The following is a 288,358-nucleotide window of genomic DNA, read 5'->3' on the forward strand; positions in this document are numbered from 1 at the left end:
CAGGTGACATTGTGACATAAAAGAGAAAAAGTAGAAAGAATATCCATGTAAATGATCAGTTCTAAATGTAACGCTTAATGGTGGTTGACTGATCTCATTAAGATGTTATAAATGATTAATAAATAATGTGGTTAACTTTGTGTGTGCAGGTGAAATATAATCAATGAAGATATTTGTCGGCTACGCATAAGAAGATTAAGGACCACCGTAACAAAAGGATATTAATTTAAGTACTTAATGATATCACAAAGAGCTATGAATTACAGAATGATTAGAGAAACGGAAACACACAAAAGTGGACAATCAGATTAATTTTATTATCGATGACGGATTGCAATTGTTACTTCCAAGAATCTATTAAATGACATAAAGAAGAAGGGAATGTTATAACAATAGTAAGTAATTAGTTAATAATTTACGCCGAACGCCGATAATCTTATATGAAAATATATACTTTTATTTAATACGAAAGGGAAGTGCATTAGTAACGCACACACGTCGTCTGCTGAATTTTTAGCATGCCGAATAAAACAACAATAACCGACGTTATCGTGCTTGATAATAAATTATTAAACCCCAATATTGTCGCGTGCGTGTGTATCATCGTTCGAACGTCTACATAATAATAAAAATGACTTTATTACGGAGGCGCACAGGCAAAAGGCGTCAGAAGTTTGAATAATCATTTTATAATTTTCTTGCCTCATGCCGATACTCCTTTGGGCATGTAGATGAGAAGAGAGAAAAGCCATAGCAAATTGCTTCCCAATGAACATGAATAAAGAATAATAAAAATATTATTGCATGAATCGTTTGTGTATATATGTGAAGATGCCTTGTCAAAATATTATTTTTCTCGCTTTTGATTACATTAGGTACATTTTTAATTCACGTAATCTCGAATTTTTATGCGCATGCAATTTGCAGATCAAAACTTTATTTAAAAATGTGATAAATGCAATGAACAGTGAATTTGAATATTTTAGTGGTTCGCAATTATTTGCTTATGGTAATTTAAAATTTATTATTTACTGTAAAATTTCTATAACTTATTTCAAATGAAAAATTTATTCATCATGTTTCCCTAAAATTTGCTCATTCTGCTTCACGTGTCACATCTTCGAAAACAGTGGTTTTTTCAATTTTTTTCCAGCACGTGTCAAACATTTTGAAAGTCATTCATTGCTATGCACATGTATTCCTTTATTTTCAATAAACTTCTGCAATTTTTTGTTGTTAGAGTTCTGCTTGAGTTAATCATTTGAGGATAAAACTTGACTCTTGAGAGTTAAAGTGTGACAGCATCAATTTTCAGTAGCAATATTTAGTTAATTTTTTGATTAAAATAATTCATGTCCTTCTTTCTTTGTGTTTAAACCTTCTATGATACTGAAATGTATATGATTAAAATTAATCAAATGATTGCATGCTATGGAGAAATAGACATACTAACAAGTTTTTAATTATGCCACGTAGGGGAAAAAAAAGTTCCAACAAAAAATCAATGAATGTGATGAGTCAAAAAGTCGAAGTAATAAACAACAGAAGGTGAGATAGGAAAGCAGATGTTTTGTTATATTTAAGTAAAAATTCATCACGCGACAACTGCTTGATGTGTTAAAAAATGAGTTTCATTTTTATTTTAATCACTTTCTTAGTTAATCATGCTGTATTTATTTAAAATGTGAAATAAATTTAACCAAAATGCAAAATTCGTTAATGCTTCTTAGGAATAAAATGGGATTTAAAATAAAATGCAAATCCTGTTGTGCTACGATAATATTAATAATCACGACAAGTGAAAAAAATCAATTCTCTTGCTCATTTAATTCAATCATTTCCATTACGTTAAAGCATTATCAGCATGAATAGTAGAAAATAAATTTATCTGTGAAGTTGCAAATGCTCATAATCAAATGATTTTCTTTTCATGTAGCAAAAATTTCATTAAACATACAAAAAAAATATTTTATTTTCTCTAAGCGAATACCTACTTCGTAATAAAATTTAACTAGGGTAAGCTTTCAATTCTTTGGAGTTGGACGAAAAAATGAGGAATATTTCTTAATACGATTGTGTTATTAGAAGTAATGGGAGCACGTTTGCCAGAATGATTGCCTAAACTAAATCAGTAATAAAGTAAAGACACTCTTCAATAGACATAAGAAACATTTGAAAATCCAAATTTTGAATGAACCTAAAAATTAATAAATTCGTCCATTCGATGCGTAAAATTATTTCGTCGAGTCCTTTCCCGCAGAGACATATTTCATGGAGAGAAACCTCATACAAACTAATTTTTAATCCTGTTTATGCTATGGATTAGTCCTAAGAATATAATAATACAGGCGAAAGTGTATTTGCTTGCTACTTCAATCTTCTGAAACCGACAAAAAAAAAAGTTCTTAATTCATTCAACATTTTTCATGAATTTTAATTACAATAAAATGAGTCAAGTGTATTTCTTTGCTCACTTGTTCTGATACCTTCTTCCTCATCATGTACATGCATATACATATTTTAAGAATGAAATGGCCAGAAGGAAGTCAATTAAGCGGGAACACGATAACAATGTGAATGAATAGGAATATGACAAAAAATTTAAATTAATTCTCTTGTCCACATTTGACTTAGTAGTACGGTAGATAAAAAAGAGCGAGAAAAGTTTTAATAATGAAAAAAAAAAAAGAAATAATTAAGAGTCGACAGATTCAGCCAGCATGAAAAACCGTGGAAGCACCAGCTCGAGTGAAACAAAACGGAAATGTTTTAGTTAAAAAAACACGGTGTCTGTTTAAAAACGTCTTTAAGAAAACAAACGAAAGTAATTTGAAATGAAAACATTCTTCATTCTCATCTTCATGGTCTTTTCTTTGCTTATTTGACTAGGGATGATGAAGAAGAAAAACACTATGAAAATTTTTATTCGATTCCATTGTTTTACTAGAAATTTATAATACATTAAGCAAAAGAAAATTACATGCACTACAATTATGTTGGATGTTCATGCATAAAACATATTTTACAGCACACAAAAAAAGATTTATTAACACCTTTGTAGCATAAATTTTTAACCATGAAAGGGTGTAAGGAAGACCGGAAATTACAACGAAAAATCATAGTTGAAAATTATTTAAGGGCCGAAAATCACACGCGTGGTTATGTGGTAATTTACAGGGATTCCTGACTTTTTTTTTTTGTTAAAAAAATATTAAAACATAGAAAATTATTGTGACTTTTAAAAAGAAAATTATGATTGAAAAATCATTATCTGTAGAATTGATCCACCCTTCAAACAATTCAGAGAAAAGCAATTTTTGAACATTCACAAACAATAAAAATTTCATCGAATGAAAGCGTACGTTATGCAACAATAAAAATTTCCAACTATTTGTTGCTGTCGCGTGTTCAAGTCAAATGACAATATGATTTTTTGTTCATTGTTCGTTCGTTCATGAAAAAAGCAGTTGTAATTATTTTATAATTTCCTGTTGACTCTATCACAACATAATGTGAAATTGCTCGAGGAGAGAATTTTTTCAAAAAAAATATATATATTAATCGTCCTTTTGCCTGAAAGTGAATATCAGTGTTAACAGATTTTTACATTCATAGTGAATTTTTAATCAAACGCAAATTGAGTTGATACTCATTTTTATTGATTTTTTTTAATAATTAAGTATTTTATATCATGCCATAAAGTCATGTTTTAAACACGATATTCTTTTATTAACTTAATTAATGTAAAGATCAAAGTTTTAGTCATACCTAGATCAACTAATATTAGATCGAATAGAATCGACTCGACTCGTCTCCGCACAAAATTCGAACTCTGGTTTTAAAAGAACAAAAAAAATCTTTAAACAGTAATGAAAAAACTAAAAACTCTGTTACCTAGAAAAAAAATTATTTTTTTAATTTTCCATGCGTAATTTGAGCATATTGACATTAATAGTTGTATATGGGAGTTAATGTTTGCAGTCAATATAAATTACTGGAAACATCTTTCTATAGGTCACGTGGCTCATATTCTATACACAATGTGGTCTATTTACGGATAACGTCTGCTCATTTTTGGCCGCCTCGACACGTGTTTGTCACTTAAAGTCAAAATTGTTGCTTAAATTTCACAATGAATAAAATGAATGAAATTTGAAATTTAAAAAAAAGAATTAAGTTTGTTCTAAATTGTTGAAAGTCAATTGAATGAGAAAATTTAAATGATGTTTTTTGATAAATTGTTCAGTTCTCTATAAAAAATGAAAGCTTTTTTACAACTGATTTGAATCCATTAGGAAAGATATAAACTCATCCATATATTTTATGGAAACCATTTATCCTCTTCTTTTTTAAATCAATACAACATGTGAAGATATACATGCCATAATATAAAAAGAAAATCTTAATGCATTCCATATTCATAAATTTGTTTCGTCATTTTGTGTCAATTTATCATAATTTTCCCTTAAAAATCATCATAAAAGTATAGAAGTGTATTTGAACAATAGCGAAAAATCCAAATTTTTCACTGGTATGATTTTTAAATAATGACTGAGTTATGATGAGAGATTATTTAAGGAAAATTGCTTCCTTTTGCAATCATGTCCTTTATTTTGGAAAGGATTTTACAAAACGAATCAAGTTAAGGCATTTTTTCTAACATTTATAAAATGTTTGTGTCTTTATTCTAATCAGAATGGCAAAAACATATGTGTGTGTAAGGCACAGGCAAAAGATCTGTCACAGACAATGTCTGTTAGCAGGCAAAGAAAAGTTGGCCTTTTTAGAGGCAACTAACAGATTGCAACTTTGATTCTAATGAACAAATGAGGAATAAAACATCAAATGAGAATGAAAGAATTCTTTGTAAAACCTCGATAGAATATTCAATTAGAGACTTAAAAGAACTCATGAAAAGAAAAAGTCGAGGAAAATTTTTTTTTTGTTTCCTATTTTCGGTGAGATCTAAGAAAATCTGAAGCAAATATAAATAATTAAATTCCGTGGAATAAAGGTTTGTTTTACTTCACAAAAGTTGTTTGCACAACGCCAGTGCTCCGTGCTAGATGTAAAAGAAAATTGAATGAAAGGAATCTAAGTTTTATCACGTTTACGTCTTAAGATTCGATCGGCATGGCATTAAATGGTAGCAAAATAAACACGCGTTACTTTTTCAAAAATCTTTTTACACTTCAATTTTCGATACAATTTTAAATAAAATCGTTACATTTTGCTTGGAAAGGAAATGAATAAAAAGAAAAAATTACCCTAAGTATGAAATTATGTTGTGAAACTGAAGTATTTACACCATATGATTTTGCAATAGAACCCCATGCTCATAATCACCCCATAGAGTTGAATACTATAATGAAATCACTTAAATCTTAATAAACATCATAATGCTTTTTAGGAAATAAAAATGCATCACATCCAATTGTATTCAATCCCTTATGCTTAAGATTTTTCTTCCTAGTTGTGTATTTTTTCTAGCCCTTCAGCAGTGCGGGGGTTGGAAATATTCTTATTTTCATTCCGCTTTTCAAAAATATATTTAGTTACCATATTTACTGTTTGCCTTTTTTTGACTGAAACACATTTATTCTCCTCCCGTTTTATCCCTTTCATTATCAATGAATGTTTTGAGATGAGCAGTAAAATGGTTTAAAAGAAAATTAGTAATTTGAGATGCATATATTAGTGCAAAACATGTTTGTTAAATAAACATTAAAGTAACATTAGAAGCAACAGCATTAAAAGAATTTTAAAATAATTCTATTTTCATCATCTTCTTGATATATCCATATGATTATTATTCTATAAAAATTATGACAGTTTTTTATCTTTTAATCAATAATTTAGGTAGTAAATATTCCAATCAATAAAAGTAAATCTTATTTACACTCTTTATCTACTGTCAACATTTCTCTTTTAAGTTCATAATAATAGTGTGATAAAAATTCTGATTTATCATACAGTAAATTAGGTTTTGTTTGTATAAGAGATTATCAGATGTGATCAATTAGCTTAATAATCGTATCGTGATAAGGAAAAATTCAGACACATGTTATGTGAAATTTTAAGTACCTAATGCAAACAAGAACGAATGAGGTACATAGTTTTATTGATACTAAATATTAAAGAGCAATACATACACTTTTGTTGCGTAATTGTGCAAATTCTTCCACAAAATCTACATCATAATGTACTGTAGTAAAGCTTCTTTAAATGAAAAACTAGCAATGGTTTACTATTATGTGGGAAAAAAGTAAGAATAGGGAAAACTTTGATAAATGTATCTTGGTCAGATACTGTCGCATTCAAGAACGGCATACTGCAGGAAGGAAGATACTGAAGATATTTCGATTCTATTGCGGAAAGAAGAATTACAAATCGAGAAAGATAACCAAAAAAAAGGGATTCGAATATATAAAAATGTAGATGAAAATACTAACATCCGGAGTTGTGTCATTCAAATGGACAATGGAAATGATTTTTATTCAATTGAATAATTTCTTTCCGTTATTGTGGAGGGTCGACAATTGAAATTTTATGGTCATTCACAAAAATGGCACGAGGGTAAACAATAAGGATTGGATTCTAAGTCATAATGCTTTTAGCTTCATTTCTGTTTGCTCCTAAATTGTTTCAAACATAAATCAGAAATGTCATTGCACTCTTATAAATCATTATGATGCTTCGAAGACATCTTAAATCACTTAAATTTGTGTCAAATTATTTCATGTCATAAAGATGAATCAAGACAACGTCGTATGCCATAATTTTCTTTTAAAGCATCTACTTTTATGCTTGAAGCATAATAAAAACTGCATTAGATGTTAATGATTAAATTGATTGTTAAGTAGAAATGATGGACAACTTTACTATTAATGCATAATAAACTGACTTTTATTACCAAAGATCAGTTTTATTGGAAATTCAAAATACTTTATAATACTAATAATATTTCATGTGCTTTGTTAAAAAATTAGTCTCGGATGACATTTCGTAGATCATAAGATAAATATATCTAGGATTTCTTTATTAAAATGACATACCAAAGAGATGCCGTGTGAATTCTTTAACAATAAGAACTTATCTTTGCATCTTGAAATCTTGAAAGAATTTTTTGCACTCTTGAAAGAAAAGATCGGTAAAGATGAAAAGCACTATGTCATGAATAATACCACATCAACAAATTTGATGTTGAATAATAACACAAGGACACACCTACCTTAAAAAAACGCCCTGGATCAATAATGCGCCTATTTATTTTTTCTTTTGTTATTTGTAAATTGATCCATAGACAATGAGTTTTTTGACCATAGACATGAATATAAAAGCATTGATGTACACAGTGTGTATATTAAACAATGCAAAACAAAAATATAACAGCAAAGCAACAACAATGGTAATAAATAAAGTAGATTGAAATTGAAAGAAGAAATTAATCCACATGGCGATAATCATGATAATGTGCAATGTAATCAACTAATAACTGCAACCCCTCCACCTATGATTTTGGCTTACCACATGTTTTTATTCGTATTTAAATTGAATGATAATATCCAACAGCGACACCACTATAAGTTGAAGAGAAAAATCTGCAAAAGCCAGAAATGATCATGCACAAAAGCATAATAAAATCTCATAAATATCAATCAATTTTGATTACAGTCAAACACCCTACCGTGGTATATAAAATGTCATGGGTAAGTATATTATAGCATAGAAAGCATAAAATTTACAAAAGGGAAAGAAAAGGAGTCGAGGGAGCGTCAATAGCACGGTATTACATTGCAAGGAAATATGAACATGACGCAAATGTTTTCATCGTTTCATAAAAATCAGGTTTTTGGACGTTCCTTCCTCAAACAGAGACGAATTGTTGTAGTATGATGTAAAATATTTTGAATTTAAAAAACAAAAATCTAAAGATATTTATGACTGTTAATCGATACATTGTAGTACGACTCCTCTTTCATCTTTTTTCAAACCATATGTCTAAAATATGCATACATGCAGTCATGAGGACTGTATGAAATAATATAAAGAATAGAGTAGTAGAGTTCAATGCATATCCGAAATATTTCACATATCATGAGGCAATCATTAAATTAAAATTGAGTGCAATATTCATAATGCACTTTTCTGTCAATTTTTTTCTTACCCAAATTTTGGATAATTCAATTTTTCTTAATTCACTTTTTCACTTTGAAGATTGACGGCCTAAAATTTTTAAATGGAAATGGAAAAACACTCTTGTTTTATGACAATTTATGTTCTACAATACGATCAATTTTTTAGTTCTTGAAATATGTGAAAAACAAAGCAGATGGGCTTGGAACTCACAACTTCAAAAGTTTATCTTTTCTAGCCTTCTAAATAGTGGTTTCCACTAAATGAACAACAGATAAGAAGCACTTTAGTTTTATTATTTTACATCTTTATTTTGAAAAAAAAGAATGGTCTGCAAAGATGTTCTATTTTATTGCTGCATATGGAATTTATTGAAAAATGAAATTTTGGTACGTTCTAGATAAAAAGCATTTTATCACAATAATAAAAACTCTATAGCTTTTTTGATAAAATGCATAAAATTCGAATTGGTCGCGCATATGCAAGGCATAGTGTAAAACATATTTACATTATCTTTATGAAAATGTGAACGTGAAATAATTCAGATGGTGGTTGCAGTTTAAAGAAATTTCAAATCACATGCTCATTTGGCTAATTTGGTTGTTTTCACCAAGTGGCTGCAATTTATTTCTAAGCATACTGTCGCCTCGTCGCCGTGATGGAAACATTTCAATATGTGTCGACCGGGATGGAATTTTTGGTGAATATTTTTAAAAGAAAAATTTTGTAAATAGGGAAGATTGAAGTGTTCATTTTTGGCATTCTTATCGTTGACGCTGAATGACATCACACATTTCAATTAAACTAATGGTCATGTCTATAATATTTTAGTTGAATAATATTTTTCTTATTGAATAGTCGAAGTTTAATAAATTTAGAATCAAAGGAAAATGGATGTTATTATAAAAAGAATTTCTCAAAGCTCTAAGATTGAAATATTATTATTATAATGCATTAAGATCAGAAATGTTTAAGACTTGAATAATTTATGTTCCTTGAAATGAAAATTTGCATAATGCTTTCTACTACTCATCTCAATAGTAGCATCATCGAAATACTTACGATTGCAAAAATAAATTATTTAACAAAATTTATGCATTTGAAATTATCTTCATCATAGCTTAGATTGCATATAAATATTAATAGGATAAAGTATCACTTATATGAATTTTAAAGTAAATAATTGAATATATTAAATTTGATATTTATTAACATGAAATAATGAATATTCGAATCAAAATCAATTTTTCTTCTACAGCAATTGCACTAAATTATAATTATTTTTAAAGTCAACTAAGAGACATTGAAAAGTGAAATTTATGATCGCATAAAGCCAGTTTTGTACAGACAACTTTTACATGAATCAAGATTAAGAATTCTTCTTTCTCAACAAGAAATAGCAATATTCCAATAAATTTTCAATAATCTCAAAAATTATTATACCTACAACTTGATAGTTGTCATGCAATCCAATGGAGACTAAAAATTTTTATGCATCCCGATATCCGTGTATATATTTTTTAAATTAATAATTTTTTCATAAATCTTCTTCATGATCAAATTTGTATTCATGTTCATTTTTGCGTATCAACTTAACTTAAAGCTGTTTATATTTTTTCTCATTTAATTTAATTAAACACCATTACTTTTCTCTTCAAGTGAAAAAGTATAATTATTGATTATCAGTTGATTTAATTATGTATCACCCAACGCGCATGTTGTATGCCAATAAAAGAATTAAAAATAGTCTTCGCGCAAAAACTTGTCATCTCTTCATTACTTTAACGTAAATCAATTAGTTGTTCGATTGAAAGGCATCGATGTAGAATAATCAATTACAATCACCATCCAGTGCTTCTTTTAACGCAACTCGAACGTTTATTCACAATATTTGATATTAGAAAGAATGTTGAACAATTTTTGGTTGTGCTTGCTTAATAGTGGCATATTGTCCATTCTGTGTCATTTATTAAATTTTTCAAAATTCATTCATTTTTGAACAATTTGCAAAGGTAAAGCTAGAAAAGTGTTTAAAGGGTCTAGGTAGTTAAATGCGCTTATTATTTTCGTAAACCATAAAGACTTTTCTACTCATTTTCCTCTTTATAGAAAAATACATAAATATTTTCTATTTCGTTGAGCAATAAGTGATCATTCGATTGGACAAAAATTACAGCATAAGTGTTTCGCTCATAAATAAAACTAATATTATTGTCAATGACTCTGGACAATTGGCTATAGAAAATATTTTGGATAACGCATATACACAAAAACAACAAGTTGAATAAAAAAAATAATAATTTATGCTACATTCATTTAACGCACATATGACATTTATTAGCGCAAAAAAATTCATTTTTTACGACATATCCGAATTTTATGTTTGTTTATTTGCCGTCATTTCGGCACAAGCTTCAATGCATTTAAATTGAATTAAGTATTGATGCTTCTATTGATGTTTATTCGCACTCAACTAGACATCAAATTATTTTTCGGATGATTAACCTCATTATTTATACTTATATGCATTTATTAATTTTTCAATATATTGATTGCATGCATGCATATAAATAACTCATAATTTTGTGTGTGATGAAAATGGAATTTCAATGAATATTAATGAGATTTTCGTACATGTTAAAAATTTATCTTTAACAAAGTATTTTTGTCAAAAATTTATTTTGAAATACATATAAAAATTAAATTGAGGATGAAAAATTGTCATAAATATTTTCAAGGTTAGTGCATTAGGTTTATTCCACAGTAATCCTCATTTATCTTTCAGCTGTTTTATCCTTAAATAAAATTTTTAAACATAAAAAAACATGAGGGTAAGCAGAATTAGAATTATCTGTTCAGCCCTCACCTCATTTTTGATGTAATGAAACATACATATACACAAGAAAATTGACTGAGGCATATACATAAAAGATAGATGTATACGTATTTATATAAGGAAAAGTCAGTAGTAGCACAAAAGTTGAAACAACATTTTTTTTAATTTTCCTAATGGATATCGATCCGTACTTTAAATAACAGGAAGAAGTCGTTTTAAATTGAACTTGTGTGAGTAAAAATGCAAGAGGTGACAAGAATGTTCAAACATTTTCAACTTGAAATGAATTTAAGATTGAAAATTTGTATTTAGTTTATTCGATTTAAACTTGACTTATTGATTACTACAAAATAATTTAGTTTTGTGGGGCATACAGTTAGCAAAATAAATAAGAAAATAATAAACATTTGTGAAACTTGAATAAAACCCCATCAAGCATTATGGATGGGGAAATAATAATTTAAAAATTGATCAGACTTCTTTTAAAATTAATAAAACAATCGAGATTTCTAAAATTAGATTTGAATCAATAAAGTTTTAGAGATTTTCATTATTTTTATAAACTATAGGTGCTAATAAAAAATAGGCGGAGTTCAAAGCGGAATGACAGACTTAATAACTGAAGAAATAATGACTTAAATTGTAATATCAATTCAATTTATCGAGCAATTGCGAGAATGTTTGAATTTCAAATTTTAAAAAATTAAATAAAATTTGAATTTAAAGTGAACAAATAGAGAAATATTTCAACCTACCTACTCAAAGGTACGATTTATATATAAGAACTTTTAAAATAATAATTCCAAATTTTCATTATTTTGCTAAATTTTGGAACCATTTGTAATGATTTTTAAATTCAAATATTTTTCCATACTCATTTGTCAACTCCAACATCTTCGTACATTTTCAGAAACAATAATCAGGTTTTAAATTTTATTCAAAATTATTCCAAAAACTTCTTTCTCTCATATGACATAGAGGCTACATCAAAAGCTACAAAATATTCTTCAAGACTCTTTATTAAGTTTTAATATTTCAAGAAAATTATTATTTTTTGTTCCTTTCTTGCAAAAGGATTTTTTGAAAAATATTTTTTCCACGAATTTTGTGAAATCGATTTTTTGGAAACTTAAATTTTTGGAAAATATGTATTTTGAAGTATAATTAGAAAGGTAATTTTTGAAAAGATAACTTTTGAAAATGTTTTAAAATTTTATATAAATTTTGATAGAAATTTTTGAAAAACTTTGTTTCAAAAAGAAGAAATCAGGAAAATATTAAAGAAATCGAACTCCAAAATGTTCTGAACATAAAAAACTAATGTTCTGTTGTTAACTGACTTTTAAAGATATTTTTTAAAAATAATGTCAAGAGTTTAATTTAATTTAAGTCAATTTTACCGCCAAAACTTAATACAATTTGTTCATATTCTCAAATTTTATTATGGAAAATTTCAGTCATATTTAATGGAAAATATTGAACTTTAACTTTACTCAGCAGCGATATGATTCCATTTACTCGTATTCTTGTAAATAGAATTATCGATTGAAAAAAGAAGCAAAAACGGCTTTAATATTTTCTGCCTAAATGTTTAAAGTCATTTCAACCATTTTGGAGCAGTAAAGAATTTTTTATTCATAAAGTGGAGAGTAAACGTTTTATAGCAAAAAAAAAAAAATACAAAAAGGAGCTTTAATCATGATTTAGAATCAGGCGAAAACATGCGCAATCAGCGTATATACTCATACTACTATTTTCGATCTTGAAAATCAACACCACCCACTACTCGAAGCCAGCCATAGTCGTCGACAACTGTCTCAAATATTCACTGCTATCTCTTTCTTACATTCACATTTACGAGTATGAAGAGAACGACTATAACACATACATAAACACACGCAAAGCCCGTAGAATAGGACGGATGGTAAAATAATCGCTTTGGAAAATTATTCTCAATGTTTTTTAGTTCAGTGTTGACTGGCAGGGCAAGAAGTTATTAATTTTCGCCGTTTTGCATTTTCAAGTGATAATAAATTTTTAACATTTTTTCTCTCGTTCCTTTTTTGGCGTGACATAAAACTGCATCATCATCATCATCTGCTTGAGGGCAAATAAGCTCTTGATGTGTGTAATATTTGTATACACACTCACACACACAGACGTTTGCAAACACGAAACTCATAAATAATAAAAGAGCACATTGGAGGCACAAAGAAAATAAAATAAAAAGTTTCTAAAAGTTTTTTTTTCTCTGTGAGTTTTTTATTCTACGCAAGAAGATGTCATAAATTTTTGACACCGTTTAGTGGGGAGAGCTTTTATTCACATAATTTTATTGCCCTAATATAATGCTGAAACAAACTCAATTTTCATAAATAAACATACATATATCGATTTATGGTCAAAATTGAGTACAAGTTTTTTTGAAAATAAATATTATGTTTGAAAACTCTGTAATACGTATACACATTTTCATGTCAGAACATAAAAATTTGATGAAGTTTTAATTAATGCAAAGTGCCTCACAAAAATTCAATCGGTGAAATTGGATAAAAACTCAAATGATAGAATCAAATATGAAAAAACATTTAAAAAAGTGAAAAATGTGAAAATTTGTGAGTTAGAAAATAGAAAAATAAAAAAATTTTAATGGTAATGACATCAATTGGTGGCCACTTGGCTCACCAAATGCAAACAGATAATTGTAATAGTGATCTAGTACAACATTCATTTATTATGAACCATCATCATCATTCGGAGGACATTCATCCTATATTAACTACAAATATTAGTGAGTATAATAGTAATTAAGCTATTGGAAGTGAAATAAAAGTTCTACAGTAATGAAAACCTTTAAAATCTTCAACAATATTTATGACAACCGTAAAACATGTAAAAAGACATTAAAATATAATTAGTTATGTGAAGCTTATAATCCAATTATCATTTACAAATTAATGTTACCCAAAAGCAGTAAAATTTATCATTCCTAGTCAATCTCTACCTTAAAATTTGCTCCGAAATGCACTGTGGACTGAAATTTGAGAAAATCGGCAAAAATTGTGATTTAAAAACCTGTTCATAACATGAACTGCATATTTTGGAATATTTCTTAAGATATTTTGCACCATTTTAAGGTTTCCTAAGTTGGTAAAAGTTTGAGTAAACTAGAAAATACAGTACTGGATAAAACTGAATTTAATAAATGCGCATACAGAATAAACGTTATGCATCAAGGCAATATATGCGTTACAAGTGTAATGATAGTGTAACCAGTGACGGTTCGACAGACCTTCAACTCAAATCTTGAAGCAGAATTTATAATTCAGAACCACTCCTTTTAAAGGAACCTTCGGTAATTACGTAACGCTAACATAACGTTTTTAGGCCCCTCTCTCCGTACCGTAACTATAGTTGGAACAAAATCATAAGCCAATATGTTTATTCCATAACAAAATGATAAACACCTCTTCATCCCTAAATGTTACGTAATTTACAAACGTTCCCTTTATAATATTTCTGCGTGTAGCCCAATAATATGGCTATGTGCTTCAATTTCATTACATTCCAATATACAGTGCAAAAGCTAAGTAACACAATACGAAGCCAGTGCGCCACCGTGCCATTTTAACTCTTTATAAACGCGCATGTACATTATATCTACAATTTACATATTTCAATAGTGAGTTCTATATTTCTTCAAAGTCTATATAAACATAAAGCATGCATAAAGCACACTTCGAAGATTTTTTGAAATTCCAGACTACAATTCTATGATACACCAATACGGAATGTTAGAAAGTCACCCTCTAATGACTCATCACAAAAAAATCCCTTTGACTTTTTGTTCACAAGAAGATAATTTGAGCATGAATTATTTTGTGGTTATTTTCATTTCCATTCGATTTTTATTTCATTCTTGTTTTGTGTTGATAAATCTCCAATTACTTGTCTTTAAACAAATGCCGAAAATGAGCGAGAAAGAAACAGACAATCAAAGTCATAAAAAAATGTCGCGCCGAGATAAGATTATTCTCATTTTTTTACGAATTTTAAAGGCGCCCAAACCAAAAAGAATTGAAATATATTGAAAAAAAAAATATAAAAAAGACAAATAACTTTGTTAAGAATTAAAAACACAACTTGAACAAAATAATTGATTTATGAGATAAATGTGATAAAAAATGATTATTTCACACGTTAACTAAAATTATTTAAATGAATGAAATTCTCAAAATAGAGCTTCGCTCGAACCATTTTTCTAAGAACATATTTTCATAGAAGAGTTTCTAAATTGAAAATTTTCACTGCTTCGATATATGACTTTAATACTTGAGTTCGAGCTTCGCTCGAACCTCATCTCACGATCATTTATAAAAACAAATGAAAAATTTGGATTCGCTCAACCAAGTGATGCGTTGAATACTTGGTTTTTCGAAATTTCTCATACATATATTTTCATAGATATGCAGTTTCTAGTGCTTGCCGTTCAAGTCGCAAAAATTTGTGAGCTTTGCTCGCCCGACTTGAGGAGATTACAGTACTTTTATAGAACACTATACGTTACTTGGGCATTACAGTAATAGAACACTATACGTCAAGGAGATTACATTTTTGAACATTAGACTTTTATAGATCGATACCCCTTTGGGTAGATTACATACTTTTATAGATCACTTTAAAAATGCCACTGTTCTCAATACTATGTAGATTTACTTTTATAGTCACTAATGATTTGATACAGTACTTTTAGATCACTTTATTTTGGGTAAAAAAGAACTTTACCTCGCCCGACTTGGGCAGATTACAGTACTTTTATAGATCACTATACGAGCCGGGCTGAGCTTCGCTCGCCCGACTTGAGTAGATTCAGTACTTTTATAAATCACTAAGCCTTATAGTCCAGTAGGATCCGTATAATTTCCAGAAACATAAAAACAAGATTCAGTAGGATCTTGGTAGGAAAAAGATTTTAGAAAATATAGTCGGTTCAACAAAAATGAGATCCAGTAGGAATTATAACTTCCAGATGAAGTAACACTTTCAGGCTATTTCTTAGGATCCATTGCAAACATAAAAACAAGATCCAAAATCCAGTTCACTTTAGCCATCGCTTAAGATCAGTAGGATCCATAGGTGCGTCGAGATCCAAGGATTTCACTTCTCCATTAAAATGAGATCCAGTAGGATCCATATAACTCCCAAACATAAAAACAAGATATAGTAGTATCCAGTTTTCTAGACCATTAAAATAGATCCAGTAGGATTACAACTTCCAGATGCACTTTAGGATCCAGTTTACATTAAAATGAGATCCAGTAGGATCCATATAACTCCCAGACACATAAAAACAATATCCAGTAGGATCCTTTGTGCACAATCGTATGGACACATAAATTCCAGTAATCCCAGATACATAAAAACAAGATCCAGTAATCCAGTTTTTAACGATTAAAATGAGATCCAGTAGGATCCATACAACTTCCAGATGCATAAAAATAATATAGGAAGTTCACTTCTATATAAAATAAGTCCAGTAAGATCCAGTTCATTTCGAGATCAGGATCAACTCCCAGACACATGAAGTTCTATAACTCCCAGATACATAAAAACAAGATCCAGTAGATCCAAATTAAAATAGATCCAGTAAATTTCCAAAATAAAAACAAGATCCAGTTCCATTCACTTCTCCATTTCGACACATCATAGGATCCAGTTCTTCATAGACCATAAGATTGTAGGAATTCATAGGATAAAAACAAGATCCAGTAGGATCCAGTTCACTTCTAGACCATTAAAATAAGATCCAGTAGGATCCATATAACTCCCAGATTTTTCCCAGACGCATAAAAACAAGATCCAGTAGGATCCAAAAATGATTTCCAGATGCATAAAAACAAATCCAGTAGGATCCAGCTAAAGATCCATATAACTCCCAGACACATAAAAACAAGATCCAGTTGGATTGTACATCCAGTAGGATCCAGTTCATAAAGGGGAATTAAAATGAGATCCAGTAGGGTACAACTTCCAGATGCATTTACTAAAATTTCTAGACCATTAGAACGAGATCCAGCATATAACTCCCAGACACATAAAAAAAAGATCCAGTAGGATCCATTTTAAAACAAGATCCGTTGGAGTGGTAACTTTAGGATCCAGTTCACTTCTAGACCATTAAAATAAGAAGTAGGATCCATACAACTTCCAGATGCATAAAAACAAGATCCAGTAGGATCCAAATCACTTCTAGACCATTAGAACGAAATCCAGTAGGATCCAAAACTGAACATTAAAACAAGATCCAGTAGGAACAAAATCAAGACCATTAAAATTCCAGTGGACCATACAACTTCCAGATGCATAAATCCAGTAGGATCCAGTTCACTTCTAGTTAAAATGAGATCCAGAGGATCCATATTCCAGATGCATAAAAACAAGATCCAGTAGGATTTCACTTTAGACCAAAACGAATCCAGTACCATATAACTCCCAGAACATAAAAACAAGATTAATATAACTCCCAGACACATAAAAACAAGTCCAGTAGGATCCAGTTTTCTAGACCATTAAAATAAGATCCAGTAGGATCCATACAACTTCCAGTGCATAAAAACAAGATCCAGTAGGATCCAGTTCACTTCTAGACCATTAAAATGAGATCCAGTAGGATCCATACAACTTCCAGATGCATAAAAACAAGATCCAGTAGGATCCAGTTCACTTCTAGACCATTAGAACGAGATCCAGTAGGATCCATATAACTCTCAGACACATAAAAACAAGATCCAGTAGGATCCAGTTCACTTCTAGACCATTAAAATAAGATCCAGTAGGATCCATATAACTCCCAGACACATAAAACCAAGATCCAGTTGGATCCATATAACTCCCAGGAATAAAAACAAGATCCAGTAGGATAGTTTACTTCTAGACCATTAAAATAAGATCCAGTAGGATCCATACAACTTCCAGATGCATAAAAACAAGATCCAGTAACCAGTTCACTTCTAGACCATTAAAATGAGATAGTAGGATCCATACAACTTCCAGATGCATAAAAACAAGATCAAGTAGGATCCAGTTCACTTCTAGACCATTAGAACGAGATCCAGTAGGATCCATATAACTCCCAGACACATAAAAACAAGATCCAGTTGGATCCATATAACTCCCAGACACATAAAAACAAGATTCAGTAGGATCCAGTTCACTTCTAGACCATTGAAATAAGATCCAGTAGGATCCATATAACTCCCAGACACATAAAAACAAGATCCAGTAGGATCCAGTTCACTTCTAGACCATTAAAATGAGATCCAGTAGGATCCATACAACTTCCAGATGCATAAAAACAAGATCCAGTAGGATCCAGTTCACTTCTAGACCATTAGAACGAGATCCAGTAGGATCCATATAACTCCCAGACACTTAAAAACAAGATCCAGTAGGATCCAGTTCACTTCTAGACCATTAAAATGAGATCCAGTTTTCAGTTCAATTTATTTTTTTGTTTGTTTACAAAAATGTATTTTGCAATAATCGACTATAATTTGGACCAAAAAAAGGCAGTTTTTTACATCTTGTGCCTTAATGGAAGCATCTTATGGCTCCAAAAACAATACAGTTCTTGCCATACCCATTCCCTACCAGAAGCAAAAAACCCGAAGTCTTAGTATTGAGTTTGAAGAGAGATATCGTGCTGATTAACTAACTAACTAACTAACTAACTAACTAACTAACTAACTAACTAACTAAATAACAGAAAGTGTTTTTTTGCGATATCTCTGCACTGGAAGCACCAATCAAGATGCGGTTTTCACTGTTGGATTGGTATTTTCAGGCACAGACTTTCCACCATTGGAAATATTTGTCAATTCTGTAAGTCTGATGCAGGAAATTAAAAAAACTGAAATTTCAAAATACCAAAAGCAATATATTCACCCAAATTGAAAATTTGGTGTGAATATGATATATTGAAAAAAAAAATATAAAAAAGACAAATAACTTTGTTCCTTTCCTCAAATAGAATAAGAAAGAAGAAAAGAATACTGTCGATATATGACTTTAATGGTAAACCTCAGAATTTTAAACAAATGATTGGATATGATTTGAATAGGTTTTTAAAATACATATTTGCTTTTCTCGTTACTGATGTAAGTCGTCAACATTTCTTGAACATAGACTTTCGATACCCCTTTCATATTCACTTTAAAAATGCCACTGTTCTCAATATATGTATTTACTGTTAATATTTGATACCAGCTTTATTTGAAAAAAAAACCTTCATGTTCTCAAAAAGATGCAAAATATATCGAAACAAAATAATTAAATTGAAAACATCTTTTCTTTTGCAAAAGAACAAAACTGGTTGCATCGCTTACAAGGTGCGTCGAAATTTATTTCTGGTTACATTCAAATGACATTTTCGTAGGTGGTTTCGGCACTTTGTTTCATATTAACTTTATTTCCTTTGTGCACAATCGTTGGTCATAAATTTAATATATAATTTTTAATGCTCCATATCAATAATATAATTCTATATAAATGTCTTCGAACATGAAATCTGAGGTGCAGAAAATTAATAAATTAAAATTTTTATTTCTTTCGTGTCATAGTTCTTCATAAATATTGAAAATTGTAGGAAGTTTTTGAAAAATGATTTCCTCAAATGAAAGCTAAAGATTTTTCTTGTACATTTCTTAAAGGGGAAGGGGTTACTTTACTAAAGAGCCCGCTTTTAGATACCGTAGTGGTATTTCTGAACCATGAGAGCATGCACTTCTTGTTAAAGAAACTGAAAATTATATTTGTTTTCTGAACAAAATCAAACATTTAGTGATGTTTAAGCTATTCTCCGTGTTCGGAATATTTTAAAAGTATCATGGAAAAATTTAACCATTACAGGTACACACAGTTAACTATACATACGTGTTATATAACTGTTTGTGTGCAACCTATGCACCTCGAAGGTTTTAAATGTCTTATAAATAACTAAAAATTTTAGCTAAAGAAGCTAAACCAGAACATAATTCCAAAATTTCTTTCTTATTTCGCTGGTAGTACATTTCAATTGTGAATCATGGCCTCCTTTAGATGTATCCTGAAACTGGTCTTATGGTTCTAGCCTCTGGCTACCGTTTGAAAATTTCCAATATCAATTGAAATCCTACATCTGTCAAGACTTGAAGATTCAAATTTTTTTTTATTGATATCGAAACAAAAAAAAATTATTTGATATGATGCGACACCAAAATTTTCTATTTTTGACGTGTGCCATGGGACAGAAGAAGTTGTGCACCACTCAGTTTAAAGCATCCATTAAAGAATTTAAAAAAAAAATTAAGATTTTTTATTAAAATATTTATATGAATTTTTAAATTCTTAAAGTAAACGAGTGTTAATTCCAAGTTATTTTAATGAGCAACAGTATCTTTAATGATCAGATTCTGAAGTTTAAAGTTCACTATTGCAAAAAATAGTGATAAAAATATTTTAGGGACCGTAAATTTATGTGATTTGTGTCATCCAAAAAATGTTCAATAATATTGATTTTCGTAAAATCTGTTGATGTTATAGACGTGATTTTACTGCTCATGAAGAATAGAACAAGGAGCTTGTTGAATCATGTAATTTATTATACATTTAATCAGATACTAAAGGAATTAACATTTTCTGAACGGAAAGGAAAAAAGAAAAGTTATATTTGGTCACCGATCGTTATTAACTAAAAGTGAATAAGAAGTAGAAGCAACAGACATTCTTTTCTTCAAGTCTTGTTTTCTGTGATGAATTCCTCTGTTTACCTGCCTGCTCTTTGAATAACGAATATATTTTATCGTATATTTTGCTTCTCAACACATGAAATAATTTTATTTGGATTCATTCCTTAAGTCAAGGAATCACATTTTTTTTCTTTTTCTTTTTGCTGTATTTAAAATCTAAGTTCTGTTTGTCTCTGATTCTCTTTCCACACACAAAGCACTGTGTTTCGAAAATTGAATGATTTAAATTTTATGTATGAAAAAAGACAATATAAAAAAAGTGATAATGATGCCGCTGAAATGAAATAAAAATTAGAATATGTAAGAGGTATTTGAGTTGAATGTGCGGTGTCTTTTCTTTAAGATCGCGCAAGTCTCTTTTTCTTATTTTTCTCTTGACTGCGTTTATTCTGTTCGGCATTTTTTTACCATCTTTATGATATTTTGTAGCTGTTTATTTTATTAATGTAATTAATGATCTTTTATTTATTTTATTTGATTTAATTACATCATCAGAAGTCAACCAGTTTTTTAAAGAAGGAACGAGAATAGATGAAAGATTGATGATGTTTTGTTTAGTGCGGCTATATTCTTTTGGATTTCAAAGCATCGAATCATATGCATTGTCAATAAAATTATAGGGATAAAATTGTACAACAATGTCAAATATAGAACTACCGAAATAAGAATTTAGTAAGCTAATCATGATTGATCAGAGCCTAAATTTCAAATACATACACGTATTAAAGCTTTATATATAGACGCGAATTTTTAGCAACATAACTGAAAAAAGGGAAAAAAATAAACATAAACAGGTTACGTGTTAAAAGACACTAAAATAATAAAACCTGCGGCTTTGGAAAAAGAAACTTTTTATGTTTCTCTTCTCCTGTTTTCTGGTGGTTAATTCAGACCTTTACTTCACACACAGTCGTTGATCTTTTTGGGTTTCCTTCGTGGAATTTAAAATTAATTTCTAAGAATTAAATCCCATGACGATACGTAAGATAATGAAATCTTAAGAATTGAGATATTGTGACATTGAAATAATTTTTATAAATAATTTAAGCATTAATATTATTGATTATTGAAAAAGAATTGAAACAGTAGTTAAATGAAAGCATGTATTGGAAACTCTTTAAGCTCTCTCTTTCCATCAATGTGAATAAATAATACGTTGTATCACGTAACAAAAATAATTTTTTATCGCATTAAGTCACATGTGAAGACACAGAAAGGAATATAAAAAAAACGACTGAAGCTGATCTGACTAAGAATACTTTACTCTTCCAATATGAATCTACCAACTCCAGTACACGGAATGTTGGCTTAACAAAAAAATAAAAGAAAAATGAACGTAAGGAGAGCAACACTCTTGAGTCGCTTTTTAAAGATTTACCGGCAAGATAAAATCAAGTTTATGTACACAATCTGTAAAGATTTTCATTTGTGTATAGCGATGCCGTGAATCCATGTTCTTGTAGTCTCCTTAATGATTCTTCTGCATATTTATTTATATTTTTTTTTTCTTTCATTTTCACTGTTACATCTTTTCTTTTATCTTGCCTATATTTTTTCGACAATCTATACCTATTTGAATTTTTATTCCATGACAAAAAATCTTCAAAAATATTTTTTTTTTCTTCTTCCGATATCAATCTGAATTTATATACAATACCTTCCTACTTAGCTCATATTCGTTAAATTTAGGCTTTATAGTAAGTTATGTTTAACAACAATTAGGGGTTACTACTAGTTTTGAATTGTATTCATACGATGATCAGTTTTGAATATTATTGTTTGTAATAGGGTTTACCCTATTACCTACCTACAGATTCTATTTAGTATAAATGAACAAGAAAGCGAATGAAGAAAAATTTAGTTTTGGAATTTTTTAATAGATTTAACCACGAAATAGTCTGAAAAATACTAGTTTTCAAAAATTCATTACATCAAATTTTTGTTCTTTCAAGGACAAAAAAAAATTTCGAAATTTGATTTAAAAATGTTGTAAGGCATGCTTTCATCTAATGTCGTTGATGTACCTTTTTGTCATTCTGTCATTCCGCTATAAATATAAAAATATGATTTTCTTAAAAATAAAACTTTTTACCAAAATGCTGAAACTTTTTGAGAATTGCTCCTGCAAACAAGCTTTGTGAATCTCAGATTCTCAGTTTTAATATGTAAATCCCCATACAATGAAGGAAATCATTAAAATAAAATCTTCTCACCATGCTTGATGAGATTTTATTTTAGTACTTTTATAAAACAGACGAAACTTTTTCTTAAAGGGATTTTTCTTATCATCGTCCGGAAATGCAGCTTTAATCCTATCCGTTATTCGTTTTTTATGTCATACTGCTTTGAGTTCCGTTCCTTTTAAGAACGTTTTAAAAATAGTGGAATAAAAATTGAAATTCGATGTTAGAGTAAAGAAATAGAATCCTATAAAGTATTCCTTAAAAATCAACTCTTTTGCCTTAACTTGAATTTAATACTAAATTTAAAGCTTTAATATTTTGATAAAAATACGTTAAGCCATCCCCTTACTGAAAAGCAAGATATTAATAATTTTCGGCAGATTTTAGGACTGTCTGCAAAAAAGGTCATTAAGTTTTTTTTCAGAAGCGGGACATTTTGTGTTCAAATCGGAAAGCGGGATTTGTATAAATACACAAGTCTACCCAAGATGCTACTTTCTGTGGTAGTGTATATTTTTTGCAGTAGTTTAACAGTTTAGCTTCTTGAAAATTTTACTTTTTGACAATTTAATCGTAAAATATTGGAAAATTAAAGATTGAGAAAATAATCTCAATTAGTCGAAGAAACTTAATGATCTATATTAAAGCGTGAATTTTTGTTTTCATATAAATTTGCATTTAGCAAAATCTAAAAGAATTCCAAGGAGAATTCATTAAACAAATACTAATGAGATCCCAGTTTATAATTTTTTTTTTGAAAAGAAAAAGAGGCTTTAAAACGTTAACTTCAGAAACTGATTATAATTTAGGTGTATCACTAATTGTGTTCAATTGATTTTTTAAAGAGTCGCGTTGTTGATTTTTGGTAAACTTTTTTTTTATTTAAATATTCAATGCTAAATTTTTGGTTTAATTAAGGTTAAAAAAAAAAAATATTGTAATAATCTCATTGAAAAGGCTTTCACTACTGTAAATTGAATGTATAAGTGTATATTGAACCGTTATTTAATCATTAACAATTATATTTTATTTTTCATTTCTTTAGAGAAACAAAACTATTCGAATTGCGTTGGGTGTGGAAGACAAATTCATGATCAATATATTCTTCAGGTTGCACCAGATCTCGAATGGCATGCAGCATGCCTAAAATGTCAAGAATGTCGTCAATTCTTAGATGAAAGCTGTACATGCTTTGTTCGTGATGGCAAAACTTATTGCAAACGAGATTATGTTAGATTATTTGGTACTAAATGTGATAAATGCGGATGCTCATTCAGTAAAAATGATTTTGTGATGCGAGCAAAATCGAAAATTTATCATCTCGAATGTTTTCGATGTACAGCTTGTTCTCGTCATTTAATACCAGGTTGGTAATTGGATAGGGAGATAATTATCAAAATTTGATTTAAATCTCAATTGATTCGAAGCTCATCTTCGTATTGCAAATTTTTTAATTCTTTTCTATTCTTTAAAATTGATACAGGTGATGAATTTGCATTAAGAGATGGTAATTCACTGTTTTGCAAAATGGATAACGATGCACTTGATAAATTAGCACAATCGGAATTGGACTCATCGGGAATTGAATTCCGGGAAGGAAATAATCAAATAACAACAAACAGTACGGGTAGCAACAATAATTCGAGTGAATTTGGCTCCATGTCAGGTAAATTGCGCTATCATTAAATATATCACACATTTTCATTGATGATAATTATTGATTGGCGACATTCTCATTTTTCCTGTTGTTGACATGTTTTCACGAAAAATACTTGTCATCGTGATTGACTTATTCATATCTATGCTTTCTTTCCATGAAAAAGTATTTTTCTCCTAAGCAGAAAATCTTCAAAGAAATTTTACCGTCATTTATCATGTAGTATCTAAAACATCTAATGTACTAATAAATTATTTATCAATCAAGACATTAATGCTAGCGACAATTGGAAAATATATTTGGTTTTGCGGACGTACCCCTTGGAATTCTTTGAAAAATAAAGTTCAAGTGGATTCTCTGGAAATATTTGTTTTTTCCAAGTTTTTTCGTAATTATTATTCATAAGTAAATTTGAGTAATTTCTAAAATTTGACTGTAAACTTTGTAAACATACATCTAATTCCGGCTTAGATCAAAAAAGCAACACAATTTCATTCGAAAAGTATTTCATCATTCGAAATTTTTTATCTCAATGTCTATATAATGCGAAAAATGTTAATGATGTATTTTCTTCCATCATCAATCCAAGTATTCATATGATCATACTTATTTACGATTTAAAGCAAGTGTCTCAGATCTCTTTAGACTCTCAAGTGATCATAAAATGATTTTCCGAATGTTTCTTTTATCTAAATTACCCACTTTTGAGTTCCTTTTGATATTTTATTACATTTGTTTTTTTCGTCTTGTATTCCCTTTATGATGCTCTTTGAGTCTCTATATATACATACATACATCAAGATGTACTGGACAGAAGATACTATTTTAAAGAGGAAGAAATCATGTGAATGGATTTTTCATGCCTTATTACATGTTTTTTAAAGTATCGTTCTCATAAGATGATTTATTACTTTAAATAGCCAGTGTCGATCTTTAATATTTCCTCTTTGCTCTTATCACGTCTGACTTTTGATTAAATTTATGACTAATATATATGTTGTTTTTTAACTTTATTTACATATATACAGAGTCTGAAAGTGAAACGGGATCGACTAAGAATGTACGTGTTCGAGGGAAATCATCAGGTTCGAGTGATGGCAAGACACGAGTTAGAACGGTACTCAATGAGAAACAATTGCATACTCTGACGTAAGTGCCAACAAAATTTTAGTTTATTAATTAACACTTTCATGCATACCGAAAAATCTACGATGCATAGAGACAGTAAAATAAGACACCATACATCCAAATATGTAGAAATATTTTCAATCAATTAACTACAAAGTGACAAATTTTTTCACCAATTATGCTTAATTAAATAGACTTTTGGACATATTTTTTTTTTTCTCTTTTTCATAATATAAAACTTTTCCATTCATATTCTATACAGAACGTGGTTTCAAATGAATCCAAAACCAGATGCGTTGATGAAAGAGCAACTTGTTGAGATGACTGGTCTTTCACCGCGGGTGATTCGTGTGTGGTTTCAAAACAAGGTACTTCATTTAATTAAATTTATAAAATATGTCATATGATTTTATTGACATATCAAATTTTAATTTCAATTTAATAGAGATGTAAACATAATAAGAAAGCAAATCAGCTCAAAATACAGATGGAACAGGAGAAGGTAAAATTTTTATTAATAAATTTTGCAATCATGCAACTTTTCTGATCACTTTTTTATTATTTTGAAAAAAGGAAATGAAGCAAATTGGATATGGCCGTATGCATGGAATTCCACTTATTGCTGCAAGTCCCGTAAGAAATGAAGAGTCGCCAGTAAATTTGCAAAGCTTTGATGTTACTTCATTTCAACCACAATGGAAAATGATTTCAGATTTAGCAATGAACGCAGATTTGAAAAATAATGGAATGATGCATTCCCCTGCATATCAAGACATTGTAAATCAGGTGTGTAGAAAAATATTCATGTTTTAATATGTGCATGCCTATCAATACATTAGCTTTTAAGTTCATTTTTCCTCACGAATTACTTTTTTGTTAATTTTTCTCAGAACACTTCACCTGACGCTTCTTATGATAGTTTGCATGGTCCATATGAGTAGATGAATTTTAAATTTCACAAACAAACCAAAACAAACTTTAACTGGAAGTACTATTAGCACATACTTTATTTCACTTACTTTGTTCTCTAATTCAATTACTTATGAAAAAATTTATCGAAAATTGTTTAATAAAACCACTTTTTATTATAAAAATTGATTTCCTCTCTTTACTTTAATTTCTCATGATTATTCTTTTTTCAAAAGATTTCCTGTCATTTCCGAGATGTAAGTGTATAAGCTTCACAAGCAGCATAAAACAAAACATTAAAAAAAGTTATTGATGGCGGTTGGATGCGACATGAATGATGTGTCAAGAACTGACGAAAACTTCTTCGCTTTCAATGCGCAACTTTGCATCTAGATGTGAATAAAATGTGTTAAAAACCTTTAAAGACATGTGTAATTACAATTGTGAAAATAAAACTAAAACTGAATGAGAATAAAAATGTGTTTTCAAAGAAATTTAATTTAATTCTTTTGCTACATTGCCTTTTATTTTTTTCGGCGATTCTTTCAATATTTTTGTTTTCAGCAAACTCAAACTATATCATAGCCCAGAGGGCGAAATCTATTTTTCGGCTAGAACCATTTTTTGGTGGTTCAATCACACGATTTTTTTGCATAACGAAATACTATGAATTGTGATTTATCAGCGATCGGCAAAAATTCGGATAATCAATTACAGCTAAAGCTAAATTTTAAATAACTGAAATTGCTAGACTGATAAAAAAAATGTAATTGCGAATAATGGATCCTTAATGGGATTCTATGATTTTCGGCATGCTTCAACCACTAAGCTATCGGGGGCTATTCAAATAAATGGCAAAACATATATGAATTATACATTTTATCTATTTCTTTTCTCTGCACTCCCGATGTACCTTTTTGTAAAATACAGAAAATTTTTTTTTGTCGAAAATATGTAGTCGCTCTGTTTCGTACCATTTTAAATTTGACTCCGAAAATCAAATTTCCAGCTAAATGTTTCGTTAAGATTGAAAAAAAAATTAAAATTTACAAATTTTTAATTATTTTTAATTTATTAGATTTTTTCATATCTTTTATTTACATTGATGATTTTACAAATGTTTATGTATATCGAAATGTAATTAAATTAAAATTTTAAATTAGACACTGATAATTTTTTTCGTCAACTTTTAAATTAATCGCAGTGTTGAGAAGGAAAATAAATACATTTAAAACAATTACATATAGTAAGATGTAATTTTTCACTAGCAACAATTAGTTATCATTATCTTGACCGATATGAAAGTTTCTTCAAAATTCAAATACTTTAGCGGTAAAGATTTTGAATTAAATTTTCTTGAATGTCAGTTTCTTGTATTTAGAACAAACTTTTAAATAAATGAAAATGTACATTGACCTTAATTCAATAACAAAAAAATTTTGATTTTTCTTTTCTTTTCATGTTGTGCTTCATGCTCGTCTGTTTTCATTGAAATTTGATTTTATAAGAGAAAATATCGAAAAAAAAAGTATTGATTGAATAAAAATTTCAAGGGAAATGGAACATAAATGATCTATGTGTGAAGATATAAAGTCATGAATTTTGGATGTTATGTATATAGAAACATTAAAAGTATAAAGATTGAAGTAGGTATTTATTAAAAGGCATTTTATGTATAAAACTGATACGAAAAATTATCATTAAGGACTGCCTTGCATACTTTCGTCACTCTCAAGGTATGTTACATATGAATCGGTGCTATCGGGATGATGATGTGTATTTGGATCCATAGGAGTAATTTGATTCATTTGGGATGGTGGTCCATGTGGCATATTCATTGACATATCATATCCATGCATCTGTGAATATAAAATAAACAATATTCTAATCAAAATGTCGTCTGAATATCAAAAAATTGTTTCGCGTTGGCCATCTTCTTTAATCGACATTTTTAGCAAAAAGAAGGTAGTTTTTTTTTAATAAAAATAAATATTAAAAAAGACTTAAGAAATAAGAAGCTGAAGAAAAATGAAATAAATAATAAACGAATATGGCAAAAAAGACAAGAAAAGGCAACACAAAAGAGAATAATTAAGAAGAAGACAAGAATTTTTTTCGTTTCTCTTCTGTCACTACTACTGTTGTTGTCAAAATATGAAAAGTATGGCTTACCTGATTAACTAAATGTTGAAATGCAGGTGTGTGATTCATTGAACCATTGCTACCGTCGAGATCAGCATGTAGAGCGAAATCTGAGAGTGCTTTCCACGGTGGCTGATATGATGTAACATCAAGTCCATGAAGGTTCAAAGGTGAATCATGACGTACTGGTGAGCTCGCTACCATCGCAATTCCTTGCATGGATCCATACCCCATTTTTCTGCCTTCCTGTGATTTTTCAAATATAAAACTTAAGTTTATTTCAATTAAATGAACAACATAAATTTTAAATTCAAGAACCATTTAAAAAAGGTAAATAATAATGAATAAGTTCCAGTCAAACTAACCTTTTCTTGTTGCATTTGTATTTTCATTTGAATTGCTTTCTTTTTATCTTTACACCTTTTATTTTGGAACCATACTCGTATCACTCTTGGCGAAAGACCAGTCATCTCAACTAACTGTTCCTTCATCAATGCATCTGGTCTTGCATTTTGTCCATAACATGTTCTATTGAACGAAAATCAATATTGCTAATAAAAAATGCATAAATTATTCATTTAAATTTTTTATACCTTAAAGTATGAAGTTGCTTTTCATTTAGAACTGTTCTCACTCTTGTTGGCTTGCCATCTGAAGGTCCTGAGGGTTTTCGTACACTTTTGTGAGATCCACTTTCACTTTCTGATTCTATTTTTTGAATATTTGAAGAAAAATATTGAAAAAAAAGTTAGAAAATAGACCAATAATGAAAATAACAAAGAAAAGAAATGGAAAAAGAAAAACTGGAAGAAAAAATAAGCATGTGCATGATGATGACTATAGATATTTATTTAGATTTCGATTTTATTTTATAAATATTTGTCGTGAGCGGCAATCTTTGAGGAATACAAAGCGTAGAAGAAAAAAAGAAGACAAAAAGTCAAAACAGAACTATGTTTGAGCTATATAAATACAGAAAGATAAATACTGTATATCAAAAAGTATGTAACCCAATATTGTCATCGATGATTTTTCAACATTTATTTTCGATATATTTATTTAAATAGCTTACCAAAATTTTTCGACATACATAGGAACTTTTTCATTTCATCATACAATTCAAAATGTGAACAAGCGAAAAAAGAGAATTCAGCCGATAACATTGCAATCAATATGTGATAATTACAACTTGTTACGACCTTGTTTGTTTATTTTTAATTTTTTTTTTTTTTTTTTGGGAATACATACAATTTGTGTGTGTTTTGTCGTTTCTTTCAGGTGATTGACAAGTTGATCATATGATTTTTTTTAAAAAATAATTATACGATAACAGGTACGTCTCGTGTAAATTTATATTTTAGTTATAAAAAAATGTGTAGCTATACTTTTCATTAATAAAATGGAATTCATTGTTGTTTAAGAACAGTCACTTTTATACTTGGGGCCGTTCACTTATTACGTAACATAACTCGAAAAATCGACTAAACCTCCACTCTCCATAGCGTAAAAAAAGTAAATCAAAGTGACTGGTTTGGATCCTACTATAAACTGAAGGTCTAGGTTTGAATGCGGTGGGTTGGCGAACCCTCACTCGTTAAACTGTCATTAGCCAGTGCTTAGCTCTGGATCTTTCAGCTCTGAATAGCTAAAGTTTAACAAAATCTCGACCCTCTTACCCACTTCCTCCAAAAGCGTTACTTAATAAGTGAACGACTCCTTTAGTTAAGTGTTGTAAAGTATTAAAACACTCAAAGAGTAGAAGAAAAAGAAGTGATAATAAAAATAAAATTTGCGTAGTTTTTTTCATACTTAATTAACTCATTTAAAAAGTAATTTTTACGATCCATACCCTACCTTAAGCTAGTTAAATTCAAAACATTATAAAACGGTAGAAGAAAAGACAAAAAAAAAACTTTCAATTTTTATGATCATCAACAATAAAATCTTTGTTTCAACACATGCCACATAATATTTTTCTTCCAATTCTTCAGTAATCCATCAATGCGATATCTTTATCATAAATACTGTTTCTTTGATTTTCACGTCAACAGCAAATTTTATACCGAAGTCTCTTAATAAAAGTATATGAAAATTTAAGACATAAAACTAGTTGGGCTGTGGAGACTATTAGCATAAAAAATATTTAGTGCTTGATACGGTTTTTAAAAGTGTAAATTGTCGGCAATTTCTTTTGAAGCATGCAAGTGATTTTTTCACGATTCGATGTTTATTTGAGTTTTGTGAATATTTAGGAAACTGATAATTAAGAAAATATAATAAATAATTAAAAAAATTCACCTGACAATGAGCCAAGTTCACTTGAGTGATTGTTGCTATTGCTTAGCGTAGTAGAATTGTGATTCGAATTGCTATTTACGGTGCTATTGGTGTTTTTATTATTACAATTATTATTATTCAGTAATGCATTGTTATTATTATTATTATTATTGTGTTCTATTGAATTTATATTTGTTTGCGTTGACTTTTCAAGTACGTCATGATCTTCCTTACAATAAAGCGAACCGCCGTCTCTTAAAGCAAACTCGTCACCTTAATAAAAAATATAGAATTAAAATAATCTCAGAAACATTTAATGTTGTTTTTTATTTTATTACCTGGAATCAATTGTCTAGCACATGCTGAACAACGAAAACATTCTATATGATAAATTTTCGTTTTTGCGCGCATAACAAAATCATTTTTGCTAAATGAATTCCCACATTTATCACATTTGGTACCAAATAATCTAACATAATCTCTCTTGCAATAAGTTTTTCCATCACGAACAAAACACGTGCAACTTTCATCTAGAAATTGACGACATTCTTGGCACTTTAGGCATGCTGCATGCCATTCGAGATCAGGTGCTACCCGGAGAATGTACTGGTCATGAATTTGAACTCCGCAACCGACACATAAGGACATTCGTTGTTTCTCTGCAAAACAAATCCAATCAGAAAATTATAAGGATTTTTATGAATTTAAAAAATAATTTAATTAAATTTAAAGCGCCGCTTTCATGAATTGACTTTTATTCGCTCATTTGCCAGAGAATGTATCAGATATGCAAAAAATATTATATACTGAAAATAACTGCCGGTAAATTATCATTTTCATATATGTTCGACAACCTTTTTAAAATTGAAAGCATCAAAAGTGCTTGTATCATGATATTTATAAGTTTATAGGAGCAGTAACAGCAACTGGTTGTTTGTTAAAAAAAAATGTGTATTGAAATGGGCTTTTAAAATCGATTTTTATATCATTAACAAAAGACTTTGACATGTAGCTTAATAGATTGTACAAATCGAGATCGATCACCAGCCAAGGTATGTAAGAGAAGTTGTAAAGGAGATAGACAGAGATGGAGAGAAAGGAAAATAAAACGAAACAAAATTCTCACATACTTTTTATTGCCACAAAGAAGGCACAATCATGTAGGTGTCTTATTTCTCTGTGTGTTTTATAAAATAACAGCAGAAATGAATAAATCTAGCATGAAAAAAAGAAGTCATGAATGAAAATATTTAGAAATAATAAAAGAGATGCCGAAAAAAGGAAGAGAAAAACAATATTTAAATTTGTTTGAAATTTTATTGATTTCACACCTCTTTTAAACAGTCATAAATGAAATTAATAACAATGTAAATTTGTGCTGTAGAAATGAAAATTTTTCAACTTGAAATTGTGTGAAATTATGCTACTGTGAGTCTCATATTAAATAAAACTATAAAAATATGAAAATAATAATAAAATGCGGAACTTTGTGGCAAAAGTGCAATAAAGTTTAATTACTCGCACATTAAAATAAAATTTGAGCTGATAATTTTCCAGATTTTTTTGTCATAATTTACTACACATCTTGTGGAATAAAGTAATTTATGATTCAGATTTTTTTGGATGGTTGCCGAAAGAATCTTAACTTTTCTTCTTCGTACGTAAGAAACAAAATGACTATTTATTAAAAAATAAGCTATACCACACAATACATTGCTTTTTCCCACAAAATTGCTCACTAAGCGCTTATTGATAAGTAAATATTGACACAATTTACTTCCATCTAATACTACGTTTGTTGCATTTTGAATGTCGCGTCGACTATATATAACCAGTTCTTTTGAAAAAATACAAATAAATATGTGTGTAAATCTTTAAGTAAAGTACATTCGTCAAAGCTCCGTTTTCTTAGTTTGTTTAAACAATTATTCAGCATTGAACAAAGTTATTTTCTTCTCATCTATTCCTATTGAAGTGCAAATAATTTTTTCAATATTTTTTTTTTTGTTCTACAGTGCTTGTTGACTTTATAATTTGCATAAATGTTATTGTGAATTGATTTTTACTGATCTTCTAAATAATTAGAAAAAAAAAATTGTTGTCATAAAGATTTAAAGTTCTTTATAAAGGGTCGCACTTTGATGATAAGCCTCTACCGAAACCGCACACATCATACGGTTCATGGCATTTTCAAAAATATTTTGCGGTTGTTCACCATTGATATAAATTCATCTTCTTTTTATCATAAGTATTTTCGCCAGTGTTACTCAAACTATGTTCCGCGACTCAAATAAAACCAAATCGATAACCGAAACATATTCATCGTTCCTTAGATAAGGATTTTATATGTAGGTCACAAATAGTCTTTAAATTTTATTCTACGTTGTCTGCTTAATAGTTTGAGAACCACTGATCTATACGTTGATTACAAACATATTTGCAATCAAAGAACTCGTTCAAATCGATAAAACTAAACCTTAAATAGGAAATTCAATAAGTGTTGAATTCAAAAATAAGAAAGCCAGTGCGAACATAAAGAAAGAAGACAATAAAAAAAGCATCAGAAACAAGAAATTCCAAACACGATAAAGTTTGTTGTTGCGAATATTTTATTGATGCTTTTGCGTACAGTATAAAGGAAAAAATCTGAAAGTCGCGAATATGCGCATTACTATTGTGTATTTTTCGCTTTCAGCTATTGCGGCTAAAGGCAAAAAATGCATGAATATTTAATGAAAATGTATAGATATTTGCACTCTCGTCGATGACTACATTTTTATATTTTCACATCTGGACGAAACAGAAATAAATTCAAATTAAAAGTGAATGTGTGATATTCAAATGTGTATTGCAACGCATTCAGCAATTCATTACAATTAGGTAACAATTTTTCATACCGCAGTAAAAACGATCTTGTTCATTCCATTACAAGCTCGAATAAAGAATTTATTTCCTTTTTCTTGTCTGAATAAAATAAATTTCTTTTAAAACGAGCATGTAATGTGAAAAAACGGAAATTAAAGCTCCGATCCATGCTTGAAAAATATGAAGTTGATAATTTTTCTTGTTCTCATTTCGCACATTTCATGCAATTGTTTTTTACTAATCCCGATCAACACAAATGTTGCCACCACGGTGAAGTGGCTCCTCGAACTTAGAACCAGAACTCGAACTCTTGTTTTCCTCCTTCCTCGTCATCGTGGAAAGCGTACCATTTAAAATAGTGCCGATCGGACTCAAATGAATCAAAAATACCAATTTTTTGATAGATGTCACATAGTATTGCTTATTTACAAAATATGTAGGAATGAAATTTTAAGTTTATGCACTAAAAAGTACTTCAACTCACTCTTCAAAAAGAAGATAATTCTTAATTTTTTATAATGCGTACCACACACGATAGCTATACAATATTTTTTTTAAAAAAAAAACACATGAAGCATTAAGAGTTCGAAATTTTGAAGCATCTGATTTTTATGACCCGAAATGACAAACAACATCTTTGTAACTGCCAACATTTTTCATGCATATATCTAACCATTCATTAATATGATATTTATATTTATGGCTCAAATGGCATCCAGGTGCTTTCAGTCTACAAATCTGTCAAAATATTTTCCTCATAAATCATATTTTTTTTTTCTTCTTTTTTTCATCTTGTTATTAATGAATAGAGCTTCTGAAAAATTTCACGTCAATAAATAGAAGAATATACAGGTATAGAATAATCAATAATTTATTTGATTAATTCATTGTCATATTAATTAAGTCGTTATAATCCACAAAGGAAACGCAATATAGAAGAAAATTATATCAAGATACCAAATCAAGATCTAAAAATTAATTATTCGTGTCGCTTCTGTTGGTGTAATAAATTTTATCCTAAATTTCTCAATGAAATTCAATCTATTGGATCTTCAAAAAAAGTGTAAAAATTTTTAGTTATTTTTTTACAAGCGAAGGCGACAAATTTTACTCTTTTAATATTAAGCAACAGAAAGAGAAAAAAAAACCGAATTTTGCTTTGTTCTGTTCCATCTTCTTCAGGAAGATAGATTCTTGATTCCTCTACTTACGACATAATTGATTGTTTTTTATCGGTTTATTTTATTCACAAACGAAAAACCGCTGGACATTAACATATTTAATGACAGTTATCAGATTTCAAAGAGCCGATAGCTGTTTTGTTTCTTCTTTTCTTTTCTTCTCTGCAGGTATATATGACTCAATAGATTCTCGATTAAATTTTAAGATGAAAAAGGAGTAACGAAGAAAATAAATTTTTAATAAGGTTCTCTTGGTGGCTTTTTAGAGCTTCTGAATAATAAATGTTTCGTTATCACCTTAGATGAAAAGCTATGAGCGCATCGTCTTTTTTATATTCTTTCCCTTCTCACTGTGTTTCATGTTTCGAAAGAATAATTTTTGCATAAAACCTTTTACATTTTTTTATTCTTAATTTTAATTTGCAAGTCTTGTGAATATTTTGTGAAGAAAATTAATTATTCAGTTCAACATTTTTTTCATTCTTTATTAAAATCATCTGCTGAATTTGAATACAAAAAAATTACATAAATTTTCATTTCTTTTTATTTTCGGTAGGTATTTAAAAATCCTTAATATTTCGGAATTATTTAATTTTCTTTGAAAAAGATTTTGAATTTTCTTTTCAAATGTATAAAAAATATTAGTCATCATATTAAATACAGAAGTAAGCAGATAAAGAGCATACTTTCATGATACAGAAATAACACTACGGTACTAACAGCGGTCTCTTTTTCTGTCAGGATGATGAAATAAAATCAAATTATCTTGAAAAGTCTAAAACCTCGCTTTATATGGTCTCCAAAGTCTATATAGAAATCCTAATGAATTCGGAAAATATTTGAAGAATTGTCTTAATTTCTGTTCTATCCAGGGTTAGGTCTTAAGAATTTATATGACTAATGTGGAATAATAAAATCTTGAATATTATGAAATACGAGAATATAACTTCACCATCTATTATTAAAAGCGGGGCTTAGAAAGAGGAATGACAGACTTCCCAGCCAAGGACGTAAGTAAGTTAAGACAGAAATTTTAAAAACAGTAGAAATTTTAAATCGCCCAAATAATTACAATTAATAGAAATATTTATTTTAGCTTTATTCAAAGAATTTCACAACAATTGAAAATTTACCGCAGGACAAGATAGTAATCAAGTTTTGATGGAGTCGAATCTATCTAAAATTTAAAGCTTTAAAAGCATATTAAAATTTTAAAGCAAAAGTAAGTGTGGTTCTGCTTAAATTTTTTTAAAAACGGCCATTTTTTTGGTTCTAAAGTGTTAAGATAGACACCTTGCTTACAGGTTTCGTAAAATGCTACGCGAACATTTGTATGTGCGTGTATGAAAAAAATACATTATTCAACATTTGTGCTTATCTATGCTGAATGATTATGGAAATGAAGACAAATATTTTATTATTTTATTTTTATGTACAAAAAAATAAAAAGAGAAAGAATGAAGAATATCGATTCAATGCAGAGTTTTTTAATATCATTGTTTGCATGCATAAAGGTGGAGTGAGCCGAAGAAATAAGAAAAATTCAATATACTCAAGCAGCTAATCTTTATTTATATTCGAAGACTCCAACTTTAAATAAGGGAGACAGTTTAAAGTTATTTTAAATAATCATCTAAATTTTAAGTTGAATTTGGAGGACTTGCAAATGAAATTTAGAATCAGTAAAAATTGAATAATTTACAAATTTGAATTTTAAAATTTAAAACTTCTGGAAAATTTCACAAAATTAATTCGTATACTAAATAATAACTTCTTATAACGCTGACTTTTAAAAATAAACATTAGGTAGGCATGCTTGTTTGATCAGTAATTTTAAAATTAATTTTTTGGATAAGACCACTAAAATTTTCCAACAAAAGGTGTTTTAAAGATTGTAAATTTGATGCGTAAATTTAAAATTATCACATGCTTAACAATTGAGAACTATTTGGTTTTCTCATTCGTGTTTAATAAAAGAAAATAAAATAACTACTTTTAATATCTTTTTATTATACTTTCAATTATTTGTAATAAGATAAGCACATTATGCTAATAAATAATTTTAAAATTTATTATTTTCTCACTTGATATTCATTTGTCATACAAATAGAGAAGGCAAACAGTGTTTAATATTGGTAATACACACAACTAAATGGTTATTTAATGAGAAATATATTTTGAAGTAAAAAATGAGACTTGAATTTTTAACAAATTAAACCAGAGCTCCAAGTCGACTCAAATTTTATTTGAAGTCGAGCAAACTTTTTAATACAAAATCCGAGTTAACTTCGAGCTCCAAATTAATTAGATTCCATTAGGATTTTGTTTTGTTCCAAAAATTTAGATTTGCTGCGAACTTAGAATCATCTCCAAAAAAAAAAAAAAAAAATAACAAACTTGATCTTTGTTAATTTTTCCATGAGCACTGGCAAAAAGAATCGAGTTACATAGAACGTTGTTGTTTTTCATTAAATACAACAAAAGAGTAAATTTAAAACATTAGAATTGACACATCTGTTTGTTTGTAAATAAAGCAACTTTACATCTATGACAATTTTTTCGAACTGAAACTTGATATTTTTCTCTGTTCTTGGGTTATATGCACTATTCCTTTCATATCATCACCTGGGAGTTTTTCACATTGTCATTCACAATTAGAGCACAAAAAAATATTAAAATAATATGAGGAAATAATTTTTAACTTACTGATATTTGCCGGATGAATTTCAAGTCCAGTTTGATGACAATCAATATCCACATGATGATTCATGACTAGAGACGGTTGAATTCCTCGATGATGATGCATTGATAATTGTTGATGGTGTGCCATTGGGCCACCTTGAATCTCTGCCATTACCATATAGACTCGATTTTTATTATTTATTTATTTAACTCTTTACGCTCATAAAATATTTTGTTGTTTTTAATTAAAAGGCACTGAATAATTATTTTATCATTCACTAATAAATATTTAATTTAATTTCTTTTTCTTTCGAATTTTTGATGAGATTTCCATTTGATTTTTTTTTTCACTATTACTTTTATTCACTATTTTCTTTACAATATACAATATTGTAAATTTAAATTTTTTTCAATTTTTATCCTTTATATCAAAAAAAAAATTATTTTTGTGTTGACACCCAGCGTCTAACTATATTAAAAATTTACGCAAAAAAATTTTCCACAATATTGCAAGAATTGAATAACATCGATTACGCAAAATTATTCAACAGTTCATCAACTTGCCCCATCAAAAGTCATGAAGAAACTAAACTATCGACGGCATTTCGATTCAAATGTAATGCGAGTAGATTTTTGAACAGTCAGTTATCTCACTTGCACACGTATATTGATGCTTAAAGAGAGAACGAGAAGCAACGATGAACGATGATGATTGGACGAGAAAAAGAAGTGTAGACGGTAGTATGAGGCATTTGTTTTCGGTTTCTTTCTTCATCAACTTTTCACTCGTTTGTACGCGCACAGTACTCAAAAGAACAAAAGAATAAAAAAAATTCAAGCAAACAAGTAGAAAAACCTGAAAAACAATCATCGAACATCATGCTCGACATGAACCAGATTTTTCTTCTTACAAATTTTTGTGGGGTCGCATTAACAAAATGGTTGATAACTTTCTTAAGATACTTTGTTTTTGTTGAATTTGCACTTTTTTTGCAACTTTATGCCCTACAAATAATTATTAAAAATCGATAATATTTTTTATCATTGATGATTAAAGCATTAATATTTAATGCCACTGTTTATAAGGAAATTCAACATTTGACTACTCATGAGTGGCTTTTAAAATTAAATTAGATTTAAAAATCCTTAAAAATTTAGTTTTAAAATAAATTTTAAACTTTTTTATAGAATTTGTTGGATATAATAGAATAGAATTTGATTTGGATTTCGATGAACTATGATTTTAAAATGTTATTTTAAGATCTAGAAAAATTCAACAATATTGCTGACAGAAAAACATAAGGTATTTTTAAAAGTTTCTTTTACCCTTTCCACCTCAATAAACTCGTATTCAACTTTCATTCTATATGCGTTGGGGAGAAAAAACCTCTCCAATGTAAATCCTGTGGCATTGGAAAATTTTGTTGGAAAAAGAGCCATTCATGAATTATTTAGTAAGTCAAAATATCATTCATCGATACGAATGAATGTAATATGGGACTAAATTCAGCTCAAAAATTATATGTACATAATAGCAAATGGAGTAATTTTCATTTTCATGAAAACAGGCAACTTTAATATTATGTACTGTACACATCAGGAATTGGAAGAGGATAAAGGGTTCAAAGCATTCACATTGCCCGGTTTATTTTTATTATGACGTTCTCCAGAAAATCGATATCCATTAAAGAAATTAAAAAAGTTGTACTCACAGAAAGAAAGTAAAGGAAAACTTCCCTATTTACGGTTTTTTGCTTACAATCCAAGTTCATGCGTAAAGAGAAGTTCATTCTAGTGATGATTTGACTGAATATACAATTGTATTCATGTCTGTGAATAATTTTTTTATAGACCATAATTAAATATCAACAGGTATTTACATTTCCAAAATGAATTTGTCTGGCGTAATGTTTTCAAAAATAGAACGTATTTATTTTTGCAAGACTAGTTATCATGCGTAACAAAGATATGATATTAAGACATAAAAAGGATATCCAGTTTGAAAATACTACCTGAAGTTTTTTTTTTTAGAAAAATTTAGACAATTCTATGAATGTAAAAGGAACAGTCATGAAGGACGACAAAATAAAACAACTGATGATGGCTCATGTTAAACAAATAAATTCAGTGGTTGAGATTGTTGGCACCACACGATTAGGTAATAAATAGCATATCAATAAAATAATTTTCAAGTCTGTCCATACTTTTATGTGACCATAATAAATTTCTTAAATAAATAAAAAACAAACGGAAGGATAAGATCTATGTCGATGTTCTCGGATTGCAATGCAATCGTTTGGATAACAAATTTTTCAAGACAAGAATTTGTCACTGTACCATCAATCATTTTCCAGCAGGCAACTTCTGACATGATGATCCTCATTAATAATAGCTGAAATAGGTTTACGTTGACAAGATTCACGCAAAACATTGTACAATATTTACAAGCTTGATGAATGGACAGACGGATGGATGGACAACCTCACAGCTTGACAAGAAAAACTTTAGAGAAATATCTCATCTTTCAATGATTCACATCATTTATGTTTTTAATAAATACATACGACCCTTAAAAATATGTTTATATTGAACTTGACATCGAATAGAGACATCAGTCATTATCAGATTAAAATTTTTCTTGTCATATCTCAAATGAAATGTGATGCTTCTTTAAAATTGCCTCGAATATTTTACAGTAACTGTCTTATGCGACATAGACCTGGCGCCTCAAATTCACTTCCGTTTCAGGTTATTATTGACATTTTATGACTCTGTTATTGTTGTTGTTTCACTTGTAATATTTTTTGGAGTTTCTTAACATTTCTATGCAAAATTTTTACTTATTTCCGTTTATTTTCTTTCAGTTAGTCCTTTTCAAATTATTACCTGCTGACTGAAAACTGCAACTCATTTACCCCCTGATGAGCATGTTTATATTTATCCCACAAATCCTTTTCAGGTCCTTCAAGTGTCGTCATGAATGGGTTAATATGGGTTTTTGTTAAAGTTAATGATGGATTAAACATACTTGTCCATTGACTAAAAAATTATTATAGACGTCTTTTCAAGTGTTTGAAATTGAAAATTTCATGCACCAACAAATTAACCATGATATTGGTGTAACATTACATTGAATACATGAACATACATATTTACACAACGCAATAAAAGGTTTTTGAAAATTCGAACATTTACGTATTCACTTCTTTCATATGCCAATCAATCAACTAAAGAAGCTTCAACAAGAGATGAAACTATGTGGAAAAAAAATACTGTAAAATGGACTTCAAGATGTCATCCAACTCTTTACTTTTATGACATGCATTAAACTGCTGTAGTCTTGAAAGCTCATGACGGTTCTAATGAAATCAGCAAACATCCTTTATACTTTTTTTTTTCATTTCATTTATTGTGTTAAAATGTTAAAAATCGGGAGCCAGTCTCGTCAATGTACTGATAGAAAGCATAAAGTAAGTCATAAAACTTAAGTGGTTTAATGGCGAATCCATCTGGTATATTATTTTTAGTGGCATCGTGTGATGATTTATGGAAACATCTTAAAAGAATGTGCATTCCAAGTGTTATGACTGCCTTTTTGGTTTTGCCGCATCAAGGATTTTTCCCTTTTCTCATTCTTACTAACTAACAAATAAGATATTCTAGACGACAGCCACTTAAAGTACTATATAGTGAGTTCCTTTTCGCTGTTTCATAAATATATCTGTTAAAATTTTTCTATTATTGGTTTTCTTATGCCTGATGTTTTGATGTTAACATGGATAGGATAATCTTGATAAATTTTAAGGCAGTTGCCGAAACATTTTTCTTTGACTCATTTTGAATACTCTTCAATAAATATTTAAACGTGTATGAGTAAATGTGAAATTACCTTCATATCTCGTGTTAACTAAATTATTAAATCAAGTATATTTTAGAGCACACAAAATTACTTGTTTCAAGGAATCAATTAAAATGTGAATATTAATCTGTATTTCAATATTACAATGTATTTTAAGAGTTCAACAGCAGCTTTTCTCATAACAAAATTAGATTTTAATAATAATTCGTTGTTTTTTATGCGATGACATCCAGAAGAAGTATTTTTGATTATTTGCCATAAATTACGTTTGTCTTTCTTTCAACTTTACACAGTTACATGGCCCAAGGTATATCTATGCAATGTACCTAACCATAATTTGAGTGTTACGGATGCGAAAAAGCACCCGAATCCGACTAGATTTTCCCTTGGGATTGAACCAGGGTCATTTAGCCTACTCTTAAACCACTATGTCACTGCATGTGGATATTCAATAATTTCTTTTTGTTGCCTTAATATAGTTCAATTTTGAAAAAATATAAAAAATCGTGTGAATATAAGTTCTGTCGTGTTTAACATTTCCTTTATATTTTCTGTTTTTGCTTTTTATCAAAAATCAATTTTTAAATTTCACGACCAATTTTTTTTGTTCAAAATTAGATGAATAGGATTATAGTTATCAATCAATTGCCATGTGTACATTTTTCCACTTATTAAGTTAAAACTGAAAATTCCATTCACTATCACAAGGCGCCTAGGTATTTAACAAATCTTGACGTTTTCATCGGAAGAGAAACTTTGGACACATTTACTTCTAAAAACAAAATTAGTACATTGTGGATGTTCAAAACCAAACACCTCATTACACTAAGTCGATAAAAATTATTTAGCATGAATTAAACGTAAATGTATTTTGTAAAATATTTTATGCCAAAAGCATCTATCAACATAATAATTAAATTAAAAATATTTAATATTTTTTTTAACACCTTCTTTGACAGTCTGATTAGTAAGTTTTTCTTTTCCTAAATGGTTGCATGTGATACGATGAAAAAGTTTTTTCATGCATGAAATCTCATACGACATTTGTATAGGGCGTCTTTAAATTTATTTCTTACATCTTTTTCATGTGTTCCTTGTTGAGTTTTATTTTTCAACGCAGCTTTATAAGTAAATATATATAAAAAGATACAAAACATAGATAGTATTTATAAATGTGACATTTATTCTTCAACTACTTATTTCTGGTTCATTTTCATTGTGCTTTTTTTGTTAAAATTAAAATAGGATTATGCATCATCGATGCGTGTCTAATACTAAACATGAACATAAAGGAAAGCATTAATCCTATTTTTTTTTCATGTACTTTGAGTGCAAAAAGTAGTAACAGATTCAATGTTAATACTTTACACTGCTTTGCACATCAAAATTATCCAATAGCATGTCAAATGAGCATTCAAAACGAACAAATCACATTGGAATGAAATTTTAATGCTTGAAAAAATTGAATAAAAAAAATCTCCGCTTTGAGCGAACGAGAAAATCAGAAAATCGATGACCGATAATAACGACAACCCAATAGAAAGATGTAACACATTAAAAAAGGTGCGGCGGCAAAAGAGCTGATTGATTCGAGAATCTAGTTTGATGAGAATTTATGTCTCGCCTTATCTTAATTGTGGCGCCTAAAATAGTTTTCAGATCGATGCACTGAACATCGTGAAAAGGCATTGACATTTTAACTTATCTATGCATATTTTCCTTATATTTTTGATGGCTTTTCACATGAGATTGTTAAATTAAGCACAAAAAATTCTTTTAATTCCTCATGTCCCTCGAATTCTAATGTTGAGAAGGAAATGGGTGTTTTTGTGAAATAATATAAAATATCTCCCTATATATAAATATATCCGGATACTTTAAATAAATTTCAAGTCTTTAAGAGCCACATAAAATTTTTTGTCTTTCATTTCATTGTACGAAGTAATTGTAGCTTATATTGTTCCCTTCTTTAATCTTTATATAGAAGAGAATTTTATTTATGAATTTTTAACATTGTATGTATTTCTTCTTTTTTTGTGTGGGGTTCTTGAAATGTATTCCTTTTTAGAACATGGAGAAATTTTTTCCCTTTTATATATTTCTTACGTGCTAAGAGAAGAAATCAGATTTAAAAATCTCCCTCTCTATGCTGCATAAAAATTGCATGAAATAAAATCTCGAAAGAGGATTTAACAATGGTGATTTAAGAAAGGAAAGAAGTGTAGAAAGAATGGAAAATGACAGAAAGACACGCATATTTGAGGATAGAAAATTCTTATGTTTGATAGAACGTCACGAAAAGATGGAAAAGACGTGTTTATCACCTTTAAGTCGCTTTAATGCATTCTTTGTACTGTTTGAGATTTTGTTTTTAAGCCAGATTTCTTTTGTGGATTCTATTGTGGCTGCTTAGGATATACATACATATTTTGTTTCAAAGTCACCGATTCATACAGTATCTGTGTATATCAAGTCATTGACTTCTCATTTATTATGCAACAATTAAGAAAAACACACAAAAACATGAGAAGAAATGACTGGCGCCCGCATATTTTTGTCATAGAGAAAAGTCAAGTGTCCATTGAGAGTCACATTTCAAGTCATATGCTTTGCTAAAGATGAATTCATGCATGAAGCGTGAGAAATGTTGGAGTAAAAAAACACAAAAATGATTTTTTGCATTTTTAGGCATTTTAAAAAACACCAAAAATTGTATTGTATTTTATAAACTTCGTTTTATGTACATATTTTGTTTAATTACAAGCGAAAAGTTTCGTTAAACGTTACAGTGATCCAGCCACACTTTCTTCACTTTCCTGATATGAGTCTGTACTGTCTCGGTTTTTGTGCCAATCAAAATGATGATCAGAATAGTTGTTCATCATAACATCATCTCCTAGATCATATCCGTGAAGCTATATGAATATTATTTAAAGTATGTAAATATAACAAAACAAGTTTCTTAAATTCATAACTAATTTTACCTGATTAACAAGATGCTGAAATGCAGGAGTAGAAGTACGTGTATCATTTTCAGAATCATTTTGCATTGCAAATTCTGAAAAAATCTTCCATGGCGGTTGATATTTGGTAACTTCGTATCCTTGATAATTTATGGGCGGCTCATGTTTTACAGGCGGAGATGCAATTAGTGGAATGCCTTGCATAAATGAAATCTTTCCTTCCTATTTTTGAGTAGTAAATGCCAGTTGTAAATTTTACTGTCCATTATTTTTTAAACATTTGTAATTACCTTTTCCTGTTGCATTTGCAATTTAGCCTCAATTGCTTTTTTCTTATCTTTGCATCTTTTATTTTGGAACCAAACTCGAACAACACGAGCTGATAGTCCCGTCATTTCAACCAATTGCTCCTTCACTAATGAATCAGGCCGAGAATTCATAGCATAACAAGCTCTTAACATACTCAATTGTTTTTCATTCAATACTGTTCTCACTCTCGCCGGTTTTCCATTTAATGTATGTGTCTGTTTCTCTCTTCGACTCGATGATTTGTATGAATCAGATTCACTATCAGTATCTAATGAAAAAAATTTATTTATTTCTATTTTTTTCACTTCTAATATTTAATTTTACCTGATATGGAACCAAAATCACTAGACGATGAACGTTTGATATTGCACATTGATTGTTTGATTGGTGTTTGATTATTGATGTTTTGATTATTATCATTAGTAATACAGTCGATTTTACTATTATTATTTAATTCGGTTAACTGACATGATGGCCTTTCTTCAGACTTTAAATTTTCTATTTGATCGTGATCAATTTTACAATACAATGTTCCGCCATCTCTCAATGCAAATTCATCACCTTTATTAATGAATTAAGAAATATTTTTTTACTTCATAGCTACTGTGCCAAGACATTTATATTTATTTCTTACCAGGTTTCAATTGCTTTTCACATGCTGTACATCGAAAACATTTTATATGATAAATCTTTGTCTTCGCTCGCATCACAAAATCATTTTTACTGAATGAGCATCCGCACTTATCACATTTAGTACCAAATAATCTGACATAGTCTCTCTTACAGTAAGTTTTGCCATCGCGAACAAAACATGTACAGCTTTCATCCAAAAATTGATTACATTCTTGACATTTTAGGCATGCTGCATGCCATTCGAGATCAGGTGCCACTCGCAAAATATACTGGTCTTGAATCTCACGTGAACAACCAACGCATTGAGATTTTTTCGGTTCCATTTCTATTGAATTACATATTATTTAAAAAAAATATATTAGAATTTTGTTTTCATTATTTTTCACTTCATTTTAATATTAAAAATTTAAAATCTTTTTAAGACAAAAGAACTTTAATTTTTAAAATTTATAATTAATGCCATATAAAGAAACGCACTTATTCCTTGTGGAAATTTAAAATCCATTTGATGATTTTCATTTTCAACGAGAGTTGGTTGCAAGAATCCTTCGTGATGATTGTGGTGATGATGATGATAAAATTGGCGTGGCATATTTATATGGCCACTTTGTATCTCTGCCATTACCATATAGAACTATTGAGCAATTTTTTTGTTTTTATTTTTTTTTTATTAAATATTTGCAATCACTTGTTTATTAGGTATTATTTAAAACTATGTTATTTTTTTTAGATATGTATGTCCTTAATTTTTAAAAAAAATCCTATGATATTATGCACAAGCATCCGCTTCGTTTAAAAGCAAAACAAAGAATGATTTTTTTCTAGCCCTCCGTAAAATTTCAAAAACCTATACTTTTATGCTATACATATAGTTGTCTCTTTCTCTTGAAATAGGTAGAAAAAAATACGACTCGTACAGTAAAGGGAATATTGTGTTTATATGTGTGAGTGTGTACTTGTAACAAACAAAATATGATTCTTGAGTTATGCTATCTTTATTGAAAAAAGGAAAGGAAAAAAAAATATTATCATCATGTAGTTACATTACATAGCAAGATAAAAACGCGTATAAAATTTTATAAATCGATTCCCAAGTCTTTAGCAACTGTGTATGCACACACTTTCATCATTTGATCTTTGACTTTTTTAAAGTTTTCAATTGCAACGGGTTTTCCAATATCCCATTTAGCAAGGTCCTTGTAAATTGGACGAACAAATTTCATTCGGAAATTACTATTTGCAAAATCAAAAATTTCATCAAAACGCTCTAAACGAGCTTTGATAATTAATCGCATCAAACGGAAGCGAATCTCTGCATTTCTTGTGTGACTCTTAGCCATCTCGTATGTTGCTGTAAGTAAATCTACTTTTTCCGCATTCAAATCAACAATCTCTGGCTTATCCAAAAGTTCTGAGAGAACTTCAATTTTTTGAATACTTGTAAGTTGTTGCTTCAATAAAGGGGAGTTTTTGATTTCATCAAGACTTTTTGTTGCCCACAAATCAGAGTGATTTTTACATGCATCATAGACCTTTGTATCATAGTTTGGAATTATTATTGGCATTCCTTCAGTAACTGTACAAGATTAAAAAAGTAACTAAAGATTAACATTCTCAGATAAAAAACTAAAACTTACAAAGCCACTTATCCCAATCAACCTGTTCCAATTTATCTGGGATTTTATCGTTGAAATATTCGTAAACATATTTCTGGAAATCTTTTGTTAAAATTGATTCATACTTGAACTTATTTAAATATGATCTCAAAAAAGGTTCAAAAATGCTTGGTCCGCCAAATAAGTCTTCCAGGTATCGCAAGAAAGTACTTCCTTTCATGTAAGGAACGCTACTGAAAGCATCATCTGGACCGACGTTACTAAGATCTACTACCAGTTTAGTAAGTTCAGGCTCGTTTGCAAGTTGATTTTTAATAGTGTCTTTTAAATCAGATAATCCATGAAGAGCACTAAAATCTCTATATTCATTTCCACGAATTCTTCCAATAATCTTTTGTTCTACGAAAACAGTAAAACCTTCATTTAACCAGAAATGTTCAAAATTGGCATTGGTTACAAGATTTCCAGTCCAAGAATGTGCGATCTTTAATGTATGAATGAAAAATAGTTTTTAAAAAGTATTTAAATGATTAAAATTTTAGAATTATACCTCGTGTGCTACGACATCAACAAGTGACTTATCTCCAGCAATTGTTGTTGGTGTAACGAAAGTTAACGATGGATTTTCCATTCCTTAACAAATGACTCTTATTAGATACGATTCATATGGATGTAATAATAATAATAACTTACCGCCAAATGGAAAACTTGGAGGCATAACAAGCAAATCATAATCCTTCCACAGATATGGACCACAAATATCTTCAGCAGTTTTCAAGAATGTTTCTGTTTCGCTATACTCCTCTGCAGCTTCATCCAATATTTCTTTTTCAGCCCATACTAATGAACGTGGTCCAATTCTCTTTGAATGAATATCACCAACAGCTATTGCTAACAAATAACTTGGAACTGGAACAGTTTGGCTGTAACGTGTAATGCCATTTTCACTTCCTTGACGAATAGAGCTCATTAAAGCAGTCAGTACTTTTGGATGTCTTATTACAGCATTATAAGTAAATTTAACTGAAGGCGAATCTTGACATGGCAAAATACTTCGAGCATGTATTGCTTGACACTGACTGAACATATAGGGATGTTTCTTGCCTAATGTTTGTTCAGGAGTTAACCATTGTAAAGCACTTGCATTTGATGAAGATGAATAGATGATTTTCAGTGTAACTTCTCCATCTGTTTTTGTAGGCAACATGATTGTTAATTTAGATCCAATGTCATTGACAGGATCAGTTATTGTGAATTTCAATGGTATTTCACATCCCTCATTGATGACGTTTACAGATTCAACATTTATGTCGCTTACATCCAGTAACTATAAGATTACACAATTTAAATTTGAAATATATCATAAGAATAAATCATAAAATACTTACAATCTCCTCAATAAACTTAGTTAAGATAACGAACTGGATTGTTGAAAATCCACTAATAGTTTTTGTTCCAAAATCTACCGACCAGTCAATATCAATATGCTTAATTTTGACTAATTCAGGTTGAGAATAGGACGATGGATCAGTTGTGCTTAAACGTGGCATCTTGACTGCAATAAAGAAGGAAATAAACTAAGTAATATGTTACAAAATTACTCAATATTTATCAGAAATATTTCTGATTATTTGACAATCGAAAAACCACAAAATTGATTTAATCGTACAAGTTTTAAAATGACTGATAAGCCCAATCTATCAACAAGAGTGAATAAGTGTGATTAAGTACTGAAAGCAGCAAGAAAAATATATATTAGTAATTATTTGATTAAAATATTACTTTTTAAATAACAATTTGCGGCGAAAGAAATTCACTCAATAACAACAAACGACTGAGAGGTTCAAACCTTTTTCGGTTATATTCACACGGACCGTATTTAATTACTCATCTAATATTACTCTCAAGTACCATTATTTAAACAAAAGCTGGAATCATTTCAGTGATTAAGAGATTTACACAATGTTCAAATTAGTAGTGAATTTATAAAATGTAAACAGTGATAAAGCAAAATCTGTAACCGAACGTCTTCGAACTTAATTCTTAATTTCAAAAGAATAATTCGACAATATATATAGTGTGAATATGATGAATAGTAAAATTTTATAATTCTATTATTGTAAATTCTGTTTATTCCATAATACTAATCCTACAGCTACAGAGTTTTATTTTATTGCTTTCGGTAAGTAATCTTCTGGATAATCCATAATCTTTGGGAAATTATCGATGACTTCCTGGTCAATATGATCTAATCTTTCGGGAACTGGTCTAAGCTGTCTGATTTGATTTGTAATATTATCTAAAATTTCTTGTGGAACTTTATCATCCTTAAATAAATGAAGACGTTGCATTGTGTATCGACGTTGTAAGTTTCCTCCTAAAGAGCGGTATATGGCCTTCTTCATAATCATCATAGGATCCTTCGAATGCAGTTCCCATGCAAGAGTCCATGTAGCACTAGATGGATAGCCAGTATGGTGGAAATAAGCTAAAATGTAAAAACTTGTTAAACAATTCGTTTGATAAATTGATTACCATCAAAAATTACCTCTTTTAGTCCATTCATCTCCTGGAAGTGCTATTTGTTTAGTGTTAATGCAAACTACATGATCTCCACAATCATCTAAGAAAAATATCGAACTTTTTGATGTCATGATCTAAACCTTGTATAATTAACTTACTCATTGGATGGTAAATGGGTTTTTGCATTCCTTTCAAGTACTTTACTATTACTTTAGCGCTATCAAAGGGATTTTGGTAGGAACAATCATAGACATGCCACATTCTTCCAAATGTCGCCCATTGCTTAAAATAAAAGCATAAATTTTATAAAATATGAAAAAAGTATTTCTTAATTATTAAATTATCTAGTTAATCATACCTGGACTCTTTGAGTTATTGACATTTTTAAATAAAAATAAAATAAAAAATATTTCTAGGTTTTTGATCGCGCTTTTAGTTCACTTCTCTTATTTCTCAAATCATTGTCCAATTATGAAATTTAAAATTTTCGAATTTTGAAACTTTTTCTTTTTTAATTACCTAATTCAGGTATTAGAAATTTGAACTAAACTTCAGCATTTACGCTATTATCAAATATATACACGCAAAAGCATAAATAAAATTAATGCAGGAAATTATTATTTTTAATCATGTTGACACAAAAGAAAAAAATGTTTCCGTGGAAAAACTACTTTTCGTTGTCAATGATGTACGGTTTTGAATTTTAAAAAACCGTTATGATATTTAATTGTTCAAAAATAATTAGAAAATTCTGAAAATAATTAAACTTGTTGAAAAAGAAAAATCCAACTAAAACTAGCAATTTATTGATAGGTATATTGAATGAATACTTTTTATTTTTTTCTTCTTTTTATCAGCGTATATAATGTGATAAAAGCAATAATAATAATTAATTAATAATAAAGAATAACAGAAACTGAACAAAAAATGCAAAAAAATAACAAATAATTTTTTAACATCTTAACTATAAAGTGACTAAATAAGGTAATGAAAAGCCATCACATGATGATGTAAATGCAGGGGATACTTTTTCATAAATTTTATCTCAAATAGAATCGTTTTTCTTGGTTTTTGAGAGGGTGATTATTATCAATCATGAAATAACTATTTCATTACTTTTTACATATTTTTGTATGTATATAAGGATAACATAAAGGAGACTACTAAGTCTCAGTAAAAAAATACATAAAAAATGCTTTTAATAAAACTTTAAAAAAAATCAAAATCGAACATAAAACAAGCAAAACATTGATATCTTCCAGCGCATTGATGTAACAAATAAAGTCATCAGTTTTTCTCTAAATTGGAGGATTTCCATTGCGGTATCTTAGAATTGGATCAAACTTTCCAAAAGTGTTTGTTAGTAAACATGAGTAGCCGCCATCATCACTATTAGGAATAGGAATCAAAGCAACTGCACCTAACAAAACAAGCATAAGAGCTTGAATAGGCAGGGATGCACGCATTACACGTCCGAGGAATCGATAAGTTCTTGTTAGAACTTCTTGATTGATATCTTCTTCCTCTTCTTCCGCATTTTGTAAGCTGTTGGAAAGAGATAAAATAATCAAGTTAGACATCATACTTGTAATTTTCCTTTTAATTAAAAATAGTTTTGAAAAAAATATAAATATAATTACTTCGCAGATTGTGTCAAAGTTCTAATGCTACTGCTTGATCTTCCAATTTGTTCAATTTGCTACATTTAAAAAAATTGATAAAATAAAAATAATATAAAATTCAACGTTTACTGTGATATTAAAATTATTAAAAAGCACTGTATAATGCAGGTAAAAACTGCTTTATACAGACTATTCAATTATACTGTGCTTAAATACTCCTGTCATTAGGAATAATTCAGTTTATTCTACTGACAATGATAAATAATAAAATTTACGAACTATTAAATAAATACTTACACTTGAGCTTAATGGAGCATTTATATACGCTTCGTCATATCCTAAAACAGCACCTAATTTTAATACATATAAGGCTGTTAATCTTCTTAAAGATTGTAGTTTTACGCTCAAGTCGGAAAGTCTAAAATGAGAATAGAAAATGTTTAAAAATGTCAAAAATTTAAATTTTAATCTTAAGCTTACTTCATAAACGTTTCCTTTGCTACACCATCTTTATCTGATGACTTTAACAATTGCGCTGAATTTTCTTGTAAACTTATCACTCTAGGTTCGCATCGTTCGATTTCGCATTTAAGTTCTTTGAATCGCAAAAATTTTGACTCCATGATTGATTTTTCAGATGATAAATCAACAGGTTCAAAGAGCTTAATTTTCCTTTCAGTATCTTCTAGCCAGACATTGAATTCGTTTATTATTTTATGGAATTCTCTATTACTTATCAAACAATCTTGTAATTTAGTTTGCCATGATGTTGCATGCTGGCAAATTTGTTCCCATCGCAGATTATTATCTGCAAGTCGTTTTCTTAATTGCTGTGCTTTGGACGTATCGGATGTGTGTAGAGCAAGATGTTCACCAACAATATTTAGTGATGAAATTATGCTCTTATGACTGTCGAGATTAAGGAGAAACTCGCGATGATCTTGTATCACATCTTCAAGTTCCTCAATATTATTAGGAGGTGATTGTTGTGTCTTTTGTTCATTTTCAGCTACATGTAGCCATTGTTCTAATCGCCATAAATCATTGTCTATTTGTTGCCAATTTCTCTGACTACAGAATGGGCAAGAACGCCAATCTGCTTCAGTAGAATGTTCAGCAAATTGTTGTCTTTTACTATCTTTCTTAGCATTCCAAATTCCCAATTGAATTTGGAATAGATCGTAGAGTTTTTCAATTTCTTTTGTATACGCTTCATCATCATTGCATGCATAATCATTTATGAGCAATGAATTCAAATATTTTAATAGTTCAAGTGATGATTCGCATGCAGCAATATTTTTACCAACTTTTTGTGATACTGTTTTACTTATTATTCCAGATCTATCTGTTGTATCAACACCTTCCAATTGGTTTTCTAATGCATCAATATTACTACTGAATTCTGCAATAGCTGTTTTTATTTCATAAAGATATGCATCTTTAGGTGACACACTAGATTGCATTTGTAATGTATTAACTTGAACTGCTGCGTCACGTTCTTCGACGGTATCTGCTTTCATAGCATTTTCATATTCTTCCTTCATTGAATTATAATTGTCTTTAATGCTATCGAAAACTTTATATATTTCGTCACTCATTGATTTTAATCTGAGTCGTTCTTCTTCGTTTGAATTTTCCATGAGATTTTTACGGATATCTTCAGCTATTTCAATGTGCTTCTCACATTCTTCATAATCTTTCTTTATGTCATTTAACTTTTCAAGTTCTTCATCTGTACCTTCGTATATTTTTAAATGTTTGATGTTGGTAATTTCAACATCTATTTGAGTCAATTTTAGGATTATTCTTTCATACCAATCGTTATATTGTCTAAATTGATCAATATATTGGTGTAATATTGTTTGTAATTTCGTTGTACGAATTGTAATTGTTTTCCATATGATGAGAATTCTTCTTGTCTCAAATGTAATACTGCGAATATTATTAACATCGACATTAGATGTCAAAACATCGTTGTAAAGTTTTTCCAAAATCTGTAAAGTATGTGTTTCATTGGAAATTTTGTCTATATATTCACTTAATTTTTCATTATATCTTTGAGACGATTCTTGGTTCATCGTTGTTGTTGATTTCATTTCTATTTCATTACATAGTTCATCACAATCGGTTAGCCATTTTGCGTTAGCTTTAGTAGTTGTTGTCATTTCATCAAGATTATTCCAGAGTGTCAAAAGATTTCTTTTTCTGCTTACAAGAGATTCACACAATCTCTTCCATCTATATTCAATATTATTTAAAGCAGAATCTAAGTTTCTAACACTCATTTCCATGTCAAGACTTCTCAATTCACTAAGTACCATTTCACTAAGGTTCAAAATTTCAGCAACATTTGCACTGTTGTTCTCGACTGATCGCTGCATTTTCTCATACTCAAATAGTTGCTTCTCAAAAGCTGCTTTTGTGGGTTCATCAAAAGTATAGGGTTTTAGAAGTTCTTTTTCTGTTTCAAATAGCCAACCACGAATTTCTGCAATTCGAGCTTCCAAACTATAGTAAGTTGCCTTAATTTCATTGACTTTTCTGGAACGATTATCATACAGAGTTTTAATGTTATTCCATTTTGTATTCAAGTTTGCTAATTTGCATTCAATATCAATTTTTTCTGGGCTGTCATAATTCTGTTCATTTGCATAAAACATTAATAGCTCATTTCCAACAGATTCAATCCATTTACGATCATATTCCTTCAATGCAAATTCTTCAATAATGTTCGCTGCATGATATTTCATATAAGAATCATCATCCGGTATCTTTTTGTTTGAGTAATATTTTTGTGATGATGCTTCCATTAATCGTCCTTCAGTTTCGTTAAGCCAGTACATAAGATTTTCATACCGAATAATAAATTCTGTTTGGAGACATATTCTTTCTTCAATGTGATTAATAAGCAATGAATATTCATGGTTAAGATCACTATATTGTTGCCATAATATCCAAATAGTTTGTCTTATCATTTTAATATCATAAGAACTGACATAATCTTTCATTTCATCCTTCATTGTATTTAAATTTTCCAATTCTGCTTTAATTTCATTCAATGAGTTTCGCTTTTCCTTTAGAATTTCCAATTGCTGCTTTGAGTTTATAAAGTTTTTATTCGTCTCGCCTTTAATGTTGTTAAGGAAATTCAATTGCCGTTGATAGTTGTCTTGTATTGATTTAACATGGAACTCATATGAAGTATTCAAATCCTGAATTCGTTTAAGGAAATCCAACCATGTTTCAAGAGTTGCTCGAATATTTGCTAATCTTTGATGTGTAGATGCAAATTCTAATCTTAAAGCAGATGAAGTTATATCGTCGATAAAGTTTAATAAATTCATTTGATTGTCCTTCATATTAATAACATCATTTTCAGCATTTGTTACTTTCAACAAGATTTCATCAATTTGACTCTTGATTTTTCCAATTGATTTGAGATAAATTTGTTTTAAATGCAACGTTGACTTTTGTCTCTCAATATCATCAATAGTTTCTAGTAAATCAGCCTGTCGTTTCCTATATTTCTCCCATGCACTAATGCGTGATTCAATTTCAGCATGACGATCATGAAGATGAGTTAATATTGTAACATGTTCTTTTTTGAATTCACCAATGTCGCTTTGCATTGATGCATCAATGCTTATCTTATGCATCAAGGCATTACGTTGATTGGTTATAAGGTTTTGATGAATTTTGCATAAATGTTGTTGTTCTTTGAGGACATTATAGTCTGATGGAATTGGTGTTTGAAGGAATGATCTGACATGTGACAAATAATCAAGCCAAATTTTGAAGATAACTTTATTATCTGCGTTGTGAACTAAATGTGATGAAAGCTTATTATATTCACTTATTGTTTGTTTGAATAATTCTTGCAATGAGTTTAATGTATCCAACACAGAATTGCTTTCTTCATTATTCATGGTTGATGAAAGCTTTACGTTTTGTAAATCATTTTCAATCAATCCCAAATTCAACAAATGTGATCTTAATAGAATCAATTGATCTTCATCATTTGAACTTTGTTGTTTTAAATCTTCAGTCACATTAGAGATTAAATTATGTGATTTATTTACAACAACTTTTCGACTCTCTTGAATATTGTTATTATTAGCATTATTTAAACTTTTGCAAGCTTCAATAACTTCTACAATTTCACCAAGTTGATTGCTTAATTCCGTTATACCAGTGTCTATTTGTATTGATGAATCAGCACCAACGAATTCACTAATTTGCGCTGCGAGATTTTGTAAGTCACTGAGCTTTTGACGATGTGTTGTTAGAATGCCTTCTAATACCTAATAGGAAATAAAATTTGTAAGTGAATTACATCAATCGATAACAGAATTAGAAGGTTGGAAAAGTTTTTTTTTTTCTGGATATGTGAAAAAGTTTTCCAAACTTTAAATTCTCATTAATTTGTATTGTAAACTTTAGAAATTAGGTCAAACCAGTTTAAAAATTACGAATAAGCATTTTAAGTGGTCTATTTACCTCAATTTCTTCAGCTGATTTGTTTTCCATGAGGTCGTCCACATCACTGAAATGTTGATCTATTTCATTGCGAATAACTTCACTTTCATCGCAATATCGTTTCCATAATTTTACAGCTCCCTTGTATTTATCACAAATTTGTTTCAAATTGCTGTTTGTTTCATTCCATTGGATAGTAGCTTTTTGCATTGTATTTTCAATATCATGTGCGACATGTTGTTCACAGAATTCGACTAATGGCTGAGCATAGATCTTAAGATTCTTTACAGCTTCTTCTCGAGATCCAAGATCTTCATATAGGTCCTAAAAATAAAGTTTTATTAACTATACATATGCATACATTGTTAAAATTTAATTTTACCTCTAATCTTTCAGTTGCTTTTAATAAACGTTCATAATCAATATTGCCATGGACTGTAAGTAACTCAACCATGAAATCGGTTTCCTGAATAGATTGTTGAATGACTTCAAGTTGTTTCTCAAAGCGCTTCCATAATGCAGAGCGGTTCTTTAATAGACTCTCTATTTCACATAAACGCTTCTCAATATCAACATAGTCGTCTTCAAGTTGAGAAATTTCCTTTTCAATATCCACTGGTGATACAGACATTCTTAATCCAGTAGGAAGAGTGTGCAAAAGGTGACGAACTCTCATTATATCTTTCCAATGAGTCACAAGATTTTCACGTGATATCTGGCACCCTTCTAAAGCTTTCTCAATTGCTGCACTTTCAAGTTTAGCAGCATTTTCGAAATCTGACAAATGCTCATAAAAATCAACCTGATCTTCGCGAATCGAGCTGATTTCTTGTCGAAGAGTGTTTAATCTACCTTTGCACAAGTCTGCTAATTCCATTTCCTCAGTAATGGACAGTGATATTTTATGTGATTTGTTGCACAATTCTCCAACTTTTTCTGAATCTGATGTCGACATGAATCCAATTGTAACAAGTTCATTCTCAACAACTAAAATTCTACTCCTTAAAACGATAAGACGTTCAATATAAAGATTCAATTCCTCTGGATTTCGTATAATGCCTTTTGTGTTATTAATAATGAAAAGAATTTCGTCCAACTCATTTTCAAGGAAAATAAGTTTATCATTGTAGGATGGCACAGTTGATGATATATTTTCAGTGATTTGGTTTTTAATAGCATCAATGCGATTTGTAATATTGTTCCATCGATCATCTAACTGAGCATAGAATTGTAATTGAAGCTTGTCATCAGCAAGGCTAATGATTTTTAATGACTTGTCGAACTTTTCACAGACGTTTTTGTGAATTTGATGATTGAACTCATATTGTGCTTTAATTTCCCAGAAGTTTCTCATATTTTCAACTGGATACGTCATGAAATTTTCAGGAATATCTATTTTATTTAGTTCTTCTTCAACTTGATTCATCCAATGTTCTAATTTATCAGCATTTAAGTTATATTCATACCACATTTGTTTGAAATGAAGCAATCGTTTAAGATATGTGTTGACATCTTCCTTAATTTTTACTAATTTCGTCAATGAATCGTTACACTTTGTTTCCAAGTTTGGAGCACATATCAATTCCTGAAGTTTTATCGAAGTCTCATAATTTTGATACATCTTTGCTTGATGCATTGTAAGATCAGAATTTAATGATTGGTACAATGTTATATATTGCTCATAGTCTGCTGATGTCACACTGCTCAAATCTGGTACTCGTTGTTCAGCTACTTGTAACCATTGTTCTTCATTTTTCATGCGTTTGTCTAATACTGTCCATTTTGATGCTGCCAAGGAAAGTTTTTGAGATCTCTCGCCAGCTTTTTCAAGGATATTTGTAGCTTTTTGATGAAGTGCTTTATGTAAAGTTGAGTGTTTTTCTCTTGTTTCTGTGTCCAAATTTCTCTCAAGTGATTCGAGAATATTGCGACAATGGTTTAAATTTATAAAGAATTTTCTATGCCTTTGAATTTCATTTTGTAAATGATCTAAGCTGTTTGTCACAATAGTTTTGTCAACCAATGAATTAGCAATGAGTGTTATTTGAGAGAACTCATTGAGTGTCTGAACGTATTCTTCAGACAAATTTATCAATTGTATGAGTTTCCTCTTTTCCAACCTAACAACATGTTCCATATCTTTTGTTCGATCATAACATGATTTTACTGTATTTGATTGATCATCGCTTAAATTTTTCATTTTGATTGCACGCAAGGCAGATTTTTTATTTTCTTTACAAGCTATTTCCAATGATTCTAAATGCTTGAGCCTGTCATCATTAGGAAAATCTGTTTGTAAAATATACTGATATCTATCTTCAAGTATGATTGTCTCCTGTTGTAAACGCTTTATTGTATCATCAGCACTACTAAGTTCAGTATAGAAATTCTTAATGTCATTAGACACATCTTCCTGAACTTCCTTGTCAAGATTTACATGCTGCTGGAGTGTATCTACACATTTTGTTATTTCAGATCGTAGTTTTTCATTTTCAATTGAAGCAACATTATCTTTTAATGATTCAAGCAAAGATTCTAATCTGTTGAGCTCATTACTTTCATCAGATGTTGGTTGTTTTTGCTGCTTCATACGATATATTTTATATTCAATTTGTTCCAGGCACGTTACAATCACTTTAGTTATTACTATAATTGTTTTCTGTGTTACTTTTTCTTCATTACTATTGACAACTTCTGGCAAGATATTAATGTATTGTTCAATTTTCTGGAGAGACTCGTTAATTTTCTCATCAACAGGTTCCTCCACAACATATTCCGTCATAAACTCATGTGTGTTGTTAATGCGACGATTATCGTTATTTGTATCTATCATATACTGCACTTCACCCCATGGGACAACTTCAAATCCATTTTGATCAGTGCTATTTATGAGATTGTTGAGATTTTGTGACAAAGAAAAGTTTTCTGTTGGTTTCTCGCCTGTTTCCAAATTCATGATGTCATTCAATCGCCGTAAAACATCATCTGACTCATTTTGTGCTGGCAAATCGACTTTTATTTGAACATCAATATTTTCTAAATTAGTTTCTGGTGACAATGTCATTGAAACTTGTGATTTTTCTTCTATTTTGGATGGTTGTGTGACTATTGTTTCGATTTGTAACTCTGTCTTTTGATCATCTTTAGATTTTTGTTTTTTAGCTTTCTTTCCTTTTTTAGTTTGTGTTTCAGCATCGGTCATTGCAATGGGAGAAGATGTTTTTGTATCATCAAAAACTGGTGTCCTTTCAGATTTGAGGAAATCTTCATTTGAATATTTAGGTCTTCCTTTCTCAACAGCTTTATATGTTATTTCATGAACAATTTCTTCCACAATATTCCTTTCATCTTCTTTTGGAGCATTTTCAGGAATGAATTCAGTTTGTGCGATCTGCTCAATGGTTTCAATCGGAACAGTTTGCATTGAAGTTTCTTGCTTTTCAGTCATAATATCAGTTGGAATATCCTCCGTCTGAATTTCCTGTTCTTGTAATGGTTTCTTATCCTCAAAAGTTGGAACTTCAGATGTTTGACTTTCTGTTTCAATAAATTTCATCACAATAGTTTGAACTGAAGTATCAGCAGTTTCTTTAGCCTGTTTTGGCTCAAATTCAAATTGTTTTTCAACTACTGGGGACATTTGAGTTTCTGTTTCAACTGTTTCCAAAGTTGTTTGAATTTCTTTTGTCTCTATGTCAATAGGTTCACGGAATTGTTGACTTTCGGTCAAGATTGCTGGTTCAGTTTGTTGTTCCGAGTCTTCAACTTGCATTACTTCAATCACTTCAGTAGGATATATAATTCCAGTATCTGGTTGTGATCGAATTGATTCATCAGGACTTGTAATTATATTTTCTTCTAATATTTTAACTGATTGTTGTTCGCTTTCTGAAATTGATTGATATGACTCATCAGGTGATAAAATTGTTTCTCGGCCTTCTGGTAAGTGTTCTTCTTCTGGCATCACGTTTTCATTATCAGAAGAAACTATACTTGTAGCATCTTGGGCAAATGAAGCGTCAGTTGACTTTGGAATAGCGGATGGAATTTCCTCTGGTTTAACAATTTGCTTCTTCTTTTTATCCTTCTTCTTCTTCTTTTTACCTTTGCTACCACTACTTTCGTCGCGATCTTCAGCTTCATAACCAGTACTTCTTATTGTACTTGTATCTGTTAATATTTTTTCTTGTTCTTTTACTGTTTCAATAACTTCTGGAGTAGTAGGCTGTTCTTCAATTGATTTGACTTCTTCAATACTTTCTGGTGGAGTAACAATCTGCTCTGTTGGTGTAGAAGACAATGGCGACTCTTCATGTAAGTTAACATTGACTTTTGTTACTTCATTGGGGTCAACTTTTAAGACAACTTGGAAAGTTTCAAAATCAGAGGTTTTGGGCTCATCGTGCAATTCAAAATCCTTGAAGTTTTTAGAATCCTTTTCTGAATCTTGTAATAAAATCTCCTCATCCAAAATTTCTTGATGAGAAACTGGACCTTCAATTTGATCTTCATTTGATTCAGATTGGGGTGTTATAATGGATTTATCGTCATCCTGAATATTTTCTGTTACCTCACCTTCAATAACTTCTTCTTTAACGATAATATTTTCTACTTGATCTTCAGAATCTAAAATATCAATTCTTGATTCTACTACGATTGATTCATTTGACGAATCTGTTTGGTCGGATTTTTCAATTGTAGGCAACTGATCAGGAACGTCTAGTTCTCGCAGTTCTTCTTCTACCAACATTTTTTCTAAGTCAAATTCTTTTGATTCTATCTCTTCAAGAGTGATTACTTCTGATGTCTCCATTTGAGGTTTCTTGTCATCTTCAATTTGTTTTTCTGGCAGAATGGATGTAGAAATTGTTTCTTCTTGTTTCTCTATAGTTTTCTCAATCTCTTCAAGAATGATTGTATCTGATGTTTGAATTTGAGGTTTCTTGTCATCTTCAGTTTCTTGTACTGGTGGAATTGATTCAGATTGGAGTATCTCCTCTTGTTTCTCTATAGGTATCGACTTTTGTTCAGAATATTCTTCTTTAATTTCGATAGGCTCAGGAGTTTTTATAATCATTCTTGTTTCAATTGATTCCGGTATCAACTCATTTGCATTAACTTTTTCTTTTTCCAAAAATGTCATAGTTTTTACTATGGTAATTGTTGCTATTTGTGGAGCCAATTTAGATGGAGATACTGGAGTACTTAGTGATTTTTCTTCTTGTTCCTGCTTTTGAGGCACTTCCTCAGAAGGCATTGATTTGATTGGTGACTGAGGTTCTGCAACCTCTTGTGGAATTTCTTGCTCGGTTACTTCATTTTGTGAAAATTCTGATTCCAAATGTTCAATTTCCTGAGGTATTTTTTCTTGTAAGGAAATTTCTTCTGGAACAAGATCCACTTCTACTTCTCGAACTGGTTTCTCAGGTTCAATATCTTCTTTTTGTTCTGGAAGGGATTCTTGTATATATTGTTCTTTCTTGATAAATTCTATTGTTTCGATGTGTTCTTCAACGTTTGGAGTTACTTCAACGTTCTCTATTACGGGTAAATTCTTTTCGGTTTTTGGTTCAATTTCATGCTGTACAGTTTTTTCTTCAAGTGTTTTAAGAGCTTCGTCTACACCTGCATCAAAACTAGAATTATCTAAATAGTCGGATGACTTTTCTAATGTGCGCTCAAATGAATACTCATCAAAATCGATATTACTTCCAATTGTTAAGTTTTGTGGCCAAATGCTCTCAGAATCTTTATATTTTTCTGTTTGTATAGGCAAATCAACTGCAATTGCTGATTGTTGTGTAATATGTGGTGATGAATAAGGCCAAATATCATCAATATTTTCTATTGGTGCCAATTTATCTACTATAGAAGCAGTCAAATCTACTGGTGCTTCAGTGACAATTTCAAATACCTGTTCACCTGATGGCTTTTCAGTCGCTTGCTCCTCTTTTGACTCGGGAACGTGTTCATGTTCTTTTGAAGGTTCAATAATTTCTTTGATTGTTTCTGTGTCTTTTTCTGGCTGTTCTATCGGTTTTTCCGAAATTTCAATTGTTTCGACTGGTTGTGATGTAGCGTCTGCTTTAATTTCTACTTCCTTAACATTTGTGACTGTGTATTTTGTATTTTCTTCATCAGGTAGAATTCCTTCAATTGTGTTGTCCTGAGTTGATATTTCAGTGACTTTATTATCTTCACTACTTAACGTATTTACTTCTTCTTTTGTAATTTCAATCACATCTTCAGGTTTGATATTTTCAATGGCATCTGGTAATTGAGTAACCTCAGTAATAACATCAGTTTTTTCTATTATTGGTTCCTCAACGATAGTTTGAGATAGTTCATATGCAATTGCTGGACGATCTTCTTCAAATTCTTCGATTTCATCAGGTTCTTCGACAATTTCCTCTGTTATATATTCTTTTCCGTCAATAATTGTAATTTTCTTAACAATTTTTCGAGTTTTCTTAATAATTCTATGAGAAATGTGTTCAATTACAGCACTCAGACTGGATTCTGTGATTTCTGGATGTTGTTCTAAAGCTGTTGAATCTCCACTGCTTACAATAAAGTCATGAGTAGCTGACCCTGATCCCAATTGCGCTTTGAAATCCGGGAATTCTTCTTTTTCAAATATATTTTGATTTACAATTTGATGTGTCGTCTTTGTTAATTTTCGAACTACTATTCTCTTAGTACCATCAGGATCAACGATAATTTCAGTAGTGGTCTCATCTGGTTCAACAAAAGTTGTTTCAAAATGTTTTGGAACATTTTTCAAAACCAATTCTGAAGTTCGTTTAGGCTGACCGCTGTGACCGCGAACATATTTTGCTTCAACTGTTACATTTTTGTCGTCGTCTTTACCATCATCATGTGGCATGTTATAAATTTGAATAGTTTCACCTTCAGCACTCATTGATTGAATTATCATGAAGTTGTCTGTGGATGGTTTATCCGGAGTGGTTTGAGTAGCAATCGCTTGAGTTTCTGGTTTAGTTTTGTCAATAATTTCGTGTGGTTTGTCATCTTTAACATTTTCTTGTTGCTTTGAAATACAAATTTGTTCTTCTACCGCTTGTTCTTCCTTTTTCTTTTCAGGAAGTTCTGAAACTTTTTCAATAATTTCTTGAATGTCTTGTGTGATATTTGATGAAGATTCAGGATTTTGTTCGTCAATAACAACTACTTCTTGTTCAATTGTTGGTTCAATAAGTTGTTCTTTCAAAAGATTTTGATGAGACTTTATGATGTTCTGATTTTCACGAATAACACTAATGTTCGCATTTAGTCCAAAAAGAAGGTCTCTTACAAGCTTTTGAACATCACCATATTGTGCTCCGTATTCTTGACAATCTGCATAAATCTCCTTTGCAGTTTTCTCTTTTTCCTCTAGTTGATCCAAAATCTTTTGGAGTTCATCTAACTTATTTTGAGCATCTACGATGTCTGTTGTTTTGCATTTAAAACTTTGAAGCGATAGTATAATTGTCTTGAGCCATTCTTCAATACTTAGTAGAACATTTCGGTATTTTTCTACTTCATTTTGATGTTTTTCATGGTTGATTTTAGCTTCCTAAAAGTAAATTTGAAGGGTTAATACATGCTTTTATAGATGCATTTACTTATATAATATGTAGATCTGAGTTTGGTAAATATTATAAATACCTTTGTAACACTGATTTGATGTTCAGTTCTTAAGATTAATGAACTGAGTTTCTTGTTAAGATTTGTAAGTGTATCCTTAAGTTCTCCTTCCTCGGGGAATGACTTGCTTTTATCAATTAAAGAATCTAATTCAATTTTGTAGCATTCCAATTTCTTTAACAGGATCTGAAGATAAAATAATTTTTTACAGATTTTTGAAGGAATTTAAGGATTAAAAAATTAATAACATTTCAACTACTAAATGAATTAAATTAATAAAAAAATAAATAAGCAAAATTACATTCAAAGTTTCCAGCATATGATCAAGATCCTCTCTCGGCATTCGATGAATATCAGATGAAACAGATGTAATTTGATTAAGAAGACTGTCTGCTTCTTGTTGCAGTGAGATCTGTATTCAATTTTAGAAAATAAATTGTTATAAAAGTGTAAATAAATGCAAAAAGGTAAAACAAAAAAAAGTAAAATTCATTAAAGAAAGCTTTAGGTGATGATATACATAAGTAGGAGAATTTGGATGACAAAATTTTGCTGATTGGTTTTATGGTATGAATTTAATATGATTGTTAGAAGGAATAACATTCAATAAAACAACATTAGTTATAACACAAACAAAAGCAAGGTTAAAGAAAAACAAAATAGTAGAAAATGTTGATTAAAAGTTTTGTTTTGGGATTTCATCAACATAGATATTACATAATAAACAAGTTCTCATACAATTATTGATTAGGATCACACGATAGCTGATAGCTTGTAATGAGGGTAAATGTATTTTTCTGATTGTTTAGCATTCAATCATGACTTTTTCTTAGTTTTATAATAATCAGAAAACAAGAAAACTTCATGGAAACGAAAAGCAAAAATTATATTTCACCTTTACATCAAAAGTATTTCTCGCTTCTATTTCTTGGCTATCGTGACCTGCAGGACTGCTAATGGTATTAGGAATAGGGATGTCAGTGGATAGGGATGTATGAGATATTTTCGTATTTTGTGGTACATATAAAGCTTCATCTGTGCTTGACATTATTTCAGATTGAACAACAATAGTTTTAGATGTATCCATGACAGGATCAGTTTTACTACTTTCTACCAAAATATCTTTAGTTATTTCATCCATAAAATCTTTAACAATATCAACAATTCCTTCGGGTTGTTTTTCATCATTAAATGAACCTTCCGGATATGAATCTGCTATTATTTCGTTTTTAATTGACATAAAAATTTCTTGCAAAATCGGTTCTGCATTAAGTTTGTGTATTGTTTGAAAAGACGACTGTGGCTCAGCATCGATTTGAAAGTTTGCTTGACTTATCAAATCATCTGCTGTTTTTGAGACATATTGACTAATTGAACTTTTTTTGTCTAAATTAGATTTTTCGTCAGATATTTGACCATCTACAGGATCTGAAATTCTACCGCTTAATACATCAGCATATGTTCGACATAACAAAGGTTCATGATATAAAGAAGAATCATTATTAAAAACGTTCACTGTTTCATCATTCATTGAACGTTTAGAATCTAATGTTTCACTCTGCTTTTCTAAAGGCGTTAAGAATGAATCTAATTCTGATCTAGATTCAATTTTTGTAGCACAAATTTCAATTTTCTTTTCTTCATTTCCGTCATTAATTGACTCCTTAAAATTAGCTTTTGCATCTTGAATGCTACTTAATAAATTATCAGCAGAAGTTGTCACTAAATGAATAATTGACTTCTTATCATCAGCATCATTCATCTTGTTTATTGTGTTTTGTCCAGACAAAACTTCAGCATACGTCTTGATTCTCAACAATTCGTTACCAGAATCCTCAACACGTTTAAAAACACTTAAATTATGTTCAATATTAGAGTCAGAGTCAGAAGATTTCGTTTTCTTTTGCTTCTTTTTCTTTTCGAGCTTTTCTGAAGAGAACACAGAATCAAGAGGTTGATAAACAGCGTCAATTTCTTGACTGTCGTCGATCTTTGGTTCCTCAACCGATTCAGTTGGTTTTACAAAAATGACGTCTTCTTTTGTTTCGTCAATTGTTTCAGTTACAATTTCTTGAGTATCTTCGATCTTTGGTTCCTTAACCAAATCAGCTGGTTTTTCAACAATGACCTCTTCTTTTGTTTCGACAATTGTTTCAGTTTCAATTTCTTGGGCGTCTTCGATCTTTGGTCCCTCAACAAACTCAATTATATTTTCAACAATGACGTCTTCTTTGATTTCGTCACTTGTTTTAGTTCCAATTTCTTGAATTTCTTCGATCTTTGATTCTTCAACCAATTCAGTTGGTTTTTCAATGAGGAACTCTTCTTTTGTTTCGTCAATTGTTTTAGTTACAATTTCTGGAGCGTCTTCGATCTTTGGTCCCTCAACAAACTCAATTATATTTTCAACAATGACGTCTTCTTTGATTTCGTCACTTGTTTTAGTTCCAATTTCTTGAATTTCTTCGATCTTTGATTCTTCAACCAATTCAGTTGGTTTTTCAACAACGACGTCTTCTTTAATTTCGTCAATTTTTTCAGTTACAATTTCTTGAGCGTCTTCGATCTTTGGTTCCTTAGCCAACTCAATTACATTTTTAACAATGACGTCTTCTTTGATTTCGTCACTTGTTTTCGTTTCAATTTCTTGAGTATCTTCGACCTTTGATTCTTCAACCAATTCAGTTGGTTTTTCAACAATGACGTCTTCTTTGATTTCGTCACTTGTTTTAGTTCCAATTTCTTGAGCGTCTTCGATCTTTGATTCTTCAACCAACTCAGTTGGTTTTTCAACAATGACGTCTTCTTTAATTTCGTCAATTTTTTCAGTTACAATTTCTTGAGCGTCTTCGATCTTTGATTCTCAACCAACTCAATTACATTTTCAACAATGACGTCTTCTTTGATTTCGTCACTTGTTTTAGTTTCAATTTCTTGAGTTTCTTCGATCTTTGATTCTTCAACCAATTCAGTTGGTTTTTCAACGAGGACCTCTTCTTTGTTTCGTCAATTGTTTTAGTTACAATTTCTTGAGCGTCTTCGATCTTTGATTCTTCAACCAACTCAATTATATTTTCAACAATGACGTCTTCTTTTGTTTCGTCAATTGTGTCAGTTACAATTTCTTGAGCGTCTTCGATCTTTGATTCTTCAACCAACTCAGTTGGTTTTTCAACAATGACGTCTTCTTTAATTTCGTCAATTTTTTCAGTTACAATTTCTTGAGCGTCTTCGATCTTTGGTTCCTCAACCAACTCAATTACATTTTTAACAATGACGTCTTCTTTGATTTCGTCACTTGTTTTAGTTTCAATTTCTTGAGTTTCTTCGATCTTTGATTCTTCAACCAATTCAGTTGGTTTTTCAACGAGGAACTCTTCTTTTGTTTCGTCAATTGTTTTAGTTACAATTTCTTGAATATCTTCGATCTTTGGCTGCTCAATTAACTCAATTATATCTTCAACAATGACTTCTTCTTTTGTTTCGTCAATTGTGTCAGTTACAATTTCTTGAGCGTCTTCGATCTTTGATTCTTCAACCAACTCAGTTGGTTTTTCAACAATGACGTCTTCTTTGATTTCGTCACTTGTTTTCGTTTCAATTTCTTGAGTATCTTCGACCTTTGATTCTTCAACCAATTCAGTTGGTTTTTCAACAATGACGTCTTCTTTGATTTCGTCACTTGTTTTAGTTCCAATTTCTTGAGCGTCTTCGATCTTTGGTTCTTCAACCAACTCAATTATTTTTCAACAATGACGTCTTCTTTTGTTTCGTCAATTGTTTTAGTTACAATTTCTTGAGTATCTTCGATCTTTGGCTCTTCAACCAATTCAATTATATTTTCAACAATGACTTCTTCTTTGATTTCGTCAATTGTTTCAGTTACAATTTCTTGAGTATCTTCGACCTTTGATTCTTCAACCAATTCAGTTGGTTTTTCAACAATGACGTCTTCTTTGATTTCGTCACTTGTTTTAGTTCCAATTTCTTGAATTTCTTCGATCTTTGATTCTTCAACCAATTCAGTTGGTTTTTCAACGAGGAACCCTTCTTTTGTTTCGTCAATTGTTTTAGTTACAATTTCTTGAATATCTTCGATCTTTGGCTGCTCAACCAACTCAATTATTTTTCAACAATGACGTCTTCTTTTGTTTCGTCAATTGTTTCAGTTACAATTTCTTGAGCGTCTTCGATCTTTGGTTCTCAACCAACTCAATTACATTTTCAACAATGACGTCTTCTTTGATTTCGTCACTTGTTTTAGTTTCAATTTCTTGAGTATCTTCGACCTTTGATTCTTCAACCAATTCAGTTGGTTTTTCAACGAGGAACTCTTCTTTTGTTTCGTCAATTGTTTTAGTTACAATTTCTTGAGTATCTTCGATCTTTGGTTTCTCAACCAACTCAATTACATTTTCAACAATGACGTCTTCTTTGATTTCGTCACTTGTTTCAGTTTCAATTTCTTGAGTATCTTCGACCTTTGATTCTTCAACCAAATCAGTTGGTTTTTCAACGAGGATTTCTTCTTTTGTTTCGTCAATTGTTTTAGTTTCAATTTCTTGAGTATCTTCGACCTTTGATTCTTCAACCAATTCAGTTGGTTTTTCAACAACGACGTCTTCTTTTGTTTCGTCAATTGTTTCAGTTACAATTTCTTGAGCGTCTTCGATCTTTGGTTCCTCAACCAACTCAATTACATTTTCAACAATGACGTCTTCTTTGATTTCGTCACTTGTTTTAGTTTCAATTTCTTGAGTTTCTTCGATCTTTGATTCTTCAACCAATTCAGTTGGTTTTTCAACGGAGAACTCTTCTTTTGTTTCGTCAATTGTTTTAGTTACAATTTCTTGAATATCTTCGAACTTTGGCTGCTCAATTAACTCAATTATATTTTCAACAATGACTTCTTCTTTTGTTTCGTCAATTGTTTCAGTTACAATTTCTTGAGCGTCTTCGATCTTTGGTTCCTCAACCAACTCAATTACATTTTCAACAATGACGTCTTCTTTGATTTCGTCACTTGTTTTAGTTTCAATTTCTTGAGTATCTTCGACCTTTGATTCTTCAACCAATTCAGTTGGTTTTTCAACGAGGACGTCTTCTTTAATTTCGTCAATTTTTTCAGTTACAATTTCTTGAGCTTCGATCTTCGATCTTTGACTTCTTCTTTTGTTTCGTCAATTGTTTCAGTTACAATTTCTTGAGTTGATCTTTGTTCCTCAACCAACTCAATTACAAACAATGACGTCTTCTTTGATTTCGTCACTTGAGTTTCTTCGATCTTTGATTCTTCAACCAATTCATTTTCAACAATGACGTCTTCTTTTGTTTCGTCAATTGTTTCAGTTACAATTTCTTGAGCGTCTTCGATCTTTGATTCTTCAACCAACTCAGTTATATTTTCAACAATGACGTCTTCTTTGATTTCGTCAATTGTTTTAGTTTCAATTTCTTGAGTTTCTTCGATCTTTGATTCTTCAACAAATTCAGTTGGTTTTTCAACAATGACCTCTTCTTTTGTTTCGTCAATTGTTTCAGTTACAATTTCTTGAGCGTCTTCGATCTTTGGTTCCTCAACCAACTCAATTACATTTTCAACAATGACGTCTTCTTTGATTTCGTCACTTGTTTTAGTTTCAATTTCTTGAGTTTCTTCGATCTTTGATTCTTCAACCAATTCAGTTGGTTTTTCAACGAGGACCTCTTCTTTTGTTTCGTCAATTGTTTTAGTTACAATTTCTTGAATATCTTCGATCTTTGGCTGCTCAATTAACTCAATTATATTTTCAACAATGACGTCTTCTTTTGTTTCGTCAATTGTTTCAGTTACAATTTCTGGAGCATCTTCGATCTTTGGTTCCTCAACCAACTCAATTACATTTTCAACAATGACGTCTTCTTTGATTTCGTCACTTGTTTCAGTTTCAATTTCTTGAGTATCTTCGATCTTTGGTTCCTTAACCAAATCAGCTGGTTTTTCAACAATGATTTCTTCTTTTGTTTCGACAACTGTTTCAGTTTCAATTTCTTGAATATCTTCGATCTTTGGCTGCTCAACTCAAACAATTATTTCGTCAATTTTCAACAATGACATCTTCTTTAATTTCGTCAATTGTGTCAGTTACAATTTCTTGAGTATCTTCGATCTTTGGTTCCTTAACCAAATCAGTTGGTTTTTCAACAATGATTTCTTCTTTTGTTTCGACAATTGTTTCAGTTTCAATTTCTTGGGTATCTTCGATCTTTGGCTGTTCAATCAACTCAATTATATTTTCAACAATGACTTCTTCTTTTGTTTCGTCAATTGTTTCAGTTACAATTTCTGGAGCGTCTTCGATCTTTGGTTCCTCAACCAACTCAATTACATTTTCAACAATGACGTCTTCTTTAATTTCGTCAATTGTTTCAGTTACAATTTCTTGAGCGTCTTCGATCTTTGGTCCCTCAACAAACTCAATTATATTTTCAACAATGACGTCTTCTTTAATTTCGTCAATTGTTTCAGTTACAATTTCTTGAGCGTCTTCGATCTTTGGTTCCTCAACCAACTCAATTACATTTTTAACAATGACGTCTTCTTTGATTTCGTCACTTGTTTTAGTTTCATATTCTTGAGTTTCTTCGATCTTTGATTCTTCAACCAATTCAGTTGGTTTTTCAACGAGGACCTCTTCTTTTGTTTCGTCAATTGTTTCAGTTACAATTTCTTGAGCGTCTTCGATCTTTGGTTCCTCAACCAACTCAATTACATTTTCTACAATGACGTCTTCTTTGATTTCGTCACTTGTGTTAGTTTCAATTTCTTGAGTTTCTTCGATCTTTGATTCTTCAACCAATTCAGTTGGTTTTTCAACGAGGACCTCTTCTTTTGTTTCGTCAATTGTTTCAGTTACAATTTCTTGAATGTCTTCGATCTTTGGCTGCTCAATTAACTCAATTATATTTTCAACAATGACGTCTTCTTTTGTTTCGTCAATTGTTTTGGTTTCAATTTCAGTATTTTTTTGACTGTCTTTTTTCTTAGATTGTTTTGCTATTTCTTTTGGCTTATTGAATGTTTGGAAATCAGATTTAATTTGAGATTGCTTTGACTCCAATAAAACTTCAGCATATGTTTTTGTCCTGTTTTCTTCGGTTATTTCTGTTGGATTTAGTTTTGATTCCATGACGTTGCCTTTGGTTCCATTGTTGATGTTTTCAGTACATTCTTCTTTTTTAAGATGTTTTTTCTTTTTGCGCTTATTTTTACTGTGTGAAGAATCGTCAACTATATTTTCTGTTTTTTCTTGAACTAAAACATTCAAGTCTAATTCAGTTTTTGGAGCTTCGACTTCCTTAATTGTTTTTTCAGTTATCAAATCCTTCTTTGCGGTATCCTTAAATATTTCACCATCAGAGGAACTATATTGTTGATCAGGAATCGATTTAAATTTGCTAAGACCACCAGAAGAATCAGGTAGTGTTTTAGAGAAAGTTGAGTCAATCAAAACTTCAGCAAATGATTTATTAAGCATCAAGTCTCCTGAATGTTCTTCAACACGTTTAAACATACTCAAATTATCATTGACCCTAGTATCAAAATCGAAGGATTTTGTCTTTTTCGGCTTACATTTCTTTCGTCCTTTCTCTTTAGGTAATGTTTTCATAAATGCTGGATCATCAGTTGCTCCAAAACTACTTTTATCAATATCAGGAGAATCTTCAAATTTTAATGATTCGATCGATTCAATTAAATTATCAGTAATTATGTCGTCTAATGATTTAGGCTCTCCTAGAGTCTTTTGAACTGGCTCAGCAATTTTCTCTAATATTATTTCTTCGACTATTTGCTCAATGAATTCTTTTTCAATTTCAGTGATCTCGGATGGTTTAATTGGTTCCGATTCTTCTGTCTTTTCAATATCAACTGATTTAGGCTCTTCAGGAATCTCTTGAACTGGTTCAACAATCTTCTCAACGATTGTTTCTTCGATTACTTGCTCAATGATTTCTTTTTCAATTTCAGTGATCTCGGATGGTTTAATTGGTTCCGAATCTTCTGTCTTTTCAATATCAACTGATTTAGGCTCTTCAGGAATCTCTTGAACTGGTTCAACAATCTTCTCAACGATTGTTTCTTCGATTACTTGCTCAATGATTTCTTTTTCAATTTCAGTGATCTCGGATGGTTTAATTGGTTCCGAATCTTCTGTCTTTTCAATATCAACTGATTTAAGCTCTTCAGGAATCTCTTGAACAGGTTCAGCAATCTTCTCAACGATTATTTCTTCGATTATTTGCTCAATGATTTCTTTTTCAATTTCAGTGATCTCGGATGGTTTAATTGGTTCCGAATCTTCTGTCTTTTCAATATCAACTGATTTAGGCTCTTCAGGAATCTCTTGAACTGGTTCAACAATCTTCTCAACGATTGTTTCTTCGACTATTTGCTCAATGATTTCTTTTTCAATTTCAGTGATCTCGGATGGTTTAATTGGTTCCGAATCTTCTGTCTTTTCAATATCAACTGATTTAGGCTCTTCAGGAATCTCTTGAACTGGTTCAGCAATCTTCTCAACGATTGTTTCTTCGATTACTTGCTCAATGATTTCTTTTTCAATTTCAGTGATCTCGGATGGTTTAATTGGTTCCGAATCTTCTGTCTTTTCAATATCAACTGATTTAGGCTCTTCAGGAATCTCTTGAACTGGTTCAACAATCTTCTCAACGATTGTTTCTTCGACTACTTGCTCAATGATTTCTTTTTCAATTTCAGTGATCTCGGATGGTTTAATTGGTTCCGAATCTTCTGTCTTTTCAATATCAACTGATTTAGGCTCTTCAGGAATCTCTTGAACTGGTTCAACAATCTTCTCAACGATTGTTTCTTCGACTATTTGCTCAATGATTTCTTTTTCAATTTCAGTGATCTCGGATGGTTTAATTGGTTCCGAATCTTCTGTCTTTTCAATATCAACTGATTTAGGCTCTTCAGGAATCTCTTGAACTGGTTCAACAATCTTCTCAACGATTGTTTCTTCGACTATTTGCTCAATGATTTCTTTTTCAATTTCAGTGATCTCGGATGGTTTAATTGGTTCCGAATCTTCTGTCTTTTCAATATCAACTGATTTAGGCTCTTCAGGAATCTCTTGAACTGGTTCAACAATCTTCTCAACGATTGTTTCTTCGACTATTTGCTCAATGATTTCTTTTTCAATTTCAGTGATCTCGGATGGTTTAATTGGTTCCGAATCTTCTGTCTTTTCAATATCAACTGATTTAGGCTCTTCAGGAATCTCTTGAACTGGTTCAACAATCTTCTCAACGATTGTTTCTTCGACTATTTGCTCAATGATTTCTTTTTCAATTTCAGTGATCTCGGATGGTTTAATTGGTTCCGAATCTTCTGTCTTTTCAATATCAACTGATTTAGGCTCTTCAGGAATCTCTTGAACTGGTTCAACAATCTTCTCAACGATTGTTTCTTCGACTATTTGCTCAATGATTTCTTTTTCAATTTCAGTGATCTCGGATGGTTTAATTGGTTCCGAATCTTCTGTCTTTTCAATATCAACTGATTTAGGCTCTTCAGGAATCTCTTGAACTGGTTCAACAATCTTCTCAACGATTGTTTCTTCGACTATTTGCTCAATGATTTCTTTTTCAATTTCAGTGATCTCGGATGGTTTAATTGGTTCCGAATCTTCTGTCTTTTCAATATCAACTGATTTAGGCTCTTCAGGAATCTCTTGAACTGGTTCAACAATCTTCTCAACGATTGTTTCTTCGACTATTTGCTCAATGATTTCTTTTTCAATTTCAGTGATCTCGGATGGTTTAATTGGTTCCGAATCTTCTGTCTTTTCAATATCAACTGATTTAGGCTCTTCAGGAATCTCTTGAACTGGTTCAACAATCTTCTCAACGATTGTTTCTTCGACTATTTGCTCAATGATTTCTTTTTCAATTTCAGTGATCTCGGATGGTTTAATTGATTCCGAATCTTCTGTCTTTTCAATATCAACTGATTTAGGCTCTTCAGGAATCTCTTGAACTGGTTCAACAATCTTCTCAACGATTGTTTCTTCGACTATTTGCTCAATGATTTCTTTTTCAATTTCAGTGATCTCGGATGGTTTAATTGGTTCCGAATCTTCTGTCTTTTCAATATCAACTGATTTAGGCTCTTCAGGAATCTCTTGAACTGGTTCAACAATCTTCTCAACGATTGTTTCTTCGACTACTTGCTCAATGATTTCTTTTTCAATTTCAGTGATCTCGGATGGTTTAATTGGTTCCGAATCTTCTGTCTTTTCAATATCAACTGATTTAGGCTCTTCAGGAATCTCTTGAACTGGTTCAACAATCTTCTCAACGATTGTTTCTTCGACTATTTGCTCAATGATTTCTTTTTCAATTTCAGTGATCTCGGATGGTTTAATTGGTTCCGAATCTTCTGTCTTTTCAATATCAACTGATTTAGGCTCTTCAGGAATCTCTTGAACTGGTTCAACAATCTTCTCAACGATTGTTTCTTCGACTATTTGCTCAATGATTTCTTTTTCAATTTCAGTGATCTCGGATGGTTTAATTGGTTCCGAATCTTCTGTCTTTTCAATATCAACTGATTTAGGCTCTTCAGGAATCTCTTGAACTGGTTCAACAATCTTCTCAACGATTGTTTCTTCGACTATTTGCTCAATGATTTCTTTTTCAATTTCAGTGATCTCGGATGGTTTAATTGGTTCCGAATCTTCTGTCTTTTCAATATCAACTGATTTAGGCTCTTCAGGAATCTCTTGAACTGGTTCAACAATCTTCTCAACGATTGTTTCTTCGACTATTTGCTCAATGATTTCTTTTTCAATTTCAGTGATCTCGGATGGTTTAATTGGTTCCGAATCTTCTGTCTTTTCAATATCAACTGATTTAGGCTCTTCAGGAATCTCTTGAACTGGTTCAACAATCTTCTCAACGATTGTTTCTTCGACTATTTGCTCAATGATTTCTTTTTCAATTTCAGTGATCTCGGATGGTTTAATTGATTCCGAATCTTCTGTCTTTTCAATATCAACTGATTTAGGCTCTTCAGGAATCTCTTGAACTGGTTCAACAATCTTCTCAACGATTGTTTCTTCGACTACTTGCTCAATGATTTCTTTTTCAATTTCAGTGATCTCGGATGGTTTAATTGGTTCCGAATCTTCTGTCTTTTCAATATCAACTGATTTAGGCTCTTCAGGAATCTCTTGAACTGGTTCAACAATCTTCTCAACGATTGTTTCTTCGACTACTTGCTCAATGATTTCTTTTTCAATTTCAGTGATCTCGGATGGTTTAATTGGTTCCGAATCTTCTGTCTTTTCAATATCAACTGATTTAGGCTCTTCAGGAATCTCTTGAACTGGTTCAACAATCTTCTCAACGATTGTTTCTTCGACTATTTGCTCAATGATTTCTTTTTCAATTTCAGTGATCTCGGATGGTTTAATTGATTCCGAATCTTCTGTCTTTTCAATATCAACTGATTTAGGCTCTTCAGGAATCTCTTGAACTGGTTCAACAATCTTCTCAACGATTGTTTCTTCGACTATTTGCTCAATGATTTCTTTTTCAATTTCAGTGATCTCGGATGGTTTAATTGATTCCGAATCTTCTGTCTTTTCAATATCAACTGATTTAGGCTCTTCAGGAATCTCTTGAACTGGTTCAACAATCTTCTCAACGATTGTTTCTTCGACTATTTGCTCAATGATTTCTTTTTCAATTTCAGTGATCTCGGATGGTTTAATTGGTTCCGAATCTTCTGTCTTTTCAATATCAACTGATTTAGGCTCTTCAGGAATCTCTTGAACTGGTTCAACAATCTTCTCAACGATTGTTTCTTCGACTACTTGCTCAATGATTTCTTTTTCAATTTCAGTGATCTCGGATGGTTTAATTGGTTCCGAATCTTCTGTCTTTTCAATATCAACTGATTTAGGCTCTTCAGGAATCTCTTGAACTGGTTCAACAATCTTCTCAACGATTGTTTCTTCGACTATTTGCTCAATGATTTCTTTTTCAATTTCAGTGATCTCGGATGGTTTAATTGGTTCCGAATCTTCTGTCTTTTCAATATCAACTGATTTAGGCTCTTCAGGAATCTCTTGAACTGGTTCAACAATCTTCTCAACGATTGTTTCTTCGACTATTTGCTCAATGATTTCTTTTTCAATTTCAGTGATCTCGGATGGTTTAATTGATTCCGAATCTTCTGTCTTTTCAATATCAACTGATTTAGGCTCTTCAGGAATCTCTTGAACTGGTTCAACAATCTTCTCAACGATTGTTTCTTCGACTATTTGCTCAATGATTTCTTTTTCAATTTCAGTGATCTCGGATGGTTTAATTGGTTCCGAATCTTCTGTCTTTTCAATATCAACTGATTTAGGCTCTTCAGGAATCTCTTGAACTGGTTCAACAATCTTCTCAACGATTGTTTCTTCGACTATTTGCTCAATGATTTCTTTTTCAATTTCAGTGATCTCGGATGGTTTAATTGGTTCCGAATCTTCTGTCTTTTCAATATCAACTGATTTAGGCTCTTCAGGAATCTCTTGAACTGGTTCAACAATCTTCTCAACGATTGTTTCTTCGACTACTTGCTCAATGATTTCTTTTTCAATTTCAGTGATCTCGGATGGTTTAATTGGTTCCGAATCTTCTGTCTTTTCAATATCAACTGATTTAGGCTCTTCAGGAATCTCTTGAACTGGTTCAACAATCTTCTCAACGATTGTTTCTTCGACTACTTGCTCAATGATTTCTTTTTCAATTTCAGTGATCTCGGATGGTTTAATTGGTTCCGAATCTTCTGTCTTTTCAATATCAACTGATTTAGGCTCTTCAGGAATCTCTTGAACTGGTTCAACAATCTTCTCAACGATTGTTTCTTCGACTACTTGCTCAATGATTTCTTTTTCAATTTCAGTGATCTCGGATGGTTTAATTGGTTCCGAATCTTCTGTCTTTTCAATATCAACTGATTTAGGCTCTTCAGGAATCTCTTGAACTGGTTCAACAATCTTCTCAACGATTGTTTCTTCGACTATTTGCTCAATGATTTCTTTTTCAATTTCAGTGATCTCGGATGGTTTAATTGGTTCCGAATCTTCTGTCTTTTCAATATCAACTGATTTAGGCTCTTCAGGAATCTCTTGAACTGGTTCAACAATCTTCTCAACGATTGTTTCTTCGACTACTTGCTCAATGATTTCTTTTTCAATTTCAGTGATCTCGGATGGTTTAATTGGTTCCGAATCTTCTGTCTTTTCAATATCAACTGATTTAGGCTCTTCAGGAATCTCTTGAACTGGTTCAACAATCTTCTCAACGATTGTTTCTTCGACTACTTGCTCAATGATTTCTTTTTCAATTTCAGTGATCTCGGATGACTTAATTGGTTCCGAATCTTCTGTCGTGTCAATTTCAACTGATTTAGGCTCTTCAGAAATCTCTTGAACTGGTTCAACAATCTTCTCAACGATTGTTTCTTCGACTATTTGCTCAATGATTTCTTTTTCAATTTCAGTGATCTCGGATGGTTTAATTGATTCCGAATCTTCTGTCTTTTCAATATCAACTGATTTAGGCTCTTCAGGAATCTCTTGAACTGGTTCAACAATCTTCTCAACGATTGTTTCTTCGACTACTTGCTCAATGATTTCTTTTTCAATTTCAGTGATCTCGGATGGTTTAATTGATTCCGAATCTTCTGTCTTTTCAATATCAACTGATTTAGGCTCTTCAGGAATCTCTTGAACTGGTTCAACAATCTTCTCAACGATTGTTTCTTCGACTATTTGCTCAATGATTTCTTTTTCAATTTCAGTGATCTCGGATGGTTTAATTGGTTCCGAATCTTCTGTCTTTTCAATATCAACTGATTTAGGCTCTTCAGGAATCTCTTGAACTGGTTCAACAATCTTCTCAACGATTGTTTCTTCGACTACTTGCTCAATGATTTCTTTTTCAATTTCAGTGATCTCGGATGGTTTAATTGGTTCCGAATCTTCTGTCTTTTCAATATCAACTGATTTAGGCTCTTCAGGAATCTCTTGAACTGGTTCAACAATCTTCTCAACGATTGTTTCTTCGACTACTTGCTCAATGATTTCTTTTTCAATTTCAGTGATCTCGGATGGTTTAATTGATTCCGAATCTTCTGTCTTTTCAATATCAACTGATTTAGGCTCTTCAGGAATCTCTTGAACTGGTTCAACAATCTTCTCAACGATTGTTTCTTCGACTACTTGCTCAATGATTTCTTTTTCAATTTCAGTGATCTCGGATGGTTTAATTGGTTCCGAATCTTCTGTCTTTTCAATATCAACTGATTTAGGCTCTTCAGGAATCTCTTGAACTGGTTCAACAATCTTCTCAACGATTGTTTCTTCGACTATTTGCTCAATGATTTCTTTTTCAATTTCAGTGATCTCGGATGGTTTAATTGGTTCCGAATCTTCTGTCTTTTCAATATCAACTGATTTAGGCTCTTCAGGAATCTCTTGAACTGGTTCAACAATCTTCTCAACGATTGTTTCTTCGATTTGCTCAATGATTTCTTTTTCAATTTCAGTGATCTCGGATGGTTTAATTGGTTCCGAATCTTCTGTCTTTTCAATATCAACTGATTTAGGCTCTTCAGGAATCTCTTGAACTGGTTCAACAATCTTCTCAACGATTGTTTCTTCGACTATTTGCTCAATGATTTCTTTTTCAATTTCAGTGATCTCGGATGGTTTAATTGGTTCCGAATCTTCTGTCTTTTCAATATCAACTGATTTAGGCTCTTCAGGAATCTCTTGAACTGGTTCAACAATCTTCTCAACGATTGTTTCTTCGACTACTTGCTCAATGATTTCTTTTTCAATTTCAGTGATCTCGGATGGTTTAATTGGTTCCGAATCTTCTGTCTTTTCAATATCAACTGATTTAGGCTCTTCAGGAATCTCTTGAACTGGTTCAGCAATCTTCTCAACGATTGTTTCTTCGACTACTTGCTCAATGATTTCTTTTTCAATTTCAGTGATCTCGGATGGTTTAATTGATTCCGAATCTTCTGTCTTTTCAATATCAACTGATTTAGGCTCTTCAGGAATCTCTTGAACTGGTTCAACAATCTTCTCAACGATTATTTCTTCGACTACTTGCTCAATGATTTCTTTTTCAATTTCAGTGATCTCGGATGGTTTAATTGGTTCCGAATCTTCTGTCTTTTCAATATCAACTGATTTAGGCTCTTCAGGAATCTCTTGAACTGGTTCAACAATCTTCTCAACGATTATTTCTTCGACTACTTGCTCAATGATTTCTTTTTCAATTTCAGTGATCTCGGATGGTTTAATTGGTTCCGAATCTTCTGTCTTTTCAATATCAACTGATTTAGGCTCTTCAGGAATCTCTTGAACTGGTTCAGCAATTTTCTCAACGATTGTTTCTTCGATTACTTGCTCAATGATTTCTTTTTCAATTTCAGTGATCTCGGATGGTTTAATTGGTTCCGATTCTTCTGTCTTTTCAATATCAACTGATTTAGACTCTTCAGGAATCTCTTGAACTGGTTCTGCAATTTTCTCAACGATTGTTTCTTCGATTACTTGCTCAATGATTTCTTTTTCAATTTTAGTGATCTCGGATGGTTTAATTGCTTCCGATTCTACTGTCTTTTCAATATCAATTGATTTAGACTCTTCAATAGTTTCAATTTCAATTTCTTGGGTATCTTCGATTTTTGGTTGCTCAATTAACTCAATTATATTTTCAACAATGACGTCTTCTTTGATTTCGTCACTTGTTTTAGTTTCATATTCTTGAGTTTCTACGATCTTTGATTCTTCAACCAATTCAGCTGGTTTTTCAACGAGGACCTCTTCTATTGCTTCGTCAATTGTTTTAGTTACAATTTCTTGAATATCTTCGAACTTTGGCTGCTCAATTAACTCAATTATATTTTCAACAATGACGTCTTCTTTTGTTTCGTCACTTGTGTTAGTTTCAATTTCTTGAGTTTCTTCGATCTTTGATTCTTCAACCAATTCAGTTGGTTTTTCAACGAGGACCTCTTCTTTTGTTTCGTCAATTGTTTCAGTTACAATTTCTTGAATGTCTTCGATCTTTGGCTGCTCAATTAACTCAATTATATTTTCAACAATGACGTCTTCTTTTGTTTCGTCACTTGTGTTAGTTTCAATTTCTTGAGTTTCTTCGATCTTTGATTCTTCAACCAATTCAGTTGGTTTTTCAACGAGGACCTCTTCTTTTGTTTCGTCAATTGTTTCAGTTACAATTTCTTGAATGTCTTCGATCTTTGGCTTCCTCAATTAACTCAATTATATTTTCAACAATGACGTTTTAATTTCAGTATTCTTTGATTTTGATTCTTCAACCAATTCAGTTGTTTTTCAATGAGGAAATCTTGTTTTCAATTGTTTCAATTTCTTGAGTTTCTTTAATTTTCGATCTTTGATTTTCTTCAACCAATTCAGTTGGTTTTTCAACGAGGACCTCTTCTTTTGTTTCGTCAATTGTTTTAGTTACAATTTCTTGAGTATCTTCGATCTTTGGCTGCTCAATTAACTCAATTATATTTTCAACAATGACGTCTCCTTTAATTTCGTCACTTGTTTTAGTTTCATATTCTTGAGTTTCTTCGATCTTTGATTCTTCAACCAATTCAGTTGGTTTTTCAACGAGGACCTCTTCTTTTGTTTCGTCAATTGTTTCAGTTACAATTTCTTGAATGTCTTCGATCTTTGGCTGCTCAGTTAACTCAATTTTATTTTCAACAATGACGTCTTCTTTTGTTTCGTCAATTGTTTTGGTTTCAATTTCAGTATTTTTCTGACTGTCTTTTTTCTTAGATTGTTTTGCTATTTCTTTTGGCTTATTGAATGTTTGGAAATCAGATTTAATTTGAGATTGCTTTGACTCCAATAAAACTTCAGCATATGTTTTTGTCCTGTTTTCTTCGGTTATTTCTGTTGGATTTAGTTTTGATTCCATGACGTTGCCTTTGGTTCCATTGTTGATGTTTTCAGTACATTCTTCTTTTTTAAGATGTTTTTTCTTTTTGCGCTTATTTTTACTGTGTGAAGAATCGTCAACTATATTTTCTGTTTTTCTTGAACTAAAACATTCAAGTCTAATTCAGTTTTTGGAGCTTCGACTTCCTTAATTGTTTTTTCAGTTATCAAATCCTTCTTTGCGGTATCCTTAAATATTTCACCATCAGAGGAACTATATTGTTGATCAGGAATCGATTTAAATTTGCTAAGACCACCAGAAGAATCAGGTAGTGTTTTAGAGAAAGTTGAGTCAATCAAAACTTCAGCAAATGATTTATTAAGCATCAAGTCTCCTGAATGTTCTTCAACACGTTTAAACATACTCAAATTATCATTGACCCTAGTATCAAAATCGAAGGATTTTGTCTTTTTCGGCTTACATTTCTTTCGTCCTTTCTCTTTAGGTAATGTTTTCATAAATGCTGGATCATCAGTTGCTCCAAAACTACTTTTATCAATATCAGGAGAATCTTCAAATTTTAATGATTCGATCGATTCAATTAAATTATCAGTAATTATCGTCTAACGATTTAGGCTCTCCTAGAGTCTTTTGAACTGGCTCAGCAATTTTCTCTAATATTATTTCTTCGACTATTTGCTCAATGAATTCTTTTTCAATTTCAGTGATCTCGGATGGTTTAATTGGTTCCGAATCTTCTGTCTTTTCAATATCAACTGATTTAGGCTCTTCAGGAATCTCTTGAACTGGTTCAGCAATCTTCTCAACGATTGTTTCTTCGATTACTTGCTCAATGATTTCTTTTTCAATTTCAGTGATCTCGGATGGTTTAATTGGTTCCGAATCTTCTGTCTTTTCAATATCAACTGATTTAGGCTCTTCAGGAATCTCTTGAACTGGTTCAGCAATCTTCTCAACGATTGTTTCTTCGATTACTTGCTCAATGATTTCTTTTTCAATTTCAGTGATCTCGGATGGTTTAATTGGTTCCGAATCTTCTGTCTTTTCAATATCAACTGATTTAAGCTCTTCAGGAATCTCTTGAACAGGTTCAGCAATCTTCTCAACGATTGTTTCTTCGATTACTTGCTCAATGATTTCTTTTTCAATTTCAGTGATCTCGGATGGTTTAATTGGTTCCGAATCTTCTGTCTTTTCAATATCAACTGATTTAAGCTCTTCAGGAATCTCTTGAACAGGTTCAGCAATCTTCTCAACGATTGTTTCTTCGATTACTTGCTCAATGATTTCATTTTTAATTTCAGTGATCTCGGATGGTTTAATTGGTTCCGAATCTTCTGTCTTTTCAATATCAACTGATTTAGGCTCTTCAGGAATCTCTTGAACTGGTTCAGCAATCTTCTCAACGATTGTTTCTTCGATTACTTGCTCAATGATTTCTTTTTCAATTTCAGTGATCTCGGATGGTTTAATTGGTTCCGAATCTTCTGTCTTTTCAATATCAACTGATTTAGGCTCTTCAGGAATCTCTTGAACTGGTTCAGCAATCTTCTCAACGATTGTTTCTTCGATTACTTGCTCAATGATTTCTTTTTCAATTTCAGTGATCTCGGATGGTTTAATTGGTTCCGAATCTTCTGTCTTTTCAATATCAACTGATTTAGGCTCTTCAGGAATCTCTTGAACTGGTTCAGCAATCTTCTCAACGATTGTTTCTTCGATTACTTGCTCAATGATTTCTTTTTCAATTTCAGTGATCTCGGATGGTTTAATTGGTTCCGAATCTTCTGTCTTTTCAATATCAACTGATTTAGGCTCTTCAGGAATCTCTTGAACTGGTTCAGCAATTTTCTCAACGATTGTTTCTTCGATTACTTGCTCAATGATTTCTTTTTCAATTTCAGTGATCTCGGATGGTTTAATTGGTTCCGAATCTTCTGTCTTTTCAATATCAACTGATTTAGGCTCTTCAGGAATCTCTTGAACTGGTTCAACAATCTTCTCAACGATTGTTTCTTCGATTACTTGCTCAATGATTTCTTTTTCAATTTCAGTGATCTCGGATGGTTTAATTGGTTCCGAATCTTCTGTCTTTTCAATATCAACTGATTTAGGCTCTTCAGGAATCTCTTGAACTGGTTCAGCAATCTTCTCAACGATTGTTTCTTCGATTACTTGCTCAATGATTTCTTTTTCAATTTCAGTGATCTCGGATGGTTTAATTGGTTCCGAATCTTCTGTCTTTTCAATATCAACTGATTTAGGCTCTTCAGGAATCTCTTGAACTGGTTCAGCAATTTTCTCAACGATTGTTTCTTCGATTACTTGCTCAATGATTTCTTTTTCAATTTCAGTGATCTCGGATGGTTTAATTGGTTCCGAATCTTCTGTCTTTTCAATATCAACTGATTTAGGCTCTTCAGGAATCTCTTGAACTGGTTCAGCAATTTTCTCAACGATTGTTTCTTCGATTACTTGCTCAATGATTTCTTTTTCAATTTCAGTGATCTCGGATGGTTTAATTGGTTCCGAATCTTCTGTCTTTTCAATATCAACTGATTTAGGCTCTTCAGGAATCTCTTGAACTGGTTCAGCAATTTTCTCAACGATTGTTTCTTCGATTACTTGCTCAATGATTTCTTTTTCAATTTCAGTGATCTCGGATGGTTTAATTGGTTCCGAATCTTCTGTCTTTTCAATATCAACTGATTTAGGCTCTTCAGGAATCTCTTGAACTGGTTCAGCAATCTTCTCAACGATTGTTTCTTCGATTACTTGCTCAATGATTTCTTTTTCAATTTCAGTGATCTCGGATGGTTTAATTGGTTCCGAATCTTCTGTCTTTTCAATATCAACTGATTTAGGCTCTTCAGGAATCTCTTGAACTGGTTCAGCAATTTTCTCAACGATTGTTTCTTCGATTACTTGCTCAATGATTTCTTTTTCAATTTCAGTGATCTCGGATGGTTTAATTGGTTCCGAATCTTCTGTCTTTTCAATATCAACTGATTTAGGCTCTTCAGGAATCTCTTGAACTGGTTCAGCAATTTTCTCAACGATTGTTTCTTCGATTACTTGCTCAATGATTTCTTTTTCAATTTCAGTGATCTCGGATGGTTTAATTGGTTCCGAATCTTCTGTCTTTTCAATATCAACTGATTTAGGCTCTTCAGGAATCTCTTGAACTGGTTCAGCAATTTTCTCAACGATTGTTTCTTCGATTACTTGCTCAATGATTTCTTTTTCAATTTCAGTGATCTCGGTTGGTTCAATTGGTTCCGAATCTGCTGTCTTTTCAATATCAACTGATTTAGGCTCTTCAGGAATCTCTTGAACTGGTTCAACAATCTTCTCAACGATTGTTTCTTCGATTACTTGCTCAATGATTTCTTTTTCAATTTCAGTGATCTCGGATGGTTTAATTGGTTCCGAATCTTCTGTCTTTTCAATATCAACTGATTTAGGCTCTTCAGGAATCTCTTGAACTGGTTCAGCAATCTTCTCAACGATTGTTTCTTCGATTACTTGCTCAATGATTTCTTTTTCAATTTCAGTGATCTCGGATGGTTCAATTGGTTCCGAATCTGCTGTCTTTTCAATATCAACTGATTTAGGCTCTTCAGGAATCTCTTGAACTGGTTCAGCAATTTTCTCAACGATTGTTTCTTCGATTACTTGCTCAATGATTTCTTTTTCAATTTCAGTGATCTCGGATGGTTTAATTGATTCCGAATCTTCTGTCTTCTCAATATCAACTGATTTAGGTTCTTCAGGAATCTCTTGAACTGGTTCAGCAATTTTCGCAACGATTGTTTCTTCGACTACTTGCTCAATGATTTCTTTTTCAATTTCAGTGATCTCGGATGGTTTAATTGGTTCCGAATCTTCTGTCTTTTCAATATCAACTGATTTAGGCTCTTCAGGAATCTCTTGAACTGGTTCAGCAATTTTCTCAACGATTGTTTCTTCGATTACTTGCTCAATGATTTCTTTTTCAATTTCAGTGATCTCGGATGGTTCAATTGGTTCCGAATCTGCTGTCTTTTCAATATCAACTGATTTAGGCTCTTCAGGAATCTCTTGAACTGGTTCAGCAATTTTCTCAACGATTGTTTCTTCGATTACTTGCTCAATGATTTCTTTTTCAATTTCAGTGATCTCGGATGGTTCAATTGGTTCCGAATCTTCTGTCTTTTCAATATCAACTGATTTAAGCTCTTCAGGAATCTCTTGAACTGGTTCAGCAATTTTCTCAACGATTGTTTCTTCGATTACTTGCTCAATGATTTCTTTTTCAATTTCAGTGATCTCGGATGGTTTAATTGGTTCCGAATCTGCTGTCTTTTCAATATCAACTGATTTAGGCTCTTCAGGAATCTCTTGAACTGGTTCAGCAATTTTCTCAACGATTGTTTCTTCGATTACTTGCTCAATGATTTCTTTTTCAATTTCAGTGATCTCGGATGGTTCAATTGGTTCCGAATCTGCTGTCTTTTCAATATCAACTGATTTAGGCTCTTCAGGAATCTCTTGAACTGGTTCAGCAATTTTCTCAACGATTGTTTCTTCGATTACTTGCTCAATGATTTCTTTTTCAATTTCAGTGATCTCGGATGGTTCAATTGGTTCCGAATCTGCTGTCTTTTCAATATCAACTGATTTAGGCTCTTCAGGAATCTCTTGAACTGGTTCAGCAATTTTCTCAACGATTGTTTCTTCGATTACTTGCTCAATGATTTCTTTTTCAATTTCAGTGATCTCGGATGATTCAATTGGTTCCGAATCTGCTGTCTTTTCAATATCAACTGATTTAGGCTCTTCAGGAATCTCTTGAACTGGTTCAGCAATTTTCTCAACGATTGATTTTTCGACTACTTGTTCAATGGTTTTGTTTTTAATATCTTTGATTTCAGTTTTTTTTGTTGATTCTAGTTCTTCTGAATTCTCAATTTCAACTGATTTAGGTTCTTTAGAAAACTCTTGATCACTGATTTGGTTTTTAATTTCATAATTTTTTGATGGTTTTGTGATCTTATTTTTTTCTGTTTTTTGATTAATTTCGCTTACAACTTGAGCATATGTTTTTAATTCTGAAATTTTGGTTTCGTTATTTTCGACTTTTGTATATACACTTTCGTTTTCATCATTGGTTTTATGTTTTCTCTGTGATTTTGTTTTCTTTTGTTGTTTTCTATTTTCTTTTTTGCTTGCAATATCAATAGGTTGTTCAGAATTTTTTTCTTCTGATGCTGTTTCTTCTGATATTGTTTCTTTTTTTGAACCTTCTTCAGAAACTGTGCGCATTTCCACTGCTTCAGTTAAGCTTTGTGATGGAATTTCAACAGTGTTTTTGATTTTGTTGTCGTTGTTTGATTCAATTTTGTGTAACTGTTTTGGACTTTTTGCAGGGAATTCGTCAAAAGATTGTTTTGATATTAGATCGTTCTTTAATGCTTTTTGCTGATCTATTTCTTTTCTTAGAACATCCGCATATGATGTTTTTAAACTGTTTTCATTTGAAGCTAAATTTGAGTTTTCTTCAGTTTTCATAGGCTCCGTTTTTGAGTCACTTTCAGATTCTAATGACTTTGTTTTTCTTAATTTTCTATGTTTTTGGTTGTCATTCATTTGTATTGGTTTATTCATTTTCTTCTGTGAAGTTTCACCAATGCCAGGAGTACAAATTTCAAGTTTTACTTTTTTCATAGATTTTTTAGATTGGAGAACAGTTTCATCTTCAATTTGATTATTTGACTTCACTTCAGTTGATTTTGACTCATCAAAAGGTAAATTAATTTGTTTCTCTTTTAAGACCTCTGCATAGCTAAATTCTGTGGAACATTTACTTGGTTCAGCATTTATCTTCGTAAAAACATTCAAGCTATTATTTTGGGCTACGTTTTCTGAATCAAACGATTTTGATTTGACGTTTTGATTCTTTTTTCTTTTCATGCGATTCTCAAATTTAGGTCTTTAATAGTTTTTTCAACATGACGTCTTCTGTTGCTTCTTCAACTTGCTTTTTTATCTTTGCGTTTTTCCATCATTGTCGGATCAACAATTTGATTGAAAATTTGATGCGAATTCTCAAATTTAGGTGCTTTAATTGAATCAGTTACAATTTCAGCGTTTTCTTGACTATCTTCGGTCTTTGGTTCCTCAACCAACTCAATTGTCTTTTCTACAATTAATTCTTCTTTTGCTTCTTCAACTGTTTCAGTTACAATTTCTTGACTGTCTTCGGTCTTTGGTTCCTCAACCAACTCAATAGTTTTTTCAACTTTGACGTCTTCTGTTGCTTCTTCAACTGTTTCAGTTACAATTTCTTGACTGTCTTCGGTCTTTGGTTCCTCAACCAACTCAATAGTTTTTTCAACTGTGACGTCTTCTGTTGCTTCTTCAACTGTTTCAGTTACAATTTCTTGACTGTCTTCGGTCTTTGGTTCCTCAACCAACTCAATAGTTTTTTCAACTTTGACGTCTTCTGTTGCTTCTTCAACTGTTTCAGTTACAATTTCTTGACTGTCTTCGGTCTTTGGTTCCTCAACCAACTCAATAGTTTTTTCAACTTTGACGTCTTCTGTTGCTTCTTCAACTGTTTCAGTTACAATTTCTTGACTGTCTTCGGTCTTTGGTTCCTCAACCAACTCAATAGTTTTTTCAACTTTGACGTCTTCTGTTGCTTCTTCAACTGTTTCAGTTACAATTTCTTGACTGTCTTCGGTCTTTGGTTCCTCAACCAACTCAATAGTTTTTTCAACTTTGACGTCTTCTGTTGCTTCTTCAACTGTTTCAGTTACAATTTCTTGACTGTCTTCGGTCTTTGGTTCCTCAACCAACTCAATAGTTTTTTCAACTTTGACGTCTTCTGTTGCTTCTTCAACTGTTTCAGTTACAATTTCTTGACTGTCTTCGGTCTTTGGTTCCTCAACCAACTCAATAGTTTTTTCAACTTTGACGTCTTCTGTTGCTTCTTCAACTGTTTCAGTTACAATTTCTTGACTGTCTTCGGTCTTTGGTTCCTCAACCAACTCAATAGTTTTTTCAACTTTGACGTCTTCTGTTGCTTCTTCAACTGTTTCAGTTACAATTTCTTGACTGTCTTCGGTCTTTGGTTCCTCAACCAACTCAATAGTTTTTTCAACTTTGACGTCTTCTGTTGCTTCTTCAACTGTTTCAGTTACAATTTCTTGACTGTCTTCGGTCTTTGGTTCCTCAACCAACTCAATAGTTTTTTCAACTTTGACGTCTTCTGTTGCTTCTTCAACTGTTTCAGTTACAATTTCTTGACTGTCTTCGGTCTTTGGTTCCTCAACCAACTCAATAGTTTTTTCAACTTTGACGTCTTCTGTTGCTTCTTCAACTGTTTCAGTTACAATTTCTTGACTGTCTTCGGTCTTTGGTTCCTCAACCAACTCAATAGTTTTTTCAACTTTGACGTCTTCTGTTGCTTCTTCAACTGTTTCAGTTACAATTTCTTGACTGTCTTCGGTCTTTGGTTCCTCAACCAACTCAATAGTTTTTTCAACTTTGACGTCTTCTGTTGCTTCTTCAACTGTTTCAGTTACAATTTCTTGACTGTCTTCGGTCTTTGGTTCCTCAACCAACTCAATAGTTTTTTCAACTTTGACGTCTTCTGTTGCTTCTTCAACTGTTTCAGTTACAATTTCTTGACTGTCTTCGGTCTTTGGTTCCTCAACCAACTCAATAGTTTTTTCAACTTTGACGTCTTCTGTTGCTTCTTCAACTGTTTCAGTTACAATTTCTTGACTGTCTTCGGTCTTTGGTTCCTCAACCAACTCAATAGTTTTTTCAACTTTGACGTCTTCTGTTGCTTCTTCAACTGTTTCAGTTACAATTTCTTGACTGTCTTCGGTCTTTGGTTCCTCAACCAACTCAATAGTTTTTTCAACTTTGACGTCTTCTGTTGCTTCTTCAACTGTTTCAGTTACAATTTCTTGACTGTCTTCGGTCTTTGGTTCCTCAACCAACTCAATAGTTTTTTCAACTTTGACGTCTTCTGTTGCTTCTTCAACTGTTTCAGTTACAATTTCTTGACTGTCTTCGGTCTTTGGTTCCTCAACCAACTCAATAGTTTTTTCAACTTTGACGTCTTCTGTTGCTTCTTCAACTGTTTCAGTTACAATTTCTTGACTGTCTTCGGTCTTTGGTTCCTCAACCAACTCAATAGTTTTTTCAACTTTGACGTCTTCTGTTGCTTCTTCAACTGTTTCAGTTACAATTTCTTGACTGTCTTCGGTCTTTGGTTCCTCAACCAACTCAATAGTTTTTTCAACTTTGACGTCTTCTGTTGCTTCTTCAACTGTTTCAGTTACAATTTCTTGACTGTCTTCGGTCTTTGGTTCCTCAACCAACTCAATAGTTTTTTCAACTTTGACGTCTTCTGTTGCTTCTTCAACTGTTTCAGTTACAATTTCTTGACTGTCTTCGGTCTTTGGTTCCTCAACCAACTCAATAGTTTTTTCAACTTTGACGTCTTCTGTTGCTTCTTCAACTGTTTCAGTTACAATTTCTTGACTGTCTTCGGTCTTTGGTTCCTCAACCAACTCAATAGTTTTTTCAACTTTGACGTCTTCTGTTGCTTCTTCAACTGTTTCAGTTACAATTTCTTGACTGTCTTCGGTCTTTGGTTCCTCAACCAACTCAATAGTTTTTTCAACTTTGACGTCTTCTGTTGCTTCTTCAACTGTTTCAGTTACAATTTCTTGACTGTCTTCGGTCTTTGGTTCCTCAACCAACTCAATAGTTTTTTCAACTTTGACGTCTTCTGTTGCTTCTTCAACTGTTTCAGTTACAATTTCTTGACTGTCTTCGGTCTTTGGTTCCTCAACCAACTCAATAGTTTTTTCAACTTTGACGTCTTCTGTTGCTTCTTCAACTGTTTCAGTTACAATTTCTTGACTGTCTTCGGTCTTTGGTTCCTCAACCAACTCAATAGTTTTTTCAACTTTGACGTCTTCTGTTGCTTCTTCAACTGTTTCAGTTAAAATTTCTTGACTGTCTTCGGTCTTTGGTTCCTCAACCAACTCAATTGTCTTTTCTACAATTAATTCTTCTTTTGCTTCTTCAACTGTTTCAGTTACAATTTCTTGACTGTCTTCGGTCTTTGGTTCCTCAACCAACTCAATAATTTTTTCAACTTTGACGTCTTCTGTTGCTTCTTCAACTGTTTCAGTTAAAATTTCTTGACTGTCTTCGGTCTTTGGTTCCTCAACCAACTCAATAGTTTTTTCAACTGTGACGTCTTCTGTTGCTTCTTCAACTGTTTCAGTTACAATTTCTTGACTGTCTTCGGTCTTTGGTTCCTCAACCAACTCAATAGTTTTTTCAACTTTGACGTCTTCTGTTGCTTCTTCAACTGTTTCAGTTACAATTTTTTGACTGTCTTCGGTCTTTGGTTCCTCAACCAACTCAATAACTTGTTTCTCGTCGTTTTGTGTTGAGATTTCGGGTGCTAATTTTGTGTCCGAACCTTTATGTTGATTACGTTTTTCTTTGCTATTTGCATCTTCAGATATTTCAATATCGTGAATTTTTTGTTTTGATCCTGTATGTTTTCGCTTTGATTTCTTTTTAATTTTGGAAGTATCATCTGTTTGATATTCTTCCAATTTTAAACTTTCTTTTTTATTTTGTTTACTTGGTTTTTCCAACGTTATTTTGGTAGTAATTTTACTAAAGATTTTTGATATTGGGCTTACTGATGCCTCTTTATCGTCTTTAATTATATAGTCAACAATTACTGTTTCAGATTGCTCTAAAACTATTTCTTTGTCGTCAGATTCTGTATGTTCTATGTCATCATTTTCAAAATCTAATTTTTTAGATCCAGTGTCTAAAATTTCTAAGTTACTACAAACATCAAAAGGTTTTTTAAAAGATTTTTCGGGTATAAAATGTGTTTTGGGAATATGTGCTGTTTCATCTAATAATAGACATGTATCATTAATATTTTGGACTGATTTTTCCTGTTTGGAATGATTATTAAGAAAAGTAAAATATAATTGATTTTTAAAAATATTTGAATTAAAATTGTTTGAAAATAAATCTGAACTAACTTTATCTTCATCGGAAGTAGATGGTATTTCAGAGGAGTTATCTTGAATATCATCAACAATGCAAACATGATGCTCTTCTCCATTGGATTCACTAATACTTTTTTGTTTTTTTGATTTTCGCTTTTTGGAATGTTTTATTTTTGGTTTCTTTTCATTATCCTTTGAAGAATCTTCTTGTGTTGTGTTTTCCGAGTCATCAGGTTTTCCTTTTTCATCTTTTAATTGGATTTTATTCTCTTCGGAATTTTCTCGCTCTAAATTCGATGTGTCTTCTGTCAAGTCTTTTTTCATGACTTTTTCAATTGTTAGAACTTCTTGCTCTTTTTCAAGGTATTCACTTATATCTTTTATGGCCTTACGTGATTTTTTGTCTGGACGTTTCTTTATGTGCGTTTTTGTTGTTTTTTCATTTGATTCAAGAATAGAATCGGTTAGGTTATCCACATTTTCCAAGCCTTTTTTAAATTCGGTTTGCTCTTCAACATTTAAATTATTAGGCTGAACAATACTTGATTGTAATTTAATTACATTTGTTGATTTAACAGGTATGTACTCAAAATGAGGAATTTTGGGATCGGGAAACTCTTCTTTAATTTCTGATGGTTTATTTTCTCTTTTTGAAGCTTTATGTTTAGTGCCATTTATTTCATCATTTATAATAGGTTTCCCATCGTTTCCAGTTAAAACTTCTGCATATGTTTTTTTCTGATTCCAAACACTTTCATATTTTATTGCATCAGCCTTAATGGGTTGTTCATTAGTAGATTCTTGCGGTTCTTTCTCAACTTCTAATTTGTAGTTTTCATTTTCTCTTTTTTTGTTATTTTTATATTTTTTAATTTTTTTCTCTTTTAAAGCAATAGGCTCTTTAATTAATTCTTTTTCCAATACTTTGTCCATTTCTTTTATGATGTTTTGGATTGCATGTGATTCAGATTGGCCTCCCAAATCTATTTCAACTTCCTCGTGATTTTTTTCAAGTGCAACAACAGCAGCGATATCAGCTTTGACAGATGGTATTATTGGAGTATTTTTGTTCTTCTTCAATGATACTTTTGAAAGGTTTGACTCTTCAATAACTTTAGGACGATCGCTTCCAAGAATTTCTGCAAACGATCTATTAAAAGTATTTTCAGTTTTCACGTCCTCGCGTTTGAAAACACTTAATGAATCAATACTAGGTGGAAATTCGTCATCGCCACTTTTTGATGCTTTAATTCGATTTCTTTTTATTTTCTTTTTCTCCTTAAAAACTTTTGACTTAGTATCAAGCTCATCGCCACTTATATCTTGTGTACTATCGATTATATACATTGGTTGTGGTATTACTTCTAAATTGATAGATTGCTCTGGTTTGCCACCTTTTTGTTCTTTGATTACTTGCTCAATGATTTCTTTTTCAATTTCAGTGATCTCGGATGGTTTGATTGGTTCTGATTCATCTGGCTTTTCAATATCAACTGATTTAAACTCTTCAGGAATCTCTTGAACTGGTTCAGCAATCTTTTCAACGATTAGTTCTTCGACTACTTGCTCAATGGTTTCTTTTTCAATTTCAGTGATCTCGGATGGTTTGATTGGTTCTGATTCATCTGGCTTTTCAATATCAACTGATTTAAGCTCTTCAGGAATCTCTTGAACTGGTTCAGCAATCTTTTCAACGATTAGTTCTTCGACTACTTGCTCAATGGTTTCTTTTTCAATTTCAGTGATCTCGGATGGTTTGATTGATTCCGATTCTTCTGTCTTTTCAATATCAACTGATTTAAGCTCTTCAGGAATCTCTTGAACTGGTTCAGCAATCTTTTCAACGATTAGTTCTTCGACTACTTGCTCAATGGTTTCTTTTTCAATTTCAGTGATCTCGGATGGTTTGATTGGTTCTGATTCATCTGGCTTTTCAATATCAACTGATTTAAGCTCTTCAGGAATCTCTTGAACTGGTTCAGCAATCTTTTCAACGATTAGTTCTTCGACTACTTGCTCAATGGTTTCTTTTTCAATTTCAGTGATCTCGGATGGTTTGATTGATTCCGATTCTTCTGTCTTTTCAATATCAACTGTTTTAGACTCTTCAGGAATCTCTTGAACTGGTTCAGCAATCTTTTCAACGATTAGTTCTTCGACTACTTGCTCAATGGTTTCTTTTTCAATTTCAGTGATCTCGGATGGTTTGATTGATTCCGATTCTTCTGTCTTTTCAATATCAACTGTTTTAGACTCTTCAGGAATCTCTTGAACTGGTTCAGCAATCTTTTCAACGATTAGTTCTTCGACTACTTGCTCAATGGTTTCTTTTTCAATTTCAGTGATCTCGGATGGTTTGATTGATTCTGATTCTTCTGTCTTTTCAATATCAACTGTTTTAGACTCTTCAGGAATCTCTTGAACTGGTTCAGCAATCTTTTCAACGATTAGTTCTTCGACTACTTGTTCTTTGATTTCTTTTTCAATTTCAGTGATCTCGGATGGTTTGATTGATTCCGATTCTTCTGTCTTTTCAATATCAACTGTTTTAGACTCTTCAGGAATCTCTTGAACTGGTTCAGTAATCTTTTCAACGATTGTTTCTTCGATTACTTGCTCAATGGTTTCTTTTTCAATTTCAGTGATTTCGGTTGGTTTAATTGGTTCCGATTCTTCTAACTTTTCAATGTCAGCTGGTTTTGGCTGTTCACAAATTTCTTGAACTGGCTCAGCAATCTTTTCAACGATTATTTCTTCGACTACTTGTTCAATGGTTTCTTTTTCAATTTCAATGACCTCGGACGGTTTAATTGGTTCTGATTCTTCTGTCTTTTTAATATCAGCTGGTTTTGACTCTTCAGAAATCTCTTGAACTGGTTCAGTAATCTTTTCAACGATTGTTTCTTCGATTACTTGCTCAATGGTTTCTTTTTCAATTTCAGTGATCTCGGATGGTTTGATTGATTCCGATTCTTCTGGCTTTTCAATATCAACTGATTTAGACTCTTCAGGAATCTCTTGAACTGGTTCAGCAATCTTCTCAATGATTATTTCTTCGACTACTTGCTCAATAATTTCTTTTTCTTTAATTGGTTCTTCTAACTTTTCAATGTCAGCTGGTTTTGGCTGTTCACAAATCTCTTGAACTGGTTCAGCAATTTTCTCAACGATTGTTTCTTCGACTACTTGCTCAATGATTTCTTTTTCGATTTCAGTGATTTCGGTTGGTTTAATTGGTTCCGATTCTTCTAACTTTTCAATGTCAGCTGGTTTTGGCTCTTCACAAATCTCTTGGACTGGCTCAGCAATCTTTTCGACTATTATTTCTTCGATTACTTGCTCAATGATTTCTTTTTCAATTTCAGTGATCTCAGAGATTGTAATTGGTTCTGATTCTTCTGGCTTTTCAATATCAGCTGGTTTTGACTCTTCAGGAATCTCTTTGGCAGGCTCAGCAATCTTTTCGACGATTATTTCCTCGACTACTTGTTCAATCATGTCTTTTAAAATTTCATTAATCTCGGATGGTTTAATTGGTTCCGATTCTTCTGTTTCTTTACTTTCAGCTGGTTTTGACTCTTCAAGAATCTCATGGACTGGCTCAGTAGCCTTTTCAACAATTATTTCTTGGACTGCTTGTTCTTTGATTTCTTTTTCAATTTCAGTGATCTCGGAAGGTTTAGTTGGTTCCGAATCTTCTAACTTTTGAATGTCAGCTGGTTTTGGCTCTTCACAAATCTCTTGGACTGGCTCAGCAATCTTTTCGACTATTATTTCTTCGATTACTTGCTCAATGATTTCTTTTTCAATTTCAGTGATCTCAGATTTTGTAATTGGTTCTAATTCTTCTGGCTTTTCAATATCAACTGATTTAGGCTCTTCAGGAATCTCTTGAACTGGTTCAGCAATCTTCTCAACGATTATTTCTTCGACTACTTGCTCAATGATTTCTTTTTCAATTTCAGTGATCTCGGATGGTTTAATTGGTTCCGATTCTTCTGTTCTTTACTTTCAGCTGGTTTTGACTCTTCAAGAATCTCATGGACTGGCTCAGTAGCCTTTTCAACAATTATTTCTTGGACTGCTTGTTCTTTGATTTCTTTTTCAATTTCAGTGATCACGGATGGTTTAATTGGTTCCGAATCTACTGTTTTTTCAATATCAACTGTTTTAAGCTCTTCAACAGAGTCAATGGATTTTTGAGCCATTTCATTATCTTTAATTTGATTTGTTACATATTTGGTCTCAGCATCAGCCAAAGCAAACATGTCATATGGTGTTTTCCAATAAATGTTATCGTCATAAATATTTGATTCTTCCTTTTCGATTTCTGTTATGTTAATTTGATGTAATTTTTTACATTCAATATTGTTATCAGAAGTTGATTCTTTAAGAATGTCTTTAGAAATTGAGGTATAATATTTATTTTCTATTTCATTCAATGCTAATATATCATAGTTATTGAATTCATTTGAATATGGTAAATGCTTTGTTTCTTGTATGTTCGAATGTATTATATTTGCAGACATGATATTGTCCTTAGATATTTGTTTTTCATTAATTGTTTCAATTTCATCTTTTTCAGTAGCAGTTATTTGCTCCTCATTTTTAATTTGAATGGTAGGTTGTTTTAATTCTTGCAATTGTGGGTACTCATTTATGATCTCTTGACTACTTATTTCTTCTTTTAATTCAACTTCAGCCCTAATATTCTTACATTCCTCATAATTTTTCTCGGCATCTCTAAGTGTCAATGTGTCGTATGAAGCAATTGTTTCATACGAATAAATGCTTCCATCATCAAATTCTTTTGAATCTTTGGATTTATTATCACTTAGTTCAGCAGAGTTATCTAATGCCAATTTTTGTGTTTCAGTCTCGTCTTTTTGTGTGGAATTCGTGTTAGATATATGATACATATTTTCAACAAATTTCAAATTTAACAAGTCATACGGAACAGATTCATCCACAAGCGTGCGTAAATATATATACTTTTCTTGATCATCGTTGATTTTAATTTTCTCATCATCACATTTACTGTTGTCGATTGAGTCATCACTTTCGGATTCCTTCTCTTTTATTTTTGGTTCGGGCATTTTTTTCACGTTTTCGGATTTATGTGATTCTATTTTAATTTTGTGCACTTCTAAATTTATTTTTTCTTCATTATTGTGCGTTATATTTAAATTGGAATCTTTTTGTTCAGTAGAATCAAAGACTAGATTTTCGATTGAGTGAATTTGAGTATTTAAATTTGGCTCCATAGTGTTAGAAATTGGTTCAACAATGTTTGAAACCTCACTTTGAAGACTAACTGTCGTACACAATGAAACATATTTCTCAACATCAGTATATTCTTGATAATTATATTTGGGGATTTCAAACAGGAAATTTTTCATGCTCTCATCATTGGATTTTAAATCTAACAATATTGGTGCTTCATCAATTTTTCTACCCTCTCCAATTGGTAATGTGTTAATTAGTGCGTGCATCATATTAGTTTGATTTTGATCGGTTATTAATGATGTGCCAATTTCGGGCTCATTTAGGGATTGGTTAGTTACCTGCTCCAAATTATTAATATTAGATAATGCATAAGGTTTTTGGGGCTCTAAAATTACTTGATCTTCAACTTCGGCTCTTAGTTGCTCAGCGGTCTCTTCAGTTATAATATCCCAGTCATCTCCGATACTATTTTTTCTTTCTTCGGATGTATCCAATATTGTTTCTTCGGGTAATTTTTCCAAAACATTTTCTAAATTTACCAGACTAACTTCCGTTGATTTTTTTAGCACTTCTTCACATTCATCACCTGATTTTATTTCTTCTAATTGCTTCTTGTCAAAGTCGTCTGTTATTTCTTCTACAATGCTTTTAGCACCTTCTATTTTAGTAATTATAGCGTTAGTAATTTGTTTAACGCGATTACCATGATCAGTAGACTGTTGTATTTCTTTTGTGTCGATGTCATCAAGTCTAATTACTTCGGGCAACTCTTCAACTCGTGCCTGTGCGCTTTCAATTTTCTGAATAATAACGCTTGTTATATTGCGAATTTTGTCTCGAGTATCATCACTTAAAGTACATTCATAATTTCCTTCAATCAAGTCTGTTTCGTCAACTGTATCGGTTGCCTTTAAAATTTCTTCTGTCCTTTCAACAGTTTCTGATATTTCTTTAGTAATAATTGAAATATCTTGTTGCTCTGGTGCTTGTATTTCTTGTTCCTCGTTAAGTACATTGTGTTTTGTATTTTCATTAATTGATATCTCTTTAGGTGTGATGACTTCTTCGTTGACTGAAATTTCTAATTTTTCTACGTCATTATTTGTCTTAGTACCTGAAGAGGTCATTGATTCATCTTCGATGATCGAATTTTGTGAAGATTCGGTAATGACTTCTTCAATTATGTCTTTCTCAATATTTTCGTTATTGGCAACAGTTTCGTTGTTTATAAACGAAAGGGCTTCATCAATCGTCGAAGTATCATAAATAATTTCAAAGCTATTATCGTGAAGTAATTTGTCATCATGTTTTCGACATTTTCCGGTAATTGAAGCAATTGTTGAAATTTCATGTTCAATTTTAGGAACATCTTCATCAACAACGAATGAAATCTCCAGTTTACCTTGTAACGTGATTTCATCTTCTGATGTGTCAGTGTATTCCTGAATATTCTCTAAATGTTTTTCAGGCTCAATTTTTTCAGACAATAATTCTTGCGTTAAAATTACTTCTTTTTCTAAAGGAAAATCAATTGAGCGTTCAATTACTGTGTCAAGTGTTGCAGTTGAAACTGATTCCCAATCGCCTTCAATAGTTTTAACTTCTTCTCCAAGTTCTGGTGAATCTAATTTAACCGTCTCAATTTGTGTCGAAAAATTTTCAACTGTTACAGCTTGAATATTTTGTTCAAGGGTTTTTTCAACTTTTACCGCATATGTTTGTGGTAAGGACAAATGAATTTGCTGAATTGGGATTTTATTTACAGCTTCGTGTTCGATTAAAATAACTCGTTTCATATTTACTTTTTTATTTAAATCTGCGTCTAAATTACTTTCGTTTTTATTTTCGTCGTCTCGTTCGTTCTTCTTCTTTCCATTCTTTCTTTTTGGTTTTTCTTGATGATCTTTCATTTCCTCGCTACTTGTGCTTGAGGTTTCAGAATGAGTTTCAAAAACTTTTTTTGTCGTGGATAAATCAGCGCCATCACTTGGTTCTTTATTGGCATGTTTAGGGAAAATCCGTTTTTGCTTCTTCTTCGTTTCCACTTGCTTGTGACTAGTTGGTTGTTGAACCGTAATTGTCTCTTGTTTTTGCCAAAAAACATCTTGTGATGATGAGGGTGTTACCTTTGGAATTGTTCCTGTAACCTTTTCAGAATTATTTAACGTCTGAGTAGTTGTTATGGATGAAACTGCTGTATCAATTTGTCCACTTCTGGCACGTAATCCTTTAAGGATATCTGCATATGTCTTACCTCCATCATCAACTACAGGAGTCGTTTTTGAATGGACATTATCAGCTACAACCTCAACTTTAACATCTTTTTTAGCCTCTTCTGGAGCTATTTTTTCTGTAATAGCGATTGGATCAAGCTTTTTAACAACTTCAGATGATGTAAATGTTTTTGTTTCTTTAATAGGCTGACTTTTTTGATGATGATGTCTGCGATCTCGTTTGTCTTTTATTTTAGGCTTCTCAGAATCAATTTTAGTTTGATTATTTTCAGGAATACGAGCAGGTGCCTCATTGACATGCTTCACTTCAGAAATGATTTTAGGCTCTACAAAAGCTTCAGCAATGGGTTTAGCAACATTATTATTTGGAATTCCCCATACGTTTCCTACAGGAGATCTTCCTTGATGAAATCGGATGCGACCCATTACAACATCAGCGTAAGTCCAGTTAATAGGTGATGTGTTATTGTCACGATTTATGTTTACGATAGAGTAATGCTCTGGGTTTTGGGGATCCAATTCAACCAGTTTTGATGTCAATAAATTTATTTGGTGTACAAGAGCCGCCAATATATTGCGTTGAGCCTGTTATTGAAATTACGCAAGAAATGTTTGTTTAATTTTCAAAAAAGCAACAAAAACGTTTTTGATGATGTTTTTAAATGTCTTTTTGATGGTAGATTATGAGGAAATTATAAAGCATTTAATAAGAGCCAAAAAAGTTTGATTAGGGTTAAAGAAGAGAGGGAGAATTTGAGCACCAAAAGTTTTGACGTAAAAAAATGTTCAAGCATTGATTTATCCCATGAAAGAAAATAATGTGTCAGCAGAATAAATTTAAAGTATGACAAGTAGGTGGATTTAGAAAATAAAAAAAATTCATATCGATTTCTGATAAGTGGCTGCGATAAAGAATTTTTTTATTAATATTACTTTCTTTTTTTCGGTCCAAAAACAACAAATTTAATTAAATTTTGAACAGTAAATAAAAATAAAACATGACTTTAAACAAAAAAAAAATAAAGAACAAAATATTTTAAAATTGATGAAAAAATAGATTAGATTCAAATGTTTAAAAAGTCAACGTCCGGTGTACCGCGTTTGATTATAGTTTTTATATGATCGTTTCTCATTTTGATATTCTCTTGAATATTTTTGATTCTCTCTCGAGACGACTATTTTATTTAAATTTTTTTTTTTTGTTTTTATTGACAAAAGTGTATAGACAATAGAAACAGCACAGTACCCACAAATACGAAAATATATATATATTTTTTTGAGTTTATTTATAGATTTATGTGATAAATGGTTTTGTGAATGAAGGAATAGTAAGGATGGAATAGGATCATAAAGACGATATTAAATATAATAGAAGAAAAAAATAAAAAAATGTTTTAACATTACCCAGAAGATATAAAATGTTTTGTAAAATCATGTAAATATTGTTTAATTTTCAATTTTTTTCCAAATTTTAATTACTTACTCCTAATTTTTAAGAAATCAAATTAAACTCATTACATGATTTTTAAAATATGAATCCAAAATAATGTATGGAATGTGATGAATAGTAAGTGGAAGAAGTTTATTCAATTTGACGTTTTAAAAAGATTATTGTTTAATGTTTGTATATTCCTATCAAGTCATAAAGTAAATACTACAAGATTTTACAAATGATTCAAATTTCTATCTAAAAATACATTATTGAATAATGGAGGAACCTTGAAGATGAGAAAAGTCTTCTGTTATTTTATATTTATCAACTTCTTGAATAAACGTATGGCTATTAATATTGGATACGAATATACATGAAATGTAAATCAAGTTTCAAGTCGCAAGATCCGAACAATAATTATATACAAATTATTCATCTACTTATTTTTAATAATTGGTTGATTCTTAATCACTGTCGTTTATGAAAATGTCAACTAGAAAAATATATAGGAATGTTGAGAAAATCTCAAAAAAATTTCTTATCTAAAAATATGCTGAACGAAAATATCTACGAGTGCTTTGCAACGAATTGAATGTGATTTCTTTTTGTTTTAGGATACTACATGTGCTTCGTGTGAGATTTCCTACACGTAGATCATTTGCAATCGCCATGAACTAATAAGTCACACAAGAAATTACTATGTATGTCAACGTGAAGAAAGTATTAATGAGAAAAAATTAAAACAAATGAAAATGAGTAACATAAAAGAAATAAAAAAAAAAGAAAAACAGTCTTTTGTCTGATGAATTTGGCACGGTTAGATGTAAAACAAAACTTAAAAACAATTTGAAATGAATGGGTTTAATAATCTGCCAAAAACTTATCAATCTTTGCACGTCTTTTGATATCTTTGTGCTATTCAAAAAGAAGCTTTATTACGTAAGAACACTTCTAAATTTTTAGCGACTAATTCATTCTCGAGTTAAGAAAAAAAAAATCTCTCAATAAACATTATTAGTCGCAGCCACTGTGTATTTTGGGCAAAAGAAAATAAAATGATCATAATTATGAATATGAAGTAGATATAACGAATCAACAAAATTTTCCAAATATGAAATCAACGCTAATTAATAATTAATTCCCAAAACCAAGAATGTTTAAAACAGAAGAAGAATCTAAATAAATTATTGCGCAACTGTTTGATTTGTAAGCAATAATTTTTGTACATGTGAAATTATATTGCCTTAAAGTGTTGATAAAATTAATATTTTCTTAAAATATTGATATTGTATAAATGTGTAAAGAATAAATGAAGTAAGAACGCCAACATAATGTATAGAGATAGTTTGATGAAATCAAATATAATTGAGAAGAGTGTGGTATTTTAAGACTAGAATTTTTTTTTCAATTTTTGCAAAAATAAGTAAAATGGTGGAATGATGTGCAGTGTTATAAAATAAATCAAAATCCTTACCTGTATGGTGTCAGTTGCATCACCATGGTCTGGTGTCAAAGTCTTCAGCAACTGTTCTTCTTGCACCAATTTCTGCTTCAATATTTGGATATCATGTTGGTATTTATCAATTTGCTGTAAGGCCTTCTCCAAATCACCTATTTGTCGCGAGACATCTTGGTAGAGTTGATCCAAATTCTGAATTACAGCTGTGTATTCATCATTCAAATCTTTCTCACATGACAATTCAGTACGGAAATGCACCTATAGTAAATAAAGTAAAAAGAGTTGTCCTTTTAATAATATTTTCTTTCATTATGACACACCCCTGTATTAGTGAGAAAGAAATATATAAAAAAAATGGAAATGTAATACAAAATCTTTACTTGAAGTTTCTCATACGAAATTGTTATTTTCGTTTTCTGTGTGGTGATGTCAGCCAAGGTCTTTTCCAAATACACTAACTGATCACGTAGCGGTCTATTACGATATTGAGGAGACTCAAATGTTCCACGCGATTTCTTTATCCAATTGTATACATCCTTTATCTTCTTTTCATACTGATCCCATTCTTCCGTTAATTCCAAAAGCAAGGCATTCTGTATCAATCAAAATTGAATTAATTTAATAAAGTCATAGAAATGACGATTTAAAAATTTCACTATACCCTTTTGATAAGTATCGACTCAATTTCCAATTTTAAGTTTTCTGATTCCTGGAGTTTTTCCTTTAATCTATCAACAATCTTATACTCGGAAATATCATCCAAAAATTTATTCATATCGCTTAAGTTTTGTGTGATTGATTTGATGCTGCTCAATGACGTCTATAAATAAATATTATTTCATTGTTCAATAGAAAATTCAATAAATGAGATTGTTTAAAGAAAGGAGAGGAAAATGAAATAAAAATGTGAATAAAATTGTTAACGTGAATAATTATAAATAATATAGTTTTGACAGTACATATATACATACCGTATATTCAGCCAATTTCGTTTGTGTTTCTTGTTGATTGTTAATTTTCAATTCCTGATTTACAAAAATCTTTTTCTCTGTAGCCCAGTTAATGATAATTTGATAGAGTTCCATAAATTTCGACCATGCATCAACTACGTTATCGATAATCGTTTTTTGATCGTCTAATAAAGTAAAAATATGACCAAGTCTTTCGCGGGTAAGTTCAAGATTCTGTCGGATATTAAATGCTTCGCTTTCATCTTGTGTCGATTCAATTATGCTTTGTCCATTTTTATTTGCAGTGTCGTACCATTCAGTAACTGAAGGTCTTTCTTGGCAACTATTGTGTATTGAAACTTTATATTCCAATGGTTCCGTGTAATGACTTTTTAATTTTTCTTCCGTATCAATAATCCAGCCGTGTACTTTTTCCATGTTAAATAGATATTCGCTCCTAATCGTTTTAGCCATTTTGAATGCGCGGTTGTATTCCTCCATTTTATCTAGTAATCCTTCAACCTTTAACTCTAAATCCTTTAAGTGTTTTATTATCTCTGGTGATATATATTCCTCGAATTCGTCCAATGAATTTGCAATTTTCTTTATTTCGTTACGATAATTTGAAAGCTTATTATGAATTTGTTCAACTGTATGCTCGATTTGATCGATATCTTTTGCATATGGATCTAATTCCGCTAACTGCTGTTCAATTTTTTGCAACTCAGTATCAATTTGCGCACAATTTTGTGACAAATCCTTTATTAATTCCAAAATCTTCTTCACCTGAATGTACTTGCCGTTTAGTGTGTTTGAGAGACTAATGATGATGCATGCAACGTAAATAAAAGTTAAGTAAAAAAATAATAATAAATAAACGCAAGTGTGATAATGAAAAAGTTTAAATCAAGAAGAAAAACTTTTAGATATCTTGCCTGCCATTTTACCCATTGAAAATATTTTTAGAAGATTTTGTTCAAAAGAAGAAAATTCATTTTAAATGCGAAATAACATAATTGGCGGTTGGCCAATTGAAATATAAAGAGTAAAAGTTACAAACACAAATTCTATTTATTTTCAGATGAATTTCGCTTTCTAAATCATAAAAAATATATTCCACAGTGCCACAGAATTGTATTGTGACCACATGTGATTCATTTTTTAAAAATCTTGAACAAATATCTGGCAAATTTTTATATAGGCTAAGGGCAAGATCGTTGTTTTTGTAACCTACCTAAATATTTGGTCGCTTATCGTTTCAAGCTTTTTCTTAATAGGATCAACCACCTCGGGTTGTTCTTCTTTTAAAAATTCAAGAACTGGTTTAGCAAGCTTCTTTAAATTTTGTTTGTGCTTCTCGAGAATTTTAATATCGTCAATGTATTGCTATTCAGAATGGAAAAGAAAAATAAAGTGTATAATAAATATTTGGTCTTGAATAATGCAATGAAAATGTGGTAAAAAAAATAAGAAGAATATTCATGAAGATCACATCATCAGAAACTTTTGATGTTATTATTATTGCTGGTTTTTGAATGTAGATGAAGCAAATCATCGAAATGTCAATTCTCATCGATATAAGAGGCATACTTACTAAAATGTTGTTTTTGACTTCTTCAAGTTGTGATTGTGACTTTTGACCAAAATCAATTTCTTTTGCTTTATCTGTTAAATTTAATAAACTCTTTTCAACAGCAGCAATATCTCGTTCCAAATCTATCCAGTTTTGTGCAATTTGCGACAATGTTTCAATTTGATTATCAATTGAATTAATCGTATTAGTCCACTTCAAATTAATATCGGTATTTTGACGTTGAATCTTTTCACGGTTTGACTGATCGGCGATATGCAATAATTTCTCAAAAAGTTGATTTAACTTATCGATTTGCTCTTGCTGGGCCTGCAAAACAAATAATGAAAAAAATAAAGTTGTTATTATGGTTTAAATAACAATTGAATTTTCGAGAAGTGTCATAAAGTTATAAAATTTGTTTTAATTTGATACAGCTTATCAATTTAATGGAATTTTATCAAGCTTCACGTCATATCTATTAATTGTTATGACCCTTCTCCAAAATCTACTAAATTCTATAATAATAGAATATATTTATTTTTTTTTAATTTAATTTATATTGTATTCAGAGACTTTTCCTTTCCGATTAGCCTTTGTCGAACTCTCGCCTTATACTAAATGGAAATGCAAATTATTCTCTAAAATCTTATTTTTTTCTTTCCTTTCAATTTTTTTTAAATTTTATTTTTGTTAAAAACACTACGAATACGCTTTTTTATGCCATCATCGCGTTAAAAATATTTGAGAATTAAAATACACCGGCAGCAGCCTTGTGTGCTTATGCTATGAGTATGAAGAAATGAATAGGAAAAATATATACGTATTCTACGATCGCAAACGAAGTGAATCGTTTCTACATTTCGTTGTCAAGCTATTAATGTAATAAAACTATAAATTGTGCTAATTCTTTTTAATTCGTGAAATGTCTACATATTCGATTGCCCTATTAAGCAACGCAAATTAATTTCATACTACGCAAAGATATAATCTCTATGAATGTCAGTTTAAACACATTTTTTAAATCATAATCATGTGGCAACTTAAAGTATTTATATTTTACGGTAGACGATAAAAAGTTTCGCTCACTTGCTAACTAAAATATACAGCACACATGTGTATTTCAATAATACTCAAGTCTTCTTGTTCTCCTGAAATTTTCAACCACAAGCTAAGAAAATTTTTTTGAGTATATTCCATTCAACATCTAAAAGATTATCATCAAAAATTTAACCTAAAGTCTTAAATAGTGATCATTATGATGATGTCAGACTACATGTATACAAAACTCAACTTCGACAAATTCATTATCACAAGGAATTATGGCCGGTTTTATAGATTTGATCAGTGTGTTGTTTTGCTTTTTTAATTAGCAAGGCCAATATTCTATAATTCATCAAATATGTTAGTGTGTCAACTGCAATATTAAGTATGACATCATCCACTCTCGATTTTACTTAGAATTATCGGAAGGGAAATATAAACAGAAATACAATCTTAATTTTTTTGTATGTATGCAGTGAGAGAAAAGAGACATTACGCAATTCAAATGTAAACATTCAAAATTGAGCATTTAATCTTTCATGGGAGAAGGTTAATGAAAATAAAGCTTTACTCATCAGATCGTACTTAAAAACTGAATGAATAGCGTACACCATGCCGCAAAGTTATGAATGATTTTTTTTTTCACTTTCAGTTTCTTTTTCTTTAATGTCTATTGTGTGTATTTCTTAAAATCATCTAAAAATAAAAAGGCATTTACAGTATTCGCGCCATCATTATGATAATCTATTGGTATGTGGTAGTAGTTTATTGCCTACTTTTTTGTTGAAGTTATCTATCTTTGTATTAAATAAAACGCATAAATCATTATTTGTGTTTTACGTTTGATAATAAACAAGAAATTATACTGTAAAAGTATAGTATGCTTAACCGCGAGATTCATATATTTTGTATATGTTATTCAATAAACTAATGTCACGGTCAAAAAATTGTTTAAATGTATTGATAGAAAACGAACTCACCTGAATAACTTTTAATTTGTCGTTGAGCTTTTGTAAAAAGTCCTGCAATTTACTGATTGAATTTATTGACGACTCTTTTGGAACTTTTGTCAAAATGTTATCAACTGATTGCAACAATGTACAATATTCTCTCCATAAATCATTACTATTTTGAAGATTTTGTTTGGATTTTTCGGCGCGTGCTGCGCTGTCCTTGAAAGTTGATGTATATTTTTGCAAATCGCGCAAAAGTTCTTCTTTACTGATATTATTTAGCGACGGCATGATATTTTTGGCACAATCATTGATTTTTTCCAGCAAAAGTTTAATTTCTGGCAATTTATTATCAACAAACGAAACATGTTTATCTATCAAAGATGTAATATTTTCAAAATCGATATCATCGTTGTCATATATGAAGTCACTCTCTACTAAGTTTATCCAATTGTTAAAGTCACCAACATGTTGTGTGTATTTCAAACGATAGTCCTTGTTGCCTTCAAGATAGTTTTTACGATCATTAATAGCTTCTGGTAAGCTTTTTAATAATGATTTTCCTATAGACACTGTATCAACTAATGAAGGAGGAAGTGATCGTTCATTGTCGATTCCATCTAAAATCGTTTGCAATTTTAGAAGCATTTTTTGAATGTCAGCAGCTAATGTTTCATGTTTTCTTATTTCTTGCTCAACGGTTTCAGTATCAATATCCAAAACAGGCAAAATTTTAACAGCTACTTCCTTTTCGTGAAGAACATTAATTGTTTTATTCAAATCACTTTCAAAGTTTTTGTAAAGATTTGCTGCTTTTTCATGTTGCTGACGAAGATTTTCAACGGTCTGCTTCAATGTTTGAAGTTGGACCTTTAGAGCTTGTAATTGTTCGATAATGTTATTTCTGTCTTCAACTGTTCCTTCAGATGCAATTTGCATACCCTTATCATTTGCAGATAACAAAAGTCCTTCACACTCATGAATCTTAAGCATTATTTTATCATATTGCTTAATTTTGTTTTCAATTTTGTCATCAGACTTTTCAATATGTGCAACAATATCAGTGTATTTCACATTGAAATTGACAATTTCATTAACTAAAGCAATAAATTGTTCACGAAGTAACAACAACTGCTTCAAACGACGAAGTTGATTTTCAATAGCGTCTATGATATCATCATGTGTAGACAACAGCTCCTTTATTTGTGGCAATGAGCTAATTTTCTGCATGCTCATTTCTGCTTTTTTAGCTTTTAATCGATTCAAAATATTTTCATATTCTTTCAACAAATTAACTACATCTTCTGTTTTGCTGCCTATGGGTTTATTCAACTCTTTTATCGATTGTTGAATTGAGAGAATAAATTGAGTATATTCAGCAATTTGTTTCTGAGATTCCTTCAATTGTTTGATATTGTCAACAATACCATTGTAACGCTCTTTCAACTTAAGGATAAGCAAGTTCAATTTATCAGTTAAATTTTTAACTTGACATGTTAGATTAAGACGGTCAACTTCAGATAGATTTTCCATAAGTGAATCAGCTTTATCTTGAATTGCTTTCAGTAAATATTCCTTACCTTCTGCTTCTTTTAATAATTTTTCATATTTATGTTTTTGTTCTTCTAAAATTTGGATACTAGAAGTTTTCACATTTGATGATAATATATGATTAATCTCTTTTATCCAATTCAAGAGTCCATCTGAATCTTGTTCATATTCCTTCTTCTTTTGCAATATTTTCTCAATATTCTGCAATTGCTGATTACATGTCAAAGTTAATGTTTGGATATCGTCCAAGAATGTGTCTACAATTTTTTGCAAATCATTTTTGCCACTGTCACCACATTGTTCTTTTATAGCTGACACTTGCTCAATTGTATCATTTAAAACACCATCAGAGAAATCTTTGATGTTTTGTAAACGATTACGATGTTCCTGCACTTCATAGTCGATTGCAGATGGCGCAAATGAAATGATCAAAGGCTTTGATTCACTTTGTGCTTTTTGATCATTTGTCCAGTTACGGATGATGTCAAATTTATTTTCTAAATTCTTTGCATTACTCAATCCTTGTAGTGCACGAGAATTTTCAGATTTTACAAGTTCATTTAGTTTCTTTTCTTTCGTATGTAAATCCATCACACATTGCTTCATTTTCTGCTGTTCACTTGCGTCTAATTCTGTGTGCATATTAGTAATCCTCTTGTTCAAAGAATCAATAAATGCTTGCTTATTCTCGATATCCTTTGAAAGATTCTTAAGATATTGTATGTATCCCTCAATTGGCTTAACCAAATAACCCAAAACGAAAGGTGTTGACAATTTCTCAATATTGTCGTCAAAGAAGAACTTTGTCTGATCGATTTCTGCTTTTAATTTATCAAGATTTTTATTTGTCATATCCAAAAGTTGAATTTTTCTTTCAATCCTCTTTTTAATATCGTTTTCACGTCGTTGGAAACCTTTTGAATGATCATCTACTTGCTGTGCGTCAAGGTTACTAATCACTTCAAATACTTTTGTTGCTTTTTCTTGCATTTTTTCTTTCAATTCTGGTGTTTTTGTTTCATTCTCATTTTTGATATTATTTAATTCGTTCAATTTTTGTTCACAATTCATTCCGCATGGACCATCAATAACTTCTAAACGCTGAATCAATCCATCGAAGAATTTTTTACCATCATTTACAGAACTCAAATAATCATCAATAAATTGTTGATTATTACGCTTGCGTTCAATTTGATTCATTAAAAGAGTCTCTAGATCGTCAAGACGTTTTTCCAAATCTGAAACTTCTTCATCCGGTAGCTGATTTGCTAATTCTGTCAAAATGATATTTCGTTTCTCATTGATTCCACCTAATACGTCGTTAATAGACTGAATGTCTTGTGCTGCAGATTCAGGACGGAGTTTAGATGGTTTAGATGCCACATCATTAGCAAATATTGTCTGTTGTTCAATCCAATCATTAATGTCATCACGTTTAGTAAGAATTTCATCAAATCCTTTGACTTTTTCTATCAATACATCAATACATGGAAGAAGTTTGTCAACCAAATCGTCTAATTTTGCTCTTACTAATAACTCTTTTTCGGGAATAGCAGGACTTTGATTAAACACTGGGGAACTTGGACGACTAATGCTTGCTGTAGCTGCTTCACAAGCTTGAACTGCCAACATCAATCTTTGCTTTTCTTGTTGTAATTTATCTTGCAAACTCTGCATCAACTGCAACTGCATCTTTGCATCATTTAATGTATTGATCGGTTTCTCCATTTCAAGATCAATCACTTTTTCGAATCCATCAAGGTTTTGCATTATACTATCAAGAGTTTCTTCATATTCCTTGAATTTGTTAAGTGAATCATACAAGCGATTTTTAATTTGAATTGATGTATAGAGTAATGAATTATAACTCTCTTGAATATTTTTAATTTGACTTTCGATACGTTCACGAATAGTACTTGAGAATGGTTCATATCGTTTAATTTGCTGTTGTCCTTTTGCATCAAGATCATCAATATTTGCTTGATATTTTTGAATGTAATCCAATAATGTCTCATGTTGAGCAATTTGTTCTTTTGTTTGATCGTAATTTGAAATATATAGTGAGTTGTGAGCCATAAGTTGAAATGAGATTTGAAGCAACCATTTTTCGATTTCTTGCAGCTGATATTGATATGCAGTGTAATCATTAATTTCCATATCAAATTCTCCAATTCGTTCAGTACAATTTTGTTTTAGAATATCAAATCTCTGAATGATAGCTTGAAGTTTTTCCTTATCCTCTTCCGGAGCTCCTAATGTTTCGAAATATTTCATTTCTTCACCTAAATCATCAACTTCATTTTTCTTTTGAGCTATTTCCGATTCCAAATATTTTAATCGCTCCAATAAAGTTTTCATTTCACTTATTTCACCATTACCCTTGGGAATCGATTGCAAAATTGCTTCTTTTTCTTGTAACCAATTATTCAATCGCTCTTTATTTTCAATTAGTGTATTCCAACGACTTGTTATTGCTTTAAGATTATTTGAAGATGCACCGATTTTAACCACAGTGTTATCCCATTCACCACGTATAGCTGTTATTTCATTCATGATTTCATCTTGTCTATTTTTAGGTAAATAATTTGACGAGCGTGTGAAAGCTTCTTGCATGAGATTTATGATCTTTTCACCCTCAGTTACGCGATTTAATAAAATCTGTAAATGATATATCATTAAAATATGTAGGATATTTTTAAAAATTGTATTAAAAAAGACAGCTGAAAAAATTAGTTTTGATGCTCACATTAATTTCGTTAAGATTTGAGTTGATGTCATCAAGATTCTTAATATTATTACATTTATCGATAGTTTTGTTTGCATTATCTAACCACTTATCAGCTTCATTCTTATATGTAGCATATTCGTTTTGGTCGATTATATTTTTGTTGATGATTAATAAAATACCTGTAGATTTTTAGAAAAAATTATACCTGTTATCGAAAATTCTCCATACAAAAACAGTTTAAGATAGTGTTTACATGTGTAACAATTGTCTTATTAGTGAATAGATAATTAAATTGATTGACAAAAATCACAAGTAAAATAAAGTTTTATGATCAAATAAATCATTAACATTAAGAGAAATTACCTTGTATTTGTGAAATTAATGAATTATATTTATCATTAAGGCCATTCGTTTGGTCACGAACCCAAGAGCAGGCACTTTTCTCCATCAAAACTTCACACATTTCATTAAGTTCTTCCATAACATCTTTGTAACCTTCAATTTCATTAGATAAGCTCTATATTAAGTAAATGTAGAGTGAAATATTTTGTTAGTCACAATTAAAATTTTAATTTCTTTACACGTGCATAGTAATTAAGTTACCTTAGCGCTTTCAACAACATCATCCGATGGTATTTCTAGTAAATTGTCGAAAGCTGTCATTTGATTCTTAAAACGTGTCAAAACTGTTTGAATTTCTGATGATTTATTTGCAAAATTATTCCAAATGTTAATACAATCTTCCAAATTTTCAATTGTTGTCTTTGAAAGAAGTTCCAATTCATTCCATTCAGTATCCATTTGTTTTAATTCTTGTTTGATTCTGTCTTGTCCTTCATTGTCACAATTTGGTAACAACTGATTACTTAATTCAATGGTGTTACTAATTAGCACTTTTCCTTCTGGCATTGATTGCTCAATTCTTCTTATGCTTTCTAATTTATTCAAGGTCAAATCTTTTTCGCCATGTGGATCAGAGTGCTCTTCAATATCTTTTCTTGCGGTTTTCATCCAATTGTAAGATTCAATATAAGATTGTTTATATTTCTCGTGATCACTTAATTGATTTTCCAGATTTTCAATCTTCTTTTCTAAAATATTTTGAAGTTCAGCAAATTCTTTCAATCCTTCATCAAATTCTGATGAGTCAATATTTTCTTGTGTAAACTTTGCTCTAATCTTATCGCAAATTTCATTGTAATTTTGAGCTTCACGTTGCAAATTCCTTAATTTTTCAAGAGCTGCTTTCTTATCACTCAATTCATTATAAACTTTATCATCCGATGGAAGTTGTAATCGTGCTTCATCTAACCATTCCTTCAAGATCTTATATTGTTTACTGATTTCTTCTAAAAGATTCAGACGAGTTGTAATTTTTTGTCGTACATCATTGACGTCGTTCATAAGCGTATCAAAATCTTGTCTTAAATTGTCTGCATCTTCTTCAATTTTAGCCACACCATTTGATTCAGTGCTGACAATTACTTTTTCTTTTAATTCTAAAGCATAACGCAGCTTATTTTGACCTTGTTCAAGAGACTGCTTAATACCTTTAACGATATTAAGTTTAGCCTGCAATTCATTGATTTTGTTGGGAATAACTTGACATTGATTCAGTTTTTCTCGTACTCTATCAAGCCAGTCATCACACAATTCTTGCATTAAGGCATTATGTTGTTGATGTTCTTGATATTGAATTTCTAGTCGTTTCATGATTTCTTTAGACATTGATAAGATAGTGTTGTATTTAGTTGTAAGCTGAGTAACAGTATTACTTATTCTTGTATCAGAGCAAATATCAAGCAAGGTTTGTGCACCAATATTCAAATCATCGAGATCACGTTGCCAATCGAAAAGTGTTTGCAATAATGATTGGAATTTCTCAAGTGCGATTCTTTTATCTTCCAAATTAGTTTGTAACTTATTAAATGATTGTACAATTCCTTCCTTTTCATTAAGCCACTTGAAAGCTTCCTCTTGTTTTTTGTCGAATTCTGTCCATTTTGTAATGCCTAGTTCAAGTTTTTTCTTTGAATGTTTTGCAACATCAACATAATTGTCGAATTCTCCTTGCATTAAACCAACTTCCTCTTCAATTTGATCACGATCTTCTTTTGAAGCACCACGTATGGCAATGTTTGCTTGTTCTAAAGCTCTTTGAAGTTTTTCTTGTCCATTAGGAATATCATTCTCTAATGCTTTCAATTGAGTCAATTTTGATATTAATGTTTCTTTGTCGCCGGAAGGTTCAGAACATTTATTGATTTCTTCTTTTGCATTTCGTATCCATTGCGCAAAGTCGTTGCCAGCATCCAAAAATGCTTGCATTTTTTCTACAGTGTCTTTCTGTTTTGCAAACAATTCTTTTGCTTGTTTTGAAAGTGTTTCATACTTTGAACTGATTTCAGTTACTGGAGCTCCTTGTTGTAAGCCAGATGCTTTTGATGTAACTGATTGAATCATTGGTTCAAATGAAACAATATCTTGAACAATGTCGTTCGTTTGTCTAAGATTTGCCTTTCTTTCAACAAGTGCAGGTTGAACTTTTCTACTTTTTGCTGCTTTCTGTTCTGTAACTTGTTGAAGTTTTGCCTCACGATCATTAATCCATTGTTGTAATTGATTATAACTTGATGAATAATCTGCCCATTGCAATAATTGTGTCTCGAGATTGACTTTTGCACTAGTCATTTTCTTTGCCAAGCGATCCCACTCTGATTGAATTTGTTTAATTTGAGTGTTGATAATTTCCTTTCCGTCTGACTTGGTATTTTTTAATGTTTTCTCTCCGTTGTTTACTGTATTTTGAACAAGATTCTGACCTTCTTCACGTCTATCAATAAGATTTTGAATGCTGCTTAGTTTTGACATCAATGCATCCTTGCTTGTCATGTTTCCTTCAGAACATGATTGAATGGTTTCCTTTGCTGTTGCCAGCCAGGTCGATGCCCTCTTATAATAATCTTCAAATTCACGATGTTGATTACAATTTACTTCAACCTTTTTCATGACATCTTTAGCAATATTTGTTAAAACTTGATATCTTGAGTTTATTTGTCGCAATTGGCTTCCTACACTTGAATCAAGATGTGATTTCAAAAGAGGTGCGGCAAACGCATTAAATTTATCGATTTCTTCCTGTTGCTTTTCAATTTTATTTATAATAGCTTTCATGTCGACAACTTGTTTTTGCTTGTCTTGAAGTGTTGGATGAAGCGCAAGCTTATGATTCTTTACCAAAATGTCTGTTTGAGTGATCCATTCGGATAACTTTTCATATTCATCTTTGTAATCTTTATAACGCACCATCGTATCCTCTAATTTCTCTTTTTCTAAACGAATTTGCTTGAACAAATCTTCAAAGCTTTGTTTCAAATCCTTAATATCGTTCTTTATGATTTGCTGTCCATTTTGTGATGTACTTGCAAGAACTACTTCAGATGTACTTTGTAAATGTTCTAGTAACAATTCACCTTGAGCTTGTTTATTCAAAAGTGATTCTAAAGGAGCAACAGACTGCTCAATTGACATTTTATCATTTAGAGCCGTTTGTTGTATCATTGGAATTTTTTCTCTTGCTCTATTAATATAATTTGATAAATTGTCATATGCCTCTTTATAAACTCTATGATCTCTAAATTGTTCTTCTCTTTCATAGAGTAATTTCTTAACTCTCTCAAACACTTTATCAAAGTTTTGAAGAACTTCTTGTGCCAATTGTGCTGCGGGTGTTGATTTTCCCTTTGTTATCATTTCTAATGTTTTGGCTTTTAAGTTGTCAACTTCAATTTTTTCAACGCGTACACGTTCTTCAACATTACGTATTAATTCCAATTGAGTGCGTTTTTCTGGCATTGTTGTTTGGAATTCTGTTAAATCATCTAACAATGCTTCAATGGCTTCTGTTGATTTTCTGATGTTTTGAATTTCATCTGACAATCCCGACCATTGACTAATTGAGTCATCTAATGATGAACGAATATCAATCATTTTCATTGTGCATTGTGACCATTCATCATGTAATTTAGCAACAGTATTATTAATTGGTTCATGTCCAAGGGCTGATGTATTGACTAAAACATTTTGTGCAGCCTCAACTATTTCTTGTAATTTATTTGAGCCATCTTCTTTTAACAAGATCAATTCTTGGATTGTCATCAATTTATTTTCCATTTCTTTTTGTGAATTTCCGGATAGATCTGAACAGTAGTTAATTTTAGACTTCAAATCACTAAGCCATCCTTCATAATCGGATACTTGTCTGTCAAATTCTTGATGAATTAAGTAATATTGTTGCCATCTAGCTGTCAAATCTTTAATTTTATGAGACAGTTGTTGATATTTTTGAACAAGTTCATTAACAGAATTCTTACAACTTGAATTAATTAGTGAACGTAATAAAATCTGGGATTTTTCAGTGACATTATCAATTTCTAATTCTTTTGCTCTGATTTCGCCTTGCAAATCTTTTAACTTATCGTGTTGATTCTTTTTCTCTATCAATGTTGACTTAAGATCAATTGAATGCATATTACTTTCAACATTTCTAACCCAATCCATACAAGAATCTCTAAGTGACTCAAAGTCATTCCACTGATCTAGTTTATTATTGATACTATCGATAATTGCTTTAGTTGTTCCATTAAGATGTTCCCATTCTTGTTTAGATGTGTCGATTTGTTGTTGGATATTGATCTGACTGTCCTCAATTGTATTAGGTATGACTTTTTTACCTAAATCGCAAACTGATTCAACGCGATGATATTCATCAGGCAGTGAAGCATCTAATGTTTTAAGTCTTTCCAAATTTGAAATTAAAGAAGCTTTGTCAAGATCAATGTCTCCCCATAATTCAGCTGTATTTTGAGTTGCTTGTGTGAAATTCTGTGCTTCCATAACAGCAATAGAATATTGCTGATGATCATGCACAATACCTTCATACTGTTCAGAATATTGTTTTGCATTGTTTGCGAATTTATCATATTGTTCAACAATTTTGCTCGACTTTTGCTTAATTGCTCCATCTGTTTCTGAGCTGGATGTCAAATTTTTCAATATGCTAATATCTTTCTGATGACTGTTGATATCATTTAAAAGGCTTTCATATTTCTGTTGTTGTTGTGTTTTCTCATCAAGTGTAGCTTTATATGATATATTACCAGAAATGTCTGGCTCTATTTCATTCAACCATAACTGCAACTTCTCAATAAGACTTTCAACTCCAGTAATATTCGAAAGCTTGAATTCTAATTTTGTTTTCAAATTGATAATTTTATCATAAAAATCTTCAATTTTTTGTTGCAACTCTTGTACTTCTAAACGTATCATTTCACGTCCAGTTGAATCTGTTGTAGAATAAAGATTTTCTGCAAGCTCGACGACTGCATTTAATAATTGATTCATTTGGGTGTTGTCAGCTAAAGAATTAACTTTATCTGCATAATTTTGAAGTTCTGTTCTATCAGAAACTGCATTTACATCCTCAAGGTTAGCAAGGATATTCTTTGCTTTAGTGTATTCATCTAAGCATTGATTGTATTTATCTTTGTAAATTTTATGATCATTAACCATTTGCTCACATTTCTTCAATACCTCTTTTGCAGCATTTTCATCTGATAGATATCGTGATTTTATTTGTTGAACAAATAGTGTAGTTTTGGATTCTCCACATGATTGAATCAATTCGGATGCTTTGTCAGATAAAGTATCGAATTCGTTTTCGTGCTCTTTTAAGTTTGCAAAAACACCTTGATAATTCTTCAATGTCTCACATTTTTCTTCATATGAAGCCTTAAGTGCAAAGTTCTTAAGAGCGTTTTCAGTTTCTTCAAGAAGATGTGTTAACTTGTCACATCCTTCTTGATATTGACGCCACAAACTCAATCTATCGTCAATATCTTTTTTAATTTTACCCAATGCATTTTTAAATTTATCATACTCAACAAACATCTTGTTGACATCACTGCTAAGATTTGATGTGATTTGCTGAGGCAAAACTGCTGAATTTTTGTCGACAAAAGATTTGATTTCATTCAATTTCAATTCGTCTGTTATAATATGATTTTCAATTTCATTTATTTTTTCAAGTTTTGCTGATAATTCACTCTTTGTGCCCATAAAATCAGAATAAATGGTCAATTTATCCCATAGCATCTTTTGATGTCCTAATTGTCCTTTGTGCATTTCATTGAAACTATTCAAAATGTCCATTATATTTTCTGCATTTTTCAACATATTTTGGGCTTTGTCTTTAGCATTAAGGAATCTCTCGTTGATTGATAAAACAGCATCTTTTTCCGTCTGATTGTCTTCGATTACGGCAGCCTTTTCGTTTAATGTTTCAATTAAACGGTTATGGGAAGTAATTTCATGGCATAATGATTTTAATTTTAGTATCTTTGTACGAATTTCTTGTTGTGTTACAGCCAAATTCTTTTCTTCGTCACCAAGAGCATTTTCAATTACCTCAAGCCATTTATTAAGTTGTTGAGATATATCTTGATATAAAACCCATTGATTTGACTTTGTATCAATAGATTTTTGTACGTTCTTGAAATCTACAACAAGTTTTTCGAAACGATCACGAATTGTTCGTAGATTTTCACGAATGCTTTCGCGTCCTGATGCACTTGTTTCGGGTAAAACTTTTTCACTTATTGTTGTTAAATTGTTAATTATTGAATCGACTTTGTCCTTTTCAATGTTCAATAACTGTATTGATTCTTTCTTTAATGTTTTAATGTCCATATTGTCTGTTAAGTTTTTGATTTCATTTTCAAGTTTTTCTAATTCAGCATCAGCTTCTTTATATTTCTCTTCAAATTGCAAGTGATCATTATAGATGTTTTGTAAACGATTTACCACTTCTTTGCTTAAGACTGTTAGAAGCTTATAGCGATTTAAAAGTTGGTTGCTCATAATTTTAATCTTTTCAACTCCTGTCTTGCCCAGAAGTGAATTTGAAAAATCAAAGAATTGTTCAACTTGAGGCTCTTTACTCAAAATTGTATCTTGATGGTCCTTAAAACTATTGAGAAGTTCAAGTTTTTCTTTAAGGTCATCTCTTTGAGGCAACTCTTTAAAAATGGATTCATAATTTTTACACCATTTTTTGAGCTCGTCATGCTGCTCTTCAAATTGTTTCCAGTTATCATATACATCGTTTTGCTTTTGTAAGAAGTTGTCAGCTTCAATATAAATATTATCAAATTTATCTCTCAAATCATTTAATTCCTTGAGTAAAGTTTCACTTCCTTTAGGTGATGTATTAATTGTAACTTTCTCAAACAAATCAACTAATTTTTTCAATTGATTGTCACCAGTTGGCTTTCCAGCTTTAATTGCTTCCAATTTTTCAATCTTCTTTAAGATATCGCCTTTCTCACCCTGTATATTTTCGCATGGCAAAAGCTTTTCTACTTCATCGTTAATCCAATTTTTCAAAGTTGACAACTCTGTATTATAAGCTTTATGAATGTTAACAGCATCACCAAGCTTATTCAAAAGATCTTCTGACTTTGTAACAATGTTTTTGAAAAGATCTTTAATTGAATCCAAATATTTTTTGATATTTGGATCTTTTGTGTCATCAATCAATTGCTGTGCTTTGTCGCAAACTCCATCAACAAGTCCTGTTTGTGCAATTATTTCCTGATGCATTAATTTGTGATTTTGAAGTTGAAGATTCTTTTCTGGAAGAGTAGATCTCAATTCTGTGTGTGATTGAATAGATTTTTCTACTTCCTTTAACCAATTTGATAATTGTTCTTGTGCATCATTGAATTCTCCGAATTGTTGCACACATTGATCTATTTTTTGGCCTAATCCAATTAAATCTTCATTGTAGTTATTCCAAGTAGTTTTCAAATATTTTAATTGTTGTCGTAAATGTTCACGTCCATCTGGACTTGTATGTGGGTAAAGACCTTCACCTTGAGCAATCAATTGCTCAAAAGTAACATTGTCATTATTTTGTTTATCTTGCAGCTCTTTAACCTTCTTTTGGACTTCTTGGAGACCATCCAAATTTCCAATAATTTCACAATTAAACTTCAAATTTTCCTGATCTTTTTCCATTTCATCTTTGAATTCTTGATAGCTATCGTTGAATAGCAAGTGTTCATTACTATAAATCTCATACCGATTTATAAGATCTTTGCAAGCATTCTCTGCTGTTTGGAATCTGGTAGTAATTTGCGAAAGTTTTGAATGATATTCATTTTCAGAAGGAAGTTTTCTTACTTCTTCATGAAGTTTAGAGAGAGTTTGTGATTTTGCTTTAATATCTTGTAAGAGATTCTTAAGCATGTTCAAATGATCAACTTTTGTTTCGTAGCTATTCTTCAAATTTTGATCTTTGATTATTGCTTCTTTCTCCTTTAAGAATCCTAATAATTCTGAAAAGACATCATTGAATTTGTCACATTGATCCTTAATCATGGTATATTTCAGCTGATTTTCTTCACACATTGCCAAAAATTTAAGCCAGTCATCCTTTTGTTCTTTGAATGAATTGAATAAATTTGGATGACCTTTTTCATGAGTTTGGTTCATAACAACATTTAATTGCTGATAACATTGCTCTAATTTATCATCCAATGCATTTTTCTTTCCTAATATTGTTTGACTAAACTTGATATTATCATCAATGCTCTTTGCTTCAACTGTATCGGCAATAGTTTCATCCCAATCATTTTTAAGACCCAATAACTCATCACGAAAACCTTCAATTTTACTGTCAAGTAATTCATGATTGTTAATATGGTCCTCACAAGTTGCAATTTTATTTTCAATTGATTGAAGCAAATTGTCATATTCCTTTCCAGTAGCTTTAATTCTTGCTAAAGTATCCTTATCAGAAATACTCATAGATTTCGATTCTAATTGTTGCAGTAAGTTTTTGTGTAAAGCAACGTCCTGCAATAATGTTTTATTTGCATGCAATGCTGTTTTCTTTTCCGGTAATGTTGCGTACAGTTCAGACGAGAGAACCTTTGGTGATGTTTCGGCAAGCCATTGTTTGATTTGTTCATGATTTTCTTCAATTGATGTTTTTTGTGAAATATCAGAATCAAGTTTTTTAATCAAAGAGTTTAATTTCTTATGGGTTGTCTCATAAACATTTCTTAGCTGTTTCAAATTTTTCCTTATTCCTTCACGACTTTCCATTGTAACGCCAGTATATAAAGCTTCTCCCTTTTCATTAAGGGCTTTTAATTCATCAAAGCGTGCAACCATTTGATTAAGTAAACTTTTCAAATCCTGAAGTTGAATTTTTGATGAGCTGGCTCCTGAATCGGCAAGTTTAACTAAATTATCAGTTTGAGATTTAGTTTCTGTTAACCAAGTTGTGAAATTATTGTTTGCATCATTATAGTCTGCATGTTTTTGTTTGTAATCAGCTAAGCGATCAAGGATTGTGTTAATCAAATTGGACACCATATTATAACGAGCAGTTGTTTGATTAACAATTTGATTAATGTGAGCTTCTTGATTTTTAGTATTTATTGCATTTCCAAGGCTAATAAGATCCAGTAAACTTGGCTTCAAGGCTTCTATTTGCTTCTTATATTCTTGGACATTCTTTTGTTTATCGTCTATAGTAAACAAATCAATTTGATAAGCAGTTTCTCCTTTTGTTTTTATTTCAAGATCTTTCAAGCTATTAAGCAATGCTTCAGAAACATTTTCATACTTATTCCATAAACTAATGTTTTCTTCCAATGACTTTTTAATATCATTACAATCGCTGACTAGTTGTTGATAATTATTATTTACTTGATTTTTCATTTCTACAAGGCCGGGTATGTTAACTTTCTTTAAGTTGCTAGCTTTTTCTAATGACTGATCAATATCTTTGAGCTTTTCAATACAATCAATATTGAATTTTTCAACATCATTAAGGGAACTAAGTTTAACTTCCAAATTGTATTTGTCACTGGAAGCATCAGGCTTGCACCATTTAACCTTTTCACATTGTTGTAAAATAAGTTTAGAACAATTAATTATTTTATCTTTAATTGTTTTTTCAACATTTGCAGCCAAATTTTTCTTATTTTTGGCGTTGTTTTTAAGAAGAACATCTTGGCGTTTTTTGATATTTTCTAGCTCCTTAGGAAGCGATGACTCTTTTACATTCGGGAATTTCTCCAACAAAGAATTAAGGAAGGATGATAATGCTGTTAGCTCTTTATTATTATGATCTAAATCATTGTCAACAGCATAACATTTGTTTAAGTTTTCAATAATTTTTTCAATTTCACCACTGGTATCATCACATTCAATAATTTTATCTCGTGCCTTGTTGATATTTTCGTTTACTGTTTTCAATTTGATTTTAAAATCTTTTTCATCTTGAGAAAAGGTGCTTGCAATATTTTCTAAGCCTTTAACTCTTTCATCAATTTCGGCAAAACGTTCATTGATAATGTTCAAAGTATGTTGAATTTGTTGTGGTTCTAATGTAATTCCTTGAATTTTCTTTATTTCATCAATTTTATTTTCCATTTCTGTTTTGAGATTTAAGTATGAAGGCAGCTCAACTTTATATTTGTTCAATCTTATAAAGCCACTTTCAACTTCTTTCTTATTTTCGGTTGATTCAGATATAATTGCATCAATATCATCAAGCCAATTATTGATTTCTATTGCAGAATCCTCAACTTGTTGCCATAATGATGAAATGTTATCAAACAAAGCAGATTGTGTCAATACTTTTTCATGAGCATCATTCCACAAATTCTTCAATTCTTGAACATCTTCTGCAAATTCAGGAGATTTGCGATTGATATTCTCACAAAATTTAAGCATTTCATTTCCTTTACGATCAATGTCATCAATTTGCAATTTTATTTTTCGCAGTTGTTCCAATTGTCTCTTTACTGTATCAACATTTGCATCCAAAACTGATTTAGCAATTTGGTCATTAAGAATTTCATGTTCATTTACAAATGGAATACCAAGTATTTCATTTTTAGCTTTTTCAATGAGCTTCTTATAATCAGTTGATGCTTTTGTAAGAAGTGTGAAATTTTGAATAGATTCATCGGTGATGTCATTCAAATTACCATATTCTTTGTCAAGCACTAAGAGTATCTCTTGGACATTAATCATATCATTGAAATCGTCTTTAATTAAGGCATTACCTTCTTGATGAATTTGGTTCATTATAGGTTGGCATTCAACTAATTTATTTTTGACATCAACAAATTTATGTAAAGCCTCGTCGAATGGAATCACTCTGCTATCAACCTCGTCATTAATTTGATTAATATCTTTTGTAAAACCATTTAAGCTATCAATAACTTTTTTCTCAAGATTTTTGAAAACGATTTTCTTTTCATTTAGTTGTTTATTCTTGCTGAGCTTTGTAGTGCATTTTTCTTTGAGATTTTCTAATTCAGTTTCTAAGCCATTAACTAAAGGAACTGCATACTCTACTTTGTCATAATCATTTTTAATACGGACAATTGGTTTAGCATCAAGTTCTGAAGCCGTTTCTTTCCACTCTGGTAAGCAGCTTAGATATTCAACGATACTTCCTGAAGTCTGTTCAATTTCAGCAGGAGTAGAAATATCAGACATTTGTTTTCCTTGATGTCTCAAAAATTCTTTAACATCTTTCACCCAATGTAAAAATTCTGCCCACTTTTCTAAATAAGTTTTCTTGTCGTATAGATTATTATTTAAGTTTTGATAGCCACTTGCTAAGGCACTGTAAGTATCATTTAAAATCGTAGCTTCAGCTGGATTTGCTGCAACTGCCATTTTCTTTATATCTTGATAAATATCATTAAAAGCAGTTTCACGTTCATTATGTTGTTCAATTAAAGCATGAATCATTTGTAATGAAGGCTCAATATTTCTTATAGAAACGTTGTCAATTTCCAAAGTATTTTTGCGAAGATTTTCCATCCAATTATTGAAGTTGTTAAGTTTCGAATTGATTTCTTGATTGGTATTTATTTTTGAGCTAATAGTGTTAACTTGTGACTTAACTCTTTTGCCAATACCATCAATTTGATCTTTGACTAATTTTAACTTCTCTTTTATGATTGCCGATCCTTCTGGAGATAAGTTAATACATAGTTTTTCTGAATGTTGATTTAGTGAAACAAGATCAGCATGCTTTCCAGATAACTCGTTTTCAAAGAATTTCATTGTGTTAAGATGTTTTTCAAGGTCATCAATACCACATTCAGCAATGTTGTTATCGATATTATTCAAGTGATTATTGCTTTCATCAATCCAATCTTCAAGTTGAGCAATTTGATCATTGAAATATTCCCAATTATTGGTTAGTGTACCCATTTTTCCTGCAAGAATATTTGAATTTTCATAAACCTTTTTCCACTTAGCCTGATAAAATTCAATATCATTTGGCAGAAAATCATTTAATTGAATTTCTTCTCCAATTTTTGCAATTTCATCAAGCTTTATGATTTTCTTTTGGCATTGCTGTTTATAGAGTTCAATATCATTACAATATTGTTTTGCATCATTAATAACTGTTGGTTGATAATCTTCAATGCTTAATGATTTTGGTGCATCTTCTACCCATGGTTTGATTTCATTAATCTGAACTTGATATTGTTGCCAATGTGTTAAGTCGTTATTGATAATTTGGGCATTGTTTTGAATTGCATTATTAATTCCACTCATAGTTGCATGAAGATTTCTCACTTCATTTTTCAACTTCTTAGCTTCCATAATATTTCCTTCTTTAGGGGCAAGATCAAATGCATCGCTAGACAAAAGCTCAAAAGTTTTCATTTTATCGTTAAACTCAGCTTCCAATTTTTCTAATCGTTGTTTTCTTTCTTCTGGTGCCAAATCAGCAGATTTTAATGACTCAATAATTTGAGGTGCAATTTGAGTTGCCCATGCATGCAAGTCAGACAATCGCTTTTTATAGTCATTCCATTTAGAATTATAATTTTCAAGATAATCAACACGATCTCTTAAATGATCAAGTGTATTATTAAAACGCTTATGTAAATCTCCCATGTCTTTCAAGAACAATTCTTCTTTAACAGGCGTTTCGGCAACTAACTTCTCAAATAGTGTCCCTAATTTTGAAAATATTGGAACAGCTGATTTCTGAAGATGAACTTGTAACTGCTGTTTGTTTTGCAAATCTGTAATACAATTTGCAGGATTGGTTTGCAATGGAGTTACTGATCTAAGTTCAGTTTCTGCAAGATTGACTAGATTCAATATTTCACGTTTTTGGTTGTCAAATTGTTGCCATATATTTTCAACATTCTTCAATGTATGCAACTTTTCTTGTGTGGTCGAATATGTGTGATTCCAGCCAGTTTCCAAATTCTTGACTTCATCAGAAATGAATGCTGGTGCATGAACATCTTTGCTTAAATCTTTGCCTCTTTGAAGCATAGTCATAATATGACCACGTTGATTATCCAATTGATTTATAGCAGATTCTTGTATTTTAATCATTTGTTTAACAGTATTTAAATTTTCTGGTTGTTGTGCTGTTTGACTAGCAGCTTGATTAGAAATTTTTTCGAGAAGAGCAACAATGGTACTAACATCTTGTCGATACGTGTAGCATTTTGAGAAAACTTCAGTTTTTATCATCGTTATTTCAATAGTTGGAATAAGAACTTTGTATCTTGCAACAAGGTCCTCTAATTTCTTTTGTTCTTCATGAACAATATCTTCTGGTGCATGAGAAATAAGATAATCAAGTGTTTTTAATAACCACTTCATATCTTCTCGTTTTTCATCAGCTTCAGTACAAATGTTCTAAAAAATAAAATTAAAATTATTTTGTGTATTTTTTAATTTGTTTTTTAATAAATAGCTTATGATAGAAAATATAGCATACAAAGAAATTTACCAAAGCCTTATCAAGATGCTTAGTTTAAAGGGAATTAGGATATAGTGAAAATTAGTATTTGAAAGAAGTTTAGTAAAACTTTTTTTCTTTACCTGGAAAATTAACTTTTCTCGTTCGAATTCTTCTAAAGAGTTTAATTCCTTAGTCAACCTTCCAAGAGATTCTTCTACATTGTCCATCCACTTTGAGATTTGTGCAAACTTTTGAAGATAGTTTTTCCATTGATCGGGAATTTGTTGTAAATCATTATAGATGATGTCAATACGCTTGCATAAATTCTGCCATACGATTGATTTGTTTTGATATGCTGTTGTCAAATCCTTATCATTAGGCAATTCAGCATTATAGTGAGTAAGAATATTGTGCATTTTTGATAGTGCAACTTCTGCTGTTTTCATTACTGGACTTTGTTGGAAGAACTGAACATGCTGAGTTAATAATTCGTCCAGATTTTCATTTCTATGAAAGGCTTGTTCTTCATAATTTAGTTCTTTTTCAATGTCACGGATTAAATGAGTAAATTTGATATTTTCAGTATAAAAATGAATTTTCATAAGATGTAATGGTACAATTGATATCAAGTTATTCCATTTTACTTGCAACTTATCAACAATATCAACAACATCTTGCTTTCCAGCAGTAGGCAAATATTTTGATAAATCATTAGCAGCATTAATGAAGTTTTTGACATATTTATCATTCAAATTTTCAAAGAAATTTATTTGCGCATCAAGATCTTCGCGATTGTCTGTTAATGGTTGTGTAAGCCAATGATTAGCTTTTTTAAGATATTCTGCAAGTTGTTTTTCAGTTGTTTCAAAGCCATTCCAACATGCGACAATCTCGTGTAATTTTCTTTCCCACTGTACAGCATTGCTCACAACATAGTTAAATCTTTCATTTATTGTTCTCATTTTTTCTTGAGCAGCAGTTGTATCCATATTGTTCTCTATGTCTGCTGCACGTAAAAGGTTTTGCAAAACAATATTTTTACTTTCAAGCATAGATTTGTAGTATAAAGTTTTTGCGAAAAATTGTTTATGTTTTTCAAGTTGCGCGATAGTTTGACTCTTTCTTGTTGCTAAACTATAAGTACTTAATAAGTTCTCAGCATCATCAAGCCACTGTGTGATTTCATTTTGACCCATTTCAATTGATTCTTGTTGTGATAGTAACTGATGGAATAATTGCATTTTAACGGGAATTTGAGCTCTGATACAAACCAAAGCCTCTTTTTCCTTTTTAAGCAACTTCATTATACGATCAACTTCGTCTCTTGAAATGTCAGGTATAAGAGATTGAAATGATTTACTGATATTTCTAAATAAGTCTTCCATATCTTCCAATTCTCCACTGATTTTCTTTAAATCTTCTTGATGTTGTTTTATTTGATCAGCAGTATTGAGATTTTGACGAAGCAATACAGATTCAGAATTTCGTAACCAACTACATAAAGTTTGAATACCATTTTCATAAATTTGACGATTTTTAAGAATATCACCAGCATGAGTGTATTGTTTAGCATATTGATATATACGTTCCCATCGTTGACATAACATATGATAGTCATGGTCTAAGGCATTAACAGTTTCGCGATCACATGTCGCTTTTAAAAAGTTATAATAGTCATGAAGACTATCAAAGCTCTTTTTAACCAATGCAATATCTTTGAAAAATTCTAGACGTTCCATTTCTGGGAATCCTAATGCATTTTCTGCTGCATCCATCCAAGAGTCAAGATCTTTAGAGATTGTATTATATCTCTTCCAATTGTTTAATGTTTCTTCCAGCATTGTTTCAGTACATTTTAGACCTGTCGAGACACTCTTCCAACGATTTTCTGTATCGCTCATAAATGTGTCAATATCATACATATCCTTACTAGTTAAATTTCCATCAACTTGATATTCTTCAATTACTTGCCGCATGTCAACCAATGCTCTCTCAAATTCTTCAACAATTTTGTTACGAGTTAAAAAGCTTCGAATTTGATCAAGTGAATGACGAACTACATCTTCGTTTCCATAACGAACACTAGAAATTTTATTTTCAAGCAAGTTAAGAAAAGCAATTAAGCAGCATTTATGTTCCATAAATTTCAATCTTATGCGACGCTCACGAGCTTTAGGTTCAATATCAAGAAGACGTTTCTCGACATATTCAAAAATTTTTGGTGATATATTTTGATATTGTGGATTGTTTTTGATACCATTAAATTTATCCAAAACATCTGGATAAGCTGCAAAAAATTTCTTGTGTGTTTCAATTTTTTTACTGATCAGAGCTGCTGTTTCTTCATTCATTGTATTTGGTAAATCATTATCAATGAGCATTTTCTCAGCTTGATATAACCAAACACCAATTGCCTTAAGTTCACCAGGAAGATTATAATCGAGATACTTCTTCCATTCATCCAAAAGAGTATTCAATCTCTTCTTCGAATCTTTATATTCAATCAACAAATTATCGGGAGCATTGACGGTTTGTTTGATTTTATCAAAAGTTTCATATTTTTGATTCGTAAGTGCAACAGTCTGCATGTACATTTCAACATCAAGTGGATAACTTCCATTCATGTTATCGTATTTGATTATTTGTTCACGAATCCATTGTAGTATGTTTTGAAGTTGTTGGAAGTTACTTTCAGTAGAAGTAGCTTGGAATGACTAAATTTTTGTTCAAATAATAAACAATAGAGAGTTAAACATTTATCAAATTTATTAAAAACCATAATTTTTTTTGAAATTGATTACTTACCTTTGCCTCAGGATATTTATGAAGGAATTGAGCTACATAAGTCATTACACTTTTCTCGTCAGGTTTAGCCAAGTCAACATCGTCTGGATCAAGCAATTTAGGAATTCCCAATTCACTTTCGGCAACATTGAAGCTGGTATTCAAACGATGCTTATTTGATGCATCTTTATATTTATTAATATCAATGAGATTCTCATCAATTGCATTAATGAGACCCATGAATGCGTAGCCATCACGCCAGCTGGGTCCAAAATCTTTTACTTCTATTCCAAAATCACTTGGAATTGTTTTTGAAACCCATGATAACAATTGTTTCTTTCCATCTGTTCTACTACTTGATGGAACATTTTCCATATAGTTCATAATACGACTATTTTCCTCAATCTATGTTTAAATAAAATTGAAGCATTTTAATGATAAGTAAATAAAAAAAATTAAAAAAATCATTACTTGGAAATATAGAATTATTGTCCAAATTAGACCTAGCACAACGGCAGATTTCCCATCAACCAAGTCAGTTGAATTGATGTTAACTAATTTGATTCGTTTACTTGCTAAAAACTGAAGGGCAGTATTTGCATTGCTAAGAAAATGAGGTCGTTTCATATTTCTACCCTTTTCTACTGGTAAGCGTTCCCCTGATAAAATTTCCAGTAAGGCAATAAGTTTGGTTCCATCACGCAAATCTGAATACAAGTCTTCGATGCGTAAAGGAGGATTGCGTTTAGCCAAATAGGAATTGATCCAATTGACGAAAGTTTTCTTTTGAACTCGTTCTTGTTCATCTTTAGGGAAATAAAAATTAAAAAATGATGACATTAGTATAAGCTAGTAAATTTTAATTTGAAGCTTTTCTTCTTTACTCAATGCGCATAGCTATAAAATTAATTAAATTAATAATGGAAAAAGTTCTATTGATTGTACCACATGAAGCAATAAGTTTACATTTCCTTTGGAATACATGTATTCTAAATGCACTATAATTTGAAGAAAAAAAACTTTTCGATAAATGTTCATAGTTACTGAATTGCTTCAAGTTCATAAAACCTCAAATGTTTCCCCCTGTTTTTCGTTCATGAAAATTGTAATTTTTATACATCTTTTTGTAACTTCAAACCACGAAACTAAAAGCCTGACAGACGAAACTTCCTGGTACGCATAGTCACATACTTTACATGCTTGCAGTTTTAATAATAAAAAAAACGAAAGGGGAGATTTTATGGAACATGAAAATGGTTGGCTTAATTTTAATCATAAAGGAATTCTCAGTTTATTTACTAGAATTTTTATAAAGTTTTTGAAGTATGTAAAATGCTTTTAACAATAGTTAAAACTTTTCGTTAATTTCTATTGATATGTAAGCTTATAAATCTAATTTTGGATAAAAGTGATTTGTAAAGTAAAATACAAAAGGAGTGGTCTACCAATACGTTCAATATTATGTTAAATAAATTTTCAAATTAAAAACATCTTACAATAAAAAATTTACGCAAATTAAAAACTACTAATAAGCATCATAGCTTATAAATTATATTGATCTTAGACATCAGAAAAATAACAGTGTATTATATATTAGCAGAAAACACGAATTCATGTTTTCTTCTTCACATTCAACAGTGGACGAAGAGAATTTACGAACCATATTTAGCGATTATGTCATGTCATTTACATTTTTCTTCATTCAATTTCTAGCTCACTGTGGCTCTCTAATAAAAGGCCGCATATGACCTTGGTCATTTTATTTGTGTGTGAATTGTGTATTTTTTTATTTTTAAAGTTTATTGAGGGGGATGACTACTTGACAAAATAATCGATTCTCGGAAATTACCTTAAATATAAAACTTCAAATAAATATTCTTCAAAAGAATAAGAAGTTCTTATAATTTAAGAGATAAACAAGTTAAAGAATTTTTTCCACCAAGTAGTCTTCCTCCTGAGTTTAACATAAGCATGTTAAAGAGTTGAAATAAATTTATTGGTATAAATTTCCTATAACAGTTTGTTTGTTTGGTTTTAAAGAATATATTATTTAACATATTAAAATCTCGTTATTCTGTTATGAGTTTATGATTCATAAAATATGTAGCAATATATGGTAAGAAAAAGTTATTAGCTGTAAGCATCATAATGCAACTACGTAAAGTTCAAATAAAAAAAATATCATAAATTATTCAACTTTTACGAATATATGTGTTGCTTATAGCAGAAAACCTTGTTTCGCATTTGAAAGCATTCGATTTTTTGTTTTAAATACTCTTGCTTTGCGTCCAATAAATTGAACTTAAAAAATATATAACTTATCCGAACTAAAAAGTGATCTAATAATTACCTCTCATTTGTGCAATATGTGTATCATATTCAAATTGACTACTTGAATTCGCTGATCTGTTAACAAGAGGCGAACTGAAAGCTTGATTATGATGCGATTTATTTGTGAAATCTGAATACCATTCATGCGAAATTTTTTTATCATCACCTAAATGTATTCTTATTAAAGTAGAGTGGACTTTTTTGCCAGAACTAGTTTGACTTAGTGAAGATGAAGATCGAAAACTTTCTTCAGATGGAAATCGATCACTGGATGCGATCGATGTCGAAGATGATTTTGAAAAGGAATGTGAGTAAGAATGTGGGAATGTATGATAATCCGAGTCATCAGGACCTGGACTTTCTAAAATTTCTATTCCAGATACATTTGGATCACTATAGATTTTTTTCGTCACACGCCGTGAAGAAACTCGTTGATAACTTTCAGTGCGGTCAACTTCATCGTGACCTTCAAATGCTTGATCTTTTTTATTAGTTTCTTCCATACTTCTTTTTAAATATTCTTTTTACATTTTTCCAGTTATTATTTTTTTTTATTATAATACACTTTTAAATATTGATTAGAAAACACTACTTTAATAGAGTTACCACGTCACACTAAAAATGCTTTCAGAAAAACAATTTTCTTTTCATTAAATTTCCATACAAAAAAATTCAAATTAATTTTCTTGAATTTCACCACTTTAAAAAATTTAAATCCTTTTACATATATTTTATTACTTTTATTATGAACTCTATTATTGATTGCACAACTTATTCGTGAAGAAATGCGTCTAAAAAACACAAAATTTCATCTTTTTCTTCAATAAAATTGATTTTTGTCTTTTCCTCTCACAATAAAATGTTATAGAGCGCCATGTATAGCTTTTTGCGTCTTAATTCATCGAATGCCGGCTCTAAACTGAGTAATATGCTCTCTTTTCTGTTATATGTAGTAACATTGAGAGAATTTTATGTAAATTGTTTATGTTTGTGAACTGCTGGTATGAATGAATTTTTGTGTACTCATAATATGTATCTAATGATAAAAAAAATTGTTTTCGCGCCAGTTAATAATGAATATTACTTTATTTAAGAAATTCTTAAATAATTTAAAATTGTCTTTATAAAGGTATTATGAACGTCTTTTACTATGATAAATTGAAACTAAGTTGAAATTGACTTTAATATTGCCTGACAGTAACTCATAAATCTCTAGCGTATCGATTTAATAAAGAAAATTTATTGTATTGGCATTTTTGATGTTAAGGAATCCTAAAAGAAATAAATCGGAACCGAATCGGTAACCAATAAACAAAATTCCCTGTTTACTAGGGGTAAAGCCTTTAATGAGGTCAGTTAGTTTTAAAGCAAAAACTATCGGTATGCGTTCATTAATTTTTGTTTATGTAGTTAAGCTACTCGTTACTAAAGCAACTTGTTATGCAAAAAAAGAAATAATTGATAGAAGTAATCTATCACGTGGTTATTCAAACAACTGTATTAGTAAACAAATTATATGCCGCACAGTATAAACTTAAACAGCTGATCGTGAGTACAGTGTGCTTTCAATCGTCTGTTTTATTTATAACATCAAACAAAATCTAGATTAAGTTCACGAGACTTCACCACATTTTCGTTTACAAAAACTATAGTCGTTCTAATTTTACGCATTCATTCACACTGACAACGTAAATAAAAATTTTAATGCGTATTTATCTAATGTTTTTTCGGATGTACACAGAGAGAATGAAATACGCATACTATTGCGCAATTCTTCTTCGTTTTTATTTTACTCTCATTTTCATGAAAACTCTCACGCGGCTCTCGGAGAAAATTTACTTCGGAAAAGAGCATTAAAAAATCTTCGGTTTGTTTACATTTTTTACACGTTTTGATCGTTCAACGTTTATAGTATATACATATACAATTCGTACGTTCAAAAGACATTTCCGTATGTTGCATTCTCTTCTCTAAAAATAAACCTACAAAGTTTATTCTTTAATTTGTAAATAAATGTGCGAATAACTTCAGGAAGAAAAAAAACCACATAAATTTTTCTTATAAAACTTCTTGTGTTTCAACATGTAGACATAATTAATTATAATAGCTAGCAAGAGAGTTCATTTACTTTGCTTATTATTTTTTCTTTGTCTGGTTCGTTTCAATTCAAAAGGAGCAAATAAATATTAAATTTTTTACATACCTTGCAAATAGGTAATTGTAGCTTGGTATTCAGCCAATTTTTCATCGACGTAATCTTGCGATTGTTGTGCTATGATGTCAGCGGTCGATGGACGATTTTCATTTTCTTCATCATACACAGTAAATCCCCTAGTCAAATTTGCCGGTTCAAGTGGAACAACATAAAAGTCGTTCATTGATTTAACATGATCACGCTCCATATACATTGGAGTTGGGGAAAATGGAGGAATACTGCATGGTGTTGAAGCAGTTGGAGCAGGAGAAAAAGTAGTGCGGAAGGGACGAGGATATGTCAAATCTGGTTGTTGATTAATTGGAGACATTGGGACATTCTGTTGTTGTTGCTGAATTGATTTTTGTTGTGGCGGAATCGGATGAGATGGAGAAAATCTTTGTGATTCATAAACAGTTGTAAATCCCGTTGGTGTCTGGGGCATTGTTCGCCTTAATGGAGGAGTTGGGGATTGCTGTGTTTGACTGAATGGAGGCGTTTCAGTAAGTTGACGAGCATTAAATGTCGGAGTTGGAGACCTTTGTCGCAGCTGTGCAGTTGGCGACATTAATCTTGGTGGATTTGATCGCATTGGCGATGGTCTAATCCAACCAGGTTGTTTATTTTGCTTGTCAGACATTTTTCTTCTTTTTTTAAACTTTTTTATTTATTCATAACTGTAGAAGACAAGAAAAGAAAAGAAAATGTAAAATGTGAAAGGATGTGAAAAGAATTAGATCAATATCGAAAGATGAGATACTACATGACAGCTGTAGTATTTAAGCAATATACTCTTTCAATCCATTATTTTTCGCTTATAATTTTTCATTTCGAAAATTTAATAATTAAGAAACTAGATACATAGAAGCAATGACATAATAATGACTCAACGGACAAAGCAGTCATAAAAATTTTTCTGGTTCATAAATGCTCACATTTTTAAAAGTCGTTTTTAAAAATCGCAATTTAGACATAAAATCCAATAACTTAACCCCCAACCCTTCCCTCGTTACAAAATAAAAGTTTATTGAACTCTTGGTTACGACACTGATCTCAAAATTTGATAGCTACAAATCTAGCTTTTAATAATCTGAACATCTTTAATTGAAAATCTATAATTAATAATGGCTTATGGTTTGCAAAATATTATTTTTCATAAAATTAGAATGTTTTCCGGATAGCAATAAGTTAACAAAAATAAAACTTCAGTGTAAAACTTTCATTATTTTCAGAATGTGTGTCACAGAACTGCTATCATTTTAAATTAAGAAATATTATTTATGTTGTTAAATAAAGATTTCAAAGAATAAAGGCAAACATGAAAAGATATGAATCATTTAAAAAATTTGAGCACTTAGCTTATATGTTTTATAATTAGTTGTAAAATGCAATAAAACCCTAATTAATTTACAACGATGTCTTTTTTTATATGGATATTTAGCGTTTGATTATCGCATCGTCTTGGGTTTTGTCTAAATACTTGATAAATTTTTATCGGATATAAACTACAAAACGCTATAAAGATTATAGTGGATATACACTTGAGACATTTGAACGCTTAAAAATTTATTTTTGGCTAAAAACATTTTTGTTGAATGAGAAATTTGGTGAAGTATTCGAATAGAATGATTAACAGATTTACAAGAATTTTGACCGGCATAGAAACATGCATAGCTCAAATCACCACATTGCCATTTCCACTTAAGTATTCTTTGTATTCATAAATATTCAAAGGGTCGTCTACTTATTTTGTAACTTAAAAACAAACTTTTTGACATAAAAAGTTTTGTTTAAATTGTCATAAATTCATTTATTACTAGAATAATCCTCCACAAAGAATAGTGGGAAGATCTTAATTTAACGATTAGTATGGTTTCTATTGGGATTTATATAATAACAAACAAATCTCAAAAAGTTTTACAATTTTGGTAAAAATAATTTTTTGCTATGAAATTTGATGTTTATGAAAAAGGGGCGGAGCTTAGAACGGAATGACAGACAGAAGGACAAATGACTTAAATTATATATTAATTGAAATACTCAAGGTATGGAAGTACTAAAATATCGTCACCGATCCAGTCAAATTCCTTCTATTCCAAAGAGATCGTTTGCTTTTAAATTACGTTACGTAATAAGTGAACGATCCTTAACTCAAATTAAAAATAATTAATTTTATTTCTGTTTAATTCATGTCTTGACTTAAAATCAAATACACAAAGTGAGTGAATTAAGACACCTTAATATAATATATGTGTTTTATGAGCAAGATGTTCGAAACACCCACATCTTTTCAAGAGATTTCTTTTGACACATGGCGTACAAAAATAAATATCGTCGTTCATTGATGCTTTAGAGAAAATTTGAAATTAGAGTTCATCTTTGTATTCATCCAAATGAAATTTTACACTTGAAAAACAATTAATTTGCCAATACATTTTTAAAAAGAAAAAAAAACCACATAATCCTCAAAATCAACAAAATATTTTGGGATAAAATGTGTGTTTTACGAGATACATTTCAAAATGCTGAATAAAACCAATTTATCATAATTAGCGTATCATTTATCATTTGTGTCTTTTTCAACTCACATAAATGCACACTAAAAATTACCTAGAGTAAGTGATAATTTTTTTCATATCAACATTGACTTCCAGCTAGCAAAATGTGTGAAGTAATATGAGTTATAACTTACTATACAAATAAAAATTACATTAGAACGACACCGCAATCACCTTCAAAATGACATTAAACACTTTCCGATAACTATAAATTTTCGAAATGACAAAACGAATGTACCCGTATGTACAATAGTTCAAAATTTACTTGGTCAAGGAGACATAGATGTGCACATGTGAGAAAGATATATGTGTTGGCATAGAAATTGCTAATTTGTTAAGCATCAGAAAATTTTTCAAATAGATACAAAGTGTGCACGAAAAAATAAGAAAAAGAGCAAATAATTAATGCACACATTAAAAGTCATCAAACTGCTATAATATAAGAAAATGAGAGATATATTTCTGCAAAATTTTTATTTATGTGATCGTCGTTGAATTGTTTACATGTGCATTTAAACTTAGTGTAATGAAAGTTTAAAGCAGTGTTGTCCAAACTTTTTTGAGCGAGAGCACTCTTGGGATGCAGAAAATTTTTCGCGGCACACCATTTAGTATCAAAATTATTATACCAATAAATTATATGCTGGAAAATATGTTTAATTTGAACTAAATCCTAGCGTTACTCTAGCGTCCGCCTTGAGATCTTAGGTTTTGGCGCTTTAATTGAGCTAAGTGAGTAAAAATGTTAAATATTCTGAAAATTTTTTTTGGGATTTTAAAATTTTAGCGCGTCACACCTGAGCTCGTTTTACGGCACACCAGTGTGCCAGGACACACTATTTGGACAGCACTATTTTAAATTATGGTAAGAAAATCTTATAATGTGTATCTAAATATAGCACATTTCCTATTGGGAAAATGTAAAATGTTTGAGTCACTCTGAATTATTTCTTTATTGAACACATGCAGATATTTCTGCGGTCCTCACTGATATTTTTTTTTAAAAAAATTTAAGTATAGAAAAGTGGACAGGATGAAATGTAGCGTTTCAAATTATCACGACTTGAATAAATGACTTAATTTTATATTATGTCTTGGCTTTTTTCTTTTTATAAAAATCAGTGCACGCAATAATTGTTTTATTTCAGATTAAATTATTTTAGCTATTTTACCAAGCATAAGTACAGTATACTTCAAGCTCCATGAGTGTTAAAATATTCTTTGCATCAAATACCGCACATTTATTTGCTTGCTTCGCTGACCGTACAAATCAACTGTGATGCATGGTCTTTGTTAGAGGCTGCATATTAAGAAACATAAATTATTGATTTATTTTTCATATTTTTCTTTTTATCAACAAAGAAAAAGCCCTATACAATTTAAAGATTAAAAATTGTGTCTCTAGATAAAATCTTTAAGTTCAATAACATTTGAAAATGTAGGACATTCAAGCATCTTTTGACAAAGTATTTAAATTTGTTATCAAAAAAGAAATAACGTCATCTGAAAATTTTTTGTTGAAAGAATAATTAAGCATATCACTTTGCGACCCACGTGTCGAAGATAAATGCGAAAAATCGTTGCGAACATTTTGAAAAACACCTTGTGACGTATTTAGTTTTTGAAATCTTCGTGAATAAAATTCAAAGAAAATTTAAAGACAGAACTTTCTTGGTTTATAGAAAGATTGACTAATTGATTGTGACGTGCAGTATCAAAAATGTAAAAACTTCTAAGCATGTTTTTCAAACAAAGTAGAAGAAATAAATAAGACCTAATTCGAATCTACCATATGCTGAATGAGTTATTGATTTTTCCAGTGAAAATTTAAAAATCTTTAAACTTATTTTGGCTTTGGTCCATCTATACATGCATATTGCAGTACAAAATATTTATAACATTTTTCTAAAGCAATCATCGATCGTAAAATTCCAGTAAACACTCTCGATGTTTTTAGATTTACATCACAGAGTTTGAACACAAATGATGTATTAATGTTAACGGTTCATTATGAAAATTTTTTCGCATCTCCATTTTGGCATCTCACGGATTAAGTTGATTAAACATGTTGTTTACATCTAGTTGATTTCCCTTCAGGAATAAAAAGTAAAATGATTACTCTCTTATTTTTAGTGGCAGTTGGTTAAAAACTTTTGGTCCAAGACAAATAAGATCATCAAGTTGCATTTACGAAATCTGGGAAATTTCAGTTGTCCTTTTCTACGACCATCAACTATAACTTCAATGTCATCGTGCTTCATAAGGATGTACTTTTTAGTTAACAAAAGTAAGTTTAAGAATGCAATTCCTTTAACAGGCAATACATTAACAGCAATATCACTAAATAATTTTTCAGTTGAAAATCTCCTCTCGAGTCCAAACGCTGTCTTCAGAGCTTTATTTTTGAAAGTTTTTTTGAGTGAATCCATCTATACATGCATATTGCAGTACAAAATATTTATAACATTTTTCTAAAGCAATCATCGATCGTAAAATTCCAGTAAACACTCTCGATGTTTTTAGATTTACATCACAGAGTTTGAACACAAATGATGTATTAATGAAATTATGATTGCATCTTTAAAAATAAAATGATACTCTGATGGCATCATTAGTATTAATTATTATCATTTAATGAACATTTATTCCATCTTACGGTAATTATGAAAATGTTTTTCTCTATATTCATGTATAATATTTTTAGTAGAAACTCAATTAAAATGTTTTGTAATTTAAAGGACGTAAGCAGCAAAGCGGCAACTGTGCTGTGACAAATATTCTTACTTTTTTCCTCATGTACACACGATTCGAAAATGAAACTATGTCGACAAATCTTTCACAATTTTAAAAATAATTTTATAGAATAAGAATCAATTGTGAATTATAAATCATGGCGTATGTTATAGGAAGAAACAACGAAAACAAAATTTAAGGATGATATAAGATTGGAGGAATTTTTCATAAGTACTACATCTGGTGATCGTCTAAAAATGCTATTTTCATAAATAATGATAAGAGATACGACTTTAAAAATTCCAAAATGAACTCTTGAACTTATTTTAATTCATAAATCTATCGGCAAAGAGTCATCAGGCAAAAAAAAAATCACATTTTGAACTGCTAGTGGATGATCTATCTTGTTTGCTTCAGAAAAAATTATAAATAGCATTCATTCGCTCTACATTAAGAAAAGATCTTTTCTTTTAAAATTAGACTGAATGGAAGAAGATAAACGTACAGACATTCAAAAGTGATGTGTCAGATGAAATTTTTGTTTAAAGCTACACATCTTATATGCAGACTTCAATTTTAACAAACAGCGAATGATGAGATCTTGAGAAATGAAAAATTAATGGATCTTAGGATGATCGAATTTTCCTATAAATAACATCAAGAAAATTTGAATATGTCATCATTACCAATTTTTAAGGTTCCTTTTTCTGCTATTGCAAAAAACGTGTCGTACCACTTTTCTAGAATAAACCTTTAATTTTTTCTTTCTTTTTTTGTGTAGGATATTATATAACTTTTTAAACTAAATTTTTTAAAACTTTTATATCAATTTTATTCAAACTTTTCCAGACATTTCTATTTAAAAATTTCACAAATATTTTTTTTTTTCACTACTTTTATCATAAAGCACTCACAAGAATAAAAAAAAAATAGAATAAAGGCAAAACACAGAAAGAAATACTTTTATATATGATATTTTTTTAAATTTTCTTCTCAATCACAATATTATATTCTGATTTTCTCACTTTCACTAAAAATACCACACCATAATTCTAAAAAATTTTCTTTTCTTCTTCCTCCACAAAATAATCTTCTCAGCGCTTTTTTGCTTTTCTTTTTAGATCCGACACGTTTGAAAACCCGATTAAGACTGAAATTAAAAATGAGGAAAATTTTCAATGTACTCAGAAAATTTTCTTCACTGGTGTTTGAGATATTAAACGAAAATGCTCGAACATATTTTCGTATGTTTGTCTAATTTATCGCACTAGAATCTCTCACAATACTCTTATTGTTTTTAAAAGAAGATCAACTTTTATCATATGTCTCAAATGAAACAAACAAGCATGCTCGCAACACTTTGCTATTTGTTACATAGAAAAATCAGACACCTTAGCATGTTTGACAATTTTAAATCTCTTATCGTCTCTTTTTTGTCAAAGAAATTGGCATCTTCTAATTCCTCAGACATATAGCTTTTTCTTTGTCGTCTATTTTAATTTGTACGAATTTTGTAGAAAATTTTGCATAATACCGGCTTTTCTTCGAACAGAAAACGCCGGCGCTTAAACAAACAAACTATATAAACAAATTTGTTTCCGCAGTTTTTTTCTTTTCTTTTTCAATTTATTTTTAGATTGATTACTTATAGGTATATGTAATTTTTGAGTTTTCTTGTTGAATGCATGCCACTTGTTGAATGAGAGGTAGATCAATGAATGAAATTTTTTAGTGTTATTAGGTGGGTAAGTCGCTGTATTGTGATTGAATATCTTTTAAATTTTATATAGTTAATTATTTAGGTACTGTAGAAATCGATGAGATCTTGTCCGTGGAATTGGCCCCTGTACTGTACGAGACCTGTCTCTTTTTTTCTTATGCAATGCTCTTACCTTAGTATTAGCAACCATTTTTTTCCAAAACTACCTTAAGTTGTCATCAGCATCCCTTTTTCTTTACGTTTGACTTAGTCAACTGAAGGTAATTGAGTCCAGTTGAAGTAAATAAATTCCAGGTTCATGTAAAACTACACCATTTATCTTGTTAACTAATACTTTAGCTTAAAATTTAGTTTCTTTCTCTTCGTCTGTCATTTTTTTTTTTTATTTTTTGATTTAATGAAATATAAAACTCAACGGCATCTTTAGATTTTTCCATCTTGAGTGTTCAAATTCGACTAAATTTTCTCACCGGATTTCTTGTTTTATACTAGTATAAAGTTTGCGCTAAAAATACTTACAGTTCAAACTTTGAACTTTATTTTGAACTTCCGTTACTTTTCAAACCCTGAATGAACGTTAATTTAGGTACATTAGATGCTTATTGAGTTGCCTTTTTCTTCAACTAGTATAAAGTTTGCGCTAATAAGTTCATGAAAATTTATCATGAATAACGGTTTTCAAACCAATTTCTCTACAATACAAAATAAAATTTATTTTCTCCTTTTTTAGTCCACGATTGCTAATAAGCATTTCCGGGTTTTTTTTTCAAGCCAATATATATATATGTGGTCAAAACAAAAAAATACGTTTAAACTTGAAATCAACTTATCATTGCAACTTCTGAACTTGCATTAAATCCTAATTTTTTTTTGTGATTTTTTGCACACGTTTTATTTTTCAAGCATTTGATAAATCATACAAAAACAAAGTAACAAGCAAAGCATTGAATCTTAATATATAGGAAAGGTACTACTTATAAATTTTTATACTACTTAAAACGTTTATTTCTCCACGAGATAGCTCAATAGTACATCAATTTTCCACATTTCTGAACTGAGAATTTCTTGCTGAACACTTACATATTTATTATAGTCATCCAGATCAGAAAATGGTTCTACATCAACAGTTTTATGTGTATTTACTGTAGTATTTAATATTTTAAATTTTCGCAGTATATTGTAAGACAAAACTTTAATGTCTTTAAGCTTCTCGATAAGTCGTTCATCCATAATTAATTCCTTTTGATCATCATTTCTTCGATTATTAATGTGCTGTCGAAAGACATCCTTCATATCATTTAGTTGTTTTAACTTATTGTCAGCTTAAAAAATTAATTCAAATGAATGTCCCAATAATATGTTTAGTTATTTTAAGCAATACTTACTATATTCTCCTTCTGTAATGAGTTCTTTATACATTTCATCAGTTTCTTGATGCAATTTTTCCATTGTGTCTAGTATTTAATAATAAAATTAAGTTTTAATTCTGTGTCAAAGTCCTGAAAAGTTCGTTTAAAATGTTTACCTTCATAAATTTAAAAACAAAACAGATTTAAATTATTATTGACCGTTAATTCATTGTTACTTTAATTTGAGTTAATTACGATATTAGTTGGAAAAATTCATTTAATTTCATCCATTTTACTTTGTATTGAATTTCTGAATTCCTGTTGTTTGCCTAATTTCTCTTCAAAATCATAAAAATTAGAAAAAAAATAAAGGGAATGAGCTCAATGTAACATGTTCACACTGATTAACATTGTGTGTGTGTACAGCTAATGGATCACAATGATACAGTGTGAATAAATAAATTGAGCTACAAGTAAATGATACATTGCTCACAATACATAGAAGACGCACTCACATTTTGCACAATATTACTAAAAGAATTAGTCCTGGAATAAGTTTATGATTAATGCGTTGATTGACAGATTCAATTTTGCTCGTAGAAAAAAGTGAGAGTCGTATGCATATATTAACATTTAATTAGAATACGTTTCATAAATTAAAACAGATCAAAAGTCAAAGTGGTGTAATAAATTCTATGAATTTAGTGGAAATAAGAGTTGAACAATTCATCTAAAGGAGATTCTATTTATCGTATAAACAATTAATTAATTCATCAAATTTTCCGGCTTATTTTTCAACAATGGAGCAATCTTCCGATAATCACGATGAATTGACAATTAAGCAACAAAAGGAAATCGAAAAAGAGGTTGGAGACTCTAGAATAAATGAAAAATCTTTGTCATTTTAACAAATTAATTTTTTTCTCTTTAGATCAATGAGCAGTTTGCATTAATCAGTGAAAAAATTCCTATTGAAATTTTAAATGATGAATATGCTGATGATCCAGTTTACAGACAAAAGGTTCAGGATATTTCATCCAAATACAGGTACTAAAAGAAGTTATATAAAAAATCAAGAAATGTTCTCATTTCATCATTTAATTTTAGATATATGCGAAAGATCCGACCGGATGGCAATTGCTTCTATCGAGCATTTGGATTTACAACTTTAGAGCATTTGATTAAAAACAAGGAAGAATTTAAGAAATTTCGTCAAGTAATTGAACAATCGAAAGTATGTACTTCAATTTATTTTTTTAAATATTTATAGAAAGATATTCAGAAATCTAACAAAAAAATTTGTGTTTTAGGCAAAGTTAATTCAACTAAACTTTCCTCAGTTTACAATTGATGATTTTTATGACACCATAATGGAAGTTATAAATAAAGTTGAGCCATCAGATAATCAAGATGTAGACAAGGTTCTTGACGAACTTTATAAATTGTTTAATGAACAGGCTTACAGTGATTACATTGTCGTATATTTGCGATTAATAACGTCAGGGAAACTTCAAGAAGAGGCAGAATTCTATTCGAATTTCATTGAAGGAAATTATACAAGTTTATTAGATTTTTGCAAGAAGGAAGTGGAACCAATGTATAAGGAGAGTGATCATATTCACATAATTGCTATTTGCGCTGCTCTCGGCTGTGCTGTTAGAGTTGTATACATGGATCGTGGAAGTCAATCTGAAGTAATTGCTCATGATTTTCCTGATTGTCCAGACAAATATCCATCAGTTTTCTTATTATATCGACCCAATCACTATGATGTTCTTTATCAATAAATCATCTATAAATTAGGCTTGCAACCATCACATATTCTTTTTGCAGAAAACTAGCATTTGAACTTGTCAATATGCTAGCGATCGGATTGAGCTTTTAATTCTACATTAAATTTTAATGTCCCAGATTTAGCTGGACATAAATTTAGAATGATTTCAATCACAAAATTATAATGTAGAATATTAATTATTGTATGTGCTGTGCTCAAATCGATCAACGTCAATTTGCTGCAAAGAGAAATAAGCCAAAATGCTGTAAAATTGCAATTTGTGTGAAAGTATAGTTATGTGTCCTCTTATTTATTACGAATACGAATATGTAATGGAAAGTTCTTTGTACTGAATTTTTAAATAATCATTTAAATTTTTTTATATTTTAGCTTATTAATTTTTTTAATCTCATGCATGCTTTTTAAATGCATTTTCCTGGTGATTGGAAAGAGTGGACTTAAAAACGTCTTGTTTTGAATTTATTGAAACCGGTTTGATGGCTTGTCTACTTTTCAACCCGGGAAAATTGCATTCTTAATGGTCACAACCACAAATAAGCTAGTTTTTGCTAATTATGATTATTAAATAAGTTTTTCTTTTGTAGTTTTTTATTTTTCTATTTTCTGAAAGAAATCATAAATAAATTAAAGACTTATTAATTTTAACATATTTTTTTATTTAACATTTTCGCCATTTTTCCTATTCATATCTTTTTATTTATTGTTTTAAGTATGTACGCAGGAATTTTAAATTAGTCAATTAAATCATTTGATTAATAAGACTGATTTTAAATTTCTGACCAATAAGTTCAATTTTCGTTCTATTCATTTTCCCCAAAAATAAAATAAAAATAATAAAATAGACCTTGAACCCAAAATATATAAAATTGAAGGAACTTAAATAATAATAAAATAATATCAAAAATATTAATCTTTAACAATTAAAATTGTGAATTTTTTCGGTCACAACTTAAAAGAGAGAAAAGAAAAATAAAAAAAAAATATAAGCAGTAAATGGCCACAAAAGATCGATTATCTATAATTGAAATATGATAAGGAAAATGCAAGGAAGTAATTAAAAGATCATAGTGTGACCATTACCAAAAACTATAATTAACTCTAATAATTTGAAATGCATCGATTGTTTGCAATTTTTAAGGAATTAGTTAAGGATTTACATTCGTAGTGCGTCTAAATAAAGATTTGTTTTGTAGAAAATTTTGAAATAACAAAAAATAAAAGTTTAAAACTCTTATTTTTCATTTAAAAATTTTATGTGGATTTATGCTTTAAAAGTGTGTTTTTATTGGAATGACGTGTAGAAAAATATAAAATGCTTTAGATTTCATCAATGCTTGTTGGTGGATATTTTCCTCATTATTAAGTTCTAATTGTTATTATTGTTGACGGTTGTTGACATGAAGGCAGAATTGCAAAATGCATATAAATTCGGTAATTGAAAATCATAAGAAAAAAAACTTGAGGAAATAGACAAACGAAAAGTACGTCTTGCAGAAAATTCGTTTGGCGTAATTATTTTTATAACTTCGGTCCGTCTAGTCAGTTTCCATTACAAATAGCCATTGCTTCTTCTTTTTCTTCCAACAATTCCTTTGTGGTAATATCCAATTTACCACGTGCAAAATCGTCAATTTTTAATCCTTGAACCTGTAAATTGTAAATTGATAAGACACAATTATTTTCTACACTAATTACTGAATTAGTATTATTTGATCTTACGATTTTCCATTGCTTGTTTTTAATTTCAACTGGGAAGGAGAAGACAATATCTTTAGGAATTCCATAACTTCCGTCAGATAAAACTCCCATTGAAACGAAAGTTTCACCGGTTCCAATCCACCAGTCGCGTACATGATCAGCTGCTGCTTTGGCTGCAGACATTGCTGAACTCATTTTACGAGCAGCAATTACAGCAGCTCCACGCTTTTGAACAGTTTCAATGAATTCTGACTGCAAGAAAGAAGCATCGACTACATCTGTAACTGCTTTTCCGTCAACTGTTCCGTTAGCGACATCTGGGAATTGTGTGGCTGAATGATTTCCCCAAATAATAAGATTCTTTACGTTTGAAATATCTGTGCCAACACGTTGAGCGACTGTAAAAATAAGAAACTTATTAGTAAACCTGTTTTTTAGCATTAGAACAAATTAGCATATTCTTACTTTGTGCTCTTGCTCGGTTTTGGTCCAATCTTGTCATGGCCGTGAAATTCTCTTTTGGAATTGTTGGTGCATAATGAGAACAGATCAAAGCATTGGTATTTGCAGGATTTCCAACAACTATATGAGATTTAATTTACTAATTTAGGATGAATTTCTTTAAAAATAAGTAACATTTTACATACCTAAAACTTTGACGTCTTTCTTAGCATAAGTATTTAATGCTTCACCTTGAACTTTGAAGATTTTAACATTGGCTGAAAGCAAGTCTTTTCTTTCCATTCCTAAATAGTAAAAATAAATAAATAAGAGATCTATGATATGGACAAAAAATAATTTTTATACCTTGTCTGCGAGGCATCGCGCCGACCAAAAATGCAACAGAAACATCTTTGAATCCTACAGCTGGATCTGCAGTTGGAATAACTTCTGTCAACAATGTAAATGCACAATCAGCTAATTCCATAACCACTCCTTGTAAAACTCCCATCATTGGCTCAATATCCAACAATGTCAAAATAACTTTTTGCTCTCTGCCGAAAACATCTCCTGTGTAATTTAAAATAGTGCAAAAATATTTTTAAATTTAATTATTTAATTTCATGAAATGTAACAAAAATTACCATTTGCAATCATGTACAGTAATGAGTAGGCAATCTGTCCTGCAGCGCCGGTAACACAAACTCTGATTGGTTCGCTCTGAAGATAATAAAAATAAGAAAAACATGTTAATCAAATTTATGTTATCAGTTCAAGTACTCTTTAACAAACATGCTTACTATTACTACATTTTATGCCTCTATATTTTACAATTTAAGACATTTTTGATTATTTTCGAGTTATAAGTTCTTATTTTTCCATGCCACATAATTGCCGATTTTCTTATATAGCTTGCAAATAATTTATGTTGCAAGAATTTAAGCGGAACAACAATCAACATCATCAGATATTTGAAGGTCAATTCAATGTTAAACAGAACATTTCAATTATTCAGAATAATCAATGCCGCAAAATGTGCATTTCAATTGTCGTCATCATATGTAGAACAAACGAGTAAATAAATATTCCCAATTGCATGAGAGAAAGTGCAACTTTATAGATATTATGTAATGAACAAAATACCTAGCTACGATAGCAAAATTCATGATTGGCACTTGTTCAAAAACACCAGCGAAAATCGTGAAATTTCACAATTTGCATATGTAGCATGACTAAGTTTATTATTTTTATCAAGAACTTACCATTTTAAAAAGATAATTAACAAAATTGTGTGAATGGAGATTTAAAAGCAAAAAATATAAATTTCTGGAATTTTTAGAGCTTTCTTTCAACGAATCTGCTCGAGATCACAGCTATCAACAAACTGATTAAAGAATCAAATAAAATTAAGCACTAGCTTCTTATCTATCAAACTTGACTTTAAAACTCTCCTCTCCAAAATGAATAAGACAGTAGTGAAGAAAATTGTGTTGATAACTACGAAAGCGCATTTGAGAATATTTCGTACTGAAATCATTAAATATTGAAATTAGAACATTAGTTCCCTTAGCGGCTATATTATCGAAGACATTGAATATTTCAGTTGAACTAAAAGCGTGTAAAATGAAATTGATCATTAGTCTTAAGCAGTAAGCATAATAAAATTAATAAATCGATCGAATTTGCCCCAAAAAATCCAAACGTCCACAGAAAATTTAAATTTTGCTGAATTAAAATCAGATTTGAAATTAAAGAAGATTCAACAATGACGTTAATTAATATTCCTTGATTTCCATAAATTAATTGATCATCATAAATTGTAACCAATAATGTGTGCCTATTAAGATGCGTACAAAACTTGATAGTTATAAAAAATAATAATAACAGATGTTTAAAAATATTAGACGTCACAAGTGAACGACCCAATTCAATGTTTATGTTTTTAGTTTTTCAAGGAAAAAAATAAAGTTTTTAACCGGTTTGAATTAATGATGGTTTTAAATCATAAATTGATTATGTGATAAATGTTTTGATTAATTAATTATGAGATGTGTGTAAAAAAGTGAAAGAATCAGACGTTAATGAAATTTAAAAGCAAAACAAATTTTTTTAATTTTCTTTTTTTTTGATGAATCATTGTTGAAAAGTATTAATCTATCTACATAAAATAAGTACAGAATGACTGACGAAGAAATTAACTATTATTGGAATGTATTCTGCGAGACAGGATTGAACATTTCAACAAATACAAGCTCTATTACAAACTGTGCTCAACAGTTTTACTTCCATCTTCCTACATTTTCATTATTGGCGATATTCAGTTCATATAATTATGGAAAACTTGCAGGATCTGTTTTAAGGAACAAGACTCAACTGTTATCACTGTATTTTAGAGCATTAATTGCTCTATCGTTAGCGTTATTACCTTTAGTAAAATTTATTTATGAAATGAAGACGGGAATCAAATTTTGGCCAGTTGATGTCCTGATGGCTTGTGCTGAAGCTTTATGCTGGACAGTCCATTTTGGTAATAAGTTTTATTTAATGTCATAAACAATAAAAAAATTTACTATTTTTTTTTTTGAATTACAGTATACATTATAGCTAGTCGCAGATTTGGAAGTATAAGTCATCGAGGGCCACTTTCAATATTAATCTTATGGTCATGCTCTATAACATTATCAATTCTATGGTATCAAACAAACAAAAGTGTATTCAGTATAATAAGAGTTGCATTAAATATTTCCTATGCATTGACCTTAATTCCAAGAGGCAAATCCCAATATATCATGATGGAACGAGAGTACGAAAGGGAACCTTTAATTAATGCTTATCACAGATTAGGAGTCGATGGAAACGAAGAGGATTTTGTCCTAGGAGCAGCTCAAGATGGATACAATTTTTTGAGCAAGATCGTTTTCCATTGGGTATCGTCATTAATCAAAAAAGGCACTATTGGAAAGTTGAGAAAAGTTGAAGATTTGTTCGACCTGCCAGATTGTTTAAATATCAAGTATATTTCAGAAACCTTCCAAGTCAACATTAGGGCAGGTATGACTTTATTTAAAGCTCTTCATCGCTCATTTGCTTATGAATTTTATCTTGTTGGAATTCTCCGCTTAATTTCTGATTTAACAAGTTTTGGTGGCCCATTACTACTTGGCGGACTTTTAAGAACTGGAATGAATGAAAATGATAACAATAATTACGAGTCATATTATTATGCTGGAGGATTATTCGCTTGTACACTAATTTCAGCTGTTACAAACGTTCATTTCAACTGGAAAATTTCAATAGTTTCAAGCAAAATGAAAACTGCAATTATATCTTCAATATATACAAAGACTTTAGAGGCAAAAGGCTTGCATGAAGCCAAACCAGAAATACTTAATTTAATGTCAACTGATTGCGATCGTATAGTAAATTCCTGTATATCATTTCACTCATTTTGGAGCATACCATTTCAGTTATTTACTACGCTGTATCTTCTCTATACCCAACTTAAATTTGCATTCATTCCTGGAGTTATTTTTGCAATAGTTCTGATTCCTATAAATCGCTTTATTGCGGTTAAAATTGGTACACTGTCAGCCAGCTTAATGGCGGCTAAAGATAAAAGAGTACAACTTACAACAGAGGCTTTAACAGGATCAAAGCAAATAAAAATGCAAGCACTTGAAGATATTTTTACAGAAAAAATTGAAGTTTTAAGAAAACAGGAAGTAGTATTTTTATCAAAAAGAAAATACCTTGATGCATTGTGCGTCTATTTTTGGGCCACAACTCCAGTAATCATGTGTCTATTGACATTTGGAGGATTAGTATTATTCGGACAAAAGCTGACAGCATCTGTTACATACACATCAGTTGCACTATTGAATTTATTAATCGGACCCCTAAATGCATTTCCTTGGGTTCTGAATGGATTAATGGAAGCTTATGTTTCTTTAAAACGTGTTCAAGAGCTGATTAATTTGGAAAACATCGACTTGTCAAAATACTACTCTCCACTTCCAATAAATTACTCGAAAAAATCAAATAACAATCCTGTAGTTATTTCAATTCAAAATGGATCATTTTGTTTTGAAAAGGAACGTGATAGATCAAATGTAAATGCAGAAGATGTCGTAGATTTTAAATTAGAAAATATAAATGTAGAAATTAGACATGGCGAGCTAGTTGTTATCGACGGATTGACAGGTTCTGGAAAATCAGCATTGCTAAGTGCGATGATTGGAAATTTGAAGAAATTGAGTGGAAATATAGCAATAAAAGACAATGATACAGGTTTTGGATATGTCTCTCAAAGTGCATGGCTTCAAAGAGGAACAATAAAGGAAAATATTTGTTGGGGTAAAATATATGATGAATGGCGATATCAAGCAGTGATAAAATGTTGTGCATTAACAGAAGATATTGAAAAGTTAGGCGGTGATAATATTGGAATTGGAGAAGCAGGAAAAACACTTTCTGGAGGACAAAGAGCGAGAGTGGCTCTAGCAAGGGCTCTTTATCAAGATAAACAAATTTATTTTATGGATGATGTGCTTTCTGCACTTGATGCTCATGTTGCCAATCATATAATTAAATATTGTATTTTCGGATATTTATTAAAAAAGACTAGAATAATTATTAGCCAAAATAAGACATTGTTAGAGCATGCAAATCAAGTAATCACTGTAGATAAAGGCACAGTTACAAGTATTGATTTGATGAACGAGGATGAGGATGATTTTAGTGATGATGATCAGTTAGACTCTACATTTAATCGTAGAACTCTTACACAAATTGAAGCTGATAGGAAATCTCTTGACAGCTATATGCAAGAGGAATCGAAAGAATTTGGAAATATTTCGTCATCAGTAATATATGTTTATTGGAAATCTATGGGAATATTTACTGGTATAATAACAATATTTAGTGTATTTTTGATGCAACTGTCACGAAACACAACTGATGCGTGGCTTGCTCATTGGGTGAGTCTTGAATCAGCCACAAATAATGCAACTATAGATACTCAAGGTTATCTAGAAATTTACACTTCACTAGGAATTACGAATTCAATACTAACATTGATTAGATCATTTTTATTCGCATATGCTGGGATTAAAGCTGCAAAGATTATTCACCACAAACTTCTGAAAAATGTATTTTATACAACCATTCAGTTCTTTGACACAACACCATTAGGGCGAATCCTTAACAGGTTTTCTAGTGACATTTTTACGATCGACGACTCATTGCCATTTATTTTTAACATTCTTTTGGCTCAACTTTTTGGTCTGTTGGGATCACTAGCTGTTACAATTTATGCAATTCCATGGTTGCTTTTCATAGTAGCACCACTTGTTCCAATTTATATTGACATTCAATCCAAATATCGTAACTCATCGCGTGATATCAAAAGAATTTCAAGTAATTCCTTATCTCCATTGTACACTCAATTTACTGAAACACTTCAAGGATTAACAACGATTCGATCAATGGGAGGATCTTGGCGATTCAAACAAGATTTCTCTCTAAAATTAGAGGAAAATATTAAAGCTCAAGTAAGCTCACAGGCAGCATCTTGTTGGCTTTCTATGAGACTTCAATTGCTTGGTGCTTCGATAGTTGGAGGCTGTGGAATATTAACTGTTTTGACTTCAGCTCATACAAGTTCACCAGGAATGGTCGGATTGGCAATTTCATATGCACTCAGCATAAGTAGTTTACTTAATGGGGTCTTGAATGCATTTACTGAAACTGAACAGGAAATGATAAGTGTTGAGCGAGTTAGTCAGTACCTAAAATTACCATCAGAACCTAATGCTGACGGAACTGTTGATCCTCCTTTTGGGTAAGAAATAATTCTTATTGTTAAAAATCTAAATTTAATTTTAAATTATTTATTAAGCTGGCCATGTCAAGGTGTGATCAATTTCAAAAACGTCTTTATGAGCTATCGAGAAAAGACGATTCCTGCCCTCAATGGAGTGTCATTTGAAGTAAGTCATAGTTCTTTATTCTTAATTATTTATATTTAATGTTTTACATCATACTTTAGACTGCATCATACGAAAGAATTGGAATATGTGGAAGAACTGGTGCCGGAAAGAGCTCTATCATTAATGCAATACTGAGAGTATCGAATTTAACACGAGGACAAATCTTAATTGATAACGTGGACATAAAAACACTTCCTTTAAGTGTTTTGAGAAGTCGCGTTGCAATAATTTCACAAGAGCCATTCCTTTTTGAAGGAACTGTTCGAGATAACATCGATCCGAGAGGTCTTTTCCTTGATTCTGAGATTTTCAATGCAATTAGTCATTCAAAGACTGCCTTGTTAATTCAAAAGCTGGGAGGACTGTATGGAAAAATAGAAAGTTTCGGGTCAAATTTATCATGTGGCCAGCGCCAACTATTGTGCTTAACCAGAGCTCTTTTAAGAAGTGCAAAAGTAAATCACGATTAAAATTTTGTCATGCAGGTTCAAATTTATAACGCTCTTTTTCTATAGGTTATTTTAATCGATGAAGCTACATCAAACTTGGATAAAGATTCAGAATTTGGAGTTCAAATCGTTCTTAAGAATGCATTCAAAACATCAACTGTTTTAATGATTGCACATAGATTGGATGGTTTACAAAATACGGATCGAGTATTTACTGTCAATAATGGTAAAATTGTAGAGACTGGCGAATTTAAACAACTAGCAAAAGATGAAACATCTTACTTACACCAAATGTTAAGAGAACAGAAAAGTAACTTAATTTAGATCAAATTACTCATTGATTGTATTCATAATAATTTTATATGTGATTAAAACTTTGGTTTTAAATATTTAATGCTCATGCTTTACTCGTTTTAATGCTACATAACTTCGTTTAGTTGTTAAATCGTGATAGCCAAAAGGCCCCATTTCACAGTCGGCGCATATAAGATATTTATAATTTCCAACAGTATTTGAGAAGCCAATGTTTTCAAAATGAAACATATCCTCAATGATCCAGTACTCTTTAAAATTTTCAGAATCTAGTTCATCAATTGACTTTGAGTGCTTTTGATGCATCAGCGGAAGTGAGAATTCACTCTGTGTAAATGTTCCAACATTATTCAACATTACTAAACTATTGCAGAATTGACATCTAAAAAATATTTACAAGGAAAATTTCTTAAAATTTATAGAAAAATTATTTATGCTGGTGTGCATTAAAACATACCTGACTTTATGTGCATTCTTTTGATTTTCGTTCAGCTTCTCTGCATCGTCTTGATTCTCCATAATACGGGAATGATTTAAGCTTAGAATGAATTAATTAATATTAATATAAGGAAAAAATCCTGAAAATTTTCAAAACAAACCATTAAAGCGACGCTTTATTCAAAGTTTTTCAAACAAAAAAGACGTTGAGACTGTAAAACGTGACTGTAAAATGTGAAAATGAAGAAATTAACATTGAATAGAATTTGAATAATAAATTTGACTCGCAAAAATATATTATCTTGGAATTCGCTTAAATTGACAAAAAAAAATATATAAATTTAAATAAGTGTTGTGCCAAGAATTTTAAACGTTAAAAATACTTTGATGTCAGTTCTTGTTTCTTTTCAATCCCATAAATTTCGAAAGAAAAAAGTCTTTTAGTTATTATTATCGTATTCTTCCATTTCTCCATACCTTTATAGTTGATATTTACTTTTTCTTTTACTTAATGTATTCATATGGTCATCTTCATTCATTCTTCAGTTCTCTTAATGACAAGTTGGCTGTTATTTGATTCGTGTGTAGTATTTATTTATAGAGTATTATCATTCTCATATATCTTCAGATTAAGTCTGGTAGGTCAGTATTTGTTTGATAACAAAATATCATGTGTATGAGACATTTTTTATTTGTTCAAAAAGTCCTTTACATATATTAAATGAGTCCCGTTAATTTTTCTGCTATTACAGAGTTCTTCAGTAATGTATCTTCAAATCTTTGTGCTGATTTTTCTAATTAGTTTTTCTGATGTTATTGCAAAAGAAAATGAATCAGATGCCAAGAAATCAGATTCTCGGACAATTTATGATCAACGTCAAACAGGAAAATATAATGTTCATGTGAACATAAAGGATGTACAATTCTTTAGTTTGAGCGACTCAATCAGTAGTCTTGGCGATTATGGTTCTTATGATTATGAAGAATATGGGCAAATAGATGGAGATGGTGATTATGATAATTCACATTTGACTGTAAATCCAATTTTTGCATTTCTTGGTACAGTTTCTAAGCCCACCAAACCATCGACAACCACTCAGTTAACGACTGAAAAAGCAGATTCGAGTACTATTATATCACAGGAATTAACATCATCTATTAATAAAGAAACGACAACGATGAAACAAGAAATAGAAACAACTGTAAAACAAGAGAACATCTCTAATTCTTTACTATCATCTCCAACGGCAAAACCGGCTTTGAGACCATTAAAAGTAAATGAATCGATTGATTACGAAGAAATTCCTGTAGAAGTCCAATATTATCGTGCTAATCAGCCTAAATTACCTTTGCCTTATGCATCATTATTACAAAATCATAATAGACACGCAATCAATCTTAAAAGGCACCGACAACCATCTGTAGTGCAGATATTGGATGGGAGACGTAATAATAATGTAAAAATCATAGAAAGTGATGATGATCAAGTACGAACAGTAAAAATATGTGGTAGAGGAGAATTTCGAGATAGTCATGGAAGATGTAGAATAAAAGCAAACGGCAGAAATCGTGTTCCCGGATTGTAAGTAAAATGAAGAAAGTAAACAGTGTTAATTAAGCAAGCATTTTATAATTTGGACGTAAAGTTAGGGGAATCGATGTACAATTATGAATATATTCTTCAATTTTTATACATTCTATTTATAATATATATTTATTAACGCCAATTACCTTCTTTCTTGCTTTTTTCTTTAGGCGTCGTGTATTTAATGCTCTTTCATCAATACTTCCAAAATCAAAGTAATTTTATAAATTCTTCATTCTTAATATTATTAGATATTTATTCAAACTTTATTTGTGTTTTATTATTATTACTTTTTTTTATCCACATGTATCCTTTTACACATTGTATGTACGTTAACTTTTTAACTAAGAAAAGTAAAATAAAAATTTACAATAAAAAATCATTTTTCTCATACTTTGTCTTTTTTACACGCTTTTATTTATGATCTAATGCTAGCTTTAATAAAACCTGGTTTAAAATTCAACAAAACTCAAAATTGAGAGACAAAATAATAAAAAATAATAAAAATAAAATAAAAACTGTTGTAAAAAATAACAGGGAATGGAAATTATGTTTCTGTAATTCACTGAATTATCACAATATAATCTACATGAAATATTATTAATAAAAAGAAATCATTTTCAAATGAAACGAAACAAAACATACAAAAAATGTTGAATCATAATTCAATGCGCATTTTTAAAAAACTTTATGGTTCACTTTGCACGGCTGACGGATTTTAATGACTAAATAAGAACTCAAAAATTGGAAGATCTACATATCTCATGTAAAAATATATTCTTAATTTTACAGATTCAAACTAATATTTGATTAAGAAAACTTTTCCGACAAGATTATTTTGAGATTTCTGTTTATAAGTGTACGATATAAATGCGTTTCAGTTTGACAGGTGATTTAGATAATAAATCCATATTAAGGAAAGCTAAGGATTGAAGTATGTCTCGTAAATGCAAGCTTTTTAAACATTTTCAATAATTTGTGAGGTCTTTAAAAACTTTTATATTATTATTAATGGACAGCCGTGGAAAGTGATTGCACTTTATGACATACTTTTAATATTTTCATTATTTCAACTTTACATGTTTGCATCTTTTACTTAATTTTAAGTACAGAACACACTGTTTAAATGCAATTAAAATTTCGGCAGTTTCTTAAGAAATTTAAGACATTACTTATCCATTACATTCTTTTAATTGCATTTAAATCTAAATTTCCTGTATGAAGTCTTCTTTTGTTCCTCATCCTTTTCTTTTTTTATTTAATTAACTTTAAACTACTCAAGAAGGGGGCCATCAAGAAAAAAGTTAAATTTAATCTAAAATATATTCTAAAGAAAGTAAAAAATGTTCATTGTGTTAGAAATTTGCACTGAATTCTATTTTAAAAAAGATGCGCCCGCCTTATCTATGGTTTTTCCATTTTATCTACATTTATTTAGATAATTAATAATATCAATCGAGACCAATTTAGGATATTCAGAAAAAGAGGATGGACAAAATATTTTTCTCTTTCATGTAACAAAGTTGTACTTCCTCAAAGCCTGCAAAGGCAGAATAAAAGAGGAATAAAGAGCACAATACCTACAAAAATGCTTATCATCAATTGATCGTCCATTGAATCATATGGAGATTCTGCTCTTGGACCACTTGTTTTTCTTGGTTTGGACATGACTGGCTTTTCTTCTTCAATAACGGGTGGTGTATTTTCTTCTATCGGTTCTGGATTCTCTAATAGTGGAGGTAATTTGGGAATATTGTTTATATCGCTGCCTTTGATTAATACAATTCCATTGATTTTAGGATTGTCACGATAATTTTTAAGAAACTCGACTCGCACTTTTCCTCCTCGTATTTCTGATTCTTCTTCCTTGTAATACAGTCTATTTCTCGATACGCTAAAATGAACATATTCATCATGTGCAACTCCTTTACCGACATTAGCAAAAATATCCAAATCAGATATGATTTTATGATCAGCATTTAGGACTACGTCGAAAACTTTGGCATTTGGTGAATTAAAGTAAACTTCACTAAATTTTAAAATCAACACATAATCGCCATCTCCAGCTAAAGGAACTTCATAGCCAAAAGTCGATGTGTGATATCTTTCCGTTTGATAAATAATTTCATCTGCTTGATTAGCACGTCCTATACTTGGTAAACTTTTACCGAAGTCTGATGCGGTTCCAACTTTTAAAGTATCTTGACTGTATTTTATTCCATTTGAATCGGTATGTTCCTCTCCCCCGCAATTTACAGCATATATTACTTTATATCCATAAGATTTTTGAATTACATATACGACTAAAAGTAATGTTAAAAGAGATATGTTTTTCCTTGTCATCATTTTTCTAGTGCCGACTTTCTTGCTTCTACTTTTAAGGTTAATATATTATTTATTTCCTAACTAAAACACTTTTATCTATCACTGTGCTATGCTTTTTCATAAATTTATATGCAGAATATTGAGTTAAAATTTCTTTCGTGTGCTATCAACTCAGTGACCAAGAATAAATTTTCAATTACGTGGTATTAAAAATTGCCGACAAGTTTAAACTACTGAATAACTTTTAGAAACTTGTACGTGTCGGATACTGGCAATTTTTACTTTATACTAAAACATTTTTCAATTAATTATTTAGAGTTTTTAATTTAACAACATTTCCGACAAATTTTTTTTCCACTCGTCCACGAATTTTGGGCAATTCTCTCAATTGTAAAATCAATTTTTTTTTGCTTTGTGTATATTGAATGACTAGTTAAATGTTAGATTCTTTCTTAAAATAACTCGAAAACGAATGAAAATTTTTTTGTGCAATTATATTTTAATTAAAATAACGTAAATTTATTGTAATTTGGTGAAAATAATTTTGAATGAAAAACAATTTGAGGAATTGCTTTCGCAGAAAAGCGTTGCTTTAATTCAGCGACGCTTTTTAAAAAGCTCAGATTTAAATATTTCTGACCGCTGAAATATGAAATTGATTTTAAAAATTTAAAAAATAAGAGCTTAAATTTTAAGAACTTTCACTGTTTTATTAATACACATTAATTTTCCATTTTTATGTATCTTTAAAGAAAAAACTTAAAATGATGTTCTCACAATTATTTTTAATCATTTAGTATTATTTTATACCACAATTAAATAATAAATGGGCTTTGCTTCCATCATTTATCATACTTTTATTCTGCGCTTTCAAGGATTTTTATTTAATATCTAAAAATTATTTATTAATCTCTACGTTTTTTTTTTTGCAATATGCCATTTTCATCGCAATACTTAACTATTTCTTCACAAACTTAGTATCAATTTTTTGAAATATTCTGCAGTCCTTTTTTATTACATTTTTATCCACTTATCCACGGATTTTTATCGACTTAATTTTTTTCTCATTAAATTAGTTTTAAATCGCAAACTTTCATCATTTTTATAAAAAATACATTTACTTTAAGTCATTACAAGTATGAACTAAAAAGTTTGTTTTTCGCACTTGAAATTTTCTCAATTAATGAGAGGAAAAATTAAAAATGTTATTAGCTGATGATCAAAGTTACTTCTATTCCTTTTCGTTAATCTTTTCTTTTAGTAATTATAATATAATGCTTGGAGAATCAATTATGAAGATAGTATTCTCTATGTCTGTTACATTTCTATCATGACGGTCAAAAATATAGTTATTTATAGTCGAGTTTCAAGTCAAAGCCAAAAAAACTTAAGAATCTACAAATATTGAAAAATTGTAGATCTTAAAAATTTTCTTGTGTCCTTTGCTGTCATACATGCTTGTAAATTTGTTCTAAGATGACCAAATAATCAAAAATTTCTCCAAACTGAAAACTTCTCTACTTAATTTATGAGAAACTTTCAGACAGAGCCAATTTTCCTTTTGACATGACATTTAATGCATACATTTAGAAATCTGTTGATTATTTGTGTTGCTTAGTTTAAATTTTAATTATAATTTATAAAGTAAAATTATGAATGATGAATTGAGGCGAAAATCACAAGACGAAATAAAATTTGTCGTTTATAATAAAAACTAAAGAAAAGTCATCATTCATAGGTAAAAAAATTGAATTATTAATGAAAATTATTCATTCTTATTAGTTTCACAATTCCTAGCTTGAATTATTCTCGCACAAATTCAGTGTATATAATCCAACATCACTCTCAAACAACAAAAGTTTCGCAATTGTTGTAAAGATGATAATTTAAGATCTAAATTCCAATTTGGATATGCAAGCATGGTTGGAAAAATGAACATACTTGAAATATCGCTCAGACGCAGTTGGTTGGCAACTTTATTAAAAATTTAAATCTTTTTAATTTGCTTTAAATCGCAAGGAAAATTCGTCAATTTATAATAGTTTATAGACGTTGTTTTACAATTCCAATAAAAATCATAATGGCTGAGAAAAATTAGTTTAACTTACTAGTTATGTTCAGATGAAAGTTTTTCTTATGTTTTCGATGATTAATAATTTTTATATTTTGGATATTGAGTGTTTGAGTGATTTTTTTTTTAATTTAATGAATTAATTCTTGTAATATTTGGAGACAAATCATTATAAATATTATTATATCCATTAAGAGTTGCTTTTTATGTAAGTTCTTATTTGTTGATATTATCATTTTTTTTTAATTTTCACCGTTACAGCATGGTTTTTTAAATACAATTTTTTACTTCAATTTTAAATTCAAATTCATTCATCTTCTTGTTATATTTTAATGGATGCGAGTTGACAATATTAGGAAATCACGTAGCATATCTGAAAAGTAAACATAAATGTGAATAGAAACATAAGTTATGTTAAAATTTAAAATTTTATAAACGCATAATAATTAAAATTTACATACCGTTTTGTCCAAAGACGTGCGATTCGATCATGTTCCTCCCTATTTTGTAAATATTGTGTAGCAATACTACCGACCAACGGATCAGCTGTAGAAAATAATATAGAAAGAAGAAGAACGGATTAGTATAATCGAATAATAGAAAAAATTTTAGCATGTACCTGGATTACAGTCTGTTAACAAAGAACAAATTGATAAGAGAACTTTTGATATTGTCAGTGCAGGTGACCAATTGTCCTTTAAAATATCCAAGCAAATAACGCCTTGACTATTTATATTGCAGTGATAAATCCTAGTTCTAAATAAAACCTGTTTATAAAAAGAGCAAAATTAGTAGAATTATAAGAACAATTTCATTATTTGAATCTGAATATTACCTTTGGAGGCTTAAATGGATATTCTGGTGGAAAATGTATATCCAGGAAAAACACACCGCCTTCATAAACAGAGCCTGAGAAAATTTTAAATAAGTTATCAAAGGTAATTTATAATAAATCATCATAAACTTGCCTGGCGGTCCTAAAATTGTCGAGACCCATTCATACAAATTGTCGCCTTTCGGTCCTGCTGAACAATTTGGTGGAGGATCAAGAGTTATTTCAGCTAGTTCCTTTTGCATGCGTTTAGCAGATGTTCCTAAAGCTTTAGAAATTTTTGGATTAGATTTTGTTTCTTTTGTTTCAGGCTTAGGCTCTGATGAGCTTGATGCACTAGTACCGCTTCCATTTCGTCTATTTCCACTTCCACTTGATCCTGAAGATCCGGCAGATGATGTCGACATTTTGTTTTTCTTTAAAAACCTTTTCTTCTTTTCCTTTTTTCCTCGAAAATGTTACAGCAACAATAATAGTATGTGCAATAATTGGAATTGGATAAACGGAGAACGAATTCTAACTGCGGACGATAAAGAGATAATAATTTTAAAAAATATATTTGTATGGTAAAAAACAGATGATATAATTTTTGTGTATAAAAAAGGAAGCAAAAAGGAAAAACGAAATAAAAATTAATCATCTGCTGATGACAGTGCTTATTCATTCGTTTATTGAACTCGCCGTCGTCTTTTATTTCCATTCCTCTCTTTTGCTTTCATTAACCAACCGTTCACATGCAAAGTCGCAAAAGGATTTTTGTTTTCCATTCTTTAAGTGTTGTTAAACTTTTCAAAAAAAAAAAGTCGAGATTTTATATCTATTGTAGTCATTTACAATTTTAGGACGGAATCTATTTTATTTTAGCCAAAGAGTAGTGATAAGAAATTTATGTCAATTTTAATCAACTTTGTGCTTTTAACCATTGTATGTGAACAATATTTTCACTCTGAATGAGCTACTAATTGGAAAAGAACATTTTAACGTCGCAACCTAGAGAGGTTGTTGATTTATGGTACTTTTTGCAACAATGTTAGCATAAAAATTAGCATATCTTTTGAAACAGTAACGAATCACTATCAGAATTTAATTTTTTAGTGAGTTCTATTCGTTTATAATAAATAAAGACTAGGAAATAGTCTAAAAATATTATTAACTATTTGTGTGTTCTGTCAGAATATCAAGAAGACTCGATACAAAGAAAAAAATCCTGATTTAACTGAAAACTCCATTTCTATATTTTTTGTTAGAAGAATATCTTTGGATATTCATTTTAGTCAATTTTACTTGGAGCAGATGATATGAAAGTTTAATTAAGCTATAAAAAGCATAATGAAACTGATTTAAAATAGGTGTTTAAACAATTGGGAACATCGGAAAAATTAATTCTTGAAAGTGACGAATTTTCGGATCGAGCCTTTTCGCCATTTTGAAGACGTTTTTTTAAGTTTTTTCTCATTCAAATTAAACGTTTAATTCAATTAATCTCTTTATCTGATGTTATTTAATAGAATCAGCATTACATATTCTGCATTAAAGTAACAAATTATTTATGATTGATTGAGATTTAGTTAAATTTTCTCATTAGACCCATCTCAAGAAATTATGGAAAATTTTAAAACACTTAAAAAACGTCTAATATGTATTTAATAGATATCTTTTGACTTTTCACCAAAAGATCAATTCAATTTAATAATATTTTACCTTTTTAATTATAAATTCTCACTAGTATTTCACTAATTTATTTTAATATGTCTAGGACTAAAAATTTTAATCGGTGTCGCAGAGTGAGCGAAATGGAAACAATCAAAGCAACGCTTTAAAGCTTAAAATTTGAATTTTATGTACGTTATTTAACATAAAATTAAAAGTCTAAAATTATTCGAAATTAATTAAATATCAAATGATTCTTTAACATTTTGACATATAATTAAAACATCTATTCGTGCAAATTCTTAATTATACAATTTAAGTTGATTTTAAAACATTTCTCCCAATCAGTGTTGTTGCTTTTTTTGCAAGTTAAAAACAATAACAAAGTTTGTTAATAATTCATCGCAATAATTAATTAAAAATTTTGAATTACAAGAGGTTTAATTGACAAAATAAGTTTGTTAATTCCCAAAATGGCTTCGAAGTCAACCGGAAAAGATGAGGAACAACAAATACAGATTCATTTAATCACAAAACAGACTCAGTAAGAGATGCTTGATTTTTTATAGGTTATATTAATAAAAATTATTTAATATTGCTTTATAGATTTGCTGTTCCCAACACACCATATACGATTCCATCGAATGTTACTGTAGTAGAATTGAACAATCTAGTTAATACCATCCTTCAAGAGAGCCAAAATGAAATGTTTACATCCGAAGTTGTGTTCGACTTTCTTGTCAGAGGAGAATTTTTGAAAACAACTTTATTGAAACATTTAAAAGACAGTGACATATCATTTGAAGATGTTATAGACGTAGAGTATGTTGAAAGATTTCCAGCACCGGAAATTCTTGATTGCTTGTTACATGACGATTGGGTCTCTGCTGTTCAAACGTGCGGTGATTTAATTCTTACAGGCAGTTACGATAACTCAGTAAATGTATGGAACATGAAAGGAGAGCATAAGTTAACTTTAAGTGGACACGAAGCACCTGTAAAAGGAGTTGGTTGGATTTCACTGAATGAGGACAACGGAACTGCAGTTTTTGCTAGTGGATCTAAAGATCAGACAGTCATGATTTGGGAATATAATATTAATAATAATAAAGCAAGCTGTATTTTTATTTGCAAAGGCCACGAGCGAGCTGTAGAATGTCTATCGATTTCACCAAATAGTAAATTTATTGCGTCAGGAGGATGGGATAACTTTTTAAAAATTTGGTCCGCATCAACATTAGACGATTCTCATGGTTCAAGTAAGAAGATGAAGTCTGAGGAGACAAATGTACGAACGCCGCAAACGACATTAGAAGGTCATCGTGAGGCTATATCCTCAATTCAATGGATTGACAATTCGACTATTTTAACATCTTCATGGGATCATACAATGAAAATTTGGGATTTAGAAATGAAAGCCTTGAAAAATGAAATTCCTGCAAACAAATCAATATTTGAAGTAAGTCATTCACCATTAAACGGAATGATCATTGCCGCATCTGCCGATAAGAATCTTCGTCTCTTTGATCCACGCTCAAACCGTAAGTTCAATTACTAACTATTATTCTTTTATCAACTAACGTGTTTCTTAATTTACAGAAGGAACGATTGTGAAGAGCACTTATCTTGGTCACAATCAGTGGGTTTCGTCTGTCAAATGGTCAAAAACCGAAGAGTTTCTTTTCATCTCTGGTTCATATGATAATGCTGTAAAACTGTGGGATTATCGAAGTCCAAAAGCACCTCTTTTTGATTTAATTGGTCATGAGGATAAAGTAATGGCCGTTGATTGGTCTAATCCGAAATATATGGTTTCCGGTGGTTCAGACAACTCTTTGAGAATTTTTAAATCTAAAAAAGTTTTAGAGGAATAAAAATTTGGAGATACGAAAATAAAAGTTAATTTTTATTATCCTCATTACTATCATTTTCACTATCTGTTTTAACTGTTGGTTCTTTTGACTGAATAACTACTTCTCGGTCTGTTGGTGATATAAATTTAAATAAAACTAAAAGATCCGCTAAACTAGGATTTCCGTGTTTTTCTAGCAATCGAATCCAGGATAATAATGAATCTTTTGATGAAACTCCAGTACAACATACTGCATAAATAGTTCCATCTTTTTGTTCATGGACGGATCGAAGAATAGCGACTTTATTTTTCTTTTGTTTAACTTTACCCAAAGAGAATATTGGTACATCAATGTCACTGACATCATCTACTTCAATGTCATCGTTATATTCTATGTAATTTTTCGGGGCTTCACTTCTAAGTATGAAATAACTTATGCATCGATATCTAAGCCAAATATTAAATGGTCCTTCAATAAATAGGCCAATTTTCTTATCATGTTTCTTTAACAAATCTTGTTGGACTACACTTTGACCGCTTACTATCCAAGTATCTTCTATTGAGCTTTCTACATCTTTTGTATGAAATACACTAATTTTTGATTGTAAATCAACAGAACACATTCTTTCAACTGCTAACATTGCTAATTCAAAAGCATCATTTGGTGGAGGATTTGGAACCATCCATGGTGAAAGATTTTTAAATTTAGGCATCCAGTACCTGAAACGATTAATTGTAATTGTTGATGAAGTAATCACCGAAATATTTTGAATCTTACATCATTCTCCAGAATTTCCTGACAGGAAATCCTCTGCGTCCAAAAACGTTAATTAACATGTCTTCCATTTCATAATCAGGTATAACACCATTATCCTCCATCTGATCGAGTAAATCTATAACAAATTAAGAATCGTTAACTTTTTTATTTTAGAAACTCTTTTCGTTCGTTTAGCTGGAAATTATTTTTGCTGAAGTAACTCGATAAGAACAATTATATTTTTACCAATTATGCACTGTTGCTGTTTCGGATAATGCTGAAATTCGACTTGAAATAAATTAGTGGGTATGAATTTCCCTTTTGGCATAACTTCAATAAGTTTTTTGTACACCTGAAGATCCCGTTGAATTCCATATTCTTTCATACTTTTAAGTGCTGCATAAATAAATTCAGTATGATTTCTTCGGTTAATGTCTTTATTAATAAAGATATCTATCATTTCAAGAAACGAATCTTTGTTCTTATGTTCTACACATTCAAATGCTCCTTTAAGGATCAAACTTCGTTTTGCAAAAAATTCATGTTGCCGTTCTCGTTTTTCCCTATTACTTTCATAATTCTTCTCTTCCTCCGTTTTTTCATTATTTGAACAAAGTCTTTTAGGTTGGTTATAAGCATAAAACTTTATCCTGTTATTAACTAATGACATTACACAATTCCTACATCGAATCATTTTCTTTTTGTATGATTTTTCTCTAAAAATTTAATTTTTTTTAAAAAATTTTTTGCCACTTATTACATTTGTTTATATTCTGATAGGAATCGTTCACTTGTTCCGTTGCATAAAAAAGAAATAACTTTCGCTATCAAATTTTTTTAAAAAAAACAAACGACTCCATAAGGTAACGCTTCAAAATGTTTATGTCAAAGCAACACTTTAAATTGATATTATTGCTTAGTTTTGTTGCTGAAATTTAAAAAAATAATAAAAAATTATTTAAAAATTTAAGAGAATAACATCTTTGCAACAAGAAAGTCTAGTTCCATTTAAGTAAATTAACTTTAGAAGGTAATTATTAGTGTAAAGGCTTTCGAGTTTAAGTGTGAAATGTACAAATATTTTTGAATCGGAATTTTCATTCGAAACTACAAAAAAAGAAGAATAAGAATTGGAAAAATTGATGTGAACAAAAAAGAAGATATTTAAAATCTAGGAAAAATAACTATTTAAGCTGAATAAGAGCAAATATAAATAAACATATATTGTCGAAACAATTAATGTTCTTACGAGTGTTTTGGAGTGTAAATTGACTTTTGTACTGTATAACAAACATGATTAATTAAAAGATTTTAACTAGTGTCGCAAAAAAAGATTTTGTCTAAAATTTTCCATTTTCCTTTGTTTCGTGAAACGAAGAAAAACTTGAGAAAACATAATTTAATGCTAAATTACATTATTGCTTATGCTTCAACACATTTGTAATTACTTTAAATCGCTATTTACTAGATAACTATATGAAAAATTCTAACCTAGAAATAAAGAAAATATATACAATAGATTTTTATATATCCATCCCTAAAATCTGTTATCCTAGCAAATAATTTGCATATCATTGGCATTATTTTGAACGGTCCTTCATCAAAATCATTTTCATGCTTTAATGTCATTTTGTGAGACAAAAACAATCTATAAAATTATTGTCCATCGTAAGTCATAGTTATTACTAAGCTATTCCCTACTATAACATTAATTAAGGACTTTCAATCATATAAGTATATATTAATTAGATCTAATCCTTAGTGCTGTAACGTGGAACAAAAAATGAATTCAGTCAAATCATCAATTGCTGAAAATGGTAGCTTGTCAAATGATCGTATTATTATATTGGATGCTGGAGCACAGTATGGAAAAGTATGTATTACTAAATAAACTAAAATTGGTTGTTATTTATTAAAAATGAAACATTCTCCTAGGTCATTGATAGAAAAGTAAGAGAATTGTCAATTGAGTCAGAGATTTTACCACTCGCAACAACAGCTCAATACATAAAGGAGCAAGGATTTAAAGCTATCATAATTTCTGGCGGGCCATCATCTGTTTATGATATTAATGCTCCAAAATACGATCCCGATATTTTCAAATTAGGATTACCAATTTTAGGTAAGCATTTTAATTTATTGCTGTCAAGAATTATCTAATGTTCCAATTTTATAGGAATTTGTTATGGTCTTCAAATAATCAATAAGGAATTTGGCGGCACCGTACGCAAGAAGGAGATCAGAGAAGACGGACAAATGATTGTTCAAGTTGATACGGAATGCCCTCTTTTTAGGTGAATATTACTAAAGACAAATTAATCAATTACGGAGGAAAAAGAAGGGAAATGTCATAAAGTTGAATATACTTTTCCCGATACATTCCTCCAATATTAAAAATTTGCTGTAACGAACACCTTTCCTATCTCATTTACAAGACTCAATGATGGAAAGCTACATGTTTCAGTACATTTAAATTTTCTTTTCAACAAACTTTAATTCACGACTTTTTTTTGTATTTTTTAGTGGTCTTCAAAGTTCACAAACAGTGCTTCTAACTCATGGAGATTCAATTGAACGCGTTTGTGATAAATTCAAAATTTGTGCTACCAGTTCGTCTGACATCATTGCTGGAATTTACAACGAACAAGCGAGAATTTATGGTGTTCAATTTCATCCTGAAGTTGATTTAACTTTGGAAGGAAAGAAAATTCTCAGCAAATTTCTCCTTGACGTTGCAAGACTTACTCCAAGCTTTACAATCAATTGTCGAAAAGAAGAATGTATTCGTTATATCCGCGAAAAAGTTGGCAATAATAAAGTTCTGGTAAGTTTTCTTTAACAACTTTTCGGGTTCGGATAGTTAATTTACTATTTTCATTTTTAATGACGAATTTTTCAGCTCCTATGCAGTGGAGGAGTTGATTCGACTGTTTGCGCAGCTCTCCTGAGGGTTGCTTTGCAGCCCAGTCAAATTTTAGCCGTTCATATTGATAATGGTAACAACGAAAATCATTCCTTTTCATTTATTATTGTATTCATCAATTTTTTATTTTTATTTATATTTAAACAATGAAATGAAAACAAAGGTTTTATGCGTAAGAATGAGTCAGATATAGTGGAATCGTCACTAAAAGGCATCGGAGTGAATTTAATAGTTAAAAGAGCATTTCATCAGTTTATAAAAGGCACAACGACAGTAAAATTGCCCGGATCTCTTTATACAACAGAGACACCACTTTTGAGTATGACTTTAAATCCCGAAGATAAGAGAAAGATCATTGGCGATGTATTTATTAAAGTCTCGAACGAAGTTTTACGAGAATTAAAGATGAAACCCGAAGATGTTTTCCTTGCACAAGGGACTTTAAGACCAGATTTAATTGAATCTGCTTCATCTTTAGTAAGTACAAAAGCTGATACAATTAAAACTCATCATAACGATACAGAATTGGTGCGAAAGTTGCGTGATGAAGGACGAGTTGTTGAACCTCTTAAAGACTTTCATAAAGATGAAGTTAGAAAGTTAGGATATGATCTTCAATTGCCTAAACAATTAGTTGAGCGTCATCCTTTTCCTGGACCAGGATTAGCTATTAGAATATTATGCGCAGATGACGCATATATTGAGAAAGATTTTAGTGAGACACAAGTTGTGGTTAAAGTTATTGTTGACTATCAAAACAAGCTCAAAAAGAATCATGCACTCCTGAATCGCGTATCAGGCGTGACCACAAAGGAAGAACAAGATGAATTGTGTAGAATTTCCAGCAGCATTGAGTTATCTGCAACTGTTTTGCCAATCAGAAGCGTGGGAGTCCAAGGTTGATTCAAAGAGATTTATTTTAAATGATCTTCAAACAAATCTAATAATTGTATCTTTAAATTTTTAGGTGATAAACGAACTTATAGTTATGTTGTGGGACTTTCAAGTGACACACAACCAAATTGGCAAGACATGATATTTCTAGCTAAATTAATCCCTAGAATTTTACACAACATTAATAGAGTATGCTTCATATTTGGTTCACCTGTTACGTATCAGATTACAGATGTAACTCATACATTCTTAAGCAAATACACCATTGGTCAAGTACGGCAAGCTGATCACATTGTCAATACTGTAAGTTGCTATAAAGTTTAGTTATTAATGAAGTGTAATTAATTAATGTCGTCTATTAGATTCTCAGCGAGTGTAATTTGATGGACGGAATATCACAAATGCCTGTTATTTTAGTTCCTTTACATTTTGATCGAGATCCCGTTGATCGTAAGCCTTCAGCACAGAGATCAATTGTCCTAAGACCATTCATAACTAACGATTTTATGACTGGCGTTCCCGTCGTTCCTGGAAGTGAGCAAATGCCAATACATGTAAGTTGAATGCTACTCAAATTTAAAATGATAAAACTAATCGACTTAATGTCTTTTTTCAGGCTATCGAAAGAATTGTAAATGAAATTCTAGCAAAAGTGCAGGGCATTTCACGAATCATGTATGATTTGACAAGCAAACCACCTGGAACAACAGAATGGGAGTGAATTAACTGAAACTTAGATTAAGATATAAAATATGAACGAGGAGGATGAAACAATTAAATAATCGTTGCATAATAATTAAACAAAAATTTATATTTTTAATTGTTGAATGTGCTCGGAGATTTTTAGAAGTACAGCAAAAGACGACGAAACAAAAAAAACAAAAAAAGATTAATAAGAAAAAAAAATTAAATCACAGAAAAGCCTCTAACATTATTGAAAGCCATTTAATAATATTGAGATATAGATTTTTGATAGGAAATGAAAAACAAGCAACAAAATTTTATAAACATTTTTGTCAAATTTTTCCGCAACACTTTTTGATTATTTTTCTTTTTTATCGTCTTAAAATAAAGAACTAGTAAAAACATGATCATTTTTGACCGACGAATACGCATTTTCCTAAACACAATCAGCAAATGATTAGTGACTTCGATACTAGTTCAGGCTCTGAAAGAAAAAAAAAAAAAAAATTAGGTGAAACAAATAAGCGCATGTAAAGTGCGATAGATAACGTCCGGCTTCTGGGAAAATGCGCTAAAATTGTAATTTATTGTAATGAAAATTGCGCTTTTAAAAAAGAAAACAAAGTGTATAAAACAATATAAAGGAAAAAATCTTTAAGCATCTCTAGCATTAAATTTATTAAAGAAACTACTATTAATGTGAACAGAAATCTATGAAAGAATTGCAAAAACAAAAAATAGCAAAAATAATGAATTTTTAGACTATGAACAAACAGTTTTGATTTTTAAATTTCATAGATAAAAAAATACAGTTTGTAGCACCTCTGATATAAAAAAAAATATTACCTGGAAAATTAAACAATATGCATAACAATTGAATAATACCCTTGATTCTTACATCAAATATATATTTATTTCCTTTATGTTTTATTATTACTACATTATTTTTCTCCGTCAAATTATAAAAACTAAAATTGTTCACGCAGATACACACTTATATACAAAACGGAATGATCGAGGAATTTTCGTTTTATTTTTTAATACTATTAAAAAAGTAAATAATAAAGGAAATGAGACAGTGAAAATTTTTAATATTAATCATTTGTCGTTTTTGCGTTAAAATTCCTTATCCTTAATATAGTTCTTTCGTCGAGTGATTATTAGACGATTTTCAAAAATATAATTTAAGATATAGTTTTCAATAGCTATAGCTATTATAAAAATTGATAGAAACTGCATCCAAAAGCTCATCAACTTTTGCCAAAATGACTTTTGATAGCGTATAGCTAATTCTGGAATTTTGACATTAACTTTAATTGTTGTTTTTTCATCACTAAATTGCTCATAGTCAGTTGTAGTTTCCTTAAAATTAAAATGCATTAGATTATGCTCGAGATGTTCACGAATTGATGACAATCGAAATTCCTCTAAGTTTGTTTGATTTTCATTTAAAACTTCATAAAAGAAATGAGACTTGACATTTCTGAGAAAAAATGGACACACTACTGATTGAATTTGAGATACATCGAGATTTCCAGAAATTGAAATTTTCCGATTGTAGAAATTTTCACTCAACTTTTTCTTCAAGATGACTGCGGTAGGAATTCTAAATTCACATTGATTTCCAATTCTTGCATCTAGGAATAATACAACTGAGACCGATTTGATTCCGTAATTATTGATTGTATTAAATTCAAATTTGAAATTCAATTCATCTATAGTTCCATCATAATTCAAATCTTTTTCACTTATTTGAATTTTTGAGCATTTCTTACTCTCATTAAATTGATTTAAGGCATCAAATGAGCTACACAAAATATTTTTTCCAGTTTCATTGTCGATTGAATTTTCAGCAATTAGGATGTATTTGTATTGAAATTTTACAACTGGTTGTTCAAATGTCACAAAGTGACTTTCCGTACTGTTTAATTTCAAAATGATTATTATTGGAACAACAAATGCACCGATTAATGCTATCAATTTTATCAAGGTTGCAAATGAGCATAGGTGATGCTGATAATCAATAAATGAATATTTTCGATGCAAACTAATTAATCCCATTTTTCCAACTTTCGAAAATTTCACTTTAAGTTTGTTAATGCAAACAACTTGTTGTTGCCAGGCAACAATGTCATGTGTCCAACGAATAAATAGGGTTGGGGTTCATGTTTTGTATTCAATGCCAGTAATACTTTCAACATCGCTAATTTTAATTTTTAGAAAATTAACCCAAAAAACATTTATTTAAATGTCTTCAATTTAATTCTTAATGACTGATCTTTAATCTTAAGGACGCATAGTATGAAAAAAATTTGAATGTTTTGGTCATGAGTTTTAATGGTTTTTCTCAATATTCAACTATACAGCAATTAATTTAAAGATGAACGTGGGGTGAATTTCGGTTCTAGCAATTTTTTTACCACCTCGAGATTTAGAGATACTTATTTGATGGTAATTAACGCAAAACTGCAAATAAAATATATCCTCTCGCCTTTTTATTGTTATGGTCGATTGTGACCGTTTTTTCAAAAACAAAATATCTAAATTTAGCGATTAATTTGATTCTTAAGAAATTTTGTGACTATCAAGAGACACATTATCGGAATTAATTACCATTCTATTGCATCTTATTTTTTTTAATTATATTTTTATTATTCTACTCCCTTTATTACTGGGTAAGTACATTTTCTAATTGAACTATACATTCATTTCTATATATGTATAATTTTTGAGTATTAAAAGATCAGAAAATACATACAATAAAATAAAATATGAGTCGAGGAGGCTCGGTGGCTCAGGAGAAACCTTTTCACATGTCCTTTTTCGAATCATATGCAGTGAAAATGCTGTTAACAGCCTTTCTTTGTAGTCAAAGGACAATAACTTCGACTATAGCGTCAAAAGAGTTGTTCTGATTCCAAAATAAACTGTAGATGACTGAGTGGAAACAGTTCAGCGTAAAGGTTTTTTTTCTTTGATATTTGAGCTTCTCGAAGAAGACCAAAGAATTCCTGGATTGGATGTGTAGCTTAAGTCCTTAACATTCCGAACTGGCAGAAGTTCTTGAACGGTAGGACTGGCATTAATTTTATATTATAATCCTTCATTTTCAAAAAATCTTGCTCGGACGCTAGCTACTATAATTTATTAATTTTGACTATTCTCAGGTATGAGAAGAATTAAAAATTGAAATCCAATTAAGCATGAAATTATTGAATAAAAAAACCAACAAAAATATTAATTTAATTTAATAACTTTAACAAGCGTTAAATCTGTTTTACTGTCATACTGTCATTGATGACGATATGTTTTCTTCTTGTTTCATATTTAAAGATATAAATATACTAAAAACGAGCACAAGAAATGTTGTGAATGGATTTTTTGTGTGTGAAGGTGTTATTGTGTGTCGTTTATCAGCTGGATTCCAATTATTTATTGGAATGGCATTTTTTGTTGTAAATTAAATCAGGCGAGAAGATAAATTAATCAAATTGTAAAGTCACGATTGCTTCACACTTTTTCATTTCTTCCCTTTATTTTTCATTTCTGAATTCCATTCAATAAATAATAACATTTTATTGCTCAATTATTTTTCATTTTTATATTCAGAATTTCTGAGGTGGTCTCTCGCGCTCTCTACATGATTATTTGTCATAACTATAAAGAAAAGAATGAGTATAAAATCCTTTCACGAAATTCTTTTGAAATTCTTTATTTTTTATTTCTCAAAAATTTTTATTTGTTAATCACCAAGGGATTTCTGGTTTAAATCATAAAAGCATCACCTACGCAAAGCCTATCCTTTCCATTGTAATTTTCAATGATACTTAATTTAATCAATTTTATTGAATATTGATGATCTCATATATCGCTTCGATGACTTTACGTTACTTATGATGACAAATACTTATTAGCTATGAATTTGTTCATTTTATTTAACTTCAAAAGATATACCAAAAACTAGAAAAAACCATAAATTTCCTCCACAAATTCGTGTACTGATTGAATCATAACATGATTTTTTAATTAATTATATTAAGTCCCACAAGAACAATATTATAAAGGATAATAAATTATAAAAATGTCCCCTACACATACAGTAAATTTAAAAATCCTTTAGCAAGCAAATTTTCAAACCAACAAATTTTTTATTGATGCCCTGAACCCTCACGAAATTGAAATTTTATAGTAGAAAAAAATATTATATTTTGACACCATATTGTAATTATTGCTGCAAAATTTACATAATCTACTTATGGTCTTTTCATGCTTTTTAAGATTTTACAGACACATACCATACACACAAATAGATAGATAGATAGATAGATAAAGAGAAGTAGGAGTAGATTGATATGATATTTGTTTGTGCTTATAAATTGTTTGTTATTTTTCTCCCCTTACTTTCAACAGATAGATATTTACATTCTGTTGTTGCTGTTAGGATGAAAAGATGAAAAATAAATAAACATTTAGTATACACATTTGACACTGATTTTGGCTAAATAGATCATCATATTAAAAAATAGAGGGTTGGTGCATGTAAAGTAGTCAAGTTATATCTCAATATTGTTGCAAAAAGTAAATAGAATGGGATGGAAACATGAATGAGAAATGTGTAAAAACAATTTATTTTTCCAAATGATACGACACATGTAGTAAGTAAGCATGAAAAATCTGTTTTGTCTCTTATTTTCCTTTTTTTCCTTCTTTTTTTTTTGTTCATCCTAGAAAATGGCAAATTGACTTTTCCTCGAATGTGATATTCACTCAGCTCTTCTTTCATGATAAAGTTTGTGACATGTGAAGCATTGAAAGGCACTGTAGGATTGTGAAATTGGAATTTTATTCAATTGTATTTTCTGTTTTTCTCATTTTGGAAAAGTTTTATTAACATTCAACCAGAGAAATTGGAGTCAATAAAGAATGATGAGATTGTTGAATTATGTTATTTTTGTGTAATATCTTTGACATGGCTACATTATTAATGATTCTATGTGTGTAATATTTCTAGAATGGTATGTAACAACATGATGATATTGAATTTGAAAATTATTAATTTTATTCATCACATCGCATAACTCATGAAGCATTTTCATCAAAATATTTTTTTATATTAAAACTAACTCAAAAATATGTCACCACTTTAGGTACCCATTATGGTGTTGTTGTTGGAAAAAGACACATTTTTAAATGAAATATATGGAAAATGAATGCTTTTATTTCAACACAAATTGTCTACATATTTGATATTTCTGCCTCTTAGAGATGACATTACTAAATTTAATAATATCCTTTTCTGTTCTCATTCTACATCATCATTCCAATTGAACATTTTATTTCACATTTCTAGCTCTTTGCTCTCTTGTGCGACATACTGTTAAAAACATTCATGAAGACGAGGATATTTTACGCACTAAAATAAAATTAAAATGAATAACAAAATTTTAATGTTATTGCTTTGCACTATGAATCATATAATGATATCACTGGTTTCGCATATGTTGCTACTTTTGAAATTTTAGAAAGTTTTCAAGCGGATAATTATGTTGATTTTGTGGCTTCTTAACCCTTCAAAGGAGCATGGCTTTTATGAAACTGATGGAGTCAAATTATACTATGGATCGAGAGATTAGATCCTTCTGAGTTTATTATATTTGAATTTTGTTCCTATTTTATGAAAATAAACACTTTTGTAACTTTTGTTCAGTAATGCTTATAAAATCCGTCGTGTGAGTCGTAAGGTCAAATTAAAGAAAAGTTTAAAGAGTTACAGTTGGCAGAAATTATTCCAATTAACAATGGTGAGTTCTTTCTACCGCAAATTTACTTTTTTTTCGATTGATCAATAGAGATTTAGTGACTTTATACATATGTAGTTGTCTGTGATTGCCATCGAGTCAATTTATCTCTCTAAAAGGCAATTCACCCTTCTCGTTTTATCACCCTCAAATAAACCTGTCTCTGCGTTAAAAACAACAAATATCTCAATCCTCTTTGAGCAAATAAAAATACAATTTGCTGTCATTTTTTTGTCGCTCCTCTTAACTTTATCCCTTTATTCTTTATAAAGTACATTATGAACGATGATGCAAATGTGTCAAGAGACAAATTGTACGTTAGTGTAAAAAAACAATAAACAAAAGTCTGCGCATATTTTGACAATGGAAACATGCATAAAAATATATTTAAGCGTGTAATTGAAATATACTTTGGAAAATTTACTATCCCTTGTATTTCGAGTGCCACATATTTCTTGCAGTGATTCTTTTCACCCTATACTAATTTTGATTATCTTTTTTGTGCATTTTATTGCAAATGATTAGGATTAGTCTTTTTATTCAAAGGCAACATATTATGCAGATCTAGAAATTGAGTCATCAAAACTGCTAATTGCTAGAATTCGAAATCGGCTTTAATTCTAATTGAAGCCGAGCCGTCTCGAGTCACCTTTTTCATATAAAACCTTAGTAGAATCGAGTTTTGCTAAAATACATCAATTCTTACTTGAGCGACGCAAATAAAGAACGCTCTTCCAAGGAGCTTTTAAGGCTCCGTTTTAACTTTCATCTTCATTTGTGTCGCTGCGGAAAGTAAAGCTGTCGATTTTTATATGGAGATATTTTTTTTTTATTTTTAAAAATCAGTATGACTAGTTCCAAACCTAGAATATTTTTAAGTAATATAATTTAAAATCTGATCAAATGAAAATCAAATTAATTAATTTTTCAAAAGCGAGAATTGACATTAATTAAGTCATTTAGGTAATTGAAAAAATCTCTATTGCAAAAAATAAATATTTAAAGCGAAAAGAAAACAATTTTGCCATTTTGTCTGATAACTTGTCGTAATTTGAAGTGTGAAACGCATGGATGTGTAAAACAATTAGGGCAATTTAATCGTTTTGTTTGCTCTTTTATGCTCCCTATATGCTTGCTGATGATTATCTTTTTCACTCGTAATGACGCTCAACAAATTATTATTTTGTCGGGTTTTATTTATATTTTTGAGCATTTTCATTTGAAAATTGCTATTATTTCATGCTATCTATGCACCTTCATCTAAATCCTAGTATATGAGTGTAGAAATTTTTATGAAAATGTAACATTTACAGTAGCAATGTGCACCTATATACATAAAATTATGTAGACTAATTTTCTATCATTATAATTTTTTTATTTGAAATTGTTGGAATTAAAATGTGTTTTAAAATATATTTAGAGGTTTTTTCTTAATTATCATAGTGAGATCATCTAAACGAAGAAAATGAAAACCGCAAAAATAAATTATTATTAGATGTAAAACATTATTTGGAATGTTGAACCTATTAAAATAACAATAAATATATATGTATTACAAAATGAAGCAAACTACAATACTTAGATAATTAAATTTTGGTTAGAAATTTTATTTTTAAGCTGAATGAATGATGTCAATACTTAAACAAAATTTAAGTTTTATCTTTCGTGATTTTTTCATGAGATTTTCAATTTCATTCAATGATTGTTGTAGATAGTATTCGATTGAAGTGTTGGTCTTATTGGCGGGTCTAATTTTCCATTTCACCTTCCTAGTTACGAAGTTCGATTCGTGCGTTGGATGCAGTATTGATGTCTTTGGCACATAATAACGTGTTTCCATTGCCAGTTATACGAATTGTAACTAGTTACATTGCTTGAGGACACCTGGTCTTATGAAGTCCTCGTGTCTTCGCAATGTGCAGACCTTGCAAATGGTTCGGATCCTACTAAAAACTATAGGTCGATATCAACAATAATACATGTAAAAGATTTTGATTTTGTAAATAATGCAACTGAGTTCAAAGTCAAGCATAGTTTGCACCTAAGTAACATAACTAGAATGATAACATAATAATTCTTTCTGTAAGTAAAGGTGCTTATTAAAAATGTGTTGATAACAATTAATTTTTGATTGCTCATTGTTATGGAAATAAGTTTATATACGTAGTTCTCATCACAATCGCAAACAAAAATCAACAATACTTCAATAAACTTGTGTGGGCAATTGTATGGGAGAGCATTAAACGGAGGAAAATTGCTCTTAATTGTTTTAATGCTTAAATGTTGAATAATAATAAATTTAATATTTTATAGGCACCAAAATGTGTGAGTATGTGCACATACAAAAAGAAAAATTTAACTCAGAATGTACCTTACGGCTCTCAATATTCATATAACAGTATAGCGGAATGTGCAAAACCCGATGATAATTATCGCCAACATTTGCATAGCAATTTCTCTCCATCTACAGCGCCATTAAAACCATTTATCTCCAATATACACCAGTTAATTTTTTATTATATTTTGTATTTTGCTTCTGCTGCAATATTATGTGGAACATAAATAAAATTGAAGGGTATAATTATTAATTAAATAATTTATTTGCTGTGTACATGTATGAAATTGTATCTTAACATAAGTAATTTCATATATGGAAATTATTAAATCGCTATAGTACAGAACAAGAAATAAAGCATCAAGTACAAAAATAAGCCACAAAATGGCGTGTAAAGAAATGAACATTTCACATTAACAATAATTTTTTATTGTAGAGATTGTAGTTGTTGTACGTATTCATGTACGTAGAGACGAAGCTTGAATTAATTATGAGCTGAAGTGTTCATTTATTATTTTTATTATTTCACATGCCCACCAAACTATGAATAACGCCATTTTTTACCACATTCACATACTACCATTTTTTCTACATGTTACAATATGCATGCAAAAACGGAAAGAAGTAATAATGCATTAATTATTTCATATTTGTTGTGTTATTGTTAAAATTCTCTTCGTAAGTTCCATATTGTTTATTACAAATTATTTATCGCTGATTGTTCCCATATATCGCATTATAACACGCTATGAAAACAGCAGACCAACGTATTTATGCTTTGGTGACACCAAAATTTACTGTACACAAAAATGGTATCATTATTATTTGTTTCTTTCCTTCATTGTTTTACACTGATTATCAAAGGTTGATAAACTAATGAAAGCCAAATAACAAAGTAACAGAAAACTGAGCATTAGTGTTGGATTGTTAGCCATATTTTGTAAGAGAAAAATGGAAGACAAATATTACTAATTTCCCTATTACCCTTTTAAGTACAACAACATAAGTTGTTGGTTAAATTTATGCGTTAAAATAATAATAATAATAATAATTATAGACGATGATGATAATAATTATGATGATGATTTCTTGTGAAGGTGAAAATATACTTAGAAATTTCTTTTAAAAAGTTTGTCATATTTTTCATAATTTTCCAAAAGCTAGAAAATGAAACTTAAATTTTTCTTTAAATACCTAATGATAATGAAGAAATTTGTTGAAATGTTGAACATTTTGAATATGAATTATTTACTTTCATTGTCATTAATGTCAACTTCTTCGAAGAAATAATAGCCTATTTTAAACGCACTTTATTTAAAATGCTAATTACAGACTTAATATGAGAGAAATTATTTGTGCTTTGATTGGTTGGGAATTCCTAACTAGATTTAAGTATATTTATGAATTGAGCTTTCGATGATTTAATTTTTTAAACTTTCACCATTTAGAATTTAACTTGTTTAAACTGTCAAGTAAATAAATTAGCATACATAAAGTTCTCCATCCTTAAAGGAATTAATTTTTTAAAAATTCACAAAAAATTGTTTTAATGATAGAGTGTACCATAAAATTATTTTTTTATGAAATATAGAGAAAATATATTGGTTACTTTTTACTTATTTTTTACGATTAAAACATCTTTTATTTACGATCGCGAAGGCATTAAATTGCAGGGTAATTTTTCATTAGAGTCAAAGTTTCAGTCGCTTTTTTTTCTTATTTCTTCCTTTGTGAAATGCCGACACATGCCTCAAATAAATAAGAAAGAACTAAAGAGAGTTAAGTGTAGCATGATGGCGCTTTTAGATTCAACGAGTCGTGTCTACAAGAAGAGAAAAAAATCAATTTGTGATTTTATCACTTCCGCATTTCGAATAAAAAGTTTTAAATTTATTAACATTATATTTTTTTTTGTTATGAGTACCGTGTGTCCATATTACGAATAGCTTTCATTTTACGTATCTGCGATTTTGTGAGCCTAAGTAAAAATTATCGCTTTGGAATTGATTGGTTTTTAAATGGCATAAAAAAATCATAAAACAAACTTTTAATGGCTGATTTTGTTTCTTATTCTAAATCCAACTTTTAATGATTTCTTTTTCAATAAATATATTACTATATCTTATATAGTATATCATCAATTTCTATCGAATGCAAATGTGTTGGCTGAATGAAAATTTTCTTTTCTGACATAAAAAGTTTACTGCTAAAGTAAAGGTTAAAGTTTTTATTTTATGAATTAACGATTTAAAAAATATTGGCACAGTCTGTTGAAAACTATAAAGTTAATTTTATATCACTGATTGTCATTTCATTTATATTCCATAAAATTACCAATTTTCATTCAAGCATACAATTTTCCCCTGCGGATATTATGGGAAATTAATTTTTAATCAGTATGAAATTGATATTTTGATCGATTGAAACAACTGGTTGTCTACGTAAAATTTGACAATTGAATTATTGAAAATTTTATTCCCCATGAAAATCAAATTGAGGAATGAAAAATGAAAATAATTTCACATAACTTTTAAAATGAGCTCGAAACAAGAGAAACCAAATTAATCAGTACCAATACCTATATATGTTAGAGATCTAATTAATTATATAACAATTAACTTATGTGATCACATTGAGATAATTTCATTGAGGAGAGCAATCATGACAATAATAATTATTCAACTCGAAATCTCGACATGTGTCTGAGTGTCGGATATATCGACCAATTAAATTGAATTGAAATGATTATTATTATTTTTTTTTATTTTGAATAATTAGACTTTAATTTGAACCCAACGTTTAGTTTTGAAGAAATTTGTTTCATATTATGAAATGAATGACATTGTGAATTTCTCAAAATAAATTTGATTACTTTCATAAAAGGAATAATCCATTATTAACTTTTTTATTTACATTGAATTAAATAATGAAGGTAAAAAGTTGTTCCATCTGCTCCAATTTATACACAACATAGAAATTTGTCTAAAAACGGGACCTAAAGAAATTGCTAGGTGATCAACACATATCATTTAAAAATTAAATGGCAATAGAGTGAAATAATACTAATTTTATTTCAGGCCCCCAAAAATTTTAAATTCTATTGTTAGTCATCAAGAACCGCAGAAATGTATGTTTTACTATGTTATTTCTTTCCTATATGATTATTACTTTACAAACCTCCCTTTTTCCGAACGATTTCCTTTGAAAACAAATATATATATATATTTATTGATTTGTCTAGTAATCAAATCGAATTAAGTAAATATTATTAAATCAGGAATGAAAACAATCATTCTCCAATGTAATGGCTATCCAACCTCCCAAATTAAATCACTAACATTATGAAACTTATTCATAAAATAATTTCTCAATTTAAAATCTAGTTTAAATTATAATACAGGAAATGTTCTTCTTATAATATCATAGAGTTCATCGTATGTGTTCTCCCACCTACTCACTAGCTGTGTTTAATTGATGAAAAATTTAAAAACATTTGTCGAATCGTCGACTTTTTCACATGCAATAAATTATTTAACAGAGCCTCGAAATTGTTACAAAAGAATTTTTTTATGTCTTATTTCAAGCATTTTGAATTTTTTTCGTGCCCTTTTATATTAGAGCGTCTTTAAGTCTCTTGTGACAAGTTGTAAAACAAAATCTCACTATGATTTTTTGTTTTATTTCTCTTTTCAAAGGTTTTCATATGGTGTGCTCGGGTAAAACCACACCTATTAAGATTTTTTGTTGTCGCTTGATATTCTTTCCACAACATTTTTGTTTTATGACACAAAGATAGGAAGACAGAGAGAGATTTTGATCGAATTTAAAGGAGTATAAGAAACGATGACAAAAGAGTAACTCATAATTTTAATACTTCATAAATTAAACAATAATATCTCCGTTCGAATTTGTTTCCACGAATTTCTTTTGTATCTTTGTGATGAGATAGTGTGTCTGATTCTTAAAAATCATAAATTATATTCTCGTTGATACAACTTATTTTTTAAATCATTCTGGTACCAGTTTTAAAAATTTTTAAATTAAGATTAAGATTCGATATCATCAAAACTTCCATGGTACTAAATGCCGTTAATGAAACTCTAAATTGCAATAGATTTAAGGTAAAACCGGTAAAAGTACTTAATTTTTTTGATGTTATAATAATCTGAATATTAAAGTTTGAATGTTTAATAAAAATATTTCATCGCAGAAATTGTTATTACAGTAATAAAATAACAATAATAGTTATTGCAAGTCACTAAAAATATCGAAAAAGAAGATTTCTTGATGTTGTAAATTGTGAATAAACGCAGACTAAAGGAGACAGTCTAGCGAGTTTTTCTTTAAGTAATGCCTTGATGAGATTCATGAAAGATTATTGACATCGTTTAGATGGTATTTTATAACCTAATTATTGTCAACAGCAATGGTCAGAAATGAAGTTCCTTTCTTGAAAATATCCGATTAACCACATTACACACTTCATTATTATGATTATTATAATCCCATGCTATGCCACTAAAGAATGAGCTATTCAATCTCATATAGCAAGGTATTATAATTTAGAGGCGATTTACGAGTACATATTAAACGTATATGCGAATTGACTGGAAAATTTTTATTCTTTCTGCTAGCATTTCAATGCAAATGTCTCGTTTATGAATTGAATTTATAGCAGCGCTTAAATATTTTTGAATTCTTTCCTTCATAACAGAAGAATGGTGTTACTGGATGGTTTGTAACGTAATCAACAAATAATATAACAAATCAACATTCCACACCCAATATATATAAAATATCCCATAAGAGGAGAATTATTAAAATAAAATTTATTTCTTTTTTCTTGGAGTTAAAAAAATTAAAGATTTGAAACGAAAAAAAAATTTATGATATCTTTGTGTTGAAATAAAGTTTTGCTTTAACAGTTTTCTTTATTTACATTCTAAACTGTTTAAAGCTTTAAGATCTTAAGTTTCACATTCAAATTTATAAACAAAGTTTTTTTGTTTGTTTTGTGTGAGGTAAGCAGTTATGCAAATTTTCGAATGGGTAATCTTGAGCTATTATCGAAAATATAATAATTAATTAAGCCTTCATCATAAAACGATTCCTACTTTTTTAACGTATTCCATACTGATAATAATGATGAAAAATATTTTCCGTTTTAAAATTGCTTTTTAATTCAAAAATTAAATGCAAAAGATATATGTATATAGGCAGTGAGAGATATGTAATTTAACGCGTTTATCGATTATGATATTTCATTTTCTTAATGGCTATTAAGAGTGATGCTTCTTATAATTCTTTAGAAACATTTTATATTATAATGAATAAGAATATTTCAATATGATTTGGTGGTTTTTTTCTCTCTTGACAAAAAGTTGAAGGTAGAAAGAAACAAAAATTTGAATAACACGAATTATAAAAGCATCGTTTGGTGTGCAGTCTCTCTGGATTTCCTGTGAATTTATTATAAGGTCTCTTTGAATTTCGTTTCATATATTTCTTTCGGAACAATGGAGCTATATAAAAATTCGAATGGGCATTATTAGCTTGAATGGTCACAGCATGAGTTTAAATCTCAAGTTCCTTTTGATTAAATATCAATGAGCTGCTTGATCATCATCGTCATCACCGTCACTAACCGAATCAAGTACAAACACACACGTAGACAATAAAGAATTATCTTATGATTGGCACTTTTCAACCGCTTGATGAACTTCTGTTGAAATTCTTTCAAGAATAAATTTTTAAATGCCACGAATTTATTTACACAAACAACAATTTTTAAAAAATATTTAATTTTAATTCCTTGATGTTAACCGCTATATGTTAAAAATAACGATGAGCTTTCGGATCAGCAGTTCACATCTTTTTCGCATGTTCGATCATATAAAATTTGAATTTCAAGCTTCTTAATTTTGCTGCAATCCAATTTCAACGACAGTAATTTTACAATTTGATTCCAATTAAGTTAATCATTAAGGAAATACAAAAATTGGCACCAACAGAATCAGTAATCAGAAACCAAAATTTTTATTTAGTGAATTGATTCCGAGAATCAAACATTTATTTAGTGAGTAGTGGCTGTATTTTATTATTAATTTTTGTTAGACCACCATTGGAAATTTTTTCATATCCACTTTTTAGGGTAAATGAGCATTTATGCGATGTTTGTCCTATAAAATTTTATTAATTTTTGAGCTTATGTAAATCCTTAATTCGATATGTTTCAAAACATTGCAGTATAAAGTTCGATAATGATAAGCTTTGAATGAATTGAAAAAATGCGTTTAAACATCCAGCAAGATGGAATTTTCGTTAACTTGCATCAACGTTTAAGTGACGTGATCAATTTTATTACAAAGATGATTGTAAAAAAGGTATAAAATCTTTGTATAAAATTTCTTATGAATGTATGATACTGATGATTGATCGATTCGAATTATGTATTTTCTTTTTCACCTATAAAGGTGTTTGATTTAATAATAATGTATTCCTCTACAGATTTAGCTAAAGAATTGATTTCAATTGTGTCAATTGACTCTTGATTCTTTCATTGAAATATCGTGATATCATGTAGATTTGTAAACTTAATGCTTCAATTGATTTCTATTTTAAGAGGTTTAAAGAAAATATCTACCGCCATTTCATTGTTTGATGTTTATCGTATTTCATCTCTACTCATCTTTCTTATTATTGTATTTCAATTCGATCAATCTAAGTATTTCATGTTATTCAATTGACCAATTGAATAGATTCATGGAAGATGTTTGTTATTGAAATTAGCTTACATGGCATTACTGTCATAAAGCATTACATTTCGGTTTTCAAAAAAGTGGGTTTGTTACCAATGGATTAAATTCATTTTTTATTCAACAATATATTGAAGAATTTCTATCATGCAATTAGCATGCAATTAAGTATTTTAATTTACGGGCCGTATTAAGATCTTTATTATATGACATTTATTACATTTCTGCAAATCAATTTGCAATTGCTATCAATGAAAATAAATGAGTAGTCATGTACATGAAAATAGCGGTGGTTGTGTACGAAAGTTATTTCACTGCGTGAATGTCGCCAAAAACACAGTCTGACCATTAATTTTCTATTGCACGATCGTGTTCAATGTTTGCTACCCATTTTAAAATTTATTGACTCACATTTCAATTTCATGTGTACATGTCCACCATCCGCAGTCAGTATTTCAATTTCAGAAAAAAGTTGTTTTTCTTGCATGTGCAAAAATTTATTGTCACATTGCATGAAAATATGGGCTGTGATCGTATGTGTGTTCGGAAGAGTTTGAGGTTACATTTTATTGAATAAAATTTGAATGAATGGTCTATACACGTTCACATAAAACATTTTTCCTAGTTTTCCTTGTATTCTTTTCCTTTCGGAAATAAAATAAATGTTTTCAACTGCAGCTAATTGATTTACATTGTCGATATTTATTTTTATTTTCAGATTCATTGAAAAATGTCCGGAAAAATAGTATTGCGAATTTGTCCCTTGGATCAATAATTTAATGTGTTGCCTTTCTTGAATAAATTTTATGTTTGTGGACATCCACGAAATTTGTGCTCATGACGTACGTTTTTTAATAGTGAACCTTAAGTAGCAGCTAACAAAATTAACATACATTATTGAGATTTATTATATTCACAAAACAAAACAATCATATGATTTTTATAGCCGATTGAAATAAGAAAGTTAGTTTATAACATGTGTAAAAACATAATTGAGAAGATCAAACAAAGAAAAAATTTAAAATTATTGCAAAATGCTATTAGAAACAGTCTTCAAAATTTGATTAATTTCAACCTTTATTAAATAACTTTAATACTTCTTAATCTTTTTGTTTTTCAAAAATTGTGTTATAAAAATTTTTCTCAATTATTTTCGTTTCATCTTCAACATTTATTATCGCTATAATTGAGTACAACTTTGAAGTAAAGGAAATAATTCTGAAGCTGTTGCTGTTATACATTTCTTTTAATATTTTCTCGTTTCATGTATTATCAGCTCTTAATTGACTTTTTATGGTTCATCACTTCCACATGGGTAAGTAAATTTATTATTGCTTGAAAGCATTATATTGCAGATACCACAAATTTATCGGTTTATAAAAGGAAGTTATGAAAACTTGTGTATTTTTTAGTACAAATTATTGAGAAAAGAATTGTAAGAAATCACATCAAAATATGTCAAAAAACATCCCGAGGACATTCATATTTTTTCAAACTTTGTTATGATGTGCCAACTGTCAATCACTCATCAAAGGCAATTTCTTTGGAATGTACAAACAAAATTGTCCAATTGGTATTTGTTGAAGGTTTGTGCGGTTTGACATGCATAATAAATTCTATTGTATGTGGCGTGAAATTGTAATTTTTTCTAGGCTGGTAAATTGCATTAAATTCATTTATCTCTTGTCAAAAATGAAATGGATAGGACTTTCAAAATGTTTACTTTTTATTTGACTTTTTCTCATTCAATTTTTTAATACCTTAAAAAATTCATTGTAGTGAAAGGGAAATGTCATTTAAAATACATCCTTTATAAATGCATCAGAAATGATCTTTAAAAGGCATTTTCTTTATCAAAAATTATGAAGAAATTTATTCATATGGTAAGAGCTTGCTTCCTATTGAAACTACTTTGATGTTTTTGAACAAATCTTAAATTTTATCGGCTACAGTAGTCTTAAGTACTTTTCTTCATGAAATTTGAATATTGGTTTATTATGAAATAGACGGCAGCTCATTGAGACGTGTGATAAGACGGCGGCACGCTCAAAAATACCATTTACGCATCAATTTGTACATGAAACAGAATGAACAGATATTTAATTCTTATAGCATGTTAAAGATATTTAATAGGGGTAATAGCAAGATGTGATGCATAACGTATCATTTTATTTCCATGTTCAATGTGTTTATTTTTCGTGTGCCAAGCACAGTTTATTAATCTCCTCATTTATTGATATACTATATATGTTTTTGTTTTATAATTCTGTAGAATTAGTTTACTTTATTGTTTTATTCCTTGAAATTTTGAAATACTCGAGTTACATAAAAAATAAACAGACACTATTTCTATTAAGTGGCGATGTATTAATGTTCATCAAATTTCGTGACTGTTAGTCATAATACTTAAAATTTATCCCTAAATTAAAAGATCTTTAATATCTTTTCTTTTGAGGAAAATTAGTCTAATACACAAAACTTTGATGGATTCATCTTGGCCATAGGTTTTAGCTTGTTAACGGTTTGGAGCATGGTGTTGCATTATGTTTGCTAAATCCACACATTGAAAGAATGAATATATATTTTATTATTATTAATCTACTTTACATGAGTGATTATACTTTTCTATCCCTCATTCATTTCATAAATTTAGTTTGCTGCACTTATTTTTATTTATCTATTCTCAATGTTATTTGTGTACATTTCGCCATAATATCGTTGAGGTATAATTATCTATCGTTTGGTATTGTTCAAATTGTACATATAGTAAAATTGAAAATTGACCGAAGCAAGGCAATCTCAAGGGATCAACAAAAATTTTCATACATTTCGTGACTAATTGATTTTCCTCATCCCCTTCTCAGTATTTATATACATACATTTTCTACAGCCTACAACATTCTAGTTGGTAAGTATGTTTTAGACTTATTGTTGCTGTTATTCTTATTTTTATGAGTCGCACATGGATAACCAATTTAGATTGCATGTTTCGAAGCAGTTTCAATTGTGCGACGTGAAATGGACATTTAATCAAGCTCTCGTTTGTGTCTCTCTTGGAGCATCAGCAAATTGGTTAGAAGTTTTATTTGGTAGGTATAATAGACAAATGTGTAATTAAATGGCACTCGATATAGCCTCAGATTCCCAAGATTCATTTGTCAAAATTGTGTCGTGATTGGTTAAACGAAGAATGATTTAGAATTTCCAAAGGAATTGCGTAGTTAGAGTACCATACATGCATTCATTATTTTATCATTTTTTGCTGGTATCATCCATTGCTTATGATAACTTTCATTAACTAATCAAAGTTAAAAACAATAAATTTCATTCGAATTGAATAATAATTAAAAATATTAAGCATCCATCACTTCTGAATCGATCCTCAGATATTCAAAATCTGACCTATAAAAACAAAGAATATAAAGATGAAATGCTTAAATAGATGATTTTCTCATTACGTTTATTGAAATGTTTTTATTTTTTGTTTGCGTTTTATTATTCAATCTTTTTTCTTCATGATCTAACTCATTTGCTTTCTCTTACCCAAAAAATAAGTATTTTTTTGTGTATTAGTCATCATTCTCTTGAGACGAAAAAGATTAAATTTGCTGAGGACTCACGAATAGATAATTATTTCCAATCACATTCATTCCATATCCATTTCGTTCGCCAATAGAATCTTTTTATGCTTTTAATCAAGCAAATTATTTGCTTACGAAAAGAAATGTGTCTGGTTTGTACATAAGGCTTAAAATTGATCACTTTTTGATTGATTTACGTGATTAATTTGGTGAATTAATTCTGTTTAATTTGTTTTAGATCTATTTAAGACAAATAGATGATGAATTCAAGTTGGAGAATTTTCGGTCGATAGATCGGTGTTCATTTTTGAATTTTAAATATAATTTTCTATTACAGTAAATTTGAGTAAATTCATGTTTTAAATTTTGATTGTGTCAAAATTACTAAAATTTAATTCCTTTCGATTTTAATGTCTGTATGTCAAATATGTTCTTTTATTTCTGCAACTACAAGTGTCCAATCCGAAATAGACCACCCATTTAGTAAATATATTTTGATTATCTCACATTTAAACCATTTTAAAATTATTTTATTTCGACTTGTCAAGCCAGGCCAACAAAATATGACGGATTATCAGGTTAAGTGGCTTTGTCTGCAACCAATTTTGTGCATTAAAAGCAAATCATTCATTCTTTCATATCAACATGAGGTATAGGATGAAAAGGAAGATCAAGTTGGATTCACCCTAGAACAATAACTCAAAATATTCTCTTTTAGTTAACAACAACTGATTTTTGCTGATCTAAACATGCCAAAAGGCAAACAAAGAAACAATGAATATACTGAAAGTAAAAAAATAACCACACAGATGTGGAAATGATTTATGTTTTGATGCCAATATAAGTAAATACGAAGTGTCAAATCATTCAGTTGTCAATGAAATTCTGTTACTAACTAGAATAATATCTCACTACGCATGATATTAATTTTAACGTTCGGAAAAGCATCTGAGATTCTCAAAACATTTATAGGTAATTCAATCTCAAAAATATTTACAATTTCGTTAAAAAAAAATTGATATTTCCATAAAGCTGAATCCAAAACCGGATCAAAAAAATGATTGACAAATGAAGTAAATTATATTACTATTTCAGTAAATTAACTTTTTTGACAAACAAAATAAATAAACGCTGTAAATAGGTCTATTTCTATTGAGCCTTGTCGTCTTATGAAATTTATTTATCTTGTTCAACATTTGTAATTAAAGTCTCTAATCAATTCTAAGTATAGGGCGGCCATCTGCTGTGCTCTAGCCGGAGCTCTCTGACTTCTGTTTGCCAACAAAGCCTCAAAATGTCCCGATTTTTGAAGAAGTCGAAAAGTGTAAATTAATTTCGAATTTTGAACACTAAATTTGTATTCTTTATTGCTTAAATACTCAACAACCATTCATTTTCATACAAAAAGGTCAATCTTATCTCATTTTACTCTCTTAATTATAACGGATAAGATATTATTCCTTTTGAAGATCCGGATTCAATCCAATTCTTCGAATGTTAAGACTCGAAATAGTCAAAATGAGCCCATTAAGTGCCAAACTTAAAAACTTCTCAAACGTGTCCCGATATTTTGCTAAAATCATCCGGCCACCCTACCAAAGTAGGTATTTCTTACCCGGGTCCTAAATTTTGGAAATCAAGTCTTAAGTTTTGGTTATTTTTCCAAATGTTTTCGTAGAAAAAAGGTGAACTAAATTTTTATGTTGCGAAACTTTTCCCATCACTTTTGCACGAACCATAAATTTAAAATCACTCACGAGCAAATATGACGGGAAAAATTTGTCACTAAGTAAGAAATTTTTAACTCTGATTGTACCCTAAAAACAAAAAAAAAATATTACTTTTTTACTTAAAAATTAAAAATCAATATAAAAACCCACCTTGGGAAAAGGACACTTTAATTCGAAATCTACACTTTTGTGAAGAACATCCATGATTGATTTTACAAGGAAATCTCCCATAACTCCTTGAAACATTTTACAAACATTAACTGTTGATTTTATTATTGTACGTTCAAAGTTCTTATCATTGTTATCTTTCGGTACATCAAAAGAAAAAGAGATCATAATTTTTGAAACTTCATAAGCGAAATTTGCTGTAATATCCATAAGTGTATCATTTTGTATGTTTTTTATCATAACAATTGAGAAATTGGCAAATTCTGGCTCTGATACTGTCTGTACTCCATCGAAAATAATTCTAGCGAGCTGAAAATATAACAGTATGTAAAAAACTAATTTGTAAGAATTCATTAACTTACTCTTAATTCTACATATGAAAAGAAAATAAAAATTCTGTAAAGTTGGGTCCACATATTTCAGATTTAGCTGTAAAGTTTTTGCTTAAGATGAAGGTATTTAAATCAAATCACAAAATCACAAAAATCACAAAACTAAAATATATGTAAAAATCATTAAACCAATTTAGTTAAATTTCATCAATTTTCTTTTTGATATTATCGCTTATTATAACACTTAGTTTATAATTATAGGACAATTTTATCAATTTTTAAAAAATCAAATTTTTGAATTTTAATTTTACTCTCGTATTTGCAAATATACTCGATGTTAATAAGAATACTGGTATTGCGAAATTCCTTATTTAAAACACAATGATCTTTTTAAAAGCTGATTTATTAATACATCTTACACATTTTCATTTGTTAATAACCTGATTATCATTGGAGTGATTATGGTTCAAACAATAGTTTCTGAAAAATCAGATTAAACAGTAAGAAACATCCTGCAATTTATAAATTAGAGTGAAAATTTCTAATGGATTTGAAAAGTTTTATTTTAAATAATAGCTACAATAGTTATTAGGAAGTTCAGGTATTCATCCCCAATGGGCAAAGAGCATACTTTTATTTTACAGATTTACCACCACAGTGGTCTAAGTATTTCGAGAACAAACTAAGAGACTAAATTACAAATTAGTGACTAAAATACGTTATTCAAAAAATAAGTTTAAATTTGTTTTTACATTATTTTGACATTTCACCATATATTTTTATAGTAAGCAAATGTGCTAGATTTTTTGATATCGGAACTTTTCCCATCATTTTTGCTTCAAATACATATTTTATCTTTTCGGATATCATAAAGGTCGGTAAGAATTTTTCTTCAATTAAGAAATTTGTTAGGCGTACCATCTAAAAATAATTAAATTTCTCTTGATTTTATATTAAATGTTGAAATAATATTAACCTTTGGCATTGGACACTTAATTGGTATGTCTGAGCTTCTACCAAGACTCTCCATTATCATTTTAGTCAAAAAATCTCCAGTAACTCCTTTCAACATTTTACAAACATTAACTGAGTTTTTCACTAAAATTCTTTCATAGTTAAGATCATTCTTGTCTTTATTGACAGCAAAAAACAACGTTGCGACCATAGACGGTAGTTCATACTCATAAACTACTGTAAGATTGAAAACTGTTTCTTTCTTGTCATTCTCTCCAAATTGAAAGGTTACATTTGCCAATTCATGGTTTGAAGATGTAAGAACTTTTATGAATTTATTTCTTGATTCCTGAAGATAGAAAAAAAATATTTGAATATTTCCATTAATTTTTATTTGAAAATTACCGAGATTTTTAAATTAGCTAAGAATATTAATCCGAACATATAGTACGTAGCACTGGGATCCTTCATGTCTTTTTGCTTTGTGCTGATGATTGGTATTTAAATTTTATTTTTCAAAAATAATTATAAATCTGTAAATAATTTAAAAAATTAAAATTTGTAACAATCTGTTTAATAATTTTGTAATCTTTAGATAATTGGAAGGTATAATTGGTTGGTTCTGCAAAATGATAACTTTTTGAATATTTCACTACAAATACTGTGCCCTGTCAAGCATTGCATTATTGTTGTGAGTTTCATTTGTATATCATAAGCAGAGTGGATTTTTTTTTGAAATAAATTGTCATAAAATCTCAGATTTGAACTTAAAATAGGTGAAATATTTTAAAGTCTAAAAGAGATTCTAAAGAAATTTAAGGGAATATGTAAACGAAAACAAACCCTAAAATTCACTTAGTAGACTCTTTTGAATAACAATTCAAGGAACAAATATTAAAATATCTTTTGATAAAAAGGATTAAATTTAAATTTATAACCAATTTTTTTTTAAGATTATCAGATGAGAATAAGACGAAGAAAATTGCTACCATAAAACGTAAATGCAATATCAGTACATTATTCATGTTATTATGACTACACGAATTGCCTCCGAGAATGTGATAACACATCATAGTGTGCAGAAATTTACATATGATTTTTTTATTAAATTTCCTTCTTATCGTCAACAAAATATTATTATACTGCATAAATACTTTCGATAATCATCAAAACAAAATTCTACGACATTTTATTCCTTTTACTTTTGAACATACATACATGTTTAAGAGAATATATGTAAGATCATAAAGAGTCGTATGTAAAGAAAAGCAATTTTACGTAATATCGAAAATAATCTCAGTAGTAAAATTTCATGCTTAAATTTAAAATGATAAAATTGAGATTAAGGTCAATTAACTATGGTCAATAAATTTAATTTATTGCGTCCAGAAAATTTCCTCTCTCTCTGTTTGTGCTTCAACCGCAATTTCATATCATATTTATATCATAATAATTATCCAACAATAATAACAGCATCAGTAACTGTAGTACGTGGTAATAAAAGAAGGAGGAAGAAAATTGATACATTTACAAGGAGAAACAATAAAAAAATGCGACAGGGGTTGTTATAACTTGCAACAGAAGGGACCACAGCAAGTCAATCTAATCCATAAAGAATAAATTATCCAAATCACTTTAGTCACGAAAATTGTACACGGAGATGGGAAAATGTAGATGATATAGATTGAAATAAGTTTTAAATACACAAAAGAAGTCATCATTATAGTATATCCATAGCACATGTCATGACAAAAATGTATGTACATATCTCCTGCGTACTTGATGAGGGGTGGATGAAGTTAAAAACGAGTAGATAATAAATAGAAGGAAGCGGAGATTGCTTATTTAACAGTATCATATAGCCCTCATAATACAAACAATTCAAGAATACACGAATACTGAAACTGATGAACCCTAATTGCCTACGAAAAAAAAACTTTCTGTTTAATCTGATTGCAATGTTTTTATTACACTTTGCGAAATGATAGGGACATAACAACATCTACGACAAAAAAATGATGACGACAATGATGTAGAGACGAACGTTAAGTAAAAACAGACAAAAACAACGAATAAATGTTTGCATTTTTTGACACTCTCGCACTTCACAGAAATGTATATAGCAACGGAACAAGAGAGAAAAAAATTAGGCATTTAAGAAAAATTAGAGGGATGGTCTTATCTATCTTACACAATCTCCCTCTCGAGAAAATTTAGTCTATAGAGATGGATTAATGTTATAACAGTATAGAGTGATAGTACGAAAATTTATAATTGGTTGGGATGGATAGATGGATACAACGAATTTTAATATTGTGGATTTTTGAGGGGTGAAAATATCATCATAGATAAGCAATACTAAAAGTGTGATTTTCATTCTATTTCATAGCTACAGCTATTATTTTTGTTGATGTTCCTTTTTGCCACTTTTTCTCTATTGCTTCCTATGATGATTTTTGGCGAGAAAATTAAGATTAAGTCGGGTGTTAAATTCATTCGCCCTTAATTTTTCGCCTTTTTGCCTGAATGTGTAACACAAAACCTGAAAACGATCTCGAAAAGTTTCTCTCGTTTCGAACAATATTTTTTGTTGGTTGAATATCCTCATTCATAGCTCTATGATGCTTCTATTGTGTTTTTGTTATTGCTTTCATTATTATATGTTTTCAGATACCCTTCGGAGTTATGCGAGAGTTTTTTTTTTGTTTTGTTTCAAATAACTTTTTCTTGCTTGTTATTATTCAGTTTTGAGATCATTCCGAAAAAGCTTAAAGGAGTAAAAAGAACTTGTAGAATGGAGAAATGAGGATTAAACAGTTTTAATTATTTTCATCTATATACATGTATTCATACATAATACAAGCAACCGAGAAACAGAAAAGGAAGTAGAATCAAATAAGATTAGCTGCAAAATGAAAACTTTCCACAAATTGGACAACTATTGCAAATGTCTTTTTACTTTATTTTAACTTATTTATATGGCTTTTCTATGACTGGTTTAGTAAATTTGTAATTGAAAATTTAAAGTGCCAAATAAAATTTTCAATATGAAATAAAATCAGACTTTTTGTCTGGTGAGACAAAATTTTTCTTATCAATCAACAAACAAAACGTTAAAGTTCATTAAGTGTTACGACATTTTCGGATCAAACGTGACAAAACAAATATAGGAGAATGTGAAAAGGCATGAAAAGCAAGAATTCAATTTTCATTCTATATAGACAAAAACTCACAATTTATCATTTTGTTATTTATTTATAATTAAAATCGGAATTAAAAGATTCATTTTTCGAGAGGATTAGAGCATTTTCACAGCATACTTTCAATTTCCCACTGATGCTTGACAAATACAGTGAAATAAATTAATATACAAAAATTATTTTTTGAAACGATATAAAAGTCAACATGGGAATAATTTTGGCATGAACTAAAAAAGTCTACAAGAGTTTCAACAAAATTGATTCTCTTTTTTTTCAAACCTCCACTCACTCTCATTTCTCTATGGAAGTAAACTTTATTGTATTTGTGAGTTTATGTAAAGTCTTTGAACCGCCCATATTTGTAGACTATGTTTTCATTTCATTTCTTAGCCCAAATGTCTGTATATCGTTGTTTGCATCACACATCTAAACATGTATTCGAACAAATAATACAAAAAGAAACTGGAAAAGAGAAACTGAGAATTTCTTATAAGAAAAAAAAAAACATTTGGTGATAATATTGAAAACTATTAAATTATGTCATTAAATAAAATGTCATGTTAGAAGACATACGAATGAAAAATTTGTGCTTATAGACTTAATTTATTTTCTTATTTCTCACTTAATTTTCGTCATCTCCATTTTTTTTTTTGAATCTTCATTTCGTCTTGGATTTTTTTTTTTGTGATATCAGAGTCCGACGACAAATGTCTCACATTACTTAACTCAGTTTGTTAATAGGTGTTAAGGCTAAGCTTTATTTTGTGACTTTTATGACCAAATTGTTTTGATTTGATTTTGTTCGACCACCCAATTCATTGATGAATACAAAGACAGACTGGTTAGCTATTATTGGATATGATGACCTACCACGAGCTTGAATTTTGGTTTCACGTTTGTTGTGATATCTATTTTGACGTGATCGTTATGTCCATTCGTCATAATATTAATTGTTTCAAGTTTTTATGTCCTTTGATAATATGCACATTATTAATTACGATTTACAGAATAGAGATAATTAGGTATCAATGACACTAATTGTTTGTATCTCAACTCCATAGCAACATTTATTGCTGAAAAATAAAAAGAATAATTTTTATTGTGAAAAATTTATTATGCAATTTATTATAATAATTTAGCGATCATTAATTTTCATAAATTACCAACCCGCAATTTTGTTTAATTAAAAATCAAATAAAAATATTCTTCTTTTCTGTGCATCATAAATTTTCAAAAATGCACATTTTTGTTCTTGTTGTGCCTTTTTTATTCCGAATTATTTCCATTAAATATATCAATATAGCAATTATTATTTATTTGCAATTGTTGTTATCGAATGAATTATCTGATTGCAAAATACACACACTCATAATTTGTTTAATGATTTTTATGTTGTGTTATCTAACTCATAACAATAACAAATTATTATGATTAGTGGTTTATGTAAAATTTATTATTAGTCGCAATGAAATTAATGAATGAAATTTTATTTATCACTAAAATAGTGCCTACCTATTATTTTTTTTATCAACAATATATAACATATGAAATGACCACACACAGTGGCTGAACTAATGCTAATAACTCTTACTTCACTTACAGCATCTAATCGCATTTTTTGCTTTGTTGATTGGAAACCAAATCGTCTGATAAAAATCATAATCGGTTTAAGTAAACTAGCCTAGACCTAGCAGCCACAACAAATTGGCTTCATGAGAAGTTTAATAACAAATACTGAGCAAATAATTTGCGTTCATAATTGATTCAAAATTGAAAAAAAAAGAATGTAGCGACGTAACAACTAACTTGTTAATTTTTGTGAAGCGCGAAAAAAAGTTTATTTCTCCACTAGCACTGAGCGAGAAAAAATCACATTGGGTGGTTTGGCAAATTAAAAATAAAAAATTAAACTGAAAACTTGTTTATTTCACTCAACCATTTATGAATTTAATTTTATTTCAGTTCTTTTTTTCGTCGCTTTGAGGACATGGAAAAATTATTTTAAACTGATTGCATGTGACCTTGTTGCCTCTGTAACAATAACAAAAAAGAATAAAATGTGAGCATTTAATTCTCATGACAGTGGCAATTGAAGACCAGTGGAATTTTAAATTGATGTCATGAGATCGAACAAAAAACATAATATTTATCCCAACACATCTTTGGCGCTCGAATTTATTTTCCTCTTAGTCATCAATCACCATCACATCATATTTGTGTTAAGTAGACATTCGTTACATTTCACATTCCTTTTAATGTCTACATGTATAAACGTACAAAATTTCCTTCTTCAAGTTTGCATTAGCTCATGCTTAATAACGAACAAAATCCTCCATGCTTTTCACATCAACAAAAATGGACTCACAATAGCACATGAATTTATATGTACATATATGAAGCATATAAATATATGAAGCGACACTTAAAGCTCATAGTTGCCACACACAGAAAAACCATTGAGCTATATTCACAAAGTGAATGGAAGTGAAGAGAAAATGTTGTTGATTGACTGCGACTGATGTTGATAAAATACCATTTCCATATAAAAGTACACACACGCTCGCATATTAAACTATAAACCTCTACAAAAATAACTCTCAGCTCTTTTTTTTTCTTAAGAAGTTAAATTGTTAAGGTGCGCAATAATATTTTCATTTTAATATAAAGCGCGAGGTCGAAAAAAAATGACCACACATTATGATTTATGTATCATCGATCGATCTCTCATTTATTCACAGTGTTCAAAATCGATAGATGGATTGAAAGATAGAAGGTAAAATAACAACAAAAATAAAATAAAACTTATCAATCCGTCAAATTCAATTTGTAAGCATCGAAATACAAAAATATATATGTATAATGAAAAGTTACATTTTGATTGATTTGAAATTTTCGAAATGAAACTGTGTACGTATTACTTCGACATCAATTCGGGTCTCAAAATACCTAGTTCCTTTTCGCATTTTTAAAATACAGAACATGTGTATTTTTTCTTTATACCATGTCCTACACCCAGGAATCTCCAATTATTAAACCTATATTATCCAGGTCTAAACATATATATACTTAATAAGAATAAGGTTACTAAGATGTGATGAAGAATTAGTATAAGCAATCTCGAGCCTACTCAATCTTCATTTAACAGATTTTAATCTGCTTGGAATGCTCAACTTCTTTTTCTTCTTCTTTTCATTTTAGTGTCGATTCTGTTGTACAGATTCCTTTGAACGATCTCCAGCTACTTAACTTTACTTTGACGCATTTATATTTCAATAAACTCTTTCTTATTAATCTCTATCAGCATGTCGAAACGATTTCGAATTGGTAGACGTATATTCATCACAATATCGTCTGATTGTAATTAGATGTTTTACGTACATGCATGCATGAATAACGAAATATATAGATGCATTCAAAAAATATTATTCGCATAAACAATGATAACAAAGTGCAGTGTCACGATATACTGAATGAAAAAAAAAAAGTAAATCACAGCCTTTCTATCATTACAATGATTCATAAAAATTTCATACTGACATAAAACAACGAAATGCATTTTCATTAAATGCTATTATCTGTTCATTAACAATCACGCGATAAAGGCGTTTATTATTTGCTTATATCACACACTTGGACTGTGTCCATTTTTTGCTCCCCTTTTTTATCACCCAATGGATTTTTTACTTTCGTAATTGAAGTCCTTTGTAAATTTTTCATATGAAAATTGCATTGCAAATGCGCATAAAAGCATTGTATTTGATGAAAATTCTAGCTAAATTGTAATATAAATTATTAATTTGCAAATGCATCATACTAGGTAAGTATTATGAATGTGTGACTAATGCACGTGTGTGAATATAGAAATAGCATTGATTATTTCAGAGAGTCGAATCAATATTGAAATATTGTTGGAGATCTTAAATTTAAAAAATAAAAATAAATTCAAAAGATTCTCCATATTTCTTCTAAAATTGGAAAGATGTCATTCGCATACTAATTAGGATGTATGTATCTCATCAGTTAAGAAGTCTTTCAGCACTTTCAAACAATCATCAGCACTTCAGAAAGAGTTTAGGTCTTTTACTCTTCTTATGAAATTGTCATTATCAGTAACATTCATTTATTAACAGCAATTATGGTTGAATGGTTGTAACTAAAGAGTGAGAAGAGCAGACCATGTGTGTGGTTAATATGAGTTGATGCTGATGCGTTAAGTGACTTAAAAGTTCTACACTCTGTCCTTTTTGAAGAAGAATAAGAGAAATGTAATGAAAATACTCTTATCACTCTTCGAGAATCTTCATCTTTAAAAGGCACTTTCGAGGGCACAGACAAAGACTTATGAAATGTCGGTAAAAATATTTGTGATCCTTTTCTCTAACATTTTCTATTCGCATGCTCTTTAAATGGGGAATTATGTAACACTTACTTAATCCGGGTCAATTTTTCGTCATCGTCATCATCATCAACATTGTCATCTTGGTCCTTATAAATACATTCGACGGCATCGTTTCAAGTGCTGCTTTGGTAACAAAGTGAAAAGTGTGACAATGTTGAATGACATACTTAAATGGGTGATTAAGATCCAGATAATCTGGCCGTCGGCATTTCTTCCAATGTACTCAATTTAGAGATTTTTCTTCGTCCTTTTTAGTTTCTCTTGTTCTTTAGTCACATGTATTAAAGTTAAAAATCTATACAAGAAAATGAAAATGAGACGAAAAAGTTCTTGTTTAAAAAATTCTAATTAAAAATTATTTTATTTTCTGCATTCATTCATTTGAAGAATTTTCAATTAATCCACAGTGACATTATGTAGTTAATGAAGAAATTTAATTTTCGCACTCATCAGTCACATACACACATATGTATAATAGAAGGGGAAAGGAAAAAGAAATTAAACGAAAAAAAAAGATGAAACGACAGTTGCCACTGAGTATGATAGTGTGCCAACATTTCACAGCAAAATATTATTCATTTGTCAACTAATTAAAATCTTTAGAAACATTTGCAATTTTTTTTTTTCATTTTTTCTTACACTTCATGCAGTTGAAAAGATGAATGAATTATGAGTGCATCATGAGAAATAGGAATAGAGTAAGAGAAGAAAGACAAAATCATACAGTAATGATGAGGCGAAATGATTAATTAGTTTGTCAGCCAAGGCATGAAAATGTTTAACATAAATATTTCTGTCATATTATAAAGAAACAGCAAAAAATTCTTGTTGTAATTAGTTTAATTTTACGCTAATTATTATTTCTTATGACTGTCGAAAACTGATTCAATAAAAACGTACCTTCGACTTTTTATCATTTTATCAAGTCTAATATAAAAGTGAATTTTTTAGAATAACACCTAGACAAACTCGGAAATAGACATTGCTAAAAGCATGACACTCAAAGTTGAGCAGATAGTTAGTATTCTCATTTTAATGAGCGTGCTCATTAGTATACTCAATTAATATAATTGACCATGCTCAATTATATGAGCATACTCTTTATTTGTTCGGGAACACTATTAGAGATACTGATCATATTAAGACTGAAAATATGTTATTTTAGGTATTTTTCTGGATACTCTGAATTTATGATTTTATTTTAAGTGCATTTTTGGAATAAATGCAATAAAACACTTTGTTCGGTCGGTCGGCTGTCGTTTCAAACTGGAGTAGGAAGGTAGGAACGTGTCCTTTTAATTTTGTCTGAACCATCGAAAGATCAATATAACTACTCTAATTCAAGAAATTAGTATTTATGATCAAAATGGCCCAAAATAATTGCACTTTTTCGACCGAATTTAGATTATTTAAAAATATTATACATACTGTACTTCCTCTTCAGTTGTCATGCTTGTAAAACTAATTAATTACACAAATTTTTCACTTGAAATAAATTTATTTTAATATGTTTGTAAACAACTAACCGAGGAGACATAATTGTATTTAAATTTCTTAATGCCGTTACAAATAATATCGAGCTTATATGATGATGGCATGATACAAATTTCATGAAAAGCGATTAAAAAGAGCTGAAGTTTTGTATAAAATGGAATTTTTATTGACAATCAATACCAAATTTTAATGAAACTATGTGATGGGTTAGCAAATATGTTTAAATCTTTGAGGTTTAACAGAATTTTCTCCTTCTTTCATTAAAATCTGGAAAATTTGGAAAAATTACAACCAAACAACCATTGAAAAAATCAAAATTTCAATTTTCCATCAGTATAATTTCAAACATCGAAGGAGCCAGATCATTCATTAGTTTTGAAGGTGTCATCAGTCATTCATCGTATGGAAGATATGTTTCTGTTGAAATTCAGGAGGTGCAAGAGATTCCATTGAATTTATATTTAGTTGGAACTCAAGAGCCACTAAAAGCGCCATTTGAATATGATCGACAACAAAAAAATAATTCATCGAGCAAGAAGATTTGTAAGAAGAAGGAAGTACGTATCAATCATTTGAAAAATTTTGCAGCACACATCTTTTTTATAATTTTTTGTGTTCGATCATCCTCTAATTTTTCATTTTTTTCCATTTATTTAATTTTTATGAAAAATCAATGGTTGCTGTTTATTTATCCAAGCTTAATTAATTTTTTTTTTGATTATTGATATATGGATCTTGTTTTTAAGATCTGGAAGTGACCTGGATCTTGGTTTTTAAGTCTGGAATTGACCTGGAACTTACTGGATCTTGGTTTTTAGATCTGGAAGTGACCTGGATCTTACTGGATTTTGTGTTTTAGGTCTGGAAGTAACTTGTCAATCAATTACTGATCACTGGGACAAAAATGCGCTTAAGTCCCTCGATCAATGACACGAAGACTTTTGTAATTTTTTAATTTGATTGTGACGTCTGCTGTGCTGTTTATAGAAGATCCGAGGTATTTGAACTCATTTGAATTTGAAAGTTGTTTGTATCGAGAAACTGAGATCGTTCCTTTTTAAATCATTTTTGCAATATCTGCATTTTACAGAGATTTAGAATGGACTTTAATTATTGATTAAAATCAGAAAATAGATCGTTCACTTTGAGATCCAGAGCTCCTCTAGGGCGATTTGCGACTTATGACTGTTAAGTAAGGGTGTGTCAGACCACTGCACTCCATAGACGTACAGTTTATAGTGGGATCAGAACCACTCCTTTGATGGCGCTATTATCAACTTATTGAATGTAGCCTACAAAGAGAGACTGTGAGCTTCGTCAAGAAAAATCTCGATCTCCCACCTTCCTAAAACTTGATTTAAGATTGAAATAATTTATCGAAATCTAAAACTCAGTTAAAAAAATAATAATTGTTTTTCGTAAATGTTAATAAGATTTTTAAGGAAAAAATTACAAAATCTTCAAATACACACTAGGACAATAAGTCCAGAATGGAAAAATCTTCTGGATTTAAATAACACAAAGAGATAATAATCCTAGGAGTAATTGTAACTTGACTTATAATTGCACTGAACAAACAAAACCTTGTAATTTCTAGGACTAAAATCTAGCATCCTTCTTGAGGACTTTTTAGTCTTGCTGCTGATTTGATTTTATTTGTTTCATTATCATTCTTTCATCTGATATCAGATAAGTAATATTTTTTGTGTATTATTTACTGCTGATTATGTTGCAGCAACCTGGTTAACGTGAAATATTTGTGCTGATGGGGTTTATTTTGGAAAAATAGGATTATGAGGATTTAAATGTTGTAAAGTTTCGATTCCTGTCAAGTTTGAGAAGAACTGATATCGGCAGTGTTTCTGATATATTTTTTTAATAGAGTTTAGCAAAATTAGACGCTTAGGCCTGCATAGATGCAAAAAACTTCACGCCTGCAGCAGGCCTGCGCATCTGGATACGCATCTAGAACAATAGGAACTGCAGGCCTGCTGCAGGAAAGCACATCTTTACGAACCCTACTTATTCCTCTTTAATATAAAAACAGATATTGTGGCTTGAAAAGAAGTAAAGAAAAAGACATAAATTAGGAAAAATCAACCCCTTTTTTTGTGCTTATTCTTTTTAGAGCAATTTTTACGATTTAGCAGGAGAAAAAAAAGAAAATATAGTAGAGTCACATACAAAACGATTCTTTATTTCTTCTGCCTTCTTCCTTATTTTTTCTTCTTTTTTTGAGGGTGTGAAAAACGAGAAAGGAAATAAAATACAACTTCTATGCCACTTTTGGAAAAGAAATGCGATAAAAAAATGTTTCTTCTTTTCTTTGAAAATTTATTTACATTTTTCACATAACAAAATAATTTGTAAGGATGAAAAATAGAAATGGTGGAATGAAAAAAAAAGGAAGAAACTCAAAGGCACAGAAAGAAGAGAATGAGGGAAATGAACGACGTTCACAGTTTACATTCGCAATTCGACAATTCTTCAAGTTCGTCGCAAATGCGAAGAAAATTTTTTATTTATTGATAAACTTTTCTCTGAATAAGAGCATGAGAAAAGAGACTCGTAGAAATCGATGAAGCTTTTTATTGCTTTTTTCATCTTATTGAATTTTTTCACTTTTTTTCTTGCTTTGTGGAAATAAATTTTCATTTTTATTTTTTTATTGAGTGTAGGTGTGTTTATTGGCATAAAATGGGAAGAAAATTCGATTCATATACATACACACACACACTGTAAATTATTGAATATGGTGGTTATGGAAAAAAAAATTATCTAAAGTAACTCTTTTACATGATAGTCTTATACAATGATTTATAAAACATCTTCTTTGTAATTACAAAATTTTCGTCAAAATAATTCAAATTGAAAGGATTTTTTTGTAAAATAATTAACACAATTGTTGTCGCAAAAGTCTTTTAAATTACCATCATTCAGTAGCGGTACATGCATTTTTGTGAGGGAATTATCCGATAGTGATGGTTTCAAAGTTATTACCTCCCCCATCATTCTGACTACGCCACTGGCAACACCTACATGACATAAATTCTTTCATCACTTTACAGACCCGTCGAAATAATAAAAATAAAAACGAATAAACAAAAGACATTTAGCCAACAAAAATTTCACATTTTCATCAGCCAAGCATTTAAAATCATTAAAATATCTTCTCATCTGAGAAAAGGTTTTAAGTTTTAAAATAATACTTGATGAAATATGTGTGATGTGAGTTAAGAAATGAAAATGCAAAATGAAAGAAAATAATGTGAGAAGAAAAATTAAAATAAATTTCACTAATTTGACGGACGAATGAACTAGGAAAAAAAATCATCAATAACTTTAGCTAAAAAATAAAGCTCATCAATTGGGTAATTGGTAATCAGTGAATCATGTCTGTTCAAGATGTGAGAGGTTTGAAACTGATTTTAGAGTTCATTTATAGTTAAGTAGAAGAAAATCGTGTGGTTACGTGTGAACTTATTGACCAATCAATACTACAAATCAGCGATGAAAATTGGTCATCAACAAGTTTTATTTTCTGTTGCATGATTTTTCACCGCTGAATTTTTTTCTCATTTTTTTTTCAATCTTGTGCACTTTGTGACATGTTTAACAAGCAATTTGCATTTTAATGCATGCTTGCGCACACTTTTTTGCATTAGCTCGACTTGAATTATTGTTTTATGCAGTTTTATTTTCTTACTCCTGAAGTTGATCAAAGTACATTTTCATTTTATTTTTTAAATACTTGCTTTACCATTTTCTACAGTGTAGAGTTGTTAAAGTCACAAGACATAATATATTGTCTTTGTGGAATTCTTGACAGCATGATTTGAAAATATTCTCATTTTCGTTGTATTTTTCCATTCATTTCTAAAGTTGTTAGAATCATATAATTTTGCAAATTAGCTTGTACTTATTCCAATTCTAGATATTGTATCCAAAAATAACGGACAATTGATCGCAGGTATGTTGAAAGCTGCATTTTAATACATTAAGTTTAGATAAATTCTTCACAAGAAAAGTTCTTAAATGATGTTACAATTACCCTCCTTTGGCTAATATTCTTTTCTCAATGAACATCATGTAATTTGAAATAAAAACGAAAGAATAAGAAAATGAAAGGTTGTCACAAACGACATAATTCTTTGTGAAAATGGAAACGTTGATTTTTTTCTTACTATTCGCCATTCACCATCAGACAGTGTGTGCGGTCTCCTTGCTGTATTATATGAAAACATGCAGAATGAGTAAGATTTGATTTATTGCATTTTCACTTAATCTCTTTCTCCTTTCTTGTTTGTTTGTTTGTTTTTTCTGTGCTGCCTTTATGACGCCTTTTTTCTCAAGTTTTCAGTTCCAATTACTGTTCACAATATGCATATTACTTATAATGTGCATTCCACATTTTAAAAAATTAAATCATAAAATCCCTATTTCGTTGTTTAAGTAATGTCCGTAGTGTCAATGTAAAGATGATTTGAAATGTCAATAGCTTAAGATGTGTATCATAACAAGTTTAAGAAATTCTATAAAAATCAAATATTGACGACTTAATAGAATTTTAAATAAAAGATGATAGAAATATTTGACAATGAATTTTAAAAGGTTCGATTTGAGAATAATAGGTTATATAAAATCAAACTTTTTAGGTTTATATTCACACTTGTTTTACACCGTTTTGAAGAGAATAAAAGAATTTTTGTATCTTTTGTTCTGACGCTTATGTACCTTCAGGCATCAATTTTTTTATAGTTAAAAAAACTCACAATTTTTATGTGACATTTCCATCATTTACTTTAGATTGTGATTGATATCGAAAATACAAAATAAAAAATCTGAGAAAAATAGAAATGTTTCAATTATGATCGGAGTGTGATTGATTGCCGATTGCCAATTGGTGATTGAGCCAATGAATGTTGCCTCGAAGCAATGTTATCTCTTTTATATCTTTTGGGTTTATATTATTTGTGTACTGTAGAAAAGGCATTTAGAAGGACAGAAAACGAGAGAAAGAGAGAAAACGTTTATTTTAAATTGATATATGAAATCAAAACTACTCAATCTAAACCATAATTAATGACTCTGTGTGTGATTGGGAAAGGAGAAAAAAAGTAAAATAAATGAATAAATAACAAATTCAGTAGACTGTTTATTATATTACATATGTTGTATCAGGTCTACGTGTAACAAGGAATGACGATTGATTGTGAATTTGTAATGACATTCAAATGACAGAAAATTCGATTGAAATATGTATGATAATAAAAGTTGTCGTTAATTTGCTAAACGCTTGATCGTTTCTATAATAAATGATAAGTTTCAAACTTTTTATGTTTCTTTTAATCCAAATAATTCGCAGAAACCTTCTTAAAGGCAGAGAAAGAAAAGAAAAAAAGAGAAATTAAGTATATTCATTTCTGTCATTTTAAACTTGATATTTCAAAAATATTTCATCACGCTGTGATCTTGCTAGACATCACTTCGACTGTTTCTTATTCTTATACCAAATTCCAAACTAAAGTTCTTCATAATTTATCTATTCACATGGATTCTCGCTATTTCATTTGAAATTCTGTTGAACGTTTCGTGTCTACTGGGCAAATTTTTTATTAGATTTCCCTTCTTATGTCTGGAATTTCTTATATCCATGCCATCAACAGTCAGCCACTCATTTTTTTAAAACAAAAAAATATAAAATAATTTCTCATAACAGTCACTCACTTCAACATAGTTTTAACACCAACTTACGAACTCATTAAATTTCTACACTACATCAACCGAAATCAAGAAACATGAAAATTCATTTTTCTTTCAATTCTGATTCCCGCTGTTGTTGTATACAGTTAAATTATTATTAATGCTGACATGATACATCAAGAAAATTAATAAAACAAACGAATATGGACTACCGATTTCGTAAAATACAGAATAAATAAATGAATGTACTCCACAAAATAGAAAGACCCTAGCGTTAAATGAGTCTCTCCTCTCGGTCAATTTTGTTCATTTATTCCTCGTTGCTTTTCGAATAAGCAAGTCAACTTTGGTAATTTGGTATCACGCAGTTTTGACAAAAAACTGAAACACGCCTTTGATTGATTCATTTTTTAACTATTTTTATTATTCCTGTATATTGCTTCACCAGTGTTGTTTGCTTGTACCTATAGATTTATAGAGAAAGACAATTATTCTATAACTAGAATAGTACCCGCCAACCATGATGGGAAGATTTTAATTTAATGTTTACCCGAGTTTTGATAAGCATTTACATAAGTTTCTCAAATTCAGGATGTAAAAGCAAGGTTTGTCGACAAATTTACCAGACCAAGACCGAGACTACCCAGGAAGTTTCGTTTTCGGTCTCGGAAACTCTTATTAAAAGGTTTTCTCCAGAAAATTTGGTGTGATGAAAAAGGGGCGGAGCTTAAAAAGCGGAATGACAGAAAGACATATGACAGTTCCAATCTTCCTTGTATCTAATTGTTTGATTTTGAAACAATTTATTCGAATTCGCTTAACGTAAATTTTACATAAAATAATTCTTAAATTCTAATATTTTGATTGCTATAATACAGATATTCGGAGAAAAGAGCGAAAAATATTATTTCGGAATATGTGAGTTTTATATTTAACAGAGTAAGGAATGAGCAGTCATAACTTTTTTATATATGTATGAAAAATACACGAGCATATAAACGTTTCTTGTTCTCTTATGATTTATGATGAATCAACGAGATGAAACCTTACAATAATTCACAAATTTACGAATTAAATTTCACATTGGTAAGATGGAATGGAGATGATTTTCTCTTATTTATATGGAGAATGTTGTTACTGGATGTTTTTATATTTGTCTCTTTTGTAAGTATGATTTGAATAAAAATATATGTGATGTGGAGGCGCGTGAAAGTGTCAAAATTAATTTTTGATGAAGTCTCAAGTTCAGCATTTTTCATTTATCATATCCAAAGACATCCGAAATAATATTTATGATGAAGATTTTGAAAGTAAAGTTCTGTTTTCCTTAAATGTTTCTGTCGTCATATAAGCTAGCCTCATTCGAATTTTATTGTAATATATTTTGACATATTTCATTTTTATATATCATGACATTGATTGTTAATTCATCATTCCATTTCGAATTTCAACATTTTTATATATTCATTTAAACGTTTTTTTAGCGCATTTTTGAAACTTGTTTTCAAAAAGGTAGCTTAATAATGCACTTTGTTCGTTCGTTCGGCTGCTCGGCTGTTCGGCTGTTCGGCTGGAACGCGAGATTGTAATATATTTTGACATAATTTACTGTTAAAATTTTAATCTCTACATTTTCAAGAGATTTCTTCTTATTCATTTTTATATATCATGACATTGATTGTTAATTCATCATTCCATTTCGAATTTCAACATTTTTATATATTCATTTAAACGTTTTTTTTAAATTAATTGACGGTGGCCAGGAAGCTTCAGCAGCTTTCATGTCGTTCAAAAATGAAACGAAATGAAGATTTAATATCATATATATTTTTTATATACCTATTTCATATGTAAACCTAAATGAAAAGTGATTTTTAAGCACTGTGAATGTGTTAAAAACAAAATTAGATGATGAGAAATATCTAAGCATCAAAAATAAAGATCTGAAATTGTTGCGTGGGACTTTGATTCCGTGATGCTCATCAATGTTATGAAAATGTAGGATAGAAGTCTTTAAGAATAAACAAGTAAAGATTGACAAGTGATATTTCATTATATTTCGTGCATTTCATTTTTGGAATTGTTTTATTCCTTCTTCTCACTCACTTAGGTAGTTTTTAATGGAATTTATCCCTCTCGTGAGCATGTAAATATCAAATATTAAAATATGCGGACAGTAAGCAGAGAAAAAGGTATTTTTTGTTTATGACTCATCGCATAAATATTACAAAATACGAGAGATGTGATCAGTATGTGGCATAAATGAATAAACGATCAAAAATATTTTTTATTGATAGAAACTTTTAAAAGACCTGAATCGGGTAGGATATTTGTTGAGTTTATGAATCCATCCTTTGACTTTCAACTGATTTGTATCCATTTCAGCACTTGTAATGCTTAATTTTTCCTCTAATTTCATTAATTGACTAAAGCTTTTTTCTAACTTATCATAAAATATAGCAGTTTGAGATTCATTTGAGTTGATGTCATCTTTATGTATTTGTGAGCTTTTGATTGAATTCTTAACTAACGTGCTGCTTCCAATTTCATGATTTTTGAGCAATTGATCTTCCAAAAATTCTACTTTTCGTTCAAGATTTTCCATGGTTATTCTATTCAATAATACTTCATTTTCTTCATGTTTAACTGATAATTTTAATTCATTTAGCTTGGAACTGATTTTATCAATATTTATTGAACACATATTAAAATCTTTATCACTCAATATCCTTAAAGAATTTTGAATTTTTCTTCCTTTGAAATCGTTTTGAATGAATTTTAAGTTGATTATTGAAATTTCAATGATTTCTTAGATTTTTAACACTCATGACATGAAGAGTGATATGACAAAATTTCACTTACATTGATTAAAATTGTATTCGCTTGATTTTCAATTAAATTAAATGTTCATTTGGTATGAGGTAAAAATCTGACAAAATCTTCAGTGTCATTCCGACTATATTCCATGAGGATCCTATACATATATATTTTATGCTTGAAATCGTAAAGTCAATTTTTCTCATTTCATAATCAAAGTTGAAGTTTGTTAAAAAAAATTCTCGAGAGATTTCTCAATGACTGACACAATACGCATGTAATTTTTTTTGTTGTCTTGTGCGACGTTTCCCACACTTTTGCAAACATAAAAATTCATCAAATTTAAAGCAAAAAAAAATTTAGGGATAGAATTATATACACTTAAGGAAAACACGTGAAATCTGTAATTGAATAACATTGATTAGCAATAAAAACTGTACACACATTATACGCATGTAATCTAATGGATTTAACATCATAATTTTACATTCATTTATTATTATTGACTTGTCACTTGTGGGTTTTTGCACTTGCCAAATAAATTTTTGTAAGTGATATTATTCAATGTTATTTATAATCGAGGGTGCAGCACAACATTTTTTTTGGGAAAAATTTTCTGCTGTATAATTTTTTTCTCATAAATTGCAATGCATTTTCACCCTAGTCTTGATGCCTTTTCTTAAACGTAGAGAAATGATACATTTAATATAATTATTTTCAATTTCAAAATTGACTGCCTACACTTTAGCAAGTTCAAATACATTTTTATAGTGTTGGATTGTATCTCATCCACAATTTGATTGTAAAAGTTGATGTAATAATAGAACCTGATCAAATATTTAGCACCAGTCAAATGGAAAATTGGAAAAATGTGTAGAATGAAATATAGAAAGTTATTTTTGCAGGAAATCATGAAGCAATTGTTATTATATTATGTACAAGAGTTGCGACCCTATTTTTATTTTTCACACACAGCAACTTGATGATAATTGCATGTGACATGTCGAAAAGTAGAGCAATAAATTTTGTTTTGCTGAGTTAACAATTGACATGGTAGAAATTGAAAAAAAAATTCAGCATGATTTGAAACTTTTCTAGTTCAGAGATAAAAATTTATTGACGCAATTTAAATTTAATTTTTTTCTTAACTTAGATTGAAAAATGCAATGATATTGAAGAACTTTTTTCATTCCTCATCTCCTTATCTATTTTTTTTTGTTTTCATGTTGCATGTACTGATAAAATTACATACTACGTATATTTGACTTACGCAAGAATTCCCTTTAACAAACATTCGTGAATTCTTAACTTGCCGTCAATTCAATCAAGCAATCATATACTGTTATACACACAAGTCCTAAAGATTTTAATTAAGTGATCTATTAGCTGGAAAAATTGCTTTCTGGTATGCGATTTTGCTTGAAATAAATATCACATGTATTGCTTCAATACTTGTATTTATTTTAAGATTTCGTGTAATCTGAGACATCGACAGTATTGAATGAAGAGCAGTAGAGCATTTCAAAGAAGAGGCACCCGCCTATTTTTTGCTAAATAGGAGTCAATTTCAGCAGTAAATTTGATGCGCTACGAATTTTTTTCTCTCTCTCTTCTATCATCTATACGTACACATTTCGGCAATAGATATAATGACAGTCACGTGTCATATGATCTTCCTCCTCAATTTGTTCAACCAATGCTTCTTTCTACATTTAATATCAATAAAATGATTTTTTTTTTAACTAAGAAGAGGCAACGTCATACAATACACGTGTTGAGGCTTTATGGACTAGTGAATAACAATACTTATTACAGCTCTTGTGACAAATTTAATTGCAATGTAACATCTCTCATGCCCCATAGATTTATTCTATTAAATTATATGAATTTAACTTTTACAAATCCTAAATTAGGAATTGCTCATTTTATGCTACCTACCATTAAATAAAAATGATTTAAATTAATTTTAAAAAAAATAAGTTTTTAAGATTTTTACGTGGAATATTTCTTTTGTTTAAGGAACAAACTGAAACAAATCTTCTAGATAATAAATTTCCATTGAGGCTCGACAGCAGCAACAACAGCTAACATAAACAGAAAAGAAAGAGAAAGAAAAAAAACGGAAAAAATTTATTAATTGGATGGTATTTCTTTCATAATTTTTTTTCTCTGAATTTTTCTCTTAGTTGGAAGTGTAACAACACATGACTCCAGGACGTGATTTATTGAACTGATGCTGTGGAATTTTAACACCAGAAACTCCGGGTTTGAAATTTTTTATCATTCATAAATTTTTCACTTCTCTTTCTCTAATAGTTTTTTTTAGCAGAGTTGATGATGCTTATGATGACGACTATTATTATGTGAAGCATATGACATTCTTTAGTGACATACGAGACCACACAAACTGCAATGGAATTTTGAAAGATATATGTGGTCTTAAATAATTACGAATAAAGCAATCATTTCTTTGCAATATTGGCTCAAATCGTCTCGAGAAGGAGACTGTTTTTACTTCTTATTTCCCTCTATCATTTAATAATCCTTCAAATTAGTAAAAAAAAGGCCACTTATGTTGCTTTTTTATGTAGTGACAGGCACTATAGAAGATAAATTATGCCACCATAGAGAATACAAACTAGGGAGTTAATTTATTTGTTTTCATTTCGTGGACAACTTAGATGAATGAAAATAAAATCACTGGAAATTAAAATTATGCACACAACATTGACTTTGAAAATTTCCTTTCAATCGAGACGTTTTTTTTTTTGTTCCCGGTTTTCAATGATTTTACTCATTTAGAGGGGAACTTAGTGTAACAAACATATGTTCTTATTTTAATTTTGGGAATGTTTAAAAAAAAAAATGTGAAGGACGTAGTATAAATGAAGTATTTTTACGATAAGGAAGCATCGTATGTAAGAAATGTGATAAAAATAATCAATTTCTTCGCTTCGTTGAGTTTCCCATGAAATTTATTTCCTCGCTTTTTATGATCGTCAAATAGCCATAGAACTCATAAAATTTAACTAAAAATTAGACTTGAATAAAATTCATCAATAAAAAAGGCTTGAAATGTAGTTAAATTTTTTCAATTAATTTTTGTATACAGAAACGATACTTTAACGTTTCATACTTTATTTTTTGAACTTGGTAGCTTTAACAATTTGTAAAGTTCCATAAAATTCATCAAAGCGTGCAGAAATATCATAAAATGTGCCCCGTGTATCATGATAATTATTCACCATAAATAATATTTTTTAATAGCGTGGTTCTAAAAGAAAAGCTGTGTGAAAGACACATCTTTTTTTTTGAGTTAAAAAACTTTATAATTAGTAATTATAAAAAATCATCTGATTACTAAATATATTTTTTTAATTTAATGGTTTAAATTAAATTTGGACTATTTTGGAGTAAAGGATTCAACATTTACTTGACTAAAATGCATTAATAACGATTTGGCAATAAAATGAAGAGTTATAAAAACCAGTAATTAAATCTCATGGCTGTAAAATTTATTTTTGTGGTTCGATAGACATTTTGCTGGTTGTTAATTAAAGTAAGTAACGAAAAATAGTTTAATGAGGCTATTGTGACTTTTGAATTTTATGAAGCAAATAAATAAATAAATTTAATTTTTTAAAAATTTAATAGCAGCAGGTTACTGCATCGAATTTGAATATGTCTGATACAAATATTCTATAGAACCAAAAGAGCAAAGAAAAATTATGAAGAAAAAATTCAAGCGGAAGTGATTAGAAATGACATGTAAAGACACGATCGAGACTCACGTTAGTCATCAAGTCAATCGACTTCATAATTTGGCGCCATCAACAGAAGCAAAAAAATTTCTCTTATTTTCTTTTCTCAAATATATTTTAATACATGATGTGTATCTTCATTTCAGCTTTATTTTCCTCTTTACCAACCAAAGTAAAACTATTATCTCATTTCAGAACACTTGAGTTTCGTACCACATGAGTAACAATAATTTATTTCCCTGAACAAATTTTTTTCTTTGGTTTTTAATAACAATATTTTTAATATTTATGACTCATCATTCATCAAGTTTAAGTGAGTTTCACGATTATAGGGAATTTTTTTTATGTTTTTATTCTATTTTCTAAAATATATTCTTCTGTGTGTTCCAGGAAATTGAAAAGAAACAAAAATTTCCTAAAAAACATCAAGCTAGACAAAATTAATATTGCTGTATTTTTTGTAAAATATATATTAAAAATTAGAAGTCAATAGGGAACGTTCAAAAATTATGTAACATTTTTAGATCCTCTTCTACCACTGCAACACTGTGTGGCAAGGTCATAACTCAACAATTGGACACTATAACAAACTTGTAGTTCCTTTCCTCATAAGCGTCACGTAATTTCCGAACGTTCTCATAGCTGAAATATAATAATTTATACAAAATTTGATATGCGGAAAAGCTGTATATTTTTGAAAGAATTATTGGACTGCATCAATAACTATTTCACAGATTAACATTCAAGTCTATTACACATGAAACAGAATGTGTGAGACAATTTTTCAAAACTCTTCTTTTTCTTCCTACAATTTTCCGTTTTAAACTTTATTGTGCGCAATTTTCTGTCAAAAATCTCATTAAAAGCATAAAGCGTGTAATGAGATAAGGGTGTGCGCGTATCTATCTCTCCTCCCTTACTATACATTTCGACGCCAATTTATCTCTTTCATTTAAGTATGAGTAAAGCTGTAAAGTTGTAAAATTTTTTAACTTCACTTCTTATTTTTTTAATGTCAATATGATAAAAATATCATTCGGGGTTGAATTTCTACACTAACGCAAATTTTCCACTTCCTAGATTAGTATATGTGTCAGTTCTTGTGTATTTGCATGCCTAAATGCCACGTTTTAAATTATTGCAGTCGTCACACTGTGAATTGAAAGGAGTAAGTGTGAATGATAGCGTTAGCATCGAAGTTTCGGCAACATTGACAAACCCGTAAAAATATTCTAACTGAGATAAGACTTTATTATACCGTGAAGATTATCGAGAGTAAAACGCTTTGTTTGGTTTGGCGAATCCAGGGTCTCTACAATCATGAAAATCACTATGCATCGTGGATCATGGTTTGATTACCATAATCACAAAACCCTAGTTCTATTTAAAAGGTTATAAACTATGATAAACACAAAACAAATTTAAATCACTGGCACTATATTGAGTGAACAAAAATAAATTAGAACAAGATATCAACTGGACATTAACTTGCCATCAACTAGTTGTAACATATTTTAGTCCACTTGGGTACATAACCCTGGTTTTCTCACTTTTCAGTTTCTCTTAAATAGCTGTAAAATTGAGAGTAGAATAATGAGGAGGATAAAGCATAAAAAGGAAAGAAAAAAATGTGATTCTGATTTATTTAGCGTAACATTTATCAACCCTTTTCACAATTTCACGTGACTGCGATTTATTCCAAAACCTTCCCAGAAAAGACTTGTCTGTAGAACTGTAAAAAGTAATTCAAATTTTATTATGTTGATGTGGGAGGGAAATTTCAAAAAGAGAAGGAAAAAGTTTAAGATATTTTTGAAATTGCTCGATTTTTGCTCATTTAGTTATTTAAAAAATTATATCCATTCACTTTAATTGCCATTTTCTCTTTAATTACTTTCTTTCTTTCTTCATCATTATAAAAACAGAGAAAAAAAAAAATTAAGTAACTGAAATACATTTCATCCATCTATCTACAGTTTCTCGCATCAGTTACACACAGCTAAATTTTGAAATTTGTATTTAAACAACTTCGCAATTTAGTGATGAATATTGTGACAGATTAATTCATCAAAAAAGTTTATGGTGATGATGATCGAGGTATATTAAACAAATAATTTATCTGCTTTTGTAAAGGAAATTATGTTGCTTTAATTTTACCAGTGGCAGTGTCTAAAATTTCCCTAACATTAGTAGAAATTATTCTAGTTAACTTAAAGTGAGAGAAGAGGAGATACATCAATAAATAAAATTGTAAAATACTTTTAATTTCTGCCTTCATTTAACTTATTCAAGAGTGTTGTAATAAAGAAGGGATGAACTAAATGAAAGAGTTAGTTATTGAAGGGTGGCGACTCAAGCAAGGGAACATTATGTTGCTCAATAGACCTCACAAAAGTCGAATTTATATGGAAATGCAGAGGAGGAAAAATCCGTTGATATTGATATGATTAGTTTTCGCCTCATAAAATTAGATTACATGGAGATTTTGGTAATTAGATTAATTTATAATCTTGTGAAACTCACAGTACAAATACAATCGTAGAATTTACTAAAACTTATACAGTATAGACATACTTAGTTGCATATTTTGCATTTAAATAATCTTCATATTTACTAATAACAATCCAATTTCTTTTGCGTCAATCAAGACCATCTGTTTTCACAATATTTGTAAATATATGTATGTATAACAACGCGTAAATTACATACATAGCAAAGACAAGAAAGAATGAACAAAAACATTTTTACAATTTGATAAATTGCCGTTTTATGATGATGATTCTAATTTGCTTCCCTCTCTTATTTTCATCTTCATTCACATTTCATACTGACTGAGTTTATCACTTTGCAGTTGTAACTTTGTAATATTTTAACAACTGCTTCAAAAAAATATATATCAGAAGTTTTATGCATGAAAATTAAGCTACCTAATGACGATGTAATGAGGAGAAACAAGTTGTGAAGGATAAGATTGTTTTTCAACTGAAATGTCTCGTGGGAGAAATTAAAGATTGACACGGTAAGTGAAAACTTTAATTTTACTATTATTCTCCTTTTTTTAGTTGTTTCAACTTCAATAAGTCAAGCGTTTCAATTGCATTTCATTTATTTTCTATTGAAGTGTCTTTCTTTTTTAAAAGATGCATGCTTACATGCATTCATGGTCTATTCATTGATGCAAATAAATTCACAAGTCTAGAAGTGAACTTGCTTTATTTAAAACACGTAACCTTTTCTTCTTTTCAATCATTCTACACACCTTAAGAAATTATTTTCCATTGACATCTAAATTGCGAATTTGATTAGATAAAACAATGGAACAACCTTTTATAGCATAAAAAATTAAATAAATACGGATTTATGCGTTGTTAGTTTTTTGCAATTTATTAGTCAAATATTTAACTGACAACCCATCACTTTTTTTCTTCAATTATATCTTCACGAAAAGTGTTATTTTTATTATTAAGAAATTCAGTTCATACAAAAAGGGGGAGAATCTATCACAAAAGTAGTACAAAATCCTCAAAGATTCTAAAAGGAATCATACTAAACATTGAAGGATTCAGTGAACAATCTGTATGTCAATTTTTTTGGAAATGACAGTAACCGCATGCTTTGTCAACGATCGGGTTGTATATTGCTGATGTATTCAAACTATGCTGGGCAAGAAGTGTACTGAAAAGTTTGACAGTTCACTTATCATGCCAAATTTCGATATTTTAAAGCACATTCTTTTCGTTAAAAAGTCATCGTTACTCGTTACTCGTATTTCGAAAGGTTTTAGAATGGCTGTATTATTGGTAGCCTAATTTAATTTATAAAAATAATTTAGATCGTTAAGATTTTAACCAAATAACAATTCACAGTCAACAGTTAGTGTTTTAGCCCAGATCAACATCATGTTTTAAATGTTTTTATTAAAATTGAATAACGATACGAGAGAATAAATGGTAGCACAAGAAGAGTAAGAAGAAAACTAGAGGAGAAAAGAAGCATGAATGATGATTCCATTTATTTCACCTATCCATTCGTTCAGATATGAGATTTAATTTATTCATAATTGATCGCTTATCGAAGTGCCTTTCATTATACATATAGACAGCACAGTAGCATTTTTTGCGTGCCAGTTGAACAACATATTTTTTTCTCACTACTAAAGAAGCTGCCACATGTAAATTCCTAATAAATGACTACTCGATACTTGTAGAGAGATTTCTTTACTACTTTTTTTATACAACTGGCATCGGCTGGAGGCCACTGGAATTTTATTTATTCTTCTTTGAGTTAAACTTTTTAAAAAATGATTTTCGTTTCTTGTCAAATAATATGTACATGAGAATAGAAAGTTAATCGATATATTGATGAGAGAATCCTAATTAATGGAATATTTAAATATTTTGAATACCTATTTATTATTAATAGATTATGTAAACATATGTTTAATTTTATCAAGACTCAAATATTATGACCGAGCGACACATATTTAAAAGGCTCCTCTTAACCTCTTTTATTAACACCAATGGAAGCTGCCTTCGTTTGGCGGCAATACGGCTTCCATTTGATATTAATAAAAGAGATTAAGCGTAGCCTTAAAAGCTCCATGGCGGAGCCTTCTTCATTTGTGTCGCTCGGGATGAATCAACTTTATATGGCTACCTATTACAATTATTCAAGTTCTATCAACATATTCAAAAATACGGTAAACATATTAATGCGATAAGATTCTCATTAGTGGATCACAATGATTTATGATTCCATAAAATAAGGTGGCTGTATCGTGGCAGCTGTGGACGACGATTTCAACGCATTAACCAACAATTTCAGGTTTCGATTTCTTTTCGAGAAACAAAATTACATATTTAACAATAAAAAAATGAAAATAAAAAGTAAACTTTAAATAAAACCAAGTTTGTGCTCAGGAAAAAAATGCGATTAAAATAAAACTGTGCGCATCATTAAGATTAATTTACAATCATTGATCGCCATGAGATTTCATAAATCAATTGATTTTTTTTCTTGCCTCTCATTTCTCGCTTCATTCAATTTAACAATGCAAAATGCAAATTATGGGAATCCTTATGTATATAAACAAATTGAAATCAATAGGTTCATGAGCTGTGTGGCTTTCAGTTGATGTTAAAGGGGTAGCATTCATTTCATTTCAAACTTTTTATTACTCCTTACTTATAAATGTTACTTATATATTTATATATATTTTATTTGTTTGCGCCGCTGGAAGTTGATGCTAGCAGAGGCATATCCGCTAATAAATGAATAAAAAGAAATGGAAATGTTGAATAAGAAAAGGTTGCAAGGTTAATCACATTTGATCGTTATTTTTATTTTTTCGCGAATTTTATCTGTTTAAAATACAACAAAACCTTGCAAATTTATTGTCTGAAATATTAATTTTAATTAGCACATTGTAAACCAGAAATAGATGAAATTGTTTTAAAGGTTTTAAAAATGATTCTGGCATGAAGACATTTCACTGTAGTATTAAGGTATTTATATTTATATTATTCAAAAACGATATCGTCACCAACTTATAAAATGATGAAATATGTGCAAAGATTTTGTCTCCATAAACGGTCGATAAGCGATGAAAATTGATATTTTTATATTTCTTATTCATAAAGTTGTGAAGAAAAGATTCTTTTGCAGATTTTGTGATTATTTTTTTTTATTGTTATGTATAATAATATGCGACATTTTCTGGATGTCATTGAAGGTTGATGACATTTTTTTCCTTTGATTGGCTGTTTATTTGTTTGTATACTTAATTATGCATTACAAATTGTAATGATGACGAGTCATAAATATGAGCAAATATTCAGAATTAGACACAGAACATAAATATTTTATAAACGTCTTAGCGTGGCTCGTTAAACGCTAAGTAAATTAATCAGCATGCAGCTTCTCAAGCTTGTTTAACAAATCATCGAAAAATGATTTACAGTGCAACGCTAACTTACCTAGATATATCGATATATTGTTTGTATTACAAATTAATAGATTTTTTTATATTTCTTTTTCTAGCTTTATTTATCGTTAACTATTCATCACATATAACATACACTTGATTCGCCTTCACTATGTGAATAATTTTTCAACAATTAAATATCTCTGAATTTTTTATTGTTGTTGTTGTGTTATAAACTAAATGGTTGATTAATTGCCCTCCCTAAAAAAGAGAAATACATCGTACATATTTCCTCACTCATTTGATGATTTCTAAGAATCCTCATCTGTCTACCTATAAACGATTTGTATGAGAATTTTAAAAAAGTTCTTTTATAGATGGAATTGAGACTCTGCTTGAGAGAAAGAGATAAATCGCATTTGATTGTTGAAATGTTTTGAGGAAGCCTTCGCGCGTATTCACTTTGAAATGATGTTGATTAGTATCAGGATGCATATCGAGGAGGTGCTCATTAAACATTTTATTTTCTTCTTCAGTTAGTAGGTAATAATACTGTATTAATATGTATGCAAACGTTTATTTTTTTATATTTATAAATAAATATGAAAAAATTGTTTGTTTTTCTTTCTTTATATGAAAAGCAATTTATTATTTACTATTGCCGCCTGCTTGCTTCCAATAAATGATTTGATATACCTCAGTTGGAAGCTTTAAAATATTAAAGACAATTAAATTACCTCATTGATTTATTGATGATTAACAAGAAAAATATTGTAATGATAAATTAGGGATTTCAAAAATACAAATTAGTTTGGTAAAACTTTCAATTTTTAAAACTTCATTTTGAATACCAAATTGAAGTTTGTTTTTAATAAAATTAAAATTGTTAATTCAGAAGCAATTTGAAAAATGAAAGCGCTTCTTTGCTAATATATGCACAATGTTAATCTCATTGAATCCATCAGATGGGCTGTTCAACTGAATCAGATATGATGCACACTATTATACAGAGCTCGGAGTTGACTCGATATAAATTTCGAGTTGACTTCGAGCTCTGCTATTATATACTGTGAGAAATATTAAGTAAAAAACTGTTCAGTCTGCTTTTGAAAGAAATCTTGCACATGTGAGTAACAACTTCTCATTTTTTTTATTATATCAACTGCTAAATCAACAATTTATAGCAGATACATAAAAAGAATAAGGTGAAATGAAACAAGTAAGCGAGATATGTGTGTGATGATGATGGGTATACCAGAAAGAGAGAAGAGACCACCTATAGCTTCCGATGAGCGTATATAAAAGAAACAGTTTTTCATTCCTTCATAGACGGCAGCGATAAAATTTTTTATTCTGAAAAATTCATCTTAGGTAGAAGTAGCAACAGCAGAAGAAGAATCGATGATTAAATGTGATAAATTCATTTTTATTTTTTATTTCAATTTTTTTAGATTTTGGCTTCAGTTTTTTCCTCATTTCATTTCTATACACATAATATATTGATGCTTAATTTTCTTATATATTTCAATTTTTGCTCAAAACTCTTCATGCAAAGAATTGCATGAAACTTAAATGAACTTTAATAATTTATCTTTTTGTAATAGAATCTAGAAAACTAAGTGCTAATTAATTAAGGTTTTGTTTAATTTACAATTATTGCAACATTTATTTTTTCTTGAATTTACAGATATGACATGAGTAGCATTCATAGAACCTTGAAGAACTCAATAAAATTTTCATTTAATTTTTATAAACTTATTGTTTTAAATTTGCTATAAATTTATACTTTAAACAGTGTAAGTTTGTTGAAATTAGTTCCAACATTGCGCTTTATATCATTTGTCAGAATTTATTAAACAAAAATTTCTTGCAGATTCTTCGTAAAGTTTTAATTTGATTTCTGGTCACAATGTTAGCCTAAAGCTTGAAACAAACTAAATATTACTAGGCAGATTCAAAAATATTTTACACATTTACATGAAATTTGAAGAATTTTAAAAGTTTTTTTTTTGTTATTCACAGATTTAACACTTTTGTTTTCAAACAAATAAAGTTCACATTGTGCCGATAAATATAAATATGATAAGCTAATTTCCTACACATTTACTTCTTGACTTTACCAAATTAAAATAGAACTAAAAACTAAACAACACAGCGACATTTTTATATGAAATTAATTTAAGTTAAAACGATAGTATTAACACATATTTCAAATAAGTTTCTAATATACAATAGAGCTATTGAACTACATGAATTATTATACACATAACCAATTGACTAATTTTTGATAAATTAACATCTAATGCTCTGGAGATCTTCTGAGTGGTGGACTTTGTGAAGGTTTTATCATTATTTGAGGAGAGGTTTGCGTATGTGATGAAGGTGGTAGTTGATAAGGACTAAAACGTGGTGCATAATGTTTTGATCGCATATCATGTAATGGTGATGGTGATGGTGATCCTGAGCTATTAGGTGTTCCAGCTTGAGGTGGATGTGGTGGGCTTCTAGCTTGTTGTTGAGCTACAGCTGCTGCTTGTTGAAGTGCTGCTTGATTATTTAAAAATCCAGCAGCAGCTGTTAATTGAGATGGCCATTGACCTTGCCATAGTCCAAGATTTAAAGCTGCTGCATTAATATTCGGTCTTTGAGCATACATTTGTGGTAAAAGCATTTCTGCATATGGTGACCGTCCCCACATTTGAAGATGTTGCCTTGCTTTTTCAATTAGTGCAGCATCCATTGATTGAGGCATTAGTTGTGCCATCATGGGATCAGGGAAAAGTCCAAGCGGTGCCGATCTCAAATGTTGTTCCAAAAGTAATGCATCCATTGGATCTCTGTAATTTAGAAGAAAAAAAAAAACATTTATTAATAATTTGCAACATTTTGAATAGTGTAAAATAAATGATTGAGGAAGAAAAAAAAAGTGAAACAATTGCGGCATTAATTTAAAGGAATATTTCTCTTCTTTATGCTCAGTTCATGTATTCATCGCATAATTTTCTTAACACTTTACTTCTCTTATGATGATGCCCGAAAATGAAATGAAATATAATTACTTTTTTAACACTTTATCTTGAGCTGAAAAATGCTCAATTTTGTAATAATAGGCTCACACACGTAAAGGAATGAAAGAACTCCTCAACAGACTACAAGGCATCATTGTGAAAAGATCAGAAAGGAGAAAAATGAAAGGTAACGAAAATTAGTCGTAATGAGTTTGTGCCTCACGGCAACGGACGGCATCACACACATCACTCTTCAATTGAGGATATCGAATCAGTCAAAATAAAAGGGGAGAAGAAGTTTCTCCTTTTTCTCAAAGTAATGGGCCCGAAAATCAATGCCAATAAGTGTGAATTTTAAATGTGGTAACAGCTTGTAATTTTCAAAAGATTTTTTTTTTGTTTTCGTTAAAGCTTCCCTTCAGTTCAACTTTTTCTTCTTCTTATAATTTCATGTCGGCAGATTTCTTTTAAATTTTTTCTTGTGCTTCATTTCTCTTATAACTCAACAACAAGCATAATTGTGCATGTGAGACTAGTATCTGATGAAATTTAAAATTGGCAATCATTGACTTTGTTTTTAAATCATTTAAATCTTATTATACTTTTGTTAATTAGGAAATAAAATGTCAGGTTGTGTATCTATAAAAAGCTTAGCTCCCAAATCATATCACTTATCATTGAATGTGTAAGTACATTGACCTTCAATGTTTTATGACAGGATAACATATGAGATATAATTCAGTGGTAGCATAAAATAAATTTTTATTAACTAATGAAACAGTAATTTAAAGATGCGATCTAGATATTGTGCAACAATATTTTAAAAATTTGATTTCATCATTACTTTTAATGTTATTGTTTTTTGGTGCTTTTTTTGTCTTTTTGTGATAGCCTCGATCATGTAGACAAGAATAAGATTTTGATACAAAAGGAAATGAAGAGTTTGCATCTTTCTGTTACACTTTATTATAAAATTGGAAATGAATGAAAAGAAAAAAAAGAAGCAATTTTCTTTTTGTGAGAATGCGAGCATTATTGAACGTTAAAAATTCGAAATCAATCACGATTATCTTTTTTATGTGAGTAAATGTATAAACATATTTTTTTTATGTGATCCATCATTATCCAGCCAATAATTTACTTTACCATATGTGTGCAAGCATTGTCGGCTGAATATAAAACGAATCTTAATTGTTTTGTAATTACTTCTTCTGTGAACATTTTCATCTACACCTTTGCTGTTGTTGCCAATTATTGTAGCATCATATATGAATAAATGTATGGTATGATAAGAGAAGGCTTCATAAATCAAACTCATTTCAGATGAATATAAAAGAGATTTCTTTTCATACTTGAATGTAAGTATATCGAAAAGTGAAGAAAAATCAAACAATTATGCACATCGCGCATCCCATCTCTATAATATTCAGTCAGTAGAGCAAAGCACAACAAAAGCCGTGTAAAGAGAAAATATTAAAATTTGATGTATTTTTTTCCCTTTCCTTTGCCGCCCTATAATTTCGAGCATAAATTGCCGGCAATTTCATACGAAAAAAAAGAAAGAAATACTGAAAGCGGCAGTGAAACAGTGAATACATTGCACAAAAAGAATCGCTGATATGAAGGAGTTTCACACTCCCCTTTCGGCCTTTATGTTTTATGTATTGTTTCTTCCGAAAAAATACATAATTTCGCATAAGCATAACATGAGCATTGGAAATTAATGATCGCATAAATTCCTTCACACCTCGCACAAATTTTACTGACTTCTTTTAAGAATGATGAAAAAAACAAAAAGGAAAATTATTTTTCAACTCTTTATTGCTCCTTTTTTCGCAATTTACGGAAAGTATATATCTACATGCGAGAAAACAACAATGGAAAAATTGGCAATAAGGTGATGTTGATGTGTGAATAATAGTTTATTTAAGGTTATAGAATTAACAAAATATTCACACAACAGATAAATAATTGATTATGCATCATGTTACTAATTATTATAAGATAAATTATGAACATTTAAGTCAGAATAGATTTAAATGACGATGCATCACATTTCCTTTTAATGAGTTTTCATGAATCTTTCGTTTAGTTTTTCTGTCTCTATGACACTTATACTCTCATTGAGCATAGCAACTTCATGTGAAGTAAAATAATTGTTTGTAATACAACTTTTTATGATCCATAGTTGGTGTAAAATGCTTATACTATTATTTATCATTACAACAAATGCGATGCCTCTTTACTTTAATGAAGGCAGATGGAATGACTAAAAAAAGAATGAAAATAATACCTAATGGACATAATTTATGTATTTTTGCCATTTGACACTTTGCAGTACATTTGAATTCATTTTTTTTATATTTTGTTTAGCTGCACAATTGCATTTCTCATCTCTTCGCCTCTAACATCCATTTATTCTCATGCCAGTGCTTAAAAATGTGTTAAAAAGTAAATGAAGATTGAGTATTTCAGCTTTTACATTTATATTTTTATATATTTACATATGTACATACAACGAGATGCACTTTTGCAATAAAGCCGTGCATAAATAGCCCAAAGGAGAATTGATTATTGAGCAATGTGCAGAAGTGTGTAGTTCAGAAGTATCTGCACATAGATAGTCATAAATTTTATTGAGCGTAAATTTAAATAAATTCGCAGTTGCATTTTGTGAGGCATATTGTATATTTTTGTTCTCAAGGAGATTCATATTATTTATGTAAATGAAAATTAATAAATTGATGATTTTGAAAATTAGATTTGTTAAATTTTCAATTAAGTCAATACAGAAAAGTAAGTAAAAAATTGGCTGTATCATCAACATAAATCATCAATATTACTTCCACATAAGCAGTATTGAATAAATTGCAAAGGCGGTAAATGTTAAGTGTTCACACACAATTTTTCAAATTTTCTGGATCCTTCTCTTATATTATTTCCTCTTGTATGTATATAAAAGCTTGCTAGCAATCTGCTGCTATGAATTTATATTCTTCTTAGTATGAAGCATTTTTTGGTGAAAAAATTTAGCTAGTATGTGTCTGCTGATGATATTTTTGTTATTATTTGTGGTGGGTGATAAGCATGAGGATTGCTGTAAATAAGGAGAGAAAAGTTTTCGTATCCTCTTCATAGCAGCTTATAAAAAATATATTCAGCCATAAAAATCTCCTTCATCTTCAATTCATTTGTTTCCGTTATTTGTTGAGTTTGCGTAGTGACTTTGTTCCGTCACTACTTTACGAGAGGATGTAAATAATAAAAAAGGAACACATAGAATGGGTGGTATACTGCTGACTGATTTCATCTGATTGAGTTTTATGTTGTGTTGAAGTTTTACCACCCATCTAATATCGGTAGCAATGATAGTAAAAATGTTGTTACCCTTAATTTTTTCTGCTACTCTCTTTTTCTTCTTCTTCTATTTCAAAGAGTTGTAAAAGACAAAATTATGTGCAAAAAAGGGCTCTGTAGAATATGAAAATATAGATGAAAAGATAGAGCTGATAGGATGAGGCATTCGAAAAAGAAGGAAAATATTATGCTCAATAAAATTTCTGAAGCCTTCCTTGCTTCCATTTTTGTATGCAGTATAAAGATGTTTTTTCTACACAGCTTTAAAATGTGTGAGAGACGCGAAAAAAAATCGATACAGAAAAAAATAAAAATTAAAGTAAAAAGTTACTCTCTTTAAAACGGAAAGATTCTCGTGAATGTAATTCCTGCAAATTGTGTTAGACATTATCTATTTCTATTTTGGCCCGTAAAAAAGTCTTCAAAGTAACCATAAAGACAAAATTAACTATAAACTGCTTTGTAGATTTGAGTCAATATAAAAGTTTATATCATCATCAGTAACCCACAATAAGAGCAACACAAAAAAAGATAAAAATGTCAGAAACATTTCGGGTAAGCGGACACATAATACAGAATAACAATTATCACACATCAGAACACTAAAACTGTCTGTTTATTGGAAAAATTTCTTTAATGTGGTGGGTATATCCAGAAAAAAAAACTTTTTGAATCTGCGAGATAATCTTTGTGTGTGTTCCTGAATGATCTTCAGAAGCGGATGATACTTTTTTATTTTGTGTGTTGTTATTTTCGGAATGTAAATCATCACACATTGAACATGCAGACAGCTCGGCAGAACAGAGAGATGTGTCGAGAATGAGGCAGTAATAATAGCCTAAAGATACATTTCATCATCATCATCGTCATTTTCAAATTATTTTTGTGAGATTTTTTTCTCTTTCTTTTAGGCTTATCGTTGGTATGCACACGCATGCATCGCACAGGTCAAAATTGATGAACGTATGACAAGCGTAAGAAATAGGAAAGGAAATTTTCAAATACATTTTAACAATCATTATTATGTATTTTACAGCATTTTATATGAACTTTGTTGTAGAAATAATAATTTTTGCACATTTCAACAACATTTTAATTTTTCTTCATCCTCGTCATTATCGATTTCCCTTCCGATCTCAATTAGATGCGGTATGATCAGCATTAATAGCGGCTTCATGAGCAGTATTGAATGCAAAAATGATGTTTAAATGCATGTTGAAAACAGGTGGAAATGGCAATTAAATTTGATACGGCAGATCTATGGTTAAAGATAATTTTATGAGAAATTAAGTGCAATTTGAATGGAAGAAAATCATAAGAAACTCGGATTTAAGGTTAATTCAAATGTTATTATTTTCAGATAAAGATGATTCTATTTAATGCAATGTTCATGTTTATATCTATTTCTTAATGAGATCTTCGTAGGATTTCCGATCGTATACATTTAGGATCTATTCATTTATGACGTTTAATTGCGAATCTTTTATATATTTCAACGAACTGATGGATGATTGCACAAAAAAGAATCTAGAATTTAACAAAAGAATAGACGTGTGATACATACACGAAAACAAGATGTAATGCAAAATTTTAACAACAGCAGTTAACTTGCATGTCCATTCTTCACTTCATTTCATTCTCATCTTTTTTTATGAACATTAAAAGTTTTGTTTTCGGAAGAAAACATTTTTTTTTATCTTAAAGTTATTAAAAACGTGTTGATTATAGTGGCGGCATAAGATCAAAGAAAAATTGGAAAAGGAGAGCGAAGAATGAAGCCAAATTTCTGTGTTTTTTTCTTTGAAGCATTCTTTTGTGAATTTCAGAATGTTGAAATACTAAATGAACGAGAAAATTTAAATGTTTTGAAAAAAATTCGATCACGATGAAAATTTAGACTTTCGTTTTCTTTCAACATCCTCAATCCATTCGTATAATTTATTTAGAAAATGATTCAACAATTACTTGATGACGGAATGGAATGTTTCTGCTTCCGAACGCAACATTAATACTAACACGTGATGACAAATTATTAAATTTGAAACAGAATATTTTTCACCTTCATGTAATTACAAGGCGCCGTATACCGAAATAAATAAAAAAAAGTTTAATGAAAAGAAGCAAGAACAAAAAGGATTGAATTGCTTTGGAGACTGACTGAGGAAGAATTTAAAAATAAAAAAGGTCTTCAATCTTCTTTTTTTGGTTGTTCTTTTTCTTCTACTACTTCTTTCGTGTTTAACATCATGTAATAACCCAAGAAACATTAGATACATATCGATTTTCATATGAAAACATTGTTGCTGCTTATGAGTATGTGACGGGATATCAAAAAGCCATAACACCAAAGAGATAATGACTTTTTGGGACAAATTAAGAATCTTTTCATCAACCTATTATTGTTCATCATCAATTCTACACTCATCGTTTATTTATTTTTTTTTTTGTTTTATGAACCTTTTGTTATAGCTATCAAAAATCAAAATTCATCAACAACTTGCCGTCTATAGTCTTAATTTTCATCATCATCATTATTTTTTTTTGTCTTCATACTATGAATATTTGTATCAAAAGGTCGATAATTTTTTGTACCTCACCGATTTTCTTCTTCTTATTTTTGAAGTTGCCTTCAAATGCCCTCCTACTTTTCAGTCTTTATTAACTCTCGCGTAAAAGAATCAATTCAAGCAGACGCTAAAAGAATTAAGAAAGAACAAAAAAATAAACGAAATCGCGCAGACAGGTAAGGTCTCGTCATGTCGCTAGTTCACACAAATAAATCTCTGAATAGTCCCGACTAATGAATTAAATGTAATTATCACACTTTTACATTCAATGTTCGACTCATCTTTAAATCCCATCGAAAATATTCGAAAATATTAGGCTTAATGTTTCTTTTCATGTTTAGTGGCTTCGCAATCACTTTTAGTCTTTAATTTTCAGAATGAAAAATGATTTCATCTTAAATTTGACTGTTTAGTTTTCTTCAGTTCATTTTTCTTTTGTCTTATGAACTGTTCAAGTCAGTCATTCAACACTTTGATATATAATTTCTTTGCAATAATTTGCGAATGTCAAGAAATATGATATATATTTTTGCTATAGATATTCATGCATATATGCTATTGTATGATTAATTGTAAAAATTTCATAAATTTTTAACAATAATTACTAAAATAAAATAAAATTCCCATCCCTTGGCAATGAATACATGAATTATTTTGAAGCGGCAAGAAAGATACATTCGTTTTAAAGCTTTCAACATGCCAAATAACATCATCATTATTACGATCATCATCAATTATGGCATGTTATGTTGAGCAGAACGAAATAAATTAACAATTTTTTTTAACTTTCACATCAAGTATTGTTTTGAAGAGTACAAATTGATTTAATGTTGATCAAATGCCGAAATTGCAATTGCATATTGTAATTTTCTCAATTTAAAATAAATATAAAAACATGTGAAACATACCTATCAAAGTCTGTTAGCCTCGATGAGTCTCTAAAACCTTTAGCAAATGGATTTGAGTCAATTTTCAGTTTGGTAATTAATTGATTTTGATATGCAGTAACAGCGGTGAATACGGTTTCAGGAAACACATATGTTTTGTGATCTAAATCAGCGAGCTCTTTCGGTGTCGTTGGAATATTTTGACCAGGTAGTAAACGCACCAAATGAATTCGCGGTTGGTATCGATGCATTGAATTAAGTACAATCTGAAATCAGAGAAAGAAATATAAATGGTATTAAACTTTAAATTTTTCAAGAAAATTATAAAACTCAACATGTTTGAGTAGTAAACTATGATAAAATTATGACCACAATATTATTTTTATGACATTGTATGTGTTTTATTTTTACATATATGTAATCATCATTATCATCAATTATTTATGTATAATTTAATGTATTTCCTTAGTTTCTTTTTCAGCAAATTCACACAAACCACAAAAAAGTAAAGCGTTGATATATGATTTTCAATATCTAATGAGCAAATAATCTCGAATTCTTATCGTTTCAGGAAAGTTGCGAGATTGTGAATTGAATACGAAATTTAGTCACGAGCATAAGTTCTGACAAAGGAGAAAATTCACTCCTTTATGGATACTGAATGGAGAAAATCGGATTATATACAACTATACTCATACAATTTAAATAAGGAAACAGTTCAATGACACATTTATATAAATTCAGACAGGATATGAAATTCATTAAATATTTAACAGAAAAACCGACAGCTTTGGAATAGAACTAAGAGGTGTCAAATGATTTCATGCATCTATAGCTAGTATGAGGAAAAAAATTTATCTCATCTAAAGTATTAATCTCATATCAACTGATATTGCTAATGTATACGTGGAAAATGATAACTATCAACTAGGGAGAAACGAGCAACATGCATGTATTCGAATATATGACAATAATGTTGCTGTGAATCTGTTGATGATGATCTCGTAAGCAAGAAAGAAATTGGCTTCACTTAATATATGTAGCATATATGTACATACATACTTTATTGAGCCGTAGATATACATACATATATAGAGTGTGAGGATGGTAATAAAAGAATTTTACATTAGTATTATTATTCCAATCATTGCCTCACATATTGTTTCACTTTTACTACCTTGTGCACATCACAACGATTCATGGGAGATGTAAAATATTGAAAATTGCTGTAAGCTGAATATACAGCTGATGATGTCAAGAGATAGAAATCATCGGTGTAATAATATTGAAGATAATAAAAAAGTATTTTATTGAATCAAGTTTCTGCATGCCTGGAATGGATGTGAAGAGAAAACAAGATAGGAATATTCTTGATTCGATTGTTAGCGCATATGTTCTTTTTTAGTGAAGGAACAATAGCGAGAAAAAAATTATCGCTTGGTCTATTTTATGAAGAGAATCCTACAAGATGGCAAAAATATAAAGTAACAATATATAAAAGAGCTAATAATATATGCACACGCCATCATAAAATCAAATATAAGAAAATGGAAAAGATGCATAAGCAAGAAAATGTGACGAAAATCGTTCAATAAAAATGCTCGAAGCTTCTTTCTCCCCCATCAGTCTCAATATCATCATCATCATCATCACCATACCATCTCACATCGTATATTCAACTCAGAGTTGCCCTTTTATGCGCATGACATTATTTTTTATGCTCCTCTTCACTCTACAAATTTTGTGTCTTTGTGTGATAAGCATTTTGCAAAAACATATTTTCATCGCTGATACCGAAAATTTATGTTTCTATTTATTTGTTATGTGATAGAGAAAGGCAATAAATTTTGTTTGCTGTTGTTGTATGCTGAAGTGATATTGAGAAAAAAAGAGAGGATTGCTGGTGTGCTTTTTCTATGAAAAATAGTAAAGAGCTTTAACATCACTGAACACAAAATCAATAATTCATTTGCAGACAGAAAGCTTTCGGTCCTTTAATGTTATTGCTCTTGTTATCGTTTTGTAATTTGTTTTTGTTGTGAATAGGTATTTCTATTTTTTAAAAATAAAATATTAAACTATTTTCTTTTTGGAAATTGTTAATCTTTTTAACCAGTGAGCTCAATAAACTCATCTGTCTTTGTATATTCTCAATTCATTTGTTTTTGTTTCTCATACTCTCTACTCTAATCTTGAATAATTCAAAATTGTTCATTCCATTTTCAGACATTCATCTCATGTTATTTTCATTTTCTTTCTTGTTATTTTGCGTCTGCAGTGAGCATTAACATGACAATGAATTGCAAAGAATGATGAAAAAGGATAAAAAAACATGTCTAGCCATAGCTATGTATTGTTAACAATTTTTTTGCTGCTCGTTTGAATATTTGCTTAAAAAAAGAAGTTTTTCTGCAAATTGCAACATGAAAAATGTCAACTGTATGATGATGATTGTAATGAATACGAGTTGACAACTTAGATATGTTGTAATACTATAGAGAATTTGACTTTAAGTCGGAACATGTTTAGTAATTCTTAATGTTTGATACGAAAACAGCATTTTTTTCGCCCTTTTCTCTTTTCACGTAATATATTCAACAGAGAGAAGGAAAATAAGGAAAGAAAAATCAATAAATTGGGTGGAAATGATATAAAAAAGAATATAACAAAATAACCCTTCATCAGTTTACGGTAAATTTAACACCAGATGAGAAGTTGAAGGCAAAAAGGTCTGAAAATCTTCATCAATCAACTGTCATCAATTTACTATATCGAGAAAGAGATATAGATTGAGAGATAAGTCAGTTAGAGTAATTTATATTGCTGTTTTAACTAAAAACAATAATGAATGGAAAAAGATTGAAAGTAATTGTTCCTCATTAATTAATAGAATTTTATTCACCCGATTTATTACAGTCACAATGTAATATTTGGGATAATAACTTGCTTGAGCAAATCAGCTAAAGAAAATGTTGAACTTTTGACATAAAAATTACAAAAATATTCATCCAGTCACGAATACATTTGCACGTTTTCACAAACACATTTGCAAATTATGATTTTATGTAACAACAGTAATGGAAGATTTTTCCTTCAACAAATTTTCTCTCTATACATATATACGTATGTATAAAAATTTACTGACTGACTAGCTTGATAGCATTTTCTAACGACTAAAGTCTGTGTGTATATGTATGCATGTATTGAGGGTGTAAAATCACAATTTATCGAGTGAGGGAGAAAATAAGAGGAGAAAATGGTGGTGAAAAATGCGAGATGAAACGAGAAAAAAATTATTTTGCATATTTTTATATGCTCCACATTGCTGCTGGCTGTGTCACGTAATTTTCAGCACCATTCGACATTTTTTCTCGCTCTATCTCTCTCTCACTCACTCTCTCTGTTGCTCCTTAAGAGCATATAGACAGAATTCATCTGACCCCATTATGTTTTTATACAAAAACTGTTCTTTTGCTTCATTGCCATAAATTTGCATGATTCTGCTGAATTTTTCCCTCTTCACTATGTGCTATTCTGAGTTTTCGTATTTTTCACCATCAGCAGTATCAGCATAAGCAAAACGATAACACGTGTTGTATACATTGTCGATGTAAATTATGATCAAAATACAATGCAAGAGAAAAAAATGAAAAAAATTATCATTATAATATTTTTAAAGTAAACTGCAGAGCATTATGAATGTACAGTATGTGTATACATTAGTCTATAAGCATAGATGTATTTATCAGAACAGTTGATATGTAATCAATGATATTGAAGCCCCAAAGGTAAATAAAATTAGATTTTCAACAGCATTCAAAGACTGTTGAGGTTTTGACTATTTTTTAATTCTTCAAATATAGACTAGTTGTATAAAATTCTAGGTCGATTCAATGAATGCCTCAGGAAAAATAAAAGATGAAGATGAGTGAAAAAGAAGTAGCGTGAATGCAAGGTGAGACAATAATTTTATGTAAATTTCTTTTCGCTCTCTTTAAGTTTCTCTCACCAATTTTTTCTGTCTTCTATTTACAGACTTCATAATACCACACAATTTGTGTTAGAGTATAGAATAAAGAAAAAACAACAGAATTTAGAAGCAGCAACGCCAGCAGTTTTTTAATGGGCGACGAGAAATGTCATAAAAGGTAATGGCAGTGTGCGCACATCGAATGGTGTAAAAAACGAGGATAAAAAGTCGAGAAATGTTAAGCAGGAGGTGCGATTATACCGTTTACAAGTTCACTGAACATAATCAACCTTCCAAGTTACTTAACAAATTATCCTAACAGCTAAAAAATTATACAAATGAGTGCGAGAATTTTCTCTCTCGCTTTTTCTTTTTTATTTCATAAAATATGATCCCTGAAGCGACTTAAAGGTAAAGTTAAAATGTATTTTAACAAAAAATCAACCTTAAACGTTTTATTTCCGTTGATGATTTTGTTCTTATTAAGTATTGCGATTCCAATGATAATATTTCATAAGATTTTATCATGAAATAGACAAAAAAGTTGCAAGTTATTTACTTTAAGAATTAAAAGTAAATTAAATTTGGAAACAAAAGTCCCCAAACAATGGAAAAATGGATATAGGAATTTTGTCGTATTAAAAAATTCAGTGTACAAAGATAAACATGTCGTGATATGAGATGAAGTGAATGAAATTTGTTGTCCTTTTTAAAAAAAGGCGAGTAAAAAATTGTGGTAGATAAAAAAGTTTATTTCAGTTAAATTAGAATTTCAGGAATCCTCGATTTAACTGTCAAAAAGTACCAGAAATAAGATTAAAATTTTTTTTTACCTGTCCATTTTTGTCCATTTCATTATTTGTGAGTTTAACTTTTTCAAATGATATCACTTGTTTCCTGAGAGCATCAGCACCAACAGGAGTATCAGGATGTGTATAAAGGCGTGCTACGGGTGGTGGATCAGCTTTTCCTGCAACAAGCCATGATGATCGATGATATGCATAGCGATAACGACGACAATCCATAGGCACGATGTCCATTATTACTGCATATCTATCTGATGGTTGACCTCGAAGTGGTCCTGAAAAGGACACTCTCACAGTTGGAAACATTCGTCTGTAGAACATGAAAAAAAAGGAATGAGAATTGAAATAAATTAAAATCAAAGCTCAAACAACAATTTGATGATTTTCGCAAATCCTCACTTCATATTATGATAATTTTTATGATAATTTCTAACGCAAGAATTTGCTTGCTTTACATTCCCATTTATTAGTCTATGACGTGACAAAATATCAACACTGAATTACCTTATACATATGTAAATATTTTTATTCGGGTGAGGGTGTAATTAAGGTATGTGCTTAATATTTTTTTTTTTTGCTTCCAACTCGCTAATGTTAGAGTAAAAATAAAATAAAAAAGTATTTTGTGTGCTCGTAGGTAGTAAAATGTGTCTATAATAATTCTAATTTATTACTCTTGTTCGCACTCGAATTATTTATTTTTGTGAATTTATTCCAAACATAAAACGTTAAAATGCATGTACATACATTAAGCTGTGCTTACTGTCTTTCAGATTACTGTTCAGATCCAAATATTGATTATAGTCGGTTGACATAAGAGATTGAAATGATAAGATGTAACTATTTGTTAAAAGTAGTTCATTTATGCATTTTTTATAATGCAGATATAGCCATAATAAAACACATTAAGTAATGATTTTCATACTTTATCGGAGAAATAATGAGGTAGAAATAAATATTAAAAAAACTGCTGTATGCGCATTCCAAAAATAAAATCATCGACTAGCAAAAACGCAAAACCTTTACTTTGGTCGATTACTAAGGGCCCTTTTCATTGTGCACGTCACTTTTAACGAGGTGTAAAAAGCATTCTTTCCTGCTCGATCACAAGGACACATTTATAGTTCTCTATCTTTGAGTGAGTAAGTAAGTGAGAAAAGTTTCAACGAATAATCTTTTTTTTTTCTTATTTAATTAAGTTCAAGTTGACTGTTACTTCCTGGTGGCACCGTTGCAAACAATGTCTGTGTATACATTTTAGCTACTACTCATTCTTTTCTTTATTAGGTTCTATTACGAAAATAGAAAACAAACACGCGAAATGAATATGCGGCCATTTTCTGTAAAGAATATATATATTTTTTTATAACATTGCGTGTCGTATGTACTATTGCTCGCCATGTACTCACTAAAATAATAGTAATTGGAGTTAGTGGGAACTTGTTTTTCTGACATCGGCTTTAGGTATATGAATATACGTCATTGACCAGAAGAATACTAAAGAAGACTGTATAGTAAAGTATAAGGAGACATGATTAGAGTGCGAATTTATGGCCTGTTGTTGCTGTCTGCGCTTAGTGAGCTCTCACATTTTTTTTCTCATTTTCATTTCTCACTTCATAAAGTTGCTTTTTTAGTGGCTTTAAAAATTCTAAATTGAAATTGAAATGACTATGGCTGGGATTTTTTTCGCTGTTGTTTTTGATAAAAAGAACGTAATAATGATGTGACCAACAGAGCAGGAGAACTAAGATTATTGTAAGCAATTAAATTATTATTATGATTTTTTTTATTATTCGAATGGATGAAAGGAGAATTAATTAGTAAATATTATATTTCAACTTTCAAATTAGCTCTCGTCAAATTATTTTTAATTTCTTATTGCTTTTTTGGACCCCATAAAAATGCTAAAAATGTTGTTAATCAATTAAAAATTCACACCATCAGATTTTCGATAGTGATGATGTTATCGAAATTGGTTAAATTGAATTTAAATTTTTATGACTTTAATTTTTATTTCTCTTCCTTTCTTTTTTCTCTTCATTTTTATTATTATGTGCTCACCTATAAGGTAATTTGTGTTAAAGTTTAACTTCATCATCATGAATGCTCAATCATATATTTAAATAAGAGATAGTAAATCTCAGTTAGTTGATTTTTATAGCTTTTATTTGCAATCATTTCCTAATTAGTTTACAAATTTTTAAACTGTCTAGTTGTAATTTTAAAATTTATTGTTCTATCAGTCCAGTTTAAAATTTATGATCTCGCGCAAATCTTACATAGGTTCATGCGTTACAAATTATCATTATTTATATATTTATTCATTTACTGCCCATGTAATTTCACACATATGCGCATGTTATTGTATGTATGTATGTAGATTGATGACTGAATTTATAATATGAAAAAATTGTGGAAGAAAAAAGGTAAAAAATCATAAAAGTGTAACATTGTAAAAAAATGAATTTCGATGAGCAATAAAAATTATGATTGTTCATTATTTTTCTTCTGGACTATAAAAAACTACAGAATTGGTGAGCTCTTCTATATAAGAGTAAAGAAATTTATAGCGGAAGAAGCAGCTAGAGCGATCAGATTGCTATTCTTTTTTCATTGTTATTCATATTTTTATGTATTTAAATATGAAATATGTTAATTAACAGAAATATTCTACGCCACTGCTGAAATATTTTATTTCATTTTTCTTTCCTTAACAGCTACATACTGTCGTTTTTACTGTTGTTCCTATGAGACTGAATTGTATAGTAAAGCGAGACACATTTCCAACCGGTTTTATATTAACATTTATATTGTGTGTAAAAATTTCTGTTCTGACCGGTGTTTCTTGACACATAAATAATCATTCGAGATGATGAACAGTAACTGAATGAATGAGAAAGTTGAACTGCAAAATGTTGTCCACACTTAAGGGACTTAATCATTTTTCCTTCTCGCATTATTATAAAGAAGATTAAAAAATTTACAATTTAAATTGTTGCAAAAGTTTGAATTTTTGCATTCATGCAAGTTATATATGCAAATTTTAAATTTAAGCATGTGTTTATGCAAGAAATACTTATTAAATCAAATGTCTGATAGTGTCAAAATGCGTTTAAATTCAATTTATGAAATAAGGCTGCATAGAACAGTTAGTAAAAGTGGAAGTCAAAACATTAATCAACTTGAATTTGTTTTTAAGAAAATAAATACTAATAATGATTTATTTATAATTTATGCTGATGAAGGTGAAGATTGAAAGTGGATAAGAGAGAGAGAATTAGAGAAACTTTCACTAAAACAACCACACTGACTTATCATCTTTATCGTTTTTGATTTCATGATGACAAAATTGAGACATTTCATTGACATTTTAATAAATTATCGATCTCATATGATTAACTTCTTTTTTATTATTTAAAATTTTTAATCATTGACATGTGAATAGGCAGATAATTATAAACAAGAGAATAAAAACGAATTTTCTGACTTTATAATTAATTTATTGGCATTTGATTGATTGTAATAATCATTTCGTTGATTATTTATATGTGAATTGAATGTGAACAAAAAAAGAGGAGAGAAAGAAGGCTGGAAACAATTAATGCTGCAAAATAGAAGAAATCGTTTGTTCGTAATAAATCAATAATTAAGCGTTTATAAAACACAAGCTTTATATTCCTTTTATTTTACGATTGTAAAACAATAAAATTTGCCTTCACTCAAAAAATCATTTCATTGTTAATTTGACATTGTTTTCTATTGTCTTGTTACTGATCATGATATTGTGACTATTTTATGTTTATAGTCTTTTAGTATAATGTGTTTGATTAGGTTCAGAAGACATTTTACTCCAGCATATGAAATATTTATTATCTAGATTTTATTAAATCATTATTCAGCAATTGACACAAATTTTACCAAAAAAAAAGAAAAAACACATCAACAAATTGTTTCGAAATCATTTGCTAAATTGGCACATTTGCTAATCAGTCGGAACTCAACAGCAGCGAGTAGCGAACAAATTTATATACATATATAAATGTGTATATTATTGAGTGTAGAATATAATCCGCCAATCGTGTAATAAAATTAATGGTAAAATTATTAAGATTAAAAAATCTCATCTAATGACATAATCTATTAAGCAGCTTGCCACCAGCTTTTAAAATATATTTTGTTCTCTCTTTCTCTTCCTTTTTTTTTTGAACTTAATGATCAAGCAAATAAACACGAATATTTTCTATATGTATATATTGTATTAATGTGACGAATGTGCGTGTGTGTGTGGTCAATCGAAAGACAATTTATCATGTCCTAATTCCAATTTTATTTCATTAAATTCAACAAAACGGCTCATGGAGATTCATGAATACGTGGATTTTTAAAAGAATATTTCATTTTATTCTGTGGCAGCATTACACAATAATATTTAAGTGTGTTTTGAAATATTTGTAATATACATGCACCTTCTACATCATTACCACCAATTGTCCACACTCGAGTAAGAGAAGCAGAGAAGGATAAAAGTCAAATTTTGTATTTTTTTTTAAAAAACGAGAATTTAAATAGAGTGGATTAAGCAACAGCTCACAGCAAGAGTCGCCAAAATATTTTTCATTCCTTCTCTTCGTTCTCTTCCTTTTTTGTTTGTTTTATTTTGGTGTCCCTCACAAACTAATGTATGTATTCCTTAAATACAAGGTAGGCACACATTAATGATAATGTGAAACAACCATGTGCCGTGAAGTAAAACTTAAAAAATGAATGTTGTGACAGAACGAATGGCTGTTTGTGTTCTTTTTTATGAAGAAAAGAATTTGTAAAGACTAAAGAGAAGAAAAATTGTCATCCTGTGAAAGAAGTGTCATGCTGCGCGGTTATGTGTTATAACTTATTTGTTCAAATGGATGAGGAGCAGGTTCAATGGAATAACAACATCCAAGCTTGATAACACCGTTTTAAAAGTTATTTTTTTCTATTTTTTGATTTTGTTAAACTAGAAGAATGTTTTAATTAAAGTTACAGAAACTAAATTGTATTGATTCTAAATTGCGAGCCGTTCCTCAAATACACACATTCCTACAAAACTACTCTTACAAGACAAATCTTTTTTCAATGTGTTTTGCACACAGCATGAAGTAAAGTTTTTTATTTCTTATTCTACCAATTCTTTTTACAAATTTCTGTTTTCGGGTTAATTTTAGCCAGCAGAGATCGCACAATGTAGTCGTGCTGGGTGTCAAGGTGTATGATGAGCAATGTTTATCTCATTTTCAGCTCTTTATTCTTGGGGTTGAATTGCATTTAAGAACAAGCTGTTGTTAAACAATCTTCAGGAATTTTTAAAAGAAACATGTAATTTATTGTCACAGCATTAAGAGAGAAGTTCTCTTTTAAAAGTTACTAAATGACCTCATCGCATAGCTTTGTATATAATTTAAAAATTAATTGAAGTTAAACTTACTCCAAAAATGTAAAAGATAAGTTGTCAGTTCGATAAACAATAATAATCACATACATGTACCTCAATATTAAAATTAAAGACACAAAACATGCAAAATGATCATTAAAATAATACAACGTCTTTCTCTTTCTCATAGTAATTAATAACTTTACTATATTTAAGACAAAAATCAGAAAAGTATTCCAAATTAAAGGATAAAACCTATAATGAGTGACGAAAAAAGTTAGACCTCCCTTTAGAGTGTTTAAAATTTAAAGTTAATCTTTCGTCGCGTGTTTCCGGTGCGGAAAATATACCTTCATCATGTCATATCCAATTTTATCAACATTTTAAGTAAGTAATTATCCATTCGTATACTCACTTCGTTATGGGAAAAATAAAACTGTGACACATGTAAAAAATTACTCCTGACAAATTCTCCTTGATACAGAACTAAATTTTTTTCAATTAATTGTGACAGAATTTCAATATGTTTCAAAATACTTTCAGTTCACATGCAAACATCCATTCGATAATAATTTTTTAATATGACTTAATTAAATTTAATGTCACATTTAAAAAAAATTTCAATATATTGAAAAGATAATGGTCTGTGTGATGTGCATGGCATTGCATGGCAGATTTTTTTTTTGGGGATATAGTGTGAAAAGTACTTTAATGATTATTGTAGTTTTTTATTTAATTATTTTAAATATTTTTTTCATTCTGAACGGTGAATTGATTATCAATTTTATGGTGTCATTTTTATGCTCTTCTTTTGATGAATTTGATGGAAGTTATTGTCAAAAGAGTATTTAGCATTTCATATCGGATGAAACAAGTTTAAAGGAAAATCGATTTTTTTCGATTAAGTTTCATGATGAATTAAAATTAAAACTGCTACTGTAGAAGCAACCATCAAATTTCCTGACATCAAATTAACGAATGCATCAAAATGTCAAATTCAATTTGAAGGCATTTAAACGAGTTTATTGCCAGTCTGTTTTGCTTACTGTATTTACGTTTGAATACATTTTGCCACATTATTTTGCCATTTTAACAGTAATAATAATAATAATAATCATAGGCAAGTGTAGGGAAAGTGGTTTGTATCGGAAAACGGTAACAAAACAATTTCTTCTTTTTTTTATTATATACTAAACATGTCTACAATACTAACATTGGAACAAAATAGAAATGGATCAAAATGTAACATATTAAATTAGTTTTCTGTCTTGCACAATTTACTTGCGGTAATTTTGAGCCTTTCTGCTTTCTGTTTTGATTTAAATCGAAAAATAAGAATGAAAAGAAACGAAAGAATTGATAGACAAAAGTATGACAAGTGGTATTTAGCATTTGATTATTGAATTTTAGCACTATGTGAACATCCGAGTGCGATTCAAGTTTGGAATAGTTGTTGTGAATAAATTTAATTTTTTTAAATTTATAAAGTAAAGTTTAGCATTTTTGATGATTCAAAGCTACTTAATTCTTAGAAGTAGTTTGCATATCGATTAACTAAAAAAATTTAATTTACTTCGACAATTCCGTACAAACTTATGCTTATAAAATTTTTATATCATTTCTAACAACGTGGGAGGAGAGAAAGAATTGAAATGAAAATTATTATTATTGTGGTAGAGGTAGTAAAGTAATAATTGAATAACATGCAATTGCATTTCATTTCCATTTCCAATGGGAATTTAAAAAGATAGTAGGAACGAAATATACATAATAAGAACGAATATGAATAGAAAGAAATGGAAGGAGTGAAAAATGCGATGAATACAAATAGAAACATGAACGTAAGGGAGGTGTAAGTTTGTAAGTTTGTGTATGCAGTATGCAAGTGAAAATAGATAGGAAAGACAGCAATAAATAAAATGTAATGTAGCTGAATTTTTACGCATCGTGTATTTGGAAAAATTTCAGACATACGCAGTATACATGGAACTAGTTAACCCTTAGTAGACATAACATAATAAAATATAAATCGAAAATTGCCGGAAAAATTTTCAATTACAAGAAAATTAATTTTAATTTGCAAATAGAAGCCCTTTTAAGTGTGAAACACAATTGTGCAAGATTATAAATCTGATTATGATGATTTATGGATTTTTTTTTCATTTTTTCTTTATAAATTCTTTTAATTTTTCTTTCGCAACTTAAAGATTGTTCATGAGAGTTCATGCGAACGTTATAAAATAACATCGCGTGTATTTCAGACTATAAGACACTTTTAAAAAATCGAGAGCAATATTCCTTTCAAAATATCGTCATCGCATGGACATAAAATGGCAATTGCCAATTCATTATTTTTCGTTTGTACCATCACGAAATATTGTTCATTTTTTTGTACTTTATAAGTTATTCGTGAAGGCATGAAATGATTATTATGATGATTTCTTTGTATTTTAATTAAAAAGAAATCGAAAGAAATAAAATTTTCGTGAAAAAACGTTGTTGAGGTAAATGAATGGGTGAAAACAGTTTGTGCATTTTTTTCAATTTAGTTATATGCGGTCGGTCTGATTTTTGGCATACTTATTGTTTTAAAAGGATTTCTACACGTCATCGTTAAATCAAAAGTCCATAAATTGCTGCAATTTTCCTTTCAAGTCGAAAAACATTTCAGTTGGTAAAAGAGTTAAAGAACAGCCACAAGAATGTAAAATTTTCATGCGATTGCTGAATTTTCATTTTCTTTCATGACATGTCATTTTTTATTTCTGAGCATAGCTTTATATTCTATTTAAAAAGTTTCTGCACTACTTTTAATTCTAATCTTTAAAATAAGTGTTAGAAACTAATAATATGAATCATATTTTATGTCATTCCTCTTCTGTTGTTGGTGAAATTTCTTTCACATTTCTTTTGTATTTTATATTCATCTCCTGTTTCTTTTTGATATTTCTGACAAAATTGTAAAGATGTTTGATATGTGTAAAATTACTCATTTTTTTCTGAAATCTATCAACAAAAGCCAGTTAATATTAAAAAAGGTGAGTCAAATGTCAATCAAATTTTGGTCTGAACATTTAAAAAAATATTTTAGAGATAAATTTTGTGGTAAAGTTAAATTATAGTTTATCAGAACAATAAAACAATCAAACATTAAGTAACTTACTGAAAATTATATGAAATATATAGATACTCCCAAATGTCATATTTTACAGTAATTGTTTTGTACGTATAACACTCTATATAGCTGCATTTTAAAACCTTGAAGTTTGTTAATCGATTTATAATTGCTTTGTAATTTTCTAGATAAAAATTACTTTCGAGTGTAATGAACATGTTTATGATTAACAGCAATTTGTTCTCATATTACTTTAACATTCAAAACCGATATTTCGTTAATTAATTAAAAACACTTTTAACACCAAATTAAAATCAGAATATAGGTGATAAATAATTCATTAATATTCAAAAATAACACAGAGCACCGACCAGTTTGAAGAGATGACGATGAATCTCAACACGATATTTTTTTATCTATAAAAAGAAAAGATTCACCAAAATTCCTAGCAGAGAGAAATGTGAATCAGAGGCTGATGATTGAACCTCAAAATCATTATCAAGATCATTTTAAAAACTACCCTGCTGTTTTTAAGGATAAAATTACACTCTTTTTTAATTTGGTGTTGATATAATTGATAATAAATTATAAAAAAAATGTTGAAGATGAGAGAATGGATGGAATTTAACAAAAAAGTTTTTATGTCTTCTCGCTTTGCTATAGTTCAAAATGATTTATGACATGCAATGCGAAAAGCTTAATTAGCTCCGGATTTGTGGGTAGTTTGTTTTTAAATTTGTTTCAGTGTTAATTTCTTGCCATTTTTAACAAAACAAAAAAAGATTACTTTGAGTGATATTTTCATTTAATCAAGAATTATTTTTCAAGTTCTATCCAATATTATTCTTTGTATATGACCATGAAATTTGTGTTGTCTCGTCTTGTCTATAAATTATAACTTTTCTTCGTTATTGAAAATAAATTAGTATATGAAAGAAACAGAAAATTTGTAAAAGGAACCAAAAAGAAGAAACTTCATGACATTAAAAAAGTGAATCTAATTTCCATGAAACAGATGTTTTCAAGGCTCATAAAAATGTTCATTTTTTGGAAATTAAAACATTTCTTACTTCTTTCTATTCATTTTGTTCTACTTTATCATTATATTTCGATTTCGATTTTGAGTCAATAAAAATTAATTAAGACATTCTCGTTTTTTTATTGCTTTCATATGATGTAGTAAATTTTTTTTTGATGAATATTGTACAGCACTCTCATGTGTCCATTGTGTACTTTAAATTAATCTATGAAATTTTGCAGTCTATTCAAATTCATAATTAAGTGTATTCAGCAATGAGTTGGAGTCAAAAATTAAGACAATTATCATTAAAACGCATGAGAAAGATGAGAAATGAAATTTGTGATAAAAGAGGAAATTGAATTGAGTTGAGTAATGATGATGATGAATTTGAATCGTCTTGAAATCTACGACATGAAACAGAAACCTCAAAAATTTTATTTGAATTATAATACTAAGAAATGTTCTGTGCTGTGCTTACATTTTCTTTTTCAGTTTTGGACAGCTAATGATGACGATGTAGAAATATGAAATAAGTGATATTGAGTCAAAAAGTTATTAACAGAACATTTGTAAAGGTAAATTAAGGAAACATGTGTTTGCAGTACGGAATATCCATTAAATGCAGTAAAAGGAAAAGGAGTTTCAAATGTAGGAGCTTATAATAAACGTTTTGCAATAGGAATGCTAAATATTTATGTCTGATATCGATACATATGCATGTTACAATGTATCACTATTAGCTGTTATAATATCCATTTCAAAATATTAAAATTATTATGATACAATTTATGGCATCGACGTCAATTGCATATTAATGAGTGATAGTTTTGGTGCAGTATAAAATTTTATAGATTTCTAGAGGAACAAAGATGGTAAAATAAAATTCACGTTTACAGATTATTCGAACATGATAGGCTTAATGATGAGTATGTATCATGAATAATAAGAGTTAGTTTTGAAGTTTTTATTATTGCTTACAATAAGGTATCGTCTGGGTTTAATTTCACAATGCTTCATAAAACAATTAATTTATTGAAGCAATACTTGTATATTTGTGTATAAATTTTCTCAACTTTCAGCAATTAAACAACTTTATTGTATGACAGATGCTTTAACTACTTATTATAACCGTATATGCTTAACGTGTGAAGCGAATATATTAATGGTTTAATACGTGTGTGGCAATTTAAATTATTATTTAAAATAAATTTGCGAAAATCTCTTTTTAAATCCGTAAAGTATTTAGCTCATTTTTAACTCACCTTCCTGTTTTTGTAATAATCATTTCAGTTCCTAACTCGTTAAATTTATCCCATAATTCTTTTGTCTCTAAATGACATTGCACTGGTCGCAAATCATCACAGTTACATGAGCCTGTTATTTTTGGTCGACTCTAGATTATTTTATCAATAGAAATAGATAGAATTAGCTAAACTTATAAAAATATTTAAGAAAATTCAAATTACCGGTTCGGGTGTGAGTCTTTCTTCATCGGATGGACTAGGTGAAGTGCCTCGTGAATTATTTGATGTGGTTCTAGGCGTTCGTGATCTGGACGGAGTTTCTGAGTCGCTACATTGCTCAACGTCTACATCTAATTCATCTTCATTTCCTTCCGGAAAGCGATCAATTGATGCGGGACCTAAACATATTCATATTTAATTAGCAAAAATCAAGTTTATTGCATTAAGGAATATTTAAATTTAATTATCAACAAAATGTTGTTTTCAATTTCATGTAAATATACTCCAAATTAAAAAATTCTTTTCGTTAAGCCGTTGATTATAATTAATGAGTGCACAAGTTTTATATAAAATTAATATTTAATGCAAGCATAATTTGTGAAAAATATCACTTGCTCGCATTTAAATTGAATAAAAATTAATTTGACAATTGGCATAAATTGCATTGTGGTAATTACATGTGAAAATGTTGAAAAATGTTCATCAAATTAAGTTCAATAACGGAGTCGTACATTTTGTGTCAACTTCAAATGTATCTAGTTTGCTGACTTTTTTTATGCCAACAGAAAATTAAGTCATTAACTTCCATGCGTCGTGAATAAGTTGAGTGTAAAACGAGTAATACATACGACGGCAAAATCTAAACTTCTCATTTAGTGAACAATTTTTAATTCATATTAAATTACTGTTGAAAGAGGAAATTTTAGTTCATGGAAATTTAATCGATGCGATAATAGCAGTTTCATTTGCAGTTTTTTTATGAGCTGGCTGTAATGATTTTTAAAATATAAAAATGTCCACTGCATTTTGCTAAAATTGAAAAATAATTATCACAATGATGTTGATGACAGATAATTACACAGTTTATGTGAAATGCATAATTATAAAAAGTAAAGCAAATAGTTCAGATATGTAAAATATAGTTTGAATTTAACTATAATTTTATCGATTCAGAAGTTGACTTTGGTATTAAAATTTTAATAAAGTATTGACATTTTTCAACATTTTAAGGATTTAAATTTTGACACAAAAAAAAAATCAATTTTAATCATACTTATGCTATATTCAGATGATTCCCTACTTAGCTCATCACGAGCCATGATTGCAGCAATTGAAAAGTCTGTTCCGTTTTTTAAATTAGCTGTTGAAATATTAGCGGCGGCACAACGATTCTGTGTTGTTATCATTTTCACTGTTTTAAATTATTTTCTATTTCAGTTTTAACAATCACTTTGTAAAATTTTATATTTCGTTAATTTTAATTTTAACTAGGTTTTGTCAAAAAATTTAGAAAACCTTTATTAAAACTTTATTTTATCATTTTTTGCACAAAATTCGGTTTTTATTTATTTTTTCTTTTCACAAAATTATTTTTTTATTCACTTGAACTTGATTTTAATCCAAAATACTTGTTAAAATGTTTTACGATTTTCTTCCTACGTTGGGTAATCGTCAATTACGCGATCTAATTTTTTTTCTTTCCTAAAAATGTCAACACACAACTCGAAATCCAAAAATAAAAGAAATTGACAATATATATAAAAAATCCGAGCAGCGCGCGTACGTGGTTGTAAGAAGTGCAGTCAAACACTAAATGATCGAAAGGCAGAGACGAGAAAAAATGAAAACAGAACAGAGAAATAAAAATGTACAAATTGTTGACTTCAAAAGCCAGCAATGTATAGAAACATAAAGCAGAGGAAAAATACATTTCAACAACAGCCAACCACAAAAAAAGTCGACAAATGCAGACAGCAAAGAAATGAGGGATATACATAGAAACATGTTTAAATACATAAGCACTTAGACTCGCACACAACCATACAGTCGATTCTTTGTATTTTCATGCACAATGGATTGAAAATATGAATTGTGAGAGAGAAATGTTCAATTTTTTTATTGTTTTATTTAAATTCCACTTATGGATAAGCATAGAAATCAGTTTTGTGTGCAATTATAAATACAGCTGTTTCTCATTGCAGTATAGATTTTTTCAAAAATTGATCTTTTAATCCTTAATAGTTAATTTATTTCAAAAATGTTAATATCCAAGATTTTAATAAGAATTCGATTTTGATGAATATTTTTATTTTTTTACTCATTTACTTTATTAATCACATGTCTGTGTTGGTATTTCAGTTTTTTTTTGTGGAGAGAGAAAAAAAATGAAAAAAAGGCGGATAATTTTTTTTTTTATTTAGTTAATATATCATGCACAAGACAAGACATCAACACAATCACATGATAAGTCTACAATTTTTCCTCACTCTGAATATCGAGTATTGTCTGCATGTATGTGTATGTTTTATGTTTATTTTATTTTAATATGATGGATATATGCAATTTGAATTCAAGTGAAGTGAGGTTTAATTTTGAAGTGGAGAGATATTTTCCATACATATTTTAGAGAGTAATTCGATGGGCGTGACCAGCCATTTTGTCATGGAATTTTCTCTATTTTTCTTTGATTTAAAAAATTTCCTTTTTTTCTATGCTACAATACTTTTTGTGAGAATTCTCTTTTCACAATTGAACGAATCTCAAATTGGAATATTTTAGGAAGTTATTTGTAAAAATATGGAAAATGTTCATGAGAGAAAAAAATAAAACCTTAGCATTTGAGGATGAAGTTCAAATTATTTTGTTTCTAAGCGAAGTATCATTCTTTTTAAAGAAGCTAAAGAACAATGATGATTTCTTAAACTCTTCTTAATTATTCATTTCGTGTTTTAAATTACAAGCATTATTCTTGAATTTGCAATCTTTTTTTTATCTATTTTCAAAAAATTATATATTCATTTTACATTGATCGTACATTATCCGTAAATAAATCCCTTGCTTATTTTTTTAAATAATTTATAAATAACCACATAATCTCTCTTTCCTCCCTATCAATTTTAAATTTTTCTACCCCTTAAAAAAATAAGAAAATTTTAAAAAATTTACTCATATTAATTTGCATATGAATTGAAATTGTAGACTTGATGAGGAATTATGTACTGTAAACCTTTTACAGTATGATGTTGATTGTTCAATCTATTAGAAATTTGCTGAAAATTGCTCTTGTTTAGATCAATATCTATTCGGAAAGTTTCTCCCGTTAAAATACGATTTCATTTAAAAATTGATTTAACCTACTTGCGTCAATTTTTGAAACCAACTTTTTTCCGTAACTCCAAAAAAGAAACAATTTTTAAATTTCTTTTCTATTGTATATTACACTTGTTCCATTCACAATTTACAGGACAGAAAGCATTGCAAAAACTAAAGAAGGAAGAAGAAGAAGAAGAAAAAATCGTTTGAATGTCAAAATATTTTGAAGACGATTTCACATAAAAAGAGCAGAGAAAATTGACCATGAAGAAAGAATTGAAGGAAGGAAAACATAAAGAAAAAGTCGTTTTTACACTTTGCTGGTAGAACTGATGTACAAAACAAAGCAGTTTAGCAATACCTGCAATATTACTTTTCTGTTGCCTCAAATTGACTATAGTATAAGTATTTTATGCTCAAAGAGCGTATCCAAAAAGCATTACAAATTTTATTGACATCAAAATAGAGTTGAAAACTCCGTCACGCTTATCGAGATAAAAAGTAGAGAGAGAAACATAACTAAAGTGAGGAAAGAAACTCAGAACTTTTCTTATTATTTGGTTTTTGTTTCACAATTTATTTTTTTTAAAGGAAAATAGTAAGGCTTTGAACTTTTTAACGTCCAATTTTTTTCTCCGTTTCTCACACATCGTCTTGAATATCAGCATTGTAGGTTATACTTTGTTTAATTCATTAGACATTTATTTGTTCATTTCCTTCCTCTATTTTCCTCATCTCATCTCATATGATCAAGATGCGTGTCCTTTGAAGAATATAAAGCCTCTTCAGTTTAGTGGTTAAAAATAAACTATCAGCTTTAGTCAGCATTTGTATCATATACACATAAATCTCTTTTAAGACCCTTAATTAAATGTTTAGACATGAATTTGCTCTCCTTATTCATCTTTTCTTTTCTACTTTTTTCTTCTTCCTCATTCAACTTTGATATTCTTTATTCTTCTCGTTCCTGATTCTCTTTCCGATTTTTCATGCCAGGTAGATGAGTTTATTGTATGATTTTTGAATTGAAGAATTACATCCTGACACTTTTTAATTGTATTAAGTAATGAAATGATATTTTCGAACCATATTCTTGAGGTATTCTTACGTTCAATTCTGTAATACAGTTCTGAACAACCTTTTGTGTCCAGGAACACATGGCTCAAAATAAAAATTTTTTTAAACTTTTCCAATCCAAATCTGAGAAATATTGAAAATCGGCTTTTTTGATTTTTTTTGATTTGCCACGTCACAAAGGTTGCCCACCACTGCTGCAGTCACTACCGCTGTCGAGTTTTGCTTTTCATAATCCATATCAAGTTGAGATCCATCACCAAGTTATAACAAGAAAAGAATAAAGGTTTCTAAAGGAGGAAAAAAATGTGCAACAAAGCGCCTCAGCATTCAAACATTTTACATTGGATTGACTTTTTTAAGAGATCATTTTTGAGACCACCTTGAAGAATTGTATAATCGCTACCAAAAAATGGGAAGTGATTTTAAAAGGAATAATTTTTTTTATTGTGAAAACGTGTTAAATTGTGGATTTGTTTAGATCTTAGTTAGTTTGAATGCCCATTGTATCTTCTCATTTTAAATAAAAAGGATATAGTTTATTCATATTTAAAAGTCTTTCTTCTTCCTGATTGTCAAAATTTAACACTTCATGCAGACGATTTTTGATTAATGTGGGATTTTTGCAGTATTTTTAGAAACTGTCTAACTTGGCGTGATGATTTGTTGGTTAATTACTGATAATTCCCTATTGAAAGAGGTAATATTCGAAAGTTTGATTTCAAACTCAGGTTTTAATACAATTAAGAATTACAATGAACTTAACTTGACCACATAAATTGTAAAAAACAAACAAAATAACGAAAGTCCTTTATATCGAGGGCTCAAACTGAAAAGCCTATTGATTATATTTTAATTCAGAGAAAAAAATAATTCAATATGTATAATGAGATGAAGAAATAAAAAAAGACTGTTAAGGAAAGAAATCCTTTTAATAAAATAATAAAAATAATCATAACACCACGATTTATTGTGAAAACACCTCAGAACACAATTTTTCTCATATACCTTGCTGTTGTGTCACATTTGAACAACGACCACCTACAAGAAGAAATCTTACACACAACAATATCAACAGGAGGTCCTACATCTCCCCAATGGTGTTTGTCTCTCGTTCTTTGTCTTGTTTCTTATTCTACTTTACAGCTAGAGTAGAGTGCATTCTTTGCTCTTTTTGTTTAAATATATTTATTCATATACAGCATGAGACAAAAGACAACAAATATAACATTTGCAGCAATGCAGCACGGCAAAGACATTTTTCATATTTTAAGCATGTCTCACATTTCGGAATGCCCCGAAAAGAGCCAAAAGACATGGAGAAACACAAGCTCCGCAATGGATTTATGGTTTATGATTTTATTGAACTTTCATGTTGTCACATTTTTTTGTTCTTTTATTTTTTTCTGCTTGGTGTGTTTGCTGTGAGTATGTGTTTACTTCATAGTTTAACAAGCAATATCTTTTCGGCATTTGAAAAACCGAAAATTTTCAGCAAGTCTCTGTTGCACCATGTTGTGTTAGAATTTATGAATTGCTTGGTTAATGAACTTGGCCTCAACTTTTGTGTAACACACAAAAAAAAAGCTGAAAAAAGAACAACAGAAAATGTCACAGTTATAATTTTAGAGGACAAGACATTATCTCAATTTGCTGTTGAATTGTGAATTGTGTGTGAATAAGATAGATATCAAAATTATGAACAGAGAAAAAAAGAAAACTAAAAAACTAAGACCTTTGGTAATGACGGGATAAAAATTCACATAAATTTCTTCCGACAATCAAAATACCCAAATTTTAAAATGAAAATAATTGTAAAGAATACGTTTGAAAAACAGTATTTTTTTGAAAGACTATCGTTGATTACTAATGTCGTTGCTTTTTAACCTTCTTTTATGATGATTATGATGATGATGATGAAGATGGCAATAGTGTAAATGTGATTACAAAAAGGTGGCATAATTGCGTTGATCTTACTTCTTTGACACGTCAAGACACCTCAATTTATTTTAGATTCATTAATTCCTATACATTTCATATTGTCGGTACTGTGAAATATGTAATCGAGGAAGGTATCTCTAGAGTCGTATTTCCTCACATTACATGTGAAATTGAGATGTTATTTCAATTTTTACTTCTGTCATATATGACTTCCATGGTGGTCCCTTTCGTAGATCATCAAAATAATTTCCCTCTACTTCCACATCATCTTTCTCTCGTCCTTTTTCTTGTCACAATTTCTGCGACTTTTCAACTTCGTGTGTCAAAAAACTATTTCTTTGGAAATTATTTTTGTAATTTTATATTTTTTTCTTATACTATTCTTAATTGAGTGGATGGATGAGTTTTGTTTTCACAAGAAATATTGTATGGATACGCATGAATGAAAGGAAAAATCATGAAATAAAATATAAAAAATTTCAGGTCATTTTTTGCCTTGGATAATTAATTTTTCTCAAAAACAGTTGACATTTCTTTCTTTTTCAGTTATTATTTATTTCTATGAAAGTTTAAAGAATTTGTAAAATGTTAAGAATAATGATTAATAACCTTTCTTTACCAATACAATTGGAATGTATTTTGTATTGGAATAAATATTTTCTAATTGAATAATAAAATATCATATGCAAATTTTCTTTCATTTAAATACACATTTTATTCAAAACGAAAATTCATTTCATTTTGTAAGAAACATTTTTCAGCCTGGTGAAAGAATTTAAATGCGCAAATAAATTTTTATGTTTATCTAAATCTGTAGCTGTGCAAATAAATTTAAATTTTCTAATTGGAGTAAATAAACAATAATTCCAAAGTAAAGAAAAATGAGCATTTTATATACCAGAGGCTGGTATGAAAGAATTGTGATTACTCTAAATAATTACTTGATTTATAGAGCGCATTTCTTTCTAATATTTCATAACACTTATGATGAACAAATTTAATTGAGTACGGGATTTACAAAAACAATTTGATCATAGGCTATAATTCAATTTATAGTGCGGGACATTGTTTGCAATTCCTGCATTTTAGATGTGCTGGCCTGCAGTTTTGGACGAATCTTAACTTTAAATTAACATAGAATATCACAGAACATATTTAAGGCAGACAAAATAAAAATAATGCACAGTAATGTGAACAAAACAGTTCAAAATGAATTCAAATTTATCATTTTCAATTTTCAATTCATATGCAAATTAACTCATGCTGCTGCTGCGTTGAAATTGGTTGAAATTGAGAATTATGCGCGATATAAATCTTTTGGTTTTTACTACACATCTCTCATCTCACTTTGCTTATTTCTTCTTCATAATTATGCCATGGGCTTATGATATTTATATAAAATAAAAATATAAATGTAGATAGGTACAATGGCAGAAGCAATTTATTATTAATTTTTCCATTAAATTTCCTACGAAAAATCCTTATGTAAATAAGAAAGACAAATCAATTGAAATAATATATCTGAATACATTAAGTGACGATTTGTCTAACCAATGGTAAAAGCAGAAACAGAAGTATCTGTTTCTTGTCATTAGACTAAAAGACACATGAAATGGGAAATAAAAGGATAAAAATCGATTAAAAATTTCTGGGAAGATTCTTCTATCATTGTCCCATTGGGAGCGATCGTCATATAATTAATGATATGTCACTGCATGCACTATATGTATACACATTTTTTTCTATGAAGTTCCAATGAAAACACAGACCCTAAATTCCCTCGATACAGGTGAGAATAATTTTCAAATCAATAAATGTTGTTATATGTATGTTTATATAGAAAATGTCCAGTTTTCAGTGAAAAAATGTCATTGATTATTTAGAATAATCAATATAACTCTATTTCGAGAAATTTTTAAGATTTCTTATGGAATGATCAATAATAAAAATATTTTTAACATTATGTTGCTTAAGCCGCTATCCAGAATTTTGAATTAAAATTGTCTTTCTTAAAATTAATTTTAAGCATTTTATATTATTGATTGGAAGGAAGACAAAATGACATCCTATTCAGCATAATTATATTGCCGAATTAAACCTGAGTGTATAAGAAACCATTAAAACTAGTCTTTAACCGGCCACTAACTTGCCTTTAACTAGTTATAACGTATTTATGTCCACTTGGGATATAATAAGTTGTAAAAACTAAAATAATAAAGGAAATGCTAGCCTTATTAGTTAATATAAAATCGTTAAAAAATTAAAAATGATTTATTAAAAGATAATTTTTAAATTGAATATTGTGACTGACTGGGTTGATATTCACGACTTAAATGCATTAATAAACTAATTAGCATTTGCAAATCCCCACGACTTATGAAAAGGTCAAGTTTTAAATTAATGGACATTTTTTTTCAGCACGTTAGAAAACTGATACCAAAAGTCATTTTTTAAAGTTAACAATGAGGAGATTGTTGATGTATCGACAAGCTGCTGCTGCTGTTTCTTAAAACTATCTGCAGGGAAATATTTGCAGAAAATGTTCTTTTATAAAATATTATGTACTCTCTTAATAGTCTTAATAGTTATCGTAAGGATAATGAAATTCCTTTTGTGTTTTGAAATAAAAGTAATAAAGAAGAAAAACGAAGTCTTGAAACCACAGAGAATACTCATGAAAAAAAAAATAGATTTAGTTTGTGACATTTAAATAGAATCACAGCATCACACCTTTCTTGTATTATAATTCATTGAACTTCTATTCATTTAATGTAATTGAGGGTTTAAAATTTACTATTCTATTCCAGTAAAATAAATAAACAGAGATTCATAATAAAAACAGAAATGAAATATGCCTTATTGCAACCATTCAACCCAAAAAAAAGAAGGCTCGACAGAGCAGATACAAAAAAACACCCGAAAATGTGTGAAGATGCGATGTGGCCATTAATTTATGACTTTTCTGTGTGTGTCCCACATTGACTCTATTTGTTGATGAAAAAGGAAGTTGAAAACCACCGAGATTTTGTTATTTATTGAGTTCTATGTAAGTTTAGTGTATAGTTGTTGATTTTTGTTAAACAAAAGAGAGATGCATGAATGCATTTTTGAGCATTTGCACAGTAGAACTTTATTGTGGAAAATGTGACAAAATCTTTTGTCCATTTAGGGGTTTTTAAGGTAAATATTTGCAATTCTTACTTTATATTGTGGATAGAAAACAGGATTTTGTTTGTGTGAAAAGTCATGAATAACCAGAAATTTATGTTTTGTTTAATTTTGAGGATTTTAAAATGATTTATGGAATTTTGATCGAGACTGAAAAAATATTTTGCGTGCTAGAAAAATTATTGGGCCATCAAAAATCGCCAAATGACATTTCTAATCATATAAAATTAAGACATATCTTCATCATCACAAAAATATCTTTCATTTCAAATAAAATAAATTAAGATAAAGCTCATTTTATTTCATATATCAATTTGATATCATATTTTTATGAATAGAGATATAAATAACAAAAGATGAAATAAATATGCTTTGAAAATTTCTTGATTAACTCAATAAAAATAAATTAAATAAAGTGATTTAAGAGAGAAAAAAGGAATAAACATCAATAATATTTGATAAAGTTTTTAAATAATCTTCATAAATAAAACAACATTTTATCTCTAAATTATATAAAATCATCATAAAACTAAATTGCTTTATAAATAGATACAACCTGAAAAAAAAAGATTTTAAAACATCGCCAGGACAACAGTACTGAAAAAGAGAAAAGATAGTTCTATCTGTATGTCAATTTGAAAGTCATTTCTTTCTGCAGAATTATCTTGATAGCCGTGACAAAAAAATTTAAACTGTTCCTCATTCTATTTTGTGCTCATGTTTTTGTTATTAGACAATTTTTGCTGATATTTTGTCCTTGAGTCTTTTTTAAAGGATTTATCATTTGTTTAAAGTACGTCAAACACGACAAGATTTTTTAAGATCCTCTTGCAGAAAACACGACTCATTCAAGATAATAATTGAGAGATACGAATCTGACGCTCTTTTTAAAAAATAATTAAGTTGAGATTGAGATGAATTTTTAAAAAATTAATGAAATAGATACAGAAAATCATTTCAACGGACAAACATAATGCACAAGTATATTCACCAAATATCTTGTACTTCTCCAACACAAAATACCTAAATAAGCGTCTAAATCTGCCATCTAACGTATATGCTTTCCTAACTTATTATCCGATTGTGTCATTAAAAAATTTGCAATGCCCATTTAGGCACGCTTTTTTAACAAAATAATATTTTTACAGGCAATTTTCAGTAACAACAGGAAGAATTGTAGATTTAAAAAAAAAATGACACAAGAAGAAGAATAAATTGGTGACAAAATGACTTTGCAGTCCTTCAACATAACAACCACAGCATGAGGCATGGAAGGAATAATATTTTGACTTTGTGACTAGAGGAGCAACATGCTTTGTTTGAAAGGATTAAAAGAAAATTATATTTTCGTAAAGTAAGCATTCCAGAAATATGATATTAACATGAGTTGGGTTTAGTTTAATGATCTGAAGTGTGTACACATGAAATAATATTTGTAGAATCAAGGCTATACGAATTTACTCAACTCAAGAGTCTATCAAAAATACTTCGATAATAGATATTCAAATTGCATCACGAATATTTTTTTTTTGGATATTAGAACAGTCTGCGTTTAAGAGTTTCTCAAAATTTGATTAATAATAAATTATACAATCTCTTTGTCTGCTCTTCAGAACAAAAATCAGTGCGATTTGGAATATCAGCAACATAAATTCTCAAGTGCCGTGAATAGCAAATGAAAAGAAAAATGTGTAACGTAAGTTTCCCTCAATCCATAAATACTGCCATAAATGACGACTTGAGTAAGATTTATCGCATCGCACTCAATCGTAAACTTTCATGAAGATATTCCACAAGATCTCGCCATAAATCAATTTCAAGTTGACGCCATTTTTTCTTTCTTATAATTTTATTTCTCGTTTTTTTTCCCTTTCAAAATTGCTCTAAATCTTCATACATATAAGTGTTTTTTCATATTATGCAGAAGAAGATCAGAAAGAATAAATTCATGAAAAAAAGCAGAAATTGTTAAGAGAAGTAAAAACAAAAAGGAAAATAATACAATGAAAGATGTTTGTCGATACACAAAGCGGTTTGAAATAAATTATCATACAATAATTCATAATCATAAAAAATAAGCATCTGACTCTACAGTGCTTAACAAAGATATCATTCATAAATTTATTTTTTTGTTGCTATTGCTATAAGCATCTTTAATATTCACATATATGTATGAGATGATACATTTTTCAACTGATTAACACAAATGAAAAAAGAAATATCTGAAATAATGTTAATGTGAAAATTTTTCTCAATTTATCACCCTTTTTTGCGGATATTTCTCTCTTTCTCTTTCAGGCTTTTTTAACACAAAAAATTTATATTTAATGGTATCTCATACGTTTATTTATATTAATGACGAATGTTTTTGCACGATATACGATGTAATGTTGGATTCTATAAATTGTTTCAATTTCACATCCTCTCACATGATGATGATTATTATTATGATGACGATCATTTCAGCCTTATTTTTATATAAATTTTTTTAAACATGTTTTGTGGTTTCCTTTTCTTGCGGTGTGAAATCGAGCACAACGGCATAATGCGGTAAAGATGGAGAGTAGATTTTATGTTTCATTATAAATAAGATCTTAGACTTCTTGAAGTACAATTTCCAATAATTCAGTCAACCAGAAAAGAAAGAATATATTTCATTTTCCCTAGCTCAAAAAGCTGCTTCCCCTTTTAGTTCCTTTACCAACTATCGTTATACATAGTAAGTAACGTATATTGCACCACAAGTATACTTAAATAAATAAATAAATAACTGTTGACAATGAGAGTAACTAAGAAGTTTGTTGAAATTAAAAATAGAAAGTTGACAGCATTTTTTTTTCTGTAATGGAAACTCTAAATGGCTGTTTTTCGAATATAATTAAGAGATGATGGCTTCGTTAGTTGCATATATAAACATGACAATGAAAATAAATACTATTGCTGATAGTTCCAGATTACAGTGAAGAAGCGATGAACAGATGCATGTCGTTAATTTATTTCCATCTTCTCGGGTGTTTATTTTCAAAAATTTAATATGAGGTGAAAGTATGAGATCGTAAAGAAAAATTGTATGAAATCACAAATCGTCAAATATTTTTTTTGGGACTCAAATTCTCTAAAGAGAAAGAAAATGATATGTAAAAATTCCAATATGAGATTCAAAACCTTAAAAAAGAGAATTCCCAAAATTTAGATTTTGAGGAGACAGTAGCAAGGAAAATTTTATAAATTAAAGGAAAAACAGAGAAAATTCCATGCCAAAATGGCTGGTCACGCCCACCGCATTGCTCTCTGTTATATCTCTACACTCTACAACAGAGCAAAATTCCAACTGCATAAATTTATCATGATAGAATAAACATTGTACACACACAGACAAAGCAGAATAAAAATTTTGGAGACTTCTTATATGATTGTGTTGATATCTTGTCTTGTGCATGATATATGAACTAAAGAAAAAAATTATCCGCCTTTTTCGATTATTTTTTTCTTCTTTTTTCTCATAACACGATAAAAATTGAACTCTAACACAAACAAATGAATAAATAAAAGAATAAAAAGATTCGTCAAATATCAAAATTTATAAAAATCTAGATTATTAATTTCAATTTTAATTAAAAGTGATATAGTTTGATTTTTGGTGATAAATGGAAATTCAGTGCACAAATGAAGGAAAAACTAGTTCTTATGTTAACAAATATACACACAAAATAAATCTCTACAAAACAATTTGATGCAATTTAAATAATCCTAAGGAAAAAAAAATTAGTCATTTCTCTCTCACAATTCATATTTTCAATTCAATTTTCAATTCATTGTGCATAAAAATACAAAGAATCCACAATAAGAATGTGTGCGAGTCTACGTGCACATGTGTGTATTTATGTGTCTATGTATCTCCCTCATTTCTTTGCTGTCTGCATTTGTCGACTTTTTTTGTGGTTGGCTGTTGTTGAAATGTTTTCTGTTTTCTCAATTTCATGCTGGCATTTTTTCTCTTTGGAACTACAGAAAAATAAAAATCAGAAGGGAAAATATTGTAGAAAAAATAAGTAAAAATTGTGATATTTTTATACAACAAATTTTTCACTGCTACTCCTCAATGCCTTTCGATCATTTAGTTTTCAATTCATTGCCCAAAGGCTCGGCTCGCAATTTTTCTTCATAGCGATTCGCGAACTATTTATTTCTTAGTTTCTGATTTGGAGAAAATTTTCTAAACAATTTGTATTAATTTGAAGATATTTTTTTGTGAAAAATTAAGGAAAAAAAAAACTAATGTGAATAACAAATTATTTAAAACAAAGTGAAAAAAAAATAAAATTTAAAAAAATATTTTAATGTAAAAGTTTTATATAAAAAAGAAAATTTAAGATATGAGTGAAAAGCTATTGTGAAAATCTAAGACAAATAAAAAATTCATATAATAATATCATTACAAAAAAAATTGTGATATTCTAATAATATAAATATATTTTTTTTTTAAATTTTCAAAATTGAGAATCAAAAAGAAAAGAAAGTAATAAAATCATTTCGAATGAAAATCGATCACAGACGGAAAGTTCATAAGAAACATATGAATAATATGATAATAGGCACACAAAATCATTGTGCCGCCGCAAATTTAGCAAACTCAAAAGGTGGTGGAACGGATTTTTCAATTGCCGCTATTATGGCTCGTGGAGGTTCAAGTCGTGAGCCATCGGAACGAAGCATAAGTAAGTCTTATTTCGACTATGAAACCAAAAATACTCTACTTATTTTCGAGTCAACATTCCATTTTCGTTTATATCTTGAAACTTTTTTTTTTGCTCTTCTCGTAGTGCTGAAAATCGAGAAATGCGCAAATGCTGAATGCAACCATGAAAAATTCTTATCTTTCTCTCATTTTTCTTCTTATGTGTTGACATTACGTTTATTTGTGAAAAGCGCATAACTACGAGAAAACGGAAATTTTCTTTTCAGACAGTTTCAATATTTTTTGCTAAACTGTTTTTCTGCTTAATAGATGAGTTCTGAAATTCATCAAGATTATTTTTTTTGTTAAGAAATACAGTCGTGTGCAAGTTTAAAAAATTGAGAAAATTTTCACATTTTTCTTATACTAAAAGTTTTTTTGACCTTTCTACCGGCACTTACAATTTTCGTTTCTTTCTTCAAAAAATCTAATAAGATTTAATATCATTTCTATCCAACCAGACTATTTCAAACAAAAAAATCATTAAAATTGAAAAAAAATGTTTTAAATTTTTATTTTTAAAGTCTTAAAAAAGTTTATTTTAAGACAAAATAAAAATTGTAATGAGTAGGTACGATTTGGTAAGAATTCCGATTTAAAATAATAGGTTCATTTACAGTTTCTGAAGAATATTCCTCAAAGAAATATGAATACTGAGTAGACACTTGAGTGAAATTATTCATTTCTAATTACTTGGCAATAAGAATTAATATTCGTTTTAAAAAAATATCTTCATATATTTATTGTTATTACATGGACATTAAAATATAAAAAAAGTATTTTTTAAAGCTACCATGCAATTGAACTAAAGTATAAAAATTCATTCAACTCGTATTCCATTCGTTAAACGGTTTTTGTTTTATTACTCTTGTCATCTAATTTCGTCACGGCTTCAATTCAATCAGTATCAACACAAGAAATTATATATGAGCGGATTTAACGTTAATTCGAAAACTTCTTAACATGACACAAATTGATTTCATTTCATTTATTCTCTTTAAATACATTCTTCATAACTTTTTTATTCGACTCAAGGTCCATTGTCGGTCGATCGTTTTCCAGAAGGTGACGATGACGTTGATGTAGATGTTGAACAATGCAGCGATTCAGAGGCACAATCAAGATCACGAACACCTCGAACGACGTCTAATCATTCCCGCGCAACTCCTCCTAGTCCATCAGATGAAGAGCGACTTACACCTGAACCGGTAAATTTCTGAAAATTGTTTTTCGCTGCTTGTTGCTAATTTTCAATTCAATTTTCATGTCGTGTTGTAAAAATTATCGTGTCAAAATAGAGTCAAACAAAAATCACTGGATCGTGCAATTCTGATGATCTGCGACCAATTCAGTGTCATTTGGAAACAAAGGAATTATGGGATAAATTTCACGATTTGGGAACTGAAATGATTATCACAAAAACTGGCAGGTGAGCTAATTAAAAACATTTTGTAAATTAACCAAAATACCTCCGAATATTGAAACTGTTTTTGAAATAATGTAGCAAATCTCTCCTCTACCCACTTAAGTTTGAATTTTTGTACTCTTAAAAAATTTACGTTTTTTTATCGATCAGCCAAATATCTATCAACTATCCATAAAATAATACACACATGTACATCAATTAACTCTTTACAAATGTTTCAATTAATCGACTTTATGTGTATATCTCGCCCTATCGAAAAGCAATTAATCATAAAAGACTTGCGAGAGATAATTTCAATTTTAAATAATTATTTTCTTCCTCCTTCTGTTGTTAGAGTTGTGTTTTTTGTTGGTCAGAGCTCTTAAAAGGTAGAAATTACATCATCATTAAAACACATCATGTTTATTTGAAATGACTAAATTAACCGTATGCGAATGGTGTATTTTTTTGGAAGTCAAGCGGGACATTATAAATAAAAAATTGAAATAAAAATATGAGCATCTGTCGATCGTTTCTTAATATTTCTACTTTGTTGCTGTCCGATTTTAATTTCTTATAAGAGTTTATGATACCAAAGGACATACAATTCTAAGAACATTAATTTATGTCTAGAAATATGTTCATTGATTGGCATTGATATCATCATTACTTTTGGTATAAAAAATTGAAGCAGTAAAATTATCCCATAAATTTTTTTATAGCTATTCAATCAAGAGATTTTAAGGAAATAAAATTTTCATTTAAATTGTCTAATTGATTGTGATTATAGCCCAAAATATATTTTCACAATCTTTATTGCTAAAATTTTCCCCAACCCATATCAGACTGAATGTATAAAATGATGCATCTATATTGATGTAGTGACCAAAAGTCATAACAATCAAAAAATATGTTTTAAAATGATCAATAAATGTCAGAGTTAATAATAAATTGAATGTATATATAGACAACGGTGTGTGTGTCCCACATAATTTTTCGATCTTTTTTTACATAATAATGTAATCAATCAATTGATGTTTTCATTCGACTTGAATTATCTTTTACATGCATGGTTATAAAAATTCTGTTTAGTGTTTGTAAAAAGACACATTAAAGTGTTTAAAAGCAGAACCACAAAACACATGTTCGTAGGCTATATGAGCATGAAAATACATGGAAAAAATAATATCTTAAAACATTTCCGATCCTTCTCGCTTTATATTCTTTCTTATCTTAATCATTGTATCTTTTGGCTTTTTATAGAGTCTCTGTGTTCTGTATTCTTTAAAAACGAATTACCGCCCTATATAGGTTTTTAAGGACTTATTGCATTTTATTGAAATGAACGTGTCTTGAACAAAATTATTTGAAAACTTTTATTGTAATTATTAATTTTCTAAGTAAAAATCATGACCAAATAATTATTTTCCATAAAATCCCCTATACTTTTTTTACATTTTGAACTAAAAACTGTGAAATTTCGTTCTGTTACCCAAAAGATCATCAAAAACAGAACACACAAAATAAACGGACATTCAAAAGATAAAAAGAAATGAATTATATAATTTGTAGTCAATTTTCTGTGTTAAAATGTGTTGGAAACATGCATTAAACATTTTGTAGATTGGTAAAAGATTGAAGATAAGAAATACATATATTGGGTTTCTTCAGATGCTATTTAGTCACATTAGAAATTAATTTGGTCATTCAATGTCTTCATTTAATAATTTGAATATATTTTTTCACTTTATTTTCTAAAAGAATTGCCTTAAATTCGGAAGTTCTTGAGATTACTCTTGCCACTTACACTTAGTATCATATTTCGATTCCTAATAAATTAATCATACATATTTTTGAAGAATTTCCTTTTAATCTTCAATTTCTTCCATACTTACATGAATCAAATTTGAACAGTTCAGTCTTTTATGAGATTATGTTCTTAAAGATTCTTAATAAGCAAATGAGTCAAATATTTAAGAGTGAATCTTGTTCTTCTGATAGTTTATGAGTTTACTTACAAAAGATCAAATCAATGAATTTTCTTAAGTATCGATTGAGAAATCAAAGAGAAATGAAGATGAAAAAAGTAGCAGAAGTAGAAGAAGAAGAAGAAGAAGAAGAAGTGAAAAGATTAGAAAATTGAAAACGTTTAAGTAATGATTTATTAATATTAAATTTATGTCCCAATTATTGTTATGTCTGTTCATATTTAAAAATTTTAATGGATAAAAGTATTGACTGAAGTTTCCGGTGATATTTTGAATTTACATAACATATTAGTTTGTTTGATTTATTTGATCAGGAGTAATTTAGTGATGCATTGGGATTAACTAATCAGTAGGACATATATTTGATCTTTTGTCGGTATTGATGAATGCGGATTAAAATAGTTCTATTGAATATTTTGATCGATTGTAAAATTCTCGAAAAAAGTATTTAAAAGTTTTGTAAATTCACTAGATTAAGTGATACTCAAACTTTGTTTGGCCAAACATATGTACTCCATTTAAACGTTTCAGGTGGTCGATAAAACATATTATAAAATACCCATCAATTTCTAGATTTTTGAAAAATTTAATATTTGACATTCTTTAAAAAATTTGAGTCACTACCAAATCTTAATTATTATCACAAGATTCTTAATTCTAAATAATTTGAGTAAAGATTGTTTGAAAAATTTTACTTTTTTTAACAATGCAAGCTAATAATTTTGATCATAAAAATTATGGATGTATGTTCCTGTGAGACAAAGCGATTCAACGAGGGAAAGAATAAGAAGAAAGAATACAATTTCAACTTAAAGTAATAATAATGAATTTGTTTTTTTATGAAGCAACATGGTCATAAGAGGCTTACTACTTTTGGGTTGAATGAAAATATAAACAAATAAAATTATTAATAGTTTGTTTTAATGACTTCCAAAAAGTCGGAGAAACTGAAAAACTGATGTTAATTAATATCATTCTCTTTATTTGATTTCTCGAGTGAGTTTTTTTTGTGTGTCTACTCTAGCTCAAGTTTCACAATTTTTGATGTGTTCTTATGACGCATCACAGGGTTTGAGATGTTGAAACTTTCATCACCTCATGTGCTGTTGGCAATATATTTTTGAGATAATAACTTTATTTTTATTTCATTTCTAACTTGATGAATTCATCACAGAATTTATTTTTTTCATCGACTGACTTTTATGATCATTTCCATGGTAAATGAAATAAATTTTATTCCGCGACGAAATATATTAATTATGATGAAAGGGACAGAGATAAGTCCCTGGCAGAATCATCATCAACAACATACGTTCTTTTACTCTTTCATTCATTAAAAATTCGTCATTCATTTTCATCTTTCAAGCATGAAAAAACGGAAATAGAATGAAATATTCTCTTCAAGCTCATTTTGCATTAACATTTTTCACATTTTGTTTGTTTAATGTGCATATACATATGTATATATATATGAAAATAATAAATGTATGTAAATGATGCGCACATAATTGTTGTTGATGGTCGAAAACAATTTGTTGTCAAATGAGAAAAAAAAGAAGAAATAAAAATATTCTTTATAGTAACTGTTGACTAGCTGAGAAAAAAATTTAATGAATATGAGAAATGATCTTAAACAGCAGATGTGAAAATAACTAAAATAGTTGGAAACATATATTTCAAGTTCGTTTTACTGCGAAAAATAAGAATTTTTGATCTATGCATGTATGCATGGGGTTTAATAAAATTAAATTAGCTTGAGAGATTTTTCGTGAAATTTTGATGGATATACGAAAGTAAATCAATTCAACTTTAATTACCATTATTACGCTTCTCAAATAATGGGCAAGAAATATTGTCATATATAAAAGAAATGATATGGAATAGTAAGTGATTATTTTAACTTTTATAATTGTTGGTCATGTGATTCATAATTTAAAAGCATTCATTAAGTAACTTTAATAAAGAAATTTTCCAAATTTTCTTAGTAAACTTCAATTAAAATTGACAGAAAAAATTCATGGATATTAAAATTATAGTCTCGAGTGACAAATGAAGGGCAGTCTATGTGTAATGGATATTAAGAGTGCTCATTAAATATCCCAAAACAATTACTACTGTTTCTAACATGAAATCATGAAAGGAAATTCAAATCTATTATTTACAGTTGTCAATCAAATTAATTATAATGTGAATGAAACATTTTTTTGTTGATGTGTGAGGTCAAAAAAATTGCGAAGGGGATTTCAAAATGTCCATTATTGTGACAATAAAAAGAAGAAGAATAATCTGAAATTCCACGAAAATGCTCACCAATCTCACAACTTCACACCATGTAACAAAATTCCATCGTTAAAAAGCTCATATCCTACAATAAAATTAAAAAGAATTATAACATGTCATGCCCACACACTACTGACATATACTGATTGCTATCGAGCTTCTTTAATGGAAGACTTGATTTTTTTTTTATTCAAGAGTGCGAGAGAAATATGAAACGAGTAGTTGTCTGACTTCTCATGTTTACCACATATTTGCGTGTGCCTTTCCTTCTTGACTATAGTTTCAAACTCAAATGAATGTTAAGACTTCTCTCCTCCTTATTCTGTCATCTATCATACTTCGAAGCTTCTAACTTGTAAATATAATTGAATATTATGAAACTAAAAGCAACTTTTAGAGCAGAAATTATTGTAAATTTATTCAGGGTGAACAGCATATAATAAAAAATTTGTTAACTAAGAAAGAAAAAAAAAAAACAAGAGCAAGAGACGTTGAATAGTGGTATCTATAACGATATATCTATGTCACATAAATATATCAAAACTAAAGAGGACTCTTTCAGCGGGGAGTCACACACATGAGTCTAAGTTTTAATTTTCCGTTTGAATTATTAACTTATTATTTTATTTGGTCTTGGCAATAATTTACATTTAGAAAATTTTGAAGTCAGCTAACAAGTCATCAACACACACCTAACTTTAAATAACCAAATAACCATAAATTTTCGATGTTGATAATTTTAGCGACAAATTGAAAATTGTGGACTTCTCATAAATTCGTTTCTAATTCAAAGTCGACTTAGTTTTTGGACATTGAATCAGCAGGAGACTAAAGCGTTAGTGGGTTATGAGGGTATTCTCTACATGTTAGAGACGATGAAACATTTGATACTCTATAATTTAAAACTGACTCGATATCAACATCCATTAATGATTAAAAAATTATGTCAAAAAATTTATATCTAAAATCATGTTGGATTGTAATTGTTTACATAAACTCTAAACCATTCTCTCGCTCACTCGTTCATAACAAATGATGATATCATTTTAAATATTTTCACCTGTGATGCAGGTGTCATTTTGTCTTGAAATTTTACAGTAAATATTATATTCCTGTGCTGAACAATATGATTGAGATAAATGTCTCTAAACATGAAAATTGAAACTCCATTTTTTTCTTTTTTGCTGTCTATTTTAACATTATCGTTAAAAGGTAATTTAGGATGAATAAAAATTTTTATATTCTGCTGTTTATGTTGACGACATCTCAAATATCTTTTAAGATTTATTTTTCTTGCCAAAAAAGCATAAATTACTTTTTGAATATTCCCAAAAGTGATAATATTTGGGTTTTTAACAACAAAACTATCAGAATTGAATTTAATTGAAATTACAACTTATTACCATATGAAGTGACAATCAATCTTTGTTGTACTAACTCTTCTCGCATATAAAATTTATATGATCCAATAAATAAAAAAACATATGATGATTCAAATTTTGACTTCATTTCATTGCTATATGTATATAGGAACAAAAAATATGTTAATTTGTTATTTATTGAATGGTAGCAAACGAAAGGAAGGAGAATTCAATTCATGATTAGACCCATATCATCGTCTTCATAGAGAAATAAAATATGTCGTGTTGAGGAGTGAAAAGATGACATGACATTTTACGACCTTAAATGGATATTTGATTTTACATGAGTTTTGATGATCTATTATTTAAAAACAAATAACAGTTTATTTATTTTTCGATTTGAAACTTGTCTTAATATTTTTTAAAATTCTTTTCAATGTTTAGAATTTTTTAAAAATTAATTTAAAATAAATTTTGATTTCAAAAAGTTTCAATATTGTTTATTTCTGTTTAGAACAGAGCTTGAAGTGAACTCTAATTTTGTATCGAGTCGAGTCGACTTTTTCATACAATATACGAGTCGACTTCAGGCTCTGGTTTAAAATATTTTAATGTAAAAACAGGTTTACACTATTACAAATGCGTTGTTAATTTCAGAATAAATTTTTGCAAGAGAACCGATGATAATTTAATTTCAATCAATACTGAAAGCCTTATAAAGTTAGATAATCATTTTAAAACAAAATCTGTTAATCAATAATTCATAACAGATTCTCATTGATTGATATTATATTCTCATACATATCAATTCTTTTCTGTATTGATTGAGTTATTAAATTATTTTGAATTTTGATGTATGTGGTTGTTAGGTAGAGCATTTCAAAAAATAATAATTTTCTGTAGAACAAAAAAATTTTACACTTGGAAGTATTGAACATTTCAATTTAATAAGGAAAAAAAAACATTGAAAATTCAGAAAGCCACTGAAGAGACATAAATAATAGATTTATGACATGAAAGACTGAGAATAAATTTTTTATTTAGTTTTTCTTTCAAACGCGACATAACAAGAACATAAAAAAGGCAAAGCTGTTTTTATAATTCAAGAGAAAAAAAAATTTATAATTATGTTGGGGAAGAAGAAATAAATAAATTTTCATGATAATTGAGCTATCAAAATTTAAATAAATTCATAGTGAGAGAAGTTGATGGAACGTCACAGAAAAACAAATCTATTGTTCCCTCATAAATATCCTTACGAGTGTCGAGTTAAAGTTCTCAAAATTAAATTTATATATGAATTTTTGATAACGAAATATTTTAATTTATTATGGATGAAGATTAAATAAGCGTAGCAGTTTAGAACAATTTATGTTAGATTTTCTCATGAATTTTCTGACAATTTAGTATTGAAATATTCATTTCATTGTATTAAAAACTTGTTAGAGATTTAATTACACAAAGTTTTTAAGGTCATGAAGATGTTGTGATGGACTTTCGACTTTTTGGTCATAAAATAATCATAAAGATTCGTTAGATTCTAATAAAATGTCTCAAAATCTGAATTTTGTCCATCATTTGTAAATCAACCGCAAAGATTAAATTTGATTTAGAAATAATTAAAAATATACATAATAACACAAAAAAGAGGTTTGCAAAAAGTAATTGCCATTCATATGAATCAAACAGTCAAAATATCATTTAAAGAAATATGTATATGAAGAAAACAAACATTGCGGGTGGTCAGAATGCCAGAAGTAACAAAAAAGCCTGGAACAGCAGCAGCATTGAAAATTGACTTAATGTATTCTGTGCATTTTGCACATATTCATCTGATGTCGTCGTCTTCGTTGTTGTTTATTTCTCACCGCAAGCGAAATGCGTCTCACAGTAGAAAATTTTGTGACCATCCACGCACACATAATTATTTTCATCTTACAGTTTACCATTTTGCAATTGACTGTATGAAGCGAATTGAATTCTGTGATAATGCTCTTGAATGTAGTTTGTGTAGCATTCATTAGATAGTTTTGAAATTGATAATAGCACAGTAGAGTTGAGAAAATAAATTGAAACCGTTCGGCAATAAGTATTCAATTAATTATGCGGCACAATTGAATAATTTGTTGGTAAGCTCTCGTCTACACATTGGAATCAAAACTTACGTTTGTGTTATAAAGTTTTGTATAGCATTTGCATTTGTATGTTGCAAATGCTTGGAATCAACCTCAACACCAACTAAATGTCCATCCCTTGTTAGCCTTTCCGCACTTTATTGCTATATCTGAAGAATCTCAAGTATTATAAAATAAAGTATAAACCAGGAGATTATTGACCACCAAATTGTAAGAAAAATTATTAAGCTAAGGCAATGAAAACGTTTTAAAAGGTTTATTTTTATTCCAAAAAATATTTTTTAATTCTTAACTCACCTCGACTCTTTCTTTGTGGAGGTTATAAAAAATGAATTATATCGTTAACACGAAAAGTTATAAAATTCATTTAAACATATTGATATTTTTAAGACTCTTTGGAATATTTATATGAAAATAATACTCTTCAAGATGAGTAATAAGAAGAGAAAATAAATAAGGTGTGATTTATTTTTTATAATTTTGTCTTGGGCTTCTTAAAACCTCGCTCTTTTATTCCATTCTGCATTTTTCATGCTTTCTTAATACTCATTTTTTAACTCTTTTTCATATTTTGGCAGTGCAGTAAAAACAGCACAGTGGAATATGCATGAAATTTATTTATTTAAAAATTATTTATTGAATTCTTTTGCTGTGCATTCCGTGATGATATTTCTTGTATGCGCCACACAATTTATGGATGTTTATGGAAATTTTTTCTCTTTTTCGTGTGCGGTTTGTCTCGCTGTTCGATATGTCCATTGTACACTTTATGCTGAAGGTTAGCTAAAAGTGGCGATGAACTCATATTAGTTTAATGGTTCATAAATGCTTAAGAAAATAATTTAATCTGCACTTAAAGTACAGTCTATTTGGCATCCATATGACTGCAAAAAATAGCTGCCTTTCATTTGGTACTAATGAAAGAGATTTAGCGGAGCCTTAAATGCTCCCTGAAGAAGCCGCTTTCATTTGTGTCAATCGGGTATGAATTAGCAATAGCTAGATTATTTCGACAGAAATATTCCAAACCTTGTTAACTAACAAGATAGGAACAGACACAAAATATTTGAATGAAGGAAGGAAGAATCGATGAAGCCAAAAAGAAGATATTTATGCAATAAAAACACGACGAAATAAAGCCAACAACTGTGAGACTTAAGCCGGTTTTATCAACACACTCGCCAACTACCTTTAAAACTCATCCTCATAAGTTATTGAATTGAAATTATGTGTTAAAAAAATTATGACATTTATGATAGTTTTGAGCGTATTTATTGACAATATATAACAATAAATAATCTGCTTTTATAGTTCAACTTTCCGGAGAATTTCAACCCATATCAATATGAAGCGAGAAAACTATCACAATATAAAATGAATAATCTTAAGTGGCCAGTTGACTAAGTCGATGATTATAAAAATTGAGAGAATATATATGAACGAGCCACAACATTCCTGAACAATTCATTTATCGCCTTATTAGAAATGAATGTAAAATTTCGTGCAGTGTGTGTATGAAAGCCACCACACATTTTTTGGAATTAACTGAATATTATTATCATATAATATGGATATTTCTTTAATCAAAACGACTCCTATAACGATTTGTTATTTTCTCATTTTAATTAACAAGATTGCTGCTCTTCGCTCCTATTTAAAAGAGGTGTTGGAATTTTACACACAAAAAATCATCAACAAAATTATGGAAATTTATTCAGAAAGAAATAAGAAGAAATATAAATGTTTGTGAGACGATTGAGTATTAAATACTTGTTATTGTCGCGAGATGAGATTTAGCGCGATTTTCTTCAAATTTGGTCATTCTTTCTCTTCAAAATGAATAAATTAATACCAGTAGCTAACTTGGTATTACTTAATTTATTTTGATGTGAAACTAAACTGTATTAATCTATGATCAAGGAAGAATCATACATAAATTTTAGGGAATATGGAGATGCAAAACGCGTTAGAAATATGATAATTAAAAATATATATATATTTTTTAATATAAATTTTATGGCGTTGCTTAATGAATTGATGAAAAATATAAATCGGAATATAAATTAACACGTAGAGATTGTTGCTAGTTTTTTTTGTGTTGCTGTTTTGGAGACTTACCTCATGACAATAATCATTATGATTATGTCAATGGAATACAGGCCATTTAGCGCGGCGTCAGAAAGAATCAGATCCAGTGATGAAATTTCATTAATTTTCGAGATTATTTATTGATTCGAATTTTAACGTTTTTTATTGCCAATTTCCAATTTGCATACACATTTCATTTTATTGACTAAGTTGTGGTATTTTTTAATACCCAATGCTCATTAAACATTTTATTATCGTGTGTGCTTGCGATTGCGATCAAATCAATAAAAAATTTCAACGCGAATGTTTGCAGATATCATTTTTTGTGACCCGAGTTATCTATCTACACGTAATGATGTAATAACAGCAACATCAACATATATTTTTACAATTCAACAGTTTAAATTCTTTTTTATTTTCATTTTATCTTATTTGCAATCATGATTAGTAATGCATTTTATGGAAACTTCATCTCACGCCTCCAATGTTAAATTTACATTTCATTTCAATTTCTTCATCTTTACGTTCCTGGTTTTATTATTGTGTTGCATCAACAATAACGCATTTTTACTGTTAAATTAGGCTTTGAATGATCATTTCACACTGCATAAATTTGCAAGCATTTTAATTTTATTTTGCTGTTTTGATTAATCGCTTTATTGTTGTTGATCATGTTGTGAAAAGATCAGAAGATGAATGTAAAATGCACGAGATAAATTGTTTTAATAAATTCAGCGTGTTGAATTCAAATTACTTTATGTATGAATTATTGATTTCTATGACATTCTTAAACAAATTTGATTTCATTGACCCACAGTTGTGTGCAAATGTGAGCAACTGGGAATTATTGGCGCAATACCTAAAATTTCAAAAAGACGAAAATTCACAAGACGTTTAACAACTTCCAAAAAATAAATTAAAAATAAAGGAAATGACTCAATAAATTTTTTTTGGTGAAGACATTTGAAAAATTTATGTATAGTATTTCTATTAGCGCGATAATTTTTTTAACAATAATAATTTCATATTTTTAACAATTTTTAATTTACCCAAAAACCGCATAATTTTAAAATGTATATTTTGTAAAGTCAGCACAAAAAAATATGAGAGGGAAATAAAAAGAAATAAGATAGAAAATTATGATGTGAAAATTATTTATGAAAGAATAAATTAATTTCATAAAAAAAATAAAAGGAATGGAGAATCAAGCGATATATGAATGAGATAGGTAATAAAAGAATTTTTGTTTCGAGGTGGAGAATTAAAATATAAATAATAATTATGTTGTTTCCACGCCATATATGTTGTAAGCATTAAGGAACATTGAAAACATTACGCACATTTCTACTGTGAAAATAAATTAAGATTAAAAGAACGTAAGAGAAGAAATTGAAAGGAATTATCATAAAATTATCATTTTCATTCTCTTTATTTATATTTATGTACGCACATGTTTGTGTAAAAGTGTAGAATGACTATATGACTTGACACTTTCTTTAACATCAACCGTCGTTTCACTGACCACCAATTTTCTCCACTCATATTTATGTATACATGTGAATATCATTCCATTCACATATTATATGTGATGATCATTACATATCATAAATGTTTATATGCATTTACTCACAACTATAGTTATGAAATTAACACAGAAAAATTAATGATTGGTCGATTACGTGTCATTATGTAAATGTGTTTTAATTCATTATTAGCTACATGACCTTTTCTTGAATTTTTTTTTGTAAATTCTGTATTTTTCCATCTAGCATGACTTCATAAGACTTTATTTTAAATCCAAATATGCAACATATCAACTTTTTTAGTACATTAAAATATTTTTTGACGTACTCATTTGCTGTAATTCATTTGATGGAATTCTTGAGTCTCAAAAAGTCATTTGAATGCAATTTGGCAATATCTTTTTCTTTACGAATTACCAAAATGTGTGTACATTTAGTTCAACGATCGTATCAATTTAATTTAAGTGCTAATGATGTAGAAATGACATTAAATGGAAATAAGAATCAGCATGATTTTTAAACTACTTCCTTAATTTTTGAAAGAAATTTTCAGATATTAAATAAATTCTACAATTTCCAACTCCTTTTATGTTGAGAATAATTTAGTTAATTTTATTATTCTTTTTTGGTTCTTTGCATTTCATCTTCGTGCATTTTAATTTCCCATTTCAATCCTGAAGTCATGTAAGATGTAGTTTTGACAACAAAAGAGCTTAAAACATGAGTCGCTGATATGTTAGTGACAGCCCCATTCAATCGATTTTAATTATGATTTCCTCAACTCCTTGCTACCACTTTTTTATTTAAGAATAAATAAAAAGTTACAACCTTTAAAAGAAATATTTTTATATCATGAACGGAAGAATAAATAACGCGTTGATTGAAATAAAAGTTTTGGCGCATTCAGTTTAAATAAAATTGAATTTTATGAATTGATGGCATTCGAAAATTTGTAAGAATTTCTTGTAAATTTGACACTCTACTGCCTTTTTAAATAATTTTTGAGAAAAACGCCCTGGTTCAAATTTAATTGCAATAATTCAGAAATTTATATCCCAAGCTTATCAAGCACGCTATTTATCCAAAAAAAAAATAACATGAACACCATTCAAACACATAAAAATTTTCTTGAGAGTTCAAGTCATCAAAACGAGAACTATTAAAGAAAAATATAGCAATAAAAATGAGCGAAATATTGAAGTAATATAAAAGGCATTTGTAAATAGCAGGAAGTAACTGTCAACTTAAGCATTACAAACAAAAAAGTTCGCTGTTGTTTTCTACTCTGCACTTTATCAGCAATGAATAAACATAAATAATGAATAATTTGAGTAAGTATTATGAATGAGTTGGCTGGGCTGACTTCAAAAGATGAAAATTGAAAAATGGTTTAATTTCCATACAAAATCCGAGTCAACTTCTAGCTCTAATTAAATCAACAAGAATAATTATTCCAAAATATTTAAATTCATGTGTAAATTTACCGATGTTATAAATTATGAAACTTTTGTTCCACCGAACATATTACAAGAATGCTTATAATAGAAAATATTCATTCGCAAATATTCATGTGAGGAAAAATTAAAGAAATTTGTTTCTCACCTAATTAAAGCTTGCTTCATTCATTGTATTCTATTCACACACACACACACGCTTAGCTTTATGGGTTTTCTTAGAATAAACTTCCATAATGGAATAAAATTTACCATGAATATACTTGTATTTTAACAAATACGCTGTGTGTGCAGTAGTTCGTGAAAGGCTTGCTGATAGCACATAATACAATAAAAATGAAAATGGGGTAGCAGCTAAAGCTTAAACACGTTGTGTTTTCAGTACCTATTAATACCAATTTTTATATACTGTTGTTGTTATGCTAATGCTCAAGAAGTTTTATATTTCTTCTCTTCTTAATTCGAATGAGGTATTTCAGCAATAAAATATTCTGTTGTGCCTTTTAACTTACTTCCACAGCGCGATATAATAATAAAAGAAAGCGAAATTAGTGTCGACGAGTTGATTTTTTTTTTATTCCTCGTCTCCCTTCCAAAAATTATTTGATATCACCACATTTATAAGAATTTTTTCCTACATTTTTTTAATGTGCAAACAAGTCATAAAGTGTGGCATTATGGAAACTTTTCTAGTTTTTTTTGTTGCTTTTTCTTACTTAGTTTCTCGTTTTAACACATTTTCATTTCGTGGCTTCCAAAATGTATGAAAAATTTCAACAACTCACAAACAGTTTTTTTTTTCGAGCGCATAAATTACTTACTTTACTCTACATTTAATTATTCTTGCATGTGGATATGGAATTTATATGAAAGGATAGTAGTTGTGGCAATCGAGGTTGATTTTTGTCACGTCATAGAGCAATAAAAAGTCTATGAGCAATGGAAACAAAAAATAATTTTTTGAGCTTTAAATTATCATAAAAATTATCGTGGATGAAGTGAGGATTTGCGAAAATCATCAAATCAGAACTTTGATTACTTTGAACACCCTTTTTTTTATAAAAAATAGAATCTGTATTAATAAAATTTTATTTTATAGACGAATGTTTCCAACTGTGAGAGTGTCCTTTTCAGGACCAATGCGTGGTCAACCATCAGATAGATATGCTGTGTTAATAGATATAGTGGCTGTCGATAGTCGTCGTTATCGTTACGCATATCATCGATCGTCATGGCTTGTTGCGGGAAAAGCAGATCCACCACCGCCACCACGACTTTATTCACATCCTGATACACCTGTTAGCGCTGATGCCCTAAGGAAACAAGTTATATCATTTGAAAAAGTTAAACTTACAAATAATGAAATGGATAAGAATGGACAGGTAAAATACAAATATTTGATTATTTTACTATGTATGCCTAAGCTTTACACTGAAAGAAAAAAACGTATAAAAAATCAATAAAAAGACAAAAAAGAAATGCTATAAAGCTTTTATCGAGGAGAAAATGAGAAAAGAGGGAAGAAATGGATATTTACAGTGTTTTATCGGAAAATGGAAATGGATGAATATTTATTTATGTGACAAAAAATTGTCATGCGCGTATTGATATTTATTTATTTTATTGCTCTTGTTTGAAGTTTTGATTCTTTTTCACTTCATTTGTCTTAAATGCCTTTATTTAAATTTTGCATTCAGCATTAATATTAGCATTAAATATTTACTATAACAACAACTTAAAAACAGAAACAGAATTGTTTAAAAATTATGACTATTTCTATTCATGTTTAATGTGTTGTTTTCAAATTCACATAAAAGCTTTCCTCAAAATCCAATAAGCAATTAAGAGCAATAAATCATTTTTTCTTGTTGAACTCGTTTTTTCGCATAATAAAAAGAAAGGTTTGTAAAAAAAAATTCTTATGCTCATTTCCTTCATAAATCTACAGTTCATTTCTCTTTTCATTGATGTGAATGGTTGTAGCCAAATTTTTTTCTTTTGTTTTACGTTGAAAATATAAAGCGTGTAAATTGGTTTTGTGGCTATGTATTTTAATACTGCCTTGCAATTTTACCTACATTTTAAGTCATGATAAAATCTTTGAAAGTTTTTGAAGCTATTGAAGATTTCTGTAAATTAATGAATTTATCTTTTGTTTTGTAAATTAAATCTTCAAGTTGATTTCATTTATTTCTCTAATCTCTAATTTCAGATTGTACTAAATTCAATGCACAAATACCAACCGCGAATTCATTTGGTGCGTTTACTACCTGGTCAAAATATTCCAACGACACCGAAAGAGCTCGCTGATTTAGATCACAAAACATATGTGTTTCCTGAAACCGTATTCACCGCTGTTACTGCATATCAAAATCAATTAATTACCAAACTGAAAATTGACTCAAATCCATTTGCAAAAGGCTTTAGGGATTCATCGAGACTCACTGATTTCGACAGGTAAGTTTGTGATAAGTGCATTTAATTCATTTCGTCTACGAATCATTTTATATCAAAATATGAACATGCCCGTTCATATGTAAGTGTAGATTTAAAAATTCCCAATATCGTAAACTCGAAAAATTATTTGAAATTAATGAAGAATGAAAAAAAGGAGGGCAAATAAAAGCAAGTTGAATAAGAGGAGTCGGCGATGAACACAGAAAAAGAATTCATCAACAAGTTGCCACAGCTACAAATATTCAGTTGAAAGCAATGATGATGAAGATGAAGAGTTGACGGCAGTCGTTGATGAATTTCGATGATGATTACAAAAGAATTAAGAACAAAAAAGTTATATGATGAGTTTAGAATATACGATCAGCAATAATAGGTTGATGAAAAGAATCATAATTTGTCGCTATTTTTCCTCTCTTTCACACTTCTTGTGTCTACTTTGTACCGTAAAATGAAGCTGACTGAAAACATCAAAAATAAATTAGGTGCCTTCAATAATAATTTGATTTAACTCAACTCTCTTTGTGCGGCATTTTTTCTTTCATATATATATCCATATATTAAAAACTTATGGTACACATCTAACAATAGATGTTAGGAGAGGCGCCTTGTAATTACATGAATAGGCAATTTAATTGATCCGTTGATTGAAAGTGATTGGCTGTAAATGATGTTAACTCTTTTACACACTTTCAATTTGTTACGCAGTACCATTCATGTCTGATGTCACTAATAAGAGCTGATTGAGCACATTTTTTTGGAAATGGAAAAGTTTATCAATTTTTACAATAAAATGTTGATCAAATAGGATTTTATTAGCTGTAATAGCTAGTGATTAAATGTTTAAAATCTATGAAAACCGGATCATCTATATTTTAAATTTAATTGTATGCGAACTGCACCGTAAGTAGAAGTATTCAATTCCGTTAACAAATTACTGAAATTAATGATTATAACGTGATCTCTTTGATTAAACTGCGATTCTCAATTTTATTTTCTCTTGCTTCTTTTCTTCATCCTTGATTTAAGCATTAAACGTCGTTCCAATTTCATCTCTTCGTCTTCATCCACAGAGGTTTTTTTGTATTCTTGTGTCAGCGCTCTGTAATTAAGTTAAAATTTTCAACCAGCCTCTTTTCACACTACATCAATAGTCTATTATATTGACTAAATTAAAAGCAACCAGGCATTGTGAAATCATTATAGGTTCAAAGAACACACATTTACGATTACCACACATTTCGGTAAAAGATAAAAGAAATGAAAATCGAGCAATTTTTTTTAATTATGCAAAAGAAGATACTCATTACGCTTTTGTGCCTTCATTTGCAATGGAAATTATTCTAGATGCGAGATGTTGAAAGTTTTCACTTCCTTGATTTTTTTTCTGTCTACATATTGAGTAGAGAAATGTGATGTTATCGATTTTTGAATGTCCATTTGAAATCAAGTTTAAGAAATCAAGAAAGCAACAAAATTGGCTAATGATAAAATTTGTAGCATTGTTGAACTTAGGCTTGAAAGTTAAATTGCCTTGTTAGAAAGTGCACTTAGTGTTTTTTAAAGAACTTTTTATAGTTCACGTTCCAAATTTTTTGCACAACTTTCTCCAAATGTGTCTTTCCATTTGAAATATTTCCTTTTTCTCTTCTTTCTCCATCAGCTGTGTGAATGACTATGAGAGAAAGAGAATCATAGTGATAACACGCAAACTCAACACCGTGCAGCCATTGGAACATTTTAATTTTAATTTTCATCTCATACAACAATTTTACTTCTCGTTGCACTTTGAACGCTGAACAGGAGAAAAGAGAAATGAAAAAATTGCCAGTTACTGAAGCTGAATTTATTTATGCACAAATGTTTTGGAGCATATGCATATAAAAAATACGACTGTGCGGAAAATGCATGCATTTACAGTTGTTGATTGTTTGTTGATGATGTAATTTAATTTAATTAAACTCCAGTGAATAAGAGAGAATTTTTTTTCGTGTGGATTATATTGTTGTGGCTAACGAAATTTCATGCATTTAAGACTGAACTTCCATTTGGATTTGTTTACATAATTTCGTTACTTGCCTAAAAAATTACGGACATTTATTAATAAATCAAAATAGCATCAATTCATTATAGTAATGCAATTGAAGAAATCAAGTCACGATGCATGGAAGTATATTGAAAAATTAAAATTGCGTGAACAACTCATTCACTGTAAACAAGTAGTCATAATGATGATTAATGTAGCGTTAATTTGATTTTAATTTTTTTCTTTCACTCCTTTTCTCCTCATGTTCTCCTCTCTCACGTTTTGATTGAAAGTTTATGAATATAAAAATCATTTATAAATGCACCTAATACAATGCATTCAATGACCACAACACATTCTTCACCTCCTGCCAAGTGCATGAGAACTAAAATGTGTAGTGCACTTTCACTTCACAACCCCACCAACATTCACGATTTTTTTTATGATATATGACCTAAGAAAATTTTCAACCTTCATTATGAATATTAAGTACATACATGAGAAGCATAAATTGCGCAATTTCTGATTGTTGGCTAATAAAAGGTGTGAAGAGTGTTTGATTAATTTTTGTATACGCTCTGAATGTATAAGGATTTTTTTTGAATAAAGTTTCAAATTTATTTCGTTCTTACGTACGTACGTTTTCGGCAAAAAATTTGTAAGGGTTTAATCAATGACCTGTTATTGTCCGTCATTACGAAATTACCTTGTAATTTTTTCCTCTCTCTCTTTTGACGTAGAGAGAAATTATAAAGCGCTTGATGATTATAATCGACTTGGCCCCGGTAATTTGCGAAAATATCTTTACCTTCTTTTTGTACATCGTTTGATTCTTTATAGATGATAAAAATGAAATGAAATGAATTTTAAGCGACTTTTTTTTGCTGACATTTTTGAATTTTTAAATTATTTATTTTTCTCTTCCTCTTACTATTCACATATGCAGCTTAATGTGTCTTGATATTACAAATGAGATCGAAATGATGATGAATCGAAGGTCAGCAAAATGCATTTTTAATTGATGGAAAAATAGTTTTGCAAAATTTTATAGATTAATCTTTTAATGAGTGGTCATTAATCTTAATGCGTATGTTAAGTTTTTTTTTCAACAATTGCTGAAATGAGGGCTTGCGTGTTAATAAACTCATGGATTTTGACTTTAATGATTTCCGAGTTTTAAAAGACTAACGATTCAAATAATTTTACCACAAAAAAGTTTATTGATTGACTCCATCTATTGAGTTGTTTATGTCTGAAAGATAATTTCATTCTAATCATTAAAATTTTTTGATAATAATTTATGCAAATTTCATCAAATTATCTTTTATATTTTTGCTTTAATAGGGATCCTATGGATGTATTGCTAATGGAACAACATTTACGCTCACCATTAAGGCTGTTTCCTGATCCAATGATGGCTCAATTTATGCCACAAGATGCTGACAGTGCAGCATTATTAGAAAAGGCACGTCAACATCTTCAAATGTGGGGACGTTCACCATATGCAGAAATGCTCTTACCACAAATGTATGCTCAAAGACCGAATATAAATGCAGCAGCTTTAAATCTTGGACTATGGCAGGGTCAATGGCCATCTCAATTAACAGCTGCTGCTGGATTTTTAAATAATCAAGCAGCACTTCAACAAGCAGCCGCTGTAGCTCAACAACAAGCCAGAAGTCCACCACCTCAATCTGCAACACCCAATAGCTCAGGATCTCCCTCACCATCATCACATGATATGCGATCAAAACACTATGCATCACGTTTTAGTCCTTATCAATTACCACCATCAGCACCCTCACATACGCAAACAACAAGTCAGTCAGTTTCTATGTCACAAGTTTCACCAACTATGACACGAAATTCACCAAGTAATTAAGTGAACAGTAAATAAATACTGTAAATACTGACAAATGTAATTTCGATAGTTGAATAAATTATAATTTATACTTAATTTACTTTTGGAAAAGAAGTAAAAGAGGCTTAATGCAGGCATAGGCAAAAAAGAAGTTCATCAATAGTTTGTTAATTTATATCACCAACATGAATTTATATTAAGTGTGGAAGAACTTTGATGATCAGTTTCATATCTGATTTCATATCTTTGTTTTGTAATTGTTGATTCTGTAAATTGTACAATTTAATCCTTACATAATAAATTATAATATCCGCATAAAATTGCTATGAGCATATTTATTCTATCAGTATTGAATTTTAATTCCAAGTTGAAATTATTTCACTTAAATTCATTGTTTTGTTTGTTATTCGTTTTAAATTATTAAACTTTCGTAAATTTTTCTTTATCAAGTTTCATTTTTTTAATGGTGAATTTACTCAAAAAATTCACGTATTCTTATTGTTTATAAAAAATGACAGAATCAAAAAGTAAAATTCAAATTTAAATTTATTTGATTCATGATTTTGAGTTCTTGATATTATATTTACAGGAATCACAACATTTGAAATGTGTATATATTCGAAAGAAATATATAATATTTAAGTTACAAGAATAAAGATTAAACTTAGAAATATAAAATATGTAATATTAAAAAATAAAATAATTCAAGTATGAATAGCTAAATTTAGATAAGAATTACAGTTGAAAAAATTAATAAATCATGAATAAATTTATTAAAGCAATTCCTAAATTTTCTTTTTTTCAATTCCAGAAACTATCTTCTTTCGTGTCCTCAATTCAAATTTCGGTAGGTTTGTAAAAGATACAAATTAAATATTAGTAGCAACATGTGCTGGTTAACAGGTTCATGCAATGTACTCCGAAAAAAGTTGATATTATTTCAAATGTCTGGATTTTAAACGCTTACACATCTTGCATCATAAATTAATTTGCAGAATATAAGCACTTCCTAAAAACATATATAATTGTAAAGTTAAATGTCATTTTGCTTTCTCAAAGGTTTTGAATTTAATGTTTAAAGTTATGACAAAAAAATAACAATTCAATGTAATTGCTCTTTCCGTTTTCGCATAAGAAACATTTTTAATGATTCAATAATGATACAGTGTTGATGCTTTCTGTAAACAGCAGCGGAACTCTTTTATAAGTTTATTATACAAGAAATAATGACATTCTTTACAATCTTTCCTTCTTTTTAAAGTCAACGAGTCATAAATGCCATCAAATAAATCATGTGCAACATTAACAGCTATATTTTTCCTTCACTTTATTATTGCACATTTTCTTTCATTCATTACTTATGTTGTAGATGGAAATGATTTTTATCTTTAGAACACACATGAGTAAAAATGCCATAAGAATGTTAATTTGTAACAATTTTCAGTTTATTTCTGATTTTGTACATTTGTCGTGCATGATTTTCATTGATTTTTCTTTACAACTGTCTAGATTTTATTTTCGCATTTTCACCCTCACATGTATTCTTACTTATATAAAGTGATGTTAATGCATAATAAATATTTAATGAGCATATTCGCATACAATCATAAGTCAACTCCTTAACGTCTTCATTTCAGTTTTCACGTTTGAATCAAAGTTATAAGTAGAAGTGTCGGGAATATTTAAGAATTTTAAAGAAAAGTCAAAAATGTCATCGAATTCGCAGCGATTATTCCTCGTTGTAAACATGTGTCAAAAAGATTTTTTTTGTGTCAGTTCTCTCGAAAAAGAATGATTTGATGAATTATGCAAAGTTTTTTAATTTTAAATTAAATTATAAATAGAAATATTAATCAAATTTAATTTTAGGGGCGGTAAGATCAAATGCCTTTATACCCTATTATTAACTATGTCTTGCTACCTTTAAAATCATATTGAAAATTAAAATCATTAGCATGTTAGAATAAAAATAATTTTCCTTACTTCAAAGTCGTCAAAAATTCGTGTGCGAGAATTCAATCATTATTTTTTGTGAGTTCTTCCTTCATATTTTACAACACACATTAATGTACAGTTGTGTGTGGGCAACTCATCATGTTAAATTGCTATTGTATATTTGCTTAATATTGATATTGCATGTCAATATGATAATTTATAGCAGTTTTTTTATGTCGTGAAATTATTTACTTTACGTTCAAAATTATGAACCAAAATTGTTTTGTTTGCTCTTTTTTTTCATGTCGTCATGATGGTAAGTAATTTTCTGAAATTTACAGGATGACAGTAAAATTTCTTCGTTAATTTCACTTTTTCTACACGTCATTTACTTTTGAGCATCTTTTTTTGGACAGTAAATATTATGAAGGAAGTCAATTAAATTATGGAAAATAAAATTAATCATTATTGCAAGTAATAAAATTTGTTGATATTTTTAGGAATTTATTTAAAGGAAAGAGGAAAATATTGTCATTACAGCAGCAATTTGATTACGTGGACAAGTAAATATTATCTTCTAATCCCATGAAATTCACATGTTAAATCTTGATTAAAATCATTTGCTACTGTCACATTTGATTGCTGTTGAAATGTTAATAATATAAAAATTCTTGGTAATTTTCAACTGAAAATATTAAAATATTTTTTGTTATACACAATGACATTAAAATCGATTATGATAGTGCGATATTTCATATTGTGTGTCTTTTAAATGTGAACGTGGCAGGTAAGTTGAGATAATAATCTCAATGTCATATAATAATAATGATGATAATTTCGAAATCATATACACTCATAACCCAATACAATGATAATTTTAATGCATTGCCATATCCACATTCAATTAAAATTTCATGATAGCAATTAATTCACCTAGAGAATGTTTTTTACATACAGTATTATTCCACATGAAAAATTTCTGTTGACGAGAGTTGAGATTTTTCTAACGTGATATATTGGATGTCACACGTAATGCACTATACGATAGTAGAATATTATTTCACAGTCAAATATGACGCCCATTTTCGTGATTGCTAATGAACAGATAATATTTAACAAGAGTTAATGAGAGAAATGAAAGAGAGACGGAGAGAAGAAACATGTTGCTTGCATAAACTTGTCAATGTAGAAAAATATTGTTGAATATTATACTACTGCCGTTGAGTGTTAAACATTTGTAATGGCAATGGAAGCATTTTATCGTTGCGTGAATAAACAGTCATTTTGATTTTTATGTACTTTTTGATATAAACTTCATGTCATGTTTGGAATCTGATTTTTAAAAACTTTTTGCATGCCATTTTCTCAACTCAAAGTTAGATTTAAAGATTGCGACTGTGCCTAACTAAGAACTTTGAAGCAATGCAGTTTCACCAAATTATCTACTGAAGGTCTTAGATTTCGAAATTTTTATTAGGTCAAGAGTATGTTTGAAAATATATCCTGGATAGTACTGAATTATGGACATGATCCCACTAAAGTTTTTTATACTTTGTATAATGGGTCTTGAATGTTAACAGATCTTAGCTGATTGAAACTCGTGGTTCTTCTATTAGTATTTAGTTGAAATTGTATGAATGACTGTTCATTTATTGATTTTAAAGATTGTTGGTGGCAACGATCGAAATATCTTTGAATCAAATGATATAAAACATTAAACAATAAAATAATCCGTTCTGGTTAATTAAATATTTATAATGTTGTAGAAAAATGTACATTTTGGATACTTAAATGTAGGTACATACATATATTATAGTCATCATCTAACACCTTCTTAAGTTGACACTTTGACAGGGCCTCCCATATAATTTTGTTATTCTTTGATCTTCTTCCGTATAAAGAAGGAAGGAAAAAAAATTAGATTTCGACAAGCGTCATAAAACGTACAATCATAGCTCCAAAATATATTTTTCTCACATTCCAGCATGTAATTTCTTGTTGAGGTTTTATAAAAATATAACATTAATACATAGGGTGGAAACAGATGTTGAAAATTCTTTTGTGACAATTTTGGTGGTCTCAAGAAGGAACCAGCGATAAAAATTTAAATTTAACTAATGAAATGAGAGAAAACCACTTAAATATCCTTAAATCTTGAATTTTGCTCTTGTTTTCTTACTTCACATTTTTGTATGCAGTTTTAGTGTTTGGTTGAAATGAAATAAAAATAAACGAAGAATTGAATGTAATTTGATATTTTTTCATTTCATATGCATGGTGAAAGAAAAGCGCATAAAAATTTCATTTTTTAACACTTTAACAAGTTACATGCTTATTTTCTAAATTTTAACAAGTTACATGCTTATTTCCTTAATAAACACTTTGAATTCAAGTAGCGGAAGTAAAAAAATTCGTTGATGATATTAATTTCATAGAGATTATTGTTATTATATGGCTTAACATTTTGATTTATGAAATAATTCTTCATGTACAGTGTCCTAATTTTGAGCAAATTATGTGTATTAATTCCAATTGAGACACAAAAAGGTGCAATGTGACAAATTCATTATTCTTGCAAATTAACCATTGAGGTTTTGAATATCTTAATGCACCAATTCTTTATTTTACTCGTCCATCATCTGGTCGTTCTTCTGTTCTTATTATTTGTGCCACATGCCTACATCCAATTTCAAGCGAATTGATGTTAAATTTAACATTGTATTATGTAGAACCGCAAAGACGAATTCATTAACTTATATAATGATTGTCATTAAAAATCCTTTTCATTATTATGAAAAATTGCTGGCTAGTTGTGGTTTTTATTTTTTCTTAAACATTTATCTCTTCCTCTCTCTCTCTATCGTTGTGGCATTTTGTAAAAATATGCACTTTAATAATATAAGATGAACTAAGAAAGGCTAACTGATGTAGGCAATTGTGCAATTTAATAAAGCAGTACACGATACAACATTGCATTGATTAAATTCAACATTGAAAATCATGATACATGTGTATACTCAACGTGGGAAATTTCCAATAAGCAACTTATTAGAAGATTAATATCAAAAAAATGAAACAATAAAAAACACCTCACGGTGTATTTACCATAATTAATTAACGTTAATTTTAACACGCTTTTATATTTCTTGATTCAACTGATTGTGTAAATTGAGGAACAAAAATGTAAAAAATGCGCTGTTCATGAACATGAAATCAGATCTTCACACAAATTGCTTTTTAATCTAGCTTGGAAAAAAGGATTAACATCCAGTTTAAGCCTATCTTTTTCTCAATTTTATTAATTACCTTCTGTTAATGCTGAATCGTTTTTACTTCTCTTTTTTCAGGATTGTAAACTCTACCAAATGTTTCATTGCTTACTAAATTTTAAGTCTTCTAAAAAAATTTATTTTGCTGAGTGACTGTATACTGAGTTTCAGAGTTGTCTACATAGGCACAAAACTAAATTGCAACTCCGTGAGTTTTAAGTATACCTCCGACATTCTAGCTAAATTAAAAACTGAGAACTACTTAATAAAATACAGTGTCTAAGTCTATTCAATATTTTTGAATAAATGTTCATTTTTTACACACATATATGCCGAACAAATGCTCTGTAAGAAGCCTCATTAACAAATTTCGTTCGCTAAAAGAGATAATTTGTATAAAAGATTTCATGCATTGCATTTTTTACACTTTTAAATAGCCACCATGTATTCATCAAATGTTGTTTATGTTATTCGATACAGATCATTAAAAGATTTCTCAGAAATTTCGACAGATGGATGTTTAAGAATGGGATTTGAGATAAAGAACAACTTTTTTTATTGTCTTTTTAACCGCAGATGAACTCACGACAAAAATTCATATAATATTTAGTCATTTGTGGTAGCCAAAATTTTTTATGCACTCTTTGTTGTGGTCACGAAAGATATGCTTCAATAATAATAAATTAATTAATTTGGGATTAAAAATCCAATTATTTAAGAATTTTTTTCTACAGCCTGAAACGAAAAAAATCGATAGGAAGTAATTACTCTATGTGCTGCTAATTAAATTATCATCAAAACTTCTTAATCTCATAAATCTTCAATTCCTTTCTTCTTCATTTTTTTTAGCATCGACAGAAGATATAAAAGTACTGAATGAAAAAACTCGAAAGTAAAAAGTTCCTTCATATGGAAACAAACAAAACTTTTCTTGTTAAATTGTGGCTTAATGCGGAAAATTTTTTTCCAGGTGAAACAAAATCCTCTCAGGATAATCTAAGTGAAGTAAGGTCCTCAAGAGATGTATAGAAAGAAGTATAGAAAAAGTAAAGTAATACAGTAAGCAACTTTTCTTATTTTAAGGATATTAAGAATGAATGAAGAGAGCCATATGATGAAGAATATCTTTCCATAAAAGTAATTTAATGGAGATTTACATTTTTATAAAAAAAAAAAGCTGTAAAAGAAAATTGAATTTGATTGAAAGAATTTTCAATTATTTCACCGACTGCCTTATTTCCTTTACATTTGCTTGCGTCAACTTTATTCCAATAAAAAGTCTTAAACGAAATTATAATTATATTTAAAGCACAAATCGAATATTACTGGTGGAAATTGAAATACGACACCCCTATATTTTTTAGAAATATACTATTAAATGAAGTTAAGTACATGATATACATCAATAGAAAGGTCTTGAAAAACTAGATAGGGTCTAGGAATTACATTTTGACTAAAATAAGTTCCAAGTTAAAATTTGTTTTTGAGGTGGAAATTGAAATACGACAGTCTTTGGAAAAATGTAAAAATTTAATCAGTCTTGAAATTTTTTGCACATATAATTAAAGAAAGCATTTCTCAAGCATGGAAAGTTGTTGAAGCATTCTACCATTAGATGTCCAAAAGATTTTTTTTAAATGAAATACTTTTTAAAGCATAGACTTATATTTTGGTTCTCTTTCAGGTTTTCTACATGTTTTTAGTTAAAAACTAAAGGAAAAGGTAAAATTTTGTTGAAAATGTGTAACAAGAATTGTTATGATAATGAAAATTATTAATTTTACTAATTTCCGCTAATCATAATGATCTGAAATTTACAGGACATATTCTTTACTGTTTCCAATAGATGTTTTCATATAAATATATTTTTTATCTCTATTGGTAATCGCTGGGATTATCATTTTATTAATGCTGAAAACGAAAATTTTGAAATTTAAAATTTTGCATCAAAAGATGCGACTGCCTTATTTCCTTTACATTTGCTTGCGTCAACTTTATTCCAATAAAAAGTCTTAAACGAAATTATAATTATATTTAAAGCACAAATCGTGAATATTATTACAAATTGTGCAGTAGACACAAATATTGAATACTATCTATAATGTATGGAAATTTCAATTCTATTTCATATTGAATAAGGCAGAGTTCCCATGTGATTCTTTCATGATTAAGTTTGCAAAAAACACAAATATTGAATACTATCTATAATGTATGGAAATTTCAATTCCATTTCATATTGAATAAAACTAAAAAAAATTACTGAGTTCTATGGAATAAGTAAAAGAAAAGAAAATAAAATGATTCACGTAGAAATGGTTAACATAACAAAATAAAAATCCTCAACAACAATAGCAATTTTCTCTTATTCTTCATCTTATTACTTGATGCTCATATAATAAACGAGAAAAGAAATGGCAGGAAAAAGAAGAGTCTCAGGTGTAATGAAAAGATTTTTCCCGACTTCATTTTTACAGTCAAGCTGAAATCTAATGTTGTGGATTTATTTCTTTTTTTTCTTCATTTTTTTGCCTTTATTATTACTCCATCAAGAGAATGAAGATAAGTAAGGCAAAATATGGGGAGAAAAAGGTGAATATAGGATGAGAAAGAAAACTGCTGAGGGTAATGAAAATTGTTTGTGTAAATAAAAGGAAAATTGTAGGATGAAATGGAATAAACTTTTCTAAATTATTGGACATTTCTGATTATTTTTCTCCCTTTCCTTGCGTTCCTGTACATCTTGAGATAATCCGCCATAATATCTCGACTGCTGCAGAAAATTTCCTCTCATTTTTTTGCCAGAAACATAATCAACTTAGTGCCGCAATGTTTCTACAAATTTACACAACCACAGGACAATAATATTGTTAAGTACTGCGGGCAATAAAAACTCATACTTAATTGAGAATACAAAAAATGTTGAGAGAAATAATTTGAAGAACAAACATGTTCATGAATGGTTGAAAAATAAAGAATCCAAGCAAGATTGTTCAATTGCAATAATTTAGTTGATATCGAGATATCAGATATTGTGCATCAGCGTCTGTCATTCCGGCTTAAGCTCCTCCCTTTTTTTGAATAATAGTGAAATCTCCAACTAAAATTTTGTTTTGCTTAATTAATTTTGATAAACTTTAAGTTTCTTAACACCGTCCTCATTTACTGAAACTTTTTAAATTTGAAATCTGACTTTCATAGTTACTCACTTTTATTGTAATTGTAAATTTGTCATTTTCTAAATTTTCAATTTTTTTAATCATATCAAAATTTGCAAAAACTAGCACAAAAGTGTGGAACTTAAAATTTCTGTAAAACTAACAGTTTAATATTTCAAAATGGACAAATCTCATATTGAATTAATACAAACTTTATCAATTTGTATAAGTCAGTAAAAGTAAAAGAAAAGCAATTTACATTCATGTAGACTAAAAATTAAAACTTTTTTCATCAAATAATATTTGTGACCACATTTAGAATCGTAAAATTACTTTCATAAATTCTTTTTCAATATCGTTTTGGCATAGAGATTTTGTTGTTATTGCTACTTATTTTTTGTAATGATGGTTCTGATGCTGTTGCTAAATTGAATGAAGATTCGTTCTATATTTTTCATACCAAACAGATTTTCATTTTTATATTTTTTATTATCAATATTATACAGTTGTTGAGAAAATTAAAATCATAACTTTTACTTTTTTTTCTTTCTTCAACTGCCATTCCAATGTTGTCTGGATATTAAAATCATGTGATCTGAAGGACAGTCATTCCGTTTTCTTAATAAAAATTTTCTTTTTTCCTTTCCCTTTTGAATTGCTTTTTTAATGCTGACATATGACAGATTTTATTGTTATTGATACTTAGTTTGGATTAAATTGACTTCAAAGACCGAAATATAGAAGTTTAATAATAACAAAATCAAACGCACTTATTATTTTAAAAGAATCCTTATAGAATATAAAGGAGGAATGCAAATATTAATATTATAGCTTTATGTAAGCAGATGCCGACACATGAATCCATTTTGCTTTGTGCTCTTCATTTTACTGGTTTGTAAAATTGCTTGTGTAATTATGTAGTAGCCAAATTTCCAAAATTTTCCTTTTGTAGTGTGCCTCTACATTATTACTGTTGATAATTACCTCGTAATCAAATTAATGTACGAAACAAGTTTACCTTGTTAGCAACTCCAATTTATTCTAATCGATCTTTTGGGTTGCAATTACGAAATAAACACAAAATGGACTTGCAAAATTCTTTAGTTTTCCGTTTGTGGTTTCTTTACACTAAAAATTTTTAGGGTGAATTTTCTTCTTCATTTTCTTCAATTTTCATTTCTTTCTTCATATATATTCTTTGACATTTAATTTGATGATAATTTAATTATATTGTCTCAAAATTATATTTATTTTAGCTTCAAACAATTTCTTAGGAAAATGAAGTTTTCACAATTAAGTGAAAAACCATGCTGAGCAGTCTTTAGACAAAAATCTTCTATTTATCAGGTCTTTGATCAGCCAACATCGTTGTATTAGCTGTAATTATTCAGAATATTCCACCGTACCTAACAAGCAAAAATAATATTTTCATGAGCTGACTTTACTTAAATATACTAGTTAAGCATGCTATTTTGTTATTGAGAGCATGATATTTGCCTGCTAGGGTGTCAAACATCCCTGATTGATAATAAAAGATAATTCTTAGTCAATCGGTTTCAAAAATTTTCAAAAGGCAATTGTCCCCCTTAACATAAGTCAATTTGTGATGATGAAAATGGAATCAATCTTTTGCTTCTTTCCTTATTTAATTTATTCTTATCATATCTAGTTAGATATAGAATAATTCAAGCAAGAAAAGAAAACGAGCACTGACATAATATAATTTCAATGGAAATTTTTCTTTCAAATAAATCTTTTGATTTTTGTCTTTTCCTTTATATCTCCCAAAGCTCACAAAAAACTTAAAAAGGACTTGTATTTCTTAGGTTCATAATTCAATAATAACAATAATATGAATGTTTTATGTATGCAAAATACATATTTATATTAAATTTTCTATGACAAATGTCCTTTTCGGGTTCTTTCCTCTACAATGTACAGTTCTATCCACAATATAATTTTCAAATGGATATTTTTTTCATCTTATGAATTTCTCTAGTTTTCATCTATGCAACTACTTTTTCTTCTTTATACAAATGTACCTCACTCTATTACTTTTCCTTTCTCAAATTCATCTCAAATAAATGAAATAAAAAATATTTTTTTTTTACCGTTCGTTATATTTTGTCAGGACAAAGGTCTTCTTAAATTTATTTTATATTGTTTTGTTTGCTATGAAAAAAAGAAATCTACTCACATCTTGTTCATTTATTTCCTCTATCTTTATTCATGCCATATACATATGGAAATTCGTCTATATTTAATGCTTAGAAGCTATAGAAAATAAACAACTTGTAGTTTTACTTTTCAACTAACAAATTCAGCTTCCCATCATGCAACATAACGAGGGAAAATATAAATTGAATTGGACAACTTGCAAGGAGGGAAATGAGAAAATATGAAACTTAAAATAAATCACATCTACGTTTATATTTTTTTATATTAAAATTATATATTTTCCGCATATATTCATAAAATTGTCTTTCTTTCATTTTCTTCATACGGATTGTTGGAAATGGAATAAAAAAATTTTCTCTGAATATATTTTAATTTTATTTACATTATTAGTTTTTATGTCTTTACTATTTCTTTTTGTACATATGGCTATTTGTTTTGCAGTCATTCCTTATATTGAGATTTATCGTCCATAGAATCTCCCAACATAATTTTATTCAAGAAAAATTAAAAATTGTAGATAGATGAATTCAGTCAAATCGAATTTTATTAACAACTAATAGATGAGTTCAGAAACTTTTCTTACAAGCGCTAATTTAACTGAACAATATATTAAGGAAATCACGAAGCCTCGAGGAAAGAATAGAAAAAAGTATATGCCAGTTAACGCGAAAGATTCACAAATTTGATAAAGCATTAAGTTTTGTAAAATTTCAAAGCGCTAAGTAAAAACAAAATTGCACTCAGGCACAACATGAAAATTGTTATTTATGTATTTTTAATATGAGAATGAAACTTGGCTGAACAGAATTAATTTTTTTTATCAGTTAACTTGCTCGTTCACTACAACATTAAGTATTGTTTTGAATGTATTGAATAAATTGCTAATATTGAAGTGCATCAAAGGATGTTCATTAGATCGTCGGTAAATTATCAAACGAAAAGCAAAATATAAGGCAGCGAATGAGAATATGGCGATACTGCAGCATTATGCAGGTGTATCAAAAACTCTAATTATGATCCCTTTACCTTTTTTCACATCCTTTCTTATTAAAATCTTGTGCGCGTGAACAAGAAATGCTAAAAATTAAAGATGCATTGAAATTTTCCTTTCATCATTAACCAATCAGAGTCCTTACACCTTTCAAACATTATTATTTTTAGATTATAACTTGATATATAAGCTTTTCACGTCAATAATAAGCACATACTTAAATGTTAATTAAGAAAATGTGATTATTAGGTGTATTTTTTATACTCATGTGTCTCGATCGTCTTCATGGTGCATAATATTATCAATGGCTGATGATCGATTTGGTCGAATGAAACAAACAATTTGGATCAAAATGTGAGGAAAAACTTCCTAATGATTTGCCCCTTCAGTAGCGACTATGCATCATTTCATTTATTTGACACAACTTTACTTTGATCTATGGCTGTCCAACGAAAGATCTATGATTGAGCTGTGACTGCTTTTATTGTGACTTTTAATTTATTGAGTAACAACATGTCAAGAATTAAAAAGATATTTTGATCCATGCGCCTGATATTAATCTAATTTTTAAGAAATCCGATAATTAATTGTTTTTGGAATTTTTAATCTTTTATTTTCGTTCGTCATCATACTTTTTTCGTGTTGTTTGATGTTGGGTTTAATTTCATTCAATTTGTATTCGGTGGTTGAAAAATGAATCATTAAACAAAGTATGAAAAAAACTTCAAAGAAGTTATTCTAATCTTTTCTACTTAAAGTATGGTATTTTTTGAATACCTAGTAAAAGGGATATGTTAGGTATCATGAAACGAATTTAAAATTCGTATCACATATTTTGTGATAAAATAACATAAAATTCCAAGAATTTAAAATTCTCATCGAAAATTGAAAATTATGCTGAATTTATGCAGATTGCTGCTCTATAACAAATTTTCTAATCAGCTGCTTCGAGCTAAGAGCTGGTTAGGTTGCAAAGCAACTGTTGATGTCGGACACTTTCATGACTTTCGGCGCTTATAGGCAAAAATAGCGAAAGATAATAGGATATGTAAGAAAGAAACTGAAGTGCATATGGCAATAAATCAAATGGATAATTGATCAAATTGTGGTTGTTTAAAATCGTTTTGAACTTCGTTGTAGTATACGTGAATTAGCTGTGGTATCGTTAGGGTATTGTTAATGTAAGAATTACGCGAATAGAAAAGATAAATTCTAGCAAAGCGAATAGCCACGATGAAATCTTTCGTTTTTTCATTCAATTTCTAATGCGAACATTCATAGCTCTTATATAGTCAGCAAAAGCAGGGTATCAAAAGAGGGCGTGGATTTTTTATTTTCCTTTCTTTCTCGACAACAAAAAAAAATCTTTTTGAAATTTAGCCGACACACAAACTGCACCGCAAAAATTGAGTGTACACCGGAGCCCATCAAAGACTTCTTCAATCCATAGATTATTAAATGCGACTGTGCGAGATGCAAAATGATGCAAGGTAAGGAGTAAAGAGAACCTTAATAAAGAAGAGATGAAAGAAAAAAAATGTTTTAATACCTTCGAGCGCGCATTTGCTTCTTTTATTATTCGCAATTTTAATGCCACTCGACTCTCCACCTCCAGTCATACATTTAACTCTTTGCTCTCTACTTCTTCTACTCACACTTCTTCTCTTCACATTACTTGCAATTTGTGTAAAACATAACAGCGATGATAGCGAGATGATAAAAACGGCGCAAATTATTTAACAATAAAGATGATGATAATAAAAGCCGACAGAGAAATTGCGAAAATTTTCATAATATATAAGCAAGCGAAAAGTCATGAATGAGTTTCATCGTAAGATATTATTGAATCGACCAGTTTGCATGGAATAATG

The 288,358-nt window shown here is 29.6% G+C and overlaps 19 protein-coding genes and 1 long non-coding RNA gene across 25 annotated transcripts; 8 read left to right on the forward strand and 12 right to left on the reverse strand.

Annotated features, from left to right (window-relative positions):
• Positions 1-12,931: 12,931 nt before the first annotated feature.
• On the forward strand, positions 12,932-27,138 carry LOC139090599 (insulin gene enhancer protein ISL-1-like). 2 transcript variants are annotated; one of them, XM_070640364.1, is made up of 8 exons: positions 12,932-13,763; positions 23,986-24,306; positions 24,424-24,606; positions 25,626-25,746; positions 25,988-26,093; positions 26,171-26,227; positions 26,299-26,511; positions 26,871-27,138. In XM_070640364.1, the coding sequence occupies exons 1-8, from the start codon at positions 13,622-13,624 to the stop codon at positions 26,901-26,903; spliced, it is 1,176 nt and encodes a 391-aa protein (XP_070496465.1). In that variant the 5' UTR covers positions 12,932-13,621; the 3' UTR covers positions 26,904-27,138. The 2 variants fall into 2 exon arrangements, with proteins under 2 accessions (XP_070496465.1, XP_070496464.1); XM_070640363.1 differs by lacking the exon at positions 26,871-27,138 and adding an exon at positions 26,616-26,823.
• A 764-nt stretch (positions 27,139-27,902) lies between these two features.
• LOC139090819 (insulin gene enhancer protein isl-1-like) lies at positions 27,903-38,353 on the reverse strand. Its single transcript, XM_070640650.1, has 7 exons — positions 37,806-38,353; positions 31,392-31,712; positions 31,075-31,326; positions 29,370-29,484; positions 29,142-29,304; positions 28,807-29,022; positions 27,903-28,493 (listed from the first exon to the last, which is right to left on the reverse strand). Exons 1-7 carry the CDS (start codon positions 37,957-37,959, stop codon positions 28,335-28,337), a joined length of 1,380 nt encoding a protein of 459 aa, XP_070496751.1. The 5' UTR covers positions 37,960-38,353; the 3' UTR covers positions 27,903-28,334.
• Positions 38,354-44,309: 5,956 nt separating this feature from the next.
• Positions 44,310-46,379, reverse strand: LOC139090596 (insulin gene enhancer protein ISL-1-like). Its single transcript, XM_070640362.1, has 6 exons — positions 46,023-46,379; positions 45,547-45,870; positions 45,237-45,473; positions 44,894-45,180; positions 44,625-44,825; positions 44,310-44,555 (listed from the first exon to the last, which is right to left on the reverse strand). Exons 1-6 carry the CDS (start codon positions 46,171-46,173, stop codon positions 44,424-44,426), a joined length of 1,332 nt encoding a protein of 443 aa, XP_070496463.1. The 5' UTR covers positions 46,174-46,379; the 3' UTR covers positions 44,310-44,423.
• Positions 46,380-46,521: 142 nt separating this feature from the next.
• LOC139090595 (leukotriene A-4 hydrolase-like) lies at positions 46,522-50,194 on the reverse strand. 3 transcript variants are annotated; one of them, XM_070640361.1, is made up of 8 exons: positions 50,043-50,194; positions 49,789-49,966; positions 49,183-49,199; positions 48,550-48,711; positions 47,855-48,488; positions 47,712-47,794; positions 47,183-47,645; positions 46,522-47,121 (listed from the first exon to the last, which is right to left on the reverse strand). In XM_070640361.1, exons 1-8 carry the CDS (start codon positions 50,064-50,066, stop codon positions 46,622-46,624), a joined length of 2,061 nt encoding a protein of 686 aa, XP_070496462.1. In that variant the 5' UTR covers positions 50,067-50,194; the 3' UTR covers positions 46,522-46,621. The 3 variants fall into 3 exon arrangements, with proteins under 3 accessions (XP_070496462.1, XP_070496460.1, XP_070496461.1); XM_070640359.1 differs by lacking the exons at positions 49,183-49,199; positions 49,789-49,966; positions 50,043-50,194 and adding an exon at positions 48,944-49,097 and having other exon boundaries at positions 48,550-48,716; XM_070640360.1 differs by lacking the exons at positions 49,183-49,199; positions 49,789-49,966; positions 50,043-50,194 and adding an exon at positions 48,831-48,939 and having other exon boundaries at positions 48,550-48,716.
• On the forward strand, positions 48,584-50,005 carry LOC139090597 (uncharacterized). Its single transcript, XR_011544438.1, has 2 exons — positions 48,584-49,656; positions 49,719-50,005. It is a non-coding gene; the product is annotated as an uncharacterized lncRNA (long non-coding RNA).
• Positions 50,195-50,486: 292 nt separating the features above from the next.
• Positions 50,487-129,084, reverse strand: LOC139090688 (uncharacterized). Its single transcript, XM_070640489.1, has 34 exons — positions 128,586-129,084; positions 126,707-127,041; positions 126,257-126,640; positions 123,592-126,165; positions 110,242-123,405; positions 110,002-110,155; positions 109,657-109,817; positions 105,387-109,568; positions 103,387-103,692; positions 103,027-103,178; positions 101,814-102,612; positions 101,504-101,662; positions 101,223-101,435; positions 100,858-101,100; positions 94,542-98,536; positions 90,525-94,494; positions 86,466-90,434; positions 81,053-86,403; positions 80,595-80,970; positions 79,939-80,535; positions 78,018-79,772; positions 69,512-77,951; positions 68,676-69,444; positions 67,653-68,601; positions 67,259-67,537; positions 64,328-66,295; positions 63,734-63,844; positions 63,454-63,618; positions 56,165-63,361; positions 55,804-56,106; positions 51,787-55,607; positions 51,604-51,724; positions 51,325-51,383; positions 50,487-51,229 (listed from the first exon to the last, which is right to left on the reverse strand). The coding sequence occupies exons 1-34, from the start codon at positions 129,067-129,069 to the stop codon at positions 50,983-50,985; spliced, it is 67,752 nt and encodes a 22,583-aa protein (XP_070496590.1). The 5' UTR covers positions 129,070-129,084; the 3' UTR covers positions 50,487-50,982.
• Positions 129,085-130,761: 1,677 nt separating this feature from the next.
• LOC139090689 (uncharacterized) lies at positions 130,762-131,400 on the reverse strand. The gene has a single exon (XM_070640490.1). It carries the CDS (start codon positions 131,398-131,400, stop codon positions 130,762-130,764), a length of 639 nt encoding a protein of 212 aa, XP_070496591.1.
• An 8,260-nt stretch (positions 131,401-139,660) lies between these two features.
• LOC139090564 (ubiquitin thioesterase otubain-like) lies at positions 139,661-141,560 on the forward strand. Its single transcript, XM_070640312.1, has 4 exons — positions 139,661-139,986; positions 140,052-140,167; positions 140,228-140,354; positions 140,431-141,560. Exons 1-4 carry the CDS (start codon positions 139,921-139,923, stop codon positions 140,905-140,907), a joined length of 786 nt encoding a protein of 261 aa, XP_070496413.1. The 5' UTR covers positions 139,661-139,920; the 3' UTR covers positions 140,908-141,560.
• Mdh1 (malate dehydrogenase 1) lies at positions 141,548-144,530 on the reverse strand. Its single transcript, XM_070640311.1, has 7 exons — positions 144,317-144,530; positions 143,699-143,774; positions 143,421-143,624; positions 143,261-143,359; positions 143,079-143,195; positions 142,635-143,011; positions 141,548-142,562 (listed from the first exon to the last, which is right to left on the reverse strand). The coding sequence occupies exons 1-7, from the start codon at positions 144,317-144,319 to the stop codon at positions 142,455-142,457; spliced, it is 984 nt and encodes a 327-aa protein (XP_070496412.1). The 5' UTR covers positions 144,320-144,530; the 3' UTR covers positions 141,548-142,454.
• A 488-nt stretch (positions 144,531-145,018) lies between these two features.
• Positions 145,019-149,884, forward strand: LOC139090721 (ATP-binding cassette sub-family C member 10). Its single transcript, XM_070640522.1, has 5 exons — positions 145,019-145,581; positions 145,647-148,893; positions 148,951-149,041; positions 149,101-149,496; positions 149,557-149,884. The coding sequence occupies exons 1-5, from the start codon at positions 145,233-145,235 to the stop codon at positions 149,812-149,814; spliced, it is 4,341 nt and encodes a 1,446-aa protein (XP_070496623.1). The 5' UTR covers positions 145,019-145,232; the 3' UTR covers positions 149,815-149,884.
• strat (RAB interacting factor STRAT) lies at positions 149,881-150,321 on the reverse strand. Its single transcript, XM_070640491.1, has 2 exons — positions 150,260-150,321; positions 149,881-150,184 (listed from the first exon to the last, which is right to left on the reverse strand). The coding sequence occupies exons 1-2, from the start codon at positions 150,319-150,321 to the stop codon at positions 149,881-149,883; spliced, it is 366 nt and encodes a 121-aa protein (XP_070496592.1).
• Positions 150,322-150,788: 467 nt separating this feature from the next.
• LOC139090821 (uncharacterized) lies at positions 150,789-152,174 on the forward strand. Of its 2 annotated transcripts, none has more exons than XM_070640654.1 (3): positions 150,789-150,882; positions 150,993-151,822; positions 151,996-152,173. In XM_070640654.1, the coding sequence occupies exons 2-3, from the start codon at positions 151,005-151,007 to the stop codon at positions 152,042-152,044; spliced, it is 867 nt and encodes a 288-aa protein (XP_070496755.1). In that variant the 5' UTR covers positions 150,789-150,882; positions 150,993-151,004; the 3' UTR covers positions 152,045-152,173. The 2 variants fall into 2 exon arrangements, with proteins under 2 accessions (XP_070496755.1, XP_070496753.1); XM_070640652.1 differs by having other exon boundaries at positions 150,792-150,878; positions 151,996-152,174.
• LOC139090822 (malectin-A) lies at positions 151,837-154,513 on the reverse strand. Its single transcript, XM_070640655.1, has one exon. It carries the CDS (start codon positions 154,169-154,171, stop codon positions 153,359-153,361), a length of 813 nt encoding a protein of 270 aa, XP_070496756.1. The 5' UTR covers positions 154,172-154,513; the 3' UTR covers positions 151,837-153,358.
• A 452-nt stretch (positions 154,514-154,965) lies between these two features.
• On the reverse strand, positions 154,966-158,853 carry Ubc2 (ubiquitin conjugating enzyme 2). Its single transcript, XM_070640386.1, has 6 exons — positions 158,755-158,853; positions 157,190-157,573; positions 157,057-157,130; positions 156,841-156,988; positions 156,683-156,767; positions 154,966-156,594 (listed from the first exon to the last, which is right to left on the reverse strand). The coding sequence occupies exons 2-6, from the start codon at positions 157,458-157,460 to the stop codon at positions 156,582-156,584; spliced, it is 591 nt and encodes a 196-aa protein (XP_070496487.1). The 5' UTR covers positions 157,461-157,573; positions 158,755-158,853; the 3' UTR covers positions 154,966-156,581.
• Positions 158,854-159,057: 204 nt separating this feature from the next.
• Positions 159,058-160,667, forward strand: LOC139090608 (ribosome biogenesis protein WDR12 homolog). Its single transcript, XM_070640384.1, has 3 exons — positions 159,058-159,247; positions 159,310-160,244; positions 160,303-160,667. Exons 1-3 carry the CDS (start codon positions 159,177-159,179, stop codon positions 160,575-160,577), a joined length of 1,281 nt encoding a protein of 426 aa, XP_070496485.1. The 5' UTR covers positions 159,058-159,176; the 3' UTR covers positions 160,578-160,667.
• ECSIT (evolutionarily conserved signaling intermediate in Toll pathway, mitochondrial) lies at positions 160,574-162,120 on the reverse strand. The gene is made up of 3 exons (XM_070640385.1): positions 161,559-162,120; positions 161,334-161,448; positions 160,574-161,275 (listed from the first exon to the last, which is right to left on the reverse strand). Exons 1-3 carry the CDS (start codon positions 162,004-162,006, stop codon positions 160,603-160,605), a joined length of 1,236 nt encoding a protein of 411 aa, XP_070496486.1. The 5' UTR covers positions 162,007-162,120; the 3' UTR covers positions 160,574-160,602.
• A 303-nt stretch (positions 162,121-162,423) lies between these two features.
• On the forward strand, positions 162,424-166,911 carry bur (GMP synthase burgundy). Its single transcript, XM_070640488.1, has 10 exons — positions 162,424-162,575; positions 163,075-163,185; positions 163,248-163,434; positions 163,489-163,606; positions 163,836-164,136; positions 164,212-164,308; positions 164,399-165,133; positions 165,203-165,432; positions 165,492-165,683; positions 165,746-166,911. The coding sequence occupies exons 1-10, from the start codon at positions 162,552-162,554 to the stop codon at positions 165,848-165,850; spliced, it is 2,100 nt and encodes a 699-aa protein (XP_070496589.1). The 5' UTR covers positions 162,424-162,551; the 3' UTR covers positions 165,851-166,911.
• An 18-nt stretch (positions 166,912-166,929) lies between these two features.
• Positions 166,930-167,874, reverse strand: LOC139090691 (transmembrane protein 231). Its single transcript, XM_070640492.1, has one exon. The coding sequence runs from the start codon at positions 167,872-167,874 to the stop codon at positions 166,930-166,932; it is 945 nt and encodes a 314-aa protein (XP_070496593.1).
• Positions 167,875-216,227: 48,353 nt separating this feature from the next.
• LOC139090639 (T-box protein H15-like) lies at positions 216,228-241,948 on the reverse strand. The gene is made up of 6 exons (XM_070640431.1): positions 241,425-241,948; positions 240,374-240,549; positions 240,170-240,300; positions 229,386-229,668; positions 224,604-224,848; positions 216,228-217,600 (listed from the first exon to the last, which is right to left on the reverse strand). The coding sequence occupies exons 1-6, from the start codon at positions 241,555-241,557 to the stop codon at positions 217,063-217,065; spliced, it is 1,506 nt and encodes a 501-aa protein (XP_070496532.1). The 5' UTR covers positions 241,558-241,948; the 3' UTR covers positions 216,228-217,062.
• A 12,107-nt stretch (positions 241,949-254,055) lies between these two features.
• Positions 254,056-275,283, forward strand: LOC139090653 (T-box protein H15-like). Of its 2 annotated transcripts, XM_070640453.1 has the most exons (7): positions 254,056-254,364; positions 255,420-255,592; positions 255,683-255,813; positions 269,718-270,000; positions 270,831-271,075; positions 274,045-274,095; positions 274,443-275,283. In XM_070640453.1, exons 1-7 carry the CDS (start codon positions 254,184-254,186, stop codon positions 274,978-274,980), a joined length of 1,602 nt encoding a protein of 533 aa, XP_070496554.1. In that variant the 5' UTR covers positions 254,056-254,183; the 3' UTR covers positions 274,981-275,283. The 2 variants fall into 2 exon arrangements, with proteins under 2 accessions (XP_070496554.1, XP_070496555.1); XM_070640454.1 differs by lacking the exon at positions 274,045-274,095.
• The last annotated feature ends 13,075 nt before the right edge of the window (positions 275,284-288,358 follow it).

This window comes from Chironomus tepperi, unplaced genomic scaffold (assembly GCF_022539635.2).
Source record: "Chironomus tepperi strain 1889 unplaced genomic scaffold, CSIRO-AGI_Ctep_v1 contig_219, whole genome shotgun sequence".
Taxonomy (NCBI): domain Eukaryota; kingdom Metazoa; phylum Arthropoda; class Insecta; order Diptera; family Chironomidae; genus Chironomus; species Chironomus tepperi.

What these genes read in the sequence shown, in the direction of transcription:
- LOC139090599 (XM_070640363.1), top strand. Translation starts at nt 13,622, where the DNA reads ATGGTAATGACATCAATTGGTGGCCACTTGGCTCACCAAATGCAAACA. An exon ending in TATATTAACTACAAATATTA is followed by an intron (nt 13,764 to 23,985) that starts GTGAGTATAATA and finishes TCATTTCTTTAG; the next exon opens with AGAAACAAAACTATTCGAAT. An exon ending in ATCAAGACATTGTAAATCAG is followed by an intron (nt 26,512 to 26,615) that starts GTGTGTAGAAAA and finishes AATTTTTCTCAG; the next exon opens with AACACTTCACCTGACGCTTC.
- LOC139090819 (XM_070640650.1), bottom strand. Translation starts at nt 37,959, where the DNA reads ATGGTAATGGCAGAGATTCAAGGTGGCCCAATGGCACACCATCAACAA. An exon ending in AATTCATCCGGCAAATATCA is followed by an intron (nt 31,713 to 37,805) that starts GTAAGTTAAAAA and finishes TTTGTTTTGCAG; the next exon opens with AGAAACAACGAATGTCCTTA. An exon ending in TACAAATGCAACAAGAAAAG is followed by an intron (nt 29,023 to 29,141) that starts GTTAGTTTGACT and finishes GAAAAATCACAG; the next exon opens with GAAGGCAGAAAAATGGGGTA.
- LOC139090596 (XM_070640362.1), bottom strand. Translation starts at nt 46,173, where the DNA reads ATGGTAATGGCAGAGATACAAAGTGGCCATATAAATATGCCACGCCAA. An exon ending in TAAATTTCCACAAGGAATAA is followed by an intron (nt 45,871 to 46,022) that starts GTGCGTTTCTTT and finishes GTAATTCAATAG; the next exon opens with AAATGGAACCGAAAAAATCT. An exon ending in TTCAGCATCTTGTTAATCAG is followed by an intron (nt 44,556 to 44,624) that starts GTAAAATTAGTT and finishes ATATTCATATAG; the next exon opens with CTTCACGGATATGATCTAGG.
- LOC139090595 (XM_070640361.1), bottom strand. Translation starts at nt 50,066, where the DNA reads ATGTCAATAACTCAAAGAGTCCAG. An exon ending in TTGATGTCGTAGCACACGAG is followed by an intron (nt 47,646 to 47,711) that starts GTATAATTCTAA and finishes CATACATTAAAG; the next exon opens with ATCGCACATTCTTGGACTGG. An exon ending in TGATTGGGATAAGTGGCTTT is followed by an intron (nt 47,122 to 47,182) that starts GTAAGTTTTAGT and finishes AATCTTGTACAG; the next exon opens with TTACTGAAGGAATGCCAATA.
- LOC139090688 (XM_070640489.1), bottom strand. Translation starts at nt 129,069, where the DNA reads ATGGAAGAAACTAATAAAAAAGATCAAGCATTTGAAGGTCACGATGAA. An exon ending in ACAAATTAAAAGTTATTCAG is followed by an intron (nt 103,693 to 105,386) that starts GTGAGTTCGTTT and finishes TTTGTTTTGCAG; the next exon opens with GCCCAGCAAGAGCAAATCGA. An exon ending in GCAAAGGAAACGTTTATGAA is followed by an intron (nt 51,725 to 51,786) that starts GTAAGCTTAAGA and finishes TTCTCATTTTAG; the next exon opens with ACTTTCCGACTTGAGCGTAA.
- LOC139090689 (XM_070640490.1), bottom strand. Translation starts at nt 131,400, where the DNA reads ATGTCTGACAAGCAAAATAAACAACCTGGTTGGATTAGACCATCGCCA.
- LOC139090564 (XM_070640312.1), top strand. Translation starts at nt 139,921, where the DNA reads ATGGAGCAATCTTCCGATAATCACGATGAATTGACAATTAAGCAACAA. An exon ending in GATATTTCATCCAAATACAG is followed by an intron (nt 140,168 to 140,227) that starts GTACTAAAAGAA and finishes ATTTAATTTTAG; the next exon opens with ATATATGCGAAAGATCCGAC. An exon ending in AAGTAATTGAACAATCGAAA is followed by an intron (nt 140,355 to 140,430) that starts GTATGTACTTCA and finishes TTTGTGTTTTAG; the next exon opens with GCAAAGTTAATTCAACTAAA.
- Mdh1 (XM_070640311.1), bottom strand. An exon ending in CGCGATGCCTCGCAGACAAG is followed by an intron (nt 143,360 to 143,420) that starts GTATAAAAATTA and finishes TTTACTATTTAG; the next exon opens with GAATGGAAAGAAAAGACTTG. An exon ending in GAAAGACGTCAAAGTTTTAG is followed by an intron (nt 143,196 to 143,260) that starts GTATGTAAAATG and finishes AATCTCATATAG; the next exon opens with TTGTTGGAAATCCTGCAAAT.
- LOC139090721 (XM_070640522.1), top strand. Translation starts at nt 145,233, where the DNA reads ATGACTGACGAAGAAATTAACTATTATTGGAATGTATTCTGCGAGACA. An exon ending in ATGCTGGACAGTCCATTTTG is followed by an intron (nt 145,582 to 145,646) that starts GTAATAAGTTTT and finishes TTTGAATTACAG; the next exon opens with TATACATTATAGCTAGTCGC. An exon ending in TCAATGGAGTGTCATTTGAA is followed by an intron (nt 149,042 to 149,100) that starts GTAAGTCATAGT and finishes ATCATACTTTAG; the next exon opens with ACTGCATCATACGAAAGAAT.
- strat (XM_070640491.1), bottom strand. Translation starts at nt 150,321, where the DNA reads ATGGAGAATCAAGACGATGCAGAGAAGCTGAACGAAAATCAAAAGAAT. An exon ending in AAGAATGCACATAAAGTCAG is followed by an intron (nt 150,185 to 150,259) that starts GTATGTTTTAAT and finishes AATATTTTTTAG; the next exon opens with ATGTCAATTCTGCAATAGTT.
- LOC139090821 (XM_070640652.1), top strand. Translation starts at nt 150,795, where the DNA reads ATGACAAGTTGGCTGTTATTTGATTCGTGTGTAGTATTTATTTATAGA. An exon ending in ATATCTTCAGATTAAGTCTG is followed by an intron (nt 150,879 to 150,992) that starts GTAGGTCAGTAT and finishes CTGCTATTACAG; the next exon opens with AGTTCTTCAGTAATGTATCT. An exon ending in AGAAATCGTGTTCCCGGATT is followed by an intron (nt 151,823 to 151,995) that starts GTAAGTAAAATG and finishes TTTTTTCTTTAG; the next exon opens with GCGTCGTGTATTTAATGCTC.
- LOC139090822 (XM_070640655.1), bottom strand. Translation starts at nt 154,171, where the DNA reads ATGATGACAAGGAAAAACATATCTCTTTTAACATTACTTTTAGTCGTA.
- Ubc2 (XM_070640386.1), bottom strand. Translation starts at nt 157,460, where the DNA reads ATGTCGACATCATCTGCCGGATCTTCAGGATCAAGTGGAAGTGGAAAT. An exon ending in GACAATTTTAGGACCGCCAG is followed by an intron (nt 157,131 to 157,189) that starts GCAAGTTTATGA and finishes AAATTTTCTCAG; the next exon opens with GCTCTGTTTATGAAGGCGGT. An exon ending in GTTAACAGACTGTAATCCAG is followed by an intron (nt 156,768 to 156,840) that starts GTACATGCTAAA and finishes TATTTTCTACAG; the next exon opens with CTGATCCGTTGGTCGGTAGT.
- LOC139090608 (XM_070640384.1), top strand. Translation starts at nt 159,177, where the DNA reads ATGGCTTCGAAGTCAACCGGAAAAGATGAGGAACAACAAATACAGATT. An exon ending in TTAATCACAAAACAGACTCA is followed by an intron (nt 159,248 to 159,309) that starts GTAAGAGATGCT and finishes ATTGCTTTATAG; the next exon opens with ATTTGCTGTTCCCAACACAC. An exon ending in CTTTGATCCACGCTCAAACC is followed by an intron (nt 160,245 to 160,302) that starts GTAAGTTCAATT and finishes CTTAATTTACAG; the next exon opens with AAGGAACGATTGTGAAGAGC.
- ECSIT (XM_070640385.1), bottom strand. Translation starts at nt 162,006, where the DNA reads ATGATTCGATGTAGGAATTGTGTAATGTCATTAGTTAATAACAGGATA. An exon ending in ACAGCAACAGTGCATAATTG is followed by an intron (nt 161,449 to 161,558) that starts GTAAAAATATAA and finishes AATTTGTTATAG; the next exon opens with ATTTACTCGATCAGATGGAG. An exon ending in AGGAAATTCTGGAGAATGAT is followed by an intron (nt 161,276 to 161,333) that starts GTAAGATTCAAA and finishes TAATCGTTTCAG; the next exon opens with GTACTGGATGCCTAAATTTA.
- bur (XM_070640488.1), top strand. Translation starts at nt 162,552, where the DNA reads ATGTTCTTACGAGTGTTTTGGAGT. An exon ending in TTGGCAATAATAAAGTTCTG is followed by an intron (nt 164,137 to 164,211) that starts GTAAGTTTTCTT and finishes CGAATTTTTCAG; the next exon opens with CTCCTATGCAGTGGAGGAGT. An exon ending in GTGAGCAAATGCCAATACAT is followed by an intron (nt 165,684 to 165,745) that starts GTAAGTTGAATG and finishes GTCTTTTTTCAG; the next exon opens with GCTATCGAAAGAATTGTAAA.
- LOC139090691 (XM_070640492.1), bottom strand. Translation starts at nt 167,874, where the DNA reads ATGGGATTAATTAGTTTGCATCGAAAATATTCATTTATTGATTATCAG.
- LOC139090639 (XM_070640431.1), bottom strand. Translation starts at nt 241,557, where the DNA reads ATGATAACAACACAGAATCGTTGTGCCGCCGCTAATATTTCAACAGCT. An exon ending in ATTATTACAAAAACAGGAAG is followed by an intron (nt 229,669 to 240,169) that starts GTGAGTTAAAAA and finishes CATGTTCTACAG; the next exon opens with ACGAATGTTTCCAACTGTGA. An exon ending in AAATGGACAAAAATGGACAG is followed by an intron (nt 224,849 to 229,385) that starts GTAAAAAAAAAT and finishes CTCTGATTTCAG; the next exon opens with ATTGTACTTAATTCAATGCA.
- LOC139090653 (XM_070640453.1), top strand. Translation starts at nt 254,184, where the DNA reads ATGAAAATCGATCACAGACGGAAAGTTCATAAGAAACATATGAATAAT. An exon ending in GCCATCGGAACGAAGCATAA is followed by an intron (nt 254,365 to 255,419) that starts GTAAGTCTTATT and finishes ATTCGACTCAAG; the next exon opens with GTCCATTGTCGGTCGATCGT. An exon ending in ATTATCACAAAAACTGGCAG is followed by an intron (nt 255,814 to 269,717) that starts GTGAGCTAATTA and finishes TTTATTTTATAG; the next exon opens with ACGAATGTTTCCAACTGTGA.